This window comes from Lates calcarifer, linkage group LG7_1, assembly GCF_001640805.2.
Source record: "Lates calcarifer isolate ASB-BC8 linkage group LG7_1, TLL_Latcal_v3, whole genome shotgun sequence".
NCBI classification, from domain to species: Eukaryota; Metazoa; Chordata; class Actinopteri; family Centropomidae; genus Lates; species Lates calcarifer.
This window is the reverse complement of record NC_066839.1, coordinates 13,082,841-13,330,963: the sequence shown is the minus strand read 5'-3', so window position 1 is coordinate 13,330,963 and position 248,123 is coordinate 13,082,841. Positions and strand designations below refer to the sequence as shown.

At 40.9% G+C, this 248,123-nt stretch overlaps 13 protein-coding genes and 1 long non-coding RNA gene across 25 annotated transcripts; 6 read left to right on the top strand and 8 right to left on the bottom strand.

Moving 5' to 3' along the window:
* Positions 1–34,073: 34,073 nt before the first annotated feature.
* Positions 34,074–35,118, bottom strand: LOC108896896 (mitoregulin). Its single transcript, XM_051071919.1, has 2 exons — positions 34,861–35,118; positions 34,074–34,562 (listed from the first exon to the last, which is right to left on the bottom strand). The coding sequence occupies exon 1, from the start codon at positions 35,032–35,034 to the stop codon at positions 34,864–34,866; it is 171 nt and encodes a 56-aa protein (XP_050927876.1). The 5' UTR covers positions 35,035–35,118; the 3' UTR covers positions 34,074–34,562; positions 34,861–34,863.
* Positions 35,119–35,316: 198 nt separating this feature from the next.
* On the bottom strand, positions 35,317–51,554 carry scml4 (Scm polycomb group protein like 4). 2 transcript variants are annotated; one of them, XM_018696077.2, is made up of 7 exons: positions 51,133–51,554; positions 46,174–46,450; positions 42,115–42,317; positions 40,760–40,889; positions 38,376–38,585; positions 37,413–37,558; positions 35,317–37,250 (listed from the first exon to the last, which is right to left on the bottom strand). In XM_018696077.2, the coding sequence occupies exons 2-7, from the start codon at positions 46,409–46,411 to the stop codon at positions 37,125–37,127; spliced, it is 1,053 nt and encodes a 350-aa protein (XP_018551593.1). In that variant the 5' UTR covers positions 46,412–46,450; positions 51,133–51,554; the 3' UTR covers positions 35,317–37,124. The 2 variants fall into 2 exon arrangements, with proteins under 2 accessions (XP_018551593.1, XP_018551592.1); XM_018696076.2 differs by having other exon boundaries at positions 38,376–38,588; positions 51,133–51,543.
* Positions 51,555–52,361: 807 nt separating this feature from the next.
* Positions 52,362–66,388, bottom strand: sec63 (SEC63 homolog, protein translocation regulator). The gene is given in 21 exon segments (XM_018696075.2): positions 52,362–55,064; positions 56,111–56,215; positions 57,670–57,870; positions 58,065–58,241; positions 58,342–58,497; positions 58,692–58,760; positions 58,964–59,046; positions 59,548–59,695; positions 59,787–59,932; positions 60,363–60,455; positions 61,155–61,287; positions 61,441–61,535; positions 61,706–61,814; positions 62,286–62,336; positions 62,538–62,596; positions 62,969–63,030; positions 63,169–63,197; positions 63,199–63,282; positions 63,503–63,617; positions 65,054–65,153; positions 66,114–66,388. Coding segments are annotated over 21 exon segments (2,277 nt in total). The 5' UTR covers positions 66,238–66,388; the 3' UTR covers positions 52,362–54,926.
* Positions 66,389–67,195: 807 nt separating this feature from the next.
* Positions 67,196–69,800, bottom strand: iyd (iodotyrosine deiodinase). The gene is given in 6 exon segments (XM_018696078.2): positions 67,196–67,419; positions 67,549–67,705; positions 67,867–68,026; positions 68,131–68,191; positions 68,193–68,329; positions 69,534–69,800. Coding segments are annotated over 6 exon segments (885 nt in total). The 5' UTR covers positions 69,721–69,800; the 3' UTR covers positions 67,196–67,236.
* A 1,839-nt stretch (positions 69,801–71,639) lies between these two features.
* Positions 71,640–93,765, top strand: ppp1r14c (protein phosphatase 1, regulatory (inhibitor) subunit 14C). The gene is made up of 4 exons (XM_018696079.2): positions 71,640–72,012; positions 88,347–88,430; positions 89,250–89,282; positions 91,211–93,765. Exons 1-4 carry the CDS (start codon positions 71,779–71,781, stop codon positions 91,283–91,285), a joined length of 426 nt encoding a protein of 141 aa, XP_018551595.1. The 5' UTR covers positions 71,640–71,778; the 3' UTR covers positions 91,286–93,765.
* A 4,631-nt stretch (positions 93,766–98,396) lies between these two features.
* Positions 98,397–102,393, bottom strand: LOC108896844 (uncharacterized). The gene is made up of 4 exons (XM_018696111.2): positions 101,773–102,393; positions 101,319–101,499; positions 99,582–99,712; positions 98,397–99,503 (listed from the first exon to the last, which is right to left on the bottom strand). Exons 1-4 carry the CDS (start codon positions 101,994–101,996, stop codon positions 99,383–99,385), a joined length of 657 nt encoding a protein of 218 aa, XP_018551627.1. The 5' UTR covers positions 101,997–102,393; the 3' UTR covers positions 98,397–99,382.
* map7b (microtubule-associated protein 7b) lies at positions 101,366–126,737 on the top strand. 6 transcript variants are annotated; one of them, XM_018696106.2, is made up of 19 exons: positions 101,366–101,492; positions 114,618–114,782; positions 114,889–114,966; positions 115,635–115,798; positions 117,078–117,195; positions 118,172–118,282; positions 118,494–118,607; positions 119,800–119,919; positions 121,196–121,344; positions 122,138–122,277; positions 122,453–122,709; positions 122,815–122,965; positions 123,064–123,232; positions 123,369–123,473; positions 123,571–123,621; positions 123,716–123,755; positions 123,892–124,009; positions 124,119–124,304; positions 124,722–126,737. In XM_018696106.2, the coding sequence occupies exons 1-19, from the start codon at positions 101,447–101,449 to the stop codon at positions 125,077–125,079; spliced, it is 2,640 nt and encodes an 879-aa protein (XP_018551622.1). In that variant the 5' UTR covers positions 101,366–101,446; the 3' UTR covers positions 125,080–126,737. The 6 variants fall into 6 exon arrangements, with proteins under 6 accessions (XP_018551622.1, XP_018551621.1, XP_018551620.1 ...); XM_018696105.2 differs by having other exon boundaries at positions 121,172–121,344; positions 123,716–123,749; XM_018696104.2 differs by having other exon boundaries at positions 121,172–121,344.
* Positions 126,738–126,846: 109 nt separating this feature from the next.
* armc1l (armadillo repeat containing 1, like) lies at positions 126,847–129,660 on the bottom strand. Its single transcript, XM_018696103.2, has 7 exons — positions 129,521–129,660; positions 129,024–129,196; positions 128,519–128,610; positions 128,067–128,250; positions 127,869–127,985; positions 127,659–127,733; positions 126,847–127,542 (listed from the first exon to the last, which is right to left on the bottom strand). Exons 2-7 carry the CDS (start codon positions 129,174–129,176, stop codon positions 127,348–127,350), a joined length of 816 nt encoding a protein of 271 aa, XP_018551619.1. The 5' UTR covers positions 129,177–129,196; positions 129,521–129,660; the 3' UTR covers positions 126,847–127,347.
* Positions 129,661–129,706: 46 nt separating this feature from the next.
* mtfr2 (mitochondrial fission regulator 2) lies at positions 129,707–133,779 on the top strand. The gene is made up of 8 exons (XM_018696102.2): positions 129,707–129,868; positions 130,947–131,129; positions 131,330–131,434; positions 131,664–131,788; positions 132,052–132,260; positions 132,367–132,673; positions 132,902–133,085; positions 133,188–133,779. The coding sequence occupies exons 2-8, from the start codon at positions 131,058–131,060 to the stop codon at positions 133,239–133,241; spliced, it is 1,056 nt and encodes a 351-aa protein (XP_018551618.1). The 5' UTR covers positions 129,707–129,868; positions 130,947–131,057; the 3' UTR covers positions 133,242–133,779.
* Positions 133,780–140,439: 6,660 nt separating this feature from the next.
* On the bottom strand, positions 140,440–144,415 carry LOC108896771 (uncharacterized). Of its 2 annotated transcripts, XR_001963168.2 has the most exons (6): positions 144,050–144,415; positions 143,211–143,297; positions 142,404–142,490; positions 142,234–142,268; positions 142,035–142,127; positions 140,440–141,630 (listed from the first exon to the last, which is right to left on the bottom strand). It is a non-coding gene; the product is annotated as an uncharacterized LOC108896771 (long non-coding RNA). The 2 variants fall into 2 exon arrangements; XR_001963167.2 differs by lacking the exon at positions 144,050–144,415 and having other exon boundaries at positions 143,211–143,583.
* Positions 144,416–147,115: 2,700 nt separating this feature from the next.
* On the top strand, positions 147,116–168,555 carry LOC108896880 (cAMP-specific 3',5'-cyclic phosphodiesterase 7B). Of its 2 annotated transcripts, XM_018696164.2 has the most exons (13): positions 147,116–147,458; positions 150,703–150,763; positions 159,865–159,954; positions 160,950–161,113; positions 161,244–161,307; positions 161,487–161,582; positions 162,643–162,743; positions 163,721–163,852; positions 163,964–164,055; positions 164,520–164,664; positions 164,797–164,893; positions 165,458–165,538; positions 165,717–168,555. In XM_018696164.2, exons 1-13 carry the CDS (start codon positions 147,438–147,440, stop codon positions 165,932–165,934), a joined length of 1,362 nt encoding a protein of 453 aa, XP_018551680.1. In that variant the 5' UTR covers positions 147,116–147,437; the 3' UTR covers positions 165,935–168,555. The 2 variants fall into 2 exon arrangements, with proteins under 2 accessions (XP_018551680.1, XP_018551679.1); XM_018696163.2 differs by lacking the exons at positions 147,116–147,458; positions 150,703–150,763 and adding an exon at positions 154,568–155,346.
* Positions 168,556–199,931: 31,376 nt separating this feature from the next.
* On the bottom strand, positions 199,932–209,397 carry myb (v-myb avian myeloblastosis viral oncogene homolog). 3 transcript variants are annotated; one of them, XM_051071917.1, is made up of 16 exons: positions 209,230–209,397; positions 206,977–207,094; positions 206,683–206,754; positions 206,389–206,481; positions 205,267–205,487; positions 204,467–204,695; positions 204,272–204,340; positions 204,041–204,145; positions 203,271–203,555; positions 202,960–203,103; positions 202,548–202,666; positions 202,336–202,450; positions 202,148–202,243; positions 201,751–201,849; positions 201,452–201,535; positions 199,932–201,344 (listed from the first exon to the last, which is right to left on the bottom strand). In XM_051071917.1, exons 1-16 carry the CDS (start codon positions 209,250–209,252, stop codon positions 201,231–201,233), a joined length of 1,986 nt encoding a protein of 661 aa, XP_050927874.1. In that variant the 5' UTR covers positions 209,253–209,397; the 3' UTR covers positions 199,932–201,230. The 3 variants fall into 3 exon arrangements, with proteins under 3 accessions (XP_050927874.1, XP_018551691.1, XP_050927873.1); XM_018696175.2 differs by lacking the exon at positions 202,960–203,103 and having other exon boundaries at positions 203,289–203,555; XM_051071916.1 differs by lacking the exon at positions 202,960–203,103 and having other exon boundaries at positions 199,932–201,341; positions 203,289–203,555.
* A 5,088-nt stretch (positions 209,398–214,485) lies between these two features.
* Positions 214,486–234,756, top strand: hbs1l (HBS1-like translational GTPase). Of its 2 annotated transcripts, XM_018696068.2 has the most exons (18): positions 214,510–214,849; positions 215,490–215,558; positions 215,932–216,063; positions 216,235–216,486; positions 226,697–226,805; positions 227,056–227,306; positions 228,027–228,192; positions 228,895–229,012; positions 230,143–230,289; positions 230,849–230,923; positions 231,065–231,182; positions 231,804–231,872; positions 231,993–232,097; positions 232,398–232,488; positions 232,894–233,002; positions 233,131–233,231; positions 233,437–233,581; positions 233,698–234,756. In XM_018696068.2, the coding sequence occupies exons 1-18, from the start codon at positions 214,807–214,809 to the stop codon at positions 233,707–233,709; spliced, it is 2,112 nt and encodes a 703-aa protein (XP_018551584.1). In that variant the 5' UTR covers positions 214,510–214,806; the 3' UTR covers positions 233,710–234,756. The 2 variants fall into 2 exon arrangements, with proteins under 2 accessions (XP_018551585.1, XP_018551584.1); XM_018696069.2 differs by lacking the exons at positions 226,697–226,805; positions 227,056–227,306; positions 228,027–228,192; ... (9 more) ...; positions 233,437–233,581; positions 233,698–234,756 and adding an exon at positions 217,492–219,715 and having other exon boundaries at positions 214,486–214,849.
* Positions 234,757–234,898: 142 nt separating this feature from the next.
* Positions 234,899–242,489, top strand: aldh8a1 (aldehyde dehydrogenase 8 family, member A1). The gene is given in 8 exon segments (XM_018696070.2): positions 234,899–237,403; positions 238,337–238,484; positions 239,203–239,358; positions 239,440–239,589; positions 239,668–239,924; positions 240,958–241,119; positions 241,237–241,344; positions 241,346–242,489. Coding segments are annotated over 8 exon segments (1,473 nt in total). The 5' UTR covers positions 234,899–237,256; the 3' UTR covers positions 241,691–242,489.
* The last annotated feature ends 5,634 nt before the right edge of the window (positions 242,490–248,123 follow it).

Sequence of the window (248,123 nt, the reverse complement as noted above, 5' to 3'; positions counted from 1 at the left end):
ATGAACGCATCAGTGCAGTGTACTGATGTGATGTGATGTTCATCACTGAGTCTGACTGTCTTTAGTTCAGTAGTGTGTTCAGTATGTTTCTGGTTCACACTGTTGTGTTTACCTTAGAGGGAAATTAAGTATATACAAGAACTGTTTATGAGTTAAATACCTCAGTAGCCAACTACTTCCAACAGTTGCAGTGGTTTAAAAAGCTCACCAGTGAGGGAAGCTCTACTGCTAAAAAGCTACCTGATTGGTGGTCACTATGGTCAGTGTCAATAGCGAGTCAATGTTAAGCTAAGCTGCTCCTGCAGTGAAAAGCAACACCAATGTTAACTCTTGTTTTAACTCTTCAACTCTTTATCACTCCCTCTCCTCTACTGAAGCTAACCCCTTCCCATCCCAAAATACTTTTGCAATAATGAGTCACTGTAGCATGCAGTTTTGCGTCAGTCCAACATGAGTAGATGAAGACAGAGGCGTAAGCTGTTAATGCCAAGATTAGCTATGTAGTGATAGCATTAATGAACATATAGCACCTTTCATTCAACCACATTCAATGTTAACAATTTGTTCATAAACATACTCAACACATTGGCAAAAGAAACCCTCTTTTTTCCCATAATTGCTCAGTAATGCAGCTGAGCATGCAGATGGATTTGAAAAGTCTTCCAGCATGGTGCACTAATATACTAGTGGGAACTCTGACACCCCAACAACAACTTTCACTACCTACTTGCTCGTCCTCCAAGGTTGATTTTGGTTTGTGATTGCAGCACTGCCTGTCATGGTTCTGAAGCTGTGAGTTGCAAATCAATTCTATTATTTATCCTCTTTATTAATGATATATACTCTATGTGTGTGTATATGTCCACAGCTATCAGAGATCACAGTTGTGCATAAAGATTGCTCCACTGCTGTTTTTCCATGAGCATGTTTTTTTTTTTTTTTTTTTTTTTTTCACTGTGAAGGACACATTGTACAAACCGGTTCTGATTTAGGTTTTAATAACATTTGCTGGAGACATTGGTTTATGCCTACATTATATAACTCACACTGAAATTATTTTGTCTAGTAAACATGAGTTGAGAAAATACAGTGCATGATAAATTTGTTCACTTTTGTATGTTTATTTCTGTCTCTTTCAAACTCTCCCAGACCGGTTTGATTCTGTTATGCCTTTCTTGGTTCATCAGCGAGTGAGACAGAGCCAGGAGAGGCGAGAGGGGCAGAATAATCAATTTCTCCTCCAAGCACATCTCCATCACCTGTGTTATTAATAACTAGATTGATATGAGCCTGTAGGGGCCTTGGGGAAGACCTGGCCTATCGACCCCAGCAACCGGCAGAGCGAGAAGAGGACAGGTAGGGGTGGGAAGGGAAGTAAGTATGAGGGTGAAAGTAAGGATGAGTAAGAAACGAGACAAAGCCAAGTAACAGAAATCAAGTAAACAAAAGGGCTGCATGTTTTTAAAAACTACTCGCCATATTTGGTGACCCGGTCAAATCAAAGAGATGAGAGACAGCACTGAGATCAGGGAAGAGGAGAGGAAGTAAGGAGTTAAATAAAGTATAGTCCAAAAGGTGATGACACCTTGGCACATCAAGCTGACAGTCAGTCACCGGGACACCTTTGGGCAAATCATTGAGCACCTGTGGTCAGTACTGGCTATTGTCTGCCAGTGTGTCCTGGACCTTTAGCACAAGTCAGCACTTATTTTCCCTGTTTGGGCCTTATTGGCAGCTGTTCACCATTCACAATGTTAAGGCAAGGACAGAATAGGTTGTTGTTGTTGTTTTTTTTCTCTCTCAGTGTTTTCAATTGTCACTGCACACTTCTGATGAGCTACTGTATTTACTTTTCCTTTCTTTGAGGTGTGTTCAAGTACATACTTTTAAGAAAAGATATGAAGTGACACAAAGTTGTTGATCAGCATTTCTCTGTGCCAGTTCTTTGAGCTCAGCGTGGTGCGTCAGGGCCAGGTCAGGGCCTGTAAACAGAGGAAAACAACAACAGCAAAGAGAGAAAGTGAAGAAACTTTTGGGCAGCATGTGACTGAGGGAAGGCAAGAGAGTGCAGAGGCAGCCGCCCACCGTGTTGGTGATCTCTCTGTCGGGGGTAACTGTCAGTCTGACAGCTGGTATGGATCCAATCTAACCTCACTCCGTCTGGCAGGTTTAGTAATTGTCCATATACAACTGGCGCTGCTCAACTAAAACAAGGAGTGTTTGTGTGTATGTGTGTGTGTGCATGCTGATGGTCAGGGCCGTTGGATGCTTGTGCAGAGCACATGGAGGGCCAGCGGGGCGGCTGCCCTCTGGCTTCAACTGGTGCCAGGTGTTGGAAATCACCTGCTGCTTTGTGCACAGGTTGCAAGAAAATGCTGACACACACACACACATATGCACAAGGCTCATATGTACACATGCCAACAGACACTTGCCAAAAAGAAGATTATTATTTAATATTTAGAATTTTTGGAAAGTGAATGTAATTGTATACAACATTATGGATGTCCTTATAATATTCATACTTATATTTGTTCAAAGTTTAAAATCCATTTTTAAGTTGTATGCTTCTCTTTATACATCTCCTTTGAGAATGATAAATATTCATTAAGAGGAATCATAAGAGAAAAAAAATCAATATGGCACACTGCAACACTGAGTCACATTTCTCTAAAGCTTACATTTACAAGTATTCAACACCATTAGCCAGCAGTGGAGAGATCTGTCAGTAATGAAGACAGTGTTTCTAAATAGAAAGCTCTAAGCTCATTAAACTTTCTGCGTATTAATACATTGCAATAAGTGTATTATTAAAGTAACAGGAACATCAGAATGAAACATTCACTGTTTTTTTTAATTCATCTACTTTTATGATTAAATGTTCTGCCTACAAAAATTTGCATTTTCATTGTTATCCATCACTGAATACAAGCTATATGCTTGTTTCATGGCCAAAGGAAGATATTTTAATATGTGCACATAGATGCTGGAGGGTTTTTTCCTAGATACACCACCAGACCCAGAAATCATTAGTTCCAAGTGGAAAAAGGCAAATAATATGGTAATGTGTGCCAAGATGGAGTGTAAAGACCTAACACCCTGCTCCCCCTGGTGCCACCAAGTATTTTGGTGGCACCCTTTAAGTCAGCAGGGAAGAATCAGTTAAATTCTCAAATCCTTTGAATAGTAGAGAATGTGTTTCAAAGTAAAACTGTTTTCAGATATCAGAAAGTTTTGCCCAGCCCTTTCATGTAAAAGGTAATATATATGGTGTTGTAAAAAGAATATGTATTGCTTGACACAAAAAAGCTAAGATATCAGATTTTTCTTCCTGCTTGGAGCACACTGGTATAATTTTGCATCAGATTTAGTCAGCCCAGCAGGAGAAGAGTGTTTTTTTGGACCCTGCTAATGCATTCAGTGTGATTCCCAATAACATTTGCAGGAGGTTTTTCAAGTTCCAAACATCATAAAAAAAATTTGGTCAGAGGATATGATTAGCATAATCAAATGTGCTTCACCACAAGAGTGCAGTAAGCATCATAGCAAGGCGCACACATGCTTTCTCTATGGTACTAGAAGTAATCATTAGGCCATCAAACTGATTTGATGGCAGTGAGGATTATGGAGAAAACCAGCAGGGACACTTGTGCCTCCAACCAGTTCTGCACAGATGCAGACAATATGACTACTGTTACATCTTGAATCTAGAGTTTATTGAAGAAATTTGATGATTTGATGACGTTTTGGCTACAATGAACGTCACGCTGAGTAAATACAAGAGATTCTCAGGGGGAAAATGGCAAGGAGGGTTTTCGAAGTTGAGAAACAAACCCTGCAGTAACATAAAAGAAAAAAAAAAAGATTGTGCTATACTATGTTGCAGCTTTGAAATACGAGCTGACACAATCTTAAGGCTCATCGAAGTGTAGGGAAAAACTTGTTGGCACAGTCAGACACAGGAATATTGCAGGACAGATGTAATAAAGAGTGGAAGCTTAAGGCTCTGCATAAAGCAAACCTGAAGGAGTCTGAAAAATCTGTCATGGATAAGAAAGGTGGCCATGAAGAAAAAAAATCAGCAGGTATGGAGAAACGATAGGGTCAGTGTATGACCTAAAAAAGTATGGAAAGGAAGAAATGTGGTGGAATAAACTTGTAGGACACATAGCAAATCCAAATTGTATTAATTATACCTGCAGTCTGTGATGCTCTTTGATATTCCCTGTGTTTTGACAGAGAGTTAAAGGGGGATTTCTGATGTGTGGGGAGCTGGGTTAAGAGATTCTGTAGTGAATGCACATGAACGCTTGCAGTGATACATCTAAAATTCACACAGAAGTAAAATGCAACAAATTTTTAAAAATAATAATAATAATAATCCAACTCCTAAAATTATTAGACAGGAAGTTTGAATTCAGTAAACTTACTGCTTCACAGCTTCTCTGCCAACCAACCGAACATCAAGGCCATGGAGGGAGGCCAGAGAGCAACTGCTGATGCCTTGTTATAAAAACTGGTGAGTGCAATGGTGCCATCAGCTGAGATGTGTCTGACTCTGGTATTTTTCCAGATGGAGGAAGCGACATAAAGCCTTGCAGCGACACTATTCACCAGCCAACACACTCAAAAGAACAGATGTCGTAGCCAGTTAGCCCTTTTCAATGGCTTTTCCCCTGCAGATCAGCTCTCTCCGGATCAGTGGAGAATTCGCCATATTTGAATCTTTCAAAAGTCTTCTTTAAAAATTGGTATCATTTGCATGGATTTTAGAGAAATATCACATCAGACATGACATTAACTTAGGGCTGCTATTAATATTAAAAGGCAAGAAATGTGTCACCATTTAGTATCAAGTATCAATCTTTAACAGTGTAATGAAAGTATTTTGAGGCTGCATGTTCTCAGTAAACTTTAGCAGACAGAGGTAGATTTTGGGCGAAAAGCTGATAATCCCACAGGAAATGGTGAGCACTGCCTTAATGCCAGACTTGTTTTTGTTGTGGTCAGAAGTGCTGCAGACTGTTTATCTTCTGGAACTCACAGTACCATGAAAGGACTCAGAAGACAAACTCTATGAAAGGAAATTCTTAGTACCACTGGGTCTACAGGAGAGCTGGAACAGCAGGGTCTGAAAGCTATAGTGTTGTTTGGTGAGATTGAATTGTAGCAAAAAAATTCATCTACAGCAGCAGATAAAGCAGTGATAGGAGCTAATGAGATGCCTGTGAGGGAACTCACTGAGGCACTGAAGACTTGGTGTGGTATTGTGTACAGTAAGTTATCAACCTGCAATGTGAGGTTGATATATTAGATAGGGAATGTGTATGTTAATAGCAAGTGCATGTTGATTATGTTATCTGCTCAGATTCTATTTAAAGGGACACTCCACTAATTCTATACATCAAGTTCTGAAAACAGTTCAGAGGCTGAGTAATACAGTTCTGCAGTTATGTAATTATCACAGTGTCGCCTGTGTAGTTTGAATGAAACCCTATCACCAGACAACAAAGGGCGTCACTGACTACTTTGGTGAGTATGAAAATGATCTGAATCATATGCTCTGGCCTTCGTAATCAACAGCTCTTAACCCACTTGAACGCCTATGGGAAATTTCTTGATTCATATTAAACTCATCAAAAAAAAAAAAAAAAAAAAATCACAGTTAAAAAGAATAATGAACGAGTAAACAGTCTCACAATAATCCAGTAGATTTCCAGAGAATCTGATAATCTATGGCAAGCAGCCTTGGATCTACTCTGAAGGCACATGGTGGAACAACACATAATCAAGTTTTCCTTCAATTTGTTACCCATCCATAAATTGCTGACAGCTGACAGGTCTTATTTAAACTTTGTATTTCCTGATAGATTTTGATGTTCAAACAGCTGACTGGGCTTTTTCAATCAGCGGGGTCAACCATCCAATTACCCTGTTGTCGAGACCAGTAGTGACTTTAGAAATTATTGACTTTTGTGGGAACAAGCTATGGATAATGGTAGTAACAGCCAATATTAAAGTCAGGGTTAACCGTTACCAGGGTAAAGTGTTCCACTAGAAGGAGACTGAAGCTTTGGGCAACATGGAAACAATATTGTTCCCAAACATAATTTTCTATCATCTGTAAAATCATAACTGACAGATAAATGTGAAGGAGCAAAAGTGTAATGAAAATAAAGTCCCTCAGATTTGTACTTGAGTAAATGTACTGAACTCAGTGTTTGTTTGTTTTTTAAATGTGTCAAATTGTGTCAAAGTAACAGAGAGAAACTGGTACTGATGCGTTTATTCAGCAGAAATGTGACTGCTGGCTCTCCATGTAAAGAAATCTGCAGCTGGATGTACAGCTACTAAATGGACTTTGTGGTGAAATTGTTTTGTCAACTGCTGCTTCCAATATGAAGAGTGAACTTTGACTGTTAATCGATCTGTGTTTGATTTTCTGTGGATCCTCTGCTGCTCTGTGGCGAGTGGCTGGAAATCACTAAAGAAAACCCTGGTCCAGTCATTGGCCAGCTCCACCTCCCAACCGTCAGTGAGAAGAATGCAGGCAGGGGTAGTGAGGCAGCTGAACCAGGGTCTGTCTGTCCTGGCTGCATAGCCAGGACAACACAGAGACTGAAAGGGTTAGAGGTTATGTCCGCTGCCGTGAATGGAAGGATGTGAACGACATCTTGGAAACGGGAGAGATGTTCACCATTGCTGACAGCATGAGCAGCTGTCAGGACGAAGGGAGGAAATCTGCAAGAATCCTGCAAGACCTTGCCAGTCATAACAACCGAGCAATGGTCAACATCCTGCCACCACCAGCTCAGTGAAGCCACACCCATTGCTCATATCCCCTGTTTCGGTCAGAGATTCATGGCTGCTATCTTCAGGTATTCAAAGGCCTTCTTGCCAAGTTATTGGCCTTGGTCTCCCCACAGAGTTTCAGTTTGATGACTGCTCCACTCAGATCATCCATGCCTACCCTGGAGTCTATTGCCTCTTGACATTATGGACATCAATGGTGTGAAGGAGTTATGCCAGAAAAAAAGTTCCCACTGAGACAACCCCAAAAGACACAAGTAACCAAGAAGCGAGTTGACTCCACAGCGACTGTGAAGAAAGTCGCTCTGCAGGAGAAACTGTGTGAGTTTCTCACCTGCCAAAAAGAACCTGTGAAGTAAAAGAAAGATGAAAGACAAAAAGCAAAGAAGATCATGTCCATGCCTCTGTCCAACCTGAGAGACTCTGCACCAGGTCAACATCTGCAGAGATGGCAGAAACAGTTCGACACTGATCAATCTGGTGGATTTTTTCAGTGAGGACAGAGTGTCCAGCTTTTCCCAGCTGGTGACATGGTCTCTGAGCCCTCTGTGGTCTGATCCTGTCAGTCCAGCTGAGCAGGTTCGTCTGTTCTGCGATGCAGCCATGAAACATCTGCTCAGGTTGCTCTTCCACCCTCCCCTGTCCTGGGGGATGGGTATGGTCTTACAGGTCCAGAGCAGCAAGTCATCCACCGCAACGTTGGCAGAGTCAGCCCAGCTGTAAGTACGCTCAGGTGACATCCTACCAGGTGATGAGCAGCCAGAGCAGGTCATCTAACGGCTTCTAGCTGCAGCTGGAGGTGGCTGGCTTAAAGAACGAGCTGAAAATCAAGGATAGGCAACCAAAACAGAAGAGGAAGAAGAGGAGGGACCTCATGCATTTCTTCCAAGGAAGATTTGAAAGGGAAGTTTGGTTTAGATATTTTTATTTTCTGCTCGTCTGAGGATTTTCTGCTGCCTTTTTCTGTTTCATGTTACAATGAATTAAATATCTTTGTGATCTGGATCAACAGAAGAGAGAATATTACCTATTATTATGCCATTTTATAGACTGATGGATTAACTGAATACTGCATGAAATACAGTTACTATATTGTGATATTACATGAAGCTGATAATAAACTCCTATAAACCTATCATATCTATAATGTAACAGGTCAAAGTGTTGGGCTGTGCATGTGATGACTGAAGAGGAGGCTGGTTCTGGGACGTATTAGTGGAGCCTGCTGTTGATGTCATTGGTGTATCTCTGTGAAATATTGGTGAGGGAATGTGTCCACTTGATAACACTACTGACAAATGCACACTTTCAGCCAGCAGTTTTAGATTAGGTGGTAAGTGGATGGTGCTGCTCGCCACATGGTCCTGTAGATCTGTATCAGCATAGCCTGATGTCCTCTACCATAACCACATTACCTAGGATAGTACATCACTCTGAATAGGGTTCCATGTAGCTGCTATGTGTATTATTGTGCCTGGGATTGTTGTATGATATTGACATAAAAGAAATATAATGAAAAATAGTGTAAAAATGAAAAAAGATAAGGTAAGAATGAAATTAATCATTCCTGTCTTCTTGCTCTCCTTCCCATTTGTGCTCTGTGAGTCGTTCACAGTCTGAACAGCATACATCATCCTTGGAATTCATGACAAAACACGAGTACATGTCTTTCCGAGTCCTCTGCAATCACGGCGATAAGCGATAAAGCAGCATGCCCATAGGCTAGTGGTGTTTTGCATTGGTGGGTGAATTCCAAAATGAACAGATGTGCCCGGTTCTCCTGCTCACACTGCAGAACGGATAGCACGAATCATAATGGTAATAAACGAACATGTCAAACGTATGTCTCCACTCAGGATTGCTGTAGTGCGCCGGACGTGTCCTCCCTAAAGCCGATTACATCCACAAAGATATATATTACTTACTCTGAGGGGACACATTATTCATGTGCGCCAAGTTGTACACAAGTGTGAAAATTGGATTCACATTTAATGGAACATGAAAAAGAGGTGGTAGAGAGAAATGGCGTCCAAGTCCAAACACTGATATTGGACACATATCATTGACTGAGACATGCTATGTTGCATCATGGTAACACAAGTAGTAGAGATACACACTCAACGCAGTTACATACCCATATAGGATACACTTTCTGCCCTGTATAGTGTGCTTCTTTTGTTGGAATTGAAGCAGAGGAGGATGCTCAGTGATGATACAGGAAGTCTACCTGAGGGACTCAATAAAAGTCAACCAGGATTTACCAGCCACAGTTACAAACATTCATTTCCTATGATTTAACATGGCAGATGCACCAAAAAGGGAACGATCATTTGTGAGAAATATAGCTATTCCCCACATGAAACATCTTCCAGCACAACTTTTTATTATGTACGTCCATGAATTATACAAGTATTACAACTTTCCCCTTAAGGCTGGTTCAGCTGCTCTGATCAATCAGTCAGGTTTGTTATGTGACCTGAATGAGATCAAATACCCTTTGACTCTGTGTTTAGACAGCCAACAGCACTACACTTACATACCTTATTGTGAAGCATTTTATCAGAGCTTCAGAACAAATATGCACAGTAGAGAACTGATTTACAACATACAATATGTTTGACTACACTGCATAAATACTCTTGTTCTACCCAAAGTCTTAGAGAGGCTTTAAAGCTGCTATGATCAACATTTTTATATCAACAACAGATGAAATAATGTGAGAGGTGTCGCTTGTAGTGACAAGCCCACAGATAATTTTCATCCAACTCTGCAGTTCTCCTTAGCTTTACAGAACATAATTGTGTCTTTTGGCCTATTGTTTTGGTTTTTCAACCTGCAACTTAACTGTTTTGGTTGGGTCCTACCACACTCATTAGCAGTGCAGATACAGCAGGCAGTCGGTTTTAGTTAAAAAAACAACAACAACAACAACAGCAACTGCAAACAACCTCTGAAAAATTTAGTGTGTGCTACCTCCCTAACACTGAATCGCAGACAAGCTACATTAGCAACTAGCTGGAAAACGTAATAGACCATAAGCAGTTCAAGAACCTAATGTTGCTCTGTAGTTACTGGTGTACACAGGCAACTGCTTCCTAGCTAAATCTTTAAATTAAAATGAAATAAATCTAAATGTGTGTTAGGTGGCCTGACTTAAGCAGTATTCTTCAGTAACACAGCCAACTGGAACATCACACAACAAAGGTTCCTGTGATAGAGTAATCCTGCACAAACTTAGTTTAATAGTGTTCTGTGTATCATTTCACAAGCAATGAAAAATAACAGATAGCTACCACTGAGGACACTGCAGTCATGTCTAGTGGCCAAATATTAACAGATAAATCTACTGGTATTTTTGCAAGTTCAGCACAAAGCGAGTTTACTCTGGTGCATATTGCCTGCAGGCAATAGCTGTTTGCTGCACATATGCTGTACTGTACTATCTTGCTTGGGTTGTCTGGTGGTCTAATGTTTAAGGTGCATACTAAATAACTGGAACATTCACTGATCTTTGTTGCATGTCATACCTCTCTTTCCGCAATATATATATATATGTCTGAAGTTGACTTAGACCAAAAAAAGGGAAATACTTAGCTGTTTAATAATTGAACAGTTAACAAAAAATAAATTAATAACTGGCAGCTGGGTTGTGGGGTATTTTGACCCATGATCTCATTATTTCAGAAAACCCTCTTTCATAGTATATTAACAAGCTTGGAGCTTCTGGTGACTGTAGAGGAAAAGAAGTCATGTTTTACTGTCTTGTAACTTGTAAAAACTTTTTAGTTCCAGACTTTTTTTAAAAAGTTTAGAACCATTTTAGTTCTAAATTTACTCTCCATGGCTGCAGTTGAGTTGTGCAGCACACAGTCACCGAATCCTTCAACAAAGCGATATGTTGTGTCTTGCTCCACATTCATTCCAACGGTGATGGTTCTGTTGACTGAAGCAGCGACAAAGAGACCATACAAACACGCCCATTGTCTAAGCTTGCCAAACTTCTCTTGACTCCCATCATTTTTTTCCTCCGTCTCTGTCTGCTCTGCTGTCCTTTAACTATGGGCTTCAGTGGATGGGGTGATTCTGGCTCCCTGTTAGAGGGCCAGTGAGAGCACAGAGAATTGGGACTGGTTGCATTTCAAACACAACAAAGTCACTGCTGAGCACTGACCAAGTCTCGCCCCGGGGAGTCACACAGTTCAGACAGAGACAGAAAGAAGAATGGGCGGCGTTGAAGAGACTACTGACAGAGGGGGAAAAAAAGTTTGTGGTGCAAAGTCTAATCATTGTCTGACCCTGTTTTGTTTTAATTATAATGGGCTGCTCCTGGAGATACATTAATGTTTGCGTAAAAGAAAGATTGCAAGGAAAGACAGAGGAGTTTACATGAGACATGTGTACGTCTATGATTACATATGAGCGTGCTTTAAAATGAGATGCATTCAGCTTTTATGTGTGTGTAAAACAAAAAAAAAAACAAAAAACAATATGAGTGTTTCCTATCTCTTAAATTGGTTAAGACAGGTTCAGCCGACACGCATCAAAATATCGAATCTCACCATCGGCGTCCCTCTCTCCCTCGATTCTCTCCTCCCCCTCCATTCACCCCATCCAATGTGCTGTCAGTACACAAGCACAAACTCAATCTGTTTCTAATGATTGCTTTATTGGCAAGGCGAGGGTCTATTCACTCACGCAGGCCTGCAACAACTACAGGCCAAATCAGTCGGAGAGAGGGGAAAAAGCCAGCAATGGAGAGCCACTGGGAGAGGATCTGAGCTATATTTACTCTGCACTAAATAATACGCTGGACTAAATAATGGTGAACTTGGCAGAGATTCAATCCCAAGTACTGTGCAGCCAAAATACAGAAAAAGTCTTCTGTTTGAATACTGTGTACCACATGTAGCTACGTTTTTGAGGAGGCACAGCCTACAGCTTAACTAGGCACAGCATAATGCAGACATATAAATGTAGTTCTAGCCTTATTCGTTTCAAGATAACGTTATCATTTACCACTATATTTGAAACGAGCATTTTGGTTTTAGCATTAGGGGAGCAACTCTGAGTGCACATATCTGCCATTAAAATACATGATAGACCATTTCTTAGACTACACTCAGGTGCTCAGACATTTCTGTGAGCGCAGCGCACAGTACATTTTATTTCTTTATGACATCTTTATTTTCCTGATGGAGTCCCCTGAGATAATTCCTGAGCTTGGACCATTTCTCATGAGGATTTAAATCTCTCTTTCTTTTTTTTTTTCATATAAACTTTGAGTGTAAGCCTGCAGTGATTATCATATCTAAGAATAATTCTTGACAGCCAGCCTCAGCCACCATAACAAGATTAAATCTCCATGAGATGCTGGCTAAATTGAGCTCAGAAACAAAGTACAACTACCATTGCCCACCCACTTGGATTACAAGTATTGTGTCTCCTAACAAGCATTACAGTATCTTGTAAGATCTAGCAATATATACACGCTGTCAGAAAAGTTATTGCTTCTTTTCTCTTGAGGCACGCACACTGTAGATGGGACGTGACAGTCATGAGGAATTTAAGAACTTTGTTATTCAGCACAGCAGTGTTTTAACCTGCGTGATCCGAGGGTAATTTGTGTCTAATTTGTGTCGACTATTCCCATGGCAAATATATTCAGTTCATTCTGCTAAATAATACAGTCTGAATTACAAACCGCATTTGTCCGGAGGACTTTTATTTTGACACCAGGAGCATGTTACATAAATACTGCACAACAGAGGGGTTACTATAAACAGTGATTATTTATTCATGAACGTCTCCTGAAACATGTCATGAACCTTTTAAGAAAGTGCTATGCAAACTCATTTCAAAGAAAGTGATTCAATCTTTCATTTCAAAAGGGACTGTGGTAATCCCAACACTGGAAACTGAAGTGAAGCTCAGACACACACACACAAAATCTCAAACCATCTGATCCCTGTATCTCTCAGAGCCGAAAAGATCAGACAGAGGCACAGGCTTGGCCGCACAGATGAAAATGGCTGTGGAGACATAAAAGCAATTTTTATTTATCACTTCTGTGTATCTGTAAGATAAAATAACACAGTTTGACTTTTCTGTGGAGGACAGCGTCTCGTGTCATTCAGAGAAGTTTCTGAATTAATAAAACACGTTCAAGAAGTTCTTTATTAACATCTATTTTTTGCAGCTGGAGGACAATCTGCAATGCAGGGGAATTAAAAACACATTGTTGTTGTTTTGTACTGCGAGCGAGGTGGTAAAGGTCAACATGCAGATAAAATCAACAAACTAGTTTGTCACGGATCAAGAGATGGAATTGTTGCAGTGGATGTTTTTGACCAATCTGTGCCCACATAGTGCATCCATCCTCAGCTCGCGCATTTGAATAATGACTAAGCATCAGAAAAATCATTTGGTATCATTTTTCTGCACCGTTCTCCTGCAGATGCCTCTCTAAACACATCCCCATGTCCTCGCTGTGGAGTACAGAGACGAGGGAAAAGTAGTTTCCAACAGAAACGCAGAGCCAAGGCTCTATAGATTGTTTCTTTACATCTGAGAGAAGGAAATCAAAGTGTCTGTGTGACAGGAAAAGATGAAGAATGTGTACATATGTATGTGTGTGTGCGCATGTATGTGCCACTGCTGTAGAGCGTCACCGAGGCTAGAGAGAATGAAGATGCTGACTGGTGCTGGAACAGGCCTTGTAAATCTGCTTTTATTCCCCTCCTCCTCTTCCTCTTTGTCTCATTTCAGATGCGCGAGCCATTCCAACAGAGGATCACTGATTAGGGGTGTGTGTATCAGTACTCTGTGTACATGTGTTTATGTGCGTGAGACAGAAAGAGGTTGGGAAATAGATGTGTTTTTGTCTGTGTCTGTGTGTCTGAGCGGCGTTCAGCTTGAGCAAATAAAGCCCTCATACGTGCTGTTGTCTCTCTGTGTGTGTGTGTGCGTGTGTGTGTGTGTGTGTGTGTTTGCGTGGGTATTTTGTGGTGTTTTGTAAAAGCAAGAGGATCACAAATTCCTCTCAAAAGCTTCCCTCCCTCTTTTCCTTTGCGGTCTCATTTTGACGCCGGGTGCCAGCACTGCCAACAGATCCTCTTTGTACTGTACGTCTTTGTGTAGAAGCACACACCCTGCGTTTGCCCGTTACACTGCAACTTCAGTGCACTGCATGTAACACATTTGTCCAAATTCAATAAAACAAGGAAAGCCTGTGTTTTGCTGGGGCTTGTAGCGATCACCTCGTGGATCCCGTTGTGACTTATTTAGAAAACTTTGATACGAATGGGTGATAAATCGACAGTCTTTAACGCAGTGCTATGCAATTATTTTACCTTAAAATAACACCTTCATAATCATTTTGATGATATACTGATTTGCAATAGGGAGAATGGTGTCTCTATTATTCCTACTCCATGTCCCAAACACATTTTCTTGCGCTACTTTGGTGAGCCGGATTGTCAGCTGCTTAAACTGCCAGTACCAGGCCCAGCAACTGAAAGAGTAATGTCTGATAGTCAGTGAAGAAACTTTTATAAATAAAAATAAAAAATTCTAAATGGAGTTTGGTGTGTTTATTATAGCAACAGTGCTTCTGGCTCTGGTTTCCAGTGATCATGAGGAATATATACCGTTTTGTTTGAGTTGGAGGTCCAGTCAGTTGATTGATAGGCTTTGTTTTCTCTACATGAAAACCATTTAACCACTCTGACTCAGAGACCCAGCAGAATTAATTATCACTCACTGCTGCAGAGGCTGCTGTTGCTTAGCAAAGTCACATTTTGTTGCTTTAATGCTGTCACTGATTCCCCAAGTTTACTGGAAACATGAACAACATTTTCGTAATTTCCTCAATGAGCTTTGATGGTGGTATCAGAGAGTGTTGTCTAACACTGAGGTCCAGAAATCTCCCATAGGTGTTCAACTCAGTTGAAAACTGTAACTGCATAGCCTAGAGCATGTTATTTAAATCATTTTCATACTCATCAAACCAGTCAGTGACCCCTGCACCCTGTATAGAAGCATCTGCATTCATTTATTCATATTTTTCCTTCAATTTGTCACTCATTGACTTCCATAGGAGCGAGGCAGCAGGCACATAAAGAGCTGGCAGCAGTATATAGAAATGTGAGGTTAGCTCACCCTAAGCAACTGACAGGAACTGAGGATTTCTGACATTGCACACTGTTCATTAAAATATACTGTAGGATTTTAACAGAGATATTTCCATTAAACGTTATGTTTGAAATATCAATCAAAGAGTTCTCAGAACTCAGGAACTAAATTGAGAACTCACAGGTTCCTTTGGCACATTCTCCTTGCATTTCTTACTGCATCTGAAGCACCATTAAGATCAGGCTACACAGATTGATGACAAATTAAGAAAACAGTGACAGGATGTCAAACATATTTTTCACGCATGAGAAAACAAGAACACACAGTCACAATGTTGTTCTTTGTATTTACTGTAGCTTGACTCTGACGTTTGAGCGGATGTAATGAATGAATAAAATGGAGACTCAACTAGACCCCCAGAACATCTGTCTCCACAGTGGGTGATCTGCTCAGTACTTGATGTTTACTAATGCCTGCATTAAAATATAACTTAAATGAAACTTTCAACAAACAAGGATTTACATTTTCAGTCACAGATGGTTCCTGACCTATTAGAAAGTACTTTTATTACACCTCTATGTATCCTACAGGAGCACAGTTTAGTCCCTTGGTTCCTCCAGTCAAACCTGAGTGGTTCCTCAAAAAGTTCTTGGTTCCTTAAGTTCCGGTTATTCTGGTTAATTTACTGTTAGCTTTACTCACCATTTCCTAAAAAATTACATTATACTTTACAGTTACCAAATTGTATAGGCCTTTTCTGGAAATGTCAATAATTTATAGCTAAGAACCAGCTAATTTCCAGGAAATTATGAGGAAAGTTTGTGGAAATTGGCTGGAAAATGTGAAACAAAGAGTTAAATGACCTACATACATCTGAATTGTGTAAGGGCTACAGCTGTTCATAGTGAGGTCTGTTGGATGTGAGGAGGCCGGGAGAAGGGTGAGTAGCAGGTGAGGGGTATGGAGACGGGCAGGCAGTGGCAGGTGAATGAAGTGGCATTGAGGGAGCAGCAGAGACTGGAGACTTGGAGCAGGAAGAGTGGTGTAGCAGGGTAATGGCAGCAAGGCAGGTGAGCACAGCAGAGACAGGCAGCAACAGCGGCGCTCCAGGTGAATACCACTGCACAGAGAAGACACGAATAAGCACAGACACAAAACACTAGGGATAATCTAGGTGTCAAAATGCTAGGAAATGTAAGTGGTAAGTGTAACACCAGAGAGCATGTGGAACAGTCTGACCAAGACAACAATCTGGAAACAAATGAGTGGAGGGCAGAGGTTCCTGTACTCCTGGAAACTTCCCGATCAGCATCAGGAGTGCAGATGAAGATGAGCAACAGGTGAGCCTGTGAGCCAGGAGAACCCGGCCTCCACATACATACACACACAGACACAAACTGAGGAACACACAAGGCACACCAGAGAGGCCTGAGGTCAAAGGGGGCAGCTGTATCTGGCACATTGTTTCTGGAAAGACATATTGCTATTAAATGTCATTTTTCAAAAAAAAAAAAAAAAAAAAAAAAAAAAATCCATTCACCTCCTTTGTAATGTGGTGGCAACAGACATCTCAGAGATGGATATCTCTACAACTCTAAACCTCAACATAATACATTAATGATGATTCTGATGTATTTGTCCTTGCCTGACTTCATCTTATGCAGATCAGTCTGCAGCAAATGTCTTCTACTCCCCCTGGTGCAGACTGGTGACTGTGTAATTCATGAAGCCTACATTAGAAAATAATATACTGTATGTAAAAAGGGGATTTTAACAGCTGCCCATTTGCCGTTTGTCAGTTGCCGTGTTATTTCACTCTGGATTTATAGAAGGGTGGCAAAGATACAGCAAACATTTGTCACCATTCCTCCACTCATCAAGGTAAAGTGGTCAGTCACTTGTGATTTACTGAGGACTTGCTCATTTGTTCGCCATTATGATTGTTTTAGAGTGTGTTTTATCAGCACAGAGAGGTTTAAACATCTTGTGTGTGTGTGTGTGTGTGTGTGTGTGTGTGTGTGTGTTCAATGGCTGGCTAACTAATGTTTGGTGAGAGCAACATGGCCGCTCTTTATGTCTTTATATTTAAACTGACTACTCTCTTCATCGTGATGGGTAGGCAGATACAGCAGCAGAATAGACAGTGTCACTGCACTGTTACACTGAATGCATTTTTAGATTGTGACAAGCCAGCCCTGCAGCCTTTTGTGTGCACACTGTGTGTGTGTGTGTGTGTGTGTGTGAGTGTGAGTAAGAGGGTATTGAGGGAGGGAAAGAACTCTGACATTAAAACATTGGCTTTGGGCTTAGGTTCAGGTTCAGTCTCGGCCGAGCTCATACGTATTGGGAGAGTTTAGCCTAGAGCTTAAATTTCAGGTCTGAGTGGGTCTCTCATGTGGGTACATGAAGACTAATGAGGTGTCAGAGGCATGTTGGTTGTGCACACTGGCTGTTAGGGATTGTGTTTGTGGGGACGTGATGTTTGTGTTGTGTTGATTGCAACTGGCTTGACAGATAAGTGTGTGTACATGTTTGCTCGTACAGTAGGCTGTACAATACATAAAAGCACTGCATAAACAATCCCATCCCCTCCTATTTGTTTGATGTAGCTTATCGGATCGGCCTTGCTGCAGCACCACTGAGAGGCTGACTTTGTTCAGCGGGAATGACAGCATGCATTTATCACAAGTCTCTGCAAATTAGCATGCTAGCGTGCGCTGAGCAGCTAGCACTTGCTCCTGGGGCACCTGAGTTGTTATTGTGCATTGAGTGAAGGCATTATCACTGCCCTGACTTGGCGCTCTGACACAGGTTAGGGCTAATCATCCCCTGTGGGAGAATCAATAGCCAGCGCAATTCAGTGAGAGGGGGCACGAGGGGGAGAAGAAAGCAAAGAGAGGAGAGGAGGATAAACAGGATTTAACATGAGGAGTTGTTAAAGCAACATACCACTGGTTTGGATGCTTTAGCCCAGCACTTACTTCAACTTAAAAATAACAGTTATTGTAAAAAGACACTGTTACAAATCATTGAACATTTTTGTGATATTGCATAGGAGTGTACTCAGATTTGTTGTATACTGTAATTAAAAATACTTGTTATTTTAAATTGCCAGCCATTTTCCAAAACACATTAGATTGACTTCTGTGCCTCCAGGTAGCTGAAGGTTTGTATTTATTTTAATACAGAAAAAAATCACCTTTTTGAGAAACTTTCTATTTTTCATTGTTTCATTGTTACTGACATGTGGTGATGCAGTTGCAAGCAGAGACTGTTTTAAGAACTATTCCTCGTTGGTGTGTTCAAAGACAATTTCACACTCACAAAGCTGGAGAATGCAGCGAAACAGAATACGCACAATTGAATTTGTCTGTCCTTCAGGCTTCAGTAGACATGAATGGGAGATGGAGCAGATATTTGTATACCAGTAATGTAATGTGACCAAGCCTTAAAGGAGCTACTTGCAAATTTTGTTATCGCTACATAGCCAACGTTAGCATTTACAGCTGTTTATTTATCAGTTTAGCATCAGTTCAGCATCAAACATCAAACAATCCTTTACTCGCCAACAGCTGTGTCCAGTGGTGGAAAGAAGTGCCATTGTTTTGCCTGTAGTTGTATAACTTCCTTTTTCTACCAAGTTTAGCATGCTAATCAGCTAGCACCTACCTGGCTTGTCAGTTTTTAATAGGTCTGGACTGCTCTGAAGGAGCCGCAGTTCTCAGAGGGCGTATTCTCACTTCTCACATTGTAAACGCAACAATAGCTGAAGCTTCTGGCAAACGACTATCGCCACTCTGCAAGAAACCATGTGTGGTGGAAAAGAAAACTGACAAATATCCCCTTTACGTGGAAATCTGCTGTGACAAAGACCTATCAAAGTGTAGTTTTGAACAGAATGCTCTTTTAACAGTTTCTGAAGACTTTCTGATTACACTGGAGTAAATGGCTGTAGAAATGGCTCCAAATAAATTGGGTATTTAAAGTGAGTGCATCTGATGATAGGCAATTGTGATGTGAAACTGACATTTAGAAATGAATCTGCACACACTGTTATACTTTTCATTCAAAGGTAAAAGATGAGAGTAGTCTTACGGTAAGAGAAAATGCACTGGTGTGATTAAACGTAAGTAGGAAGAGCTGAGTTTTTCTTGACAATGTTAACGGTGATAAACAGGCAAAAACCTTTTTTTTTTCTTTCTTTTTTTAAGGGAAGATTTAATCAAAGGATGTTTCTGTCGTCCCTTCCTGCACAGGTGTGTCAAATCAGCGGCTGATTAACAGTCCAGATTTACCCATGTGTGACGTCTGACACTGCACTCTGCCTCTACATACAGTACATCCTAATCTGCCAAAAACACTTAGCATGTTACCTCCCAATATATTAGCCATCACATGTTACAGCTGATGGCAGTTCTGCTTGTAGGAATGTTAATTGGGAGGATTTTCTCTTCTACCAAATAAACAGATTTTCTTCACTAACACTCAGGTGAATTGTACTGACAACACTCAGCATGGACTTGAGATTCTGCACATTCTGGTGCTTGCCGCTGTTAAATGATTTATTCGGGTACTGGAAAACCACTATACTCAATTCCCAGCCTCTGCCTGCAGGGTTTGGTGAACTCGAATTTTGTGGCTTCATTATTCAGTTGTCTTCTTACTGGTGTAGTCTTTATTTAGTTTTCGTTTCTGCTACTCTCATGTTCTGCAGCTGATTTTTTTTTAAATGTCTTTGGTCCACACTTCTTGGCATGCATGCATAGTGTTTATAACTTTGATCTAGCATAGTATTCAACAGCCATTCAATCCCAAATGAGCCACAATTAATGATGTTTATAAAAACGCCAACCTTTGTGTTGCTATCTAATTAAATGAAAGTTAAAGAGTGACTCATTCTGTGTCCTTTCTGAAATGCAATTAGGAAACTTTACGCTTGCTTCTGGCATCATTTGGTCTTAATTCAGTTCAGTCTGGCCTTTGATATTCCTGTACAGTCATTCTCTTTTAAAAAGAAATCGGATCCTGAACCTGTTTCAGTCAAACAGAAACAATCAGTGCCCTCTCAGACAGAATCAAACCAGAAGGAGCGCTCACTGAGGTGTAGCTTTTTTACTTTAATAAAAACAAACTGAAGCAGGGACCAAAGCCTGCAAAATTATTTATCAATGAATCCATGTATTTTGTTGTCAGTGAATTATTGGACCAGAAAGGAAACCCAGCGCACTCGCCAAAGCACAAACACAGACACACACAGGCACAAATGTCCCAACATTCAAAAACAGGCAAGAAAGCCAAGACACTAGCCCCTCTCTCTTTCTGTCTCTCTCTGTCTCTGTCTATCTAACTGTATTTGGGCAAACTGCCTGAACCAAAGCAAATTAATTAGGCAAACAAAACTGCATACTGGGGGAAAATTAGACCTCCACTTCTGCGGTGCATTCATCATCTTTGCCTTTGTCTGTCTTTTCTTGGGTGCTGCTCCGGTGCTTGATGCTGCAGACGCCACTATTCACTACCAATCACCACCTCTGGGGAGAAGAATAGTCTGCTGTGTGTTGGTGAATATTTTGTTCTGCCTCATCAGTGCAGAATGTCATTGGGAAAGTTGAAAAGAGCCTGTTGAAATATTGTCTATTTTAAGGAATAAAACACTCCAAATATTCAAACGGTAAAACTATTGTTTGGAACCGTCTGATAATGATGGGGCCAGGGAATGAACCATTTAAATGTAATGATTTTATCACTCAAAATAAATTTATTTTACAATAGATTTGCATAATTTGTCCATCTGAAATGGCTGAAATGTTGAAAACTGTTAAAAGGCACGAAAAAGAAAAAGAAAAAGAAAGAAAAAGTTGGAGTCAAATGAACTTACAGTCCACATTATAACTGTTTGTGCTCTCTTGTCTCCACACACACACACACACATGCATACAGACATACACACACGTGCTGGTGGCAGTGGTGTGACAGAATAAACAGCCTGAATGTGACAGCTGTTAGACGGCTGACATATTAGAGTGAAGATGTCCTGCTAATCCTGGTTTCCACAGCGTCTGAGCAAACCAATCTGACTGTGGCAGGGGCCGGCCTATATGCTCATGTCAATATTGGAATAGAAATGTAAAAGTGAACACACGATAACGGGCACACCGAGCCATGTAATTACCATGCATAACTCTGCGCAGCACAAAATCCCAGAGGGCCCTGGTATTTGATGTGCTCATGCATCAGCTGTGCGTGTGTGTGTGTGTGTGTGTGTGTGTGTGATATCCACAATATGACAGAGGGACATCCACTAACTCAGAGAACAAATCAATATAAACAAACACAGCAAGAAAAGACAAAAACAAGCCAGTTATGGATTAAATGGATTAAGTTGCAAATACCACAGTCATGCAAAATGATAAATCAGCGGTTGAGAAAATGTGAGGTGAGGAAAATGGAACAAATCCTTGTCTCAGAAACTAAATGAACAGTTAGTTTTTTCCTCCCATTGAACCCTAAATATACCCACGTGCATTTACTTCTTTTTTTTTTTTTTTTTTTTTGCTCAGAATTAGATTTACACACATCTCTCATTTCTGTAAGGTAAGATAATGACAACAGCTGGTTAGCTTAAGTTAGCATGAGGACTGGAAGTTGGGGAAAAAAAACCCCACCATACTCTGGCTCTGAACAGCTTCTAAAACAGACACTCCATCACTTTTCAGGTGTCGAAGCTGCATAAAAGTTTAACTCGCACCCAAGATGTGTTTTGGCTTTGAAACTTGTCTTGTCAGAACAGTGGTGTTGCCATGGCTAAGAACTGAACTCAGTACAGTTTCAATAAAACTTTTATGGGAGCCCTTAAACCTCAAGAATCAGTCAACTGGCTTTCATATTGATTGAAACACATAAATTAACATCCGTGACTATGGTATATGTATATGGAAATATATGATGGTGTGTGAATCGGAGGCTCTTGAATTAGTCCCATTAAAGTTATAGCACACTTACTAGAATTAAGCGCATTAAAACCAGTTTCAATCATGGGAATATGCTCAGATATTTGACATGCTTGAAGTCGATGTATGTACGCAGGCATTTAAATTGATTCGGCCTCTGCGGAAATTGAGAGTCTTTACCAGTCTCTACCTCTTTGATCAACACAAATGTTTGGGGAAAACATTTTCCTTCCTCAGACACTAACGCTTTTTTCTGAATCACTACAGCATGTCCCCTTCCCCAGACACTAAAAACATAAAGTGAAATGAAGAAATTCAACACACGCACATGCACACAGATGCAAACAGCCTCTATGTGGCTGTTTATTATCTATGTGTATATACGTTATGAAAGAGTTATCACAATCTAAAGGGCCCCTGCTGTCATTCTGTGTAATGAAAGTGGTATCACTTGCTAATTTCATATAAAATATATAAACACCAAATTAATTTAGATAATGGTGGCTAGAGGAGAATGGCAACAGATTACTGATGTGCTCAACATGGAGAGACAGCACCACTTATCTCCCTCGAACACCTTTAAGCTCCTTGAGTGAGGAGAAAAACAAAATGTCTGTTGCTCAAGTGACAATATTGATAAGCATGCCTAAGCTCACCTACTCTCTTTACAAAAATCAGGACAAACTATAATAGCCTGCAGTTTTAAGCACAGTGATACAGCCTTAACTTGAGGGAGTTTTCGTGAGAGAGAGTTGACGTTTGCAGGAGTTCTGGCGTATCATCTGTCTTCATTTGATTATCCAGACAGCCAGAAAGACACTTGCATTGTTGGGACATGAAGGACTGAGGCTTGCAGACTTTCAGGCACTGTAGCAGGAGGATGTGTCACTCGCTAGAGTAATGCTGTGCCATATCAAAGCTGAAACATCAGGAAGCTAATGCAATCCAAGTAACAAGCGGCCTTTGATGCCACATTTGATGGCAAGCAGATGTTCTACAGATGATATAGACTGTGTGTGTACGCTAGTCGTGTACGCACCCCAGCGTGCGTGTCTACAATTTTTCCCCTAAAAGCCTGGCACTTTCTCTCTTCTTTCTTTGTCTACAGGTCTAAGTGCTGCAGCAGAACAGGACTGTAGAGTCAGAAATGTAAGATCAAAGGTAAAAGGAAAAGAGGGACAGAAGATGAAAGAGGGCAATAAGGCCAGCACGGCTGAAGCGAGTGGTTGTCTGCATTGCTTTCTGTCACTACGGGGAGGCATTATCAACTTTTGGGCTCCAGTGTTCGTCATCCAGCAATGGAGCAACTATCAGATATTTTGCAAAACACTATTAAGTTACAAATGGCAGAGTGGGTGAAAAGTGTGTTCATCCCCCTGACAAACACAATAAAGTCTGAGTGTGATTACACATTTGACTAAACTGCAAGTCTTGAAGAAAATTTGAGGAAAAATGTGCAAGGCTCCTTGTGATCAACCTTTTATCTCTCCAAAGTGGGTCCGAAGTTGAGATTGTTTCAGCATTTTTTGTCTTACCTGAATTAAAGGTGCAATATGTAAGTTTATGCTATTTCAACATAGCCACTGTTAGCATTAACAGCTGTTTACTTACATCTTCTGGGCAGCACTACTTCTTAATCCTCTCATGTTGGACTGAAGGCAAACTGGACACTATAATGACTCACTAGTGCAAAGTCGTACAAAATGGGGCAGGACGGAGCTAGCTGGTTAGCATGGTTACTTCAGAAGAAGAAAAGGAGAGATAAAAAAGGAAGCTCAACAAGAGTTAACATTTGTGTTGTTTTCCATAGCAAGTAGAGGAGCTTAACTGGATAGCTGTTAATGCTAATGTAGCAATAGCAAAATCTTTTTAGTACTTTTAAGCAATAAACATATCGAAACATATATACAAACATATCTGAGTAGTGTACCTTGTGAATGCCTGAATGTTGGGCCAGGAAACAACACCAGGGATACAAAAGGTTTTGTAAGGATTTCTCTGTAATGTATCCTTGCTTAAAGTCATTTTTGCCCAATTCCCTGTTTAGCAGAACTGAGAGTGCTTTATTTTAATACGATTGGGACCATCAGTTGGGCTTACCACATGAAGCGGTTTGGGAAGGGAAAATACCTTTGTAAAGGTTGATTAAATCATTAAACAAAGGACTGATTAATCTGTCGGTACTGTGGTGAAATAGGGAGAAAGAAAAAAGAAGGAGCTGAATGCCAAAATCCATTTATTTACCCAGAGGCTCATTAATTCTATTTTCCCCTTCTATATGCACCACTGACCCAACTAAATAGTGACAAAAACAAGCAGCAAGACAAAACAAGACAATGGGATGTGGAGGGTAAATATGAAAACTGGAATTAAGAGTAGAGAGCAATGGTAATATTGTGTGTCTGGTAAATATGTAGATTGTTATTACCAGTTATCATTTCATATATTTTTTATGTATCTACAGATACCTATGTGTGTTATTTGCCACAACAGCAGACAGTACTTAATACCCAATACCTGATACCATTAGCATCACCATAGTTGCTAGAATCTTAATGAGAAGTGATCTGGGCAATTTTAAAGTTTAAGTTTGGTGACTAACAAATCTCTTCCAACTAAAGTTCAATTGAAATGTAATAGAAATCCTAACTAATTTATTTCTTAGAACATTTGCAAATGTAGCAACCAATTGTGTTCTTTGTTAGAATTAATCAATGTGAATGTTTTGATCTATCATTGCCTGTAGCACAAACAGACTAGAAAAACAGACCCTGCCACTGGAGAAAAACTAGGACCAATCCTCTCATTTACTCACTTGTCGATAGTTATGTAGTTGTGACTCAAGTTTCCTCTTTTGTGAACGGATTACCAAGGAATGAAAAAGCATGAGCTAACAGAGTTTGAAAAAGGTGTGAGGGAGGTTCCATGAACAACATTGTAGACTTTATGGGTTTTTCAAAGACCGCAATCCCAAAGGTGAGCAATAAATGGACCACAACACAAAACATCTCATCTTAACATTTGCTATGTGGAAGGTGGGCTTTGGTGAATGAACATTGTAGACTTGTTTGTTTGGGCCATAACTGGTCTGCTATACAACAGCGAACATTGCAATTCAGTTACAGGGTACAATGACATATTTTGGACCATGCTGTGTATCACACTGTATCACAAAAGCAACCAGTCACATATCTCACCTGTCAACTGGTCTGTTTAATCCCACTTCCAATTGGACTATCACAATGGTGTGAACAACATTAGACATTTGAAACAAAGTAAACTACACTCAAAGCTCCACTTACTATGTTTCCTTCAGACTGTAAGATGTGGTTGGAAGCTCCTGTCACAGTTCCTGCCCGGTAAACTGTCCTTTGATTATTTAATTCACACTTTCTTCCCAAAGGTCAGGAATCTTTTTGACATAAGTTATTAAGTGTACTGGATGGGAAGATACTACTGTTTGGGCATAGTCTTGGACGAGTCATCCAAATTAAATGACAAAATACAGTATATTATTGGTCTATGCACACCAGAATGACACAATGAAGCATTTTCTGTCTTGACTGTCGCTCTATACTTGCACTGTCTGATTTCCTCCTTTGCGCCTGCTGTAATGACTGCCAGAAGGCCTTCTCGCTTGAGCGGAGTATGTTGTTTTGGGGCACTTCCTGAACGACTGATGATGTCATTTTTCTTGGGAGGACAGTTATACCTATGTATCTTAAATATGGCACATTTTTAGGTGCCTAAGAGACCTTTTTTATGTTTTCCAATTCTTAATAGCATAACTGGCATGCCTCTACAGTAGCACTTGTGAACTGCATCTAGTTAAACAATGTCCATAGATATTCTTTGGATTTGTTCAGCATATTTTTTCACTAACTTTGCAAATCTCCTTAATAGCAGTGTAAGAAACCATTGCCAAAAGTAGAATAATAACTCTCCTGATATTTTCACCAGTACATGACAGTACCACTCTGGGCCAGCAGTGAGATGGTAAAAAAAAATTGTTTGCCCCTCCAAGATGGCTCCTACACTGATCCTCAGAGATTATCCTGTGGCTTTAGAGAGTTCAAGCTCAAGCATGGACAGTTCTCTCAGTCCATAGAATTGCATGTAATTCTTCAAATGATGTTAATGTATGAAAACACAATTGGAGGTTATAAAGTTTAGAGCTAGCAGTGATATATATGTATGATATAGCCCAGACCACTTAGATGATCTATGTGCTTTGAGAATGGTGTTGTGGTAAATAAATACTTAAATCACGGGAATCCTCTCTGGCCCTGGAGGGTTGAGATCACATATTGACAGGAACATTTTCTTCTAGGTCTCCTTCCCTCTCCCCAAATAAAAAAAAAGGCAGCATGACTCCCTTAAGTAATAATAATCATAACACAATGCTTTATTGATCCACACTGGGAAATTCTCTTTTACCTAAGCCCTTGCCACAGGCCATCCCACACCCTCAAGTGAAAGAAAATGGAGGGAGAAAAGAGAGGAAAGAACGTCTCAATCATCTCTTATAAGGCCTTAGATGACACTAAGATGCTTAGTATTCATTTAAAGACACTTGACAGATCTGAGTGGAGGAGAGAAAGGGACATTTAGCTCTTTGATTAGCTGTTTGGGTGCCTGTGTGAAGCAAAGCGAGAGCGACATAGATTATTTTCTGCGGCAAACGGAGCACAATTAGGGCACTCTGTGAAGTGGCATTATGAGAAATGCTGTATAGAAATGTTGTTTGTTCTCACTGTAATTGCCGTGGTTGTTTAATGTGATTGCAGCCATTTACTTTTCAGGTTGCATGCCAACAGGGTGGCTCTGTGTGTCTGTGCATGTGTGTGCGTGTGTGCTGCTGTTTCATTTTGGGATATAATTAAGATGCACTTTAGATTCACTTTAGAGTCACAAATTGCTGCTAGGTGAGACTTGTGGGTTGCTCCAGCAAGTTAGACATGTAAACTCATCCCATCTCTCAATTCATTTCACTTTCTGGAAGAGAATGGTGCAGAACTCAATAATGACAATATGCAAAAAGCCCCAGAATCTAATTTCTACTCTATCCATCTGAATTACAATGGCATCATTATTATTCCAATGCTGGAATTATACACTCCATCAGCTGGAATAAGCAGTTTCCACCGATGGGCTGACTTTGTGTGTGCATATTGCCCTTGTTGAAACTGTGTGTGTGTGTGTGTGTGTGTGTGTGTGTGTGTGGCATGTTTATGAGGGAAACACACAAACTAAGCATTCATGCATATTGTATATGCATTTTCTCCGATTAAAAGGTTAATTTTTCAGGACTTCAGTAATTATACCAAAGTTATTGCCCATGTCAAATCAAAAAGGACTATTGCCAAATGTGCAAAAGTGTGTAACGTGATATATAATGAATACTGAAGACAGTAAAAGTGATGGATTTTAATTTGGGAATGACTGTGTGTTTAGATGCTTCTACATTAATTTGAATTAAACCAAAGTTGGACACCACACTGAGACTGTTTCTGTCCCTGGCCAGCTGTGTTTAAATACGGACAGTGACTGCTACTGTCAACCTGTCCTCATATCAGATTTGCATGTATAGTTACAAACGGGACTGTGTCATACTTTTTACAGACTATTCCATAAATTAATGAAACAGAAGGTGGCCTGACAATGCTAAAATATGGAGCAGCTCAGCAGAAAAACTGTTACAAAGTAACTGTGTTGAGGTTGGGTTGTCAGATTGGTCAGTCCACACTCTGTGCTGAGTTTACATTTTAAGCAATGGCTTTTCTCAATTTAAACCAGGTAGTCACGTTACAGGCTACAGGTTCAACAGAGAGCTGACAAAGCTCTGACCACATTCACCCATCAGTGATCATCAGAGGTGGTGAGAGTTAGACGTTCATTTCAAGATGCTAAATATGAAGTTTCAGCCAGTAGCCGATTAGCTTAGCATAAAAAGCAGAAGCAAGGGGAAAACTAGCCTGGCTTTGTCTAAAGGTACCACTCAGTAATAAACATATTATTTCTTTTCATTTAATCAGTACATAAATCAAAGTGTTAAAATGACACATTATGGTCTTACAGTAGTCTCCCCTGGTAGCCTGGCAACCTCATTGTGATGACAAGACTCCTGTGTTAAGCTAAGCTAACAATATTCAGTAAAACTTTTACCCACAGAGGGCAGAGTCAGAATGCTTTTCAACCTGGCATGTGAGCATTTTTAGTGTCATGTGCAACATAGCTCTAAAGACAGTAATGCTATTTGATTGGCTGGTCAGTATTTTCGTCACTCTTACCTTTTAGCAGTTCAAATGAAAATCTTGTGTTACATTTTTGCCCCAAGTGCTGAGGATTTAAGGATAGAAAATGTGTCTCCATTTTTTATCCATCCAGCAGTTTTATTGTCTGGTGTGAAAAGAACAAAGAGCAAGCTTGCCAGCTTGTCCATGGACCTTTAATCTTGTTTTTCTTCTAGTTCTCTTTCAAAAGTAGTCCCCAAATGAACAAAACTTGGTTTTGTTGTCAGTTTATATTTACATGGCCTATCTGAAATGAGCTTCAAAACTGTGTGTCCTTCATGAGGCTCCTCTTTCTTTCTCGAGAGTTCATAATTGTCTGCTTCTCTATTTCTGCTGTCTGGTTTGCTTTCCTCAGTCTGCATTTTAAGAATGCAGTGCTTGATGGTTTTCATAGATGAACATGTTTGTGCTTGTAGTTAAATATAGCGTAGATCCTAGAAAAGTTTGGCCTCATATTGAAATTCATGTGTATCTTCTGAGATTTACATTTTAAAAGTGTAGGACAGTTGGTGCTGAGACAGTAAAATGTGACATGTTGTTAAAAAAATCAGTAACTGTGGTTATAGCAGTATACAACCCTGAAACATACTGTGTAAAGTACTTTAGGGTAGGCTGCTGGTGGTTCAGAAAAAGCATGTGCCTCTCAAAGTGTTTTTACGTCATAACTGAGGAGAGTAAACAACAAACACTTGAGTGTGCCCAGATTGTTGGAGTATACTAAAAACAGAGAGATGAGAGGATGTGAGTGGGGATCTGTATATAGCTTAATGTCACATCTGTCATTCATTTGGTGTTTTTATCCAGTGCATCTTGATTGCATCCATTTAGTACAGGCACTCCGGACTGTTTCATAGTGGGAAATGATGCTCTAACCCTCCAGTGCTGCCCCCAATACAGTCTTACACCACTGAACGCACACGCACAAAACAGCAGGTTGACAGGAGAATAAAAGATCCTGGTCATATGAGCATAATAAATTTATCTGAATCATGTGGCGAGAAACAAGCTGAACCAAACTATTTATTGATCAAAGTAACCAAACTGCAATATAATCACTCTTTTTCAGAGATTACTTAAAGCTGCCCCGATCAATATTTTTGAAGCTGATGAAAGAGTTGCTTGTAGTGACAAACTCACAGTAAAGATTACATATTTTCAAACTCTATGGAGCTTTTTAGCATCTTTCAGCTTATTTGTTTTGGTTTTACGTATAGCCCGCAACTTTACTGTTGATTCATGGTTCTCATCAACATCTCTCTCCAGCCACAGGTGTCTGCTGTTTTCAACAAAACAACTTTGATAACCCAGCTGTTCGCTGGGTTCATTTCCTGGGTGACCAGAAACACAACTCCAAATGGATGATAATGCTGCTTTGTGTCTATAGAATGAGCAAATGGGCAACTGTTTGCTAACAGGCTCATCTTGTCAACAGCTTGTTGTGTTGCCCTGAAACTGAAAAAAAAAGTTTTCATTTGAGATTTAAAGGTAAAAGAGAAAGTTGTACCAATATGACATATTTAAGATGTATCTTATGTCTTTATTAATAATAAATGAGACATAAATTAAGTCTTTATATGTCAGTAATAAATCTTTTGAGTTGCGAGCTGAGCTGAAAGCTAGTAACAAAGATCAAGCAAATACTATGCCAGAGGAGGTCAATCACAGGGATTTTTCACAAACTAGTAACCCAGATAGTCTTTGTTAATGGCTTATAACTGACCTATAATATTAGTGATCTATAAAAGCATAGGAGCAGCTGTGTGGCTGATCTGTCAGTGTCTTGCTAAAGTGTCCAGAATTGCTCCCACTGTGTATGTGTATGGGGAAAATGTAAGTCTCTTTGGACAAAACCATCTGCCAAATGAATGTAATGCAATGCATTGCTAAATTATTTATCTACGATTAATAAAGACATTAGTTCCAGCTTTTAAAAAAGCTATAATAGAAAGCTGTACTGAATCATTTTTAATAAATATGAAACAAAAGAAAACCCTGCTCTACTTGTGGTCTACTCTGAATAATAATATTAGAGATTGATTAGTATGGTGGAGGTGCTCTCAGGCTGTAAGACTGATATGTTGTTGTTGAAATTTCTCTGCATATAGTCATTTCTCTACTGTCAAACAGAATGGAGGTGTTGCTCTCTTCCTTTACGTAAAAGCCTTCTGGAGAGGATGTCACAAAATAAGCCTCGATCAAATAATGCGAGACATAACCACATCACTATTTAAATGGAAGTCTTTGCAGCATATTGCTCCGATGCACAGTCAGTACTTATCTGAGACACACTCCTAGTCATCCATAAACATGTAAACACTCAGTCGTGTACAAGGTGTATTGGATTGAAGCTCAGGCCAGCAAGCACGGGTTTGTGTGTGTGTGTTCATGTGTGTGCATGTGTGTGTGTGTGTGTGTGTCCACCTGTGTGTACACTCATACAATATTTATACTTGTATGAGTATGAAAAGCATTAGAAAGAAGCATGTTTTTTCTGCCACATTACACACACAGGAGATGCACACTCTTTCCAAAGTAGGTGCATATTGACTGATACAAAAACATTTGCACAAAACATGTAAATACAGCTAAAACAGCTGGATGTTTGATACACTGAATTGCATATTCATGTAGGTATTTTAAAATGTCACAGGTGTAAATAATAACATTCATGATTGCTGGATTCCAGTTAGCTGCTGCGCTTTCAAGGTCCTTTATTAATGTTATTAGAAACACCTGTGCTTTTCCTACAGTGACAGGTAAAAGCTTTTGCTATTGCTATTGTGTGTGTAATGCTCATATCATCACAATTAGCTTAGTGGGAAATACTGCTCATACCAGCCTCCAATTTGTAATTCAGAATCAGCTCATTTTAAAGGAGATATATACGTTGTTTATTTGTATCTGCCACACATAACAAACACATAACACAGCAAACGTTTACCTGTTACACCAGCTACAAGATTAGCACTACAGAGCTTGAAATAATATGCGATGGCTCCCAGGTGATTTCCCTGTTCTTCCCTTTCAGCCAACATTACATGAATGCAGCGCTATAAACTATGGTCTTATTTATGTTAGCTTTGTTCATTGTGCATCAAAACATCCAGTGTTTTTAGCCAAATTAGCAGCGTGGCTCTCTGGATTGCAGTGTCTTGCCAGTTGGTCAGTCTATCTCGACAGCTGTTGGATGGATGAAATGTTGTACACACGTTCATGGCTGCCCCACGATGAATCCTACTGACTTTGTTAGTCCCCTGACTTTAATTTAGCACAAATATGAGGTTGACATTTGTGGTTTTTAATGTCTCAACAACTATTTGATGGCTCACCATGACATTTGATACGCACATTCATGTTCCCCTGAAGATGAACTGTAATAACTTAGGTAATCCCTTAACTTTTTAACTAACAGCAGCATCAGGTAAAAATGTAAAATTGTCCAACACTTCAGTTTATAACCAAATACCTGCTACATTCCCATTAAACTCAGCTGTTCTTTGTATTTAGTGCTAATTAGCATTTGATAGCATGCTAACACACCAACCTAAGGTAGTAAACTTAGTAAACATTACAGTATACCTGCTTAAAAACAGCATGTTAGCATCAAACCGTAAGCTTGTTAATGTTAGCCAATTAGCTCATAGCAGTGCCTCAAATATGTATAGCCTCACAGACCCATTAACATGGCTGGGGAAACTAGTCTTGTTTTTCCTAAAAGCACCATTAGTAGCAGAGGCCTTTCATTATTTCTCTGCTCCCCCTTTCTTTTACACTGTGCAAATCTGGTGTTCTTTTCTCCTTAAATCTTTTCTCTCCATGCTCCTCTCCTTTCCTCTCCTGTCCTCTCCTCATTTTGCAGTCACTCAATAGCCAGAGGGCACAATCACACAACCAGAAAGCCAATCAGGAAGCTTATTAAACATGACACTCACTGAGCACACTCAATATAGGCGAAGGACATAGGCTATGAGGTCTAGTTGCCAATTAGGAAAATCAGATCAATCATAGCAGCCAATGTGAACTCTCTGTCTCACTCTTTTTGCCCCTCTTGCACATTATCTCTTCTAGTCAGTATCCCTCCCGTCTGCTTTGATACTTCTCGCAGCTATACGCACCAGCACTGCTGTTGCACACAAAAACACACAGCTTGTTGCAAAATAAACAGGGAATAGACAGCCGCTGTCTACACACAACGCACGCACAGCACACTCCAGCAAGCTATTCATCACAATTTAGCCACAGCATTAGACACTGAGGGACAATAAAACTCTCTCTCCAGAATACCATCCAAAACACAAACAGCTACGCACATCTCCTCCCATGAATGCTCATTTTCCCCTCCATTTGTCAACACACTGTCTCACACTTTCTAATTCCTGCTAAGCTGTCTGTCATCCCTCTTTTTTTCACCTTAAAAACTAGGCTATACCATTCAAGTGAATTTAAAGAGAAAGTCAGTGGAACTAAAAAATGCCCGAGAACTCAATTTGTAATAATAATCCATGTATTATGTGACTAGATTACAAATTGTAGCCGCAATCATCTGAGTGTTTGATCTGTTTCTATATATTCCATGCTTTTTATATTTGTCACATATCTGATTGGCTCTTTATTGGTGTTTTTAAAGATATTTATGATCAGTTATGGCAGCCTGTAGGCAGTGGTATGACAGCAACGTATGTTATATAGTGTGTCTTAAGTCTCATACATGTAAGGATAAGTAAGGAGTTTTACTACATTCAGGCCTTGTGAAAATGTCAAAAAAAAAGGAGTTTACACAGGAGGGTGTTGATATCAGACAGGCCTGTGTGTATGTGTGTGTGAGTGTGTATGTGGGTGCAATACATAAGCAGTCCTATAACAGTTTTCTAGTGAGAAATTTCAAAACTTCCTGTAATACCTTCCTATTAACTGAAGTTCAAAAATGTGCTGTTACTGCTCTAATATATACACTATATCTATAATGGAAAACGATTTTTGTAGTTTTTGACAGGTAGCACTTTGATCTGTACACGTAAAAGTCAAATACACTGAGATGTACAAATTCCAGGAGGAGATGAGGCTCAGTACAGATTCTTTGTATTGAACTGTCATCTTAACTTCTCCTGATCCCTCTCCAGCACCCTCTCCACCTTCTTTCTCATCAGTCCACTGACAGAGAGCCACAGGAAAAGGGACTTCTTAAGGTCTCGTCAAAAAGCTTGTTGAGAGGTGGTAATAGGTCTGCTAGAGCGGTGATGATGAAAAAGAGAGATCTGCTCACAAGATCTAATTTCAGAGCTAGAGACTAGAATGCTTTAGGCAAAAACTTGTTCTGTGTGCGTCAAGTATTAAAGTGCACTAGCACCACCTATAGACAAGAAATGTATGTGTACAATTTTAAGGCAATAAAAATCATGAGAATAAACATCTACTGTGTGAATATGGGTGTAAAACCTTATACACCTAAACTATGAATTAAGTTCAAATAACACTTTTAACAAATAACTCAATGTGAAAGGTCATCCTTGACACTGAAAACAGTTGCTTCACATTGTATAGGGGTTTGAGAGCCGCATATCACATTCAGATGTGGCTAAAAGCTCCAAATAAAAGCTAGCAAGTGGACACTGATTAAATATTATTTTGTCACATATAGCCTTTATCATAGTGATGATGCAACAATCATAGGGATTTTCCACAAATATACTATAACCTCTCTTTGAACTTGACCCTTTACAGGTCTTTGGGAGGATTTGGTGTAACATTTGATCAAATCACAAATATGATACTAGTCCTCATATATTGCCATGTCTAATACAATGCATTTGTGTCTGACAGAGCCCACAGTTGTGATTCTCACTTTCATCCAGCAGATGGCAGCCTCACTTAAAGTAAAACCTGTAAAGTCTGAAACTTAAATTGAGTTTTTAATATTTAGAACATTCATAAACTGGCAGCCAGTCAGGTTCAGGTTCACATCCAAATAAAGAATCTTTTGTTGGCAAATTGACTATATTTATGGAGCACAAACATCCTAGGAGCAGAGCAAAGAGCTTTACAATTCCTCAATTCCTCACAACACACACATTTGTCAAATACACATTCATACACCAGTGGTGGTGGAATACTGAAAAACACAATAACTTAGTTGACCAGATATTAAACAGGTAGAGAATGAGAAATGCTGAGGTGGAAAACATCTGAAGACAAAGTTCCCATGATCTTCCATATTAGTGTCTGAAGGCAGACAAGAAGCTGCTGTGTAAAGGTAATGGTTATATTTCCAAAGACAATAGACAGTATTAAGTCCAGTCTTGATTTAAAAGGTGTGGCAGGAAAATGCAGGTATAGTGTAGGACACAGGTGAGCCAGTGCAGGACACAGGAGAGCCCCAAACCTGACAAATAAAGGATGACACAAAGATAAGACAGTGTTTATAATGGAAATGATGACAGGGGTGAATTAAATTCTAAAACCAAGTGAATTAAAGCGCTCATCGTCAACCTGAAACAAGCTGTCTTATACAAAAAAAAATCTATGTGTGAGAAAATAAATCTCACGCACTTATGTCCAGTAAAGGATTTACTGACCAATAACCAACTTTTACCTCGACTAATGCAGCTACAGACTCGCCAAAGGGTCACAGGCCTAAATTACACTCATCTCCCAATGTGGCTAGACAAATTTAACCTCACCACTCAAGCCAGGTCCAGCTTCTTCTGCGTTTCTGACAGTTTGTCTTGCAGTCGTTTCTTCCTCCAGTCCAGGAACTTTCTCCTCATTCTGTTGGCCTGCCAGCCCGCCAAGAAGCCGGCGGCGAAAGAAACCACGACGGCGACTTGTAGTGTCCTCTCCGAAACGTCTGCCATGTTCACCTCTGGCTGACAGATGCACACATTTGTGTAAGCCGCATGAAAATCTTCGCTACACTCATACAGGAAGTGAATCGTTCGTTACTCGCGATAATAGAACAACGATAATCTCGCGGCCTTCGAAATAAAGGTCCGGAAACCATGGAAACCGTTTCGAGTTTCGTCCCAATAACAAAAGCAAGTACTACTATTAATGACAGTAACAATTGTTAATCTTATTTATTTTCACCCTTTTTCACCTTTTTATGACAGAAGATACAAAATTTAATGTAGCCGGAGTTCATTTAAAAACAAGTTTATTTTATCTTGGAAAAGTGTGCTTTATTAAAAAAACAAAAACAAGCATTAAAGTAAAAAGGAAGGAAGTCAATAAGGAGTCAAAATGTATTTAATATGGGTCACAGGAGTGATAAAAAAAAAGTGGGTTTTTTTTTTTGTTTTGTTTGTTGTTGTTTTGTTTTGTTTGTTTGTTTACATTTTATTGATTTATTTTTTTCAGTTTGGGGAAACAGCTCTTGTGCAATACACATCCCTCATTTCTTGCAAATCAACAAATTCTGATCATCAGTTTCAGTTAATCTGAAAATAAAAAGTGAAAGTTTAATACAGCCCATAACACACTAGGGCTGACAACAGTCATTAAATACTGAAAGAATTCATACATAGACATACATGCTGTACATCACATAAGTCTGTTTGTGGCACACAGACTTTTACAAATTTAGGCAAAACATATTATATGGAACACAAAGTAACAAAGTGATTAATGAGTACTGTACAGAAGGTTTTTTAAAAAAGCATTGTGTTTAACCACAAATTTTACAAATCAGTCATATACTGCATGAGAATGATTATTAATGTGTGTAAAAGTTGTTGTTGTTTGTACAATTTTAAATGACAAAACTGCATTTGGTGGCTTCAGAAAACTTATTATTAATGCTTGAGACGTTTTAGTTAATAGTTTATGATAAAACACTGCTTAATCATTTGGCATTTTGGAGCAAAACACGGCTTCATATTCAAAATGACTGAGGAGGTATTGCATGAGGAGAATGTAAACCGTAGCCTTATCTGGAAGTCACACAGACAAAGTCATGAAGTGTATGAGATGAGTGATGAAGTGTTGTGGCTGTAGTGGCAGTAACAGTTTCATTGAGCACCAAGTTGTGTGGGTTTGGTACAAGTTGCTATTGCTCACACCATTTTGCAACTTTCTGAAACACTAGGATGGTTGCAAAGTGACCTGCAACTCAATATAGTAATTTTAAGACCAGTTGTAGGAGTGTAACATGATCTGCAGTTCATGTGAATATGGTGGAAAAAAAAACCCTGACAGTGTCTGTCTCCTTTCCTTCCTGTCATGTTAATAAACACAGTGTGATCTTAAGCACATCTGCTTAGTGAAATACCTTATAGTTTCAGCACTGAGCTGTGGTTTGTGGTAAACATGTTCAAATCGCTTTGTTTCACTTTTCTGGGGGTGAGAAACATCACTTGTTTTTTAATGCAGTTTTACGTCTTTCAATATTAAGATATAACAAAACAAAATGTACTAGGATTTGTCACTTATTACTTAATGGAGAGTTTGGGAGATATCTGTATGAACATCATCATCAGTTTAGAACAAAACGGTTATCTTAAAAGACAGCAGCAAGTCTTCTTTAAGTTTAAATATGATACTGAGGTAAAGCACCATACAAGTTTATAAAGATCCCTGTCTTTGTAGGTCTTCAGAGGTGTTGATAGCGTGTGCATGATTAACATCTGCACAAATCCATGCTGCTGTACGCCAGATATAGTGAAGTTATTACAGGTCACATTTCAATATACAGTAGCTGCCATCTCTGTGGAGCCAAACTATTTACAATCTAAAGCCAGTAAACATAGATGAAAATGAAACAATAGCTTCAGCTGTAAATAGTCTTAATATGTACAGGCAATGTGTCCAATTTGTTGGCAAAATGTGGCGCGGGTGCAATAAAAGTACACAGTCTGAAACCAAAGGCGCTCATGATCTATTGCTGATGGCTGAGTTTTGGTTCAGTTTTAGTGACCGGTGATCAGAGGTTCGGCTCCTCTGCAGAAAATCACAACCGATTCTGTTTAAGCCTGTCGATGTGGTAGCAGAGTTTGAGTGCAGGGCCCAGCTTCAGTCCCAGGTACTTCATCATCATCTCACTTTTCAGCAGGAGCAGAGCGTCTCCGTCTATCTCCTGAAACACATCGCAGAGCCACGTTATTGACAGAATCTGCAATAGGTGTGTGGTTAACTCACGTACAACATTAAAAATCTTACACATGCAGCTCTGTTCCAATACATTTTGTACAGTATCAGTCTATGGCCAGGGCCACAATATAAAGTAGTCTGGACTTACGTGCTTCCTGAAGGCATCAGCGTGAGGTCCCAGGGCTTGGGGGTCAGCATCTTTGATAAACCAGACCACCTCCTCCACACCCCAGCTGGATGGGTCCTTAGCAGCAGGACGCTTGCACTCTCCAGAGTCTGGCATTGGGCTGTAACCTATGTAGCACAGGATGGACAGGGAGAGTGAAGATCTTCTGCTCAAATGCTTAAAATAACAGGTCCAAATTACTTTTTGCTTTCCTGCAGAGCGTTAGATGAGAATTTCAATGCAACTCTCATGTCTGTCTGTTTTTAATACGAAGCTACAGCTGAGAAATGGTTAGCTTAGCTTTGCACAGAGACTGAAAGCAGGTGGAAAAAGCAGTTGCCTCTGTCTGAAGGTGATAAAATGCTCTCACAAGCACCTCTACATGTCAGTGATTAACACGTGTTATCTTTTTTGTTTATTTTGTCTAAAACCAGTGTGTAAAAATGACAGTTTGTGTTTTTTTATGTGTGTACAGTGTGTGTGTGAGAGACTACTTCTTGGCTGGGTCCAGTGACTTTCTGGCATTTTCTCTTTGCCAGGAAACCCGCAGAGACTCCAGTCACACTCAGTCTGGGCAGCATTAGCATGGCTGTATGCTGCTTGTGCAAATAAAGAGCCAAGTAATCAGTAAAGTCACAGCGCCTCTGGAGATTTATAGAAAATTACATAATTTTTATATTTATCTTTAGTCCATCCTCTGTTGAGGCAACACATGTATGCCAAGTTTCTAGGATGAGTTCCCACCTTCATTGTTCAAAATGCTTCAGTCAAGCACATTTGGCAGACACTACCACTGTCCTACAAGGAGGTCTAATAAGGCAAGTGAGCATACCTGTGCAGGTGGACCACAGTTGTCCTGGCCTTTGAAAACATTTAAATGAGAGCTAATTCTATGTATAAAGCAACACTGGATGAACAAAGTAGATGTAATGTTCTATTACTCACCATTTCTGTTTCCGTCCTGGAAGCTTCCTGGGCTCGACGCTTGTCTGCACACGCCCATCGCAGTAGAGCAGCTGCTGCCGCGGTAACTGTAGGAGTGCTTGGTTGGGTACTGTGAGGTCATGACGTTGAAGGCGGAGTCGCTGGGATCTACGGCATAGCGTTTGGAGTCCACCGGTGGGTCACATAAAAAGTCATCGGGCATTGGTGTCTCTGCTGATGGGGGAATGACATCATTAAAGCCAAGTGCATGTGCATCTGTCTTTTTAGCATGGCGTTGTCAGTCTGTTAGCAGGTCAAAGCTTTCACTTATCCTGTGAAATAGCTCAACCTGCAAATTTTGCACATGGTCCTCAGAGGATATATCCTAATGACTCTGGTGACTTTTCCTCTAGACTCATTAAGTGAAGTCAACAACTATTGATGAAATCTGGTACACATATTCATGTTTAGTGCTATTAATCAGGTCAACATTTCAGTTTGCCCAATACTTTGGTTTATGACCAAATATCTGCAAAGCTAATGACATTCCCATCAGCCTCGGCTCTACTTTGTGTTTCGTGCTAATTAGCAAATGTTAGCATGTTATTGAACATGGTACATTTACCTATATCTGTTTAGCATTATCTTGTTATCAGCATGCCTATGGCAGTGTTTGTTTGCTGATGTTAGCATTTAGCTCAAAGCACTGCTGTAGCCTCAAAGTCTCAAAGGCATTAGGTGTAAAACAAAGGGGAACTTATATCCAACACTAATACTAATATAACAGCTTTGTACAACATGTTTATAAAAAAAATGTCTGTTTAAATATAAACATTTAACTCTCAGAGCAATATACTGTTGGCAGAGGTTTCTGCTCTATTTGACAGCAGTTACAATAAATATATAGCTAATCTTCATGTAAGCTATGTTAAATCCAATCCGCCTGTTACTGTATGGATGTCAAACAGCTGAAAGGGAGTCAGTAATTCATCAGAATCTGCTCCTTTTGTGCCAACTGTTTTTCAGCTTGCCAGTAATGCAGATGCCTGCAGGTTATGCCAGAGCTGGGCAGTTATGGATTTACCTGATGACAGATTTATAAGATGGAAATACTCCACTGAGATGATTCTGAATTACCTCTACGTTGTGCTACACAGAGGTCAAATGTATTTCATTGTATTCTGAAAAATCAATTATGTGATAAGATCAGTGCATGTGATTTTGGAGGCTTATATACTGATGCACACACAGGCATGCACAGCCCAAAAATGCCTTCGTACCCTACAGTATTTTAATACTAAAGATACAGATAAACTTATTGCACATCCTAACATCTCAAATATTCTTAAATAAACCATGTAAATACTATAAATTATGACAAAAATAATAATAATAAATAAATGCAATACAACACAATTATCAGTATTTGTAAGGGAATGTACGCAGCTTAGATATATCTTCAAAATATAAGGGCTATTTTTGAAATGCTTCTCTATTTCACCAGAGAAACGATTTACATATCTGTCTGGGTGGCACCACAGGGAGCAAACTGGTTTGACTGTGTGTGTGTGTGTGTGGTGTGTGTGTGTGTGTGTGTGCTTTGCTTCTGTATGTCTACACTGTGACATCAAACACTTTTCATGATTTGCAAGAACAAAGACGAACCTCTGGTCCTTGACACATGAGATTCCCATTCCCACCTCAAATACACTAAAGGCAGTCTTTAAATATTTGCTTATTCAGAGTAGGACAAACCATAGAGGGGAAAAAGGAAAGAAAAAAGGGAACAAGACAGAAAGGATGGCTTTATGATTTTTGTTTTTTTGTAGTGATGAAAGATTTAAAAAATGCCTGTCTTTCTCCAGAGGCAAAGCAAGAGAGGAAAACTAAGCTCCAAGCCTGAAAGAGAATATGAAAGACAATATGTTTGGCTGATGTTTGAAGGCATGTATTTCTCATTTTAAAGCATGTAAACATACACGCTAAACCCACAGACACAAGTGCTGTTTTTGATTCAACTCGCACACATGCATAAGAGTCAGTGTTCTACATCTAAAAGCATATCTCCTCACAGAGAAGAAGTGATTGTAGAACAAAGAGGAAAGACACCACACTGACAGAAGCGTGCACTTGGCACCGAATTAAAGTCAGCATGGATGAAAAAGATAAAGATAGAAAAAAAAGAGGAAGGGAGGCCATATTTCATACCACAAGTCACACCTCCCATACTGAGGAACTCCAGGTCTCAATCTAAAAAAATCATTAGGCCTTGTATCTTGAGTCAACCCCTTGCTTTTCTAACATCATACCCCTCTATACACACCTGTTCTCATTTATGATCATTTTAACCGATAGAAAAGGTAATACAGGTAAACATGACTGTGTGTATCTTTGTGCGGTGTTACCTGTCAGGACCTGTGGTGTGGCAGAGTGGGGGACGATAGCAGCATCCTGTGGGATGGAGCCCATCTCAGGCTCTGGCGTGCCGTTGGGAGGAGAGTTGGCCAGTGGGGACATCACCATCCTGGGCTTCAGCTACATCAACACACGCTATATTAGCAAATGCTAAAGAAGAGATCAGGGCTTAAAGCAAAATGAGGGGTCTCAGAAAGGAACTTTCACCTGTGGTAGCAAAACCAATTCCACTATCAACAGTACTACCACAACAAATATCAGATGTCAGTACCATACCAATAATACTACTGATACCAATATCAGAAGCAATTCCAATACCAAGCCCCCAGTTCAGTTCTGGACCTTGGTTGAATATCATATCTCATATCTCTCCCACATATTTCATGTCTCTATGTGCAGTGTAAGCTGTCCAATAAAGGCAAAAAGCTCAAATATAATCTGCTACAAAACTGCCCATAATACCAATACTAATACTTACTATTAACAGTTCCAATACCAGTAACAGTAATAGTACAGTAACAAAAAAAGCAATACTCCCAATAATGCTAGTCTTAATTAAAGGTGTCCTGTGGAGTTTTTACCACTAGTGGTGCTATAGAGCAATTGGATTAGCGGGTTTGTGTTTCACATGGATCTCAGGATCTACGAGCATGAGCATTAAAATGCACATGAACACAACACATATCCACATTCAAGCCAACACTATTTCAGTAATCAGCTGTTGGTTGAAGTAGTGTGCCAGCAAACCCATTCATGTGCCAGAAAAAGAAAGGAAAGAGGAAGAAAACTGCATATGAGTTCAAACAATGCAACAATATTCATCGGCTTTGTAAATGCTTTATGAGGAAGGAAATGCTTTTAACGTGTTTAGCCACAGAGAAAAACACAATGTAGCATAACATAACTCTTTGTTTACAAGAAAGCTACACAGGGTACCTTTAACGTGCTGGCAATAGCCTGTCTACACAGGAGGTATTTCTCAGTCATCCATCTCACAGCCACTGGATGGAAAAGATTTCTATTTTAATCAATACAGCTGTCTGCACAGGTCGACTAACAGGTCATGTTTTACTCACACTTTAAGTGTATAGATGTGAAGCATAATTTCAGGCATCATTCCATTTTACACTCATAACTACATTGACTGGGCCCTGACGCTGCCAAAACGCAGGTGACCTACACCTACACTCAATACTGTGCCTGAACACATCCTGTGTAAATACAACGCAAGACTGAAGCTCCAGCTACTTTCACTATCCAGCCTGTGTAGACATTGTTTAACTCTCATTGAAAAGAAGAAGTCATTTCAAGGATTAAAAGGAAAATAAAACAACGATTGACCGACCTTAAAGCCAGGTTTCCTGCCTCTCTTCTTCGGAACCTTGAGGGGTGACAGAGGCTCTACATAGTGACTCTGGAACTCCAGCTTACGGATGGGAGGCCGTCCTCTCTTTCTGCCAGGCACCTTACCCGGGGGCCCCGCTATGTACTGCGGGCTGAGAGCAGGAGTCTGCATTTCGGAGCCGACAGACAGGGTACTCATCAGACCTGACAGAGATGGAGAGATTATTAAATTGAACGTAGCAGGAAGTGGCAGCTTTAAACTGTGCGCACCACTGCCTCAGCTCCAAACTGGAGCGGAAACTTAGATGTACATATGAGACTACCCCCTCCTCACACACACACACACACACACACACACACACACACACACACACACACACAGAAACTATAGGAAAGAGAAACAAAGCAACATAAAGCTTTGTACTCTACCACACCCCTCCCCCTCTCCAGCTGCAAAGATTGCAATAAATATCATTACTGCACAGAGAGAGAGAGAGAGAGAGAGAGAGAGAGAGAGAGAGAGACAAAGCAACGCACACATACACACACAGAGGAAGTGAAAGCAAAGCACTTATACCCACAACACCCATACAATCACACAATCAATCAATCACACACATTCACACACACAAACACAGAGCAGCGGTTTCAAGTGTTTGTCTTGGTACCATTCATGTACATGGCACTGACTTTCACAATACCTCCCTCTTTAAATAGATCTCTCCATCATTTCATTCATGCAGCACAATCTCTTACCTGACGTGGCCTTTGAATATAAAGCTGTGCTATTACAGATACATACCGGCTGCCAGATACCTATTACTCTGTTCTTTCTGTGAGCTAAATAACACACACATCTAGCTTGACTTCAGTATATTTCACTGTAACAGGATAAAATCTTCTTCCTGTGATGACAAACACTTGGTCATTGCAGAACGAAGAGAAACAGGAACAGAGACAGACAGAGCATGTGAATATGCACGATCCCTTCCATCCTCTTTCTCTTCCTCAGGCCAAATCACACAGAAAAAGATGAGCAATATGAATGCAGATTTAACATTCTGAGCACTGCCTACCATGCACACAGCCGTCTGGTAATCACTGTTGTCTGTGTGACGCTTCACTCCAGCAGCAGGTTTCTGGATATTCCCCAGATGGATCTCCAACAGTCTGCCTCTGCTGCTCTCTGCTGCTACACACTTTCAAGACACCGGCAACTCTGCATGCCCCTCTCTCTCTCTCTCTCTTTCTATCTCTCTGTCTCTCTCTCTGTCTCTCCCTCTGTCTGTTCCTCAATCTCCGACCGCCTTCCTCTGAAACAACCCCCTCCTCCTCTTCTCTTCTACCCTAACCCCCTTCCTCTGTGTCCCCTTTCAGTCGTCATAGCAACACGCCTCTAACATCCCGCGGCAGCCGGCAGACGTGCTGAGCTCAAAGCGACGTCTGTGTGTGTGCGTGTGTGTGTGTGTGTGTATGTGTGTAGCTGTGTGGGACTGTAATGTAATTACAGTTGCCGCAGCTCAGGATTTTTTCTTGTCTGTCTTCAAAAAAAAAAAAAAAGCTTAGTGCGAGTGACAAGGGATTCAAGCTGTGCAGTGTTTTGCGTGTTCAGGTTACAAACTGAAATCATTTCTGAAGAGATTCCTATTTTGGCTCAAGGAGCATTTTTTCTTAATGAGTCCTGTCTAAAAAAACTGAACCCAACTCTGAATATATCTAAAATCTTATAAGGGCTGTTAAGTGTTTGAACTTTTCTTAGAGGTAGAGATATCAGTTCTTTTGTAAACGTCAAGCAGAAGCCCTTCAGGATTACTCTGCTGCTTTTGTTTGTGATAAAAGATCATATTGCTGTCAAAGCTCACTGCCTTCCTTTTATTTATAGACTCCCTCTGTCTTTGTGTCAGCTCATGTATGCAGTTTTTGTTTTATCTATAATGAAAAAAAACACACATGGAAAGAAAAAAAGGACCAGCCAAAGGCAAGGTTGTGTATGATTTCCCCCTGCTGAGGTGCAGGTATTCAAAGAAAAAGCAGGCTCCTGAGTGTTTATTTTGCTCTTCTAGGCTACAAGTGTAGAGTACAACTCTGGCTTTACACTCTCGCCGCCACGTATTGATTAGCTACGCTCAGGTTGCTATGCTGATTCCCATTTCGAAGCCGCGTTTGTGGGTTTTAACACTCAATCAAAATCAGGTTAACCTTTCAAAGGGAGGATCAAACGCCCGCGTGCCCTCCCTTGCCCGCGCAGCCGCTGCCAGCGTGTAAAGAGATTTGTCAGGAGTCGGCTGTATAATGCAGTCGCTCACAAGATGTTTTAACGTTGAATGTGACAGGCCAAACAAATTGTATTGTTTTCATTGCTAGAAGCCTATACATGGTAATAAAAAAGGGGAGGACAATAAACAGCAAGGTCAGGACAATAAGGCTATGATACTGAGGGCTGGCACACGTTCACACACTTAATCTGCAATGGCTGTGATGGTAGGAGGTGTGTGTGTGTGTGTGTGTGTGTGTGTGAAGGAAGGGACCCATAAATCATAAAAGTAATTACACACTGAGATTAATCCTGATGTCCCTCCTCAATCAGTCCTGTCCCATTACAGTGCATCACATTACAGACAGAGACAGACTGAGAGAGAACAGATAATCATCTTTTACTTAAAAAGAATTGGATTGGGGAGGGGGGTGGGGGGGGCGGCGTAACACTGACTGAAAATATGAGACACACCTTTTTTGGGGGTGGGCCACACCGCACCCTCAACACTATACGTTTGGGACCGCAGCCTAATTTGTTTATGGCTAATTAAGCAATTAAGTGATCAGTGAACTCCTACGCCCAATTTTGCTTTCCAACTGAGGGATACTGTCTCCTTTTTGGAAGCCGAATGTTTAGAGGAGGGTATCTGAAAGCTGTTGGAGCCCGGTGTCATGGCCACAGTAATGCAGCAATGATCAGCAGTGATTAGCATAACTTAATCACTGGCTTCAGGGGATGGAGATTTGTATCTGTTTTCACTTATGCAGAGGGAAACTGCAATGAAGTGAGTTCTGCTAATGCCTCTCTAAACTGCGCATCTACACACATAAACAAATAGTCTAAACACTGCCACACACACACACACACACACACACATCAAAATGCCTGCATAAAATAACTGCATGTTAACTAGAAACTAATGTATATATACCCTTGCCTGCTTGCAGAATAGATTACTGTGTCTATGTGTGTTTTTATGTGTGTGTGTGTGTGTGTGTGTGTGTGTGTGTGTGTTCTCTAATCAATGTAACAATGTAACAACCCCCCTGAATTTATTTACAGCTCAGGCAGGGCGTCACCATGGTAACAGACAGTGAAATCGGATCCTGCGCCAGAGTCATGTGATAAGGTGGGAATAAATAAACGCATAAACAGCAATGTGTGTATTAAATAGGCACGCTCACACACACACTCTCTCTCTCTCTCTCACACACACACTGCCCCTCCTTATCTTCACTGAGCCCCTTCATAACACAACACACTCCAGGAGACACGGGAGGTGAAGAGTATTGCTCTTTTCATCAGTTTTGTGTCGAGGAGAGAAAAAATGGGGAAAATTGATAAATCACATCCAAGAATATTTAAATGCCCTCCTCCACACACACATTCACTGACACACATCTACAACTTTAAACAGACTGTACACATCAAACAGTGGTGGTATATTTACTCAAGCATTGTGGTTTAATTTTCAATTGTGACACCATATTTTTTAAATGTGACACCACATTTAAAAAACATTTTAAAAACAGTAAAATACTGTACTTCTAGCTTTAGTTACTACTGTAGTTACTTAACAGGTTTGGACTGATCTATAAAAAATTACATTTCAGTTTAATATACTTTAATACACCAGTGATAACAATAATAGTATATAATAATATAACAATGACAGGTGCTATTATGACCCAATGATCAAAGGAATAGTGAATATTTCTTACAGAACCAGTGCAATAAATAATTAAGGCCCAAGCCCTTTCAAAATAAAGTGCTGATATTAATTTTTTTAGAATTAATTCTTACTTTGTGCACAGATGTCAGGGGCCCGGCTCCTCGGTCTCTGCCCAGCTGGCTCTGACTCCGCCTCCAAGTCGACCAGATGCCAGCAGCCTCGCCCCCGGTCGTCACGGCGATCAAGACGCAGGCGCAGACGCACACGCTTGCTGAGGACCCCGGGCAACCAGGCGACAGGCGGCGGGGGAGGAGGGGCCAGATCCAGGTGGGTGTCGTGGTTGAAATCCCGCCCTCCTCGCAGTCTCATGCCCTCGCTGCCCGCCAGCGTCGGGCGCGATACATCACACTGCAGAAAAGAGAGAACAAACTCTCAACAACAGCCATATATCGTACATCAAATCATGTATTTATAATGTAAAAAGTATGTTACACTGATCCATGGGTCTACTGTCAAATGCTAATATATACACAGGGTTTTTTAGTGATTCTGAATTCTATAAATCACCCTTCACTCATTATAAAGTACTCCATTATCTCTCAACATTAATCACATCTTTTAGAAATTAATTTCAGCTTTCGACTATAAAATGAATGTGAAAATGGTGGAAAGCAGGCAGACAGAAGGAAAAATGGAGAAAGAAAGACAGAGAAAGACAGGGAGAGAAGAAGAGGCATTAAAAGACAAAAAGAAATTGGGGGGGTGGAGGGGGTTCTGTAATTACACCACTGTGTGTTCAGAGGTCAATGAAATAAACTGGAGGCTAATGGGAGAATATGGCTTTACTAATGATAAAAGTATTGGGGACAATGTGTCTATTGTGCTGTAAAGTGAATGCAATTTGGCCTCCAGGGTGCTGGATTTACTGATTAACTTTAACTAACTAAGCTGTCAGGCTCCTCTGTATTGGATGGAACAAAGGCCAGTGAAGATGGGAGAGAGGGAAGCTGTGAAACTTGTTAGGGCTGATGGAAATGTTCACATTATCACCCTATTACCCTATTTTGCAAGCAAATCTTATTTTCTATTTGGTGGTTGTTAGTCTTCTAGTAATTATTGTTGAGAGTTCACCCAGGGCCTTATTTACCACCTGCAGGCTTAGGGTGAATAATGCTTGCAATTCTATAGCTCATTTTGCCTACTTTAAGGTTAAGGTTTCCACCATTAGAGATTTAGTATGAGCTCTTAAATCTAATCAAAAACAGTCTATGGTTTATACAGATTTCTCTATATAACGACACTGGTTTCTACAAAGACTTCTTTATTTTTTAACAGCGAATACAATTTGACAAGAAAGGCAGTGCCATAATATCATAAAATATCATTACTCTTTTGACAAAATGTATTAATTTAAAATGTAACCAGATACTATGAAGGGACTGTGTTTCTAAATAAACACACTGTAATTATGACAATGTGAAAAGATAATGTCAGCATGTTGATGTTAAGTGGGTATAATGTTTACCGTGTTAACCATCTTAGTTTATTGTGTTATGCTAAGTACAGCTATGGCTGATGAATATCATTACTTTTGCAGATCTGATTGGACAAAATCAACTTTTGACCTCATGATGACACTAGAGAAAAAGTCAGGGGATCACCATCATGGTCATCATTAGGATTCATCCTCTGGGAACCATGAATGTCTGTGCAAAATTTTGGACCAATCCATATGGTAGATTGAGAATTCACTAGATGCGTAAAAACCTGTTGGTGGAATTAGATGAAAGGTTAATGGATAACCAAAGTCTGACATCTAAATCATGGGGATGAGCGAATGAGGAGATAGAGGCATAAAGATGAGTTGGGTAAACTGTGGACAAAACAGAGAGGGTAAATGAGAGTGAAAAAGCTACAGTCGAGAGATTAATCAAAAGTAATGACAGGAAAATAATGACAGAAAATAACATGGAGGGAGGGATATTCAAATTATTTGCTGTGATGCAGATTTAATGCATTCAAATGTCTCAGGTATTATCTTTCTACACTGAACAAAAACCAGAGATGAAATTCACCCCAGTGCTTGTTGTTTATTGACATTAAAGTGTGTAAATGAATAAAAAATCAAAAGAGAGATATAATAAGAGAACAGAGGGAAAAAATGGGGCAAAAAGAGAAAGGAGTAAAGAGCAGATGAAACACTTTTTGGTGCTGAACTGTCAGCTTCGATCAGGTCGGAGATGAAAAAATCTGCCCTCAACCCCAATATTTCACATTTACCAAAAAATCAGAAACATCAAACAGTGATGCTGAAAAAACATGAAAGAAGATGGTTCCTCATACAAACACACACACACACACACACACAGAAGCTATCTATAGCACCGTGAAACAAGCAGAATGATAAAAGTTAGATTTGATGAAACAGAGTGCAACCCATCCAACATACACACACATTTGCAGGCACACACACACACACACATATGGGGGAATGCTTCTACCTCTGTCTAAAGGCTCCTGGTCCCGTGAGAGCAGAAAACTACTTTATCTCGCCACTTTACCAAAACACTTGTGGCTTGGAGTTCCGCCAGAAGTGTAGCTGCTGGAGAGATTTCTTTAACAAAATCAGACACACACACACACACACACACACACAGCTGCTGTTCATTCCCATAAGCTGTGGATTACACAAGCGGTGATGGAGAAGACACCTGAGCAGCATGAAAGAGTGTTACGGCTTCTGTTTTCCCATGGAAGGGTGTGACTTTAGCCACCTACTCATTCTACATTCTGCATGTTCTTTACTGGCTTAGCAACAGCTTGTCTGTTCTCACATTACATTTGTTCTGTAATTACAGATCTGACTGCGGTTAGGTAACAGGTGAGAAGACCTAATTTACTGGGCCTTCATACTTGCACTTTCAGAAATAATCTTGACAAATAGGGACATGAATGATGTGATAAGTTGCTTTCAGGTCTTAATATCAAAAATAGAGAATAATCAGTTGTCTGCAGGCTGCTATGAGCCTCAGTTAAAGGGCGACTGTCAATTTTTCAACCAGGTTTGTATCATTACAACGTTGGTAGCATACTGTATGGAAATGAGCAATGTTTACTTTCCCTCCATGTTGCCTGCAAAAGTCTTGCCAGATGACAGACACCTTTGCCAGCTCCAGGGCAGTTATTTGAACTACAAATTATACTCCTGCAATTTTTTTTTCCTGCTGGTAAAAGTCCACTGAATGCATCAAAGTTGCCCTTTACATCAGAGAGTGGGATGTGTAAATTAACAGTACATTTTCAAACAACTATCCACAGTATATTTGCATGTGAGTCTTTTGTCAATAGGTCGTGTTTTGATGACAGTGTACAGTTATATAATGACTGGTTTTAGGAGAGCAACTAACAATTATTTTCACTGTTGATTAATCTCTCAGTGCAGTCAGTGAAATGTGTGAAAAATGCCAAATGCAGTTTCCCACAGCAAAAGTTATTTAATTTACAATCACAAAAGACTGAAGTAACCAGGGGAAAAACATTAGAGAAGCAGGAAACTCTACATTTTTGGCATTTTCTCCTAAAAACATAATTTAAATTATTATAAAAATTAAACTTGTTGCTGACTATTTTTTGTTTTTGATTAAGTTAATCACTTCTTCTTTATCTGGGTTACACAAAATCAGATGACCCCTTCTTGTGTGCCTTTGGAAACATATCTGGGGGTAAAAATACAATTTCAGACACAAGACCTGCAGAAAATCATTCAGTGTTCTAGAGGTGTAGCAGCTTTCTCACTGTGAACACTGACCTTTGTCTGCACAGTGCCGTGCTTTTGCGTTGGGTGTGAAAGCCTCTTCACTTTGTTTTATATAGTCTACTGCAAAAGGACCAATAATTTGCCACCCTGTAACCATTTCCCTCTGCAATTCAGTGGGGAGCATCTTTTCTTTATTAGAAAGCTCTCTCCAACATTGCCTTACAAGAGGAAAGAGACTGTGAATGTCCTTGTGGTTGTGCCATAACTGTAACTGTGGCCTATTCGGTATGTCTTGTCTTTTTAAGAGTACATTACTTCATTAAAAATGAGTAAGAAAGTCAATTAATTTACTTGGTCCTTCTTCCTTCAGGGCAGAGGAAATCAGTGGATTCAAAATAAAATGGAGACCAAAACAATCACACTTAGTCCTGTGTGTTTTATTCTGCAGAATTTGTGTCCTTAGCCTTTACTCTTCTTTGAGTGAACACGTAGTTGTTCCAGGAAGTGTAAACGTTTGCCAAACTTTTATTTCCTGTAAGGATATTTTGAATCCTCTGGGCTTCACTGCTCTGGCTTCAAGTCCAAAGTCAAAAAAACCAAACTTGTCCCTGCTGATATGAAAGCTGTATGATATGACTGATGACTGTTGCAGGGTGCTTTACTATTTGCATGCTTTTCCCAGTATTCAGTTATTCCAGTAACGTGTGCTTGCATTGTACACTCAAGCAAATTACATTCAGTGGGTGAAGTTATGACGGTTAACTGACAGTGTATTCAAATGAATAGCATTAGATTTGCCCCATTGAAGAGAAGAGACACTGTTAGTAAAGATACCATAGATAACCTGAACCACAGACAAGGCCAACTCCACTGGGTGCGCTGCCCACCCCAAGGGCTGCTCTCACGTTAGAAACACACTATACATGACTACATAACAGACTTGATGCAAAAAAATAATCAAAAGCCTGCAGCTCACAGCAATCAACTTTTTGGGGGTGTCATGAGAAAAAAAAAATGAATTTGGCCTAAATAATTAATTACAGCTCTACCATGACAACAACAAATTAGCAATGTCAAAAGGTGCACGTGGAGATGAAAAACAAAGAGTTTAAAATGACCTTGTATTTCATGCTCCCAGGATATATTTAGCAGCTACTCCCACAGGGACGTGCAATGACATTATTTAACAGCATATGGCATCAATTCTACAGATTTGTACTACAGTTTATTGTGACCTTGTTGTAGGTGAGACTAGTGCAACACAGATACTAGTAATAAATGTGTAATTTTTCATTCACGTGCACAAATGAGGGCTTTAAGTTCGTATATTTACCTGTGTTGGTGGGGGGTCGATTCAACGGCGGGAATCCATTTCTCCACGTCCTGCTGGCTTCGTACAGACGGTGAGCCGGCGCAACACCAGGGGACTCTCGGCCTGGATCAGTCCGGGTTCCACCCCTGCAGATGCGGCAGTGGGTAGCGAGCGAGTGCCGCGCGGGCTGGTCTGGAGAACTGTGCGCGGGCGGGAAGCAGGAAAAAAAAAAGCCGCAGTTTCACTTTCCCTCAACGTCGCCCGGAGATTTTTGGGCAGGAGTTGTAACGTCCTCAAGGGCGCAAGTTGGGTTGAAAAAAACAAACAAACATGTGACTGTCTCGTTGCTAAGGAGGCTGTTGATGTGTTGGTAATTTTCCTACCTGACTTTAAAGCTGCGTCTCATTTACCTGCACTGGTTTGGTAGACAGAGAGAGATGGCACCGTAAGCAAGACAGGAGCACTCCAACTGAAGAGGTTCAACCCCCTTTAGGTAACACTCAGACAGACGTGGAGTGTGTGTTTGAGCTAAACCCAATTCAAACAACGACACGATACTTTCAGTATTCCCATTAAAATATACTGTGAACCCCCAACAATCACTTTAAGGCTAACATAGACATGCTAATTCCTCTTTCATGTGTCCTTACTCCACTAGCCTAAAATTGCATTTAGTCTTCCTTTGGAGAGGTATAGGCATTAAGTGGGTAAAATATTTGCCTTATCATGGAGTTATCGTGAAAAACCTCACTTACATTTGCAAAACTCACTAACAGGGAATTCCCACACCTGCTGAGACAGATACTGTGGTTCAGATGAGGAGGAAACTGGTGTGGCAGCCGCTGCCGTTGAGACCCTGCTGACCTCCACAGGAAAATGCACCAGGTGGGCATTAAAGTAATTAAGATCTTAAAACCAGATGTTTACACAGAGCCCCAATACAAGGCAGTTGTCTAACCAGTTAACATAAATTAGAAACATGCATTGAAGGTGGTACCTGAGGAGCCCTGGCTTTGTTGGATTCAATATCTGCACATCAGCTGTGAACACAAATCAATTTTAAATGCTCAACATGCAATGTCTCTCTACAGCTGGAAAAACTGGTATTATTGCAGTGACTATGGCAGGCCTCCAAGGTAAATATCACCAATATGAAACATGAGACAAAGGCAGAATCCTCACATGCCAGACATTCATATTTGATGCCTGCCTGGAAACAGCCTCTTATGGTGGGTGGAGAAACAAATCACCTCATTTAAAAGTTTTTATTTGAAATGATTTTAAATACAAATAATATATTTTTCCATTTACAATGACAGTTCCTTTGTAAACAAAAGTGGCAGATAGATAGTCATTGGGTAGTTTGTCCAAACTGAGACGGCCTGCCAGCCAATAGCCTGGACGAGGTCTGTCATGGGAGAGATGGTGTCGTATTTAACCTCACTGCAGTTTTTTTTCCACACAGCGTAAATCACTGATGCTACATTCTATTGCAGAGCGATAAATACTCAGAGTACAATATTACCTGTTAGCATACACCTGCTTTGAACACAATTACAGGAGGGTATAGTGCGCGCATTGTCAGTTTGTTTGTGTGAGTGAGTGTGTGTATGTGGTGGTGGGAGAGCACGCTGATGGATATTCAAACCTTCATCTCTCCCACACTAACATGACACACTAGAATATGCCTTAACAGAAACGATGAACTGTTGTGTGGATATTCTTGGTGAAAGATTTTTCTTATATCTTTTAAAAACCGAACTGCCAAGTTGTCAACATACAGCGAGAGCCCACAGAGCCGTACGCGGAAGCTCTGATTTACTTTTTCCCCCCACTCATGAGTCTAACAAATGTAAAAACAAAATTTCAAATGGAAGAACACAAGACAAAGACCTATGTGTTACATTTGTAATAACTACAGCTTAACTGAGACATAAACAAAAACCCTAGTAAATTTAAATGAAAGGAGTTCTCTCAGTTAGCCAGAACTGCTGTGTATTTCTTGGATACAAACAAAAGAAAAAGAGAAAAAAAAAGTCCAGATTTGGTGAAAAGCAATTCCCATCTGGAATGGCAGTAATTTCCAAACTAAGCTTGCTCTGCTTCAATGACTGAAGACAAAAAGGTGCTGGACAGAATATGCTTAGTCTTACAACCACAAGTTACTTTTGACTGGTTTTTGTTCGAGACACTTTCCAGATCATGATCGCTGTGCGTGTGTGTGTGTGTGTGTGTGTCAGGGACCTCATACTACAGTCCCTTTAACACAGAGCCAGTCACATTCCACGCTTGACTTGCTAACCCTCTTCCAGCAGACAAAACTGTACTTAATAGAGGCTTTGTTATGGCAAAATCAGTGATATGTATCCCAAAACTGGGGGAGCTATAGGGTTACTATGAGGAGACTAATTCTAAACTGAAACAAAGGAAAAACACTGTTGATTTTTTACAAACACAAAAAAAGAAGTTTTTTTTTCTTCTCTCCCAAGAACCACTGGTGCATAGCACCCAAAGACTTGTATGTTGTGGTATTTCAGTTGTATTCATAAGGCCTTTTTGGACAATGAGTATACACTGGAATGTGCTACAATTGTACAAAAAAAAGAAAAAGATGAAGAGAAAGGAAGTCACTTCTCTGAAAAGCCACGAGTATGTATATATCTATATATATCAGTATCTGAGCCCCTTAAAAGACTGAAAACTCACAACTTTTATGTAGTATATGAAGAAGAAAAAAAAGAAATCTTAACACTGCAAGTTTTGTCATTTTCCCCCATTACACTTGAGGTCATAATTCATTTCAAGAGCCACCTGCTTTCAACCAACAGCTGTCTCTTTCAGAAGAAATACACTTTGTTTGATGTGGATCACAAGGGGCAGAACAGGCATCATTAACAGAACTGACTGGAGATCAGTATTTATCTGCAGACATCCCCTTCAACATACAGTAAGTACAAGTACATACAAGTGACTGGCTGGTGTAACAGCGGAAAAAAACAAACAAACAAACAAAAAAAACCCTGATGAGACTTTACTGTGCTCCTGTGCGCTGAAAAGGAGCAAATGTGCCAATGGTCGACTCGGATGTGATCCCCCGACGAGTGGGGCTAAAGCTCACACTTCTGCAGTTTTAAGTGTACAATAGAAAGTATCATTGGTGAGGAAAACGTCGGTGCTGAGTGATTTTTTTTCTTTTTTTTCTTAAATTAGGAGCGAGAGCGAAGTTGTGATTTTCAGTATGGAAGCTGTGAGTTTCTGTTAATTTTGCAAAACTGAATTAGCTGTTTATGACATCCCCTCTCCCCCTCGAGAAAAGAGCCCAGATAATAATAGGTCCTCCAGTCCACAGTGTGTCAATCTTTCATACCTGTACAGACACATACAAGGTTTACAAACACACAGCATACGCACACACACGCCCACACCCACTCGCGTACACACACACACGGGCCTGGTTAAGTATTCACAGAATTCTTTTCCGCCAGCAGCGGAAAGTGAAGGAACAAGTCTCTGTAGAAAAGGGGAAAATGGAGGGGGCAGGGTCACAGTCCACGTCATTGTAAGGATAAAATGGACGAGGACGAGGAGGAGGAGGAGGAGGAGGAGGAGGAGGGCTGTGTGTGTAGAAATTGTCCCCAATGATTCAGTGTGTCTGCGTGTGTGTGTGTGTGTGTGTGTGTGGCGGGCAGCAGCTTCTCGTTCGCTGCTCTCAGAGTGCCGTCGTGGGGTCAGGAGTGGGTGGGTGGCCAGTCCATGGGAGAAGGCTGAGCGTGTGTGTGTGTTGTGTGTATGTGCGTGCGTGTGTGTATCTGGGTTCAGTCGTTGTCCTCGTCATCGTCTTCACTCTCCTCGATGCCGTCGCTGTCCTCCTGCTCCTCGTCCTCCTCCTCCGTATCGGGGATGTCCCACTGCGGGTGGTTGTCCAGCATGGCCTTGGCCTCGTGGACCTCCAACTAGAAAAACACAAGGGACACACAAAGTTTAAGACGTGGAGCTAATGTTGTTCATTTGGCAAGAGAGGCTGTACTTATATTTTGGATTTCTAAAGATGCCCTCACAGTGGGGGATGATGATGCCTAACTAACAATCCTAGAACTGGCTATTGCTGACTTTCATTTCAGTGTGAAAAAGTCAACTTTTACCAGGGAAAATTTAAAGATTTTCTTTTCAAAAATGCACTGCATTATACTCCAGCACGAAATTTCAGCTTGTCTAAATATCACTGATTAAATCTCTTATTGAAACAGAAACCTGTTGCTATTTGAAGAGTCTATCTCCAGTTCTACAGTAGTTGATTCCTAAGAATCTACATCATCCTAACACAATGTTTGATATGTTCAAAACCAAATTTTAAGACTTTTTGTGTACAAAACTCAGATATGTTAATAATAGCATTACAGATACCAACATTTTAACTTTGAAACTGACTCTTTTTCAAAAGGTTTCTTCTTTTTTTAAAAACATTTTTGCCTTAATTTGATGATAGGCAGTAAGGAGGCAGAGAGGCAGACAGGAAACATGAGGTAAAGAATAGGGGAGTGAATGGTCCAACCAGCTGGGAGTCAAACCAGAGAACTGCTGTTCAAGGTGTATGCACCCTAACCATTTGGTCATTAGGCCACCCCAACTGATCAATTCCTGAGCAATGGCAGCAACATCACCCCTGAAATGCACTCTAGCTAAATGTCTATCAGGTTGTAGAATAAAAAAATTGTACAATTCATTCTTTGGTTTGGTTTGTTTGTAACAGATCTCCCTTGTTCCCCAACACCTTGGCATCAATTAACACCACTGCTGAGTGAGCTTCTGAAACATATTGGCTGAGGCTGGTGGCTCCATTGTCTCAGCTGTTCTGGCAGGAAAAAAGCCATCATATCCTGGACAATTCACAATGATCTGGCTGAAGAAATGGCTCAGCACACTACTCTAAGCAGAGGTGGACATTCCCCATTAAAACACACACACACACACACACACACACAAACAGCTGTCTTGTCACCTTGAGTGGTTTGATCTGGTCCAGTCCCATGTAGGAATCAGAGCGGAGGATGACAGAATATTGGTAGTTGCCCGTTTTGGAGGGAGCTGGAAACTTCAGCTCCACCTAGGAAACAACACACAAACAAAAAAAAAACACACACACACACACACACACACACACACACAGCTGTTAAATCTAATTGTAGAAGCACTCAAGGTGCAGTCAGATAACTGTGTGACTAAGGTTATGATTGCTTGATGTATTAAGTTCAGTGTTACATTAAAGCTTGCGAGATCGTTGTCACCACATAAAGAAACAAGGCGGCTGTCATCAGCATTTAACACAGCTCGTCCTCTTTTATTTATCAAACACTGCATCACTAATAGATGCGCCAGAAAAAAAAGGCAAAGGACACACACTCTAACACTGCTGAATATTACACACTGAAAAAGAGAGTCAGCTGTTTCTGACGACGCATCATCGTCTCGCTGCAGAGGGATGCAGTGCGGTAGGTAATAACAAATGACCCACCACATGATGACAGGGGTCCAACTGTAAATATTGGACCAGCATTACCTCAAGCTGTGATTACCATGTCACGTAATTACATATGGCAAACATCTAATTATAAGCACAATGAGGCCAATTATTATTCAGCATGTGAGATGAGAGGAGAATGAGCAGTGAGCAATTGACTGCCCTGCCTTGTTGATGGAAGCGAGCCCTTCTGAACCTCCCCGGAAATGCGTCTGTCAAAACATGCGGCGCACAAGCCGTCTCGCAACGCAAACAACAGCAGGGATTGTTGAAGTGACAGAATAATTGATTGCTAGACGGTGAACTGTTACGCATGGGTGGGTCACCTCTTGCTATTACAGTCCGCCAGAGTAGTGGTTTGGTGGGGGTGGGGGGGACTCATGCCGGCCTCGTTAAGCTCTTACCTTGCCATCAAGCCTTATTGTCGCTGGAGAACGGCAGGATCAGAGGTGCAAATTGTGCAAAATAAACACTTGCGCGTATATATGTGTGTACAGACACACACACACGCATTCTCCTCTGAGGAAATAACGACACAAGTGCAAAAGGTTGCCTAGCAACAGGATGTGTGAGGGTGCAAAGGAAACGAGACGTGAACACACACACCTCAACTTATTAAGACCTTTCTGCTCCACAAGGATTATAGGATAAGCTGCAATATACCCTCAAAGTATTTTAATATGACACAAAGACACAGAACTGGCTTTATAATACTGTACATTACAATTAAAGTTGAATAAGTGCAGAAACAATAATTAAATGACAATAATCTTGATAATTAATAGTTTAAGTGATTTGTTGAGGAACATTTGATTCCTGCTTCTCAAATGTGAAGATTTTCTGCTTTTTGTCAATTTCATATTATTATAGATTTAATATATTTTGGTTTTACTGTATTGGTTGGATAAAACAAAAGCTCTCAGAAAATTTAACACAGATTTTTATTAGTTTTATGCAATTTTATGGGATTTGTTGGCTACTGTTTTTTGCACCTGTTTGCCCATGTGAATACACATATACACACACACACACACACTCACCTCTTCTGTGTCTTTTAGTGTGCAGACGTGGTAGGGCATGGAGACGAGGGTCTGATCTCTGCGGTCGGCGATGTAGAGCCACCACCACTCCTGCTTCTCCTCTGGGAAGTAGAGGCTGTAGACTGGGTGTGTCACCTTCGACTTGGTCTCGAGCAGGGCCCGCTCTCGCCGCTGGATGCTTTGCTGCAACGCCTCCCACTCCTGACAGGGAGATGCCGATAGTTTAGGAAGCAGATAGAGTTTTCGTACTTAAAATGGAATGAAGTGAATGGAACCTGTAAGAAATGGTGCCTCTTTTTATCACAGCATATCATGAGAGTGAGAGTCATGGCCTCGCAACATTATATCACTCAGGTCTGACACCAACATATGGCTCCCATAGAACATTCACTGACCTCCTCATCGTCACCGCCCATCTCATCCACCTCTGTGTCACTTTGCTTGTCGCTGTCTTCATCTCTCTCGCTGGGAGAGTCCTTGTTGGCTTCGCCCTCGTCTGAATCACTGCCCTTGTCCGAGGCCTCGTCCTCTTCCTCCTTAACTGCTGTTGATGATGTTGCTACTGCGACTTCCTGCAACATCAACATAGATAACAAGAGTTTATGACATAGGCAGCATAGTTTTTGTAGTTATGTGAAAAGGAATCCATTTCAGCTGTGGCTGAACACGTACATTTCCAGCCACGTTGCCATTGGCCTGCTTGGTTTTGGCGGGCGCAGGAGTGGCCTTCTTCTTGGTTAATTTTTTCTTCTTGGACTTTGCTGTCTTCTTAGCTCCTTTACTCTTGTTCTGCCACACTTTGGTTTTGGCTTTACTCGAGTCTGCTTGCTTTACACACACACACACACACACACACACACACAAACAAACACACAAAAAGATTAGGTGAACACTTCAGGATTTCTAGAACCATTTAACTTTTAATCATGGCTAAATCTGAGTCTGCGTTGACATGTGCTCTCTGTGTGTGTGTGTGTGTGTGTGTGTGTGTGTGTGTGTGTGTGTGTGTGTGTCCTCCTTACTGCTTCTTCTGTAGTGGCAGCTTCCTCTCCTGGACATGCTGTTGTCTCCTGCTCTTTTTCAAACATGTCCTGCACACACATTATGCAGACATACAGTGAGTTCATGCTTTTCAATCATACACACAGTCAACAGCACACTCTAGTGGCCATCCAAGGAAATACATGCATGAGACAGTGACATATTTCAGTTTGATCCAAAAAAAGGTTGCCTTCTAGTGACACACTATTATGAAATGACGTCAGTGTTTCCAGCTAATGCTATCACTTCTTACCGCCATCCGTTTTCTGGTTAAGGTGACAGTTACTGTGACAATGGAGCCTGCTGTGATGTTATTGCTGTCTTCATCATCAAGGACTGAAGAGAGAGAAAGAGAGAGAGTAAAATGAACTTGAAATGTCTACAAAATCTATAAAAGTAACGCATCAGCAATTTTTCAAAGCTAAGCCTCATTCACAGCTGCATCGATTTGTTTGTTTGACACTATGCAAGGGATTAAAACCGTACATTTTCAGAGAACCTGAACTCAAGTTTATGCCTTAACTCCATCACAGTTCCACTAGTCTTTGATCAGTCATTGCTCTAAAGACCACAAGATTTTATCTTCAAAGTTAGTAAAATTCCCATCATGTCTTATACCTTTCTCTACATGTCGATGCTATCTTCACTATACTCCATAGCTCATCAGTAGCGGCAGTGTATTTTCATGTATAATAACAAAAATCGTACAACAGTGAAATCTCTTCAGCTAAATTTCATTGTTGTTCATTTCATGTTGTTGACTGCTGGAAATATTTTCAGCCAAGGGTGACCAAACAAAGTGTGTTTGTGTGTGTGTGTGTGTATTTCAGGACTGACCCTGCAGTTTGGTATCCATGGTGATGTGAGGGAAGCTGCCCAGCACGGCCATGACCTCATCGTACTTTTCCTCCCCCAAGAACCGCAGCATGCTGCGCCTGTCGGAGTCCTTGAGACTCACCAGGTCCTGAAGGCTCCGAACTTTATACTAAAGAGGAGAAGATGGATAGTATGTAAACCTCTAAATCACTCGAGTACGATGCACGTGCGTACGTACGGACATGCAGCAGGTATGGTACCTTCTTGGAGATGCAGTAGCGGAGGTGCTCCTCCTCAAAGTGGGGCAGCTGCAGAAGTGGAGACTTTGACTCCTGCAGACCTTGCACTATCATCTGGGTCAGTTTCATACAATTCTCTATGGTTACCAGTCGAGGAGCATGGAAACCTGGACAGAGGCGAGGCAGAGTACACATATCAGAATTCATGAAAAAAATATATCAAGGCAGCACAATTTTGACTGTTAAAACAACCAAGGCCAACCACTGAAATACCCATTTTGCCATCCAAGAATCAGTGACAGATGTCCTGAAGTGAGGGACCACATACTACCACATTTTACTGCAATTTTATAAATGCAAAGCTTCCCTTGCTTCTATAAGTTAACATATAGACTATGTTTATTTACCACTGGCAACTTATTGAAAAATTTTTATGTGGGTTCAAACTGGTCACTATCTTGTAGGCACCAATAACCTGCACACAGTAAGTTTGACATAAAACACAACATAGTATAAAAACAATGTCTGATAAAAATGTTTCTCAAATCATGTATGCGTGTGTGTGTGTGTGTTTGTGTATACAGTATATATGTGTACCTCCTCTGCTGTTGGCCATCATTGTAAGCTGACAGCCCACGTTGATCATCTCCTGGAGGAGAGCTGGACTCTTCCTCACCACAAACCTCTGATCTGGAAACACAAACATACATGCATACCATGTGCTTAATAACATCTTTCTGACTTGTATAATGTTTCTTAATAAAATTGTAATCTTTACAAAGTCAGCACTATTATGGACTAATTTTGGAGTATCATCCAAATATCAGCCAAAAGTCCTGCTTGTTGTATTGTATAAGATTTGAAAGCATTTTCCCAGTATAATTAAAGTAACAATGAATTCATGAGGGTGTGAATTAAAATTTGAATGACAGGGTTTTCCCATTATTTACTCACTCCTCTGTTAAGTCAAAATACTGGTAAAGGTCATTTGCTCACATCCCACACAGTGCATTAACTAGTGCAGCTCTCAGTCAGCCTTCTCCAGTGTGTCAAACAAAACTACTCCACACAGCTTGTGATAGTTGAGTATGCACTTTACCTCTGCGGGGGAGTGTAAACATACAAGCAGGGCAGGGTTGTGTATTCACGATGAAAGGCTGTGACTTTATGTCTTTACAAAAAGCCTGTGAAGCTGTTTTATTTCCTATTTTAGGAAATCTAAAGGCCCATTTTCTAAAGGCCGATTTTGGGTAAAGTTTTCCTTTTAAACATCACTTACACTAGTTTCACAGAAAATGTAATATCTGTCAGCAAGTGACAAATCAATTAGTTGTTTAGAGTTTTTAGACAAGTACAAATGGAAAATATTTCAAATTTTCAGTGTCCTACCTTCCTCTAACTCCTCTGAGACATCCATGCGTGCCAGGTGAGCAAGCACCAAGACCCTGGCCTTCAAACTGTAAGGATAACAGAATGGAGGCTCCTTCTTCTTCACATTGATATTTCCTAATTCACGGATCAACTGCAAGAGAGACAGGACACGTTGTTTATGGTGCATGCTTGAGGTTAATCTGCCCTTCTTATAGTATTTACCTTTGAATTCTGGGCAGTGCAAGAGCACAGATTCAGACCAGACAGACAAGTCAGTGCACATTGTGTTGATGTTTGCTATTACCTGTGGCACTTCAATGTTGTCTGTTGGTCTTATGGTGGCTTCTTTATTGCTGCGAGGGTCAAACTCAAATGCTGCTGTCAACACCATGGCTAACCCTGGAGGTCAGATTTGGCCAAATATAAGAAAAAGACAAGAACCCAAAGATCCATAAACATGTCATGTGTGGAGTGGATGTCAAGCTTTCCACCAAGCTTATTTGGGGGAATATCAAAGTTAAAACTCTTGTACATTATACATGACCATACAGTGTGAAGGGGAAACTCACGCTTCATGTTCATGTTTGGTGTTTTGTACATGAAATGCATGAAGAGTTGGGTAGTGTTGATGAGGATCTGGTCCCCACTGTAGCGGATGGAGCGGTACCACCATGTGCCCTGAGGTAAAAAAACGCAGGATAGAAGAAATAAAAATGAAGCCTCCAGTGTATAAGAAGAAAAGGGAACTATTGGATATATTCTATTGATAGAGAAGCTGGTTAAAAGGTGCTATGTGTAAGGTTTGGCTATTGCTAAACTGGTTGCTTGCCGAGAGCTTCAGCCATCATTGCATTTACAAGATGTTGGACTGAGGACACTACAGTGACTCACTATTGCAAAGTGGTATTAGGAGACTTGATGGGACAGGGCTATGTGGTTAGCATGCTAAAAGAAGTGATAGAAACAGAAGCAAAACAAGAGCTAACACTGGCGTTGCTTTCCACCACTGGAGACAGCTCTTGGTAAGTAAAGGATTTAAGTCTGATGCTGAACTGTTAATGCTAATGCCGGTGAAGTAGCGATAGTGATTTTAGTGATTTTGTAGCAAAAACTTACATACAGCACCTTTAAATCACGTTGAGCACTTACCACAACAACCGGAAGGATGACCATAAAGGCTAGTCCATACACCAACAGCACCTGCAAAGGAAAAAGAAAAACCATCACATCAAATCATGTTTAAAAATGACACCTGCATCTCTGTGCGTAGTGATTCTTGATAACATTAGGGTCTTTTGGTTATTGATCGCACTGACTCTCTGCTATTCACATAAAAAACAGAGGCAATTCAAGGCAAGTTTATCAGTTAAAACTACACTGACATAATCAATGAATACATACCAGCATTGAGTTCTTCTGGTCAACGATCCAGGCAGGCAGGGCAATACCAAAGCTGGTAGCTAGAAAGGGAGACATAAGAGGCAATGAACCAAAATGTCAAAATCCCCTGTTTACATACTGCAGTAAAAGTTCCCTGCAACAGCACCAGGCTCAGTGTCTCACTGTATAAAGGCATTATTTTTGGTTCCCAGTAAACACGCATTATGAACACCCACGGTAAAAGCGAGTGCGAAAGTGGGAGACACTTCTTCCATCAGGCGCCGGGTGTCAGCTCTCACAGGAATGAATGGGCTGCCGTGTTTCAATTCATCTTCCACTGTTTAACACATTCATGGCTACAAGAGGCTGACTCACCACCATCAAGCACAGAAGGTGTGTTGACACACAGAAAAGCAAGAGCCTACTGCGGGATTGAGAGGATGTTAACTTACCTCCTGGACCATCTGGGTTGCCGTACATTTCCCAGTTCTGTCGTGACTGTTCATTGGTCAGACTGTAGGGGGAAAACAAGTAGACAAAAGTAAATTAATCAACTGAACCTAAATGCTGGGCTGCAGGAGGTGCTTGCTTCCATTATTGATTGCAGGTGCAGTTTTGCTGTCTGGATTATAAAAGCATCAATGATACTTACGCAGCATAAGCTTTGGCAATTCTCATGAATGGTGGCCTCATCTCCACCTTTATCAGGGTGGAACTTGAGTGACAGTACACGGTATTGCTTCTTGATTTCTGACAGAGATGCACCCTGGAGACAGAAATATAATTATAGCAACTCCAACATCACCCCATACGTAACAGATACAGTCGAGTCCAACTGTTTTTGTAGTCACCAAAGTCCAGAGGGATCTTTTTTTTCCTTGTTCAAGATATGGATCTAATATCTTGAACGGAAAAGATAAAAATAAATCCGCTTTCTTCAGCTGTTCTGTAGAATAGAGCTGATTTTGTGTTTTGTGTGTGTTTACCGGGTCCAAGTTGAGGACTTCATAAGGATTGTACTCCTGGTACTCTCTGTCCAGCTTGGACACCTTGTAGGCTAGCAGCAGGAACACAGCCCACCCAAATAACAAGGCTGCTTTCCTGAAAATGGCACAAACACAGGAAGAGGGGAAAAAGATGTTACACACAAACGTCTGTGTTTTCTGGCAGACAACATCAGGCCTGTCTCATTTTCAGGAGACTTTCTCACTGTGGCTTACAATTATTAGAACTTTTAAGATATTCCGCAGAACCAATCCTGCAATGTTCAAACATGCAAAGTTGTAATTTGATTGTAATTACAAACACTAATCAATAAAAAGCTAATCTTAATCTATGACATACAAGCAGAAGAGGCAGGGCACGTCTGACATTATTGTTGTTCAGTATTTATGCATTAAAGTTGAACTTGTTTCCATGACAATGGCAAAACCCTATGGCCTGCTCTGCAGCATCTGTTGCCATGACAACCACTCTCTAGCCTCAGAGTTGTCTGAGTAGCTCAACCAGAAAAATACATGATGGATTCCCACAATAAACACCATCATAATGATACAGTTGCAAAGAGGAAACAGATAGTAAGATTTCGAGGGAAAGGTTAAAGGAAATCATTTTGATTCGTGCCTCTGAATGAACACACCAGATGCTTCCACTAGCTTCAGTCACAAATGCAACGAAGCAAATATAAGAATTTATGAATTTTGAGAGAAACAACAACAGAGAACAACAGGGTGTAGTTCTGGTGACAGAGCAGTAGTACGAAGCTAAAGAGATGAGAGGGCAGAGGCAGAACAAAGAGGAGATACTCAGACACGCTCACTGTGAAAGAGGCAAATGAGTGAGAGAAGATAGGCAGAGTGAGACGGTGAACAGCACTCCAACACCCATCTTTCCCTTAACCCACACACGCAACACGAATAAACAGCACTTAGAAAACAGGGTCATGTTAAGAGAAATGCTAAACAGCTCAACATGGTGTTTACACCGGCAGCACGTGTCACTGGGAGGTTTACATGTGAAAGCAGCATAAGCCAACCTTCTGCCAAAAATTACCCTAAACAAGCACTTCCAAACATGCATAGTGTATACGAAAGCTATGGACAACGTGGCCCGTGTCTCATCTTCACACCACGGTGACTATGTCTCCCTCCAGCTGGAGGCAAATACTGAGTGAAGAACCGAGCTATCAGGAATAGCTCCAATGATGGAAGGATGACTGAGCTTTCTCAATGCAAACAGCTCAGGCAAGTCACACCCAAACAACAGAGCTGATGTGACATTTAGCAACAAAGGAGAGAGAAGCGAACCTGTTATTATACTTGCTAGCAAGACATTTGCATGGAAGTAATCCATCTGAAGCTGCACTTGGATTAGCTGTAATGCATTAACACAGTTCCACAATAACTATGAACAGTAAGCAGTTCAGGAGCTAATTCAACTCAGGGTAACTTTAATGAAGTGACCAGATGGTATGCAGGATATCTGGGAAAGGGAAGCCTAAAAGAACTACAAATCCACATCCAAATAATTAGACTCACTTTAGTGTTGGGACGATGCTCTGCTGTGACTTCATCAGCCTGAGCCGGTACCACAAACACCTGCCATGTACCCTCCTCAGGCTCTTCAGACGCAGTTGTTCTGGGAAAAGGATGGACATAAAAAGCTTACTGACACATTAGTACTGTCAAACAAGTCACAATCAATACTGACAATGCTGCGGTCATTTGGGTGGGATTGCTAATGCTTTGATTTAACTTTAAATTAGGGGAATGTGATATATCAGCTGAGAAAATCTCATTATTATGGATGTGTAGCCAAGCAGGGAAAGGCATTTTGTTACTTCATTCAGTGAAATTCAGAAATGTATATTACTTTACTGTAATGCAACCTGGACGAGAAAGAACTTAGTTAATACTACGGTTTGAGCTCGGATAACCTCACTTTCATGCCGTATTCAGTCACATAGCGCGATATCAATACCATAACTGTTAGCAACACCTTAAGCCAAGCACTTTTGGTGACCTGACATTTAGCCATTCCCAGCAGACCAGCTGAGTAAAGCTTGTTAACATATGTTGCATAAGCCACGTCAAATATGTTGCGTTGTTGACAAACAGATAGCTGTAGAAAGATAAGGATATATCAGGCTAAGGTCAATAAAGGCACAGAGACAAGCTTGAGAAACCTGCGAGAGTGACGCTGACTTTTGGTGTTGAAGCTTTAGCTGAACTAGCCAGCACTTAGCTTCGTGTTTACCCACAGGAGCAGGCAATACTGGCTAGGTATGTGGAGTTAAGACAGTAAGACAGCCAGTGGGCTGGTACTTAGTAAAGCAGGATAGGCAACTGTGTTAACACTGGCGGACTTGTACTAAGATATGAACAGTACATGAGACGTGGACTGGCTAACATTAAGTTACAGCATTGTTTTGTTAGGTTGTACAGCCCCTGCATCTAATAGCAAGCTAGCCAGACTAACAGACTGCCAGGCGCTGAGCTTGTACGAGTCAAGATGCTGTGAGAACACTTCACGTTGCACTGGCTGAGGTTTAGTTAGTTAGTTAGCTCGGTTAGCACAGAGCCAGACATCGGGCCTTACCAGCATTCTGATCCCGGGGCCAGAGGTAATATGTGGCTGGGATCACAATAAGTCCGACGAAGGACGTTAGGAAATAGAAAAAGGTATTGCCGCTGTCATCGTACTGGAACTGTTGCCCGGCCATTTCGTAGCGGCACTTGGGTCGCCCTTCTTCTCCACCGCTGCGCTTCCCCCTTCTAGCCCAATGTGTGCGACTTGACAGACCGTTAGCTAGCCAGCTAGCATTCAGCCAAGACAGCTCTGTTCATCGGTGTACGTGGTGTACGCCTGCGTAATGTGGCCTTTCTTCTTCTTCGGCTGGTGATTCGGTACTTATCTCAAGCGTTACTGACCCCTAGAGGTGATTATGAGAATAGACGGAGGTTAAATTCTAAAACTGTTGCACTTAGGAAAACCTTGTTTCACAGTTTTAAAGACATCTGCCATACACATTACCTTGTGTATCAATATAAATTCAGGTGGTTCACAAAAACACCTTACACAAGCAATGCCAAAGCAAACAGCTGAAAGTACACAGTATTTTATCATTGGCAGCAGCATTGGAGATCCTCTAATTTCAGTTTTTTGGTACCAGTTTCTCTGTTTTCCCAGTGGGTTTTATCTAGCACTGTCAGTGAGATTACACCCCATGTAATTATGTACAAGGCTTGTACACCTGCGTCCATAAAACTTTATGGTGTGCTGAGATCTTTACAAGTAAAATGGACGGAAAATCTGTTATTATATACTATAAAACTAGAAAAAGTACGTACCCGTATTAAATGTTTGGTGTTTGCATTTAATATGTAGTTCAACATGGAGAAGAACGTCAGGATTGGCTGTTTATTTTGCTTAACTGTTCATAAGAGATGGAGTTATTTTGAATTCAAAATAAAAGTAACTGCATATACTCAGGGGTTTATTTTGAAGTCTATGAAGACATTGTTGTCCACTTTTGACTGTCTAGCTGATGAGTTAAGCACTTGAACATTTAGCTCTCCGTTCCTTCTATTTTATAGTAGGAAGACTCTAAGCAAAATCTAAACATTTTTAAGTCACATGAAGTGTAAGTATTGTAAAAGACGATAATGAAGAAAAAAGTATTTCACTTTTTACATTTTATTTTCTCTGCAGGTTTACTCTGTCATACGTGCACCATGATTTCATTCAGAGGCTTGCGTTTCAAGTCAGGCACAGTGGCATCAGAAGCAGGGTAACCCACAGGGAGTAGCATCAGCAGCTTCTCATTGGCTGGCCGTTTGAGGAGCAGCCTGAGCTGGGGGCCACAGTTGAGGGGAGTTGATGTGACAGTAACAAGACCCACATTCTGAAAAGCAAAAGTACAGAATCAGAAGACATTCGGTCGCTTTAGCAGACATGTTGCGTATCTTGAATGCCAACAACATGGGGATGGATTGGGCTATTTTATTTTTATGTGTGATCTAGTTTTTTTTACCTGTAATGCAGCCAAAAGGATTCCACAGGATATGGAGACACTGATTTCATTGTAGTAGTGGGTCTTTTTCTTGCCATTTGGTAGAATCCCGTAGGTCTGTTTGAAGATGAGGACCAGGTATGGAGCAACGTCCAAGTACTCCTTAACCCAGTTCGTCCTGCAGGAGAAAAGAAGTTGTGAAAAAGAAGAGAGATGTGTGAAATCAGAAATTAGTTAAACTTTACATTGGTTCTTAATGATAAATAGTCATTGTGTATACACAGCCAAAATTTAGGGATGAAAAGTTGGCGACAGTTATAGTTAAGCATCAGTGCTCACCTTAATTTGGCCAAATCATGGACCCACTTGTCCCCCATCCTCTGACGGTAGTTCACCTCCTCCTCCTCCTCCACTATCAGTCTGATCTGGTGCTTCGTCTCTGCATCTGACACCACAACGAATGTCCAGGGCTCTGTGTGTGCTCCACTAGGGGCTGTGCCTGCCCAGAGGAAAAAAGAGTTCAAACGAACATCTCAGAAAATATTACATGGCTTCATTTAACTCACTTTCTAGCAGATTAACAGTAGTCTGAATTGCACATGCCTGCAGTGCGGATTACATCATCGATGACTTCTCGTGGGACCGGCTCCGGGCTGATGAATCGGAACAGACCTCCGCTGGTTCATCAGAGTGTAGAAATCCTTGGATCTCTCCAGCATTGTCTCCTTGGGGTAACGCGGTGGGGAGTAGGGCACATGTGGAATGTCCTCCTCCTCGTTGCTGTCCACCCAATCACCATCCTCTAAAATGATGACAGACAGAAAAGCAGGACCAGTGAGAAGCTTAAGACATGAAAATTCAAAATTGTTAGGTGTTAAGTCGTCTTTTATAAATGGAAAAAATAATGTAGTGATGAATTTGTAACATCAGAAACAAAACAAAGCAAAACACTGAAATCCACTGTGCATAGATATAACCAGGTTTCCAGGCACATTTCTGTTTGTTGTAGCTGTTAAGCTGTGTGACCCATTTGATGTGTTTGTGTACATTAATTATCTACACTGTTACCTTGGTAGACTGCAAGGATGTAGGGCTACAACTAATGATGATTTATCTGCACATTATTTTTTTTGATTGATTGGTTAAACTTTCAGTTTATGAATTTCTGTGCCCTCTGACCGCAATATCTTCAATGCTTGTTTTGTATGAATAATAGTCTAAAACTCTTTGATATTCAACTTACTGTCACATTTGAAAAGGCAGAACCAGAGATTGTTTGCTATTTTTACTTAACTGAAATGACAAATTGATTATAAATGTGGATGGCTTCATTTTCTGTCAATTAACTAATCAACAACTCTCAGAGTCAAAAATATTATATTTTGCCTACAGTACCAGAAATATTTTTGATTCATTTGATTAAACTCAAACATGATCTTCACCAGAACAATAGAATTGACTCATACAAAGGTAAAGACATCACTGTGCCTCGTGATGCAGGAATCCTGTGTGATATAGACCATTTAAAAATATCTCAACTCTCTTGAGACCACTACAAACGTATGAAGAAAATGTTTACGGTAAAAGACGAGGAAAAACGAAATAAAGTACTGGTGTCACTCTCTTTATCACGTCCTTATCGGCTGCATGTCATTTATCATTATCGATTAACCCATGCAACTGTGAATGATCACGCCCAAAACAGTTAGGAATGCTAGGAATCAATAGTTTTCGTGCGCTTACCCATACAGCGCGTGCACTTCTCCTTGGCGCGTAAACACACCGGAAGTGATTTTTGCTATTCTAGTTACAAACGTTTTAAATCGTGATTCTACGACTGAATTGAGAATTAAAAGTGAGAAACACACATTTGCTTGTTGGCAAAGGCTTTTTATATTGTTTCATATCTGTTTTTTGAGATTGTTGCGGTTACGTTTGTTTAGTATGTGCCTGGCCCGTGGCTATGAAAGACAAAGCTAAAAAAAAAGTTTCTGCTCAGCTCCTACCGTCCTCTCTCGCTGTGACTTCTGTATCGTCCTGTAAGTCCTGGTCCACCCACGGTCTCAAGTCCGCTTTAGTTGTAACCGGAGGGGTCGAGGTGGTCTCTGTCTCCCGTGACTTCACCAGCATGTAACCTATCACCAGGCACAGGACCGCTGCCAGGACAGGCGTGAGGACGGAGAGCAGAGCCATGAGTGCACAGGAGAGGATACGGGCACTTGATCGTCTGTGTAGCTGACTGACCTGGTGTTATGAAACACTACTACCGTTATCTGGGGTGGGCCTATACACGCTGAGTCAGACCTGCCTTTGTAACAAACGTCCCATCTGTCTGCAGCTCTGTGGGAAAAAAAACACAGGCATAGATCCACCATGACTGGCTGTCGCTCTTTTATGTCTGAACTTGGCTATGTATTGTTGTGTTGGACTCACAGAGAAGCCCTGATGCTGGATAAGGTGGTAAATGACATGACTGGTGTAAACCATCAGCACATTATATCACAGGGTGGTCATCAGGAAATCAGCATGAGCAACATAAAGAACCTCTATAAGTGTGTGTTAGAAAGTTAATATTCCACTTATGTTGAGCCCTCAGTGTGTTGTTACATGGCCAAAGTCTAAAGGTTCACATTAAGTTCATGTGAATGTCTCTTTTGGACTTTTGTTGTACCTATATTTTCCAACAGTTTGGCAATTTCCATTATCTTCTCTGTATTTTTTCATACCTGATTTCTGTTATCTTTCATTAATATTCATTATTTATTGTATTGATATGATAAATGTACTGTATTGATATTATATATCATATATATAATATATCATACAATATTTGTATCCCATTTGCACTTTCTAATTACATATTCATAGCATATTATTTATGGTGTATATATCTGTCTGGCCATTTGCACTATATACTGTTATATTCTATTTTATACTATTGTATTATTCTTGTTCTGTCTTATACTGTTGTATTTTTGTTGAATTCACATATGGACTACTGTGACAACAGAATTTCCCTTCGGAGATGAATAAAGTCATCTATCTATCTATCTATCTATCTATTTATCTATCTTCTATCTATCTATCTATCTATCTATTATCTATCTATCTATCTTCTGTCTTCTTCTATCTATCTATCTATCTATCTATCTATCTATTTCTATTTCTATTTCTATTTCAGGCGTTACTCGTTCAGGACCAGGTGTGCAAGGTATTAGGACACCAGCAGTACATCATTATTAAACATTTTGGATTATTTTACATCACTTTAGGAGAAATGTCAGGTGATCCAATACTAAATTGTATTATTTATTGCACAGTATAATGTTTCGGTGAGAATGTTCTATATCCAAATGACCAAGTATTTTATTTTAGTGATTCTCCATATGACCAGCAGGTGGCGCATCTGACTCTTTCAACGCCTGATTGGAAACCATACTCAGCATTTAAAAACATGTTGGTGATCCACTCTCAGGTGTGTTTATCCAACCTCGGACTTTGCGCTTTTTCTGCACATCACACAGGAAGACACAACTACCCAAAACATGTAGTTCAGTAAATAAATAACGACACAAGATGGCAGAGGGACTCGTCTAGAACTGGGAAAGACCTTCGGCCGAGGATCTCCAGCATCTGCTCGTTCTCCGGTGCGCGTTGGTGCACAGGCGAACACCATTGAGGGAATTTGGCTGGCACACTGCAAAAAATACCACTTTAATAAATAATTTTACGGCATATCACACTTCTTGAATCTTTTAATTTTCTCTAATGAGCTATAGAAGCTGCTGATGGCGTCTGTCTGGGTCATTTTTAAGGATTTTCAATTAGAATTACCGCAGAACTTGCCTCAGGTATCTCCCATATTTTACAGTAGCGGAGTGGCCATTTTCTGTCATGTTTTACAGTTATTACTTGAAAGTTGCCTGATGAAACACCGTGTTGGAAACCAGTGATTTTATTCCACTCTACAGAGAAAGGTTTTCTTGTTTAAGGGGAACACTGATTGTTGTTTTAACACGAGACAAGTACTTCAGATGTTTATTTCTTGCAGTGTTCGCTCCGCCCTCTCGGCTGTCTCCGGCGCTGCGCTTTAAATAGCAGCTGTTTAAAAGCTCCTCACCATTCTCCCGTCCGCCGCGCAGCACCGCAGTTCCCCCCCCCCCTTCTCGGCACCGCAGTCCAGTTCCCCCCAAACCCTACTCATTCACGCATTTCTTATCGACAGTAAGCCCCTTTACATCCCCTTTCGCAATGTCGGCCGCCAGCACCGAGACTAGCACCCCGCTGCCCACCGCCGGCAGTCGCGTCTTCTTCCAAGCTGCGCCCGGGGTGGGCTGCGTGGGGTCCGGCCCCATCACCGGGGACGACCCGGTCCAGAAGAAACAGGGCAAAGTGACGGTCAAGTACGACAGGAAGGAGCTGCGGAAAAGACTCGTGCTGGAGGAGTGGATCATCGAGCAGCTCAGCGAGTTGTATGACTGCGAGGTGAGTAGAGCAGAAATCGTAACTCACTCTCTCTCTCTCTCTCTCTCTCTCTCTCTCTCTCTCTCTCACACACACACACACACACACACACACACGCATTAACCGCGCGCACTCACCGACACCTTCAATAACCATAAGGAGACAGGTGGGGAAGCACTGATCCTGAATACCTGCTTTGTCGATGTAGTCTCATTACCGGTACTCAAATATAACCACATGATTCCTCCTCTGACTTGCTGCACGCATTGAGTTGCATTACTGTATCTGGATCTCACATCATCTGTGACTTCAGATGCTCCAATACTCTTGTCTTTGCAAAGAAAAGCTAAGAATGCATCCACATTTACAACCGACCCTAACGTCCTCCACTAATTAGCCTGCGCCCTGTGGTTTACTGGTGTCTCTTTGTCCTCTGCAACGCTGGTACCTGCTGGCTTGAGACTGAGGGGAGGGTGGCAGGAGAGTCTGAGCGACACAAAGCTGTCTGGTTTAACAATGTGGCTCTTTGCTGAACACTCTCACCCTCTCTAACGTGAAGGGAGAGAGAGAGAGAGAGAGAGAGAGAGGAGGAGAGGAGAGGAGAGAGAGAGAGGAGAGAGAGAGAGGAATGGCTGGTTCAGCGAGGTCGAGAGCGAAGAGAAACCGCACGGTTGTGCCTTTTACGCACCAGTCGCCTCAGTCTTTCACTGGAAATGTGTCAATTTCTTGATTCCATATTAATTGCTTGGACTGAGAAAATGCATTTTTAAAACCAGCTGATTATCATTTTAATCCCTGTACATGGTACTCATCTCTATATCGAGTTGTCCTCGAGAGCAAGAGCATATGATAGTGTTTCAGTTTTCCGTATGGTTGTGTTAAAAGAGGCAGCATACGTTGGAATTAATTCCTCCGTCCTCTCTGTGGCAAGTTCTTGACCTTTTAGACCCCCTTTCACCTTTCGGGGGAGGGTCTGTCGCCAGACGATATTGACAGCCCAATTATGTTGCGCTCTCACGTTCACAAGTCGCATTCTTTAACATTTTAAGAGCGGAGGGAGGTGGGGGTGGGGGTGCGTGCGGGTCTGTTTCTGTGCGATTGGAGAGCAGAAGGGGAGGGGGGGGGGTGTGCAGGAAGAGAGAGATTCTATAGGTGATGAGTGTGTGTCTGTGTGCGTGCGTGCGCGCGTGTGTGCCTGCTGCCACACACACTGTACTGCTAAGGGGGTGGTGGTGGTGGTGGGGAGAGGGTGGATTGGCCTGGAGGAGAGGAAAGAAGGGCAGTGGGTTAAGGATGTGCTGATGCTGTGACTCTCCTCGCCAGCCAATCACCTCCTCTGGTTCTGACCCCTTTCCTTTACAGCAGAGGGTCTGCACAAACACACACATATGCGCCACACACGCACCAGCGGGCACATACAGTACGACTGTCGCCTCAGACTCAGCCAATCAGAGAGGAAATATGCTGTGTGAGCGTGCATCCACACGTGTGTGCACACATGAACCTGCCAGACTGTTGCTGTGAATTTAGATGTAAACAAGGGGGTGTATGTGTGTTAATATTGGAGTGTGTAGAGTGTGAGTGTGTGTGTGTGTGTGTGTGTTCCTTCTTGTGCACATTAGTGCCTATGTGTTTATTAATTTATGTGACCTGCTGCATCTCAGACTGTTACAAAGATCAATTGCAGTTTGTGTGGGCATGCGCAGGACGGAAACACCTGCACAAATCACAGCTAGACACTGACTGTCAACATGAAGGCACTGTCCATCTCTGTGGTTTGTCCCTCTGCTGACTGAGCATTGCAATGCAAATATTTCCTCCCCATACCAAAGGCAAATAGACTTTTCAAACCAAGCCACTGTGATCTTCTATGTAGCTCCAAAACAACTAATCTTTTTTGCAGCCGTCCAACCATCAGCTGCTGTTTTTTTTTTCGTCTTGTTTGCGGGCTTGTTTCCTCCTCTCTTTTATACTCCTACTGTGTGGTTCTCACTCAAGTCTCAAAGAGTCGTATAGCCTGTCTGAGAGTGGACTGGTTTACATTTCAAAGCTGGCTCAGCTCTTGGCTGTCTGTTGTCAGCAGGTGCACTTGATCTACAAGTCGTATGATGCTTGATGTTTTTCGATGAGAACGTCGATCACAGACAGTCGCATTTGGGCCGTGCAACATTTGCCTTTCTCTTCTATTGGATGTGCAGTTTTGTATTTCAGCCTGTGATTTGTTTAATGCAAATGGAGATTTACATGAATAATCAAAAACACCTGGTAAATCACAAGATACACGTTCCCTGCTGTGATTTCTGGATGCACAGAAATCAGTCTTCCGTTTCACTATTGTTGCATTTCTGTTGAAAAAATATTTCACTCTCTTGTCTGCAGACGTCCCCTTTGCCTCAGCTTCAGTTTAATGATAGGAATTCTGCAGTCCACATTTCCGTATAGATATTCCCATGTAGCATGATACCCCCTCATATTATGTCTTTCACACAGCAAATGGGATAATATCACATGATAATCCCCTGGCTCTGTGGCGTTGATATCATGCTGGATGCTGGAATAAGCACAGTGTTGACTGGCAGTAGAAATACATGGAGGCTGGCAGGATTTCAGAGGACAGCAGGTAATGAAACGGGTACATCATTAGTTTGACACATTGTCACCGTGGCGCATTGTTAAAGCTTTCTTTCATCTGCTTTGCTGATGGCGTTTGGTCACAAACTGGAAGTCACATCCCTTTCATGTGTGCTAACACCTTAATGTTAAGATCTCAGATAGACACAGGTGTGTATTTTGTGTATAGGCCGTGTGCGTGGGACAGAGCGAGGGAGAGACTGCTGATCTGGCTGCAATGGCCTGGCTTAAAGGTCAGCCTCTGTATCTGTTTCATAAGAGAACCTGATACTAGAGAACATCACAGAGTGTGTTTGTGTGGGGGTGGTGTACTGATGCTGAAAGTGACAGACTGGATAAAGGGTGAACTCAGACAAAATTGGTTGGTGAGAATTTATGGGAACAAGAAAGCAAGAAAAGACATAAGTAGTTAGCACATGATACTAGAAACATGTTTAAAAAGGCTGGTTTACTTGCATGGTGAACAGAAAAAAATTCAACATTTGGAGAAATATGCTAGTTCACTTTCTTCAATGGAGTTAGATGAGACGACCGCTAATGTCGGTACGCAAAATATGAGCTACAGCCAGCAGGTGGTTAGGTTAGCTTAGCTCTGTCACTTGTTTTTCAATTTGTGGAAAAACCAAAGTGTAAAAACGAAAATTTGTGGTTTTACAGAAAATGATGTGCTTACCAGAGCCAAGCTAGCTTCCTTCATCTTTATGCTAAGCTATGCTAACCGCCTCCTAGCTGTAGCTACATATTAAGCGTACAGATAAGAGAGAAGTATTAATCTTCTCATTTAAGTCTCTGCAAGAAAGCGATTAGTGTATTACCCAAAACATCAAACTGTTTCTTTAAACTTAAAACAAAGAAGGTATTTATATATAATTCCCTCTTCCTGTGTCTTTCATTAAAATGGTTTTGTCCACCATTGATTTTAATTTGCTGTCAGGCTCTGTGTTTCTCTGTGCCTTCCTCTCTCTCCGGGCTATAGGATAACAGAAGGTGAGTTCTGTCAGAGATGGATTCCTCTCCTCTCTCCTGGGATATGTTGCCTCTGTTCATTTTGCTGTTCAGAGGACAGAGAGGAGAGGGGAGAGGAGACTTGACTTGAAAAGAAAGACAGAGGGAAGGAGAGAGATAGCCTCTGACCCAAGTGCTCCCAGTACAGCTCTTAATACAGTGGAGGCAGGGAATACAGTATCTTATTGTCTCCTTGCTGTTTTTCTGTTGGTTTCCAACAAAACCCTTGCTCACAATATAAAGTTGTTGTTGGAGGACTTCTGTCGTGCACATTTATTTTGCCTCAATGGCTTTTGGGTAGAAACAAATGTATTTTTTCCATCCACCACAATTAAAGTGATAATCTGCAACTTTGCTTATTTTCTTTTGCCAAGAGTAGAAAAAATCCTCACATTTGAGAACCTTGAAACAAAGAATGTGTGGCACATTTGTTTAAAAGGCGACACAAATGATGATTCAATGATCAAAAATGTTGCAGTTTATTTTTCTGTGGCCTAATAATTGGTTAACTGACCAATTACTTGCGCTCTAATCTTGTTTTCACTTTCAAGCTGAAGTACATGCTTCTGGTCCAAATCATCTGAAAGCCATGTGGACAAATCACTTTTTACCAAATGCCCAGGAGCACAAGAGGTCGGGAAAGTCCCCTGTGCTAATATTTAGGGTGTAAAAGTCACAGAGCTCAGTTAAAAGACCACAACGAAAAAGATTAAAATGACCAAAAACACACACAGCCAAAATGTGACATGAAATGACAACAAATTAATGAAAAATGACCAAATAGATTACAAAGAGACAAAAAATGACCACAAACAATCCAACCACTTTCACTCTTTTTCACTCTGTGGGTCCTATATAACATGGGTGGTGGACCTTTTACCCATCTGTGCCCAGAGACCCATTCTCTCATAATCTGCCCATATTTTAAGCATGTACCTTGAAAAACTTGACAACATTTACAGAATTGAAGAAATCTAATCAAAAACTTTTTTTTCAATTGAAGTTTTTGTTCTAACTTTTGTATTTCTGTGGGAAGACGAGCCTAATCTTTCACCTAGCTGAAACCATAATCATCACATCTCCCTCCTTTGCACACCTTCTTCACTAAAAACAGACTGGACTAGACATTACTGGTGAGCCGTTTAATGCTGAGGTCAAGTCTAGGTGATTAAAAGGCAGAGTGTGTCAGCACGGTGATGAGTCTGTCTGTCTGTCTGAGACCACCTCAACGCAATCAATGAAAGGCTGTTGAGGAAAAGACCTTTAAATTTGTGTATGTGAGAGAGAGAATAAACAGAGTGACAGAGACTGATAGAGTGGTAAATCTGCTGTGGGCTCGCGGACTCTGCACTTTTATGTGTGTGTGTGTGTGTGTGTGTGTTGTCGGGGTGCGGGCTGCAGAATAAGGGGAGAGAGACGCTGTAATGCCCTACTTTTCCATGGCTCAGCTTCAATAGAGCCCCACTCAATGAAGCTTATTCATGTGTACAAGCACAGACATAGTGCTATGCCCTCAGGCCTTGTGTGTGTGTGTGTGTGTGTGTGTGTGTGTGTGTGTGTTTTTGCCTGTGTCTATGGGTGGGTATGGATGTGTGTATAAGGCTGTGCATGCTTTTTTGGGTTGATGATATTCTGCTGCTATTTGGCAGATTTGGGGTGGCGAGCAGTCAGGGGTACTTTCCATGAATGGATGAGCGCACACACACACACACACACACATACAGGTCAGTGTACATATTTGGACCAAATGGAGCAAGAGGAAGTAAGAGATCATCAGGAGCATCTTTTTGTGGATAATACTGTCTTCTGTCTGGTGCTCTCTTTCTCTCTGGATCACCACAATAAGGAGGGGTTGCTTATTCTCAATGCTGTTTTGTGTGGGAGGGTCTGTCTCAAGGCAGTGTATGTGTGTATTTCTGTGTTATGGACAAATGAATCTGGGTTTTGTTGCTGAATTCTGCCACCCCCCAAGCATCAACACTGACTTCTAAGTAGAAAAAAATGAACATCCTCAGTTCTCTCTACCCATATAATTACGCCCCTCCTCCCCCCAGTTTTTCTCTTGTGACCTTGTCAGTAACCTTTCCCCTTTGCTCACCTTTCATGTTGATCTTGCGGGGAAGGAGAATGACTGTATGTGTGGATGTATCATGTGAACCTCACAGGGTAGCAGAGGAGGAGTAAATGGTGCAATTCAAGCCAAAGTCATTAGCGACGTTCAATAGGTTTAGGAATAGCATGTCAGGGAAGAACACACACATATTGACACACAAAGACAAAAGCATCATGTTATCACCAAGGTTACTGGATATAATCTGTGTATACATGCTATTGCTGCTGTAAACCGTGCAGGTGTACAGGAGACCTGCTATAACATAGGATCCAACATGACTACCATTAGGCACTGGGAAATTTTACTGGTCTATTGGATGTTTGTTTTAATGAGTGACCCTGATGTGTTTATGGATCTGGCGGTGGGAGGAGGAAGGTCATTGTTGTGTTTGTTGTCTGTGTGTGGGAAGGCAGATGTTTCACCTCTCTGCCATTTAAATTCACGCAGACAAAAATAGATTTTTTTTTTGTTTGGCGTCTGTGTCCAAGGCATGCGTTGACACATTTCACGTAGCACCTGCGGACAGACGCTAAACAAATCAGAGGTGTTGACAAGCAGACCTTTTAGCGAGCGAGATAGCCACCAGCTGCTGAAGCGGTTATAAACACACATGCGGCACAAAGGTGTCAAATCTCAAAAGCAAAAGTGAGGGCGAAGGTCGCAGTGTGTTTGTTCCCCTTTTTTTCCTCCACATCCTGCCGTCACTCTCTACGCTTTTCATCCTCGCTCTCGTCTCAGTGTCTGACCCATGGGGACACCCACCCACCTGCTTTTTATCCTCCTCCGCCTCTTTCTTTGTGATTTTCCCTCCAGCGTTTGTTCTACTGTCACTCCTGTGGCTTACACATCCAGCACATGTATATTAGACACTTAATATGTGTAAGTGACGCTGCTAATCACGTAAGATGAGTGATTCCAATGAGTGTAAGCATTTAATTAGGATTAATTGCTACATTGATAATGTGATAACATGTGACAGACAAGTTATCAAACAGATAAATGGAGAAAAAGTAATGTTTAGGAAGTAAAAATAACGATAAAATGTTGAAATGATGTGAAGCACTTCGTCAGCCTCCGTCCTTTGTGGTTTCCCACTCTATTAACCCTGTATGCTGTGTTTATGGGCTTAGCTGTGATAGTATGATGCTGTCATAGTGGTTTTAGATATTACTGCCAACCCTGGGGAGGCATATCAGTCTGCCTGCTGGAGAAAATGAAGATGGATAAGGCGAAAAATAAAAAGATCTGGCAAGAACGAAATACCTGCAGGTTATTCACTTGAATTATAGGTCTTACAAATATAGCCATCGAGTCCCAAGACATAGTGGTAGAAGTAAAAAGATCCTAAGACGGCAAGTGAAGTTCACAGTTATAGTCAAGTGACAAGATTTCCATTATAATAATAGAGTGTGAATTAGTCTCCAGACCTATTCAGTGTAGGACGTCAGCTGTAAAGTGATTAAAGATTGACTTGAAAACAAGAGAACCAGCTGCAAAGTGTTCAACTGGAGGTGCGGGGATGGAAAGCCACTGAGGCTTGTGAAAGGAAGAGATGTTGACTTTTCACGCTTGCACACTGACTTTCATGCCTTCCTATGACATCTCCTCCCATCCCGAGACGATTCAGTTAATCACTGGTTTCATTGTCAGCAGGCCGGGCGCGATTTATATAAACTGGCTGTGTACAAAACACTGACTCACTCTCTATGGTTGGCACCACGAAAAAAGATGTAAAACACTGTCGTCATTCACGCGTGGCTGAGAGAGGACGAGCGAGAGGGAAGGGAGATGAAGGAAAGGCGGAGAGAAGGGAAGATTATTGTTTTGACTTTCAAAGTCAGTGGGGTGTGTTCATATATGGGTGTGTTGTTTACTTCATGCCTACCTTTGCATGTTCTCAATGTCTCTGCACATTTGGAAGGGAAGGATCCAATTAGTAAGAAAGCACTTTTTGGAAAATCCATTAATGTCTTGACTAGCTAGTTGTTATGCTCGCTGACTGGCTGGTTGCTTGTGACCCTGATGCTATTGATGCTTTAAGTCCAGTTTGGCTGGAGGCGTTGCTTTGCACTGAGAGTAAAGGTCCAAATGGGAACCAGCTGTCAATACATCAGCCTGAGGGACAAACTGTCTGCCTGGTAAATACAGTAAAATGAATCATGCGCCCCTGAACCACAAAACTGTGAAATAGAGTCACAAGACAGATGCTGCCATTTTCATGGTTGACAGTCCACAGTAATACTTACCCTGGACTTTAAATCAGGATTTTTACTAAAGGAGGATGAGAGGATTTCAAGTATTTGACCATAAGCAATACTAGCACGTGCACGTCAGCAGCTGCTAAAGGTGTGTGAGCTGTTGGGGGCTGTTGTTTTTATCCTATCACTTTGGAACCCATGCACGTAGCTGCCATAGCTAAGCATAAGCTGACGTGCACCTCTTCAGAATGTAGCTACAGTGGTCAGGGGCTACAGAGATACCACATAGAGACTGCAAGAACTGTGATTAGCCAGGTTTGGCTGCTGGTTTTTCCAAGTTTCCAATGGAAATTGCTGATAATGAAGGCAGTATTAAGCATGTTGAAGAAAGACTGTAATTGTCTGCTTTTCAGTAACCTACAGCTACACAATAGTTTTGTTTGCCACAATTGCTGCTCTCTTTTACAGTGATATGGACAAATGATATGAGAGGCCAAGGTGAAATACCTTGATGTAACTTGATCAGAACTAGCTTGTTCGATGAGTTATCCAACCATATTGGATATCGAAGTATTACTAGATGTTCTTTCTCACCTCTGCACTGCCGGCCAATCACGTCATAAAGTGGGTGTGAATGTCAGAAACAGTCAGGTACAACCCCCCATCACTGGATCAGAAAGGTGTGGAAGTTTCTGAAGCTATTCGACAATCCAACAAGCACTTCTAAGGAAGCATACTGGTTGCTTAAGTGCATAGTTCACTATATCACAACATACATAAAACAATGTACACACACTTACTGTGTGGAATATAATTAAAACACAGTAAGATTTGTCTCTAATGTACAGGAAATCCAACACTTAACTGTAAATCAAAAATGACATCATAGTTATCTACGGTTGGACTGCCATTAACCCCCGTGTAGTCTTGCCCCTAGCTTAAGTCAGAGTTTGTAGTTATACCCCCAGAAAAGGTCACCTTTCTCATCCAGATGAGGAGTGAGCAGTGAGGGGGTGAATGAATGATTAATTTACATCACAATTAGCCTCCAAAATTCATTGTGCATAATCATTGTTATTTTTAACAGACATTTTTCCTGTGAGGATTAATTCCTCCCTCCAGCCCTCCTTCTTCTGCCAGTTCCCCTCTCTCTGATATACAATGTCCTCTAGAGTACAGCTGAATCAGCGTGGGAAAGAGCTTTTGCCGCAGCAGCTAACTTTATCCAGTGAAGTCACTTCATGTGTGCTGTATGGTTTCAGCAAATTGCATTGCTGGAGGGGCAATAGGGAGGTGCTGGGAGGTGGGGAATAGAGGAAAGAGGAGGGGTGGATGGAGAAGAAAAGGGCTGTAGAGACCTTTTTTACCATTGCACCATCTGACATAACTGATCCAGGTATATTTTTTTTGTTTTGTTTTCCCATGCTTTATACAACATGTCCTCTGCCTTCGTCCTCTTGTTCCCTTCGATGCTCCAGGTTTCCCATCTTTCTCTCCCCATCCCATCCTCACCATATACTCTTTGTCGTGCTGTGGTTTCTCTCTCCCTCTCCTTCACCTCACTTGGTCTCATAAGATTAATTCTTCCAACCTTGAGCTCCTCCTCGCTTTGATGTGACACAGCGTGGCAGTGCGGAGAGGAAGAAAGCTGAGCTGTGAGTTTTTTCTGTGTTGCGCAATCCTCCTCTTCCTTCCCTTCTGCCTCATCATCACAGTGACCCACTTATCTGTGCGCTCCCCATCTCCCTGTATCTTTATTTTCTCCTCTTATGTATTCTAATTACTGCTCTTAATCCCTCTCTTCATGTCTTTTCACTTCTTTTGCAGTCTTTTTTTTTTTTTTTTTTTTTTACCGCTCATGGTTCCTAATATAACACACATCCCTTGTTATTTTGTTGTTTGACTTATTAAAAACCTTCCCTTGCTTTCTCTTCTTTTACTCTTTTGTGTCCTACTTTTTATTGACATTTCCTTGTTTACAGGATCATTTGAACAATCTGGCATCTCCTAACTATTAAAATCTCTTTCGCTTTCTTCCTGTCCTACCATCTCATTACTTGTATACAGAGGAATGATTGAAGAAGCGTAGGTGTTATTATCTTATTTACCAGTCAACTTTGAAACTGGATTGGACTGTGTGTGTGTGTGTGTGTGTGTGTTTGTACTTGGTATTATCTAAGTAATGTGGGCGATCTGTCAATGTCAGCTATGTTTTGTGTGTATTATTACAGAGACACTCAGCTTCACTATACCATTACAGACAAAGACTGAATGTTCCCGTGCTCCTTGCACCTTTGAAACATAACCACACTCTCTCTGTCTGTCTTTCTCCTACACACATCAAACACACACAAACACACACTGAAAATGACCAGAGATAAAATGACAACTGACAGACAGTGGTGTTGACTGCTAACCCTCCATTTTTCAGCATTTGAATGTGACAACTGCCATGATCTTCCAGACAAAACCTTTGTGCTACAGTAGGGCACCACCTGCCAATTGCCCAGGCAGCTGTGATGCTACATCCTAGTACTAAAATAATCATTGGCATAATTTCTTACCTAATAATACAGCTAGATTAACAAATAACCACATACGAGCAAAAAGTGTCTGTGCAAAAGTTATGTAGTTATTTTAATTTTTGTGCCTCCCAGAGCTAATCTGCTAGCATGTTCACTGCCAGCTGTGCAAGCCATTAATATAGTGTTATTTTACACAGACCAAATATTTAAGCAGGAATTAGACATTCTGAACAGCTGGTTCAAGTCTTTCACCAGGTGACAGAAATACTCTTAACGAATATGAGGGATAATTTGTCGCTAATCTACCTTTTAAAATAGATAAACTTCTTACAGTACAGACAAGCTAGCAAAGCTACTGAAAACTAGCCTACTGATGCCTTTGTCTGTGTCTGTCGGTCATGTGACACTGTAGATTCCCAGTTGTAGCGATGTTCCCGTTGAGGTTCTCCCTGCCTCAAACAGAAAGTTTCACTGTGGTATTTCAAGCACAAGCTAGCAGCTGGCTACCCAACCATTTTCTAATCATTAACTGTAGATTGTGGTTCCTGGCATACTAAAAATAAAATGTAAAAATAATAATAATAAACCTATTGAACATAATTATCGTTTTGTGCAACTGACCTCAGCTAAAGCATTTTGTAATTATCTATTCAGGCAGTTTTAGCCACTGTTCAATATAACTGGTAGTTCTGGTTCATCTAAGTACGCTATGAACAGGAATAATAATGAATCACTTGGCCGAGTGAAGTGACTCTCTGTCAGAAGAAGTTTGACTCTTTGTTCATGTTGAGTGCTTGAATAAACCCTGAATAGAGTTTGTGGTGAGTCACAGGGTCGGGCCGCTTACATTAGCTTTGATTCACCTCATCGCAGACAAACCAGACTGAAAATGCTGCCGGCTGCTCGGCTGTTGGTGAAAACAAGTCTGACACACATGCACACACTTTCTCTGCACACCAACAAACACACTGGCCGGCTGTCTAGCTCTCTCTTTCTCCCTCAGTCTCTCTCTCACTTCTTGGCTCTAAACAAGGTTGCCTTCATCGCAACAAACACTTTGCTCCTTGTTATCTCTCTTGCACACACTATCCTCTACACATAATATACACACTGACTCTCTTTTCCTTTTTCCATCACTCTTTCTTCTGCATATGCAAGCACGCACATTTGCCCTTGTCTGCAGCAAATGCTGCTTCTATGCTTCAAACTCACACAAATATTTCTTGCTTCTCAATTTCACACATACATCATAAACTAAACCCTCAGTTTGATAGAATGCCATTTCAGGACTTGGTACATAAGAGATCACACCTTTTCACTAAATAATAAGCACAATTAGATGTCAATTTGAAATTTTATAACAATCAAAAATGATTATCCAAGCATCTGAAGCTGACTGCCTCTGTCTCTTTGCGGTTCTCTTGAACATCTGTGTGTTGTCAGGCAAAATAAAGTTGTTTCTTTATTTCTGTCTGGTTTTTGTTATGATTTTTGCAACTTTATATCATATTAAAACACACAATATAGGGGAATCGGATATCTATCATAAAATATATATATTTTTGGGTGTGGCTACTGTCCTAAAAATCTACACAAATTCAGACCTTATTTTTGAATTATTTTGAATGTATTTATGTGTGTTTGTGTGTGTCTAGCTGTCCCTTTCTGTCTCCTGACACTGCACACTGTCATTTTGTCACCCTTCCAATGCTGGCAAGATGGAAAATTATTTTCCCCGGGGTGGTGGGTGTGACCTCAACTATTTTAGGCCCTCAATCACCAGCATGACAACAGCAACTTCAGTGTTTATCTGCGTGTTAAGTGTGTTAGTGTTGTTCCATTCTTGTCATTGTGTGGAGTGTATATATATATATAAAACACAGTACTTAGGTACTTTCTCACAAGCTCCACAGAGAGATACAGCCCTGTGGTGAGTGTCTCTCTGCAGAAGATTGATGGTGGCAAAAACCTGTGTGTGTGTGTATGTGTGTGTGTGTGTGTGTGTGTGTGAAGGCTTGGATGTCGTCTGCGATTGCCTGCAGTCATGCTTCACACACAGGCCATGCCTGCCCTAGTCATCACCAATCACAGTGACAGAGGGTGACAGACCGCCTGCTGACAAGTGGAATAGCCACACACACACACACACACACTCCCAAATACGAACAGTAGGCAGACTGATTACTAGATAGATAGATAGATAGATAGATAGCATGGTCTTTTGCCTTTCATCCCCTTAAGAAGTAGGTCAGTGTGATAAATTCACCCTCCTGACAGACTATCACTTCACTGTTACTCATTCTAATTCACTTATTCATCTCTATTATTAGGTTAAAGCTCTCTGTATAGAAACCAGCAGACCACAGTATGCAAGCAGGACACCACTCACTCTTGCTTTGTGTACTTTTCATCTCTCGTTTTTGCCCTTCATGACTGAGGCCATGATCTCTCTGCTCTGTTCACATTTCAGAACTTGCAGATAGCTGCTGTCAGGTGTGAACAACAAGCTGACCTTTCAAGATCAAGCTGCCGTGTTTAACGATTCATTCCTGAAATTCTACTTTATGAGTTTCATCTCTCCTAAGGGCTTGAAACTTGTAAAGTCATTTGTCAGCTCTTGGATCTAAACTACTGTTGCTTAACATTTTCTTTTTTTTTTTCTAAAATGCCACTGATGATGGTTTTTAGCCTATTAATAAGAATAGAAACTACAAAAAACTGAAGCTGAGAATAAAAGGGGTTTAAAGGCTCTGATAATTAAAAAGTCACAGTCTTGAAAACCTAAAGAAAATGCTGCACCCAGCAACTAAAACACTCGTTCCTTCAGATTTCTTGTCAATTTGAACTAATGAGCCAGTTTAATCTATACTTTTACTCCAGCTTAACCACTTCAAATCACGTGGATGTCACCAGAGTCAGAGTCAGCGGAGATGGCAGTTACTGCTACTCTGCTAAGCCAGGCTAGATACATTTCAGCAAGACTAGCTTATCTGGTATTACATTCTGTTCTCCATAACGATTAGATTTAGTTTCTTCTTTATTTATGTGGTAAAACAAACTTAATTACTTAGGAGGGAACAGTTGGTGGAAAGTGGGTAAATTAGCTTAGGCTAGCTCCTGAGCTAGTTTGAAGGCCATCTCTGCTATTGTTCTTGAAAATTATATGCCATTGTCTCCCCCCACCAAAGTCACATTTCTGTGAAATAATAATTATATATATATATATATATATATATATATATATATATATATATAGTATTAAGTGAAAATACAAAAACTAATAGTATATTTTAAATGGCAACAGCATTATGTTTATCATTTCCTCCTCTCTAACAAAACTGTCTCCTTTCTCTCTCCATCTCTCTGTCTTTTCATCCATCCCTCCTTTTCCTCAGTTTGAAATAGCTCATCTCTCCTCTGATGTTTTGCATTTGCATATAACCTCAGTCCTCTGGCTCCTCAGCACATGCACTCCAATACTAATAGATGACAGGCTTTGATATATTCTGCCACATTCCCTCATTTCTCCGCCTTTCTTTTCTGCTCTCTTAAGGAGAGGGGATTTCAGAGCGAGACCCCCTCACTAAGACGCGGAGAGAGATTTCAGAGTAAAGGTTCAAAGGGGACACTTGGCTCGTCTGCAGAGCGACTGACATGCTTAAAATGCTGGTTGTGTAAATGCCTCTTAACGGCTCAGGAATAAGGATGAAGGTGGGCTAACCATGTGTGTAAGTGTGTGTATGAGTGAACAAATGTAGATGAGGCATGTGTGAGCCAGGTTTGAGAGTCACTGATGCCAGGTGGAATTTTTTTTTATTGTGTAAACAAAAGTTATGAGGTTAGGTCTCTGTGTTGCACAATGCCGTTGCATTATACTGATCCTCACAGTTCAATTGCACTAGGTACAGTAATTTCTCTGTAGTCATGCTGTCAAACATACAACACACAATGTACTGTGGTTGCCTCTTGTAGCTTCTCTCACATTTGGTATTGTAATTTCAAAGGTATAATTGTGAGCTAATTCCATTCTGTGCACATCAACCCACCCACACAACACTGAAATCACAGTGACTGAGCTTTAATGCTGAGAGCTAAAATCAAATCATCCTTCCATCCTCTCTATTCCTGTGTCTGAATACCAGTGCATGCTCCAGGCTAAAGCACATAGGAGTCCTCTGAGAGGCTTAAACACATACACACAAACACACACAATCCAGAACTAGAGTCAGTTTTAGTATTGTAGCATCCTGGCAGGTCCAGCAATGTTAGACAGCATGCACCAAGAAATATGGTGTTAAATCTTTCAGTCATTATTTACCGTCAAAGTGTATGTTCACTCTGCCTGAGTCACTGAGGTAAAATAATAGCTTGGGCTTCTCTGGAGTAGAACTTTTTGTAATTTATTTTAGTGTAGGCTATGACCCATATAGTTCATGGCATATATGTGAGATACCACAGCATTGCAGTATTATTGGAAAACAAGGGTCTTTTTCAGAGAGAGAGGAAATGCAGTATACAAGAAAACACAAACTTCACCACCACTTCTTGCTTGTTGCTGTGGCCAGGTCAACGCCCTCAAGCTAGCGAGTTAGCTTGTTAACATAAAGGGTAAAATCGCAGACTCACTATTGCATCATTTTTCTTGTCAGTTTTTGGGAAATCACCAAAGTCAACCTTGTTTGCATAAAGTAAAACATTTTCATCCCATAATGCTTTGAGAGGCAATTCACTTGCGTCACATAGAAAGTTAATAGGTATGAACTTTGTGTTGCGTCATAACGTGTTCACACTACACTCTTCACACTATTCAAGATGACACAGTAAATCATCAGACCTATCATCAGCCAGATGTGTACTCTGGGCCTAAAAGCGGCTCATTTATTTTCTGCAAATAGATGCCTGTGGTTTTTTTTCTCGCAACTCTGGTATGGTTAAGATTAGGATAAGGTCATGGCTATGGCAAATAAACTATGGTTGGGGTTAGGCAACTAAAATACTTGGTTAAAGTTAGTAAAAAACAGGCAAACATTAAGTGCAGGCCTGTAACACAAACTGCATGAAAGTCTGACATGCTACAATGCCCATCCACCACCCAGACCTCCACACCCTTACTTAGCACTCCCTGCACTGGCACATAATGTTGGCATTGGACTTAAATCGTGAAGTGTGGAATCATCAGATATGGATATATTTCCAAGGTATACTGTGGTGGGATAGCAGTTAAAGAGTCCATTTTGCTGCAGTCATCCAGAATGATGTCAGGGAGCAGCTCAGCTGTTGGCTAAGGCCACCGTGTGGACGAAGAAGCTGCACTTGTACATGGTTTGTTTGGCTTTAATTCCCAGAGGCGAAGAGTTTGGAAGATCCATCATGCGGTAGCTGGGAGGGAAGGGTTGATCCTCCCTGCATGCCTCTTGTGCACAAGCCTTGTGGTGAAATAAAATGAACCAGAGGAACACAGGACCTTTTGAAGTGGTGTTGAGCTGAATACAGCCTCTAACCACTGAGCCACTAAACAGCCCTGCCCTGGGACAATGACATTTCCATATGATGTCTGCTCCTAATAGGCAAATGTATGTTTGGACTATTTGCAGCTTGCAGTGCAGAGACAATGGAAACAGTGTTTTGAATACAGCTTTGGATTTGTACTGAGAGGTGAAATGAAGGAAATGAAAGTGAGAGAAAGCATTTAATTGGGGCTGGGAACAACAGGACATTACAACATGACAGTAATAATATGGTGAACATCATTCCAGCACAAAGATCCTTGTTTAGTTTTCCATTTTAATTTCCTGTTTACCTCCTCTCCCCTTACATGTCCTTGTCTTCCTGGCATGCCTCTATTTCAGCAGCTCGCTAACAAAGAACGTCTTTATTTTCCAGGAGGAGGAGATGCCAGAGGTGGAGATAGACATCGATGACCTGTTGGAGGTCAACAGTGACGACGAGAGAGCTAGCAAACTGCAGGTATACCCCTGTGACTGTGTGTGTGTCTGTCTTTGTACTTATATGCCTATTTTTAGCAAACCCCATTGTAACATAAAATGCAAGTGTCAATGTACAGGAGATTTAAAGGTGAGAGGAAAGAGTTGTACTTTATATCACCAAGCTGTAATGTTCTGCGCTACCAAGACCTACAGGATTTTATAACTGAGCATAACCTCTCTTTAGTCGTACCCACTTTCCTCCAGTATAAAGACTGTGATTTCCATTATTTCCAGAATGACTTTTGACAACCTCCCGACAACAACTGTTTCCTTCAGAAAGCATTAATAAGAGACTAAAAGTGTGTTCAGACAGAACGTGAAGCAACTTATCATGTTGTCTTACTTTGACTGCTGTGTGTTTGTGTTTATTCGCTCCAAACATCTAACAGAGAGACTGTACCGATGTTAACCAACTCCTGTCTTCCCACTGACTGTGTCGTGTCTGAATTCTGCTTTTTGTTCAGTCTTAAAGAGCTAAACAGCAGCTTTTCCAGACGAGATACAGCAAAAGTCTTGCATGCTGGTCTACCGAGTCTTTCTGAAACCCGTATGTGTTTTCCTCATGTGATGCAAAACAACTGTGCATTCAAAGACACCTTGATTCTGGCTGACTGGTGCCAAAGCATTTTCTCCTGTTTTAACTATACAGGAAAATGACGTTATTTCATCTACATTTGAAACAGCAGTCCACAGAAACAACAGCCACACACCAATCACCCACAAAACATTGAACTGAGGACAATGCTCTGAACATGTCTAATTCCTTAACAACCCTCTCTGTTTTTCTCTCTCTTCACAGGAATCATTAATAGACTGCTACAAACCAACAGAGGTTAGTATGTTTCGTGTCTGTCATCCATACATACAATAAAATTGTCAATATTAGTGACCTAGTTGTTATTGATGCTCACAAGCACTATTCAATTTGCACTATATGTTTACCCATCATGCCCCAGATGTACATGTGGTTAATTAATGTCTGATGACACATATACACACACAAGTCATTCTTTCTTTCACCCTGACCTAAATACTACAAGGAGGTTAAAAGGACATTAAAGTCAGACAAACAAGTACACACAAAGGACACTGTTTGACAGTATGGTGTGTGCACACACTGTATCTGTTTACTTGTAAAGAGACTTGAGTATGTTTAGTATGTGTTTGTGAGTGTGTGAATGGGTGTATGTGTGTGTAAAAGGTGTCAAGTGTTTGGGTTGGGGTAGGGAAGGTTAAGCTATTTCAGTGATTATAGGTTGTACAGAAGGTGATGTCGTCCAGCCTAGACTCCCCATCTGTCATCTGTGAGCGCGTGGCATTAGGTCAGCCTGTGACAACCACAACAAGGTCACTGGTATCCAAAGCCACAGTGGGGTCCGGCCACTGATACGTGTCACACCTACGCACCCACAACTCACACACAAACACGTGCTGTAATCCCTTGAGTATGGAGCAGCGCAGATGCCATTTTGAACACGGTCCTACAAAAGACGCCATCAGCAGGGGGATAAAGAGTGAGAGACAGAAGCAATGGAGAGAAAAGATAGAGGGAGGTTGAAAGACAGAATGAGAGCACTGTTAGAAAAATACAGTGCAGTAGGAGGGGAAGGGGAGGAAGTAAGGGATAGAAGCCATTACAAAGAGATGGGAAGAGAGGGATGTAGAGGGATATATGAAAAGACAGCTAGAGGGGAGAGGGGAGGAGGAGAAAAGGTACAGAAGGAGCTAGAGGAGGGGGAGGCATCAGTAATTAGGTCACGAGCAGTGTCACCCCTGGTATAATGAGGGAGATTATATTCCAGCATATTCTCCACCACAGTTACATTACCATGGACCTCTACGCAACCTCTTACTTAAACCCAAGATGAGGAACATCCGTACAGACTTAGTTTTGTCTCATAATCCAGTATTTCCTTTTTGTTATTTGAAAAACACTACCATCACGATTTAGAGTTTGTTGCTCTGTGTTTATTTTCCCCTCCCTCAAGTATTACTTCTGGCTGTTTTTACATGCATTCAGCACAAAGTAGGATATTTCAGAGTCAGTTTTTGCTCAACATCTTGTAATTCTCTGTAGCACTATAACAACTCCAAAACATCTATTTCGGTCTGATCATAAGGAATGAGAAGCTGGCAGTCATATTTTGTAAAATTGCATCAGATGACAATATTAGACTGTAAAAAAATGAAGTTGAGAGGTCACTCCCTGAAATGAGTTTTACTAGGGTGGGATGTTTGCACTCTGTGTTTCAGTCCTTTCAGTGTCAATCTTTTGCCAATTACTTACATCCTCTACATTTATGCAGGACCTGTCTTATGTCGATCACATCCCAATCAACCAAATCCAAAAAGAAACTAGAAGAAGCTAGATTGCAGACATCTTCTTTACTGGGAGTATTTTCTAATCTGTTCTGATATGTTACAGTGTTAAAGAAAGAAACATGTTTTAATAGTATGCAGTGTTGTAGCTGAGTCACTCAACCAGAGACTAAATTGAATATCAAGTCCCCAAGTCCAAGCCCGAGTGACCAAAGAAGAGTCTGTTAGTGATGGTATGCCCCTGAACCTGCAATATCTTATGCCAAATTATTATGGCCTATTACAAAAAACCAAACACACAAAAAGCTAAGAAGCCCAGTGCAATGTCCAACTTCGGAGTGCACTTCAGCACCACAGCCCTTCCTGTATGCGTGCTTGTGTATGTGTGAATGTGTGCGAGTACAGCTGTCGGTCTAACTCGTTTTTTTCCTTCCCCTGCAGGACTTTGTCCGCGAGTTGCTGGGCAGGATAAGGGGAATGAGAAAACTCAGTGCGCCAACCAAGAAGGGCCTATAATGGCTGTCATGTCAACCATCAATCAACCATAAACTACATCATCTCAGCTCCACCGGCTTAACCCACTCAACATGGACTGTCATCACACAGAATAACATTAGTAACTATTCCGCAACCCGCAAACATGCACCATAAAATCCAGGCATATAGCACTAGTCATTAATCTCACAATCACATAAAATAACAAGGTGTATTATAATATTTGACTGTTGAAAGGTACGTTGAGCAAAAGCAGAGCCAACATGGTGTAATCTCATACAGCTACAAGAAAATGTCGAAACCCTGCAAACGTGCCAGAACTGCGACTGTGCTTTAACATGAATACCACCTAATGCCACATTTCAGAGCCATGTTAAAACTTTTCAAGCCGATGCTGTAATCCCAAACAGCCATACAGACCAAGACACCAGTAAATCTCAAAAAGGGAGGTGGAAAAAAATAATGTTTGTACTGCAGTAGGTGTGAAATTAGTTGTAGCACTATGTAAACACAGTGCTTCATGATTTTGTCTTTTCTACTGAGGTGTTTTGCTGTTACTTCTTTTTAAAAAAAAATGTACTGTATGTTGGCATTTATTGTTCACGTGATTGAGATGTGGTCTACGGCAGTTTTTGTTTTGTCCTACTTCAAAGTCAACCTCCCTCTCCTTACTCAGTCAGTGCTTGCAAATGTATGGGGAGCTCTGTAGTTTTATTTTTAGCACAAGGCGTTAATACATCAATTCTGTCCTTTTGTGATGTGTAAATTTCTGGAAAGAGTGGGGACATTTTAGCTAAAAGGCTAAAATAGTGTGAAGATTTTTGCTTTGTAACCACTGTTCTAATACACTTTTAACCACAGCAAGGCATGATGGGTGTTGCAGTTCTCTGTATGACTCTACAACACCTGTATGATTGGCAGCCTTTCACTTATCATGTTACACATTGTTGTTCATTGCTATCCCTCATCAGATTACATATCAGTTGGTTGTTTAGGTTTAAGCACAAAGCCCAAACATTTTAGTTGTTTCACTTAACTCTGCTAACTAGCCTCTCTAATAATGGTTGATGTTGCCTTTAAGGACATTCAGGATCAGTTCACCTTTCACTCAGCACTGAACCTTAACTACTGACAACCTAAAGGCAAATAAGGTTGAGTCAGAGCCTGAGGACAACTTGAAACTCTGACACTTAAACCTGTCAGGTCCTGCAAGGGAAGGTGTGCCAAAACTGGGAGTATTACATCCTAACTGTTACACGTCATGGAGGTGTTAGCGTGACACCGCGTTTGTTTGTTAAGTTTTTGCGAAACATCGTCGAGTGGGTGCAGAATTTTAGGATGCTTAAAACTTTCCCAGGTTTGCTTAGAATAAGTTGTAATTGCATAATTAAGAGGTGGATTTAGTTATTTATTGTTATTAATGACCTTCTGTGCACCAACACATTCAAAAACCCGTAAGCTCTGGTACAATCATGACTCTTATGGGGTTGGGCCCAGTTTCATTTCCAAGCAGTCAATCTTGAACCAACTGGAATGGAGCAGAGCTAAACCTGCCATGTGATATAGATATATTATATAAACCCTCAGCTGCCAAAGACAAAAGCAGGGCAATGTTTGATTTTAACATAACACTTGCAAAGCACCCGTCTTGCATGCTAACAACAGAGAAAACATTGATAAAGAGTATAGATATTATAAACTTATAATCAAGCAAAAAATACTTTTTTGACTTAGTTACCATGTACGACTTTGTAGAACTTTTTGTGTTGAAACAACGTGACTGTCACGTTGGAGAGAATCCAGGAAAATTTTTAAAATGGTGCTGTTTTTGATGTTCTTCCCAGGTTTCGGTTGTATAAAAAGCGTTTTCACTGTCGACTGATGCCAGAGAAATGTGTCTGAGAGAAATACAGTATGTCTGTCTTTACTGATGGAGTGTATACAGTCTAAAGTGGCGTCCTCTTTGCATTTCCTCCCCTCAGTGTCACCACACTCAGCTAGCAGTGGCTGATTTGTTTAAAGTGATCGTGTGTTTTCCAGATCAGTGAGAGGGAAGGGAAAATTGAAGAGGAAGCCATTATAGTCAGCTGATGTGCACCCAGGATTCGTGTCGAGGTACTCCATAGGATTTTCTCTTTCAAGAAACAGTTCAGGGGCAATAGGCTGATATTTTATAATTTATGGGATTTCATGTGGAGAGTATTTTGAGAGTGTCCATACTAGAAAGCTTTACATTTGCATGTATTTTTAAAGTAGCATGTTGAAGGGAACATTTTGTTGGCCCAAAGGTTTTTATTTCACAAAATAGAACACTTTCCTTTTTATACCTTTATTATTATTATCATTATTATTATTAAGACTAAAATATTCAGTTTTTCAGCTGCAGTTTTGTTTTTCTGTACATCCACAATAAGCGTTCTTGTTTTTAAAATGTAATGTGATGTGTGGTTTGTTTTTGCTGATAATAAAAATGCAGAATGACTCTGTACTGTTTAAACAGACATCCTCCTGTGTATTTCTTCAGTTTTTATGGATTAAGGATAAGTATCTGTGCTATTGTTTGACATATTGTGAAGAAAAGCTTGTTTTCCTTCTTCCAGCTCTGTCTAAAAGCAATAAAATCAACCTACCAGCTCCTCTAAAACTCACTAATTAAAACTTTATATCTAGCTTGGTGAATCCTTAAAATATATATATTGTAAAAATGACAAATTCCTGTATCAATTTTTTATGCTAAGCTAAGCTAAGCTAAGCTAACTGTCTGCTGGTTGTAGCCATATATTTGCAGGACAGACACAGAGAATGGTAATTATCTTCTCATCTAATTCTCAACAAGAAAGCAAATTACTATATTCCCCAAAATGTCAAACTTTGACTTTAAACATGACACGAAGGTGATTGTATTTGTGCAGATGCATTCTTACGTGTTGAGATGTGTGTGTGTGTATGTGTGTGTGTGTGTGTAGTATGTGTGTGGTCCTTGGTGTGCGTGTGTTTTCACGTGCCTCGTGTTTCTGCAAAAGGGGCATATTAGAGCATCATGGCTGCCAGTGTGTTCCTTCTCAGTGCCACATGCTGTGGCGGTGGTTTAGTAGGACAGTCCTGTGCACTGTCTGATTCTGTAAAGAGCTCATCAGGGTATGACATTATTGCTCAGTGTGCGCATGAGTAAGCCTTTCTCTGCAGCATGTTTAGCCCCATATGGACTAGCCTACTGGCCTACTGTACATTGTTGCTAGGTAGAAGGTGTTCATTGATCTCTGAGGAAGATTTAAGGTTGTTATTTAAAAGGCCACTGAGTGGGCTTGAGACAGAATAATCACAATGAAACTTAATGTTACATGACCATTGATCTGTGAGGGAACAAGTCAACCTCACTGCAAATCAACGCTCATATATTTTTATTTCTAGAGGTAAGTCATGTGGAAGAATATAGGCCAGTTTACGGAGGAGACAGACAGAGAGAGACACATTGGGTGAATGCGCCACAGCTTTTATTCCCGCAGAGAATGTGATAATGAATGTCTTCTGATTCACTGACACACATTCCCAAACAGCCTTGAGAATTTCACTGCAGGAAACAGAATTGCACACACATACATTGCTGCTGTTGCTGCTGCTGCCATGTGTTACAAGGAAGAGAAAGCCAAGCGATGCCATGGCGCTACTGTGCAGCGCGACGAGGCTGTGTGTGCCTTTAAATTCCATGACCCACTTTTCACAGCTGGGGCTGGCTGGCTGGCAGGGAGCGCTCGTGCACGCTGCCTTGAATAATTGGGACTGCAAGGTGAATGTGAGGAGAATAGTTAAGGACGGGAGCTTCCCCCCGCCAGCCAGCGCGCCCGGTTCAGTCAGCTGGCTGCACACCAGCAAATCTCACACCAGTACACAGTCTTCCAGTCGCTGTCGGTCAAGGCTTTTTCACAATATTAAAACTGATGTGAATGGAAGCAGTTGTTTGACAGAAGAGAGGAGACTGTATGGATGTATGAAATGAAATGAGATTGGAAGTGCCATTGGAAAATTTCAAGGAATACAATAGCAATACATCATATCGCCTTATGTGAAAGAGCCCAGCAGACCCTACTGTAAATTTTATGTGTTCCCATCCCCCTCTTCATTCTGCCATTCCCTCTCTTGATTTTATATATTCCTCTCCACCCCTCCTACTCTCCTCATCTACTTCTCTCTGTTTTCCCCCCTCTCCCTCGTGGATGCACTGATCCATCATGGCAATTCTTCAGAGAGACAGAAAATGAGAGGGAGAGGGAGGCAGATTGAGAATGCAAGACAGATACTGTATATGACCGGGGCGGTAAAGAGAGAGATGAGAGATAGCGTGACACCAGCAGCATCTCTCTCCTCCTCCCGGTTCCCTTCATCTGGGAGAGAGATCCCATCTCGTCTCCACTGCTGTGGAACCTGAGTGCAGCATCAGACAAATGCTGGGGCGACTTGTCACGCTCTCGCAGCCTGATCATTCATTCACATGACAGGCAATTCAGCCATACAGCATCACTTATTACCCAGACAGAGAGGAGGAGAAAGGATGTTTTCTTCTGTCACCTCCATGATGCAGGGCTTGTGCTTATGCTGCACACTAGACCTTCTGCATCGTGTGACAGCACACAAGACTTTCCCTACTACTGATATCAAAATGTGAAACTGATCTACGAGCACAGTAACATTCCTAGAAACAAATAAACATATAGAAGCCCGTAAGAGGTTAGCCCAAATTCCAGTCAGGTTATGCGTTTGGAGTATTTTACTCTACTTAAAAATCCCTGTGAACAAGCTCCTTTCTTCCCTTTATAAATACTATATAACAGACATGCACATGCTCTGCTTACTTAGCTTGCATATGTGTGTGTGTGTGCATGTGCTTGTGTGTCAAAACCTGCAGTGCATCTCATGGGAAATCTCTTTAATTTCGCTACGCCGAGCCCATTCAATTTTCCAGCACTCCACACATAAATGTTACAACTCCTACTCTTCAAGCCTAAAAATATGTAGGCGTGTACAAGATCGCACAGACTTAGCTGCCAACATGGACCAGTTCTACTACTACAGTTACTCCTACAGCTGGAGGTGAATACACAGAGAAGATCTGGTTAAATAAATGGGAACTGGTTCAAAAATCTGTCAGAAGCAGTTTTAGTCAGGAGCTATATTGATATTTAGTCCATGAGTACTGTGATTGCTGATAGCAGAAGATGGGTTGGTCATAGAGAGAGTGTATCCATCGTAAACTATGTAGTGGTGGAAGAAGTACTTTGATCCTTCACTAAAAGTAAAAGTGACAACACCACAAAAAAAAAGAAAAGAAAAGAAAAAATTTTCTAATCACGGGTGACAAGCCAAAAGTTTGGTAACCACTGGTAACAAAGATTACGATTTATATTGTAAAATTGTCATTATCTGAAAAGTAATGAGTAACTATAGCTATTGAATAAATGTAAAGCAGAATAAAATGAAAATACTTAAGCAAAGAATGAGTACCTGAACCTGCGCTGAAGTGGAGTACTTGAATGCACCTACTTACTTTCCACCATGTGTCATATATATGAAACATTAGAACAAACAACCTATGCTTCTATATGGGATTATTATACACAATAGTTTTACACTGACCCTAACCTAGCTACTAGACAGAGTCATAAGAGCTCAAACATTATTATAGATATTAATAGTGCTCATTAGTGTTTATGTTGTTTTCCCATATCATTAGAAAAGACTGCAGTAGACAATGTCAGCAGGGAGGTATACAGAGCCTAGATATTGTGGATTTAATGCTTTACAGTTCAGCCAGCCCCTAAGCCTATCCAACACAATAAATGCCTGGATATCAGACAGTAAACACTGCCCTTATAAACACTATGTAGACAATACCACTATTGCTGCCCGAGGGATTAATTGCAGGGATTTAGAATTAATAGCACTATTTACTTGGGTCACATAGCCATATGTCTGCCGGCCTGTTTGTGTATGAACTTGTTGTTTTTGAGGCTTGTTTTCCTCGTTGTGATTGGCCCTTTCTGTGTGTACCCAGAGGGCAGAGATTGGTCAGCTGTAAGGGGTCTCATACCTAGATACAGCTTGCAGTGTACAGCTGAGTGTATGTGTGTGTGTGTGTGTGTATGTAAGTGTGAGTGCTCAAGGCAGGGCATGTCTATTTACTGTAGACAACATGGGGGGGCGGTCCTGGTGGGGGATCTGTCTATCTGCAGGGGGTGAGTTCAGATCATTCTCCATTATGCCATCTGTTTCTAGTGAATTATGTAGAGATGGAGATAATTAAAGAGGCTATTATAATTATGTTAACAATACAACACAGACTACATGCTTAGTGCCTCACGTGTACAAACAACAACAGACATGTCTAACAGGAGAGAGGCAGGTTACAATGATTAAGATTTCATTCATAAATAATCATCTCAAAAAGACTGACCTATTTTTTCTTACACAAAACCATGAACAATGGGAAACCACCAAATGGTATTCCCAAGCAGGTTAAAGCAGCATGAATCCTCTGATTGGCTGGCTCCCTTTGTTTTGTACATGTGATCAGGAAAATAAACAGTGAGGCTAAAGACACTGGCCTCAGTTTTAAAATCAATGACACAAATGATTTGTTGCTATGGAGAGAGATGGTCTTGTCTGTCTGCTCCTTTAAAGACAATATGAGTTAAAGAGACAGGGCCACAGAGGCAGACAAGAACAAGGAGGCAGATGGAGTCAGTCTTAAAGGAAAGCAATAAGATAAAGAGACAGAAGTGCAAGTCCAGGTTACAGTACATATGATATATGTGGTGCAATCGTGGCAATATCAATCAAGGGTTAATCATCTTCTTTCATATCTTCTATAAAAATACAGGACTATTACAGTGTGTGGGTTGCTAGATAATGGCAGTTCAACCTGTACAGTAACAGTGCTTCCTCATGAACTGCCAGGGTATTTGTGTGATTTTGCCATCATGAGAACATCTGCAAAACTGAATGAATGAAAAATCAAACACATTCTAAGAAAAGACTATGGGAGTTCGTGTGAAAATTCGCAGCCAAGCTGTGAAGAACCACTGATGACATGGAGCATCACCGCTATGCACTGACATCTGTTTACTTTTATTGATGAGATGAGTGTTTTGTAGGTGGCGATTTATCACTATCGTCAACACAGCGACATGTCTGCAAGCTGGTTTGCAGCCTATGCATTGTTTACCTCATTATCTTCTACTTTCTTTTTTTTTTTTTAACATTTGTTCAGCACCGCATAATTAGCTGCTATGCTGCCTTCAGTTGCAGTGGGAAATATCGCAGTAACAGGTGCAGCTAGATATAATGACCTTGAACACATGTAAATACAAAAAGCAAGTTTAATTTTACATGAGACCCAATATTCCAAGATATGGCATTCTTTGCTCTGCTGCTTATTTTGTGGTGAATATATAGTGTTACATAGAAAGAGTTTTAAGGGGCTTTAATTCCAGATCCCTCTCGATATAAAAAGATGCAATTTGTCCCTGTATTGTTGATCCTGCTTGTTTAACCAGCCTGCTTAATCTAGAAAGTCATCTGACCTCCAACCATGATTTGTGCTGGCCCTGTGCGAGCGCTCAAATTAATCCAAATGAATCAGTGAGGAGCAAAGAGGTTGCTTGTCCTCAAAATCAGTTCTTCGATCTGCTTTTTCCTTAACAGCCCACCCCCACTCTCAGCTGATTATAGTCTTTCATGAAGAGCCCTGAGCGTTAATCAACAGAGGATCAGCATCCTGAAGTGGAAACGTCTGACATCCATTCTCCTCAAATCTTGTACACATTTAGGTCAAGCAAAGACACAAAATCCTTCAGTGTATTACCTCGCTTAGGGTCAGTGAGTAAATACTCCATGCCATGCAGAGACACTGTGTGTGTATTCTTTTCATGGTGAGTGTTTATTGATGAGCAATCAAGGCTCTGTTTCTGTGTGGGGAGAATCTCAAGATCTTATTCCCCTTGGAGCCAATTACAGACAGTTTGGGGAGGCTTTCATCACACACATGTGAACACACTCAAAAACACATGACCCTGAACCTCACCCAAGGCTTAACCACCCCCTACTGTACCTCACGACTAACCTTCAAAGCCTCTGACAGAGGTAACAAACAAAAATAAAAAAAACAGACATCAAGCACAAACACACAGGAGACACTAAAGAGGAGAAGTTAGGGGGTGGTGGCTTCGTCTGGAGGGGGTTTTGTCTGAAAAACAAACGCAACAGTGATGTCCAGACGAGCGTGTTTGTCTGTCTGTTTGTCAGTATGTGAGTATATACCTACAGGCCAAAATCTCCTCCCTCCACTATCTCCATCCAAGGAATTGCCAAACAGCTGGTTGCCATGGCTGCAGCTTCCTGTGCACCAATCAGTGGCCATTTTACTGGGGGCGCGGGGGGGTGAGCCTGCACGGTCTGGCAAATAGCAACGATATGAGCAGAGATTAGCATACATTCAATCAGGAACAGTAAATCCTTGCTCAAATATCATGGGTTAGTTGAAATAACAGTGATCTGTTTTATTTTTGTCTCGTCTCACTTTGTGTGACTGACATGCTTCTTTGCTAAAGGACTGAGGTGAAACACCCTTTGTATTTCTACTCACTCTGTTATCCATTGACATTAATTATTTTTTGTTTTGTTTTCTGTGAATTAATTAATTTTTGGTCACACTTGAAAGCTGCTGTTATTCACGTTTAAATGTCCCTGGCATTAACTAACACTTTATTTTTAACAGGTCGTGGATCTTGTGATTTAAACATGTTATTGATGTATCAATGAAACCTAATGAGAAAGGTATTGAACCCCTATAAAGAGGTTGGATGTAGAGGAGTCAAAGATTTTTAATGTAAGAAGAGGGCTCCCTCTGCTGGTAGTAAGGGATAATAGTAATACAGTTAGTATGAGTGACTTGTGATTGGTGGGTTTCCAGTTCAAAACCTTGGGCTATCACTATACATTTGTTTTATAATCACTATCCACTGAAAATCATGTATCTCTAAATTTGAGAATTTAAAGTTTTTCATATAAACAAAACGATTAAATTCATTTTGGGTTGAAAAAAAAAAAACTTAAAAAAAACCCCACTGAATTACCATAAATCTTTATAATAGACCTATTTCATGTAGAGATGTTTTGACATGTAACAGTAAGAAAATTACAGGTGTAAATAACTAATAATAATGATGGCCGAATTCCATTTGGCGGCTTCAGTTTCAGGGTACTGTTATTGTGCATGCAGGCTCATGATCACACTGTCATGGCTTACAGGGATACCACAGGAGCCATTATTTATGATGTCAGTAACACCTATGCCTCTCACACTAGGACGAATCACAGTGTCTGCTGAGAAAAAGGCCTATAGTTATTATTTCATAGAGTTTTAGTAACATCAGTGAATTCCCAGCTATGAGTTTATGAATAGTGTCAAAATGTAAATATCCTTATACAACATTAGATTTTTTCTTTTCATTGTTTTTGTTGGTTAGCTTTCTGTTTTAAATGCCATTTGCAACCATCAACAACATTTTAGTTGAGAACAGAACAATAACTTTTTTCAACTCACAACCCCCTTTGCAAATTCATTTGTGAGAGTTGCCTAATTTGTATGACATTACTGTTTACTTTAATTAGTGACTTCCATTTGACCATAGAAAGAGCTGTGCAGTCTGATGACAGATTTGATGGACTTCTTAAGGTTTTTTATTTTTACCTCATTAATGGTACAGTCTAATTGCCAGTAGATGTCAGCACATTACTCTTTTAAAGACATGTGAACATGTAGCTTTACTTGAACACCTTGCCCCATTTCAAGCTTATTGAGTATACGTATTTAAAGCAGTAAAAATATCCTGAAATGAGCCAAACTGAACCTTTTCTCAACATAAGCAGACTTAAGCTCCTGCAGGTTCACAGCTATGTATATGTGGCCAAGACTAAAAACAAATCAAAAGGTATGAAAAGTTTATACTTCACAGTATTGTAACTATTAAATATTACCCGTTCATTTTATGCGGCTTACATTGATGTAACCATGTGCCGTCCCCCACCTGTCCGTGGGAGGGTGCCCGGCCTGTCTCAGGATCAGGATCAGTCCAGCAGGTCGCTCGGGTTCCTGCCTCTGATCCCTCTCAGCTGACGTCAGGAGAAATGGCGGACCTGGATGGCAGCGACGCATCTCCTCCCGAGTCCCAAGGTGAGTTCTTACAGACAGACAAACTTTACTTAGACAAACTTTTTAAATGGACGAACTGTTAACTAAACGACTGGGTACTTGTCAGTGAGAGGGCTTCGTATGGGTCATGTCGGTGTTTGAACGCTGACGCTGAATTACAGAGAGACTGAAGTACCCGGAGCCGGTCGGTCGGTCGGTCACGGGAGTGGGATTAACTATCAACCGACTCACCCAACCGGTTGTTTTTCGTTTATTAAACACGACGTGTTCTTTAAACTACTCAAATATTTCTTAGTTTTACCTTTTTTGCTGTTTTTGATGGACATTTTGAGCCCCTCCCGCGCCGACAGACACCTGTTGCTGACATTTTGTCAACTCGTCGAACCGCTCCTTCAGTTGACGTGACAGGTGAATTAATGGAAATGAGCAGAGGGTTGCTCTCGGGACAGCAGGAGCTTGCTCTGTAACGTGTCTTAAGGCTATAACTTTTTTCCCTCCAACTTGTACACGTAATTTTAACAACATGTTTTACGCGGTCCACAGTTTAAACTGGCTTGTTAATATTTCCAACTTTCCTTTCACACACCTGTGACCCAAACTCTTAATTTATGGTGTCGTCATTTATTGTATTAACGTCAGGATTTAAAATAACCACATAGCTCTTCTGCAATACGTTGCTTTAGCTGCTGTTGGACTGTTGTCTGTTGGCATGTAATTTCAACCTTAATTTGTCCATACATTCTAAAATAAATGTATAAAAACCTAGAAGCTAAATAAAATGGTGGTGTGTTTGGTTGTGTCAGGTTCAGGGCAAATCATCAAATTGATACAACCGAAGGCATCCCCAAAATCAGTATTGTAGATAAAAATATTTTTGTTATTCAGTACTGAATCAGAAAGGGCTGAACATCTTAGAAGCACAGTTCTCTGTTAGTTTAAAATTTGAAGCATATTTGCATGTCTGGGCTTAGGCCACACCTCAATCAGAGACAACACAACAGGTGTTTTCCATCAGCTGATAATTAAAACATGCTGTGACATCAGTGATTGGGATGTGGTCAGAGCAGTGCAAAAGCATGTATGCTTCCTATGTAATGCAGTACAGAGTGAACTCTAACCATCTGTATGGTGGGGGCTGATAAAACACTCTTAATCAGGATTGTGTGTGTCCACTTGACCCAAAATTGTCTAACTTTACCACAAACATGTTGCCACTAGATTCTCTGTCATTAGACGATCTTACTATCTTTGATGTGGTTAGAACATGTAGAGTTTTACAAATTGTAGTTTTAAACTACTGACTTTGTGTCAGTGTGTTTTCAATACTCGTGATACTTTTTTGTATGGCGGTCAAAATGTGAACCAAGCCCTTGAATTCAGATTTTAATTCTGCATGTTAATTTGATAACACCTCTCATAAAAGTATTGCTTGTTCTTTAGTTTGGCATGTTTGGTTAGTCTAATCAGGATAAGTTGACCTCAGGAGTTAATGTTTGCAAAAGCAGACTAGTTGTAGGTTTGAGATGTAAGGTCAAGAGTGTATTTTGTCAAGGATGTATTTCGTGTGTATGCCGAGTGAAGGGAGAAAAGCCATTTCTAACGCAAAATGTGAAGTAAAGATCCATTATGACATACAGCGTTTCAGTGCTAGCATTCATGCAGGAACCCCAGCAAGAATGTTGCAAGAATTCTACTCTCAGCTTGTGTACATGACCTGTGACACGAGCATCTTCATCATTTATGTCCACAACAATTTTACATGACTTTATAGGCTTTGCTCTCCCAGAAAAATCAGTGAGTTACAGCTAGTTTACGCATTAAATTTTTAGTCAAAATCATAGGATAAAAGGCCAGTTCACTTTGTTAGCCTCAAACTGTTCTACCATTGCAGCTTTGCTCCCTAGTCTCTATTTGTACTCTTAAGTCTTATATACATTTTCTATAACTCTGTGCTTTCAAGCTTTACAGTTCTGCTCCTAGCTTAGTAAACAATTTCCTTTCATATACATTATTTATCCTATATTCCCATACTGCTGTGAGCTCTGCACAAGATGCACAATCTACTGCATCTCTGACCACAGTGAGTCTGGCTGTAATGTTGGATCAGGATCTGTGACATCCTGTAGGTGCCCTACATTATGCCTGCACAAAAATGCCTCTTGTATCTTCTCTCATCTGACATCAGACGTCATAAGAATCCAAACCACTTAAAGAATCCAAAGATGTATATGACACAAATCCCGCCCCTTCCCCCTGAAAAGCCAATCGTTTTGCTGTACTGACGCAGACGCACAGTTGAGGTTCACAACAGTTTCGCCTGATGTGGTGGCAGGAAGGAGCAGATGCAGATGGACTTAAGCATGGAAGACAAGGATATCACAACACACAAAAGAAGCCGTGTAGGGAAACTTTTCACAAGCACTGTAGTTTTTATCAGATTTGACTAGTGATTCTTTATATGCATTTTTTATATCCCGGTGACCAGTGAAAATGCGGTTATGACTCTCTTCCCATTAATTTAGATATGAGCTTGATCCCGTTAACCTGAAATAACTGCCAGGGGGCATTGCCAAAATGGCTGCCAAGTTGCCAGACTTGCCTATAAGGACTTTGCTCTTACTTTTGGGCAAAGCAAGTTTTAATATCTCCTCTCCTACCAGCTGACAATTAAACTAGCTGGTTTATTACTGCCAGCATTTTACCAGGCACTCCCTTCAATCAAGATCTTTCTTCTCATTTCATCACGTGTCATTTCATTCTGCCGATATATTTGGCCCACAGCCTTTTATTTTCTTCATCAGAGTTGCCTGTGGTCTTAAGGTTTTCTCTACACCGAGCCCTCAGGTGCTCTGCTCATTATTACAGCAGTCCCTATTGTTACTCACAGTAGTGCTGTCCACACATGCCCTGACTGGTGAGAAGCACAGCCTTCTCTACAGCCCCTTTTCACCAACAGTACCTCCACTGATGATATTACCTCATATGTAGTGGAGAGGTGCAGCTTTCTTGACTGTACTGGTTTGCTTCAACGATGTAGCAGTGGTGGGTGATCCCTTCTGTTTGGTCATCTTGTCCATATCATAGGTGGGTCATAGGGTTTTCTTGTGTGGAGGTATCTCTACAAAAGCCAATGATCATCCATAAACAAATGTTAATACCAGAGCCATTTTCATATGGCTCTTGTCTTTGATTTTATACTGTGTGAAACCTCATGTCAGTGAGAGCACCAACCCAGGAAACTACAGATGAGAATTAGCTTTGAGCTGCTGTATATTGGGTGTAATATGTATCTTCTGCATTATATTTGTCAAATAAACAAGTAAGATAAAATGTCAGGTACTTCTAAATACTAAAACATCGCAACACAACAAGCTTTTCACTAACCCTATTTTTAACTGTCTGAATTTATCCCGGAGTAACAACTTCAGATCTGCATTCACAGCCCCTGTTTATTCACATGAAAGACAATCGCCTGCTTTATCTGAAGTGAGCAAATTGACAAAAAAAATAGCTGTTTATCTGTAAATTCCATTTTAATAGTAAACACATATACTTGTATTTCTGAATATATCTGCAGCCAGATTGGTTAATTTGTTCCCATGTCTGCGACTCTCATACACATATTCAGTAGGTGTGAGAAGGGTGTGTAACCCAGCCTATCCGGTTAAAGTCTAAGTGTAGGATTACTCTATCCTGCAGGGACAAAGATCAGATTGCTCTTTCATGAATACGTGTTTGTACGGCATGTACTCCCTAAGGACACGAGGCAGCAAGTCTTGTCCTGAATTCTTTTATACATTAAATATGTCTGCAAAAGTTGCGACTGGGATGAGTGCACTAGCAAACACTCACTACGCTAGACTACTTGCTGGGCTATTCCCTTTGCAAAAGTTTATGTAAATGTAAGGCCAACTACAAGAAGAGGTGCACTCGTAATGTGTTTGAGCCAACATGGCTATCAGAGGTTTTGTCTGTAATCATTTTGTCGCCTTGATGTTTTGAGCCACATTTTCTAAGTGGCTTTAAGATTTCAAGCATGTTGGTTGTTTAATCTCTGTGTGTATTTGCCTTTGATAGATGCGTGATAAGTGTGTGCAAGCACACACCACAAGTAAAGGTTGTTCAGGCTGGTGTTTGCATTGTTACCGAACAGGCCTCCAATAATGTGGCCTCTGATGACTGTGATAACTAGTTACAAGTTGCCCCTTTATTTCTTCCTCCCCTCCATGACACCTGCCCTGTTTTGTGTCCTGTGGCAGAGTCTTCAGCCCCTTATTTCTCACTCTTAACATCCACTTTATTTGCACATGCTTCAAATGAAACTCAGGTCACTGCAGTACAGGTACTGTGAATTATTTCTTTGATTGATCCATTAATTTTTAAGCAGATGCAAGATAAGGATATGCAAGAAAATATATGCAAGCCCTGTTTGACATTTTAAATCTTCTTGTTTGAGTCAGTCCAAAGCCCAGAGATCAATTTAACATTTTATAAAACACAGAAAAGCAGAAAATCCTCATGTTTCAGACAGTGAGAATAGAGAATGGTTGGTATTTTGTGTAACTGTAACTGTAAATACAGTTTCTGCCTCATGATTATTACATTTGTGTCATCATGTCCCTGTAAAGACCAGTCTTTACTATGCAGTCGTGGTGTATCAAATAGATGATGGCTCTTTAAGCAGGGAATGGGGCGGGGACATATACCATGTGCTCTGTGAACACGCCTCTTTTACTGATACTGCTCCAGTACTGCAATGTTTGGATTGGTGTGTGCATAGGCATAAATCTCTAGCTGTGTTTGTGTGTGTGTGTATGTATATATACATTACATTCAAGTGTGCCTGTCCTCCACTCTCTCACTTCCACTCTCCCACTGCGTCATTGACCCATGTGCTGCTGTTGTTAGGGAAACCCTTTACCGGTACCGACTCACCTTCCACCACTGGATTCTCACTGAATATTTTAACAACTCGCCGTCCTCAGTTACCCATGTATTTGATGCCCAAGTGTGTGTGTGTGTATGTACTGTACAGTACAGCCTGTGCCTGTGTGATTCTTCTGACAAGTTTGCATTTACAGAATAGGCCTAGCAAGAGAGAGTCAAGGAGGGAGAAGAGGGTGGGGGGGTTGCTGCAGCGACAGTAGTGGCAGCAGCATCAGCAGCAGCAGCAGCAGCAGCATCTCTTGAGAAGTGAGGGAGTCAAGAGAGTGCAATCCCTCCAGCTCTCAGCCGAGCCAGTCTTGTGGATTAAGTCTCCTTTTCTAAGCCAGACTACAAGAGCTCATCCTCAGACTCTGTCGCACTCTCTTTCACTCTTCTCTCTATGCCTGGTACTGCCATCAGCTGGGCAGGATGGATATGGCATAGTGAGCTACTCTGTTTGTCTCCTCTCCCTCCGCATCACCCTGTACTTTATTCTCTAATCACCATCTTTACCTTTCTCCTTTTTCTCTCATCTACCACATTTTCTTCCTCCATCCCTCCTACTCTTTTTGTTTTATCCTCCCCCCTCTCTTTTCCCCTCTCGTCTTTTTCCGGCTGTCTCAGAGCTGTAATGTGCAGCCAGAGGAAATTAGCTTTTAGCATTAGCTATTAGCAGTCAGCTATCCACGTCTTCAGAGGAGAGGTAGGTTTTTAGGGGTGACCCCATCTTCCACCATCCTCTGGGGTCCACCGCTGACCTGCCCTCCCACCCACAGCCGCAGGGTGGGATGGGCAGGGTGCTGGGTGAGTTAGCCAGGGGCTCGAGGGTTAGCAACAGGGCAGGCGATGCCATGAGAGTAAAGGACGAGGACAAGGAGGAGGTGCAGGTGGGTGCTCGCGGGGGAAGTGGAAGCTGAAGAAGGGGGGCAGCCGCTCAGCCATCCCGGCACTCTTCACCATCACTGAGGAAGAGGAGGGACAGAAACGGAGAAATACTTGCAGGAGGAAGAAAAAAGGTATGGAGGGAAAGAAGAAAGAAGAAAGAGAAACTGAAAGTGGAGAGCACAATGAATTTGTATACTTGGATACTTTGTGCTGTTAAAACTATTAATTTGTGTGTGTGTGTGTGTGTGTGTGTGTGTGTGTGTTTCTGTTTGTGAGGGCATTAATATCTGGGACACAGGCTGCTGGGGCAGAGGGATGTTTAACCAGTCTCTGGGGAGTCACAGCAGTAGACTATTAGAAAACTAATCTGAAATTGTGGAGCATTAAAGACAAGTGTGTGTTTGTATTTGTACTTGTATTACATTGCTGTGTTCAGTGCATGTGTGGTGTGTGTGTACTGCTTGCAGTTGCAGAAGAAAAGAACTCTTAGCCCATCATGCTCAACCATCCAGAAACAGGGGGACTGACAGGTCTGATGAGGGAGCACAGTTTGTGTGTGTTTGTGTGTAGAAATCAGCTGACAAGGCAAGATTAGGTCAAGACAAGGGCAACAGATGAGAATGAAGGTACAGTCCGCTTCACACGATGTATGTGGTTGTAATGCATCAGTAAGCAGAGCGGTCAGTCAACAGGACAGCGAGCGTCTGTCAGTCATAGCTGGTATCAATGTGCAACATATTCATTTTTTTTCTCTTCTCTTGCTGAGCTTTTGCAGAGCTTCAGTCTGTTTTTGGTGTTGTTATTTATTCATTTACTTTTTCAATCATTCATTCATATTTGCATTGCCAGGTGGTCTCAGGAACCTGTTTCAATCTGACTTGGGATTAGGGTCTGAAGACTTAAGTAGGGAACTAAGTGGAAAAAGCTTTGGGCGGTGTTTTATGGGTAGTGTAGTATTGCAGAGTACTTTGAAACTCTTGGACTTTTCAGTTTCCTTCTGAATCAAAAAGGAAAAAGTAATATCCTGTAAGGCAGTAATGCTGTGTAGTCAGCAGTACTGTGAAGTTTACAGTGGCTTTAATGCGATGCATTTAGAGTCACTCCAGGTTTAGTGCTTGGGTTTAGTGATATTAGAAGGTTTAGCTTGTATAACAGATTGAATGAGGGAGAGTTACGTCTTTGACCTGGGGAGAGAGGAGGGCTTATCAAATATCAAAGTCAAAATTAAGTTTTTATGATTTTTACCCACATTACCTTAACCTAATCCTTATGTACAGTAGCACTAAATTCATCTTAAGTTTTGCTCTGTGCAAAGCTAACCTGACTCCATATAAATAAATTATTTGTGTCTGCGCCAGCTAAATGATATATAAAGAACAAGACAACACAATGCATTTGTCTGATTTCTAAATAATTACATTCACTTGTAGTGGAAGACATGATTCTCATGCTAAGGGTTTTGCAGTTTCCTCATGGGACAAGCACACGTGTACAGCTCACTTAAACCATTAATAATAGAGCAGAAATAGAGAGAGAGGAGGAGGAGAATGTAGAGATAATTGTGAGCAGCAGTATCAGCTAAGTTGTTAGACCCTTGTCTTTTCTTAGAGGATGCCAGTTGTGAGTACAATGCATGGAATAGGTAGATAGGTAAATAGTCAACAAACACACAGTATATCTGCACTTATTCATTCTGTGTAAATCTGTTTTGTCTAGCCTGTTTTTTAATTTATCAAAAAAGTGCTGTGTTCACCAAATTAATGGGGCTTTATGTGCTGTTAGAGGTGTAAAAACATTTTTGGGTGGATAAATTAGATTGAGTTTTGAGTGACATTGATTGAGTAAAAGTGCTTTTTAGTCCTTTAATCCTTAATCTCTGAATTTGTCATCTCTAAACAGTTTTGATGCAAACTCAAAACTAATATCAATGACAGGCTACTGAACAAAGTTTTTATTAACATGACAACTTCTCGAAGAAACAAAAAATGTCTTGAAGAAACAAAGGCAAAAATGTAATGACAGTGGTTTAAATTATTCAAGGCCATTTTTGTCAATCATAATGTCTGAAGAGTGATTTTTCCCACCATCTGGGTTGAAACTTGGACCTGCAGTGTGCAATTAATGTAGCCTAATGTGCGAAGTAGCAGCCACCTTCCCTGCACCTGTTATCCAGGCCTGAGAGGCCTCTACTGGCTGGAGCTTAGCGTTTAGCATAGCATTAGCAGCAGCTAATCCTCTCAGGCTGCAGGGGAGGCAGGAGAAACACAGCGTGCTTGCCTGCTACCCACTGGCCGGGATAGCACAGCATTAATCGCTAACTCTGACCATTTAATCTGACTGCCAGTGAATGTAGATAGATTGGGGGTGGGGAGCGTGAACACACACACACACACTAGCATGAAAGGAGGGAGGGCCAGATTAAACAGCCACACTCTCCCTATGTCTCCCTCTCTGTCTCTTTTACACACATGCACATATACACACACACACACGGACAAAAGGATGGGGGTTGGAAAGTCGCCACAACCTGTCTCACACTCAGCCGGCTCTCAACAACAGTGACACCGACTACAACTGACCTCTCTGTTTTTCTCTTCCCTCTCTGCTTTTCCCCTTTACTCTGGTAAACAGTCGTGTTTCGGGTGGTCCCTTTTTCGGTTGTTTGGAATTTCTTCTTTTTGCTCTTTCACCCATCACCCCACCGCTCACTGCAACATGGACTTTGGATTTGAGCTTATCTCATGCTGTGTAGGATGTTTTCAGGAAGTAGGAACGTTGATTCTGGCCCTCCGATTTGACTAGTTGGAGTGGGAGGCTAGCCAGGGGGTTCAACAGGTCCCATCCTGGGATTGACTCTCCCGGAATCATGAAACAAAATCCAGGTAATGACTTGTGCTGCGACATGGGGTCTTCTGTAGATGTCATTTATAAATCAAGATTGACTTAACAGGGTGGCAATGAACGTGAGTACAGCAGAGCGTTAATAAATAGGTGTCAGGATAGTTTTGCTTTTGCTTTGCGCTCCAGCACACTGGGTTTGAAATGACAGCATGAGATTAAAGTCCTACACTGTTAAACCAGTAGGGATTTGAACATCCTTAAATGACCCTAAAGCCATTGCTTCATTTGCAATTTGGCCTCAGAGTAGAACCAAACATGAAAAACATAACTTGTGTCAAAGGCTTTATAGTTTGTCTGTTTTCTTTCCCTCAAAGAAATTTGCAGTATTTCAATACTGTTGCACCTTGTGCTCTGCGAAGCTGGAGGTTTCCACCATTTTTTGGTTGGCAGTTTTGGAAATATGGAGGTAGGCAGTTGGAGGTTTACTTGTGGACATTTATTACCAGAAGCTAGCACAATACACCAAATTAAATTGACTTTGGTGTGTTTGCAAAGGCTGTAAAAACAGCTGTGTAGTGCGCACCGGCAAATGTACTCGCTGCTATTTGAGGTTTGTTTGTTTAATGACCTCTACACCAGATGGATGAGCATGTGAGATGCAGTGGGAGGATACAACTGCACTAGAAATACAACTAACACATTATACTGTTGAGTCAAAGCAGGTGATGGTGTATTGGGAGGTAATGTGTCTATGTTAAATGTTTGAATAAGTTTAGTTGGCCACCCTGTGCACACTGCAATTATCAGTGCAATATGCAGCCTTGGTCATAACCCCGCCATTTTGCCTGTGGAAAACATGTAGGAACAGATGAGAGGGCAGTAGAAGTGGGAAAAGGTACCTATTCCCTGCTGCGCAACTATGATGCGAGTTTATACACTCAGTTCAGGATACATGCAGGATTCAGGGCAGAGATGGGAGTGATTGCAGCAGCATCATTAACCATAAGTCATAGATTAGTCCTACTCTAATCATGTATCCATAGTATTCATCTCCCATCTATGTTTCCTGGCCCCACTTTATTTCTTGAAGTTATTCGTCTGGAGGGTGATAGTATAGCCAAACTAAAGCCCAGTGCCGCCCTGATATGCACACAGCCTCATCACTCTGAGCCACAGAATGCCGTTTGACCTCAGCTGACCTCTTCTATAAACAGAACGACTTCAGTTGGAGGCAAAGCCAAATTAAACCCTTTGTCCATAGACTTGTTCAGTGCAGAACGAAGCTGTAGGGTTGTTAATGAGATGTGATGTCAGGAAATTTTAGGTTTACAGTACATTGTTGTGCGTTTGGTAATGTAGTATGTGTTCATGCATATCTGCGTAGGTATGTGTGAGTGTTTGATACTCGTAGTATCATCAGTCTGCCCTTAAGAATCCAGAAATGATGACTGTGTGTACAGGGTGAGTTTTGTATCATACACACATGCAAAAACACACCTCTGACATGGCATCATCTGACATCCTTTAACTTGCATTTTACAGTTCATTATAGAATACAGCATAAGTCATATGTGCAAATACTTTGATATGAGGATATCAGGCTGTTATTCAAATTGCACAGGTAAAGTATTAGAGTAATGTGATTATGGACCACATTTTAATCTTCCACACCTACTGTACTGTTTTTAGGCTTAATACACACACCTGTTTCCATTGCTACTTTTTTCTTGATGTATCATATTACTGCTTCCTACTGCAGTGACCCAGGTTTCCCACAAGAATCATTTACAGCCAGTTTCTGTGGAAGTAGGTATATAGATTATACTGATCAATCGTGAATCATTTCAGTGCTACATGTATTCTAATCATAATGGTGATTAATTGATGATTATCCTCTCAACCTCTCATTATGTGTCTCCCTCTTGTTCTCCTCTGTGTCTTTGTGTTCCTGTGCCAGACTTTTTTAAGAACAGGAATTGTTTCTTATTTGTGTGGTTGAGTGTTCCCAGGTCTCTTCAGTGAAGTGCTCCAATTCAAGCTGTCAAATTAAGGAAAGTGGTTCAGTCCTTAACCTGTCACCACTGGCTTATTGTGTAGTTGCCCACCCGGCCTGTCAGGCGGTCCACTACATCACTCTCCAGAAGTTAACCTGTGTATAATGAGCTCCCCGTTTTGTCTTTGTGATTAATGGCCATTTGACGTCTTTCAGAGTTCACTTCATCTCATTTATTGTACTTAATCTGAAGCCCATTCACAAATTCCCAGTTCAGTGTGTGGCTGTGGGACATTATCCTCCTCTCTCAATGAGCCAATCTTTTGTTTGAGGAAAATGATTTTAGGCGAAGGAATACACAGACGAGACATTATTGTAACCTGGCCCAGACAAGCCTTTCCTGTTACAACAATAGCCATTATGAAACCAGTTCCATGGCCGGTGCACCTGAGACAGGATAGGCTTGTTAATACTTTGTCTAGCACTGTCCTTTGTGAATTACTGTTACCGACATCTGAATGTGTTATAGTGGAGACAGCACCAACATTTTAGATTTATGTTGTTTTCTGCAATATCACAAACCAGAAAGTGTAGAAATAAGTAAAAATTATCATCATGACTTTGTGGCAAAATCTCTTTAACTGTGCAAACTCCATTTACTAATGAAGGTAATGAAGTGCATTTGAAAGCCAGGAATAAGCTAGTAAGTGGATCTTGAGTTGACATGAGTAACCTGTTTTATTTTTAAGGAAGAGGAACACAAATATTTGGTCGTAGAATAAGTGGGTGTGTGGCTTGTGCTATTTCAGGTAGAGTCTGTTTATTTTAGTTTGTCGGTTTAGTCCAGGTCAGGGGGACTGATTTAATTTAGTCTCCAACTTTCTGGGACAGATTAGTCTCTGTGGAGACTCTCACTCTTCACCACACTCATTCTTAAAAGGGCAGTATATGTTTTGTATTGAATGGTTGTTTTGCACATCTGCCTCTGCATATTACATGATTCTATTTTTCACCTCATGTATGTCTGCATGGTGTGATTTATTAAACAATCATGTCAGTAAATGATCTTTATATTGTGGCGCTAATGTTTTTGTCCTTGGGTTCTTGACTAATTAAACCAGCCTTCCACCTCAAAGCACAGAGGCATGTGCATGTTTTCATTTTGGCACATTTGAGACGGGCCCATCTGTTCCCTGCAAAAAGCCCAGAGTTAAGCTTTGTGTGTCTGTGTCCAGGAGGCTGACCTGAAAGTGCTGAGTCACCCCGAGCCTGATAGCACCATTAATCAATACCCTAGCTCTGAGCTGAGTGGAAACACGGCAACACACTGGGAACATTTGAGAATACAGGAAGTACAGTGTATAAAGTTTCATCCCATTTTGTTTTCTGTCAGGGCTGGAAAATGCAGCAGAGACAACCTGTCAACCTCCTCTTAATCCATCTCTTTCATTAACATAATTTGTCTTGTGTAGCTCTTCTTTTCCTTGCATGCTGTTTTTAAACTCTTTCATATGTTTTCATATGGCATAGCACACACACATGCAGTCTGTGCTTGCACCTCATTTAACTATGTGTCTATTCACATCCTGATGGCCTTTTTATATGATGTACTTGTGGCAACTCTCAAGTCTAGGTCACAAATACTAGTAGTAATACCCTTTGACATAATGACAATACATAAATAGGGAACAACAGACTGTAGTTAGGGAGAAACTGTGCTCTGTTAAATAGATGCACGAACAAGTATTTTCACCCAAATTAGCACCAGAGGTAAAACGGAGGAAGTAATACTTGGTTTACCTCAGCTAATTAGCAAATGCAGCCATAGTTACTGATACAGCAATCGTTTGTGCAAATCATACAGAGTTACTAGGTAAAAAGATGCTGTATACAAGAGAGAGTAAAGAACTGAAAGAAATAATATCCTCATACCAGAAATACCAGGAATCCTTTTAAGTATTTACACACAGTATAACTACATGGTGTATTTAAGTGATGTACAATTCACTATTGACCAGGCCCGCTGTGTGTCTTGCTCATGCCCGGGACAACATGATCTCCTAAGGCCCTGAGTTAGGACCCAGGACAACTGACCTGGTGTTCCCCCAATGCTGGCGGCCCAACTATTGACTACTGTGTACTGTGCTGGTGAATAGGCTGGCTAAAATGCTGTGTGGGTGCACAGTTGGTAGATGAACCCCTCCAGCAGGTCTGCTAGTGGATCACTGGAAATTGATTTTTGATGCATTCAAGACTGTGTTTGTTAGATGAACTACATTTGCTTGTACATTTGGTTGAGCAAATCCTTTTTTAATTTGAGTTTAAGAAGCTGTTTGCTATTGACTCACTATCCTTGCAGGGGAAAGATCCTATGCAAATGTTGCTGAATGGATGAGTTCTAATTGCAGTAAAACTTTTATTGCAGCTGTCTATGATGATACATTATACATGAGGAGTAGTCATGGAAACGTGACACTAGCCTATTTTGTCTTTCCTTGCAGCCTCTTACTCCCAGTATAAATCGGAGGATGGCACGGCGCTTTCAACCACCCGTCCGAGCTCCTCGGGCTCCGGACAGACCTACACTCCCGCCGTGACCCCTACCCAGACGCCAACCCCTGGTTGCACCAGCAACAGCCCCAATAACAATGCTGTTCCCAAATCGGGTAAGCAACTTATAACAAAATATAACACAGGACTGGTTCTGTCTTCATCAGTCTGTGAACCCAGAGAGAAGTTCATTCTGCTGTTTAACTGTTGTTTGTGCTGCAGACTCGTTGCTCTTCAACAAGATTGACGAGAGACAGAGGTTGGCCCGTGAGCGCCGGGAGGAGCGTGAGAAACAGAATGGTGTGTATTCTTTAACTGAGCGTGTGAGTGTGTGTGTGTGGCAGACGGCAGACTGTACATCAGTGTATACAGGGGCTTTAAATGCATCCCCCCCGTTCTTTTTTGTCTTTCCTGCAACATATCATGACTGAACTTGCTTGGTAGCTGTGGTGAAGTGCTCGTTTCTCTGGTTGTTACATAAAGTCTTGGCCAAAGCCTGGCACCCCGCTGTTGCCATGGCACCCACATTACATAATGGGTCAGGCCATGGGACAGGTTCTAGGGAGGCTGGTGTTTTGAATGTGTGTGAGTGACATACTGCGACAGACGGGTTTTAGGGAGTCGTGGCCTGTTTGTATGTTTTTGTGTACAGTAGTACTGTACAGCGGTCATACCTCTGGCCCCAGCTGAGGGGCTGAAGGATTTGCTTTGTGTTGAGAGCTAAAGCCTAGTCACATGATCTACAGCTGACCCATCACACTGCTGCTATAAGCCTGTGTGTGTCCATGTGGCATGTGTGTGTGTGTGCGCATATGATTATGTACAGTTGTATGATTTCTTTCTTTTTTTCTTAGCGTGTGAGCACATGTGAACACACTTATGCATCAAATCATTATTAACTTGTGTGTGTGTGTGTGTGTGTGTGTTTGTGTTTGTGTGTGTGTGTGTGCGCACGCATCATGCCTCAGCTGTCAGGGAGGCCCAGTGGCAGGCGCGTGAGGAGCGAGCCAGGCAGCACTATGAGAAGCACCTGGAGGAGAGGAGGAGAAGGCTGGAGGATCAGAGGATAAAGGAGGAGAAGAGACGAGCTGCCGTGGAGGAGAAACGACGGCAGAAACTGGAGGAAGACAGGGTACTGGCTGTTATGTACACACCTGTGCATCCACATCTAGTCACGCCTTATATAAACACACAGACACACACATGCATGCACGCTTCTCACTCTAAGATCTGAGTTCAGCAGAATTTTCTCACACTGTCATGCATCATCTTACGCTAATATTATCCTCACGAACCGACTAATAAACCGACTTTTGTGGTAAACCATTTACATGACCTGTGCCCCTTCCTTCTTCAGTCAGTTGGAGTTTGACCTCTCCTGCTGTCTCCTCTCATGACACCTATTTCCACTTTTTACTCACGCACCATGTCACACCATGACTGTGGAGGAGTAGTTTCTGTGTTGTGTTGTTACCTGTTGATTTCTGACAGGATGTTTAGAAGCTTTTAATGTGGGTTTGACTTTGGAGGTTAGTGAAGCTATAAAATGCAAATCTTGTCAAAGGCCAAAAGTCATGGTTAGAGATGAGGTGAGTAGTGCATGAGGCAACTATCACGGCTGAATTTTAACACACCTCAAAACAAGAAAGCAAAACACAGCTGGAAGAATAATTCTCAAAAGACACGCACACGCACGCACACACACACACACACACATACATATATATATATGTATATATTTATATATATATATATGTAGTTGCAGATATCCTGCTCAGTAGTTAGAGAATTGCTTTAATTGTCTAATTAGGTCACGCAGGCTTTTACACGTATGTAAATCTGCATCTACAAATCTTACATTTATAAATGAAGTTTGGAATGTAACTTTTGTCTTTTTGCTTTTCTTCAATAGTGACAGTAAAGATCGAGACAGAGATGCAAGTAAAGAGGGGCATGACATGCAACAAAGGTTACCTGTCAGGACCTGACCAGCCCACTAGACCTGTTCCTTATGTACATTGAACAGAATTGAACAGATATTTTCTAGGCTGCTGCAATGCCAAAAATCTTTGAAGTCAATTGGAAGTTCTTTCTGAATTACTCCTAACTTCCAATTGACTTCAAAATTTTTTGGCATTGCAGCAGCCTAGAAAATATCTTCACTTCCTGGCTCTTGGAGTTGTTTTGCTTTCATTTTGAGTGTTTCATAGTTAGAATTTTGATTTTATCTGCCAAGTACTGGTACAACTGGTATACACAAAACACACCCCATGGCTGTAGACATACATAACACACCTCAAGTATCCATTCAGAGCAAAAAATGTTACAGTGTTACAGCATTATTGTTTGTTTTTTTTTTTTTTTATGTTTATTGTGTGACGATGTTGCCATTGTTGTTTTGGTGATTGAAGGTTCGCCATGAAGCCGTGATGCGTCGGACATTGGAGAGGAGCCAGAGAACCAGACAGAAGCCCAATCGCTGGTCGTGGGGAGGGGCACTGAACACTAACACTCCCAGCACACCAGCCGGTACTTTAACACGTCACACACCTGCAGACATTACCTGCACAAACTCTCAACACTCCCCCACAGCCATTACAGTTTGTTAAGCACATCATGTGTCCCAGGTGGTGAGAGAATTTTATTCATCAGTGCTTTCAGGTCTACTGAATACTTTTGATATCTCATCTCCCTGAAGCCTGACAGCCACTTGTGTGAATATGTCTGCCTGTCTCTGTGTGTCAGTATTGTTCTGCCATGTTTATATTTTCCAGATCTGCTGCCCTCTGTTGTTACTGCTCACTCACACCTCTGCCTCTCCCTCCCTCTCTCTCTCTCTCTTTCTCTCCTTCATTCTCAAATTCAACCTCTCCCTCACTCACTTTCTCTCTCTCTCTCTCTCTTACCCTCGCTCTCGGATCTCCCTCCTCTCTGCTCTTTGTTTCTCCGCCATTGTCCTTTCCCCTCCTGGTCCAGGTTTTGTCGAGTCGGCTTTCCTCTATCCACTCGACCTTGCTGGACTGGAGCACATGCAGAGTGCTTTCAGTCTCTACCGCAGATACGGAATGACCTCCCAATGTGAATATTATAGCACTGTGTCAGTTAGCTGGCTAGCTTTAGCATTTTTAACTGTACAGCAGTTGGCATTAGTGTAAATGTAGGCTAATGTGAATGGCATGATTAGTGTTTGTTGTTTTATTTGCATGTAGCAGTCCAGTTTGTGAGTTGAAGTTTTATTCTAAGACACAGGATCATTCATTCAAAGCATTTTAGCCTCATTTTTTAGATGAAATAAGACCCATCTAGCACTAATTCATGTTTTAATATTTTTTTCCCTTTTAGCACCACATTTGTAGTTTCTTCATATCTAATCTGACTTAACCAGAACTCGTAGACTAGAGTAACCCTTCAGTGAATTCTGTCTCCAGCTCTCTTTCTCCTTTCTGTCTTGAATTCCCTCACTTCAATACTATACCATTAATTTGCTTTTTTAATGCTTTGTTAGATGCTGACAGGCGATCAGTGTCCACGATGAATTTATCCAAACATGCAGACCCCGTCATTACCAAGCGCCTCTCCTCCTCCTCTGCCACACTCCTACACTCACCAGACCGAGGTAATGAAAATGAACATTACACACAAACACCAGTATTATTCATTACATTATTCAGAGTGGCAATGACCCTCTCATCTAACTCTCTTAAGGAAAGAAGGAAAGAAATGAGCATCATTTATGAAATGTTCAACTTCTCTTTTTAAATATATATTTGTAAATGTTAATTGAACAATTAGTCATGTGTTCTTTGATGTTTATATGTTGCTGACAGGTTTACAGATGAGGACAGGCTTACAGATGAGAACAGCCTCCTCCCCTGTTATTAGCAAAGCTCAGTCCAAACCCCGCCTACACCAGGGAAAGACCACCCAGCACAAAAACACAGGTGTTTTGTGGGAAATTTTTTGAATTTGGTCCCTCTTTTTATACATTACACGCAAAAAGATCATGGGCTGGAAACTGTTAGGGAATCCCAAACAGAAATACATAGTGACCACCCTGCATAATATTGTGGATGTTGCATTATTAATGAAACGTGTAACTGAACAGTCCACGGCCATTTAATATATAATATTTTGTCTTGCTAAACCTTGATTTTATATGCCCTCATCTCAGAGAATGATGTGGTCTGAGGTTATGTTGAATGTCCACACTCAGCTAACCAGAATGGTATATGTGCATGTGTTTGCACTTGTGTGTTTCATCAGAGGGATCAAGATTTTTTTCCCCCCTCTAGCGTGACCCTTTTCACTAATCCTCCGTAGGATAATCTTTTTGTTTTTGTGGGAACACTGTATGCCGTTTTTATCCCAGCTAAAAAATCAGCACCCACATTTCCACAATGACATATATGTGAAAAATATGGACTCTGTAGAGGCACACTCAGACACTGTGAGAATCATCACGTCTTTCCTGAGTGTAATATAAACTATATATACAGAGCAGCATATATTGGAGACTCTGATTCCTTTGTACAGTTTCCAGCCCAGTTGTATCTTTGCTCCTCACTGTGAAACCTGCAACCTTGTACTCTGCTTCATTATCAGAGCGAGCAGTGCTGCATGTTTTGCCTGATAAACTGTCCTTTGTCCTCTTTTAAGTGGGAAATCAGGTTTTTGATAAAGATTAATTAATTGTTGCATTGTTCCTACCCAGGTACCAAGGACTCTGCATGGCCAGATATATTTGCATAAAAGCTTTCAGCACATTTTGGATTATTTCTTGAGCTTAAGTAAAGACCTTTTTTTTAAAATGCAGATGCAATATGTCCTGTTTACTTGAATGCTCTCCTCTCTGTGTTTGCTCTTGGTCTGTGCTTCACTTCAGGCTGTTTGCTTCCTCTCATAATTAAGTCTGGGGCATGCAGGTGTAGGTGTAACACAGCAGCCTGTGCATGGTTACCACTTCACTTAAGCTCTTGTCTACACTGCTGTGTGGTGCAAGGGAAGGAGCTGGTAACAAATACAGTAATTGTGCATCATTTATAATCTGCTTCGACTGTTTGCTTAGGGCTAATCAATGGGTGGTCAGTAGCCTCAGTTGTTATTAAACCTCAAATGTTACATGTGTGTGTTCAGGCCTCCGCCGTCTTCCATTGACGCCATGGGAGAGCAATGTGGTGAACCGCCTGCAGCAACCGACACACTCCTACCTTGCCCGCAGTCGCAGTGCCATGAGTCTGTCTGGAGAGCAAACAGGTAAACACACACACCCCTCATAAAAGACACATCCTGGTTCGTACAATGAGCAGACTGAGTGACACAGAGGGTGTTCATAAATACACACAAAACCATACTAGCTGTAGTGTTTAAATTTCGGTCTCTTGGCCAGAACAGTTTTAAATGTTAATCAGATTTGGTCAGACTTAAAGCATTATACTGTCTGAAACTTCCTTCACCAGCCTGTATCAGGCACTCAAAGCTGGTGCACACACACACGTGCAAACAAACTCACACAGAGTTCTAACCTAAGCTGTCTAGGAAGTATTCCCTTATTTATACTGTTCCCTGTCTCCCTCTGTTGTTACCATGGCAGCAGTGACTTAAGTTTGTGTGTGTGTTTGCGATAGATTTTTTTGTGAAGCCCAATGCTGAAATATAACTTAAATAACAGGCCAAATCAAGTCAAAATTACCGTTGTGTTTGTTGGAGTGTTGTGAATTGTGCAGTGCGCTACATTGCCCACCATTTTTCAGCATCTTGTTGTTGCCGAGCACTGCTATTTCTGTCTTCTTCCACCACTTAAAGGAAGTCACTCACACTCACATGCACAAGAACTCACTCCCACCAACCTACACGCAACACAATGGCACTGTATCTTCCTCTACTCTGTGTGTGAGGGTGCACCTGTTGCATGCGTTTTGTGTTTATTCCTGCATGCTCAGTTCCTGTGTGTGGTTTTGGGTCTAACATGTCTGTTGATAGTTGTTTATTCTGACTGGATGACAAAGTAGAAATGCTTCCAACACTGGGATATCTTATGGTATGGAATGGTTTGGTAAACCACTCCTGTCTAGAGGATTCCTCCAAATATAACACAAATACAAAGCAAAAGAAACCATATTCTATGTTTTTTGAGACTTTATAAGTTTTTCTCAGTTTCTAACCTGATCAGTCAGCCTCTTTAATTCACAGCCTTTAAACAATAATGCCCAAGTGATGGTCGCAGTATGCTAGCAGCTGTTCTTCCGATCAGTAGACTAATGCTGTCTTTCTCTTCTTCTGTTTCCACCAAAACCTCTTCTCATTCCTCTCGCTTCTCCTCTGGTTCTTCCCAAACCCCCTCGGCTTCTCTTTATCAATTCATCTCACATCCCTCTCATTCCTTCCTCTCCTCTCATGATCTTTTGCTCCTGCTTATCAAACACTTGTCAAATGTTTCACAAATCCTCCTCACCGTCCCGTTCCATTGCCGTCCCCAAAAACACTCCCACCTCGTACATCACCGTAGCCATGCCTGTGTGTCCTCGCTCAGTGTCTTGCCAGCCCATGGGCTCCATGTCCTTCAAGGCCCTGCAGGCCCAGCCGCTGCCTCACTGCCGCAGCCAGGAGAGGAGCCTCAGCAGGGAGACGGCCTCGTCCTCCTCCACCACCCCTCGCAGGAGAACCAGTGGAGTCACACAAGTAGGTCATATAATCAACCTGCATGTGTGTTTCACTGTATATCTACAGAACAGTGTTTCAGATACTTAAAAAAGCTGAAATATTGTCAGAAGCGTGAGCTATGAAACTGTCCAAAATGGCTGAAAATTTCTCTTCTCTTCCTCATCTTTTTTTCATGTTGAATATGTTCCAGATCAGTCAGTATCACAATGTCTGTCCAAATCTGCTCTAAACAGACACACATGCACACAAACACATAAACACACCACTGCACCCACTGCCCATCTGTCTGCTGCTGTGTCACAGCTTATGCCATTAAGGTCTTAGAAGGAGGGCATCTTCTGCACTGTTTATCCCACACACTGACCCACGGACACATGCATACCAGTCATATACAGTTTTATATAGGTGTTGTTCAGTGTTATCCATTAATATGACAGTGCTATGTGAGTGAGGGTTAAGTTCCCTGCACAGTTCAACTTTGATCTAAAAAACTGAGATGATAGATGCCTTCATAGTTGGTTGGTTTTTGATCATGGTAATAGTTTTTTGGCGTCACGGCTCGGCTGGTCAGATGTAATACAGGCTGTCTGAGTCTAATCCTGTTACTGATCATCTTCTGCTGCTGTCAGCAGGGCACCTGAGTCTGAGCACCGTCTGTGCCACCTGATTATTTTGTGTCGCTAAGGAAATTTTTTGTGTTGTGCTGCTTCAGTGACATTATGCTTGTGGCTTACCTGTCTCCTGAGTGAAAAAGAAACCCTTCCCGGTTGGAATAATAATTAGTTTCCCCTCCATCCCCCTGCACCAACAGCGAAAGGACCGTGACAATGTCAGGAAGTCATGGAGCAACCTGTCACTGCCACTTGCCCCCATTCTGACTTTGCCACCCAAGAAACGCTCCTCCTCTCCAGGCAAGAAGAACAGCAAAGCGACAGCACCCTCTCCTGGCAGGTAGGAGAACTGCTTCTATGACAGCTCACTTAATAAGGAACATAAGCAGATTTGTGACAGACTGGAGGTCTGGGTTATTTGGAGGAGGGAGAGCTAGTAATACTAGTGCGAAAACTGCATTTGCTCTTATTTTGGCCGCCACTGTGCAATTACTGCTTTTTCTTCCTGTGCATAGGCCTCCACAAAAGACAGCAGGGCGTCCCCCGACCCCCAAGCTGCTTAAGTCCCCGGGGGCAGAAGATCCTGGAAACCTTCGCCCTGTCAGAGTCACAGCAGAGAGCCCCCACCCCCCAACGCCCACCAGAGCCCAAGAGGAGGAAGAGAATGACGAGCAGGTCCTTAGTCCTCCTCAGCCTCGACCTCAGCCGCTGGGTCAGAACAAGACCTCAAATGAGCCGACACCAGCAGCAGCAGCACCAACAGCAGCCAGCGGTCTGTTACCACTCAACCGCTTTGACTTAAACATGCAGCCTGGATAGTTTTTTAATGAGTCAGTTTATGCGATACACTGGTCAAATTTTCATTTATGCCCTCTAGAGAGCGTAAGCAGTCCTCCAGCCCACAAGCCTTCAGCAGGCACCACAGACCCAGAGGAGGCGAGTCGGATCCTGGCCGAGAAACGACGGCTGGCCCGCGAGCAGAGGGAGAGAGAAGAAGAGGAGCGCAGGCTGCAAGAGGAGCAAGCGAGGTGTGTGTGTGCGACTTCCAGAGAGCAGATGGCTAATAGCGAAGTGTGTGTGTGTGTGTGAGCATCCCTGACAATGAACCATTTGTGTGTCTGCGCAGGTTAGCCAGGGAGGAGATGGCTCGCCGAAAGGCGGAGGAGCGAGCGAAGAGAGAGGAGGAAGCTCAGCGGCAGGCGGAGGAGAGGAGGAGGAAGGAGGAGGAGGAGAGGAAGGCAGAGGAAGAGAGACTTCAGAAAGAGAGGGAAGAGGCAGAGAGGCTCCAGAAACAGGTAAGAGAAAGTGCACAAGTGAACCTGATGATTTTTGATCTAAAGACAAAAGACCCACCTAAGAAATCTGTTGACGTCATAACATAAAAGCTGTGTGTTAAAACTGTGTGTGTGTGTCTGTGTGTGTGTGTGTTAGAAAGAGGAAGAGGAGTCTCGACAGAGAGAGGAGGCAGAGCGACTGAGGCAGGAAAGAGAAAAACACTTCCAGAAAGAAGAGGCTGAACGCCTGGAGAGAAAAAAGGTGACACATGTTCACACACACACACACACACATCATTTTTCATAATACTCCTCATGCCCAGTGTACGTTAAAAGCTCTTTCTTTTTCTAATCACCAGCGCCTGGAGGAGATCATGAAAAGAACAAGACGTTCAGACACAGCAGAGAAGGTAAAGGCTAAAAGACATGTGCCATCTGACTGTCTGTGGAGAGTCTTTCATGTTTTTGAGTGCTCATTCACTTTTTCTTCTGTCCCACTTCTAGAAAGTTACTCCCAATAGGAATGGAGACGATGCAGGTAAATGTAAATAACCTTTTTCTATAATTATACCTGTGTAGATTTTATTATTTGGAGAATAGTTATCTGTGCTGGAATAACCACTGTAGTTGTTCCCATAATGCTGTTTCTGACTGATGTGTTGGTTTTCTCCCATCATCAGCCTCTCCTGCTCCATCTGCGCAGACCGTGTCCCCGACACACAATAGCAACGGCAACAGTCAGCAGCCTGAGCCCGACCCAAACCCCAGCACTGCAGCACTGAGCCATCCTGACCAGAGGTAGAGTTGTAGGCCAGCACGTTATCATCACATTTTAGTTATCTGTGACTGTAACAGGTTTACATTTTTAAAATTCTCCTTTACGCCCCCTGTGTGTCTGCTTATCCAGGGAGAACGGGGAGTTTGAGGAGGTGATCGTACTGCCTTCACATTCCAGGTTGTCTCCTCCTGAGGGAGAGGAGGAACAGCATCAGGCAGCAGGAGGAGGAGAGGACTCCTGTCGTCGCCTTCAGGGAGAACGGTCTCCTAAAGCCTCTGAGTGGAATAGAGGATATATCGGCTCAGCAGGGACCAGGTCAACAAGCATCCTCTCTCTGCTTTGCCTCCGGTTCTTTTCTTTGTCTTACCTGACTACACCTTTTTCTTCCTCACTTTATTTTAATGATAAAGTTACAGAAAATGTATTTTGCTGTGATTTGATAAAGGTGATACTTCTACTCAGCATTTTGTATACTGAAGCAGCTACTGAGGTTCTATTAATATGAGCAAAGGTGATAATAGATTGAATTTGGAATGGTGAGACCAAGTGAAAATAGATGTTTGGCACTAATTAAATTATTAACAGCCCATTAGTACAAGAGGTGTTATCAGGTATGTAACATTAATATCAGGGACTGATTAGCTTTAGCACACACAGGTCGTGGGTCTTTTAGTCTGTCTTAGCCTTCACAGCAATTCATTTTTTTTCTGTTTGTTACATTTGGTTTTTTAGATGTTGCCTGATGCCCCATGAGACCGAGATGATTCCACACCCAGACAGGAATAGAGGAGGTCAGAGAGAGGTGACGAAACAGAGAGCTGTTGGACTGAATCAAAGGAAGCGCTCGCAGCACCGGAGGTTTTACTTTTCTCACCCGCCCTCGACAGCAAGAGCACCGCAGCCATTTCCCAAAGATGGTGTCTCCAAAGATCTCCCTAAAAGCAAACTCCCAGAGAGAAGTTACTTTTCCCTCAACAGACTCTCTGGGGAACAGATCGTCTCTCTGTCTGTGGCCATGTTTAGGCTTGGTCATATTGTTTGTTCTGTGTACAGCCCCAACTTACCCCTGATTCTGAGGTCAATGTCCTGAAATCACTGGAGGGCATCCAATGCCTGTTTCATCTCTCATGATGAGCGTGTGTGTGTGTGTGTGTGCGCGCGCAAGTGTGAGAATGACAGACTAATAGTAATGTAAATGAGATCAATCATGATACTTGAAGTTTCTGTAGAACATGCTGTAATCAGCAATTCCACATATGACTGGAACTCGCACATCAGGCTCAGAATTCTAAGGTTTCATTGACACACGTGTTCTCTTTAACTGGAACCTCATAATTCTCACGTTTCAGCGTTTCTATCGAAATGTTGCAGAAGAGATGAGCTGTAGGAATGATCTCTGCATGAAGTTGTATTAAGACTACAAGAAAGGTTCATGTCATGTAAAATATTTTTTGCTGTGTCTACAGTGTTTAAAACTAGAGATTATTATTGGGGTGAGGCGGCAGCAGCAGCGTTGGAGTATCATGGAGTTTAAGTTAAATAATGACAAAATGAAAATACTGTTTTCTCAGAAAACTGAGAATTAGGGTGTAAACTACTGATTTTTTTTGTTTAGGTTTATTTAATTGTTGTACAGATAAAATGTGATTATTCGTTTCGTTTTCATCCTCCTGTCTTCACTTTCTGTTCAAATTGAGAAAAAAAAAAAATCTGCTTTGATGTCAAGTCCAGCCCTTTTCTTTTCACTCGTTGACCCTGTCAAAGCTGCATCCTCCGTCCTGTCTCACTGTATTCCTGGGCTCAGTGAGCAGTGTCGGAGGACCTCGCTGTAGCTCAGCCCTCTTGTGTTTGAGGTTGTCCTCTGTTCTGGACAAACAAATACAAAATGGATTAAAGTAATTTACTGGTGATGCTAATTTTGAAATAATCTCATTAATTTGATCTTTTTTAATTAAGGGTTTAAGAAGAAATGCTGCTAATTTTGATGTTCCTTTGCCTTACCGCATTTGTACAAAGAATGAGGTGACTCAGTCTCACTGAAGTGAAAATATGCATTCCCAGTATCAGCTTTGACAGTCTGGTCACACACTCTAAACTCTCCAGTGGCTTCCTTTTCTTGATTTATGTTAAAGTATGAAGGATCATGGTGAAATGTGACCATAGCAGAGCTCTAATGTCAAATAAGTTGGTCTCTAACTTTTCTAGCTTTTCACTAGGGAAAGACTAAACTGGGGGATTCAAGTAAAACACTGGAATTACACCACTGTGATCCTCACTTCCATCTCCTTCACACAGCTCCCAGTAATGCTGCTCTCATGGCATTTGGTTCTCAAACCTTTGCACTTACTTTCCTCTTTGTTTAAATCTTGCAGTACCACCAAAATGGAAGGAACCTTCCAACAGATAATCCATATCTCGGTTGTGAAGTGCTGGTTTCTGCCAGTAGTACATAGCATGCTGTTATCGTCATGGTAACCTGACTTAGCTTGCAAAGAAATTGCTTTATCAGAAGCAAAATCTCTTGTAAAGTATATTATACATAGATATCCTATAAATTATGTATAGAAGTCGATATATTTTACTAAGACTGACCACAAGGTTTTGAAAACTAACAAGCCCTTTACTTCAGAGAGAAAAAAGGGGGCTGTGGGATAAGATCTTTGAACCACTGTAAAACTGAAATCTTTGTGCAACTGTTCCAGCTGTACTGTTTGGCAAGAAAATAAACCTTTTTGAATTGATTACCTATTCACTGATGTACTCGTACAATTGTTTTTGTCTTCTGTTTTGTTTCTGAGCCAAAAATAGAGAAAAGCAGAGAAATAACACAGAAATTGGAGCGCACACTGACAACATGTAGTAACATTTTGTACATTTATTTTATCATACATCAATACAACTACCAACGAACAGAACACACACAGGAATGTTTCCAACTATTACAGAAAAGTGGCATATTTTACATGTAGGGAGAATGTGGACAGTTTGGAAAAACCACAAGGAGAAACAGATATGGATTAAAATATTTACACTTAATGAAGAAAGTGGATAGAAAACAGCATATTTATTTTACATTAAAAAAGGATGTTTTTCAAGTGTGCAGGTCTCCATTCAGTTCAAAGTAGAACAGATCTTGACACTAAAATCTGAAGTGCTTTTGAGTATGCTGATGTTTGAAGTTACTCACAGGAATTGATAGCAAGTTAATGAAGTTCTGACCATGCACACACCAGGATGTAGTCCTGTGGTGTGCTCACATCCAGTAATGTCCACTCCAGTAACATACGCAGCAGTAGGGAGCAGACTGTTTAGCACAACTCTGTGACACTGAGTCTCAGGGAATCAAACCGCTCCGGTTTCACCAGTAGAAGGTTTTTGTGAGGAAACTGGCGGCAGCGTTGAGCCAGCTCCCACTGGAATCCTCTTTAGCTGTAGTGCGGGAAATGGCACGGTCCACTTCCCTCTCTGGGCTCTCCTCTTCCTCCGGGAGGTAGTCTGGTAGAACTGAGTTTTCCTGCACCTTCACTCCAGATGGATTCAGAGGAATCAAAACCTGAAGAAAGCATTAAAAGAGAGAAAATTCTGTTTTAAAAGTTATGAACACAATGAATGAGCTATTTTACGGTGGATCCTCAAAATGTGTGCTCAGTGTTCACTACCCACACCCACCTCTTCTCCTGCTTCATTCTTCACCACCTGCTGAGCTGACAGCACCTTAGTGGCAGCGATGGCTGATGCAAGACTCTGAATGAAGAGAAATCAGGGATGTTAATGCCTGGGATTAACGTTGATCAGATGCACAGTTTTCTTATGCCTAAAGACATATTTTTATTTTTACAAGTGCAGCTGTTTCCCAAGCAGACAGACACTAACACTTACCTCAGTGGGCAGGTCAGAGCGGATACGGACAGTGCACCTCTTGGAGGCCATCTGGAAAGTGAAGCTGATCACTCCTCTGACCTTCAGAAGAGCCTCCTCACACAAACCTCGCTGGTCCTTGATAACAGAGGGAGACTTTATTAGTTGCTGGCAATAGCTACTGCATAGGAGTATTTGATTGTCATCCAGCCCACTCACAGTGCTGTCCAGCCCCTGGATGTGCAGAGTGACAGACTTGGCCTTCTTGTTGGACGAGTTGATAAAGAACTGGGATTTCTTTCTCCTCTCCCTCTCAGGTGTGCGGGGCACAGGATTAGCAGGTGTACGCAGAATATCATACACCTCCTGAGCCAAAGCTGTAATGTCAACAGACAGGCCCTCCCTGTGTAGAGAAACATCATCAGGGTTGAATGATCACCACCTTTCACATGACAGAAAACGTATAACTACAAAGTAAAAATTGCATTTTTTCTATACAATAACCTGAAATATTAAATGAATACAAATACAAAACCAGGGAATTCATGCACTAAACAATTTCAAGTCTGACTGAAAATATACAACCATACAAAAACAAAAGTTGTTCAGTGCCCACCAACATGCAAGAGTTGTCAAGTGTAAGTGTAAAAAAAAAAACATTATCTCCTCACCGTCCCATGAGATTCTCCAAGCTCACCATCATACCCAGTTCATTCTTCATGGTGGGAATGTTGGGAGGCAACTCAGCCAAGTAACGCAAGGTCTGTGTACAGAGAAAGACAGAACATGGTATAACAAGTAATCAGCAATCAGGTCTGTCATTAATAGATGATAGATCAATCTGAGACAAGAACACACGTGGAGATGTCAGACAAGAGATGTCACCCTAGAATTTTGGGAAAATGTGGCAGGCATTTTTCAAAGAATTTTCTAACATTTAAAAGACCAAATGGTTACTTGAATAAGTAACAGTCGGCTTAATGGAATATAAAAATAGCTTTTGGTTGCAGCCAAGTACAGGAGACACGTACAGCACAGCAAGATGTTGTGTGTGTGAGAATACTGTGTAAATTCGATAACTGAAAAGTATCTCTCGTGTGTAGCACATAGGCTAACGTGCAGAAAACACGGTATAGTCCTTTAATTGATGAACCGGTACCGCAGCAGTCCACCCACCTGCAGCGTTGCGAGCAGAACCTCGGAGTCCCGGTGGTCGAGGAAGAGAACCAGCCCGGGCAGACAGCCTTGGTCCTGGACTATCACCTCTCGGTTCTGCGGTTCTGAAGCCAGGTCCCGCAGCTGGCTCACCACTGACAGTGCGTCCATCATCTTTGTTAACTGAACCAAACCTGGAAAGGGAAACAAATGAGCCACTTTAAAGTTCATGTCAGGGTAGACAGAATATGTGTGACAGTTCTGTGTTTTAATTGGATAACTCGAGGCAGGAACAAAACTGGTTTGTAAAAGTTAGTTACTGTTTGCTAGTGCTAACGTTGTGGCTAGCTAAAAGAGCTAACTACTTTTGGCACGTTAGGAAGCGGGCCAGCTGCACAAAAAGACATGTCTGTTTATTTTGTCGCACCGTTTAGACTTAAAGCTGTTAAATTACGATAACTAATATATTATAAGTGCCACAAAAGTACGATAAATTTAGTGAAATTCAGTTTACTTACTCGGTAGAGATAGTAGCTCGTGTCCAAAAATACAAATTTGGTGCTAGATTTTCGCGACACGCAATTGGTCGAACAGCCGTTGCCCATTCTGCACGGTCACCAACTCCTATTGGCTGTTTTTGCTCTTTTGGAATCAATGGCCAATCAGCGGAGGTTTTGCTGCTGCAGCTTTATTTGACTTCAAAGAGTAGCTGCCTGGACGCGTGAGCTGAGGGGGAAGCTGCTAGTTCCTATTAATGTTTATCTGCAGTTATAGCGTATGTTGTTGGTTGTGAGGAGGGTTTCTGATAAATGTAACCACTAGCCTTTTGTGTGTCCTCCGTTTTTAGACAAGAAGACGCGTTCACGGTAAGTAAACATATTTCCGCTTATCCCGCATGTTTGCTGCTGCATGCCTCTTACACTGCGGTGCCTGTGCAGGACTAACGTTATCTGCACCTCTCTGAGGAAAGGACTTCTCTCTTTATCTTAAAATTAAATCCCACTGTTGTGCTGATCCAATGCGGTTCCGAAGCCGAGTCAGCAACCAGCGGTGCAGACGGAGACAGCTGCCTGATGAGCATCAGTGTGTGTGTGTGTGTGTGCCTCCAGGTGACACTTTAACAGTTGGGTCCGTAATGGACTCCAGGGGCCACTTAGAGTTTTTGTTTGAAATATCACATCCATGTCAGTTTAACTTTAATTTTGCGCCTCCAACTCTGAAACTGTACCAGTAGAAACAGTGGGAAGCAGTAGATGTTTGAATTCACAGATTTAGCTGAGCATTATATTGTTGGTGTGCACTTGGTTTGGGTTGGATTGCTATTATAACACAAGTTGGTGGCATTGAAAGAAATTTTGATTGACCTATCAACCTTCAACTATTAGCTGATTAATCAATCAATCAATCAATATGAAAAAACAATAACCACCCACTTCTTTGGTAATCAGTAAGGTAAGATGTGCAATATCATTACCTTGAGCTCAAGGAAACTGATGGGCATTTTCCACTGTTTCCTGATGTTTTATTGATCAATCGATTAATTAAGAAAACAATCATTAATTGATAATGAAAATAATCGTTAGTTGTAGGCATAGTGCTTTACATAACACATTAAAATAATGGAATAAAAGGTGAGATTAAAAAATAAGCCAAAATGGAATAAACCAGAGTTAAAAAATACAGTGCAAGATATGAATGAACAGGAGAAGTTTGATAAGTGGCAGTCTGACAGTCTGGATGGTTTATGAGATCAGTGCACCCTAAACCATTACAATCTTTAAATCCAATGGTAGTACTTTAAAATTTTTGTTTTTTGGCACATAGACAGCCAGTGTTAAGATCCGTCAGCTGGACTGACTAACAGATTGGGGGCCTACTTTTTTAGTATTGGCTTTGGGTTGTTTTCTTTTACAGCTAAGTGTTGTCTCTATTGTTTTGTTTCAGGTACTAAGTATGTGACATAGTGAGATCCCTTCTGTGTTGGCCTCTTACCAAGTCAGTCAGCAGAAAGAGGAGCTTTGCGGTCGTCAGCTGGTGCAGGAAAAAGTCCTTCCAATGTCTTTAGTGGAGGATATTCTGGATGTGCTGCGCATCGTCCTGGAGTACTTTGGAGTGCCTCCAGACATGGTAAGAGCACAGACACACTTCTGTTGTAACTGTTTTACTGGTTCTTAAACTGGGATTCAGGGACATCCAGGGACATAATCAGTTGTTTTTACAGGGCAGAGGCAACTAGTAGTGTTACTTCACTCCCTTAAAGTTAACTCACCAACTCAGTTTTTAAGGATGGCAAGTTATTTACCTATTCTTTGTCATCTGGTCTGTAGCTGGTTCCAGTGTGGGACAGTCAGCTGTGCGGTCAGTATCGCAGCATTGTGCGGATGATCGGGACAAATCTCCCACTGACACCTACACCACGTGTCCACTTTCAGGTACTGTTCAACTTTCTAACAGCATGAAGTTCTGAAGTTTAGTATGATGTAAACTATAGTAAACTATAGTAGTTGTCAAGAATCATATATTTATCTTAACCTGGTCAAATTCTGTTCTGCAAATCAAGTGGAACTGTGTGCTTTATATTAACACTTGCTCATCACAGTGAAGAAAGTGTGTGTGTGTGTGTGTGTGTGTGTATAATCCCTCCTCCGTGTTTTGCCTCAGATCCCTCTGCTCACCTGTAGGCCCCACGGATATGTGGATGTCACCGTGGACACGCCTGCCATCCCCTCATTCGCAGACGTCATGTGGGTGTTTGAGGATGAGGGGGACAGCTTTGCCAAGACCAGGTAAGCACAAAAATAGACATGGTACAAACACCCTGGAGAGTGTATCTCCTTACACCCCTCCTCCCCCTCCTCTTCCTGCTATGAAAACACAATGTAAAGTGGTAACTTGCTTTTCGGCAGCCTGCCTGAGCAGCAGAGCACTGATTGTTTTGAAAGAAAGCTTTTGCGTTTTTTTTGTGGACTCCAGAGAAAAACTGCGCTTTCTTGCTGTGCACAAAATAATTCGGTCAGAAAGTAAAAAAGGGCAAAATGTCCCTTTCCAGGAATCATTTACCTCCAAACAAGCGAAGTACTGTAAGTCGAGATGTGGTGAGATTCCCAGGACCGGCCCTGAATCACACCCAGAGGGGATTCAGACCTGTGAGACAGACACCTGATCCAGACGCCCTGAAGAAGATCACAGCACTGGAGAGCGAGCTCCTCAAACTACGAGCACAGATAGCCATGATTGTTACCACCGCTCCAGCTTCAGGTGAGCATTCTTTGTACCTTCTGTTAACTTATCACAAAACATACAGATGTTCTCAGTACACCAAGCAAGGTGCGATATTCTGTTTTTGCCCCTCGTCATGTTCCAGGTCAGAATACCCCGGGCAGACCTTTGATGTCTCCGCCAGCTCTCACCTCCACGCCTCGCTGTGCTGCTCCTCCACCACCGCCTCCACCTCCTCCTCCTCCTCCTCCTCCCTGCTCTGACTCCTCCACTGAGACTTTGTCTGTACTAGACCTTATACGCCAGCGCAGGAAGACAGAGAAAGACCCGGATAAGGGTCAGCTCAAGCCCCAGGGCTCAGGCCTTGGCAGGGGCTCGGACGTTAAAGGGATGCCCTCCATGCTGGACGTTCTCAAGGATTTGAATCAAGTTAAACTGCGCTCAGTGGAGAGGTAGGCATCAGGATTGATACAATATGGGTGTGTCAGTGATTCTGATTAAATAATACCACTAATTAATACCTGATAATATGTTGGTTTATGTTTGAATTTTGCAGAAATCTCTCCTCAGTTGCCAAAGCCAATTAATTTTATTTTAATATTTCTCCTCATATTATTTTCCCACATTTATTTATTTGGTGACTTTTACAGTAATTGTCGCCTCACAAAATATTCCTCCAGGTCACCGGGGGGCACACCCATCAGGAGGAGGCGCAGTAAGGGAGGAACAGCGTTGCTTAATGACCCTGCAGCTCTTATTGCAGAAGCTCTAAAGAGAAAGTTCGCCCAGCATCGCCATAACAATTCCTCTGACAAAGAAAATTCACTAGACCTCTCACCCTTCAGCAGTCCGGAAACACCAAAGGTTTGTTGTCCGCAGACACACCCCATGCTCTTTGTTGCAAAGTGCTTTTTAAATGTAGTCCACCCCCCTATCTTCTCTGCTCATCTGACTCCTCTGTTCCAGGTTCCTCACCACGCCAGGCGCAGTCAGGGACGCCTCCACCCGTTATCCCGTTAAATGAGAAGTCCTGACCCCAAAAGGTCAAACGTTAGTTATCCCATGAGCCCAATCTCAGCTCCTACAGATGTGCCTCACAGATGGATTACTGCTGCAGCTGCTGGCGTACATTTCATTACTGTTTGTCTTTTCTTTTGTTCTTGTAAGAGTGTTTGTCTCACAATGAACAAAGTGTTTGTTACTGTTGAGTTTTTCTTTGTTGGGAGGTTTGAATGTATATTTTTGTCAAAGCTTATGCTGTAAACAAGGATTTTGGTACTGTCGTTTTTGTGTTTTGTAAACCGGAGTCTCCAGTGTTATTCTTGGTGATGCCTTTATGTGCAAAAGTCCTTTAAAGGAAAAAATGTATTTAAGCAGGTATGCGCTGTAGCTGGTATCTACCTGCTTTCATGTTTCTAAAATCACTTTGTGAGGCTTTAAGTCTCACCTCAACCAAGTGAAATGAATAACAACGTTTTGAGATTTAAATAACTCTATTCTATGCAACTGCTATTTCAGGTTGTTTTATTTTATTAAAGTGTTCAAGTGCACTGACCAATTTTTGTTGTTCTTTTCCATTTTTTCCTAATAATTCAGCCTGTGGCCAAATCCTTTTAAAGTTGTAATTTGCTTTGAATATGGAACACCTCACATTTGATGTCAATGTGTGGCTGTGGCTCAGGAGGTAGAGCACTAATCAGAGGATCGAGGTTTGATCCCCGGCTCCTCCAGTCTGTGATGTAACATCAGTGTGTGTGTGTGTGTGTGTGTGTGTGTGTGTGTGTTAGAGCGCTGTATATGTAGATCAAGCACTGTGTGAATTTGACCTGTAGTGTAAAGCACTTTGAGTGGTCTATATGACTATATAAATGCAGTCCATTTACAGTTTCACATTGGCTGTCTTTAAGCATTGGTGAGCTAGGCGGTTGCCTGGGGCACCACAGAGGAGGAGGAAATCTTTGAAAATTAATTTCAGGTGCACTCTCTACAGTACGTTTAAAAGTTCTTCTCTGTTGTCTGATGTGCACATTTCCCAAATTGTCAAACTATTTGGGAAATGTGCAAATATACTTTTGCTTCATTTCACAGGGTCATAATATTTCTCTATTTCTACACAAGCAAATTGCAGTCTCCCTTTTTTCAGGGTAAATGCACTAAAGAGATGTAATTCATAAAATTTAGTGGTTTTGCGCAGTAAAAACAAGGACAACGTGTCTGACCAAAGGGCTCATTTATTTGTTTTAAGAATTCCGTAACATGCGAAATGTGAGCAATGTCCTCTTCCTCCTAATAATAAAAACAGATGAAAAAAATATCAGGTCAGTAATAACCAACAGACAAAAAGAAATGCTGAGCCATGCAAACAAAATTACACGAAGACTAAACAATCAGGTAGGCTATACAAGTAAAGATGTAGATTAGAATCATTTATTGCATGTGGAGGGATGGATTTGGGGTCTGAAAGGTAAGTGCTAAGGGTGAGGGAAGAAGGAAATGGGTTTGCAGATATTGAGGTGTGCTTAAATGCTTTTTGCTCAGAAATGGGATGAGTTTTAGACGTGGTCTGTTCTTGAACCTACTTAGAAAACTTCATATGTAAGAGAGGTATCAATCAAGTACGTTTCCCAAAATGTCAAACTATTCCTCTACAAGCTGCTGTAAACTATTTAGGCTGATCATTACACAGTAACCTTTCATTCTGCCTGGCAGAGAAGTCTGTAATTCTTAATTCTAAAGTCTGTAAATCTATGCATATACAGTTTGTAGAAACTATAATTGTGACAAATCTACATGTATTACACAGCCACTACACAATTATTGTTTTGCTTTTAATGAATCATTAATCAGCAACCTGTGATAGTACTGCAATACCTTGTCAGGATGAGGGTTCTCCTACTCTTGTCAGTCTACCTCCATGGGGACTTCTTGATCAGCGGAGGAGGCAGGTGGTACCACACTGCTGCAGGAAGAACATATCTGCATTTGATAAGTCATTCATAAATTGCCAACTTCTTAAGTGAAAAGAACTTAACATATTTTAATTTAAAGGTTAACACCAGTATTTTAACCTGTTTTTCGGTGTGAATGATTGAATCAGTGGAATTGGTGCAGGATTGAGCAAGAACGTTAAACCTGGCCACTGCCAACAGCTGCTGCAATGTAATCCATTTGGTAGTTGTCCAGGTCAAAGTATGTCAACTAAAGTGCTTGTTTTTCTCTTAAGTATCTGCCAACAATATGAAAAAAAAATTGACAAAAATAGATCTTTTCATGAAAGAATAAGTTCCTTTTTGTTTAACCAGAGACATTCCTATATATCACTATTGACAAAACAAAAACAATGAATAGGGCTTAATTTACAAAAACTAATTAATTTTAATGAGCAGAGCACAGGAGTTACAGGTACTGCCTCAATCAGTTGGTTTGTTTGTTATTGTGTAAACAATCTTAATAAACAATCTTAATCTTTTATAGAAAGATCTTTTTCTGTGGGAATCCTGTTCATAATGCTGTCACACACCTATAATAACAATCTGAGCCTGTAAGTGGCAAAAACAAGCACTTGAGTGAACTGACTTTGACGTGGAAAATTTCCCTATTGGAACACATTGCAGCAGCTGTTTGTGGTGGCTGGGTACACTATTCTTGTTCAGTATGGCTCCAATTGCAAAGATTTTTGTTCCTATCAATTATTTACACCTACAGACAATGGAAAATAAGGTTCAAGTTAAAAAGTTATCCTTTAAAAGAGAAAGAGAATATAATCATAGGCATTTGAAAATGAAGAATCTTTATCAATGTGAAAATACTTTTGCGTCATTAACAACAAGTGTTTATCAGCTTTTAGCTGCTCCTGGAAACTTTCAGGTCAGTCGTTCAGCATGTTTTGTTTTTTTTTTAGCAGTTTGTTCCTTCTGTTTATTAACATGGGCACAAATAATTACTGTAACTATACTCTAATGCATTGTATTATAATGTATTGGAAAGAAACAGATATAGATATAAATATTTGACTTGATGCTGAGGAAGTGCCTGAAAATGCAAACAAATATGGATGTCTCGTGTCAGTCAAAGTCTTACGTTTGGGGTCTTTACTAAACCTAAATGTGATGAATATAATGTTATAATGTCAATACTGCAGTGATAAAACTATTTTAGATTGTCTAGTGATGTGAACAGTCGTTCTTTTCTATTCCATATGACATGGACGTGGCACAAGAAATTTTATTTTAATTAAGTTATGTTCAGTTCAATTTCATCCCAAATTTGATAAAGATAGCCTAGTTTAATATTTTACATAACAGCTGGTTTGTATATAGTATATAGTATATATGTCATTTTACCTTGACTGCATATTACATGTAGTTTGTGGAGGATCACACTCCATGGCAGTGTCCTCATTCTCCCTGGGAAACTGGAAAACTCTTACAGAACTACAGGACAACAGTCAGAGAGACAAGAAGATATAGCAAAGCAAATATATTAACTTATTATTATTATTATTTTACATACATGGATGGGCAGACTCCTACAAAGCTTTTATGAACAGCATTCAGAAGACCCAAACAGATTGTTGGGATATTTTTGCTCCTTTTAGTGACCATTTTTTGTGATGTTGGTCTATCAACAAAATCCCTGACAGTCTCTAAAGAAAGCCACGGCATAGTGTCCTCATCATCGTCCCACAGGCCAATTGGAAAACTGTCACAGAACTACAGTTAAACAGTAACAATAAAACTTTAAATACATTAAAAAATAACTAAATAACTAAAAATTCACATATTGCATGTAAAGTGTAGTGTACCTAACAGTAAGACATGATGACCTCTGAGGGCCTTGTCCATCGTCAGTCCACTGTGCAGCATCATGGCCAAGCAGTGAGCAAAAAACACACAATACCAACTAAATGAAAATGTATCCATTGCATAAAACTAACACTGAAAATATTTGTAGCCTAATAGCCTAATAGTTGCTAGTGACTCACCTGTTTTAATGGAACAGAAAATGTGTAGTTGTCATAGACGACTACACCAGGACATCCATCAGCATTGCTGACACACTGGATAGAAATCTGCAAAATCAACAAAAATGTTTTATGAAAATTAAATGTATCATATAATGGCCCTGCTGCGATACCAGACTGTACCAGTTTAACCACAGTGAGCTTTAACTACTCCATGCTAACTTACTACATGCTAACAATGCTAATGTTTCAAACAAACGAGCTCGCTCAACTCTGTTTCAGTCAATGCACCAAGTCAACCCACATCCAAATACCAACAGTAACTTCACCAAACAACACTTCCACATACTTTACTAAACACTCGAATGGGTTTGTTCATTTCAGCATAAAATGTTTAAACTTACACGCTCAATGTCACTGGGGGCCGACATTGCTTGTCCTTTTGCTCAGACGTAAGATACGTCACACCAACATGGTTTCGTCAGTTCACACGAGTGTCACGTATGCAAAATTGTATTAATACATGAAGAGTAAAGTTGATATGTCAAAGTGCTATTTCAAACAAACAAACAAAAAACATTGATCTCTCTTCTTGAGACCTTTGAACAGAATGTGGATTACTTAGACGTTTCATCTGGTCGTGTTGATCCATGTTGGTCCACCAACTGAGAGGAAAACAGATAAATAACATCTGTCCTCATTGGTTTGGTTAAAAGGTGTCTATACCTATTAGATATCCATTAGCCCAAGAGGAGTCCAGCTCTTGAATTAAATTCTATCTATGTATTTTCTGGATGTTTACCTCTCACTGTATCTCTACTTGGTGTTGATCGTACTTTTTGTGCTGCACTGCTCTTAACATGGAGTTAGACCTCTCAGTTTGACCCCAAACATTTGTAACACCTTTACAAGTTCTAAATTAGTTTTGGCAAAACATTACCTACCTCTTCTCCTGAGATCCTTGTGTAGAGCATTGATTAGACATTCCCCTTGTCCACTTTGGTCCATTGTGGTCCATCAACTAAGAGAAATCAGAGGTAATATCCGTCTGTGCTGGAAATGTTGTGAGCTGATGATTGTGATCTGTGATTCATACCTCTGTCTGTGGAGAAATGAGGATCTGCATTCCTGTTTTGTGCATTAGTATGCAGAGGGCATCAGAGAATCACAGGAATTCATCATTTCCTGTTTCCTGCATGGAACTCTGCAGTGGCAAAGAGAAAGTATGAGGATACTTTGGTTTTCTGTATTAACTGGTTATAAAATATGATCTGATGTGATCTAAGTCACAAGTATAGATAAACACATTGTGCTTTTGTTAATAACACACAGTTATAATCTTTCATGTCTTTATTGAACACACCCATAAAACATTCACAGTGCTGCTGGAAAAAGTACGTGAATCCATGCTTTTTCATTTGGCAGTAATAATCTAAAACAACTCATTTCACAGATCTCTCTCTGTTAAAGTCTCCATTTTGTCTGACTGTGGACTGATGAATATCTAAACTCTTTGAGACTGCTTTGTAACATAAGCATAATTCAAATCAATCAAGTCTTGATTGTGAGTCTTATGAGACTGTAAAGTTCAGTCCAAAGTTTCAGGGGTAGTGATAGAGCTGGCTGAAGACAGGGCTGGGTTAGGCTGGGCAGAGCTGGCTGAGAGATGGGAGCACAGTTTACCACTGGAGTAGATTAAACAAACTGATAAAGAGTGGAGGACTGAGCTTGGGTTTAAATAATGCAGCAGTTATAGGGGGTTGTGTCTCAGGAGGTAGAGCGAGTCACTAGTAGGACACACACACACACACACACACACACACACACACACACACATAATAAATAAGGACAAACAATATACAAGTGAGGAGAAAACAGAGGGAAGGAAGGATGGAACCACCCAGAACATAACAGAGGCAGATTGCCTCTGTTATGTTCTGAGAAAAGCATCATTATGTTCAGAGAAAAGCATCATCTATAGGAAAAGAAGACATTAATTAATATTAAGTTGAAAGAGAGATGTCTGTGTTGGTTCTTCTGTATAAGCTCTTTAAACAGTGGAATATCATTGCTGTAAATGCAGCCCTGGATCCAGATCATTTGTGTATGTGTGTTTGCATATCACCAACTCCAAGCTCAACCTGTCTAACCTGCCTTACCATCACTTGTAACTTAGAACAGCCCTGGCCTTAATGTTTACCAGTGTCTATTTTTTCTGTGTGACAGTTTTTTTTGTGTGGGAGTGTGTATTCTGTTCATGTGAGGAGCTTTGAGCTTTTAGGTCTCCTCCTGACTGGTGGATCTGGCTGGGGACTAGGTTTATGTTGTGCTATAAACCTTTTTTTATGTACAAACAAATCTGTGATCTGACATTTTGGTTTCACTTTCCAAATTTTCTCAAACTTTTTTCTTTCTATTCTCAGATCCACCTCGTTTGTTCCCTGTTCACAGTCTCTCAAACTTCCCTGTCTCTCATTTCTCATTTCCCTGGTTTGCTTCCTGGTATTTATACCAACCCCTTTTGTACAATGAGTTGCCAGATCATTTGCTTATGTCCCAGTGTGTTTGACCCAGGCCTCCCGTTCCTGTTACCTATATTTAGTTAGCTGTTGTCCATTTCCTGCCTGCCTGTGCATCTGTAAGCCTGGTTTTCACCACTTGATTGATTAAAGTCAATTTATTGCACCAGCCTTTCTGTGGGTGGTAAAAATAAAAAGACCACCTATTTTGTGATATAAGTTGGAGAGGATATCATTTATTGTAGTGAGGCAGTTTCAAACTTCTTTCAGTTTCACTGAAACTGACAGAAAGGTATACTTTCATATCACAAGCAAAAGGATAATAAATCTTTTCAAAATGTCAGATTATGTGGGAGCATATACAGAGTGAATAGGGACCACTAGGGCTCAGCACATATTTAAGAAGTAGTGAAACACTGCCTTCCAGTCTGTCCTGTTTGTAGTTTGTATGAAGTCTTATAATACTCACATGCCAATATGTATTTTGAGTTACTGGTCACTGTAATTGTTCCTCCTGTCCATACTAGCCTTGAGGAGATCCCTTCATAATGTGATTCCAGTGAAAGAGATGAGGATAATGTTTGTCTTAAAACATGAATAGAAATCAATGGGGATTATTTTTGAGTGTTAATCCAGTTAATAATTAATCAAAACGTTGATCAGTTTAAACCAATGAAGAGCAACTTCCCTTTTTTCATTTCAGATTTTAATAGTCAAAAATATTACAACACAACAATATTATTCTCCACTTTTAATGCTGGACACAAAGCACCCAATATGATTGTCCCAAAATAAATATAATTTAACAAACCACATTGAATGTCAGAATAAAAAACTCCCTCTGTTAATGTGAGCAAAAATGTAGTTTTTTTTTTTCATCTAAATCATTGAAGTCAGTTTTAAGGCAACTCTGTCTCCTAGAACCTAAGTTCATATACAGCCAAACTGCAAGGCACATTTTTTTTTGAGTGAAGGAATAAATTAAGCTCTATGTTTGTAAGTAGCAGTAGTGAATTCACAAGGAGGTGGTTTGGGTGGATGCTGGGTGTAAAAAGTGCAGAATTGTCCCATCAGAGACAGGGACTTGCATCCAGAGTCCCTCCTGTAGCTCAGTTAAGACTATAAAAGAATTTTGTTCAAGGTTAGGGAAAGATCATGTTTTTTGTTACATTAACACATTATGTCTGAATTTACTGTTCACTTTTTCTGTATTACCACAATCTTTCTGTAACCTTAACGAAATGTCTAAAAAAAAGTTAAATAATGCTGTAGTGATTACTTAAGTGGATACACAACAAGATTTGATATTCTGGCAAAAATGAATACATTGTCTGTGATAATTTTACTGATTTGTTCAGTATCAACATATTTGCGACTTATTTAAGCAACATATTCTTATTACAGCAATAGTTAATTATGGATTAAAAGCAGAATATCACCTTCAATACGTATGTGCTGTTGCAGTTTAGTTGTAGGTCATTTCTAGGAGACAAGCTTGGTGAAGGAGTTAGTAGGGATTACAGACAATAGACACAAGAATAGCTGTCTCAAATTTGAAAACAATGACACAAATATATGAGGCATCTGTACATATTAATTATATTAAAGTCTAATGTGAGTCATTGTGAGTCATAACAAGTTAAGTCCCCTCTTTTATACTGCCTCTATTCCACCCCAAATAGTCAAATAGTTACAATGCTCAGATTGTGTAGGGTCTCCCATTATTCTGATCACATGTGTGAATGAGTAAATAACCACCAAAAAGTTTGTCATTCATTTTAGTGTCCATTGCATTAAAAAAAACATGTGAAAAAATGTGAAATGAATTTGTAGTATTCAGGATTCAAGCTTATCAGGCATTTCAAAGGTAAGATGTTGATGCCTGGTTGTTTGGAGTTATTCATCTTCATCAACCTCCTCCTCAAGACTGTAGAAAATACAACAGAAAAGTTTAGAATGACTTAATACCACTGTATCTTAAACATGTAGAATAATCACATTATCCAGTTATACATATACATATATACCTTATGAAAGCAGAATATCACCACAGACAAACAATAAAAATATAAATACATGTAAATATTTATATATTTTCTTACTTATAGATATATAAATAAATGCTTTTCTGATTAAGATATTAATATATTGAATAAAATAATATAGAAATATACATGCATAGACTGAGTTCTACAAAGCCTTTATGAACAACATTCCAGAGACCCAAACACAGCTTGCTGTGGCATTAACTATTTCTTTGCCCTCCTTTTAGTAGACAACTTTTGTGATGCAGATCTATCAACAAAATCAGTGTTTAGAGTTTATTTTTACCTGGTGTTTGAATCCCTGACATTCTCTGGAGAACCCTGCAACACTGCAATGTCCTCGCCAATGTAAAGGGGCCATTGGAAAACTCTCACAGACCTACAGTAAAATGATCGTACATATAGAAGAACAATGCTAAAATAAGTAAGACAGTAAGTTCAGATATTATGTAAGTGTAGTGCAATGGTCAACAAGAGACATTAACCTCTGCAGGCCTTGTCCATCACTGTAGGCAGTCATCTGTATGCCATCGTGGCCAAGCAGTGAGCAAAAACACACAATACACACTATATGAAAATGTATCCATTGCATTAAACCAAATTTTTTTTGTTTGATTTTGAATATGCATTTTAAAATAGTTGACAGTGACCTCACCCGCTGGATAGAAATTGGGAATGTTTCATCATCATAGACAATAACACCATGACATCCATCGACATTGTCCTCGCACTCGATAGAAATCTGCAATATCATTGAAAATGTTTTGTAAAAATTAAATGTATCGTCAAATGGCCCTGTTGCAATACCAAACTGTACCAATGTAAGTACAATGTGTTTAAATTATGCTATATGCTAACAATGCTAATGTATCAAACAAAGGAGCTCACTCGACTGTGTTTCAGTCAATACACCACCAAATACGAACAGTAACTTAAACTGTAGCACATATATACTTTGTTAGCTTGTACAGGTATGTTCATTTTTGCCTAAAATGTTGAAACTTACACGGAGTATTTCATCGGGAGCAGCCATTTTGCTGTCTCACGCTCAAATGTACACCACACCAGCGTGGTTTCGTCACACTACGTTAGTGGTACGTATTGTATGCAATATTGTATTAATATGTGTCCAACAATGTTGAGCATGTCAAAGTGCTTTTCAGATAATTACATGAAACCATTTGCTTGGTCTAGGTTATTTTTGATAACTTTAAAAAAAAAAAAAAATCTGTATCAGACTATTTTTGTTAATATTACAGAAGAAAAATTCTCTTAATAATTTCCCTTGTAAACTAACATACTGCGAAAAGGATGAAAGTACTTCCTCTTCTTCTATGAAAAAAAAAAACTTTAAAGCATGTTTCCAACTAAGCATTCCCTATATGCCGATGACACATGATTCAACATGCGTTAAGTACATGAAATTATTTATTTCCCCAAAAACCTTAAAAGAAGATCATACCTTTTTTCTTCAGAGCTTTGAACAGAACGTGGATTACTTGTATTTTTTCCTCTGGTCATGTTGGTTCACATTGGTCCAGCATTTCAACTGAGAACAGAAAACAAATAAAATCCATCCTTGCTGGTTGAATTAAAGATGCCTACATCTATTAAATATCCATTAGAGATGTCCTCGGAATTATACAATTTAAGATCATTTCACAGCCAAAGAAAAGTCCAGCTCTTGAAGCTCTATGAGGAACAAAAATGAAATCTGACTTCTGTATTTTCCCTTTTTGCATGCCACAGATGAGCAAGTCGGCCTGTTTCAGTTCTCGCACTGCACAGAAGTATGTGGGGTGCAACCACCAACAAAATACGCTCTTTGCAAAGGGACAGGACGTAACCTTCAGGCTGATGTGCTTAAGTCACTGTGTGGTTTTTAGACTCAAGAGTCTATCATCACCTTTTGCAAGGTATGTAACTTCATGCTAGGCTGCTGTTGAAGGTCGCTATTAGTGATAAAACCACAAGTGGTCACTGCTCAGAGAAACATGAACATACAGTGGGCCTGTTTTTAATGATCATTAACACTAACCTAAGACTGTGGTCAGTTTGTACCCAGCATAATCCAAGACATAAATTTCTTCTATATGAGAACAATTATTTAGTTTGTGAGTGATACATACAGCACCATCTATCCTTAGACTGCCAAATATATAGTTGTCCACTTATGGTAAGAATGACAAACTGTTAATAAATGACATCTGACAATGAAAAGTTTGGATATCAGATCTAAAACAATTGATGTCTTAAGCCCTACTTTGTTTCCAGAATCATCTACAAATGGCAGATACATACCAGTGTATGGAGTGCAGACACGTAGGACATCTTAGTGAATGAGTCAAAGTTAGTGCAGAGGGAGTATGTTCAGTGCATGGGTAGCAGTAAGTCTGTTATAGATTCAGTTAGAGCTCCCACACGACTACACCCAACAATGAACAGCCTTACTTAACCTCTATATTAACATGCTACACTTACTGTGTCTGTTGAATAGACAGGGTTCCTGTATTTCCCTTCAAAAAGCATGGTACAAGGAAGTATATGATGTTTGAATTTATCATACTAATCTATCACTTCTCCTATTTGTACTGAAAGAAATTACTGTTGCTAATAAAACATTTTTGTAGTTGGATGGATGGGTCTGTTAAAAAAGTATCTCTATATATAAGCTCACTGGTGACCCCTCTCAGCCTGTCATAGGCTCTCTGTGCACTCTACTTAAACACTATCTCAGTCAATTTGATGAAAACTTTCTCACAAGATTAACCAAATGATCAGTCTTACATGCCTTCATGAATATAAAATTTGACTCTGGTATCTGCAGACACCTTGTTCTTCTCACAAAGACACCTTGAGAACAGCCTTTCTTTGAATTTTTACGTAACAGGATATACAAAACAACATAAAATCATCAGCAGAATAAGTTTGCAGCCTGCTTTTACCACATCCTGCTGTGAAATTTATACTGAGCTGTCATAATAAGAAGGAAACAAGAAACATGCAAGGACATTCACCAAAATGAAACTTAGTCTGTAACAGCAGACAAGCCCTGAAGATTACTATAAATCCTCCAAAATGCAGTTAAAGTAAAATAAAACTGTGCAAAAAATACTTGTAACCTTCTGTTATAATCTGTTGTCATGAGGTGGGTGACTTAAAGTGAGTGGGTGACAGGGATTTCAGAGAAATAAGTAGAAATTGGGCTGAGCGTTCAGTAAGATCAGTGAGTGTGAAGTTTATATAAGTTATATGTGATTCTTTTCAGGGCAGATTACTTAGTAGAGTTACGGTAGCATTTTGTCAGGAAGCCACTCCCTGCAAACCAAGGCAGTACAATAGACTGTCCCTTGTTAATGTTTCCGTTCACCGAGCCCCCTGGTGACAGAATACCTGACATACAAGTAAACCTAAAACATGAGAGGGGAACTGCAGTTCTGACAAATTGCACTGACCTAAATACGAAAAGCTTTTTGAGAATGAGTTTTTGTGAGTTTTTTACTGTTACTGTTTGACTTTATTTGTTAAGCATACACATCATGCTATATGCTTGTATCCTTTATCTTTTGTAGAGCAAATGACAAAAAAGAGAACAAAATAAAACACAAGCTCCACACATGATGCTATGGTGCAACCTGTTCATCCTGCACCTAAAAGTGCAAAAGTGTGTGTGTGTGTGTGTGTGTGTGTGTGTGTGTGTGTGTTTTTTTTTTTTTTTTTTTTTTTAGATCTGAATGACTTGGCTCACTCATGTAAATACAGTATACATGTATACAGTATGTGCTGTAAATGGACTGGTATCCTAACTTTAACTTCTTTTCCACCAGGTGTCAGCAATGCCCATTAAGACAATATGTTCATATTGTTTCAGTTGGCTACATTTTTATGAGTCCATTTTACAAATTAGTACTTTTATGAACAAGTAATTGTTTCAGTGTGAGTACCCTTAGTGACTTGTTTTCTTCTGAAATGCTTTCAATTTGGGTTTAAGGGTTTAAATGTAGCCTCACTGTGAGTGTGAGCAGTATTTAGTTCTTCATGGTTACCACGGTGGTTCCAACAGTATGTTTCCATGTTAAAACCAGCTGGTTAGTTCAGTTCATTAAAATTTGCTGCAGTGTTGCTGATGAATCTTCCTGAATTTCATTAAATTCCATTTGTAAACTTCATAGAGATATTTTTTCAGTCACCCACCAAGTGTTCAGTTGGATTGGACTAACAGCATATACACACATACACAAGTCGGATGGTGACATTAGGCTTATTATGTTGTGAGCAGCATGACACACACTAATCTGACAGCACTAATCGGGGATTACACTGTACGCTGGGGTGAAAAGGTCTCAGGAAAACACACACACACACACACACACTGCATGTACATAAGGATAAATTCATTTTGCTTCACACAAACGGAAATGTATTCAGACTGATGGCTTCTCTGGAACTTACAAGAACTGAATTTTGCTATGTTTACGCTGCAATAGTGGAAAAATGGCTTCCCTTTGCTCTCAAAACATTCTCAGTTCTTTGTGGCATGGATTCCACAAGATGTTGGAAACATTTCTTTGACATTCTGGTCTATGTTGACATCACTGCATCACATAATTTCTGCAGATTTGTCAGCTCCACATTCATGCTGGCAATCTTGAAACCAGTTTTGCAGTTGATGCTTTATCATGCTGGAAGCAGCCATTAGAGGATAGTAAACTGTGGTCAAACAGGGATGCACATGGTCAGCAACAACACTCAGGTAGTCTGTGGCATTCACATAATGATTGATTTGTATCAAGGGGCCAAGAAAACATTCCCCACACCATTACACCACCAGCAGCTGTTTACTGTTTACACAAAGCAGATTGGGTCCATGGAGTCATGCTGCTGACACCAAATTCTGACCCTACACCAACAATCATGAGATGTTTTTCCTATTCTGATGTTTGATGTGAACATGAACCTGTATCTGCATAGATTTATGCATTGCAGTGCTGCTGCACTGGCTGATTGGAAATTTGCATTAATAAGCAGATGTGCAGGTGTTCCTAACATAGTGCTGGGTGAATGTATTCAATGCACAGAGAATCTGAGAAATGTGGGGGGGGGGGTAAGCAGGGGCCCACATGTGATTTTCGAGCCACCTTGTGTGTTTATCCATCCCTGGTTCTGTGTCAGTAACAATTATGGTAACAATTCTGGAGATACCCTTTGCACACTAGCTCCCTCACATTCAGTCATTAGTTAAATACTCCAAATTAAAACACTATTTAATTGAGGACCACCAATTGTACTCAACTCAGTGACTGCATCCAGCGCTGATTGGTCCATTCCCCATATGTCCCGCCTCTGTAATGCTACAACCAGCCCCTCCCCTCTCCTCTCTCTGCGGCTCATAACCAAGTCAAAGCCTATACACTGCACGCGGACAGGCGCGGCGAGGGTAACGCCAACTTCACCTTGCCTTTTAAAAAGCCGACGCCGTCCCTGCAGCGCGAGTAAGGTCAGGCACGACCACGAGAGGAGGATGAAATAGTTAGTTGAATTAAAAATAACAGGTGTCGGCCAGGGCACAGTCATCTTTCATCCCCGCTGTACGAGGTTCAGTTCTGCGCTTCCCGTGACATGAAAACACTCAGCACGCGCCTGGTTCCGTCGCATTCACCCGCTGTCCACGAGCAGCCACGATGGTTAAATGTCCTGTTTAATGGTCGAGGTACGTGGACTGTGACTTTACGGTTGTATGTCCAGCTTAGTCACACGCAGGTTTGTGCGCACAAGACTTGTTTTGGAATAGGCCTGGTAAGACTCAAAGAAAAACCTGTGTTACATTCCTATAATGGTACTTTTACGACGTATAAACTGTCTTTAATGCTCACGAGAGAGTTTAAAATGACCGTATTTTAGCTTTGTGTATGCTGTATGTGCTATATGCCATGGCATTTTTCCTAATTCTGTATGAGTGCGGCAGTATTCTCAAAAGAGCTGTAACGTTTTGATTCTCTAGTGAGTTTATAGTGACCTTGGGGTCTAATGCTAATGCTCACCCCCCCACCTTTTTTTTTCTTTCTTTTTTTTTTTTTTTTTTTTTTTTGCTGCAGACTTCTTCATGTATATTCCATAAGCTGCAGTGTTAGCTACAGTGGGCCTTGTGTGTATTATTGCAATGTGTCACGTCAGTGTATTGACAGCTTTACAGCAGTCAACCTGCAGCCTGGACACTGCAGACCACATGTAGACAGTGGGCAGGTGTGCAGCAGAGGGAGCTATGATACATTACAAGGCGGATTTGGTGTTTATGTTAGGTTATATGTGACAGTATATGTGTTCGAAACAATTCTGAATATTTGATAATATATCTTGATATATATATACAGTGTACAGGAAGTTGATATTGTGAAGAACTTGGTTGTGAAAATAAGGTAGTTTATTTTTTATATTTTTTCACAGGTAAAGTACATGTAGAGTGGCTGTCCTGTGTAATCTTTACTCATGGTCCGTTGCCTAGCATTGTACAGAGCTTTCAAATAAAGAGTTTATTCTTGAACTTGGAAACAATTTGAGAAAAACAGTTAGGGCTGCCAGCTACCTCTTCTCCAGAGCTTTCTAAAACATCTCATGGTTTTCTTGGTTGTTATGGAGATCCCTCAGTTGTCATCACTTGTATGTTGTATACCATATGCAGTGATTACCATTGTCTGGTGCCTAACTTATTACATGTTGGAGAGCTTGTTTCCCTTTAATACCCTTGCATAATTAGTGGTTTTGTGTGCAAATACTTAAATATTGTAACATAGAACATGCATATAAGATTAACCATATGCAACAGAAGTACAACACTGTACTGAGCAGAAGTTTGTCAAGTATACAATGTGTTTGTGTTTGTATTTAACACACACATTTTCTCTACAGTGATTAAAGTGAGTTGCTGTAATTGATGCTTGCACAGCACCATTTTATGTGTAAAATACTGAATGTCAAAAACGTTTGAAACTGTTTCTAAGCCCTTTTTTCAACATCTCTAGTGAACATACAGGGGACAGTGAATAGGCTTCCTCTATCTAAACAGTTTGACAGCAGTTAGTCATAAAAAGACAGATCTAGAGACTTTACTGGAGAGCTGTCCAGATGAGGTGAATAATGATGTGAGCACAGAGCTACACATCATGGAAAAAAAAATGATGAGGGCATCCTGTAAACATGCGATAACCATGTGGGCTGGATGAGTGAGTACTCACTGTCTCTGGTTTGTCTCCATCCACCCGCTTCCTGCCCTCCAGTAAACAGCAATGAGCTAATTTAGATGTAAATCCTCCTACTCAAGGTTCTTGTTCATGACTGTTTTCCTCCAGAGAGGTGACGGTGACGAATAACAGATGATTTGTTATGTGTCCATCACGTCAGCTAGGTTACCTGGTTTCTATCAGATGTGTGCGTGTGTGTCTTTGCTGTCATGTTTCTCTAAACCAACACTGCTTGGTGCACTCAGTCAACTCTATCTCTTGTCTGCTGTGCACACAGATGTTGAGCCATCATAACTATTATAGCCATTACTAGCTATTATATATAGATGACCTCAACTGGAAAATTTTCAGAGCTGAGTCTGCCTGAACCGAAGCACAGTACTCTGGATTGTAATTAGTCCCGAGCTCAGATCAGGATACAGTGGCAGATTACCACACAGCTGATGTACTTTATCAATTTTAACTCATCAGACAGAGATAGGCAAGGTGTCATTCAAAAGCAGGGTAGAGCTGTTGATGGAAAATATTTATCTGTCACCACTCACATTACTTTGCAGGGGGTTGGAGTGAGGCAGCAGGAGTCTTGATCAGTCAGGATTCACAGATAGAGGCTTGACGTTAATCGGGAGTCAAACAATTAGTCAGTCTTCCAGTCGATCATCGGAAAATTAATCAGAGACTATTCTGGCAATTCGTTAATCATTTAAGTCATTTTTCAAGTAAACATTTGTTGGTTCCAGCTCCTCAAATGTAAGGCTTTGCTTCCTGTACTTCGATCTATGTCAAAGTTATCAAACAAAACTTCTTTTGAGCATATTAGACTACTTTCAGAATATTTTATAGACAGATATATATATATATAGTGTTTCAAATTCAAATTTCAATTTGAGATGTCTCACTATTAACAGGCTTCTAGTAGGACTGTATTATCATGGAAAAATTATACTGACTTAATGTGATTAACATGTTTGTGAATTGTATCTTTTGCAATATGTCTGTCTTATGTGTATTAAAATACATTTAATTTGAACTTTGAGCAACCACACCTTTGGTAGAAAATCACTAAAAGAAAAACATGGCTAAAGACCCCTGACCATGAGGACAAACCATATGGAAACATGTGATTAATGCACATTGTTGCCAGTTGATGCCAGTTTGTGGCCTGACCCACTTTTTCAGTGTCGCTGGCCAACACACGGACATGTCACTACCAGAGTGGCAGATGCCACTGTCACTGAACCCACCTACTCTCTCTTACTCACTGAGATGATGAGGAGTCTTTTAAAATGATGCCTGTAGTCCATTTCCAAATTCATGGTTCAGTTTGGGATATTAATATTAATTACAGTTACAGTGAGGATGTAACACAGTGATTTACACTGACTAATATAATACATTTGTGGAAGCTCAAGGCTCAAGATTCACTGCTTTTTAACCTTGTACCCCCAGTCATTAAATTCAAATTAGTATCTCATATTTTAAATTGTGTAGACAAATGTTGAGTTAAACTCTGCTGTAGATTTTGAGGACTTGTGAGAGTGCGCAAGAGGTCTGTGAGAGTGTGAGGCCTCGCATAAGAGGGTCACTGTGACTTTTGGCACAGTTTCTATTTATTAGCCAGGTTCATTGATGCTCCTTGATAGCGGTGGGTATTTTTGGGTGTTGTAATATTAATCTCAGCTTCTCTTTCTCTCTCCCTCTTTCTCTCTGCCACAGAGGTGTGGAGCTGTCACATTTAAAAGGTCGGAGCAGAATGCCATACAAGTTCGCATGCTGGGTAAGAACACTAACTGACCTGAATACCTCACTGCAAAAGGTTGTTAATAAAAGTAGTCAGCTGCAAATTGGTGGTGGAGAATGTTTCCAAATATTTGGAAATAGGCTTTCACTAACCTTTGGCCCAGTGTAATCTCTGTGTCAAACCATATAGATGCTATCTCTGTATACACTCTTCACTGTCCCGTTGAATGACTTTTGGTCAGTACAGTAAGTTTCACAACTCTGTCAAAGTCATAAGTCCAACTCGTTGAGAAGTCAGTGTGCGTAACATTGTTGAGTCTTTTCCCAGTCATGTTTTTTGAAATAGTGTCTGGACTGGAGACAGTAAAAAGCAACTGTTTATCATAACTACATTAGGCCTTGATGATTCAGACCTTGAAATGAAGCCAAAGCTGTTTGTTTTCCATATTATTGTCAAGTTTGTTTAAAAGTTTCATGGAAAAAATAAGCAGACTGAAATTGTGAAACAACTGTAAATATGTGACAAAAAAGGTAAGGCGGCATGTAAATTACCAGTGCAAAAAATAAATAGATAAATATAAAAAATTGCATGTTCACATACGTTAACATGCACAAACGCAAACGAGCAGAAATGTAGATACAAACACAAATACAAACACTTGGCACTGTTTTCTTTTAGAGGGCCCATTTCATTCACTGGCTGACCCATTTCTCTGCAGCGACCTGCCAGCAAACGTGACCAGTGGCATAATTAAAGAGAATCAAAAATAAGAGTCTCACACACACACGCACACACACACACAAAACACAAAACACAAGAGTGCATTGGTATCACAGTCGTACTGTAAACTATGCAGCGTGTGTGTGTGTGTGTGTGTGTTTGTTTGTGTGAGTGTGAGAGAGGGAGCGGGGGATCATTCGGAGCCAGTAGTCCTCTGGCTGACAGCCAAATTTACTTGTCAAGACTCCCACTGACCTCGCTGACTCTCTGATATCTGTCTTTCTCTCATTCTGCGACATTATCGCTGTTTCACTGTTTCTTCTGTTATAATCCTTCTTTTCTTTATGTTCTCCGCTATTAAAGTCCCATATGACTCAGTCTGGGGAAGATGCAGTTTCTGTCAGGAATGGCCAGTCTTCTTGATGTTACTACTGTTGTTCATAGCACTGATAAAGGCTATTTTACACACTTCATGATTGTATTATGTTTACAAGTATGATTTGGTATCATGTCTGAACATACCAAGTTCTTATAGTATCATTATAGCCTGAGAAAAAAATCATACATTGTTTGGACCAGAGTGGTTTGCAGCTGAGTGTGAAGTGGCTGGGATGAGTGCCAGCGCCTTCAAGTCTAAGGCCACAGCTCTGCAGAAAATGGTGGATTGTTCCCTCCGGGTTGGGAGTGAGTTCCTGCCTGAAGTGACAGAGTTTAAATATCTCAGGATCTTGTTGAGTGAGTGACAGTAAAACAGAGTGCGAGACTGACAGGCGGATTGGCATCAGCAGTAATATGGACGCTGAACTGGACCGTTGTGGTGGAGGGTGAGCTGAGCAGGAAGTTAAAGCTTTCGATTTTCCAGTCGATCTACCTTCCAGCCTTCACCTACTGTCATGTAGGGCTCTGGGTAGTGCCCGTGCGAATGAGTTCACGGATACAAGTGGCCAAAATAAGTGTCCTATGTAGGGTGTCAGCCTTAATAGGTAGGGTGGGTGAGAAGCTCGGACATCCGCAGGGAGCTCAGAGTAGCCATGAGACAGTTGCAGTTGTTCGGGTGCCTGATTGGGATACTTCCTGGGCACCCTCTTTAGGAGGTTTTCTGGGCACATCCAACTGGGAGCATACCCTGGGATAGACCCAGAACTCTCTGGCAGGATTACATAACTCATTTGGCCAGGGAATGCCTCAGGACCCCCCAGGAAGAGCTGGGAAATATTGCTGTGAAGAGGGACGTTTGGAATACCCTCCTTAACCTGCTTCCACTGAGGCCTGGCAAGCAGAAGTCAATGGATGAATGGCTGGATGGATGGATGGATGGATAGAAAGATGGATGGATGGATGGATGGACCATGTGTGGTGTTCGAGGATTTGAATAATTTTGCATGTGAGCTGCGTTCTTTAAAGGTGTCAGATTTTCAGGATGAGAGACATCACTTAGTACAGTGTGTTGTGAGTGAAAGTAATTTATAATCCAGCTCATCAGGTTTCAATGCAGAGTTGCTGCTCTTTTCTTTGATGCCTTTTCCAGTATAAAATCGCAGTATAGACTGTTTTTGATTGATGTCCTGTCGTGTTTTGGTACAGGAACAGGCAAGAATTTATCTGTATATGTTATGAATAGCCAATGGAAGTAATGTATCTAGTTGTAGTTTAAATAATCTTAAAATATGTTCCCAGCCTAAAGGAAGAAAGTGGGGAAGAACTTATTGACTGTGTCTGAAAACATCAGGTTCTTGCCATCAATTATAGAGTGTACTTGGCGAGTACAAAATAAGAGATGCTCTTTGTTTCTTCATGATGTCACCACACCCTACAAGAAAATCTAATATTTCACACTAAATACCAACTACTGATCACAGCTGTGACAACACAACCATACACATAGCCATGATGCATTTTCGCCCTTCTGTACATTGTCTCACAGCCTGTGTCTCACAGTTTCCCACAGCCTCTATCTTTTATCTGAATGTTCTTTGTCTCATGATTTCTCGCAGTCAACTTCTTGCGTCTGATATGTGACATTCAAGGCTACGTTCCTGTCTGTGCCTCTGTGTGTGTCTGTCTCAGTACTTTTGTAAGCATGTGACTGTTTCTCAAGGGAAAATTTAAGTGGAAACATGTGATGTTTGCAGCACTGCATCCTTTATGATTCTTTATGATTATACATAGGTCTACTCACAGTGACTTAATTGAAGTATTATAATTAATGTCTGGTTTTCAGCAGCCACAGGAAAGCCTGTGGGTGTTTGTGACGACAGAAAGAGAGTTGTTTCAGTCCCAAATGAATGTTCAGTCATGTGTAGGTCATCTGAGTAAGAACTAGTTCAGTTCAGAACATTAAAGTCACTTTATAAGGCTCAGCTGCAGGGCATAAGTAGTAGATAATGCAAGTATAAGTAAGACTTTAGACGTTGGCATTGAATCTGATTATTTTAGATAAGTCCTGGATACAGTTAGCGTTCCTACAGTGGTGCTTGTGTCAGTCATCATGAATTTAACCATTTCGCTGTCTTCCTTTTTGACATTTCTTTGAATGTCATCCAGGAATTTAATGTTTCAAACAAATCCTACCAGAAATCCCGGCTGTGTTGAAGCCTGAGGCTGCTTAGTCACCTGAGCAGGAGAATTCGGAACAAATAAATCACAACAAACTCACTCAAGTGTTTCTGTGCCAGTGAAGCCTTAATGAAGAGTGACTCACAGCATGCTGTGCACCTCGATTTACCTTCAAGCAGAACAAGTTAATTTTTTTGTTCTCTTCAGACTATGAACTTGTATCCTCAAAGGTGAAACAAAATATGCGCACAATTAGTACTGAAAAATTACTAATTTAGTATTTAAATACTAAATACATAATATATTAAAAATAGCTACTGGATACTGTGTGTGTGTGTTTTGTGTATTTCTACATGTGCTCGCTTCACACAGCCCTGTTCCCGTTGACCTGAACCGCGAGACAGAGGATGCGTCCGTGAACCCAAAGCCCTGCGAACGTTCACACAAATCCTATTGGTCTGTCGCTCAGCTAGCAGCATATAGGCAGAGTGAGAGAGAGAGTGTGTCAGTGAGCTCAGAGCGGGGAGAGGAGGGGCTTTTAGACTCCACAACAACGCTGGCGCTGAGTGAGGCTGTAGGGGGGAGAGGGAATGCGGCAGAAGGAGGGAGCAGACCGTCAGTGGTCGACTCTGGGAGACGGGGATACGGACGGATTCTCTTCTTTTTTTTCTGGCTTTTCCCTGCTTTGCATTTTTTATTTCATATTTTTTATCGCTCCTTTTGCTCTCAATCTGTCTGCCCCACTGTCCTTCCTGCTGCTAATTCCGTCTTTTCCTGCAGTCTTTATTCCTCTGTCCTACATCCAGACTTGATACTATCTCTGTCTATCCTCCTCTTTCCCGCCTATGGCTACCTGACAGTGAACTTCTCCTTCTGCCATCTCTCTTCCTCCCCTGGTTTCTTTGTCCCACCATCCTTCCTTCACTCCCCTTCCTCACTTTCTCTCCCCTCGTTACTTTGATCTTTCCTTTCCTTGCACTTGTCCATCGTCCGTCTATCTCCGCGTGGTGTTAGGATGCCAGTGTTGGAGGGGCTCTGGGGCCCAGATATCAGGATGCGGGACTCTGGTTTTGGTGTCGGGGTCGATGTCGGGGGCTGTCCAGACGAGGGCTCTCGCTCACCCGTGTGGGATCCTCTCAGGACTCCCCCGGTTACCTGCGGGGGCCTGTCGCTGGCCCTGGAACTTCCAGCTCTCATACGGCAGCTCAGGGCAGCCTGGAGGGCGCGCAGGGGAGGTCCTCGGGGGTCTGAGAGAAGTGAGGCGGGCACTTGGGTGGAAGCAGAGAAGGAGGTGGTAGAGGCGGTGAAGCAGGACATAGAGGACAGGAGCGGACATCTGGAAGGTAACACATAATACATGTTACACGGACCGTAAAGCTTATGGGATTCAGATAAATGTTTAATGTCTCATGTATGTTGTTGTTGTCAGTTTTAGTTTGACCTAGCAGCTGTGTGTGCTACATGACAACACATTTATGACAGACAGCAGATAGTGTGTGACTTTACGTTGGGTTTTTAGGGCACATGGCTTCACAGTGCGTAACGATTTGTGTAGAATATGTTATGTGCTTTCCTGTTTGGAACAGTATTTGTGTATACCTTTATAAATAAGGGTGTTTGCCCTTGTTTTGTGTGTTCTTGTGCATCCATTTTTGCATTTGAATATTCAGCTTTTGACCCCATGCCTGGGTGCACGTTTTCATTTTTGACAAGTGCGTGTGCGGGTGCATGCATGTGTGAGACAGATTGCATTTGACGAGCGCCTCTGGCCCTATGTTTACGTGCGTGTCTGTTCGTAAGTGACGTGGGTCGAGACTCGGTTCAGGGCGGCTCAGACAGTCCGGCAGAGTAAATGGTGAAATGAGGGATTTGGGGCTGTAAAGCCAGAGTGTCCATTAAATAAAGCTGTGTAACCATCTGCTGAGCTGCAGCTGTACTGATGATGCTGATGTGACGCCATCATATGAGCTTCTGTCCGTCTGTCAGGAGCAACACTGCTGACGCAAAGTAACATTGTTTACAGTTTGGTATTAAGCAATGGTAGATCTTATATTTAACAATGATGGTAATGAACAACAATGGCATCACATTGATAGTGAATAGGATGTCAACTTTGGGAACAGTAATGCTGACTTTATTTGCACTGAGGGGTGTTTTTGCCCTGATCTTAGACTTTCTCTCACACTGTGATATCATTTTGCTGATATGAGTATGATGCAGGGAAAGACATGACTTTGATATTAGTATATAAACAAGATTAATGAATAATAAGATTGCTAATAATTGTCTTTCCAGAAAAGTTCTTGTAACCAGCTGATCCAAAAACGGAACAATTCACATTTAAATCTTTAAGGTGCTTTTGAAGAGTTCAGATGAAGAAATGATTCATACTGTGGGGAATTACCTGTGTGCAAGTACTGAGTCATGAGGTGGAAAATGGACACATGTATGCTGTTCGCTGCCTGTGACTTTCCCTTTGAATCGTGATGACCTCATTCGTTCAATGACTCTTTACAGAGGGTGAAAGTCTGTCTGCGGCTGCGCAATATTTGATTTTACCACACAACGGCATGTCAACACACTGTGAGTTACCTTGTCTATGGTGACAGTAATTCACTCTGACATTTCCCATAGCAAAGAACAAAAAGAGCTGAAAAGATCAGAATTCCCTTTTTTTTTTCTTTTTTTTTTTTTTGGGCCAACATTTTGGAGTTCAGCATTTTACCAAAAAACCCAAAAACAAAACATCTCAGTTTTCATGCCTAAAATGATTATCAGTTGTCATCTTTCCCTTTGTTGACATCTGGAGACTGGCAAAGCAACAGAGTATTGGAGCCTCCATAATTTAAAACATCTGTAGATATAATATAGAATGTTAAATATTGGCTATGATGCAGATACAGACAATTTTTTTTTTAAAAAAAGCACAGGTTCCAGCTCCAGGTTTTCTTTGTTGTTATAATATTAAACAGAAAATGGGGGAAAAAAATAAAAAATTGGCTACTATTTTCTGGTGCTTACTTTAAGTTTTTGGCTAGATTATAGATTCATTGACAGTGAAATTAATAGTTACTTGCTGCCCCGGGTCATACAAATCACAAAAGTTATGAGGCAACATTTTCCTTTAAGCACTGCTGTTTTTTCTGCCTCTTTGTGTTTAAATAAAAAGCTGTAATAAGCACAAAATAAACCAATAAAACATATCTTTCACCTTAAAACATCTAAAACATGGATTTTTACATACAGTACTGTTGGCCTGAACTGATATTATTTACACATCTGGCTGCTGTCACCAGCAGATCACACTGATTCCAAATCATTTTTAGTGCAAACGCACCGAAAGAGAACATGTTGACTCTGCCAATGAAGTTAACTGTATCTGGAGATTCCAGCCAGCTGTGAGGATGCACTGTATGTACTGTTGCATCCAGATAAAACAGCAGCAGCAGCAGCTGCAGGCAGCAGGAAACATCATCTGCCACTGCGTATTTAAAACATGTTTGTATTCGAGTGTTGGCACTGCATATGGCAACAATGTGTCCAACTGTCTGTCTTTGTGAGAAGGAAAACAGCCCCAAAGCATAATTTGTGCCTTAAACACCCACAGATTTAATGAGGCCAAGTGAACACACTCCTGTCAGAGCCCTATATGTATGCATGTATGTATGTATGTGTGTATGTGTGTGTGTGTGTGTGTGTGTGTGAGCTGTGTGCCAAGCATGCAATCTTGTTTTCACATTTGGAATCAGGGATTTAGCCTCATTTGCAAGTGAGTGTTCATGCACTGGTCCACGAGGAGGCGCGTGTGCATCGCCGTGTCTTTAAACATCCCTTCCAACTGATTCACGTTTTCATCCTAAATGACCCAGTTCTGCTCAGCGTGGAGACAATGACCTATTTACCGCACAGCGAGTTAAAAGAAGAGACAGGGAAAGAGGAGGGGGTGGGGATGGTGTGGGGTGGGTGGGGGGGTGAGACGAAAGGATGGATCAGATGGGGAGAGGCGGGTGTTGTTGTTGAACATGGAGGAATGAAGGATGATGGGAAGGTTTAGGGGGTAGGAATTGAGAGAAAGTGGAGACAGGATCCAGAAGTAGGGGAGGAATGAAGGATGGAGTGCCACATAAAATAGAAGTATGGAGAGATAGCTAGAGCGAAAGAGGAGAGCCAGAGGGGGTGGTGTATGTGTGTGTGTGTGTGTGTGTGTGTGTGTGAGTAAGGACTGATCTGAGTGTTACTGCGGTGGTTTTTCTAGATGATGTATTTCCTCCTCTCCTTCCCCGCCAGCGCGCAGGATAAAAAAGCAAAGAGGCTTTCCCCCTTTTCTCCTTTTCTTGCTCAAACTAGGCCAGCAGGACTCTTCTACTGCACTTTAACAGGCTGAGTCACTTCCCCCAAGTGGTTTTTGTTTGTTTGTCAGACTATAACATGCATAAATAGGGAATGATGCTGCTTTTCCACCATATGTTTTATGTATAGCCACCTTGCCTACACAACACGCACGCTCACATTTACCGCAACCACAACACCTGCCTACAAACTCACTGGCTTGCCACTCTGGCAGCCCACACTCGCAAGGCAAGATCTGGCAACCCGAGGGAGTTACCACAGCGACTCCAACCCCATTAACAGGTAGTTTAGCTTCTCCTGTGATCGGGAGTGACAGAGGTGATGTGAATTGGCAACCTCTGGGACATAATACGCTCCAGTTCCTCACATCTGATGTGTAAATTATTCACTATTCCCATAGTTTTTAGTTTATTCAAGTGTAAATTTCATGTGTGTGCGCATGTGTGCTCTGACTTAGAGCCTAGTTTTGTTGTGCCTTGTTGTCTCTGGCCTCAGGGTGTGTGGATTGCGCATTTTAAACAGAGGCACTATTCAGTATTCAATGATCTGTCGTGCTGTTGTGTTCCCTCTCTGTCTGATAGGTGCTCACACAGCAAGGATTAAAACTCAAAAGGTTAATTCTGGGACTCTAGACATTTCCTGTGGAAAGAATTCATACACTAGACAAAAATGTTTGATATCCTTTTAGGAGAAAATGTGCCGTCAGCATGTCATAAATAAATGGGCACTTCAAACATATCAGAAATACACATTTCCTCTTCTTTGTCAGAAAACATTTGTCAGCGGTTTAAATAGTGGATTTCTTGTTTTAGAATCAAACTGTTCAAATGGAAAAGCTTTGTTTTGAAGCAGAAAAGTAGCATTTTTACATTTTCTTCAGTTTGGTCCTTGGTTATAATAGACACAGGTTATGATTAGCCTTTTTTTCTTTCCCTTTTTTTTTTATTCTTTTAGAAAATTAACCACATAAATTGATCGGCGTCAGTGTGACACTACAGTAAAAACAAGACTAAATATTGTATGAACAGAACGCACGCAGCCAATGCAGCAGCAGTCCGATAAATAATGAGTGTTCAGACAGGCACTACGACAGCTGCAGCCTGGCATGAAATCCATTCTCCTTGGGCAAACTCGGACCAGATGCATGATGTCCTGGTGATTCAGCGAAGTCAAAGATCCTCTTGTTTCATAGAAGCTGATTTAAAGACAACTTTAAATCTGCTTTTATGAGGCTGATCATGTCGAACATCCACGCATGGCACCGGGGGGGGGGGGACTTTGCTCTGTTGTCCTCCCGTCACCCCGCTGGCTGCTTGACTTATCCTCCGGCCATCAGCCCCCTTCACTTGCTCCTTCCCCCCCTACTGCCTCTGCTCTGCCTAGTCTCTGTGCTCACCTCCTCTCCCTCCTTCCTCCTTGAAAGTTTGATTTATGGATTTTCAGGGGCATATTGCCAAAAAAAATTTTTCACCCTGTCCTCATCTTCCCCTCTTTCTCTCTCTCTCATTTAGCTGATGGCAGACTGAGCACTGGTCATGCTGGTGTGTTGCTGGCTGAGAGACGAGGCTCCTACCCGCTGATTGACCTGCGTATCCTTAAAAGTAAGCCTCCTTACCCATTTAGATACAATACAGTATCCATGTCAGCAATTGTCAGTCCACTAACACAGCTCTCATCTATTCATTTTACTAAAAATCAAAAAAGTTTCTAATGGTTTTAGAAATAGAAACAGTTCTGTTTGCTTATACAGTACACCATGCATAATATTTTTTTCTGACTACCCATAACACAATTTAAATGCATGAAAGTTCTTCCATTGTATGAAGAAGATACAGTAAATGAAACTCTGTTGTGTCCCAGTACCTACGCATGCAGTATTTGCACTTAGTCAGACACCACTCATGTGATGAATTTCTGGGAAATGACAACACACACCCATAAAGATTGTTAATGTGTGGAGGATTTTCAGAGAACATAGGGAAGCCTGTGGTTAATGAGGTCGTCACTCCGCTCACAGTAAATAGACGGATATGAGTCGGTCCAGCTCTGATGCTTTTACATCTCAAGGAATAAAGCTGTTACATTGAGGAGTTTTGTAAATAAATAAAGAGACATAGAATGATATTATTTCGGTATTTTAAATCACACTCATTTGTATTATAAGATACATTTGTAATATATATGGCACATATTTATCATATGTGGTCAATCAGCATTTAATTGTTAAGGCTGAATCCATCATGTCATGAACTTCAGCTTCTTTGATTTTGTTAATTATTGCCAGTGGTAGACCATGATGAATTATGGGATACAGTTTTCTCTGAACACAGCTCAGAGACAAAATCAGGGTAATTATGCACTAAATGTGGTGTAAAGTGTACTGTGTGTTTTTCCTAAGTAGGACACACAATTGTTGATCTACCTCATGGAGCGTGAACTTTCACTTAATTACTCGAGATGTATTTCAGCAAATCCTAAAGCTGCGTTTATCAGATGTGTATCTGTCTCTGCTGCACCACTTAGTCACATGTTCGTAACATTTGTCAGGTACGGTACATGGCCTGTTAAAATGAAGCCTGTGTCTTTGTCATTTCAGCCAGTGCCCAGCAGGGGGAGGTAGAGTCCGGTACAAGGAGAAAGGTGAAGCGCCTGCTGAGCTTCCAGAGATACTGCCACGCCTCCAGGCTGCTGAGGGGGCTGGTGCCCCACACCCCCGGGTCCCTACACCTGCTAGACGACGACTACCTGGGACAGGCTGCGGTAAGGACACACAGTCACATGCATGTACGCACAGAAGTGCAGTGATCCAGGTATCCCCAGCTCCCTGTATCACTTATGCCCCACATGTGAATCACAGATCACTTCTGACAACCATTTTTTTTCATTACAGCACATGCTATCGAAAGTAGGCACATGGAACTTTGACATTTTCCTCTTCGATCGTCTAACAAATGGTAAGATGATTTGTCAACATTGTGCACCTTCTGAAGTTTTGCAAAATATAATAACTCTCACCCTTTCCTTCACTGTCATACTCTATCTTCATACTCTATCTATCATTGACTTTACTGTATGTGGCTATTCACACATGAATATTTGTGTGTGTGTGTGTGCGCGTGCGTGTGTGCTATAGGTAACAGCCTGGTGACTCTGATGTGCCATCTCTTCAATGTCTGCGGTCTCATTCATCACTTCCAGCTGGACATGGTCAAACTGCACAGGTTTCTGGGTAAGCTGCTAGAAAGTGGCAGTGATTCAACCCATCCACCCTTTGTCCTGTTCTGTTCTCTTGCAAAAAGAGATGTAAAAGTGCATCTTGATATTATTGGCCACTGACAAAATGAATCCAGTATTTACCATTCATTACCAGTTTAATTTGAAAACTTTTCAAACATCTTATTTACATGTATCTGCACTGCACAGCAAATACACTGTACCTTATGTGTAATCAGCGTATTTTGTATTACATCAGTGTAATCATTCTACAATAACCTTTTATAACATGTAAATTCTAAGGATTACTGGTGTGATTTCCTCCCAATTGTCACTGCCTATTCCACATAGAAAGCGTTTGCTCTGTAAAAAATTCACCTGGCAGCGGTTTTGGTGGGGCAGAATACTCTTGAAAGCCGAGCAGGGTTTAACATTTCAGGAAAGCCCAGGCTGACGTCAACTGCTTTTTCTCTGCCAATCAGTCATTACAAAGGGAACACTGGGTTTATTTTCCCCACAGTAACAACAAATATGGATAAAGTGACTATGGGGATGTTGTTGCAGTAAGTGAATAATAATGCAGTGTTCATAGCATGCTGAATGGTGCTATCAGATACAGCACAGCAGCAATGACCTGTGTGTTGTTATGGAAACAAAGCATGCAATCAACATTTTTTTTTTCATCCTTTTTTTCTGTGCTTTTTCCATAAACAAATCCCAATGTGTGAACGCAACCCACAGTAACAGGACTTTTCTCCACACATTATGAAAACTTATTGGTCAAAATATAAACTTTGTCTCCCATAATTGTGGTTTTTCTGATAATTATCAGTTGATTATAAATGCTTATTATTTATTTACCGGGTTGCTGCAGCTGTCGGTCAACATCGGCAGTTTCAATAATTGTTATAGTCCGTGTGTAATTCTACATTTACATGCCTCGGTGAATCAAGGCATCATGGTGAATGAACTGGATTATACTGATCTGATAATCAAATTAAGTCCTTTAATATCAGATTAAGATATGAAAAGTTAAATGGTCTGTTAAGGTTTGGCCTTTTCTCCCGTCTTTCCAGGCATGGTGCAGGAGGACTACCACTCCCAGAATCCCTATCACAATGCTGTTCATGCAGCCGATGTCACTCAAGCCATGTACTGCTACCTGAAGGAGCCCAAGGTAATGAATGATACTGTATTCACAGACACACACACACACACACACACACACACACACAGTTTCACTCTCTCACGCACACACTGCAGTGATTCACTGGGCCTGAGCTTCTCCTTGACATATTCTATTAGCTTTGCTCCCTGAGGGCTAATTCCTGCTCACTTAGACTCGGCAACACATCCATCCACAGCCAGGAGAAATCCCTGAAGCCCTCTGACCAGATTAAGTGCCTCTGCATCTTTCCCTTTTATACAGTAATTGTTTTGTGTCCTCTGCTGCTCTATAAAGCTCTTAGCAATGCACGCATTTTGTTAAAAGCGCACATGCTGATGTGCTTTAGATAACAAGTACACACTCATAAGATGACAAGCCTGCTGCCTCTCCGATCAATAAACCATTTTGTCCTTGACTGAGCATTGAGCGTTAATCTCCACGCTGTGACGCACACCTAGATCTGTTATGAATTAAATCCATAACTGTGAGTGAGCACTTCAGTTTAGAGTGAAAGACATGAGATCATTTAAAATACAAGCTGAATACATAGCTCTAATTAGAAGTTAAATTAAAGAGTAAATACACTTCAGGATAAAACTCAGCTGAAACCTTATGTATTGTGCAGTCGCTAAGTACAAGGATGAGTTTGTTTAGCCTCAGTACTCCAGAGCTTTAGGCTTGAAATGAAAAAATAACTTTTAACTTGATGTTCTGATTTCCATTTTTAATTTGAGGGTGTTAAATTGAGATGTAGAGACTTGAAGGGCAGCCTGAACAATGAAAGACATCACTGTCCTCATATGCTATACTGTTTGTTCTATAAACCTCTTACAGTTCTTATCAATCATTGAAATACTGACAAAGTGATGGTCTCAGGTTATTTATATAGACTAAAAATTCAGGGTGCTCTCTAGATGTGTGTCTCCAAAATCTGAGAAGGTCAGTTTAGCTATCAGGTTTCGTTTAGACCATTCCTGTGATTGTAGCTGGCAGAGCAGCTGAGCCCTCTGGACGTGTTCCTGGGTCTGATGGCAGCAGCCGCCCATGATGTGGACCATCCTGGGGTCAACCAGCCCTTCCTCATCAAGACCAGACACCACCTGGCATCCCTCTACCAGGTAAACACCAGGGGGGAGTGCTGTGTATTACTGTGTGCGATAGGTTTAGTGTCAAAGCTGCAGCGGAGTCCGTTTTGAAAAACGCTTTTAAAATACGCTTGTCCTGAGCAGAACACATCTGTGCTGGAAAGTCACCACTGGAGATCCACTGTGGGCATGCTGCGAGAATCAGGACTGCTGTCCCACCTGCCTGCTGACATATCGTAAGAATACACACACACATAAACATGATATAAACAAATATTTTACAAGAATACCTTACTGCTTTGTTCACTGAAGAATTGTGACCAATATTTTTTACCAGTTGTAAAAACAAGGAGTTCTCTGGAATAGGTAGAAACTATATAAAGAAGACGCTCTGCTTGACTAACTGTAAACATATATACATAGTTAAATAATCATGATGTATTCAGTATCATAATCTTCTTTCATCTACCAGTGTCCAGGTCAGAGGTCAGGGTCAGTTAAAGAACACCAACACAGGAGCTCTTAATTTATCAGATCACTGTAAAAAGCAGAAAAAGTGTGCTGTGTGCACCAGGACAGAGTATGCGCTATGATAACTTCTCAATAAACATACAAAACATTTCCAAAAATATAGCTGTTGTTGGTGTAGATTTGTGGTTTTGTTGTTTTGATTCAGTGTCGTCCTCCCTCTACTCTGCAGGCAGGACATGGAGCAGCAGCTGGGCTCTCTGATCCTGGCTACAGACATCAGCCGGCAGAACGAATTCCTGTTGACCTTCAGAGAACATCTGGACAACCAGGACCTGGACCTTCAACTGGCCTCACACAGGCACTTTATGCTGCAGGTATACTGAACACACCAATTGAGAACACAGTTTATCCAAGCATTTTTCCACAAAATTCGTACACTTCATCAAATAACTTGAATTTAAACAGTAAAGCAAAGTATGAGTGAATCTCTGTGTCTTTGCCCTCAGATTGCTCTGAAGTGTGCAGACATCTGCAACCCGTGTCGGGTTTGGGAGCTCAGCAGGCAGTGGAGTGAGAGAGTGTGTGAGGAATTCTACAGACAGGGTGAGTGAAGTGTCTTCTCTCATGTCAAGATAAAAATACATCAGAGAAAATGGTTATGATATTTGAGGTTTTCAGATGTACCATTTAATTTAAGGGAACTACCTAGCTATCAAAAAAGAATTATGATACCCTCAAGACACCTAAACACCAGAAATAAACTGATGATTACTTGAGCAGTTTACTGTTATAACAGAAACCTCCTCCTGTTTTGTATAGTAAGTAAGGTTTCCTATAAATGTGGCCAGCAGAAGCTGCCAATTTTCTCAATTTTCTCAAACAATAAAGTTGAGGCTGGAAAACCAAAACAATGGTGAAAGACCCTAAAATGCTCCATAGAGAAAGTTGTTAACTGTGGAGATAGGAACAAATTTTTGTGCTTTTGAGATTCAGAGCAACCCACTTTGACATACGTAGTAGTCCTTATACCCGTTATTAATATAAAAATGCTGATTGTAACTTCTTAGGTCTGCATCTGTATCATCTTTTTCTATGTCTCTGCTTTTCTTTTATGTATTTTTTCCTTTTTTGTTTTGACATTTTACCTATTATTTTATTTATCAACAGGTGACCTGGAGAGAAAGTTTGACTTGGAGATCAGTCCTCTGTGTAACCAACAGGCTGACTCTGTCCCAGCCATCCAGATAGGTGAGTACAAAAGATATACACATACACAGAGGCAGAAGGTGTACCTCAACTCACTAAGAGATGGCAAGGAGCTGCAGGCAGTCTCAGGGTCCACATGTCATCGTCCCTCCCGACCCCATCTACCCCACTCCCACCCCTACGGGTGCTCACTCCTCCCTGCCTTTGTTGTGTGTCCTAGGTTTTATCTCCTACATTGTTGAGCCTCTGTTTGAGGAGTGGCACCGCTTCACTGAGCCCAGCCTGCTCAGCCAGACCATGATGGGCCACCTGCACAAGAACAAGGCCCGCTGGAGCTGCCTGCGATGTGCGCACACACCCTCAGATGTGCAAGCGCACTCGCACGCCGACGAGCCAAATCCCAAGGGAGGAGGCGGAGAGGGAGAAAACATCCCTTAATCCTCCTTTTGTTTCTTGGGGTGTTACATCTTTCTTTTCTTAATGGAGAAGAGGAGCATTTATCAACCTCCTTGTTTGTCCTCCAGCATATTTCCTCCCACTACTGGATGTTCACAGGCTCTGAAAAGTGGGAGCGAGAGGATTGTAGTCTGGCTGGGATTAGTGAGAAATGACTCCCTCTGCTGGAGCAGGGGATTGTAGCATTGCAGGGAAAAAGAAGAAGGAGACAGATCGATGGTAGAGCAGATGGATGAATAATCTTAGTAAATAAATACCAATTTGACAAAGTCATGCCTTGCTCTTTAACCCTGTGATATCTACTTCAAAGTTACTAAGACGCAGGAATAGAATTGAAAGCTTATGGCTGATGGAAGAAGAGGGATCAGCAAAGACAAATATTAATTTGTTTGCACAATGCTGCTAGAACAATAAAGAAAAGCCAAAATGATATACAATTCTAATAAGTCAGCTGGACTGTGCTGGAAAAGATGTTATAAAATATATGAAAAAATGAGAGGAATATATAAATATATCATCTATACTATGCTTTTTAAACTTTTAGACTCTACATATTAAGCTCTTTTCACTTTTTCTCTTTTTTTGTACAGCTTGCACTTCTATTGGATGCTCTTTCATACAAGTGTCTCACTTGTCTACTTTTCACTGAAGTGCGTTTTTAACTCAAGCACTAAGCTGGTATGTCAAGGTATTGTAAACTGTAACACGTATTCTGTTTTAACTGTGTAACCTGTAAAACTCACTGATACAATTAATGGCTGATACAAAGAGGTGTCGCTGAGATGCTTGAACTCTGATATCATCCGTCAGCTGACTTGCCGCTGTGGAGAACACGAACGAGAGCCATTTCTTTCTCACGTAATGTTATAAACAGTATAATCTGTACATGTACGACCTCAGCACTTCACATGCCAAAATCTCAGCAATGTATTAAGCCTTTCTACTGGGTATGGATATTGGGGAAGCATAACTCTGCTTACACTGATGTTAGCTTTGTAACAACATAATGGCTGCATTTATTTATCTGATAACCTCACTTTACAAGCTCATATACAACAAAGCCTTAACAGCAACTTGGTCTGTCTGTGAAACACATTTTTGTAAAGGTGTTTTGCCGTTTTCTGGACAAGCTTTCTTACATGAACAAACTGTTTATCAGCCTGTTTTTCTTCGGCCATACCAGCATACTGAAACACACACACACACACACATTCAGAGTACTGTAGCAGTTTGTTTCCTGTTTGATCTCTCTCCCAGTAGTAGGGTCAGATTGGGTCGTACACTCAGCCAAGGTGCCAATGTACTGTTCTGATACATGGACTCACTGCTCTGTTACCTCTCTAAGGCTTTTATATTACTTTTTACACTTTCTGCAGGCACTGTGTGCACTGTATCTTATGAGATCAGACTTGGGCCAATTAGTAGCTACAGATACTTCTATGTCTAATATCTAATTTACTATATCCTGCAGTAACTATCAAGTCAATTAAGATGTCTTTTACAGAAAAGTATATACTATCCTTTATTGTTAAAATATGTACAATTCATTGTCTAAAGTGGTACTTATGTGTATAATATCAGTGGTGAAACTGGTCCATATGTATCTGATGTAACTTAAAGCATATAAAGTATGTGTAAATACTAGTTGGTCCAAGTTTAAGATGTACTGATATAAAACATTTTTTTATCACTCTGCTCTAAATATGTATAGATAAGGTTGTCACATTTTAGATTTACATCTGGCATGGTCGAGGCTGTGCACATGGTGCTAACAGAGGCCCAGGCCCCATGTCTTCCCTGAGCTATGACAGAAGAATAACCTGAGCTTTACGATTCTAACAACCCAGCCAACGCACAGTGTATTTGGAGGTGTATTCAAGTATTAAGAGGTGATTTTCATGAGAAATGGAAAATCATTGACAAAATAATGAATTTCTATGACAGTTTTTAAAAGAAATTACACTAACTGTGATTAAAGCCTTTTCTATGAGGTGCAGTGCAATAAAGTTAAGTCACTGGCCAAGTTGTAAGAAAGTGGCCATATTCATATCTATAGCTCCAGTTATATGTAAATTATTCCTATGTCCTCACTATAGCACTCTATTGGCTTGGCTGAAACTCCCATTATATGTAAGCCACACTGTAGTCCATATTTTTGATGTCTTTACTGTAATGGGGATTCATAGACTATCTCTGAAAAGCCAGACACTGTTGACTGATTTCATTTACTCTAAGATACACACTTGCTGAGAAAACTTAATGACTAATTCAGTGTAGTTTTTATTTTTTGACCTTCCTCCGAGTGCAGCTTTCTGTGTCAAGAACAAACCTGTTTTTAACTATAAACACAGAACACTGTGAAACATCATTCAGTGCTACCTAAAACTGCAGTATTTCATTCTTTGTAACTGAGACGTTACTGCCATAGTGTAGACAAGTAGTCAAGATTGCAGGCCTAAGGCTGCCTTGTATTTGAATACCTCTCAGAATCAGCGCTGATACAGGGTCACTGAGCCATACTGATTTTACTTAACTTTACTTAACTGGTTTTACTAACAAGTACAAATATGTACTGTATGTCTTTAATAAAAATGTTTATGTCAGAGTGAATATTACTCATTTTCAGTACCATAAAATACAAAGCAAATCTCATAAAAACAGTGAATGGTGCGTGATGGTCAAAAGTGATTCAATCAAGACCAACAACTCTCTCTCTCTCTCTCTCTCTCTCTCTCTCTCTCTATATATATATATATATATATATATATATATATATATATATATATATATTTGAAGTGAGCACCACTAGTAGTGTCTCTGGCGTTCTTTGATCGTATCCCATGATCTTTGTGGGCCCAGTTGTCATGGACTTGTAGATGTTCAAATACTTTCTCTGAATGTTTAGGACTTACTGTCCCTGTTGTTTGGTTAAGGCTGAAGTTCAGAGTTGATCCTTGAACTTGAAAGCAGACAGAAAGAAAACAATCTCTTCATAATGTCCCTTTAGTTGCTGTCTCTGAGTTTTCTCATACGTGCTAGGTAGCTACATGTTAGCTACCTTAAGTACTGAGTGTCTTTGGAGAAAAAGTAATCATCAACTTAGTAGTTATTAATTATTGAATGAAACCTTTTAAATTAAGCCCACTGTATCCAAAACTGATCATCTGACGTCTTGACTGTATAATTCTGTTCTGACAACCAACCTCTGAGCACTGTGAACAATAAAATAAATGTTTTTCAATTAACATCAGACAGATATTACTCTTCAAGTATTTGCATGTGTTGAAAAATGACATTTTTGAGTTTGTTATGAGTGCAACTGACCACTAGATGGCAACAAAACCATTTCTGTGGCTCTGCACAAGAGAAAAAAAGCTGCAAGGGACAGCACCATCACTTCTCATGGCAGGAGGGCTCATTATGTGTGCCTCTACCTGCTGCTTTGTTTACAATATAAACACAATGGACAGCCTGTGAATCAACATGACGATTTCTGTGATGTAAGCATAGCTCAGGGCTACGGCCTCGTGTAAACAGAAAAGCTTAAAGAAAGAAGAAAGACTGGCTTAAATCACACAGCGTAAAGTCGCGTTTTGGTTGTACGAAAGGTTTGCACGACAAACAGAAGAATTTAAGAAGCTGAATGAATGAGTCACACTGTTGATTCATGAAACTGTACACTGTGATATTGTTAGCATTTTCTGACCTGTTGAAAATCAAACTTCTACAGAATACAGCAGGTGTATAAAGTGGAAGTTGGTGCAGGATATCAGAGGGCTAAAAGGGAGGGAAATTAAAGTCGGAGAGAGGAAAATAGATGTAAAGGGGATTGATGGAGATTTAGTATTCAAATACTGTAAATACAGGGTTGATGTACACTATTGATACAGCATAGTGAGCTGAGAAGTGGCACAGACGCAGTCTGTGTTTCCCTCATTTGCATATCTCTGTTTTGCAATGTAAATGAGGCTCATAGATTGTGACAGAGGCAAGGTCCACTTGTGATTGGTCACCTATTAAATCACATTGCACCGTACTAGTTGACTTTTCTAAACTTTATCTCGTCGGACAGTTGTTTCAAATGCTGGTACTCTTGGCCCTTGTGCGATTAGATGAGAGTACACACACACACACACACACACACACACTGTCATACATGTACAGGGTCGCCCCAGAGAAGGTAGAAGTTATGTTTTTAAGACCTGAATCTGTTCATCGGAGCATAACATCTAACATCCATTGGAACTGATAAAGCTGTCTTTCTGTCTCCCACTCACTCACTCACACACACACACACACACACACAATTCATCCCAGTCAGTATTCATCCAGCATGTGTCACTGTAAATATTGACACTGCAAACAAAGCCCCCTCTTTTGCCCCTTAAATGACAGTGAACCAATCCAACCACTCCCTCTGAGAAAACACTCACTCCATCGGCCTGCCGATAACCATCTACCTCCAAGTGCAAACCTGTAAAAGGCCCTTTTTGGTGTTTTTCATCAATAGCTGTGTGAGAGTACACAGGACTTAACTGCTGCATTACATGGAATACACCTTTATTTTGAGCTTTTTTTCTTCTTCTTCTTCTTTTGTTTAAAAACCCTGACTAAAAGAATTTGTTCTGAAAATGTCAAGTGAACTTTTAACACCTTCCTGGCCTCACTGCTGTCAGATGAAGAGTAAGGACTGTGTGTTTAGAAAGTGAAAAATGAAACTTGTGGTGTTCATATGCCGTGTCTGTCTCACTTTGTCTGTCTGCTCAGCACTGAAAGGGTTAATCTCTTGTTGTTAGTCAGTATACCTGCTATGTGTACTAGATAGGCTTCCTTTCTTTGCGTTATCTCCCTTTCTTTCTTACTGTGAAAAACAATAATTTATGGCAGTTTGCTGCAGTTTACTGCCAAGTGCACAGCAAAAAAAAAAAAAAAAAACTTTTCTGTTTTCATATTTTGTCCTCTCTCTGTCAGCAGGAAGAGCTAACACGTGTGAAATACTATTATGAGAAGGATTTCTCACTCTCTCTCTCCCTTTAACCCTCTGTCACGCACATACAGTACATACACTACTGTACAGTATACAGTATGCCACCATATAGTCCAGATCAGCTATATCTGTTTGCAATTTTAGAAAATGAGGAACTGTTACAGGCCACTACCACCACCCAAGTCATGTCAGCTGAAATGCCAAAGTGCTCCTCTAGTTTTATTCTGACCTCGTGTGGAAAAAAAAGTACACTAAGCATGAACATGTGGCAAATATAAGTGCAACCCCAATCCTGTGTCGGCACTATATTTTACAGTTGGTGCCCTTTAGAGTCTGTGTAAGTTCCCTTAAAAGGGGTCTCGGAGCCAATTTTCAGCACATGATCACAGTGCTTCATCATTGTCCTGTCTATCACAGAGTGTTACACCTTATATTTAATGACATGTTTTTTATTCATGATTGCTCTCTACATCACAGAACTGATGGACTTCCTAATCATCTCATGGCATTATACTTATGGAAAACTTTCTATACACAATGCAATAATTACTTAACTTCAAGTGTTTCATATGTACTCTGTGCACAAATCTTGGCAGAACCAGTTCCAGGTATCTTGCACTTTTAACTGCAAACTGTCCTCAAGCTAAATTATGTCATTCCTTTTTGTGGATTTTAAAGCTTATTAAATGATGGGTTTTTATGACCTTTTTTTGTTCTCTTTTTAAAGATAGACCTAAGACCAAGAAAGGTCTCTCTTTAAAAAGAGAACTTGATCTCAATATTACTACGGTGGCGAAATTTTGAGAAATCTGCATAAAATAACAACAGTTCAGTGTGAATAAATGGAACAAGTACATATGTGTCAGTGGTATATACAGAATTACACTGAAAACAGTGAGATTAAAGACCAGATCTCAATATTTAAAGCTAATCAAGGGAAATTTAATTATAATTCATATTAGAAAACATGAGGGTTCAAGTAGAAGTCATCTAATCTCTACATCTGTTTGCTAAGATAAAAACTATACATTTAAGTTATAAATTCATTTTTGGCGGGGTTTACACTCCACTACATCCCTGTGTTTGAGTGCCTCTGTGCAGCAGGTGGTTTCCAAGCAGCACTCTGTGTTGTGGAATGACTACAGCGTACAGTTAGGGGAAATAAAGGGTTAATTTGTCATGCAGTATTGAGATCTGTGACATGCAACGCCCACACATTCACAAACACTTTGTGCACAAATATGTACATGATCAATATCCAGGGGCAAAACCTGTTTGCAGCACTGACTGTGTGTGTGTGCGTGCGTGTATGTGTGTGTGTGTGTGTGTGTGTGTGTGTGTGTGTGTGTGTGTGTGTGTGTGTGTGTGTGTGAGAGAGTGCGTGTGTGCTCATGTTAAGATCTCTTATCTTACTTTCCAAACCACTATCTCTCTGCTGTAACTCTGGCCTAAAGATACACAACCCCCAGCTTCACACACCTGCCACATTTCACCTGCTCCATTTATGTGTGTGTGTGCGTGTGTGTGTGTGTGTATGAGAACGATGGACAGTGAGTTCTGTACATCTGAGTACAGTCATTTGTCTCCATATTTTCACTGTGTGGTGATTTATATATTTTTTTGGTTGGGGGGGGGGACTAATGCGTGAGTATGAGTACAGATTTGTTGCGTGCTTTCGCCAATTTGCATACTGCAAATATGTGTAAGAGTGTGTGGGCAGATGAGAGAGTTTTCACCATCTGAAAAGCGCATGATGTATATTGGGGTTTTCTGACCATTTGACACGACTCTCTGCAACAGATTAGTGTGCAACTGGCTGCAGCTCGACTGCACTGAGGACCTGGTGACATGTTCATTTCCAAAGAGAAAGTGCACCAACCTGCAGTGACTTGCTCATTATTACAATGAAAATATTTTTGCCACCAAAGTCTATAAATATATTGTGTATGGTTTCCTGTCTTTGACCAATCTGTACCAAATCCATACCTTGATACTGACTTTTGGTCTTTACAGTACAACTCACAAATTTGTATTTGTACGCGTTGTAGAGTTCAGCAGACTTCTATATGGTGTGATATCTGCTGACTTTTTGTCCCTACTGTGGGTCAAGCTCCAAGAATGCTACAGTTCCCATTATGCATCTGTATGGGATACCAACAACAGACATTATGCGACTGCTAGACCTCCTTGTGACGAGTAAACTGAACTTCATGTGTAAAATGGACGGAGTGACCCTTTAAAGGCCTATTTGTGGGTATTTCTTCATCAGTTTTGGCTTCAAATTTAAGATATTGAAATCTCTGTCAACATCCAAACATAGCAATTATAACATGCTAATGTTAAAGTAATAGAGATCTAATAGTAAGGGCCTTTTAGTGTTTTAGTGTTTCTATTCACCATGTACATGAAGACAAATCTCTCCTGGTCTGTGTAATTCCTCTTCAGGCCCACTGAGGGAATACTGCACAGGCAGCTTCCTATAAGTCACGTCTCCTCTTGTTATTACAAGTACAGTCCAACCTGCTCGGCTTGTTCCTCCGGCTCTGCATCATTAGTCAAATCATATTGCTATCAAAGTCATAATTATACAAGCTCTGTAATATTGTTATTGCTGTAAACAAGGTGTTCAGTTTTGGATTAATCCATGCGTGTCGTTGTTTATTTTGGAGGATTTCGGGGTGGGTAACTGTTTGTTTGTGGTTTTCATGGCCAAGTTTTATGGCAGGCTTGTGTCAGTACAGTAGTTTTAAAACACACCCTTTTTTTGCCCCAGAAAATTGCCCCCTGGATTATTTAAAATTATCCCTTGTTTTGTTTTGCAATTCACTCTCTGCTTTGCATTTCAAACTAAAAGTCACGTTTCTTTCTTTTGCAGAGAGTTGAGCTCACAGATAGGATTACCCTAAACTCCAGCAAAAGTAATGTAAAACACTTGACCCACAGTCTGGGTCATTTTCTTCTTTAAACTCAAAGGCATCACCTTTGAAATGAAGGCAGACTGGTAGACAGGGCACAGCAGACTGATAAGAAGTCTGTGGAAGATCCTATAGAATCCTTAATTACCCAAAATAGAGTAAAAGTAGCTTCAATAGCATTACAACTTAAGGACCAAATAGGCCACAGGGCAGACCCACATTTGCATAGTCAAAATGTCACCTACTTAATTCAAAGAAGCTTGTTCAGGGCAATGAACTTTTCACACTGGCTGTATTCCTATAGCCTTAATTAAATTCCAACTTTTCTGCAGCCTTAACATTGCTAAAACATACTTTAACTTTTCATCTGTGATAAAATGCCTCTTGTGATCATTCTTGTTCGAGTTTGAGGGATTCTTCATACTAGCAGTTCATTTATTCATTCCTCTTTTTAAGAGCACTATAGCACTTGTTTTTCATTTAATTATGCAGCTATCTAAGTCAATAAAACAAAAGGTAGCATGCATTATTAAACAGCTGCAGTATCTCCAGGTTACACTGCAGCTGTGGGGTTTACACATGTGGAAAGAGCTCTGTGAGTTTGACAAAATTAAAATGCATATTTGTATTACAAAGAAAAACAACCAGATGGAATTACAAATAGGTGTGGTGCTGATCTTTAGTAAATTTAGTCTCACAGTCAATATATTTAACCAGTAAACAACATTTACTGCTACCATAATCAACAAAACTACTCAATAGAAATCACTTGAAATGAACACAAAGAACATGATGCATGGTGAGGGGTTGAGCTCATTGGATAGGACTGTGTGGGTACATCAGATAAAAACAACTGTGACCCACTGAAAAGTTGTACCTCTTAGTCTGTTTATGAGCAAAAAATTCATTTAAATCTCTGACCTTACAATGAGAGTCACAGTCATACAGTGAGATCCTGACCCTTCAAGCATCAGTTAGTAGTGATGTTACAATCCTCTGAGCAATTCCAATTCTTTTTGTCATTGCACCCAAAAAGGACTTAGATGTGTTTGAACTCCCAACTCTAAAATCGCAGCGGCATTCAGGCGCACTTCAGCAATAAAAGTGACAATAAGGTAGAGTGCAACATTTGCAAATCAAAAATATCATTTAAAGCAGGGTCAACAAACAACCTTCACCGACATTAAAAAAAAAAAAAACACACACACACACACACACACACACACACACACACACACACAGAGCAACTACATTAGTCACTCACTCGGTCAGGGACAGACATGGCCTCCAGCCGAAGAGATGAAAGAAAAGGAATGGAGCCTTAAGATTCAACTCCTTTCAAAGAGCTGTAATTCTCATCTCTATCAATTAGCAGAGCACATAGACGACATTTCCATCTCTATCAACAGTGTATCTACAAGCAAAACAAATGACGGTGGCAACATTTTTATTTCAGGAATTTGCCTTTGGGCTGATTTGGGTGAGGTACGGTACATTGAGAACATCATTACATTGTTTTTATTCTGAAATAATTCAGAACAACGCACATGTGTGTGTATAGTGTAGCTTTTTGTGTAATGTTACTGTGTCCCTGTAGCTGTTTCATGCACGTGTGCAGGTGCAAAGCATCTTTTTTGTGTGTAAATCCATTTAACCAATCCAGGCCGATTAAAAGCATGTCCTACAGTTTCAGAACTAGAGTATAAGGTGTCCTCTAATCCCACCTGACCCTTTTTCTTGGAAGTGATTCGGGAGTCTCCTGGATGAGGGGGAATTCTGGGGGGGGAGTTTGCTCTCCAGAGCTACACTCCTACTTTCCCATGCATGTCATTTGACTGGCAAATCTGTATGCAAATCTGCTGTGCCAGCGAGGTGGATGCAGGGAGCAGTGGGTGACTGAGTGCATACAGTGGGGTGGGTCAGTTCAAATGTGTGTGTGTGTGTGTGTGTGGAGAGAGAGAAAGAGGGATTCTTGCTTGCATGCTCCATCTTGTCCCCTCAGATCCCTCGTTGTCTCTGGGCTAACAAGGGCTTTTTTGTAATGAAAATGTACCCAGGCGATCCATAATATTTTGCATACAAGATTGGATAAGAGATGGGGATAACGTGGGCCCTGTGTGTGTGTGTGTGTGTGTGTGTGAGAGAGAGAGAGAGAGTGTGTGTTCATTGAGTTGTCTGTGTTGCATCACAAAAGAATGAGTGACACATGTACCTTCCTCTTTCTAGTTGCAAAACAACTCTCTTGTTCTCTCTCCTTCTGCGTGTGTGTGTGTGTGTGTGTGTGTGTGTGCGTGCGTGCATGTGTGTACATCTTTCTTCATTCATATGCATCTTGTAGTAGTAAGTACTGGTAGTGAAAACTGTGGGGAAGTTGTCACAAAGAGGGGAAGTGTGTAGTAAAAATATGTCAAGATATGTCAAGTATTGTTCACCTCATTGAAAGACAGTTTCCTCTTTTTCCTCTGTGCATGTGCCATAGGGCGGGTGCGCTTGTGTATGTATTGTTATTGCATGTGTGTGGATATTGCATTAATAGGGGATCCACCCAAATGCACCACTACTAATGTGACACACATATAAAAAGACATGGATATTGCTCTCTTTGTTCCTCCTGTACCAAACTTCCCCTAATGCAAGGCAGTCCGTGAGGAGATTATACAATAAAATAAAAATGGTTCCCCCTTTGTGAACCAAAGTGCTTCCCAATAAAACTTTAATTGAGTTTTAATTTTCACTTCCCGACAACACCTGGCTCAATCTGACCTTTGTGGTGACCTTCCCCCACCAGGGAAGAGACAGACCGGTTTATGTCATGTTTTGCGAAAGATGTGAGCGTGTGAGAATTTTTTAAAAATGTGTAAAATAACAGCAGAAATAAGAGGACAGCTCCTAACATGTGAGTTAGATTTGAGAGTGAGGTTATGTCACCATGGTGTCCCTTGCATCACCGTTCGTGTTAGCCCTTAAACGCACATGTATGCACACGTGTGTGACCCAGGAAGCGTTGCCTCTCGCGTCTCTCTCATACTCTTCCCCCAGCTGATTTCACTCACTTCCTGCTGCCTCCTCTTGTCCACTCTCTGTGCGTCCACTCACTCAGACTCCAATCTCTCCACGCTGTGAAGCCAAAGGATGCCGGCTCTTGTGTCATCTCGATGTGAGTTTGTGTGCTTCATTCTCTTCTTTCGGGCCTCTCTTATTTTTGTCTTCCTTTCTTGTTTGAGGTATCCCACTTGGCTTGCTCGCCTGTCCACCTGTCTTGTGTCTTGTGTGTTTTGCTCTCTGATTGGCTGTCTATCTCCATGCTATTATGGCTGATAGATTTTGGTGCAAAACAAAAACTACAAGCATAGCTGTTTGTTTTACCGGCATGATTCTGAAAGTACCATGGGGATGTGGAACTGCTCTGCTTCTTTAGAGATACACTGTACATTGAAATTCGTATTGAAAGTGTCTCAAAATAACAAAACATCAGTGGCTAATGCTTGTGGTTTCCTTTCAACTGTATTAAATTTAGCTATGACAGTTTCTCATAGTGAGAAATATAGACCAGAAAATCCAGAAAAGTGACCGCGATAGAGCTCATAGTTTGTAAGGTCAACTCCATTAATGTCAAAGTACATGCATAAATACAAAGGTGTGTACTGTCAAAAGAAATTTGTTTACAGCTTTTACAGACGAGGGTTCCTCCTTGGCTAATCATGTATCCTTTTTACTTTCTGGGAAACGGGGAGAGGAGAAGAAGAATGAGGAAGTTAGTTGGAGGTACTCTCCTTTTTTTTTTTTTGTATACTTCTGTTGATATCATGAAGGGCCCAAGCCATGTTTTCAGACACAGATCTGTCTGTTTTAATTGAATGAATTCAGAAACTCTCAATTTGCAAAAATAAAACATTTTAGTGCAGCACAAGTGCTTCAAAATGCAGAGTTTGATCTGAGAATGTGTTTATTCTTCCTTCCCAGATGAATCAGTGTTTTATTCAGTTTCCTCAGTGTCTGCCATTACTCACCATGTGAAGAACGTGGAAACAAACCTTTCATTATTCTTCAAAGTGAGTGACATGCAATCACATTTTTAAATTTTATGCTGTATTGAAAATGTTCTTTGAAATACAGCATAATGTATTGTGTCCTTACCATAATTTCTACTTTTAAAAAATACAAATCTGAGTGCACACAACAGCTGGAAAATGTACTTTCTTTTTCACCATTGTTTCTCCTCCTTGATGGTGAAGCCACTTATTGAAAATCATGTGACTTCTGGAAAAGTCCTTCAACTTGACTGGGGAGTTTGATAAGTAGGTCTGACAACAGATGCAGGGACACAGATATAGTGAATCTTTTTCACTATAAAGGCTGCTTTGGTTATGGTTTTTTTTTTTTTTTATCATCAGCAGACAATTCAATTTTCCTAAATGGTTTTAGTTTTATTTCTTACTTTTTAATGAACAGAGAAAAGTCATTATAAGATGCCTCTGTCACAGTATGAACTGCAGGCAAATAAAGGAAATGAGGTAGTTTGAATGCTTGAATGCAAGTGTGTTTCTTCCATGGAAACGAGAGACTGAAATTCTGCTGTATAAAGGAAAATGAAAGAAAGAAAATGATGATCAAAGGAAAGATGATTAAAAACACAAAGCGATGTAGTATTGGGGCAAACGAGACGAATCAGAGTCAGAGTGAAATAGTGCACAGGCTGCCGTGTGCGCAACCAAAACCCCAAGATCCGGCTGAGCGAGAACAGGCGAGAGTTTCCTAACACCACTGCGAGTCCTGACACGATTCCGGCCGCGACACCGAGACCAGGATGGGATCGCGGAACAGGGAGTGAGTATAGACCCAGAAAAACGGGATTCCACTCTCACTCCCTGCTCACGGAGCAACATACCTCCCCAAGAGTTTTCCCACGAGAAAAACCTCTGGCGTTTTTCGGTCCAGAAGAAGCCAAAAAAAAAAAAAAAAAGAAAAGAAAGAAAGAAAAAGAAAAGAAAAGAAAAGAAGAAGTCAGCACAGACAGGAGACAAGGAGATAGATATATAGATATATATACGATGCAGCAGCATGGGAAAAAAATAGGGGCTATGTTTCAATGTATTACAGGTGGGTGGGGGGTCTGATATTTAGAGACTGCCAGGCAGACAGATTAAGTGCGAGTTTCATGAGAAAAACCGCTAGATAGGCATCAGCTGGTCACCTCTGGACCACATAGTTTTCTTAACTGTCTACTGAGCTCAGAGACTCGCGCTTAATGCTAAGAAAACACCTGAGTCAACGCAAGTGGTTGAATGCACCTTCACCACGTGGACACACATACAGACACAAATGCCAGGGTGCGGCTCACCTGGTGCATCTCATGTCACCCACTAATGTACCTGGAATTGCCGGTGACGTGACTTTTTACATTTTTTTTTCTCCTCTTCCCGTTGTCCTCCCAACACCTCCATCCATCCCTTGCCGGCTTTTGTTGGGAGGATAAAGTCATAGCTGTCAAACCTGTTCTTTGTCTTCATTTATCAGCTGGATCTGGAGGGATTTCTTTCCTTCACCACCTCTTCCTGCTCTTTTGAGGAACATACAGGGCAATTATTACGAGCTAAGTAAGGACATGAGTAGTTTTTTTTTTTTTTTTAAGATCTTTAATCCCCACATTTGCTATGTATACCACATAATTTCTGTACATACTGTAAAGGGTGAGCTCCAGCTGATGGTGACAAGCGCCTGTTTGGCTGCAAAATGCCTTCCAGCAAGGTTCCTAACCATGGTTGACTCTGAAGTCAAAGGTCAAACAAGTACCTTACATACTTAAGAAGGCCAGGGATGACAAAAACATGTCCTACTGTCTTTAACTTTTGTGAATGAGAATGTGAGTTTAATGTTTTAGAAGTATGGTTCACAAACTCAGGGGTCAGATGTCGTATGTTATAGCTGTCTGATATTTTCTGTGTATTAACAAAAATGTATTTGAGTGAAGCACAAGTACATAAAAACTGCACTTAAGTACAGTATTCAAGTAAAAGTACTCAGCTACTGTCATCGCTGGATTGTTGCACAATCATGATCAAAACCTTAAGAGCACTCTCTTTATTTACTTGCTCACAATAGTGAAAAGATATTTCTGAGCCAAAAAGAAATTTTCCATCATAGCTCTTGACTCACTCTTTGCATCTTATTTGCATAGTTTTTGCATTTGACTTTGTTGCTTGCCTAGTTACCCATCCAGCTGCATACTTGTAAAATATTTAACTTGTTTTTCTTTTTTTTGCCAGTGCCTGAAGGTCTACATTATGATAAAGTAAATCCTAAACTGAGATTTTTTATCTCTCGCCACTCACTCCTTTCTCGGACTGACAGGATGACAGGTTGTGGTAAAGTCCCCACCATGGGTACACTGTGGACCTGAGGTTTACAGTAAAGGATTTTTTTTTTTTTTTTTTTTTTTTTTTTTTTTGCTGCTTCATCTCTTGTGCAAACACAAGCAAAATAAGCTTTTAGGCGTTTGCACAGCTACATCCTGTTCCAGAGAATCCCCCCCACACACATCCACCCGTACCACAGGTTGTACTGTAAGTTCCCCATAGTGGCAAAGACAAACTACCTTTGCATAGTGTTTCTCAGTAACGGGTCAGATAAATATTGCCTTAGGGTGTCCAGCTCCTGCAGGAAACTTCTTAACTTCACCTTTTGATTTACCAGAAAAAAAAAGCTATTTTGATTTGTGCTGTAGTGGTTTGTGTGTTATTTTTAGGGATGAAAAATTCACTTTGAATAACTGCATTTTATAAACGCTGTTTAGATGTGAAGCAGCAGTGTGTGTTTGTTATGACTGTAGGAAGAACAAAAATATCACCAGCAATCTACTGTTCAGTGTCCAGTTTCTGCAGTAAGTCTTCAGCCTCCTCTCCATCCACTGCCTCAGACCTGACACAATCCATACGCGGTAAAAGCATATGACATCATACGACAGAAACTACATGAGTAGGCCTTCGCATATCTAAAGTCATCTCCGTGCAGCTGCCTCCCAGTTGTAAAGCAGCTGCAACTGTTTGCTTTAGAACTGTATAAAATGTAAACCAATACTATGCACCCATTTACATACGTAGGCGGCAATGAATCAAAATGAGGCCATTTCAAGTTGTTGACGAGACATTTGGTTCATTTCAGATCAGTATTTTTATTCCCATATTGGGCAGAGGGGAACAAAAGGTCAAAAACAAAGAAACAAGAAAAAGCAATACAGTCACAATATTAATCAGACAGATAGTGTTAAATGAGTCTACCTGTGCTGTAAATCTGTGCTCTTGCCTGCTAGATATTCGAAAATAAGCACAGAAAGTCTCTACGTTATAAAGAACGAAACTCATGAAAAGATGTATAATGAGATTCATCATACAGAGGCAGAGGATCATTAATTAAGGCAAAAATAAATAAATTAAAAAATCATTCTTTCTTTATTTCACTTCTTTCAACTCGCCGCTGTTTTGCAGCAGAGTGATGCTGCTCCCTCAGGTGCACTAGGTGCCAAGTATCACGTGATGTTTGTTGCTCTTTTCGGAATGGTCTCGTCAAGTCTGAATAGAGTCAAACATTTTTGCATCGGTCACCTGCGTCTGAATGACAGAATACCATTACTTCAACGGCAATATTACTCATTCTGAAAAGTGCTTTTTCACTGCGAAGCAGCTGCAGCAAGTGTAGACGTACCTGCTGATCTATCAACAGAGGCAGTCTTTGTACATTTAAAGGTTGTAATAAATCCAGGTTTGGGCTTTTTAAAATCATCAGAACAAATCCACACACTGCAACAAGGCACCTGATTTTACAGTTTAAACTCCAATGAAGCAAGGCGAGGGAAACAAACCTCAAACACAGGATCAAAGTAGATCATTTTTTTCACGCTTATGATACAGTGTATATCACTGACTTGCAGCCACATAACTGTACCACACAAGGATGTAGGGATCTTTTGTCACAATTAGAACAACAATAACTCCCACATGACACAACCCTATCATATTTCTGATGAAGTGTTACACTACACTAAGTGCTGCCTGACCGGTTCAGCATCTGTGTGTACTGTGTGTGTGTGTGTGTGTGTATGTGTGTTGGCTGATGTGCGTGTTCAAACATGTCCAGGATTCACAGAAAAGACAGCAGCCTGTCAATGTGTGTGTTTGTGTGTGTTACACAACAGCGACAGAGATGAGGAAGAGGAGGTACACATCCATCTTAATGAGTACTTACTCGTGTTACTGATCCTTTCTTTCACTTATGATGTTTTGCCTCTATGTTTCCTTTTACCTAGGCCTCCCTCTTTTGCTACCTGTTCGTCCTGCAGAACGACTGGCGGCCGATAAGCTAGCTAACAGCCTCAGTACCATCAGTCACGCCTTGTGATCATCTTGGCACGTATGGTAAGCCCTGAACGCATCTTCAGCTTCACAACCTGTGAACACACACACATGCATACACCCTGTACTTACTGAGGTGTGTAGAAAAGAGCATCAGAAGGGGCCCTGTTGCTGTGTTACCATTTCCAAATGCCCTCTGCAACATCCCCACACATTTTTTGTGTGTGTAAGTTCCCTGTAGGCTATGTGTATGTGTGTGTGTGTGTGTGTGTGTATGTGTACATGTGCGTACGAGTTATCAAGGCCCTGTGTTTCCTGTTTTGCAATCCTCACCATGCCCTTCCAGAAAACGTCTGCCTCTGGCTGGTTCAGGAACAGCCTGTTTTCTGCCCCCCCTCAGAGGGGGCATTCAACACGGAGATAAATGTATGTGTGCAGCCTCTTAGAGAAACTCCACATAAATGTCTATTGGTTTTAAACAGTTTTAATGTAATAAAGCTTTAATAAAATGGTTTTAGCCGACTGTGCCTTTCCTGTGACAATTAACAGAGGTCCTATGATCCAAAACATTTAATTTAGGCTGCGATAAATACAAATTGGAGGATAAAGAGCTCAAAAAGCTGCATCATGAGAGGCAAATTTTCAGCACAATTCACTGTCTGCAGTTGTCAAGCTTTCTTTTGCAGCACGTGTGCAGTTTATAATGATACCAGTGGCTGTTTTGAACTTTCTTCGCAGTTTCTGAGGCAAGAAATATGAAATGAGGCTGTAGCTGTAGCTAGCATGCTAATTCAGCTAACGTTAATGCCACAAGTTATGCTGTCTCAAAATGACTGTTTAATGTTTCCGACAATGTTTTTAAACAAGATTCCTTTATAAGGGCTCTTACATATTCACCTGACCACCAATGTTCCCCCTAATTTTTCATGTGTCTGAGCATACACACAAACTCCCTGAGAATTCCTTGGACCACTGTGAGCTACATCAGACGTGCACACTGTCGCACACTGTAGTTTTATGCACTACATAGTTTTGCTGTGCGCAGAGAAAGTGGGAGCAGTGCGCGATTGCGCAGGTGCGCAGCTTAGAGGGAACATTGCTGACCACTATGTAGACTGAAAGACTGAAGCTAAAGTTACCTGTCACATAAGAAGACATAGCAAAGTAATACAGACTGGCAGAGTTCGTGCTGCACACACACTCCACATACACATAGTCTGGTTTAAATTTTGCCATCTTGGTACAGCTAACGTTTGTACATAGGCTACAAAAAGTAAAAAAGGTCAGAAATCAAATTTGTCTAACTAACACTAGTGAAATTAGCTCTTTGTATTATGGTATTATCCTTTACTTCAAAAGAATGAAAAAACACATAAATCAACCATTTAAATACATTTCAAAGCAGCTTGAGGCAGCATGGGTGTTGGGAATGGTTATGTTGGTGTTGCAGGTGAAGAATTGTAACTTCATCCTAGATGATAAAATTGCATGACACTAGGTTATCTATCTGGATGCACCTGTGCATGTGTGTGAGTGCACATGTGTTTGCATATGGAAAACTCCTCCTCGCCCTGCAGTTATCTGTCCAGAGGGCTCTGCACCTGTACTTTTACAACTCACCTGACTAACGTGCCAGACAATACCACTAATGACTCAGGTCAAATACCTCTACGTGGTGCTACTGTTACATGTAACTGCGGGGTTTTCCTGTCCATGTTTATTGCTGCCATTTTATGTATTATGTTGAATATTTGATTTATCTAAGGCCATGCCCATTGACGTGGTTTCCCCCAGAGGCAGGTGTGCCTGTTTGCATATGTGTGAGTGTGTGAGAGTGACTCGGCAGCCAGGAGTTCCCCTGAGGTAAGTAATACAGTATTCAACTTTCACTTATCAATATCGCACATTGATGAATGACTGAATGACTATGTTAAGACTCATATTGTTCATACAGCCAAACAAGTCAGGGATTCCCAGTATAACAACAAACACTGCCCTCAGTGCATCTGTGAGTGACATGAACACTTCTGAATTGGCCTTGCCTCTGTCTTACATAATAGCAGGGCTGGACCAGCACGGGGGCCTCTAGGCGTGGCCATGGTTTATGCTGGGGATAGGTTTTTGATTGTAGTCAATTGTGGTCAAGAGATGAACCTACTGTACTCAGATAATGTATGTGGGTGAATGTGTGTGTATGTGTATGTGGTGTGTGCCCAGGATGGGTGGAGTTGGGCAGGGCTTTTTGCTCCTATCATACCCACAAAAGACTGAGGCCTCCTTCCTTAGATATTAAGTGATAAAGGTCAAAGCAGCAATGTGATGTCACAAAAGTTTTTGCTTTATGCATTGTTGAATGAATGTAGATTTAAGTCAAAAGGGAATTTAAGGATAGAGCATGAATGAATATGCTACAGTCAGGGATAATTTATGTTTAAAGACCTCTGGTGTCTGTTGTTTATAAGCCTTTACATAATGGCACCCATAGACTATATACACATAAGCTGGCTACATTTGAAAATGCTTTATGTGTGACAATGATGGATGTCCGCAACAGTGTTGAGGTTGCTTTCATTAAGATTTCTGCCGTTGGTTAACAATCAACAAAACTGCACATCAGAGCCAACATCTGGTCAACAGTGGGACAGTGAGCCCAGATATTTTTGCTGTATCTCAGCTGTTCAAACTCACAATTTAGCTGTTGTCACTTACATATTTCTCTGTTAATGAACTCAAAATATTGACTTGATTATGATTCATAAACACTATCTTGTAACCAGGCCAGTAGCATTTTGTGTGTAGCTGTGCTATGTCAATAAAAGTTCACCAGTTACAATGTTGTCTGACAAAATAGGTCAGTTATATACTCAGACGACAGCTGTGCTGCTGTGATCAGCTTTACTCTAATGTTGTATCTATCTGTCATTACTTAGTGGGTGAGGCGTACCACAAAGGCTTCCGAGCCATTATTTTTCCAAGAGCTCTGTTTTCTCCAACCACACCAAAACACTTTTCCACTTTTGACGCTCTGTTTGACAAACACCACAAGTGTTGACGGAAAAGTCAAAATGAGAGGAAAAGGTTCATTTTTAGATTTAGATGATTAGTGATATGATAACATTACAATTCCATTCAGATATACTGTTCCTCATTCAGCCCCCAAACAGGATGTCACAGTTGTGATACAAGCAAGTTAAAAAAAAAATTGCAGAACGATCACAGACTATTGCATTAAACAGAATAATGTTATGTGATAGAATAATAACTTCTCCATTTCCAAACACGGTGATGAACAAAGGTGACCTCTGAACCACAAGTTCACTGGAGATTGCATTGATACAGGAAATGTGCACTTGATTTTGACGGGAGATCAAAAGAATATTCACCTTTAGATGTAACTCTTAAGTTTCTGCTAGGCTAATTAGCATCTTCAGGTTTGCCCTCCATGACCTTAACAAAGCCAGGTTGAGCATGACTAGAGGATCAGTGAGGTTGGAAGTACAAATTGAGCAGGAGCAAGATGGAACTTCTGCATAAAAGCAGGTGAAAGTCTGTAACGAGTCAATAACAGGACAGTTTGTCACTGACATTTCTGTCCATCAGGTGCGTCCATCTGTCTGCTTCGCCTGTCAGCCAGCCATGCTGTGATCTGCTGTGCGCTGTTGTATTGTGTTTGTTGTTATGGTGCAGAGGTGATCCCTCACGTCTCTCTCAGTGAGCAGCTGTCACTCCCTGCACCTCTGCTGTTGTTGTTGTCTTGATGAGGTACTTTCCCTCCCTTGCACTTCCTCCCACAGGACCCTTTGTTTATGACAGGGTGTGTGTGTGTGTGTGTGTGTGTTTGTGTGTGCATCTAATACATTGGGCACATGTATCTGATGTGGGGCCCGCGGATTCTCAGAATATGATTTGAAATGAATGTACCCTCATTGTTTGTAAAGAGCATGCGCGCACACAGGCACATAAACGTGAGCATTATTTCCCCCTCTTGCACTAATGCAAGTTCACAGCGACCTTCTCCACCGACACACACTAATCACAATCTAAACTGACTACTAAGCTGCATTTTTATCAAAGAATCAATGCTTTTACTCATCCTGGGAATGACATGCTAATTGTGTGACGAAGTCGTGCCGTGTGATTGTCTTTGCATAACTCCTGCTTCTCTTTTACTCACACACACACACTTTCTCATCTCGCTTCCCCTCAGTTTCCACTGCCCTAATGTCCACTGTGCAGGCATGTGGATGTCCTTAAAAATCAAGCTTTTCTTCTGGAGGACAGGAAATGACAGGTACTCTGTGTATGTTTGTGTGTGTTGAGGGGTGTGAATGTGAGGATAAACAGAAAGCTGGTTTTAACAACACAGGCAAAATTTGCTTACCTCAGCTCAGCCTTGCTGCGGGTCTGCTTGGTGAGAATCTGTAAATGCCTGCTTGGAGAGAACGCGTGTGAAAGTATTGTAACAGTTTTTGCTGCGCTGTTTCACACCTCTTTTTTTATTTTACAGCCACACTGTACATGTACATGAAAGCCAGGTGTGAGACTTATCTGCCTGCTTGTGTGTGTGTGTATGTGTGTATACACTGCACTGCATGCAGGATGCACAGCAGCTACGTTGCCCTTGCGCGAGCTTTCCCGACACAAAATGTGTGTCCATGTATTCGTGGCAACAGAGTGAACACGCATGCGCTACCTGGACTATAATCCTCACTGCTTATTTGGATATCAGTGTCATACGGAGCAGCACTGAGCGCTCTGGTTCTGCTCTCTAACACTGTCTCTTCTTTGAGGAATATTATCCAACACCAGCCTCTCACCTCTCTCTGTGTTTACTGGACTTCTCATCCTCAAATCACAGGAATAAGACTCTGGGAGGAATTGGGAACCCCTACCCCCCTCTCCTGCTAACGGCTTCCTTGATAAAAAGAAAGGTAGAGTGCTGCACCCAGCAGATGGTACATGGTGAGTGGATAAGGGCTGAACATGGCAGATGTACATTATTAACTCATGTTCCGCAGAAAAAAGAGGCTTTAAACAGTTATTATTATTAGTTTGAATGTGATGTGTAACACTGACATTATGTAAATCAGATTATATCATGAGTTACTCTTTTTATCTGTATTTTCAGTAGCGTTCAAAGCCAGTACTAAATGATGCCCCTCTGTTTATGCAACAAAAATTATTTCTGAGCATCATGTTGACTGTAAACAATGTTTTTCTGTTCTTGAAATCAACATGATCATCACAGGCATCCAGCAATAAAGAAAAGGAATGAGTTGGGTATTATTCTGAAGTGCTTCCGCCCAAAATGTGACCTCTAATATCGGCATGGCTGCAGTGAAGCTGTGAAGTTGTGGTATAGACACACACATTCACACACACACATTCTCTCTCTCTCTTTCTGTGTGTGTGTCTCTCTCTATCTAATACACTTACACATACACACAGTCTCTATATCCATCTGTTGTCTCTGCTTACTTTTTTTTCTCTCTCTCTCTCGACTTGACAATCCCACAACTTCTTATCTCTCTGCACGGCTGTGCTCCTACCACCCTGAATCCCCCCCCTTCACACTCTCCACATCCTCACACACGCGCACACACACTCAGACACACATACACGCACACCTCAAACCCCTCTTATTCTGCTGATGAGCTAAGGCGCCTCTGCTTGGTCACATTAGCCCAATGTTGCATCCAGATAAGTACACTGTGAAGCCTGTGGTTTTGTGTGTGTGTGTGTTTGTGTGTGTGTGTGGACCACTTTTCAAGGTGTGTATAATATTCCTAATTCCAAGATGCTGTTAGTTTAAGACCTGAATAAACAGATTTGAACATAAAACTTTGTTGTTTTTTTTCTCACTACTTACATCTAAAGGCAAAACGCATCACATAACCATGCCTGCTTATGTACTCCAGTATCTTTTTTTCTATTTGGTCCACCAGTATGAAGCTTAAAATTAACGTAAATGTTGTATATTTGTGTATGTAAATTTGCAGATTAATTGTAAAACTCTAATCTAATAAAGTAATCAAAAAGCAAAAACTACTTGTTTATGTTCTGTTTTACATAAAATTACGTTTTATAAGTGTAATGAATAATGTAATGTACTATATATAGTGGTGTAAAACATGTGTATTATAGTTGCCTATGTAGTTTTTAGTAGATGAGATAAAGGTAGCTGATCATTGGGAAAGAAGATTCATATCACAATCAACACAATCAGTTAGTATTATTACTGAATTAATAAGAAATTACCAAAAATTTATGCTGACAAGCAATCTCTCTCTCCTGACACTGTACACTGCTGATTCTTCAGTCTTACTGTAATGCTGACACTGCACATCTTTAAAAGCGCGATGATGCAACATGTTCATTAGGGTGTTTTGTAAAGCAACATCAACTTCTCATTTTCTAATAAAATTGCCTATATCTCAGTCATTATTTTAGTGGTATAATATTGTTCTTACTTTTATAGGTTTCTCTCATCTGTTGATGGCAAACTGTCAACTGTGTTTTGGAGATGCTGTGTTGGTTTCTTAAAAAGTATCAGCTTGAATTCTAAACTCTCACCATAAGCCAGTGCAATTTTCTTGGGGCATATTATACACCCCCCATATTATACACCCCCCCCATATATATATATATATATATATATATATATATATATATGTGTGTGTGTGTGTGTGTGTGTGTGTGTGTGTGTGTGTATATATATAGAGAGAGAGATAGATAGATAGATAGATAGATAGATAGATAGATAGATAGATAGATAGTCTTTGTTCCATATTGCATAATTTCTTTGGTTTGTGTATGTGTGTCAGCACTATGTTGCCATGCTGCCCAACTCTCAAGACACATAAACTCAGATAAGACCTCTGAAATACACCTCTCCACTTCTCTGGTATCTGCTGGTCTTATCTTTAGGGGGGCAGGTGTCTCAAAACCTGCCTTCTGCATCACTCAGTACATTTATCACACACAGACACACGCCCACACACTCACATATAGAACTGTTTGCTCAGAATTTCCCGCCACTGATAACATCATTTCTCTGTGGCCACTGGAGACGTATGGATACCCTCACACGGGGAATAAGAGTTGTAGTAATTTTGATATTTATCTGTTGTTGTGTTTGCAACTTTTTGTCATTGTCGCTACAGTGTACCTGTGTTTTTCCGTCACAACTCGATAGCCACAGCCCAGGACACAGATCCAGACTGAATAATATACAGCTCAAAACATCCTCAACCTGTTGACTGTTGTGCCCCTGGGCCTTTTGCAACTTTTACTATAATATAACAGGTTAAAGAAAGGCATTATTAGCACATACTATTTGTACACACTGAAAGCTCACACTCACAGACAGTTGGGTTAGTTTTGTACTATGTCAGCATTTGCTCCTCTTCCTGTCAGTTTCCATAGAAGAAAGAAACTAAATTACCTCAGCATTCATGGTAAGAATTGTGTGTTTGTGCAGTCAGCTCTTCATTTTTCATGCTGAGCTGCAGAATAAGGCAGAATGCATAAATCAGAACTACAAGCACATGAAACCTGGCCTTGACCAGGTGTCTCTTGCTTATGAGATGGAAATATATAGAGCTTAACCATTAGCCGATGGGTTCATCTTTCTGTTTTCCCTCTTGAATTAAACCTCCAGATGGTGCTATGCTTTTCCTCGGAGATCCAGTAAAGTGGTTGTATCCGGTAATGTCAGTCTTTTTTTTTCTTCAGAATTTCTGGACATCCCTAATGCAAAGAGAAACACATACTCCATCAACTACACAATTTGTCTGATTTGGCTGACCTTGGCTGTCTGACTTGGCAGATGTTTCTAAGAACTGCTCTGTCCCTGAACTGACACAAAAAATTTAAACCTGGTCAAGTCATCTTTGCCATAGACCTCCATTGTTGCCCATAAACACATAAATGAGGCACTGGTTCATTTAGACTATCAATCCCACATACACCTCACTGAAGCTTAGAAGAGTTAGTAATGCCCCAAATTTCTGATGGAAAATATTCCCCGACATACGCACTACTCACTCCTGTTTGAATAACAATTGCTAAATACTATATGTTCCGTGTCTCCAGCTGTTTTAGAATTTTTCTTATGCTTGTATGATTAATTGGTATTAAGGGCATCAAAAGGTCACAAGAAAATATTCCCCGCATCATTACACCATGACCAGCAGCCTGGACTGTTGACACGTAGGCACATAGGATCCACGGATTCATGCTGACTGCAAATACTGATCTGTGTGCCTCAGCAGAAATCAAGATTCATCAGACCAGTCTACGTTTTTCCGGTCCTCATCTGCCCAGTTTTTGTGAGTCTGTGCCCTGTGCAGCCTCGGATTTCTGTTCTTGACTGACAGGAGTGGAACCTGATGTGGAATTCTGCTGTTGTAGCCCATCCACCTCAAGGTTGGATGTGTTGTTCATTCCTGAGATGCTTTTCTGCTCACCGCAGTTGTAAAGGAGTGGTTATCTGAGTGACTCTAGCCCTTCTGTCAGATCCAACTAGTCTGGCTGTTCTCTTCTGACCTTTCTCATCAACAAGGTGTTTCTGTCCAAAGAAGTGCTTCTCACTGGATGTTTTTTGTTTGTTTGTTTGTTTGTTTTTTTTGTTTGTTTGTTTTTCACACCATTCTGAGTAAACTCAAGAGACTGTCCCAGGAGATTGGCAGTTTCCGAAATACCCAAACCAGCCCATCAAGCATCAACAATCATTCCATATTCAAAGTTCGGTTCTTGATCTGAACATTAACTGAAGCTCCTGACCTGTACATGCATTATTTTATGCATTATGCTGCTGGCACATGATTGGATAATAAGCAGGTGTATAGAATGGTGCAGGAAAGAGCGCTAAAACCTGGAAATAAGGTAGCATTTCGGTTCCCTCGTCCCAATGTCAATGAGAGCTTTAAATGGGTTTTTGGTAAGAAAATAAGATGGTGTATTTAGTCAGTTTAAATATCCCCCATAATTTATCATTTTCCTAAAAGGAGAAATGGGTTTGGGCTCTTATGGGTTATACTCCTTTTTACTGTGAGCAACAGACAGAATGGGAAAGTAAAAATATTATTTAGCCTTTTCAGTAACAGGAATATAGAATATTACCATCCTTATCTTTTCAAACAAAACGACAATGGATAAGGCCAATATTACATTCACAGTTATTCAAATAGAAGGATCGATATCAGTAATTTAAAACTGGTTGCAACCTTCTTGTGTTTATGTTTAGCATTAAGGGTCTCCACAGTTACTGTTTATTTCCTCTGTTTGAATCATGTTATGGCTACACGACATACCATAGTTTACCAGAGTTTGTATCAAGCATTATAGATTACATAAATTCAAATAAAAGTCATGTGTTTTATGTGGTCTTTGTGTATCCATAACGACCATTTCACAGAACACTGCAATACTGTCCTATAAAGCTGCATGATGCGTTCGCTGCCAGCTGTACTTTTTTTGTTTTGTTTTGTTTGGTTTCACCCATCATGCACTTTCCTCCCATATGCCCTCTCCAAAAAGAGAAACACGCCTGCACAGAGGAACATTTGCTTGATTCAGCTGTCTGACGATGATGTCAGAATATGACAGTCATAGCACTATTCACTCGTTTATTTCATAACAGGTGTCATACATACAAAGAGCAAGTGTGTGTGCATATCTATGTGTGTATGTGTGTGAGTGTGTGTGTGTGTGTGTTTGCCTTTTCAGCCTGTCTGTGTTTTGGACTACAGACCACAAACAAGCCTGAGGTCTGGGTATTGTTATCTCATTGGTGCAATTAAACCCACTCACACACACACACACACACATGAATACAACTTTCACCCCCATTACCTCTGACCACACCCACCTCTCCAAATGAGTTCAAGGGTAGTAGGGGGTGTATCTGAAGGGGGTGTGTGAGTGTGTGTTTTTTGGAAGTAGGGTGGAGGGCGGATGGGGGGCAGATTTATTGACGGCAGGGGGACCCCGGTGATAAGTGCCCTAAGTGCGATCAGGCGTGATCATGCCATGTGAATCGACTTGTCAGGATCACTTAGTGACAACAATAGAGTGGACAGATGAGAGAAGAGGAGAGGAGAGGAGAGAAGAGGAAACAAGAAGAGGAGAGGGGTGTTTTAGGAGACTAATATGTGTGTGTATTATTGGATGTTAGATTTAGGAAGAACTGAATTATGAGTATTTGTGTGCACTTATAGTGTTGGTAAGTGGTGGCAGGAGGGGTGGGGTTATGGTGAATGTGTGTGTGTGTGTGTGTGTGTGTGTGTGTGTGTTTGTGTGTGTGGTGGACTCCACTGAAAGGCCCTTCCTTCTGCTCTATTTACCCAGGTGAATAGGGAAGCTGGACCAAGCCTGAGCGGGAAAACACGTCATTTTCTACTGTGTAAATGTGTGTGTGTGTGTGTGTGTGTGTGTGTTTGTGTGGACGGGTGGGTACTTGTGTCTGTATGTAAGAACAAGTTCTCAAGACAAAAAGTTAGCCAGATGACCCCACACCCCCAATCCTGAACCCAAATACACACACACACACACACACACACACACACACACACAGACCCCGATACACATGGGAACACAAAAACACATGTCAGAAATATAGGGATTCCCAGATTTGGATTCACAACATCATGAAACTACTTTTAAGTTTCTGTCTTTCCTCTCCTCCTCTCTCTCTCTTTTTCTATTTTCACGCCTGTAATATGTAATGAAGAAAACCTAGACAGAGCCAGTGTGAAAGCAGACACAGCGAGGTTTAGGTTGAAAAGTGTCTGTGCATGTGTGTGTATGTGTACTGTGTGTGTTTAGGGGTGTTGCTAGGAAAAGACCTTAGCCTCAGTGTGTCAGGAAACTGGGTGACAAACCTGACCACACAGCAGCAGAAGGCTGTGGGGATGTCTCTGTGTGTGTATCCATTTCTATGTATGTGTGTGTTTGTGGTTAATTCTAAAGACCCTGTTTTAACTTGTGACACCTGCCTCAATGATTTAGATTTATCTGCAGCGTTGATGAATCTTTATTTAAAACCTTCCTTCTTGTTTTCTATTCACACGTCAAGAATAATTTGTCAATTTGTCATGTTGTTAGGTCTGGTCTCTCTGTCATACAAACTGTTCTATATGTGATTTGAAAACACTCATATGTACAGCTCTTAATACATGTAGTGAGTGGCTTATACTGTTCGATTGGACTTTAAATGCGCTGTAGCAGGCTGCTTTCTGAGGTGGTCAGAGACCATTTTAACAACAATGTGTAAGCGCATTCTTTTCCGCTCCACATTAAAACAGTTACGTGAGGAAAATATTACATTTTCACAATCAAAGTAGAACTAAGGGACAATTTACAATTTCGTTTTGAATCAACACCATGCTCTATGCTGTAGCCTGGTGTGCACCTTCCTAGAAATATGACTACAGACCACAACAACTGTGATTGGTCATATACACCATCTCCTCATGTCTTCTCTCTTTCCTGCATCACAGAAATTTTTTGTAAAAGTAACTGTTGTTCAACATTTATTAGCTCCAAATTCAACATTAAGGATGTAAAGAAACTCAACACAGTGGCATAGAAACCTCGTCACCAACTAGTGTTACTGTCAGACACACCAGTGCACAAGTATAAATGATCACGACAGTGTAGGCCATTTGCGTAGGCTCTTTGTTCATCCTATGAAGAGGTATAAACCAGGCTTTAAACAAATCAAACATATGTCAAGTGACTCATCTGACCTTTTCATTTCTGGGACATCAACACTGCAAAGACTATCTTTGGAAATTTGCACATAAAAGACAGTAAAGCAGTTAGGGTTTTTTTTGACAGAAAATTAATGCAACTATTCCAATTATCAATTAGTCAAAAGTAAAGTCTATAAAAGTCTTTTTTTAAAAAAACACAAAATCCCAAAATTGTTTGAGGAATTGCTGCTGATTTTATTTTTGTACGCAGTAGCAAAATGAACACCTTTAAGTTCCTTTAAGTAAAGATGTCCCTGTGGACAGCAGATAAATTGTTAATGCAATTAATCATTAGTCACTTAATCATTCTTATTTTGAAATGTGTGTGTGGAAAATGTGTGCGTATTAGTGGACCTTGTTTTCAAAATGTCTTATTTCCATCCTTCATCAAAAACCTAATGCAAACATTATTGTTAAGGGAACCATAGAAGTATATTTGGATTGCACCTCATGAAGACATCATCATCTTGGACTGCTATGAGTATGAGTGTATTATTGTGTGATATAAGTAAACAAAGAAGCCAGCAATTTTTCTTTTGTAGATCTCCTCCCTTATTTTGTTGTTTATTTCCCTCTTTGTCAGCATTTTATCAAATGGTTCAACACTTGTTTTTTTGTTTGTTTGTTTTTTTGCTCTTTGGCACCATTGGCAATACTTTGGCAGTCCTGACCCACTTTTTGAAATGTTTACAGTTATTGTTTTGGGCTATCTGCAGCAGGCACATTGCTCTATACATTTTTTGGTCCTGAAAAACAACAAACAAACGGCCAAACGAATGGCAGCCAAATCTGGTAGGACAGTAACTGTTAGAGACGAGTCTAATCACCTCAGCAGCAGCTCTAACAGTCCCAATCTCTCTCTGTCTCTGTAGCTCTCTATAGCTGTCTCTCTCTCTCTCTCTCTCTCTCTCTCTCTCTCTCACGCTCTCTCTCCATGTGTTCACATCTCTTACCCCCTTATCTCTCCACCCTCAGTCTCTCTTTCCCCATGGCAGGGGTCTATCTGCTCAATCTGTGTGTTCTAGTTATATGTGAGCATAAGTATGTATATGCATTTTGTGATTGTGTGTCAGTGGGAGCATGTAGGTCATACTGAGTACAGCTCATGTGTTGTGGTCGTCACGTGGCCGCTGACAAACTTGGACGTTTTGGGCAGGGGTCCTGTACCTTTACATCTATCTGCAAACGGACAACTGAAAAAAACAGTTCAAAACCCATTTGTTCTTACTCTGGACGGACCACAGATGATCAAGACACACACCCTTTTGCACACTGTATACACACAACTTGTATCTCAGAAGCATTATTGTAATACAGTGAACTCTGCATACCAGGAATTAATACCAGTACTGTATGTTATAGGAGTAAAAATTGTTGTGCTGCATTGTGTTAAAATGTGTCACTGTAACACTAAATAAGCCTGGGTTTGTGGTGTTTAGCCACATATAGGTTACAGCATCCCATCTGTGTGTCTGATAGAACCCACTGAGGGCAGGGTTGTCCCATATTGTTCATTTATAAAAAAAAAGCATTTTTGGATGAATTCTGCAATCTGTATTTACTACATGCTATATGAATGAAACCAGAGATAATGTCCTGTGCTCCTTAACTTTTAAACATTTTAAGCCAGGTGACTGATCATTGATATCTATTGAAACTTTATTTAAGTTTTGTTTCACTTATTTTCATCCCAAAACACGAGAAAGTTCTGTTTTCCTATGTTTTAAAACCTTACATCAGCCACTATAGGAGCAAAGAGCAGTTCTTTGATGGTGTACTTCTTTTACTGATCCAGACTTAGGTGGGACTAAATCATTCCAATTGTCCAACCACTTATGCACATGTATAGACCTTTTTCACACAAGGCATGTTGAAATGCCACAGTAGGAAAAGCAGACGTGTATATTATAAAATGCATGATGGCTGAGTTCCCTGTGTTTGTTTCAGTTTCAGTGTTCCAGTATTACACATGCTGGATCACTGTCATGGCTTACTGGGACACTTGAATGAAGCTGTTAATATTATTAATAGCATGTGTGCTAACAAAACAAATACTTTGCTGTGAAAACGGTCTGTTTAATAAGTTGAGGGTTTATAAACAGCAGGGCTTCACTTGTGCTTAATTTTCATATTTGGCAAATATGCTTAATCGTTTTCTTGCCAAGAATTAGGTGAGAAGATCAATACCAATCTCATATCTTTACATTAGGAACATAGCGTTGGGAGGCAGTCAAAGAGAGTGTATCTGTGTTCCCCAGCTCAACATTGTATTAATACACATTAACCCTCCTATTGTGTTCAATCAAATTTGACCTGTTTCAAGTGAAAATATTTAATAAATATTATCCAGTTTTTTTTATTGTGCACAATAACTCTAACTCTTAACCCTAATAAGCTGACAAGTCAAGGCCTATTACACTCTCAGTACCCCTTTTACAAGTTCCTTCAATAGCCCATTTCGTATTAGGTGAATACAGAGCTGGGGAACATTTTTTTCAGGTTCCCATTATGTGCCATATAAATATGGGGAACATAGGAATGACCCCAATTAGCTTAGTTTAGCATAAAGTCTTTTGCAGGGGGTGAAAAAACTAATTTGGCTCTCTCCAAAGTTGAAAAATAGGCATGCCAGCACTTCTAAAACTGGCTAGTTAACATATTTCACCTAATTTGTTTAATTTGTACATAAACCAAGCCATAAAAATGGCAATTTGGGGTTTTAGGTAGCGCTAACCTCACAGAGTCAACAAGAGTCCAGAACGTACTCTGGCCTATTGTTTACAGAGAAGTACAGCAAATAACTCCTTTAAACATCTGTTTCAGTTGAAATTAAGCAAATGAGATTTAAAAAAAAGTATTAATTAGTGAGCTTTAGAGAAGATACTAACCTTTTTTGTTTATTTATTTTTACTTTGGACAGAGGCAGGCTAGCTCTTTCCCCCTGCTTGCAGCTATTCTGCTAAGCTAAGCTAACTACCAGTAGTTCCAGTACCAGTAGTTCTACATCCATACTTCACACAGAGACATAATTTGCTATTTAATATTGCTACTCTCATTTTAAATGCGTAACTTTAAGCCAGAAACAGGCTCACTTTTTGTTTGTGCAGAATAAAGCACAGAAAGTAACCAGACAAATGTGGGTTCACAGAGGTTTAACCCTGTTTCAACCCCACTGTACCCCCTTGTTTTTCTCTGTCTCTCTCTCCCTGTCTCTTCATCACTTGTCTTCTTCTTTGCCCCCCAGCCCATCTCCTCATGGATGGGTAGGGTAGTTATCAGGCCTGGACAGCCCAGCCCAGCCCTCCTACCTGACCGCTGCCAGCAGGGAGCGGCTGAGTATCTCCGACCACAACAGCGCCCAGGGAATGAGGAAATCAGGCTAGAGTAATCTATGCAGGCCCAGAGCACACTGGCCAGCATGTGAGTGCATGGAGTGTGTGTGTGTGTGTTTTGTGACTATGCACGCGCGTGTTCAGGAGCCCGCCACTTCTGCAACATCCGGCTATAAATCTATTGTGACACGTCAAACTGAATTTATGAGCCAATCTTCTTGCGACAGACATGTTTGATTTGAAAAGGGAAAGGAGGATGGAATAAAAAAATGCAGTAGTGCAAGTGACATTTAGTGCTGAATATTTCACCAAAAATCTACTATTATCATATGAAAACACTTTATTTTGAAAATGTTTACCCTTTAACACTTGCAGGTAGGTAACATAGTCCAATAGCCCGAATGAGAAAAGAAAATTGATTTGCATTGAAAAAGTTGTTTACCAGTTAAGCTTGACTTATCCTTCTACATTACAAACTTTTTACATCTCAGAATCCAAGTAGAAAAAGAGACACCATCTATAAGGGAACACTATATAACCCATAATTGGGCCTGTCTCCGTGACACCTGATATTTAAATAGGAGCCATTTAAACTCTGATTGCAATGGCTGCATGTTTTTACTCACCTTAATGTAAAACAAAACAGACTTTGTCACCTTTTGAACTGAACTTTGTCATCTGTTCATTATAAGAGGTATTGGTGTCTGTTTAGGTTGAGCACAGCCTGAAGATTTGTATGTATAGCATTTTACTTGTTCATATAATACAAATAAAAGTCTTAGCTATTTTACATGAACTTTAATGTTCATAAAATATACATTTTGTGTTATTTTCATCTTCGCTTATTTGAACTGAAATGACCCTAGCATGGAAAACACACAATATCAGGGTGAATATACTGAGAGCCAATGTTTTGATGATAATGTGCAGTGTCACACTCTCCTTTTGCCTCCTTTAAATTGCTGTGCTGCACTGATAATGATAACAGAATCACATTCTTGTATACTCTCTAATTTGATAAAATGACCAAACACTTCCAGTCAGCGAGGTCTTGTTTTCTACAGTCACATGTTGAATGGTCACTTCGCAGTATTTTCTTCCTGTTTGACTCAGAAAATGCCCTGACATCCATCCATCCTTTTTCACACTACAGGATGTTGTGTCTTACAAATATTCATCTGGGTCTATGTTGTTTTTGCCAATAAACCACCACCCGTCCACACGCACACACACACACACACACACACACACACCACACACACACACACGCACACACATGCACACAGGCAGCTGCTTTCTCACTCAGTGGAAGCAGGTGTCTGTGAATCTCGTGGGGTTTGGGGTTTTGGGTCTTTTTTTTTCTGGGTGTAGTGTAGAGGATGGTGAAATTCCCAATGTGAAAGTCTGCTTCTTGCTCTGGCCTCTTTCCACAAGACAACCCCCTCAACACATACACACACAAAACCACTCACACTGCAATTGCTGACAGGGAATTTCATACCCATTTTCTAAATTCAAAAAACATTTATCAAACCTTCACTATCATCTCTTTTCTGACTGTTCAGACCATTTATATTACAAATATATGGATATCAGGTTTCACTTAAAGGTCCAATAAGCGTCCATGCACCCCTGAGAAAACTCTGTTTGGCACTGTAAATGTGAGAGCTGCATCCGTCAAGACGAATGCCAATTCTGCTTATGTGGTCCCCTGAGACCACTATGGACCACTATAGATAGGAGTCTATGTTTGAGGGGACTGTGGTGGATCAGTGTGAGGCTGGGGGGTGGGTGGGCGTAAATATAGCTCCCGGTCTGAGTCTGGGCCCCTTGGTTTTCATGGCCTCACAGGAAAAACAAGTCTCCTCAAGAGACTGAACTTGTGTGTGTGTGTGTGTGTGTGTGTGTGTATGTGTGTGTGTGTGTGTTTGGAGAACAATGAAGAGTACAGTGTTTTATATACAGTGTGTATACAGTAACACAACTCATTCTCACATGTGCAAGTGAGTCTCAAGCTCTGGTGTTTCTTTACCAGTGTAAACTTTGGCTTTGTGTGTCTGCAGTGTGCACGTGAACAGTCCCCTTATCCCCCGAAAAGAGAGAACGGTTGGAGACATTTGCTTATTCCCTCCACTGACTGATAAAATTGTACACACTTAGTAATGGAGGATGGATGGATGGAGGGAAATTTTTATGATACGCTCTGTACAATACACACAAAACTTTGTATCTACATGTGTGTGGAGGGGCGTGTGTGTGTGTGTGTGTGTGTGTGTGTGTGTGTGTGTGTGTGTGTGTGTGTGCGTGAGGGGGTGGTGGTGGCTGACTTTGAATACTACAGCCATCATGAAAAAATTTGAATACTATAGATAGGTTACACTTCTGCGAACTCCAGAGAGCAAACACTTCATTCACTTCAAATAGAGGAATTGCTCCACACAATAGTGTTCACAGTGCTGTTTACACTTATTCCTTAAACCACTGCAGGTTATTTGTACTGAAGGTATGAGTAATAAAAGCTTATTTACTTAAATATATGGAAATGTTGTTTATTCAGCTTTTGAATTGCTATTACAGCTCCAACTTAAGATATTGCTGTGTTTAAAATAATATTCCCAAAATGACACTGAACACAAGGACGTAATAAAACATCACACTTTATTTACTAGGCAGTTTAAAAAAGTATAAAAAAACATCAAAACTTGACATGTATAAATGCTTTCATAAAATCATATTTGCTCAAAAGCTAGTATCAAAAGAAGATTAAAATGCATAAAAAAGATTGCTAAGTGTTTGACATGGGCTACTGCAGTCTTGTATGAAGTATGAAAACAAAATGCTGATTGAATATGCATTATAAAACAGTACAAAACTATTCAAAGAAATGTTTAGAAACAACAACCATACAAAAGTTTCAGCTGGGCTTTTGTTTGCAGCACAATATAAAATATCAGTGTTTAGTACTCTCGATTTTTTACGGAGAATATAAAATTCAAGTGCAGCTTGGTCTTACTCTTACTGGGTGAAAGCGCAAGGATTCAAACATAAAAGCTCATTTAATATTTTTTCATGTATAATTATACTGTATATAAATATACTTAAATTTTTAACAAATATATTTGGTTGTTCATTGAATGTTTCCTCAGACATGATACTGTGAAGACCAGAAATAAATTGAAAGCTGAAATGATTTTTTTTTTTTTTTCAGTTCAGTTAAATTTTCTTGAAATAAAGGTGCCAATGTGGTGATCAGGTAATACTAATAAGGCTGGCTTGTGAAAAACATTATAGTTCATAGCTGAATAATGACGTAAGGACAGACATAGCTGTTCTTGTTCAGTAGTTAAGTGTTTACATGAGGTGGCACAGACCAAACACTTGAAATTCTCAGTAGACCCATTATATCCTATTGAAAAAAAAGGCAAAACAGAAGAAGTTTCAGAGGTCAGTTTTGAATTCATGAATATGCCTTTGTATAAATGATAATGCTAATAGGGCTTAAATACTTAACTTACAACACTGCTCCAATGGCCAATTGTTTAAAAAAAAAAAAAAAAAACATAAACAGAGTCATCATAAAAACAAAAGAAATAAATTAATCAACTTGTTCTTTATATTAATATCAAAATTCGGAATTAATAATACAGCCCAAATCATATAGCCACCATATCCCATTTATAATACAACATTGATAATAACGAGACCAACAAATGATAGGACAAACATTTATAAAAACCCAAAGCAAATTTTATGTAAATGATATTTAAAAAACAAAACAAAAAAGTGAGTCTTTGGTTGGTTGAAATCCAACAAGTGTGAGTGTAAAAACACTAGTGGCGTAGAGCCTCTCCCAACTGTTGTACCACAACAAATATGAAACCCGCCGCGCTGCGTCCAGCACAGGGAATGTTGATGTCTCCGGATCAACATGTGTCTCTGTCTACATGACCAGTGTCCTCGTAGGGTAAGTGTTGATGTACTTGTGGCTCTGCTCCGAGGCCAAAATGTGCTCCTCTGTTTTCCCACAGGTTGCCTGCTCCCAGGAACTGAGCTGCTGTTGGGCGAAAAGATGAAAGAGGATGATTGATTTTTTATGGTTAACAAGCAAAGGCTGCAATGTTATACATTTCAGTAAATACAAACATACAAACATACACACACCTGTAGTGGGCTGCCCATGCCTCTGCGAGGGAGGTGGTAGGTTTTGTGTCCTTCTTCACTCAGTAGTGAGCTTGTAAGTAGGTCCTGAATGAAAATGTAAAAAACATAAAGTCAGGCTGATGTACACAACCAATATTACATCAGATACTTATGCAGAGGACAATAGCAGAGAAAGCAGACGGAGGGATGTATCCCATAAATTTTAATGTTACATGTTAGGGATATTTGTGAGTAATCAAGAGTGGTTTCACATTAGCAAACATATGCAATGTGTTATTAAAGGTCAAATTTATACTTACAGGTACTTCCTGTGCAGGGCCGTTGGGGGAGAAGAGCTGTGTGTGAAGGTCTTGTGCTTCCCACTGCATACATGGGCTCCTCTCACATGGGGACTCCACCTAGGACCCAAAACCCATCACGGTCACGTAACGTATATAATTATCATGAGTCATGCAAAAATTGGCTTCCTTGACTACAGATACTTCCAGTTATTCCTCAAGCAGATCAAAAACATGTTGCAAAACTGAAAAAAACTCATATCATTTACCCACATTTGCTACCACAACTGCAAACTGAAAGTACATTCCACTTTTCACCCTCGGCTTACAACATAAAAAAACTCAAACTTATGACAGTCTCACATTTGTCTGCATGGTTTTTGCATGTGTATACGTGCTTATGTTGAGTGGAAAGTACCTCTTGTTTTATCTTCTTCAGAGGAGGCTGCTCAATGGCACACTCCATTGGCTCCTGTTTGATGGACGTGACCATCTGCTGCTCCAGGGGGGTATTCTGGAAAAGAGACAAATCCCCCAGTGAGTCTCAAGCATATTAACAGCAAGAGCAACAGAAGTTAAGAAGACTATTTTTAAGGTCTATCTTACCAGTAGTTTGAGGGGCCCATACTTGGCTTCCTGCATGGCCAGAGCTGACCTGAAAGGTGTGGGTGTGCGAGGCGATGACTCCAGGATGGAGCGACAAATGTTTGGAGTTCTGAACCTGAGAGAAGAGAGAGAGAGACAGATGTTTGTAAAGCCTCACCTACAACAAATCTGGGTGGAAAGGGATATCATAGATTAGAGGCAGAGCCACTCACATTTCATTCTCTTTCTGAGGCCTGATAGAGTGGTCGATCAGAGGCTTGGACTCCACAGGTGAGTTCATTGGTAAACTGTCGTTGTCGGAGTGTTCTGGGCTCATTGACTGGTTGAGAAACTGTGAAACAAAGGGAAGAAGGCCAGTCAGTCAAAGTGGTCTGACAGGTTGACTTGTGGGCAGCAATAATCTGGCAGATCATGGGAGCACACTCAGTCGAAAACTACAGAGATGGAGAGGAGAGGAGAAAAGAGGACCGGTACTTCAAAAGATGAGCTATAGATGGAGTGACCGAAGTCGAGTAAGAAGATGGGAAACAACAGCAGCTAATTGTGAATGATTGGGTATGGATGTCATTAGATGGCAGTTTGGTGATTGGATGGATTCTGATCACACGCAGATACTTTAACTACCTGTGAGGGTGAAAAGGGTAGATTTCTGACTGATGAAGGCTTGGGAGTTGAGCAGGTGAAAGTAGCCCATGCTCCATGAGCAGTTCTTGGGCCCTGATAGGGCAAGACCCTGTCTGTTTTGGCCTCACCCACTGAGGAGAAGCTCTGGGAAAAGGGCGGGAAAATAGGGGTCAAGGCCCGCTACTGGGAACGATCTATGTTGCTAATTGCTTAGCTATCCTTTTTTCATCTGGACACAGTTGATCACGATACACAAAAATGAACAAAATCAACTTAAAGCCCAAGGATGAACTAAAACATATTTTCAATGCGGAGCTGCAGATACTTACTGAATCAATAACAGATTCCATGAACTCTGGAATAGGATTTGAGAACGCTGGGCTGCTGTGATGACTGTTGCTGTTGTTGTTGTTGTTATTGTTGCTGCTGGTGTTGCTGTGGGCACGTGTTGCGGAGGCGCTCTCCTCTGGTAGGCAGCTCTGGTCGAGAGGCAGGGCGGGGGCGGCTGCGTGATGATGAGGTAATGACATGGCCACACCCTCTGAACTGCTGGTCAAAGAGCTCTGGCTGGCCCAGCTTGGATAGGGCAAATTGATCTGGGGGGGGGGGGAGTATATAAAGGTTTAGGGGCTGGAAAATGCTGTCAATCGATAATCAGCTGAAAATTGCAGCACAGGAGAGTGAGCGTAAGAAGTGTCAAGAAAGGACAAGAGAGAAAATGCAAGCCTGACAATAAGGGAAGAGGTGTGAAGACTGCACCAATGAGAAAAAGAGAAGGAGAAAGGGAACTTTAAAATAAAGAGTGACAGTGTTGAGTAGAGGGTTGCACAAGGGGTCACGCACGCGCACAGAAATGGTGATAAGGTCCTATTTCTTCACTTTTGCAGAAACAGACCCCCCAGATGTTTCCTCCTCCTTATTCACACAAACACACACATCCAACCACTGTCCTTAAAGCCAGGGTCAAATGCACATGCACATAAATTGAGCTGTCACCCTTTCAAATTTCAACGCTCACCCACACCCAAACTTGCACAGATATACACACACACACACACACACACACAAACACATGACTCACTGGTAGTGATGGCTGGCCTCTCAGCTCATTTTCTGTCGACATGAGCAGCAGTTCGATCTCTTTCACCCTCTGCTCCTTCTCAGGGTCCTCCTCACTATAGTGTCTCTAAGAGAAGAAAAGCAGAAGACAGGTTTTAGCGCCACTTCGGTTCCTGTTTGTTTTCTCATCTTAAAATGCCAATCAGTCTCCTCTAGCCTCGTTATAGTGATCAATTTCTTGTTTTGTTTTTACCTGTATAGCAGCGGTTCCAGGCTGAGGAATATTCAGGATGTTCAAATGCAAGGCCATGGGGAAGGGCACCTGTTAACCCAATCAGAAACACGCCCACATCAAATAAACAAATCTCCTGCAGCTACACAGTCAACAGCATCATTTAGGTTTTTCTGCCTATATCCATCCTGGGTTTTAGCTTAAAGCCCCACTCACTCTGTGTGTGTTGGAGATGTAGGTGTAGTTGATTGGTGGCAAGGGAGGCAGCTGCGCTTGATTGGGCGAGTGGTTGGGGAAACCCATGATGTGACCGGCGCTCTTGACGTAGCCGTGGCCGATGGAGAGCGAGGAGTTGCTGCTCTTTGACGTGTTCTGAAGGTAGCCCTCCTGTTCCACCTTCCGCCTCATGGTGGAGTTCCAGTGGTTCTTTATAGCATTGTCAGTCCTGCATGTCATGAATGTGCCACATGTTAACTTCCAGGTTATTCATTATAAAACACGTCAGCACGCCCACAACTATGCAAAATGTGCACACCTCTATTGAACCTCTAATGGTGCTTGAAAGCATTATCAATACAGGAAAACAAACAAGCTGACACAGATGGAGTGTCTCAGTCACACACACACATTGATAAGATTATCAGTACAGAGCAATTACAATCATGTCAACAGTATCTTCTTTCTCTCATTTCCTTCGTCATTTGATTCTAGGCCTTTCTCTGCAGAAAAACATCCTGTTCTAACACTTTTTTCAACTTTCTTTCTTCCCAGTCATTCTGTAATCCAATCCAGTCCTATCTTTCAAAACAAGAGGAATACTCTGTGCGTTCATGCATCCATCTTTTATGTTCTGTGTGCATCCATCTGTTATGTTCTGTTGCTTCTTCTCTTTTTATTCCCCTCTGTTTCACTCTCTCTACCACAACATTGCGCAGCCAGCCAACAAAAGTTCAGTGATTCATCTTGCTTCTCCTTTTTTTTTTCCACCTGTCTCTCTTCTCCATTCTCCACCTCACCTGCCAGGGAGCAGCTTTGCGATTTCGGCCCAGCGATTGCCCAGCTTCTCGTGTGCCTGGTAGATGATTCGGTCCTCCTCCTCGGTCCACGATGTCTTCTTCACCTCCGGGTTCAGGTGGTTGTGCCAGCGCTCGCGGCACTGCTTGCCGATCCGCCCCTTCAGGTGCTTGGCGATCACCGACCAGCGCTTGGCTCCGTACTTCTGGACCAGCTCGATCACCTTGAGGTGGACAATGTTTTTTTTTTTTTTTTTGTGAGTTCGTGTGTGTAGGGAGGGGTGAAAGGGGGAAGGCGAGAGGGTAGGGGGAAGAGCGTTGAAAGGGAAGAGAAGTGAATGAGTAGAGGGGCATGAGGAAAGAGGAAGGAAGGAGCAATAACAGGGAGGAGAGGGAGAAGTAGAGATGTACAGAGAGAAAAATAACAAGGTAAAGACATGAAAGGTAAATATGAGGTAGAATAGAGAGGATAAGACAAATAAGAGAGAAAACAAAGATAAAAAACTTATTAGTTATCTGTAAAAATCTCAGACGCCAATGCACTGTATCACTGAATGTTTCCCCTCTCCTTCTTCCCTCTCCTCCCTCCTTCCCTCTTTCTTTATCTTTCAACTTTGCAGGAGGTGATTGAGAACACCTGCTGGTGAGCAGTGAGGGAGTTTCCAGTGGAACGTTAGCCACTCTGCTAATCATTACAGTGGCATCTGGGTGGAAATATAACTCCTGTCGAGTTGTTCAATAAATACCTCACAGGTTGTATGAGACTAAACGTGTCTTGTTGAGTAACGGCAAATTTTGGGAAACTTAAAATGTGCAACAGCAGCCAAGGAGTTGCTACAGAATAGTTGCTTTAATCACACAGGAACATAAAGAAATTTTTTTTCACCCTGAATGACACTTGATTGCCTGTTTCCTGTGAGTGGTTACCAACTACATTACTACCAAATAATTACCTAATGTATCAAACCCCAGTAGTGTTAAAGGTCATCACTGATGTCTCTCAGGAGAGAAAGCTCTACTATTATAATGTTAGAAATGTTAGTGTGCAAACTCTCATGTGTTTTATGTATGACCTGGAAAGTACTGTGTGGAGTTTGAAGGGTTTCTAAAACAGTGTTTGCTTACCCTCTGGTCCTCTTCTTTAGTCCAGGGCCCTTTGATGAGTTCTGGGTTCAGCACCTTCTGCCACCTGTGCTGACACTGCACATCTGTACGATTCTGGTGGATCACAGAGCAAGGGGATTAATACTCATCCTAACACTATGGCAGACTGCATGCACATAAATCAACGGAAACAAAAACCTCTAGGTTTGTCACCACTTTGCCACAAAACTGTGTTCTCAGGCATTGTTTATGTTTACTCCCCTGTCTGTGTGCATGCAGATTGTGCATACGTGTAAGTGCTAACTGACTACTTACAGTTAATAAGCTTGCAATGAGTTTCCAGTCTTCTGATCCATGAAGCTCAACAAGTTTCTTCAACTTCTCATCCTGAAAAGACAGTACGTGTTGCATTTAACATTTGTTGCAATAAACATCATCCAGAGAATAACAGTCAGTGAATGTGGTTAGACCAGACAATAAAAAAAAATGTTCTCAGGTTCCTGGGAAGTGATCTCTCCTGAGGCAGTTTCTATTTAACATGTGACTTGTGAAATCATTTGTATTGAACAGGAGATTTTGAATTGTTTAAGCAGCTGTCTGTGTGTGTACCTCTTCTCGTGTCCAGCGTGTTTTGCCGAGGTGGCGTTTCCCTGTCTTGGCCAGTGATCCATCATAATCATGTTCATACATCTCAGTCTCCTCTTCATCTTCCTCACTACTGTAAACACTGCAGACAGAGAGAGGGGGAGAAAAGGATTTTCTTTTTCAAAAAAAGGAAAGAGGTGGTGGCTGTGTGAAAAAGAATAGTCTAAGATAATAGGAGGGTAAATAATAGCACAATAAGTACCTGTCTATTTCCAAACTACTCCCTAATCATGCCTTTATAGAGTGCATAAAGAACTCAGCCCACTCTTTAACTCATCAGGTGTCAACACAGACAGAACCAGTCATTCTTGAAGGTTTGGGTGCAGGCTTGTAGCCAAGACACCCACAAGGGGAGAGAGAAAGAGAGAGAGAGAGAGAGAGAGAGAGAGAGAGAGAGAGAGAGAGAAGTAGAACAGCAAGTGGGAGGGAGGGGGTATGGATGAACAGGTTCCCGTGTTTTTAGTTTCCACAGATACTGGGATTGGCACATGCAATCATAATTTCATGACTCTGGCGTGTTCAGACCTGCAGTGGCATTGTGCAGCACAGCACAGTCATGCACACACATACAGATACACATACACACACACACACACACAGATACAGACACGGAGTTGTTTTTTTAACCAATCAGAATGTAGAGCATAGACAACGTGGAAGCTAGGTTTGGTACTTAGGTGTCATCCAGTGCAACAGGTGAACAGGAACCCCACTGAGGTGTGTGTGTGTGCTTGTACAAGAGGATATTTACTGTGGACTATCTTCCTTATTTTTTATTAAGTTACTCATGTGTGACCTGATAACACCAATGAGAAATACACAGACTGTATAAACTGACACACTGTTTCCCGTTTTAACCACCAAACAACATTTCAGAACAAACCTGTAAAAAAATCTTTAAATAAGAAACAGACACTATGGCGTGCACTAACGAGCAAACAAAACAGGATGAATACACCATGCTCTACTCAGGTTAAGAACGACGAATCAACTGAAACTGCATCGTGAGGCAGTTTAGCGATGACCACTGCTCTTATCTCTACTAAAGTTAACTCTCGTCTCACTTTCCTCGCTTTATCTGCGTCAAACCGTGAGAATGAACCTTTAATCCGCACTGAAACAATCGTAACTAAAAGTCGAGAAAACCCTGACACACACGCATCCAGATGCTTTTCAGGGAAAGGATGTGCCGATCGATGCCCTTCAAGAAAGGCACAATGGTGGTGAGTGAGTGGTTCAATGTGGAACGATTCAAAACAAGGGTAACATCTAAAAACAAACAAACCAAAAAATGCAGCCTATTCTCGGGGACGCTGTGAAAGCGCAGTTTCCAAAATAACAGTGAGCGCCCCTCGCTTTTACAGATGCTGCGGCAACTTTCAGTGTCTATACAGGTTTCATCAAGGCGGCTTTAAAGTGACCTTTATGCCAGCTAGAATGGTGTGTAAAATCCAATGTGCAGCGTTGAACAAACGTGAAAATGAAAACATCCGTCTCAGTGTAGTTGACTCGGGTGATGGTCACCAGAAAAACCAAAGCGTTATGAAACACAAATGTCAAAAAACAAAACAAACAAAAAAAACATCGTAAAGTAAATTTAGGACGTGAAATTTCTTATTGCAAAACACTCTCAAGTGCGTTTAGGCGATAGAGACGCCATGGTGCATTGTTTGATTTTGTGTTTATTATAGGCGCCTATTAACACCAATGTCCAGCGTGGCACGCGCCTGTCCACCCGCCTAATGTTATTAATGCACGCGCGCGTGTGTAAAGTAAGAGTGTGTGTGTGTGGTGTGTGTGTGAGAGAGAGAGAGAGAGAGAGAGAGGTAGTGGCAGAGAGACATAGAAAGAGACTCCTTTCCCTCTCTCTCTCACCACTGACAGCAGCGCGAGGAGCGCACATGCCAGATGACCACCACCTGTCATGAGCGCGAGCGAGACAACCACACCACTACTCAGCTTTAACGGCCGAGAAAACAAAACGCCTCTCTCTCTCTCACACACACACTCAAAAAGCACAAAAATCTAACGCGTTAATTTAAAAAAAAACAACAAAAAACATAAACTCTGTCAACAAGATACATCCGTATCCCCTAAACCCCACGCCATATCCAGTGGTAAAGAGAAGAGGAACAAGAAGAAAAACAGTAACTGCGAAAAAGACGCACATGGGAAAAATAAGAACGTTAAAGAGTGATAGTTCTGTTTTGAGCTTACCTGTTTCTCGGCCGCCGTGCCATGCTAAAGTTTGTAGAGCGGCTCGCAGGTTGCGCTGAGCATGTACTTTCGCTATCTGCGCTGAGTTTGTTCTCCCGGCGCTGAGGCAGGTTGACATTAATTTAAACTACTACTACTGCTGCTGCTCCTCCCTCCCTCGCATCCCGGTAAATTTGGCGCTCCTGAGCGCGTGCGGCCGATTGCGCATGTCCAAACGCTTAGTTCAATATCATCCGACTTTTTGCAATTAAGATTTGAACGAACACAGGGAAAGTCAGAATTCTGGTAAATATGCGAGAAAGCGACAAAATAAAAATGAATATCTAATGTAGTTCCATAAAATATATAACTTATGCTTTATTTATGCTTTTCTGTCGAGAAAGGATCTATCTGTCCTGAAAAATCAGTTTAAGACTTCTTAGAGAGAGCTACACAATTAAATTACATATTACAAATTACATGATAAAAATGTGGATGTATAATAAGCAACAAATAATTTGTAAAACTGGTCAACTGAGTGTTGGTTGGACAATCTTTGTTGCTTCAAGGAGTACACTCTGAGTTCATGTGTGCGAAGTTGATTGTCTGTAATGATATACGAGGCGTCCGTGAAGGCACCAGGCGGACCACTGCAGTTTGTCCTAGTTGAAGGCGCGTTTTGCCTTGCCGTCCGCGCTAAACCCTTATTGTCAACAAATTTCACGAGTTACTTCTCTTCTTGTGAAAAGGAGAAGGAAACTAGAGTATCTGGACGAAGTAAACAATTGCGGAATGGGTTTTTGGCATGCGAGGAAAGTGAAGTTGCAATGCTTTTCTGTGCTCGGCCACCTGTTTGTAGAGAGCCTGCTGGTGTTACAGATACAGATGTTACCCAGTGATAAAACATGCAACAATGCCTTGTCTTATCGTTTTGCGATAAATGAGCCTCTGTGCCGGTCTAGACAAAGACGGTTCAAGAAAGGCAGCGGCACTTCGACTTTTTGTGTAGATTTATTGCACACAACTCAAAGGGCAAGTTGAATTATGTGCAATAAACCCGAGTTGTTCCCATAGACTGTATAGTTTTCTTTAAGTTTCATTTTGAGTTTCTTGTATGGCAGCTTCTTGATGATGTCCTTGATTTTATTCAGGAGAATCCACATATAAATCAGGAACAAGTCTAGCCTGTTTTTCCTGTTCAACTACTTACTTTTAAAGATGAGTAATAACATAATCCTCCTGTCTTAGCTGTATTGCATGACTGCATTATTCTTTATTAAGGCAACCGGCCACCATGTATTATGATTATTTTGTTTTGGTTGAGTTCTCCATCCTCCCTGCGCCAGGACTGTATTCACTGAACCATTCATTGCAGGGAGGAGGAAGAAGGGAGGGGGAGGTTAATACTTTATTTGTGTAAATGTGTCTTCTCATTGTATTAGTTCCTCCATACGCGACCATATTGTCCTGGTCACTTGTAATTATCATCGCCCCAGACCAGCCTATTGTTCCAGGGCAGTCATCTTAATAGTGTCCTGATAGAGGGACACACACACACACACACACACACTACACACGCTACAGACTGCAAATTTCACTACTTCACAACAGCGTGGACACAGTGCTCACTGATGTGAAGCATGGGTTAAATGAAATACAGCTTGAAAGATGTCTTCAAAACTTATCTGCATACGATGTGATGTTCAGAGGCTGCACATTTGTAACATAAAAAATGTTGCAGTTAACTTTCGACTGACACTACATCTTAACTGCAGGCCTGTGATATAATGTGTTGCATGGTTGCAGTCACCTGCCACAATATACACAAGCATTGTTCTGGTCATTTTTGCCTAAAGGAGGTGATACCGCTAATCTTTTCAAATCAAATTTTAATTATATAGCAGATATCATGCAAGATTGGAATACAAGATGACCCACATAGAGAGGAAAAGTAGGTCAGTAAAAGAGATAAAGCACAAAAAAATCACTAAAGCATCAGCTGTTAACAATGGTATTAAAAGAAGTAGCAGTAAGTGGACAGAATAAATCATACTTAATATATGAACAGTATTTGTGTATGTGTTTTTAGCTGTTTTCTGCATGAGCCCTACATGTGTCTTTTCCCTCGAGGGTAATAATAAAAACTACATCTTGTTATCTGACACCAAATTGAAGGAAGGGAGTCAGGGTATGCAAATTCCCTTATACTAGGTTGAGCAGGAAGCCTGAGACCCATTGACTCTTAGCTGGGGACATTTGCATGGGCGCGATTGGACAGGTTAAGGGCAGGTATTGTGATGGCCGCCCCCTTTGCAAAGCTTTGTGTGCACAGGTTGGTTCATTTGAATGATTTTTAATGATGACCCCTGGGCTTGAGATATCATCCCACCAGGCTTTCAAAGCCAGAGCTGGGAAGGCCAGATGTGTATTGTTGATTGTCTGTGTGTGACTGTGAGTGACTGTGTGTGTGTGTGTGTGTGTGTGTGTGTCAGTGTATACGTAAAGGCCTGCATTGGGGAAAGGCTAATCCCAACTCAAACAGGTAGTGAATGTGATCCTGTATGGTTATGTGGTTAAACAAACCCACATGCTGAATAAATGCAAATACTTGGTAATACATGTATATAAACATGCACTGGATATCTATGTTATCATTGTTCTACATTACATTGCTTTACACAAAACCAGCAGTCATTTTTCAGGATCCTTTTTTAGTTATCATAAATATATCCTTAATGAATACATATGGAAATAGTCAATCAAATGTAAAAGTTCTATCACTATTACTGAATTTAGTTTTTTATGACCTTTTAATTCAACAACATGCTTGTTGTTTGGACCACCTGGCAAAGACTGCCAAGGCTGGAAGTTTTGCATTTTCCCCAGGGTTTAGTTCCTCTTCCCTTGATGCCTAGTGCCTTTGGCAAACTATGTAAAGCATGACCTCATACCCATTGCCAACTTTTGGGATGCACTTCACCCCTCACCCACTTGTACAAAAGCTTTGTCTCCCACCAATTACCCCAGCATTAATCTGTTTTCAGATTTACAATCTGTTGTTGACAGATATACAATCCTTTGCTTTCACTTGATTCCATAGATACTATCACCACTCAATTGCTGACAACCATTTTGTGACATCTCCTAGAACTGAATATAAGTCAGTTACAAATAAAATATGATGGATGCAAAGTGTGAAGTTTATTCATCATTCAATAATATAATCTATACATAATTTAAACAAAGCACCCATCCACTGATCCGTTCATTCTTCTGGCAATCTGTCTATCCATCTGTTTAATCCTTTTAATCAGTTCGGCATTAATTCTCTCAGAGACTCCTCTCCCCACCACTCATTCGCCAATCAGACTTTCCATGAACTTTGTGGCTGCACCGGCTGCACAGATTTGACCAGAGAGCACTTAAAGGATGTTCAAAGGAAATAAATGTTCAGATCCTGTGTAGAGGTGTGAAAAATCACACCTCAGCCTCCCTGCAGCACACGCGCGTGTTTAATTCATCTCTAAATTTGACTGTTGAACGAAGACAGAGAGACTTAATAAGCAAAGCAAAAAAAAGAAGAAAGTTAAAAAAAAAGTAAACTTGAATTGAGTAAAGTTCTTCTTGTGTTTTGTTTTTGAACTACAGCACATAAGGCTGTTATGTTAAAAAAAAAAAAAGCAATGCAAGAGAAAAGCTGCAAATAGAACTACAATTTTAATTGTTGAGACTGTTTCCACTTTTCACTTGGGCAATATGTTCCATTTCCATAACAGATCAGGTGCTTGTTTGCTACCTTTGGTTTTGAGATGTCCTAGAAACATTTTAGTGATGCAAATGAAGAGTTCCCTCTGTGTCACCTGTGTGACCCTGTAAAATGAGCATGCTTGTGTCTGAATGCATGTGTTCCATGTGTGCGTGTGCAGTTGTTTATTTTGACATGTAGATGTGCAACTAAGACTTCAAAACGCAGGAAGTGGAATTTTAGAGGGGAAACCTCCACCCACTTAGAGACACTCGCGCACGCGCGGCACACACTCACACTCTTAACCAGAGGTAAAACTCTGGGCATGATAAATAATAAACTCCTCGGCTAAAGTCCCCTCCTGATATGAATGATTCCCCTCCCGTTCTTACTAACTTATGTTGATTCAAGCTGCTCTTTGTCAAACTGCCAGTTGCAATATGAGCCATTCATTGTGAAAAGGTCTTTACAATTACCTAAGCAGACGTCTTTTCTTTATTCTGCTCTATTTTTAGGTTGGGGAGACACGCCAAACCTCATATTTCATTTCACTGTGCAGATGTGCAAGTGTACTACTTCACCTGCATCACTAGTATCAGATTATTGTCTGACATTTCCACCTTCTTCTCTTTCACTGGTACACAGGCTACCATAGATGAGATCAGGACAACAAGAAGTATCAAAAAACCACACTTGCATACACCTGCTGCACACATTTGTGACTATAAAGTGCATGTATATGCAAAGACAGAAAAACAAGTGCATACACAGGCTTGTAAATGCACAAGTGCACACAGCTTATTTCTTTCCCCTTTGTGGTAGATAGGTTATAGGTTTCTTGTGGTGCAAAGATAGTAGGAAAAAGTGATGTCATTCGTGTTTGTGCGAGGTGTAGAGTGTGGGCTCAGATGGGCAGGTCTCTAACCATAGGGCATAACCTTTGACAAAATGGTTTAGTATTCACACCCCAAGATCACAGGTGGGATTGTAAGCCCTACGTTTCATGCAGGCACACGCTCTCATGTTCTTTCAGTGCACTGCTTATGACCTCTTAAAATTAAATTAGTTTAGTGCAGAGAGGTAGAAAGCTCTTGATCACTCTGTCATTGTTCATCTGTGGTATTGTGCCTCCTCTTTCACAATAATAACACTAATGTGAATATTAAGCGTTTTAACCTTTATCATCATCATCCTCACGAGACACACTGGGTTTTCAAGAACAGGGCAAAACACAAATTCAGGTATTAACCCTTTTAATGTTCCTTCTAACTGAGACCTCACCTTAGTCATTAGATCTCCACTCTGCTCTATACCAGGAAAACTCTAATATCTTTCAGATTCGGCTCTGGCAATTTTTTCATTCCGGAATACTTTATATCTGTTAAAGTGCTTGTAATTATCAGCTCTGCAAACACCGGCTGGGGGTCAGTTTCTCTGTGTTGGACAGCGTGCAAATCGTGAACCTTGTTTGAGAAATCTGATCCCAGGCCGCACTGGTGGAACTGCAACAGGAAGTTACGTCAGCGAGAGAGAGAGAGAGAGAGAGAGAGAGAGAGAGAGAGAGAGAGAGAGAGAGAATTGTATTTATCCAAGTTTTAAATTTTTCTTTTATTGATTACATTGTTGACCATCAAGCAAAAGACATTAATGTGGCATTTAAAAAACTTAAAAAAAACCTTCGATGTGATGTATGAATATCTGAAGTTGCGGGATCAAATCTGACGTGCCTCCTGCCGTAACTTCACACGCAGCGGCAGCAGCAGCAATGGCAGCCAGGCAGTGAGACACATGCCACAACAGTCTGTGAGCCGAAAAACATTTTCGCTGGGGGCGAGAGACGACACATAAGCAAAATGTCTCGGCACAGAAATGTCCGAGGTTACAACTACGATGAAGGTAGATAACATTAACTAGGTGTTAGCCATGGTTTAAACATCATGGCAAGGCCTCAATTCGCTAAACTCGTTAGCCGCTAAGCTAAACTTCACTGTTATTGAATGTAGCCCCAGCAGCTAGCGCTAGCTAGTTTAGCTGGCAAGATAACGTTGCTGTCGTGTCACTTGGAACCTGGCACAAGATAAATTTGACCCAGTGTCTACGTATATATCTAGCCATGTGTGCCAACATTATAATGTTAACTCTTGATGTATTATATCTAAAACAAGTTTACATTTTAGTTATTGTTTGTGTTTATCAAAGTTAACTACAGCTACCTAGCTAGCTTGCTAACTTTCCAGTGTTTTGGTAAGAATATTCGAAGATTCAGATTCATTGCTGGGTATATAGTTAGTCCCGGTTCTTATCTGTTTTATAAAGCCTCCCAATTTCTCAGACCTACAGTTGAATTATTATAGAAAATCACCCTGGCTCCCCATTTACTGTTTGTTATGCATTCTGCAAAGCTGCTGACAAGGCGAAATGACAGCTGTCACAAAGGACTCGGTTCTCTTTACCACTACTGCATTTTGTACATGTAAATGTTTGTGTCAAGCAAAGGGAAAGAGCACATTTGATCCTCTGGTATATTTGTTTCTAGACTTTGAAGATGATGACATGTATGGACAGTCTGTGGATGATGACTACTGCTGTATATCACCAGCAACAGGTTGGTATTGGTATTGGCAAATGCAGGGTTCATGGTGAACAGATGTTTTCCACCCTAATTGCAGTGTGACAATTTAAAGTTACATCAACAAGCATGTATGCTCACTCATAATCAACCAACAGTAATGCACAATACACCAGAATCTAGTTTTTTTCCTCCAAGTTAAAGAAAACATCTACATTCAACATTCTACATCTTCTATATCGACATTCAACACATTCATGTAAAGAATCTAAACTTTTTAAGTTAAATTTTTATGTGTAAAAAAAAAAAGAAAAGAAAAAAAGGTGATGAGATCAAATGACAACCTACTCCATATAGCATCACAGCTCAGAGTTTGGCCAATAAGTAAAGATGTTTTCGGTTTATCCAGCAAATCAGTTCATCTACTCGCGTCAAGAGAGGCAAGCACCAAAGGAGGAGCCTTTAGAAGAGGAAGAATATGAAGATGAAGATGTTCCCATGTCCCCTACCATCAGTCACAACCTTGACCCTCTTGATCAAGGTATAGCAGATCGTCTGACCTTTACATTCGATTTTTGTGTTTAAAAATGTGCAAATTGAAGATCGTTTTATACATAATTTTATTTTTATTTATTTATTTATTTTTTTTTGGCTTAATCCGTTATACGTTTCTGGAGGAATATAATGTCTGTGACTAACCTGTCTGTTGTAGCCAAGCTGTATTCTTGTCTGGACCATATGCGAGCAGTGCTGGGAGATGCAGTACCAGACTCAGTCCTGAGCCAAGCAGCCATAAGATATGGATTTGATCCACAGAGGGCACTAGATGCAGTCCTGTCTGAAGACACTAAAACAGCCCCGGTTAAACGGAGTGCCAATGAAGAGACAGCTCCAGTAGCAAGAGTTAGCCTGGAGCAAGCACCGCTTCCACAAAGAATCAAACCAGAGGCCGTGGCTGAAAAAGGTACACCTGGAGCAGATCAAAAGTTGATTAGTTAATTAGTCAGAAGTTGTTGTTGACTGGTCTACAGTCATTATATATAAGAGAATGGTTGTGTGAATATTTTCTCCTGTTGTTTCCCAGACACAGCACAGGATCTGAAAAGTGTTTATCCATGTCATGTGTCTGCTGATAGATCCTTATGAAGGAATAAGACTTAAGTAACTGATTTCATGAGTACAAACTAGTACTTAATGGTGCATAAATAAGGCCTTGCTTATTTATATCACCTGTTCATCAACCAATAGCATTTCATTAAGTATAGACAGAAGTTTTCAGTCAAAAGTTTTTAAACATTGCATTTATTGTTATCATTTTTGATTTACACATAGTGCTCATGATTATATAATTAAGGATATCACTAATAATGATAATAATACTGATAAAATTACAAAATGGGTATAAGTCAAGTAATTAATAGTTTTAATTCATAGTCTGACAAAATCTGCAAGCTTTCCAGTCCAGTGAAGAATAGTGTATAAATACAAAGAAGGATATATTTATCTATTATAGCTATTATAACATATTGTAACTGTGAGGAGTGAAGATTGCCCACAGAGCAGGAGTTATGAGTTGTGATGAGGCAACTTAAAATATTGTTATAAAAGATGATTCAGAGAAGAACAAGAGCTCAACTGTTGCACAATAGATAATAAATAATAATTGCGTTAAGATTGGTGAAATCTGATACAGGATCACAATATTTTTCACTTAATACTTGTAGGTTCATCAGAGGATACTTGAACCACAGATCGTTGTAGATAATATTCATTAGCATTGTGTACATGAAAGTGTAACAGCCACAGTACATTTCTCACAAATGTGTGGGATGACACATTTAAATCGTGCAAGTGCAAATGTTTAACAAAGTGCCTTCTTTCTTTTTGTCCCCCCTTCACATCGATGGTATGATTCATCTGGCCCCCGTCTCTCCTCTTCGACACCTGCAATTGGCTTTCGTAAGGTAAGGAGCCTGCTTGTTTGCTTCTCACACAGACATTACTTCTGAGGCACAAAAGCCCCGGTCCGATGGGTGTAAACATATAAAACCACATGTACCAGCAAATGCATCAAACTTGCATGACATATTATCTCAGCATAAACCCGAAGTAGTGGTTAGCAGCTCTGAAAATCAGAATGTCGTCCATCAAAATGTCAGTTCAGGTGTCAGCAGTCTGGCACAGCTCATGTCTGAGCATGAGCAGAAGGGGACAGTAGCAGTAGATACAGGTGTATGTTTGGGTGTTCCCTCATTAAGTGCTCTCACCATGAGTCCTAATTCACCTCCGTCCATTATGTCTAATCCGAATAGTCTTTCATTGGGAACGCTGGCATCTTTAAATATGTCTTCAGCATCTAATAGCACAGCTCCCTCCCTCCTTTCAAACTCACTCAGTAGTCTGTCACTAGGCAACCCTAAACTAATAACTGCAAGCTCAGCTCTAGCTGCCCCTCCTGGGTTCGGGAGTCTCAGTTCTGTCCTCAAGAGCAACCCACTCTCAGTAGGAATTGGGCCTGGAAGCAAAGCCACAATGGCTGATCCTAAGGGAAGCCCATCATTGGCTGATTTGATCCAGGAGCACTCAAATCACAGCCCAACTATCAGTAACTCTTTCCCTGCTCCCCATGGTAGCATGGTTTCTGTAAAGTGTCCGGGTACAGCTGCACCAATACAAACTCCCTCACTGTCTGAGCTAGCTTCACAGCATCAAAACAGGAGCACACACAATCAGTCTCAGTCGCAGAACGGTGCCCGACTGACAAGCACAGTCACATTTTCTAAACCAACCAACATAACTCCTACATGCCTGGGTGGGTCTGTCTCACTGTCACAGCTAGCCTTGCAGCATCAAAACAAGAGTTCCTTAGCTTCCCCTCAACCCATCAGCACTGAATCTCCTGCAAATGCACTGAAACAACCACCTGGCCTCTCTGAGCTGCTCTCTTTGTCACATTTGGCTTCTGAACGCAAAGACGAAACCTCAACCACCATATATGGGTCACAGTACTCCCTCGCCTCGCTCCTCTCACCAGCAAAACCAGAGAGGGCGGGTGTGTTGGCAGAAAGTACTTCAGAAGGTGGCACCAAGCGTAAGCTCAACCGCAAACCATACCACCAACACTCCAGGCCACCCAAGCCAGGCCCAATTATTGATCTGAGCGCACTCATGGCCCAGTCACATGGAGCTGGCCCTCGTCACTTCGACAACAACCTCCCCTCACCGTCCTCTCCAGCTCCACTTGCCCTGGGGCTGGATTCTTCTGTTTTTGCAGCGCCTTCAGTATTTGCGATTACTTTGTCAACTCAGAGCAGAGAGCAGAAGAGGATGAGGAACGTATTGAAGGGAAAAATAAGAGGTCAGAGGGCAGGAAGTGGTTACCAGGCCTTCCTCTGTAAATCCCAGGACAAATCCAAAGAGCAGCTCACCCCACTTTCACCAATTGTACCGTTCCGCTTTGACACGCCATCGCCTGACGACATTGTCCGTGCCAATCAGCGAAAAGCTTTCACCAGGTAGACAGGACGGAATAAAAAGCACTTAATTTAGTTGCATCGGGGTTGGTGCTAAATTGACTCACTTGGGATGAAAACCTCAGATCCTTCTGGTGGTTTTTGCTCCACCAACTGAACTTAACTCAAAAGTGATGTAGCACTCAGGGTCCTCCAGTCCTTTTGAGTTTTTTTGAACTACGGTGTCCCATCTCATGTGGAGTGAAGAAAGTTTTGGGACCAACAGTACGACACAGTGACGTACTTGCTGCTGTTCACTGCTAAAAAAATCTGCTAGAAACAGTATTACTTCAACAATTATGCTTTTCCTTATCAAGGTAACTTTGCCTTGTTATGTTGCTACTACATATAGAACAATAATGTTTAAGTCAACCAGGATGAAACCATGAACTACTCAGAAACACTCTGGCAGCTTGAAATGAATCGCAGCTATCTTTCAAACGATTTTAAGAATTTTTAAAAAGATTCTTCCTTCATTTACTGTAGTTACACATTTTTTCTATATTTTAAACATCAAATCTTATTTTTGTATGCTTAGGTGGCCATTGGCTTTTTAATTTTTGTATGAAGTAAAGTATAATCTTAGCCAGGGAAAGTGTATCTCTTTTGGCATGGCCTCCTTTCTTCCAGCTTTAAGCTGCATGAACCCTCAAAAGAGAAAAAGAGGTTGATTTTTTTTGTTTGCAGGTGTGCTGCAGCTATTGGAATATGGATCAGTTAACCATTGTACTGGTTTGCTGCTGCCTGTGTTTGAGATCATGGGGTTGACTTCTTGGTTTAGAGGACACCTGGAGATTTTCCCATGAGAGAGGGAGAACACGCGCACACACATACACACATGCACGTGCATACACACACACACACACACACACTCACACACACACATGCACAGACAAGTGAACATTTTTATTGTTTAATATTGACAAAATGAGTAAAATATGAATGCAAGCACTGTGAATAAAGAGTGTACTGAATAAGTCAAAGTGAATGCCTTCAGACCTGAGGTAAAGGTTTTTTTTTTCCCTTGCTCTTACAAGCTTTTAATATTACGATGTACAGATGGGTTTGATTTACACTGGGTGTGTCATCACATGCTGCCAGAGCTTAATTTGTTAATTTTGAAATAAAGATGACTGAATTTATGTACTCTGAGTGCGCCTGTGTCTGGGCGTGTCCCTCTGGTTGTGTGTGGGTGTGTTTTTGTGTATCTGGGTATAAAAACATACCGTTTTTTGTCTAATACACTCTACATAACCAGTCAAATCAGCGCTGTATTCCTTACTTGTTACACTCTAATATATGTATATGTACAGAATATGTGTGATACTTGTTCATTTAGAATAAGTGTATTTAAGGATGGAGGAGCTGGCATCAGTGTAAAATTATCTAGGGGTTGAGTAGAGGGCATGTCTATTTTCAAAGTTTCAAAGAGAAATTTGTAAGGAAGAAAGCTGCATTATGTATCTGGTGCAGTGTTTGCACTTTTTAGGCTAGGCCAAAGTTTCTTTAGTCATCTCACATTATTAGTGTGAGTCATTGGTATTGGTTTGAATGGAGAATCCTGATCTTAAAAAGGTGAATGTTTATAGATTGAAGATTGAACAAGGAGTGCTTCAAGGCTCACTGATAACATTGTGCACTAACAGCAACAACTGTCGGGGGCCTGTTGTATTGTTAACCCTAAAAACTGGTGGTCTTCTCGCTGTCGTTGTAAGGACACTGGTCTGTACTGTGGTTATAAGACAGGAGAGGAAGAAAGGAGCTAAAGTCAGACTTTTTCTTACGGTTGAGTCACACTTTTTGAATGAAGAGGTTTGGGTGAGGTGCGTGTAAACACTTTACAGGTTCAGAAAGGTGAGTGATGTGGACCCTCAGGGTGTCAAACATAGACTGGAGAGCCTGAGGGGAAATGATAGATAATGAAGGGCAGATAGTGGTAATAATGACAAGTCAAACATTAGAAGTAAAACAGGTTTCTCAGTGTAGTCTTGGAAGTTTTATTGTGTTTGGAAATAATTTGGCGTATTAGGGATGTTGTGGTCTGCTCTGAGAATAAAGATATGATCTGCAGTATTTTTTCGATTTTGCACTGGTTAAATCTAGAAATGGTTACACCACCTATTAACAAGTGGTCCAGAAACTGTTTTGTCCTTTTCTCTTAAGGCGAGCCAATGTGTGGGTTTGAGCAGGAAGCTGCACTCTTGGAGAAAATGTCACCCCAAGCACACATCAGCTCGGCACAGCAGCCGATCATCTTACTCTGTGTGTCTCTTTTACACCACCTACGTAGGAAAAATCTGATCATGTCTCTCAACTTTCACAGCTTTGTCAGAGGCTTTGACAGATCAAATCATTTTGTGTCTTTACAGGCTCTGCATTTCTGCAAGGCGTACTTGTTGCACGAACATTGTTTTGTTGTGATGAGGTGCCAACACTGGAAAATACCATTTTACTCACAGCAAGTGGTCAAAAGAAAGCGGGTGAATGTGGACATAAATGGCTTCAGTATGACTGCTTTGTTGTGGTGTAGTCTGTTTACAGGAAAAAAAAGCTAAGAGAGACATATAGCTCTTTATTTAATGGAAAAAGCTGTAGCTTGAAGTGTGACAGCAATAATATGTTGTGCAAATTAACAAACAAAAGCAGAATATCTTGGTTATTAAACCATGAGCCACTTTGTAGAGGCACCTTGGTTAACTGTGGCTTTGTGTCATATTTTTACTGGGCCCTTCTAGGTCTGTGCTCCAGATTACTTTCTTGTTCACTCATTCACTTTCCCCTATGTGGTGCAAACTCAAGATGTTGTAGTAGGTCAGAGTTAAACAAATGGTAAATCTTGGTCACTTTTTGAATAATTTTCCGTCACTTGCAGGTTATGATGCATAATGTTAACATGCACACCTAGCAAAGGCTAAGAAATGAATTGTGGGATCTGTAGGGAAAAAAACCTGCAACATTTTTAGATTTAATGTTTTTTATGTGCTATAAATTGCCTAAATAGAAAGAAACGTGAAAAGTGTAGATCCTTAGGTTGCAAATACAAATTGTTTTTGACACATTGTCAGATTTCAGAAGTCTTATTCTGAAGCCACTCCATTGTAGATTAGTCTTTGTCACACAACTCTATGAAATAACGTATTATTACATTTTCTCCCATGATGTTTTATTAAATATATTTATAGCATCCACATCAGCACAGACAATATGATCTTAACACATACCACAACACTAAGAGCACAAGGTAATGTCCAAGTGCTTGTCTTAAATGCTGTTGTCAACAGTTACAACAAAATTCGTGTGAGTCTTAGTTGATCTTCATAACAAGATTATAATAAGATTTATCACAGTACAGCTTTCCTCTGTAAGGAAAGGAGACTGATGCCGTCCATTGTTCTCCTCTGAAGTCTAAAGGGTAAGATCCTCTGGGCACTCAAGGATGTTCTGATATTATTCTTGCAGCTGAGTCATTGTCACATGTCATTACAGGAATGAGATTACAGACAGGTATGACTCAAAATTGAGATTTTCATAGGACTGATCTTTCAGGCGTGCTATCCATGAGCAGGTATTCACCTCTCTTGTCATAAGTATTTCAGTTGAGTTACAAAAATCTGCCTCACAGTATGATCACTGTACCTTATGGGGAATGTAGTTAAATGGTTGATAAAGCTGTCTTGAGGCTCTGCAATACAGCCAGCTTTGTTTGATAGCTCAAACTTCATATTTATTAATATGTATGGTGGAGTCTTCATACCCTGTCTCTTGCCTCTTTGGAAGCTCTGGGTGTGTAGTCATGTCTGTCACACATTTGTTTAATTATTTTGTGTAATGTAAATCCAAACGTGTCTTGACATTGATAGGTTATTGTGCTGTGTGTGAGAGACATTATTCTCATTGCAGCTCTGTTTTGAAATCTTGTCGTGTCTGTAAACACAACAGTAGGTGAGAGTTCTCAGGTAGTGGAGATGACTCAAGTTTGTCTGCTGAGTAGGTTGTTGTAGAGGATGAAGAGATGTATCTTATGAAATGTTAGCTGGTGGTACTGAGCGTGTGTGTGTGTGTCTAAGTGACTCAACCTGAAAGTGGTCAGATGGGTCCTACTGAGAGCTTTTTCCTCAGCCAGCACTCTCATTTCCTTTATAGTCATTTTCATTCATATCTTCATTCATTTTTCAAATGTGAATGAAGCCTAACTTCTATATTGGTGTGCTGGTATATCTGTTCATTTAGAGCAACACTGTGCAAGGAAGTGCAAGAATGTAGGATATATGAGTTTACTGTGCCTGAAGTTAACAGTCAGAGCAAGGCAAAACTAATCTGAGAGAGACAACTTTACCACAGTCATACTGGCTCAGACTCAGATACAATTCTTGAAGCAATCAAAATGTTTTTCCCCTTTCTTCCCCCCACATTTCCCCCACGTTTAGACTGTGATGTTAAGTCGACTTTCACAGGCTTTAGCGGCCTCAAGTGGTAGGGAGCCTCAAAACCATTAAAAGTCCTAACAGAACACCTAATGTAGTGAATAGAATAAAATGATATATCACCTGTATAGATTTCTTTCTGTCCCTCAGCCTCACCACTCTCTCTTTACTCTCCCTTGCACAGCCACCATGCCCTGGGAGGCTGTCAGTCACCCGATTACCTAATCTCTCCATCGGAGCCCTTGTTATTTTACTTTTGCCTACACACTTGTGCGTATTTGGACGAGGGGGGGGAGAGGGTTGATATTTGCATATCCTGGGCGGACTCCTCTTATCCTGTGCTCAGTTGAGCCCTCGGGCCAAGGCGTATAGATGATTCACTCACGCTTAGTCACTGCAAGGGTCCCCTACACCAGAGAAATCCTGGATGGAAGGACACCAACTGTTTACCTGCCAGTCTAAACAGTGCACACAGATCCTGCTCCGAGCCTCAGAGCCTGATTGCTCTGTGTGGTTGTTCTCAGGTTGTTACCCTTGTTAATGCTGCCCCTAGGCTAGCAAAAAAAAAAAAAAAAAATATCTGGCAAGTCAGTTGTCTACAAAGGTATTATGGTGTTGTGGCAGTTAGAAATTGGGTTGTTTATCGCTTGAGATATAGAGTAGTCGATCTTAACTGCCTTAGAATGTTACTTAATCTAAAGAGATCATTTGCCTCACAGCTGATGTGCCATATAAGTGAATGGCAAACTGTCGGCTGATGTCCTGTTCGACACAGGTGGTTGAAACCTACATGTCACAGTGGTAGGGACAAGAAAAGCCCCCAGCTGCAAGAAGAACCGTAATTCCCCAGAGAGTTTTTTTAATTTCCATCTCATGTTGCTGCTTACTACAGGACAGATAATACTGTCAGAAAACACTGTAATGAGGCAGTGTTCAGTGATGACGATGGTATTAAAGAGTTGTGACTGTATTTAAGTGGGTCTATCTATTACAAAATGCGGGTAGTTTTCACAGCTTTCCTTGTAGACATAGATTTATCCATCATGTCTTATGTGCAGCTGGCAGATTTTATAAACTGTTACCTTGTTTAGTTTTTTTTTTTTTTTTTTTTTTTAAATAAGAATATCTGCACTGGTTCTTCCCTTTTTCCACCATTAGAACAGATGTGGATCAATGTGTGGAAATAAACAACATGCAAATACCATTACTTTATGAAGAAAAAAAACCTCTTCAAAGTGCTGTGAGCTGCCTAGCTTATGTATCAGTGTTTCAAAATGAGAGGGACTTTTTTCTGTAATGCAGAGCCAGTCATTCAGAGAATGCTTGGTTAGAGAAAGTCCATTAATAATTCTGTTGAATGACACCTCTTTTCCACTCATTTTCCCTCAGGGTATTTTTTATGATGAATAAACTGCATGAAACATACTGGGGCGCACAGAAGGGATCAGTTTAATGTATTTAATGCATGCATAAGGCTATAAGATTAAGTAAGATATTTTTTGTATGCATTAACAAATCTTAGATGACAAATGTAAAAAGGGAACAAACTCCTGAGCAGCATTTTTCTTGTTAGATAAAGATTCTGGGACTGAACTGTTGCAGTTATAATCAATCAGGAGTGTGTGAGAGTTTGTTCTGTTTTCACACATTAAAAATATGAAAGGAGAACTGACATTGAACTGCCAACTTCATTTCATGACCATGATCTGTTAAAATTTGTAACAGATCAACCATTTTTGGGGGAGTTTGTACATCGTGCAGGTCCTGTAGTGCCAGTGTATGCAATTTGGTTTTAATTAACTGTGCTTGATGATACATGATCCAGCTCAACCCATGATGCAACAATAATTAAACATTTACTAATGTTATTGATAGTGTTAGTGCTATTAATGTACCATTGTTTGTCATTATTATTCCTTTAGCTGTAATAATAATTATTACTATTATTATTATTATTATTATTACTACTACTACTACTACTACTATTTACATTTTGACTTAGTCTGTGTATCTGCAATGTTGTCTTTCTCCTACCCCATTCCCCCACCCCCCTCTCTTTCTGTCCAAACCCAACCGGTCGAGGCAGATGGCCGCCCACCTTGAGTCCGGTTCTGCTCGAGGTTTCTGCCTCTTAAAAGGAAGTTTTTCCTTGCCACAGTCGCCTAGTGCTTGCTCATGGTGGGATCTGTTGGGTTTTTCTCTGTAAATTTTATAAGATAAAGAGTACGGTCTAGACCTGGTCTATATGTACAGTGCCCTAGATAACTTCTGTTGTGAATTGGCGCTATATAAATAAAATTTGACTTGACTACACACATTCACCTCAAGCCCTGCACTTTGCTGAGGTGACACCTTTTCAAAAGATTCATTCTGCGAAATGCTGTGTCACACTGCTCTATTTACGTGGAGACGGGAGGCAACGGCCACTTCTGAAATTAACCCTTTCTGAACTGGGATGACACTGCCACACACATGCACACAGATGCACACAGTTGTGCAGTAGGGTTGGCTGTGCAGCCCAGTCTAAATGAATCAGTAGCAGGTTGATATGACTAGAACTGGTGGCCATTTGGGACTGGGATGACAAAGCAATGACCTCAACAAGTCTCACTGCTGCAGAATATGAGAGTGCAACTGATTGCATCACATGCTCACACTTAAGAATATATGCTTTTTGTGCCAGTAAGTGGCAACTATAACCAGGAAAGTAGTCATAAGAAGTACATTGTAGTAATATCCATTGGATGTCTTAACACCACAGTTAGTGCTGTACATTGCTGAATAAGCGGTTTGTGTTCTATGCTTCCAAGTATTTTCTGTTGCTATGTCGCAGATGCAGGCAGTGTTAGTCATTTTAAAAGGAAAAGATCAAATCTTGTGTTTAGACTCACGCTTAATCTGCTGCTCCCAACTTTGAACTTATGATTATTGAAAGTGTGAACTGTTACATCTGCAGATTCTTATATACAGTATATTCTCATATACAGTAGTTCCGGACAGCCTGACAAATGTGTTAAATATCTTCTTGCAAGTGTACAGAGAAAGCTTTCAATCGTATCCTGGTTAATGGAGCTAATACAGACTGTCTTTCAAAACATATGAAACTGTGTTTAAAGTTATTTTTATGCAGTTTTAAATAGGACAAAAAGCAATATGCTCCTCTTGTTGGAAGCCACAGTGAGTCATGACTGTCTTTGTTTGCGAGCAAGTGTACATTTTGTTCCTCTCTTCTCTTTAGCAAAAAGCAGAGATGCATCTCACAATAAACTGGACTCCGAAGTGGTGCCCAAAGTGGCTCGCATGACAGTCTCTGGCAAGAAGCAGACCATGGGCTTTGATGTTCCCAGGTATTTAACACCTTTGCACTCAAACATGCATTGTCCCCACAAAACATAAAATACTGAACATAAACACTGAATCTGTCAGAATTTGGTAAAATAGGAGTTGAATTAAAGTGAAACCTGAGTGGGTGTAGTGTAGATAAGCATCTCTATTGTTAAGGAATACATCAGTACTGCTAATGATTTTCAAATCCGTTTGCTGGTATAATTATCATCTATTTCACCAAAAAAGTTGTGATCAAACTCTCCTCCTCAGCACAGGGGAGAACGGCGGTGTCACTGCTTCAGTCCGCCGTGGGGCCAGTCCTGAAAATGCCACCATAACAGCCACCACAGAGGCCACCTCAAAACGTCCCGAGACCCCATCCAAAGGGTCAAATGGAGACGAGCCTTCTGCGGCTCCCACTCCAGGCCGCTCCTCCGGGAAGTCCCGGCAAGCCATCAACGTCAAGGCTGAGCTGGAGAAGAGACAGGGGGGCAAACCTCTGCTAAATTTGGTGGTTATAGGTAGGAAGAAGCTACACAGGGCCCCTCATTAACCACCGCAAAATCGACTTGTAATGTAAAACTTTATTTCAGTTGTTAGCATATTGAGGGATTAGCACAATACAAAAGAAAATTCTGCACAAAAAGGCACACATTGGTTGACAGTTAACATACAGAATGGTGAATGCACATTACAGGTTCCTCATGCAAATTACACCATGTACAGATATTTAAGTGTCATGCTGATCGATGAATCATTTAGAATCTCCCTCTTTCGTGCCCTTGTTTGGTGTGTGAGTATGCCTGAGCTTAATAGTAGCAAATGAGTCGAACTGCAGACCAGCACAGTTGCTCAATCATATTTTCTCATTCTCAGTTACACTAGAAAAAGTGACTTGATAGTTTCAAGAGTGCAGATGATTCTAGTTTCCCACAGTGTGCGAAACCTTTCGTTTTACCACGGCCCTCTCCTCCTCCCCCACCTCACCCTCAATCCTTGTTCCCATTTCTGTCTGCCTCCCTCCGCTTGCGCAACGCTGCTTCCGTCCTTCTCCCATCTGTGGCTTATGTTCTCTCTTCCCCCTACCTGTCTTATCACTCTTGCGACAGTCTTCCTGTCTGTGTCAGCCTGTCCTCTTCCCACCCCACAGTGTCTTTCCCCTCCCCTCCCCTCTGAGCCCCCTTTTTCCTCTGTCATTTCCTTTTCTTTTACATCCTTAATTATTCCATCCTCCTCCGCAGGTCACGTGGATGCAGGTAAAAGCACACTGATGGGCCACCTGCTTTATCTGCTGGGCAATGTCAATAAACGTACCATGCACAAGTACGAGCAGGAGTCCAAGAAGGCGGGCAAGGCCTCCTTTGCCTATGCTTGGGTCCTGGATGAAACTGGCGAGGAGAGGGACAGGTAGGAGCATGAAGCTACAGACACATATAAAAAATATGCATGGACACGAGTCCACACCTGCTACCCCCGGTTGCAGGTGGTCAGGGACATTTGTGAAGTGTAGATGCTTACCAAAGCCTCTCTTCCTGCCGTGTGCTTACATATTAAAAATCTTGAGAGTCAAACATTTTGTCCAGTTACTGGTATAACAGCACTAATGATGGAAAATCAACATAATCTTGCTGTGGATGTCATCTGGAAAGAAATCGCATGCCAAATGTCTCGTACACTAGCTGGGACATGTTTTGGTGATTAATACCTGTACACCTTTTTGACACAGAAAATATATTATTGTTGAAAATATGTCCCTGTTTGCCCCCCCCTCTGTTGTTGTTACCAGAGCAAAACGGAAGCGAAATATGCCAGAAACAGAAAGTGACTCGGGTGGGAATCCATACTCACTTATCAGTAACTTCTGAAGCGAATGCGTAATACAGCGTCTGACTTGAGAGCCTCGCCCACTAGTAGACGTTGCTCTTGAACTGAAATTGACCGAGGTTTTTAAATCACATCCTCTTGCAAGGCAGTCAAGCTAGGAGATTGTTTTATTTACAGTATTTCCACACATAGTTTTACCACACAGTTGTTCACATTGTATGGGATATTTTTCCCCCAACTGCTCAAAATGGTTATTAAAAAATAAAAATTTTGTGTTTTCTCCAGAGGTGTGACAATGGATGTGGGCATGACCAAGTTTGAGACCAGTTCTAAGGTAGTGACCCTAATGGATGCACCTGGACACAAAGACTTCATCCCCAACATGATTACAGGAGCTGCACAGGTATATTATGTGGAAGTCTTCAAGCAACCTGCACTGTTCACAAAGATCAGACTCAGTCACAGAAATAGCCACTAAGAGTGGTTGGAAGTAATGGTATTTGCTCTGCTTATTTTGGGTCACAAAATTAAAAAATGAATACCCTTTACTTTTTGGCAAATCCAGCAATTTAAATATCTGGCATGTCAAAGTACTAGATATGTCAGACAATATTATATATATTATATATTTCATGATATAGATTTTTGTGCCCCCTTCCAATGTCTATAATTACTACCCAAAATATTAAGACCCAACCACTTGAGTTGATCTTAACTGCTGCTCAAGGTGACATCTCTAACTTTGCCGACCTCCGTCTGATTAACATCCTTTTCGTCCTTCATTGTACCATCAGCCTGCCACACCCGTCAGCAAGATTTGAAATAACTCCTGTGGTTTTGGGTGTTGGTGTCAGAAGGTGTTTTTGCCGGCATGGGTGTGCTCGTCTGTCTCTTCTCTGGGCCACTAATGTAATTTCTCTTCTCGCCATATGACTGTCATCACGTTCAGCCCCTTCGTGGAGTGACTAAGGGGTTTCTGTTTTAAGCAAATTAAGGTGGCAGTCAGACACGTAGTCTGAAAGTTAACAGGATATTTCTCAGCCTGTGATTAGAAAATAAAGCATTCGTTCGAGAAATTAATTCACGTATTAAATGTGCAAAATTCCTATTTTGTTATTGAAAATCTCACTTAAGATAAGATAATCCTTTATTAGTCCCACAATGGGGAAATTTACATTGTTGCAGCAGCATAAGTGATTGAAAAGATGAAAAAGACATAAATATGAGTTAAGTTTAATGCACGATTTTTCCAAAAAACTTAACATTACAGACATTGCTCTTACGCCTCATAAAAGCTGTTTCATTTTACATGCATGTGTTAAAACATCAGAATTCAGTTGTGAAGTCGACTACTGCGCTGTGTTTGTTTGTTTGTGTGTGTGTGTGTGTGTGTGTGTGTGTGTGTGTGTGTGTGTGTGTGTGTGTGTGTGTGTGTGTGTGTGTGTGTGTGTGTGTGTGTGACTGATGCTCACACCCGCCTCAGCAGAAATGGATGCATGTGGGTCTTATCTTTTCCCTCGGTTCTGTCTCCAGGCCGATGTGGCGGTGCTCGTGGTGGATGCCAGCAGAGGAGAGTTTGAGGCGGGCTTCGAGGCGGGCGGACAGACCAGAGAGCATGCCCTGCTGGTGCGTTCGCTGGGTGTCACTCAACTGGCTGTGGCTGTCAACAAGATGGACCAGGTCAGACCTGCTACACGTTACTGACACACAGTGGGGATGACTTTCCTTTTGCTAACACAGCAGATACACAGTGTGGGTAATTTGACCAAAATTATTGTGGCACAGCAGATACAAATAATATTATTCTTGCAAGTTAGTGAAGGGTTTCATTTTCACTAATGTGTAGGAATTCTGGATCTGTGGGGCCATATAACAGAAAATCATTTGGGAGCAGCTTGTTGATTTTCAAAAAATTGGTGAAATGTTGTAGAAACTGAAAGTGCAGAGCCTTAAGAGCATGGGAGTTCACTGATTAAATCAAGTCAAGGAGCAGAATTTCTGTATTCAGTGATAAGGCAAACACTACTTCATCATTTGTTTTCTCAAAGTTCATAAAATGTTTCTGTCAAGAGAGAAGGGGATCTTAGGGAACTGTGTGCACAAGATTGTATTTTTGTGTTTTTGTTTCCCATAATCACTGGCATGTTGCTGACACATTTCCATTTCAAAGCCGCGCTGAAGGGGAAACTTTCTGTTTGTGTATTTTTCCTTTTTCCTTTTATATGTGTACATAAATCAGGTGAACTGGCAACAAGAGCGTTTCCAAGAAATCACCTCCAAACTTGGACATTTTCTCAAGCAGGCAGGATTCAAGGTGAGTTGGCACTAAGTCACTCGACATCTTGACATTTTCCGATATTGACCTCTTTATCAGTGTCAGTTGTTATATATGTTGCCTGAGAGGAAGTATCTCCAAGTTAAGAGGATTGAAACTGGTGTCTATCTGTTTTTGCAGGAGTCTGATGTTTTCTACATCCCCACCAGCGGCCTGTCAGGAGAAAATCTCGCCACCAGGAGTTCAGTTGCACAGCTCACCTCCTGGTACTCTGGTCCCAGCCTGCTGGAGCAGATTGGTAATGTACACTGGCAGGGATCAAGCTGCCCAAAGCATTTGCTCCCTTTTGACACTTAGGCTCAATTTTTTCCTCAGAAAAGTAAAAAATATACAAGCACAAGCTGCATTTCTGCCATTTTCTCATCATGGGACTCTTACAAATGTGTGAACAAACGTAAGAATAGTTTTTACAATTTTGTGCAAGTTTATCTATAGTCATCTATATTGGTGTTGAATATTGAAATTAAATGAACATAAAAAATAAAAATCAACCAATAGAATTAAATCATACCAGTGAAAAGCTTGTCTGATGAGATGATTTTCAAATTCTGCGTGATACTCAAAACATCAAATTTAATGTTTAGTGAATAATTCTTCAAATTGACTTTTTGATTGATTGAAGAAGATAATAAGAAATGAAACTATAGTTTCACATATACTATATTTCAGTGCTGGTATTTAAGTGCTGATCATCCAGACTCAGTGCCAGTAAGAGGGCCACAGCGTCATTCATCCACTACCAGTGAAAGTGACTAATAATCCCCAGTCACAAGATTTCTCTTAATATTTACTAGCCTTTCCTATACTTATTGTTTACTTCCTCTTTTCTTGTCTCCTGTACTTTTCCTCTCTTCTAAAGATGCCTTCAAATCTCCTCAGAGGTCTGTAGACAAACCTTTCAGACTGTGCGTCTCCGATGTGTTCAAAGGTAAGGTCATCAATGCACACCTGCACAATGTCTGCAATCTTTGTTCGTCCCTTTCCCTGGAATGACATTTCTCTTTTTTTGAATTAAAGAGATTGCTTATGTTCTATTCTCTCCTCCAAGACCAGGGCTCAGGCTTCTGTGTTACAGGGAAGATAGAGGCGGGTTATATTCAGACTGGTGACAGGATACTGGCTATGCCTCCTAATGAAACCTGTACTGTCAAAGGTACGTACTAGTGTGTCTTTGCTATTGCTATTTTGGCACTGTGGCTGACTTTGGTACTTCAGTTTTAATCTTTATGTGGCCTACACAGGATTTTGCTTGAATAAAAACATTAGGGCAAACAGCAGTAGGATGCACCTCCTCAGACAAAACTAAGGCTAAGCTATGCTAAAATAAAAGTTTTTTTTTTTTTTTTTCACATCAGCTTCAAGCACACCTGCATCTTGGTAATAGGTAACTTTTGAGTGAGTGGTAAACACTGCCACCCTGTGGTAACTGGGTTGCTTATACTCTGGTCTGCAGGAATTACCCTTCATGACGAGGCTCTGGACTGGGCTGCAGCAGGAGACCACGTCAGCCTCACTGTCACCGGCATGGATATCATCAAGATCAAGTCAGCATGTGACATATGACAAATGACAGCATATTCATTAAAAATAGAAAAATAAATAAGTCATTCATTTAATATTAAGTCATGATTATACTGTTTGACATGCTGTGGTTGCTACTTTGGTTCAGCTTTGGTCATAACCAGTTGCAGATGTCTGTGTGGATGCTAGTCTGAATATAATTTGACATAATGGCAGTTATCCTTGTAGTGGCTACTGGTTATATAACATTACTCTCACTGGATTACTGTGTAAGACACCTCTACAGTATAGAGAGGTATAGTAGCAGTAGCAGTAAGACCAGTTTAGCTCTCATAAGCCTTTTCTGGTGATGTGATGGTGTTTTACTTTTACTTAGATTTGATTTATTTGTCATATTTTCTGATTTTCTGATAACTGCTTCCTTCCAGTGTGGGCTGTGTGTTCTGTGATCCTAAGGAGCCTATCAGAGTCTGCACTCGATTCAGAGCCCGAATCCTCCTCTTCAATATCGAGGTCCCCATCACACAAGGCTTCCCAGTGAGTGCAGGCACATAACATGCTCTGACACTCGCACGACTGAGGCTTTTTTATGATAACGGCACGCACAAGCTTTCAATTTCATTATATGCAATATGTTTCTTTTTCTGTGCATGTGCTCGGTATAGGTATTGCTGCATTACCAGACAGTTAGTGAGCCAGCCACCATTAGGAAACTGATCAGTGTCCTACACAAGAGCAGCGGTGAAGTGCTCAAGAAGAAACCAAAGTGAGTTTTAGGGTGGGGTGGGGTGTGAGAGCAGCAGTTTTTATAAATCATTATAGTGAAATGTAATAATCACCTTCATCAAACCACAAAGAGCTGTTACTACTTTTCCAAGAAGTATTTATATTATTTCCATATTCCTTCTTTGCTAACTATACTTTATTAAAATAAGAGATAAAACAGAATCCACATTGTTGTTTCTGTTAAGGTGTTTGAATAAGGGTATGAATGCCATTGTGGAGATCCAGACCCAGAGGCCTGTTTCATTAGAGCTGTACAAGGACTACAAGGAACTGGGTCGCTTCATGCTGCGATACGTCGGCTCCACCATTGCTGCAGGGGTTGTCACTGAGGTAAAGTGCAAATAACATTAGGAGAAAGACAAACCAACATTTCTTCTCTATATACAGTATGTTTTATATGTAGTGCCCTCAGTAAATGTCCTTCTGTTTTTTTTTCCTCGCCGCAGATTAAAGAATGAAGGCCCATTTCCACCATTGCAGAGCCGGTGAGGCCTCGCTCTGGAGCCTGCATGCAGCCAGAGACAAAGTGCAATTCCTCAACGAAAAGTCACTCATGGATTCAGAGCGTCACATTCATCCATCCATCTCTCCACCCAGCGCAGTAGCTGCTTTCACTCGACAGCTCCTATCAACACTAACTGCACAGATAACCAACCATGTGGGGCAGTGATGTTGAGCACTCAGCTAACCCCTTCAAAACTTGACATCTCTCTCTTACCATTCACCTTTCTGCTCTCAAATCTGTTTGATCAAGCCAAATCAATTATATAATCAGACTCTGGAGGACTATCCATAAACATTGACATTTCCACAGCTACTAATTTCACTGTACTCTCCTTGAGGGAGCTCTTGGCTGGTCATGAATCTTGACTGAAAGATTAAAAAAACCTGTTGTACTGTAGCAACCAGCACAGATAGATTAGCTGTGGTATAAGGATGACATTTGCTTCCTGCTGTATTTAAGGAGTGAAAGAACAAGTCCACCTCCTTCACTGTATGCAAAATCTAATACGAGGAATGAGGATTCATCCAGCATCCAGTTTACACACTGCTGACCTGAAGTACCTAATTGTAAGTTTAGACAGAAAGGATATGAGAATATAATGTTATGTGGGAGTTGAGGGTAAAATCCTTATTTTTTACCATAAATATGTCTGCATCTCAAATTACATAGCTAAGGGGAAAAGGTCTACAAAGATAATTAAATGTTTACTCTAACCAAGGTAGAGTAGTTTGTGAACAAAAAAGGGAAGCTAAAACTTTGTCCTCCATCTGGAGAAAGAGACAAAATTCTCATTTATGTTGACTAAAGATTACTTGAAATGCTTCTAAGGGGAAAGCAGCATAGTGGTTTTTGAAGGGCTTTTTTTCTTAATAAGAAAGACTTAGCTGAATGGCGGGTGGTCAAAGGAGCTGTATTTCTTTTTTTCCATGTGTCAAATGAGACATGTTGGTGAAGATGGTGTGAAGAAAGATGATGCGAAATGAACATGACATCTCTAGTATGTGGTTTGAATTTTGATTTCAGCAGTTTCGTCCACCTGTGGAAAGCCTGGTGGCAGGTTTAAGGCATGCTGCCTGTGAAATCAAGAATCTTAAATGCCAGCAGAATCTTGGCGCGCAATGTTTTTCAATGTCAAAATACGTATCTAAAAGTAAGTAGGAAGTGGAAAATGTAGAGGTGATCATTTCCCGTCAAGTTTGACAGCGACATACATGGGGGTTGTTCCCGCTGGAGTGGAAAGCACCACAAAAGCCAAGGACTTTTTTTTCAGTAAAAGTTGGGCGAGAAAGACGGGAAAGAGTTTAGAGGAGATTAACAGTGAAAGGAAATGAATATCATGACAGACAATTTCTGCCTTTATTGGACAGCACAGACCGCAAAAGAACAAAGTAGAAAAGAGAGGTTTTTGAAAAAAATCGGGACAGATACAGATGTGAATAATGAACAGATAATGTGTTTGAGATCTTGAGGGTTTCCTGGGTGGGGTCTTTTTCTTAGATAACATTTCGGTGTGACGAATAACAATGTGACGTAGGTGTTGTCAGACGATGTCTCTGATTAACAGTGAGCAACTTCTTTAGTTCCTGTATGCAAACACAGCAAAAGTGTGTGTCTGCATGAAAGTTGGCTAAAGGTCTGTTAGGCAAGGAGTGGACAAAAAAAAAATTGAATTGAAAAAACAGCACCCAGTACAACACAGTAACTACAGTCTGTTAATGCTTGTCTTTTTTTAATTCTTATGTTTTACATGTTGATTTAACTAAGTGTTTGCAACCAGGTCTCTGACATGAATTTGGGCAGGTTTACTGATTTGATGCATCAGGAAAACCATCCACCAACTATCTGGCTGATATATACCTCCGTTTTTGTGGTTCCGTTATCTCTGATACTGATTGATATTCATCTTAATATGACTCATTTGCCCAGCTGCCTTAGTTGCTGCCTGAGCTGCTGTGGCATCAGTCACAAACATCACAAAATTATATAATGTGGAAAACGCAAAATAGTCTTTAAAAAAAAAAGAGTTGGGATTCCAGATATATTACACTGAATTTCCACAATGCGTGCAGACGATGTGTAGGTCAGCCTGCTGCCACAGGATGGCAGTGTTCAGTTAGATGCAGGGTCACCCCTTCACTCCAGTCCTCCACACTCAGATGCACGCATGCATTTATATGTGTATATGAGTATGTACTTGAGACACAACACAGCAAGATAAGTAGTAGTCTGCCAGAGAAATACATTAAAAAAAGAGCATGATGCAGTCACATATATACACAGTACATGATTTTATATTTGTTTCTTTGGAATACACGTAAAGTACAAAGCCTAAAAGTCTCTAGCCTCTCTAGCGGTTTCTAGCAGAGCCAAGCGGAAGAGGACAGAAAGAACTGTTGATGAATCTGTAAGTCTGGTGGCTCCATACCATAACGATGAATCACTTTCTCTGTAAATGAATGAGTAATGCTGTGGCTTCATAGTCAGAAGCCACTCTTTCTGAATCAGTACTTTCTAAAACCAACAGTCGCACGGTTGTCACCCAAGGGTACACAAACCTAAAACAAGCACTTAAGCACCGTAGACCTTTCAGTATGTCTCATGGAGAACTGTGTGTAACTTACTGTTGAGTTCTCATGATACAGAAAGGTGAGCTCTTTCCTTGCCCTTCCATGTGACCTTGCATGTCTCATGGGAATGCTCAGCATAAAAAAACAGTAAGAGCTAGCCTTTTGATGTCTAATTCATTGGTTGGATATGTGCTCCAACCCTTATTTGGGCCATTAAAAGGTTTAATTTAAAACATATATGGAAAAAGACTTTAAGCAGAGGAAACAGGTTGCCTTTTGCTGAAGCAAAACAATCTCACCTCAAGGCCCATTTAGTAGCTGCTGTGGAGCTTTCAATCATATCACATGTTCTTCATCAGGCAATTGTGTTTGCCCAGTTGCTATGGAATTGTAGATGTTTCATTTTTTTATGAGCACTTCTACTTCTGTTTCCATGCTCAAAAATGTATTTTTACTTTCATGCTAAGGTAATGGCAAAGTCCAAGTTTGTGCGTGTTACACCTCACAATACTGGGCACGCTAAGAGATCCATCAAAAATAACAAAGCACTTATGAAATGTCCAAGTCTACTTTATTTTACATTATATGGATCTAAACCATCAAAAGTTATCATACCTTTACCTTCATAAAGTCTGTTTTTCTTTTTAGTACTGACTACACATCTATTGCAGTGATTGGTATAACAGTGGTAAAGTACAGTTTATACAGTTGCTTTGGAGTATTATTTTTTTTCTTGATGAACACCTTTCAGTAGCCATTTATTAACATGTGCCCTGGGAGAATAATTAGCTCCCACTGTTGTGAAATGCACAGTGGGAGGATCAGTGTAGGACAGGTTCACCACCACAGCTGGATTTGAGTAGTTTGAGACATTGGCTGCACCAGTCTGCTGTCATTTTATTCTTGCATTTCTGTAGAATTTAGCTAACAGTCATGGCAAAAGCCTCAGGGCAGCGCTCGTACCTGGTTCTGGAGAACTACATCGGAGGAAAGTTTGTCTCTTGTCGGAATCACATTGACTCCTACGACCCATCCACAGGAGAGGTCTACTGCAAAGTTCCTGACAGCGGCAAGGAGGAGGTGGGACATCATCAAATGTAGATAATTTTACTTTATTTGTATTCTACTACACTATGTATTTGGTACTTGGACAAGAGTGAGCCTCTCAGGAGTGAATGCAAGTGCACTGAATTTATAGGCCAGGTTGCTTTCCTTGGTTGCTAGTAATAATAGTTATTAGAGTTATTTGGCCTGTGTTTGACATATGTTGTAATCTTTGAGAACATTTTGAAATCTAGTATGACTCACTTGTGCAGCTGTTTTTGAGTTAATATTTTTTATGTTGTGTTTCTGCTTTTCTTCGAGGTAGCCTTTGTTGCAAGGATATTGTGCAGGGTTGCATTTTATTGTGCAAGCTGTTAAATCAGGTCAAGAGTAAAGTAGCTGCCAAAAGGAAATGAACAAGACAATTCATTTAAATCATATATTCTTTTTGAATATACTATAGGTGCAGGTTAGTTCAGATGCTGCACTTTAAGTGCAGTTTCAGAGCAAAGCACCTTTGCTCTTTGCACAGTCAACAGTCGAGTAATCATTAAGCGCATAAAACACACACATTAATAAACTTTAACATTTTATGCTTAACAGTGGTAAGATTCTTGTGCATAACCTTAATTGTAGTATTTTGTGAAGTCAAGGTTTTCAGCTCATGCACACATGGTATATTCAATGCACTTGTGACCCCAGAACACGGGATACAGCCTCAATCTACAGGTGAGATGCAAGTTTAAGCAAAGAGTGAGGCTTTTTAGAGGTCCAATGAGGTGAAAGTATCCAGTTTACCACAAGAAAGCAACAGTAATTTTAATCTTCACCCTTTAATCCTCAAGATGTATCTTGAGACCCATTGTGATGCCTGATCCCCAAGATGGGAACCACCTCCAGTGTACCACACTATAATTTGAAAGTCACAGAGAACAGTATGCTAATCTCCCAGTGCATGGCTCTGTGCAGGTGGAGGCAGCAGTGGTAGCGGCTAAAGGGGCCTTCCCTGACTGGTCGGCCCGCAGCCCAGAGCAGCGAGCGCAGGTCCTCAACAAGCTGGCTGACCTGATCGATGCCCACCTGGAGGAGTTTGCCCAAGCTGAGTCCAGAGACCAAGGTGTCTTGTAAAGTCTTAACACAAGAGTCAGTCAGATAATCAGTCGGGTAGTTAGTGGAATGAAGTCAAAAGGCCTCTTTTCACTATAAACTAGCTGGTTATTTGTCATAAACATGACTGGATGTCCAATCCTTGCTGCTAATATGAGATTGCATCTAAATTTCAAAACCAAATAATGTCATTCCTGTGTGCAGAGATAGAAATAAGTTATTCCGTATAATATGCTAAAACTGATGTACATAATAGACAAACACAACAGAAAAGTGACAGACTGAACAACATGGTGCTGATTGTGTTATTCTTAGGCTCATACCTAGTACTAAGGACAAAACTTTTTGGAAGGTTTACCCTGGGTCTGGTATCAGAGGAAGTGGGGTCATGACATTGGGTCGTTAAAGTCACACTAGCATGTAAGTGTTTACCAAAGGTAATAGTAATCTGTGTATCAAGGTTTTGTGACAGAGGTAAACTGGGGCAGTGTCAAAAATATAAAGGGTGCATACCTTAAGAAACATGAGTGCTCAGTCAATTTTCTGACATTTTAACACAAAATGAAAGGTCAAGAGGTCTTGGAAAATCTTAGGATTTATACAGACCAACTAACAGAATTCTTATAGCCTTAATAAAACACAGAATGTGGTACATGGCCAATTAATAATGTGTAAGTGCTGTATTGTCCTCTGCTGTTCATTACTTCATCATTGGTGTAAAACTACAGGTAAAACAGTAACATTTGCTCGGACTGTGGACATTCCCCGATCGGCACACAACTTCCGCTTCTTTGCGTCATCGGTGCTCCACCACACCACAGACTGCAGCCAGATGGACCACATGGGCTGCCTCAACTACACCATCCGCTGTCCAGTGGGAGTTGGTGAGAGCTCAGTGTTTGCATTGCAAACCTGCAAATTTTCCATTTTTGTTTGTATGTGTTTTTGAATTGTGTTGTGTGCAGCTGGTCTGATCAGTCCCTGGAACCTCCCCCTGTACCTGCTGACCTGGAAGATTGCGCCGGCAATTGCTACAGGAAATACGGTCGTGGCCAAACCCAGCGAGATGACCTCTGTGACAGCCTGGATGATGTGCAAGTTGATGCAGCAAGCTGGTAGGACTATAGCACCCACAATGCAACAGCAATCCAACTGGAGTAGATGGGTAGATGCATAAATGTATGTCTCTGCAGGTGTTCCTCCAGGAGTAGTCAACATCGTGTTTGGCACTGGTCCGAAAGCAGGTGGCGCCCTCGTTGGCCACCCTGACATCCCACTGGTCTCCTTCACTGGTTCCACGGCAACTGCTCAGCGTATCACAGAGTGTAGTGCCCCCTACTGTAAGAAGCTCTCACTGGAGCTGGGTGGTAAAAACCCTGCCATTATTTTTGCTGATGCAGACCTGGACCAGTGCATAGAGACCACAGTTCGCTCCAGCTTCTCCAATCAGGTGAGAAGAGAGTATAAAGCACATAAGGAATCCTTTAAATGCATCAATCTCATGGTCTTCAGAAGAAATTTTGCTCAGATGTTTTTTCTTTTTGTCAAATCACATATCAACTGAAATATCAAAGGCTGACATTTTGGGAAATACACACACTTCATTTTCTTACAGAGAGATTAAATAAGAAGATTAATACCACTGTCATATCTGTACAGTAAATATAAAGTTACTGCAGCAGCAGTTAGCTTAGCTTAGCACAAAGACTGGAAACAGGGGAGAACAGCCTGTGCCTGACCAAAGATAACAAAATCCATCTACCTGCCCCAGTCAGTGTTCAACACCTTATGCTATATCTTGTTTGTTAAATCGGTAGAAAAACCAAAAGTGTACAGAGAAGTAGTCCAGCACATAAAGTCCTATACAAACAGTGGATTCCCATTTTTACAGTTTGGTCTTTGTGCAGATTAAGCATTAAGCAAATGTTAATGTGTTAATCAGTGAACTATAAAATATCTGGTAGCCAGTTTTTCTTACCTTTGGACAGAGCCAAACTAGCTATTTCCACCTGTTTCCAGTCTTTGTTATAAGCTAAGCTAACTGGCTGCTGGTGGTAGCCTCATATTCATCACATCAGACATAAAAGTGGTATAAATCTTTTCATCTAACTCTTGGTAAGAAGACAAATTAATAATAATGAATATATTTCCCAAATTTTAAACTTTTCTATTAAGGGTCTAATGGTTTCCCTGCCCTGAGAGTCTATTTGTGAAAAGTGAAGCACTTTGTAAACATGTTTTTGAAAGTGCTACTTAAATAAATATTGTTTTTATTCTTACTGCTAATGTCTATGAAATAACACTATTGTTTTTATGATGAAAAGCTCTTATGTCTGTATGTGATGAAACTGTAGTGGCCTGATTCGTCCACATGGGGGAGATCATAGCCCATATTTTGTCAAGAGCTAGATGCATGTAAACAATTTCATGATCCATCAGGTTCTATCAAAATGCCTCATTCTCTCATCTTTTTCTGCTGTCAGGGTGAAATCTGTTTGTGCACCAGTAGGATTTATGTAGAGAGAAGTATCTACTCTGAATTCCTGGAAAGGTTTGTGGCTGCAGCTAAGAAGTGGAAGACCGGTGTGCCTTCTGACCCCAGCAACAACAACGGAGCTCTCATCAGCAAAGAGCACCTGGAAAAGGTGGTTACATAAAGATTTAGATGCTGTGAAAGAACTACTACTATCCATTTGAAAAGATATGTTGTATTCAATACTCCTATAAACACATATGAGATCCTTCATTGTCTTGATTCCCAGGTTCGAAGCTTTGTAGCACTTGCCAAATCTGAAGGTGGCATCATCCACTGCGGTGAGGGGGTTGACCCGCTGGACCTGCCTGAGCAAAACAAGTCTGGCTACTTTATGCCAGCCACCTGTGATCTCAGGTGTATCTGATAGCTCCCGTGTCATGCAGGAGGAGATCTTTGGCCCTGTCACCTGCGTCAGCCCCTTCGACACGGAGGACGAAGCTGTTTCCAAGGGCAACGGCGTGCGTTATGGTCTATCGGCCACTGTGTGGTCCCGAGACGTGGGGAAGGTTCACCGGCTGGCCAAGCGGTTGCAGGCAGGTTTAGTTTGGACCAACTGCTGGCTGGTTAGAGATCTGAATCTGCCCTTTGGAGGGATGAAGAACTCTGGTCTGGGGAGGGAGGGAGGGAAGGATTCCTACCACTTCTTCACAGAGGTGAAGAGTGTCACGATCAAACACTAAAGCAGTGGCAGGCCCTGATTAAGGAACATTTTCTGTTAGAGACAGGTACAGAAATGTGGGGAAAGTTTTGTAGTCATGACATTCATCAACCTGTGTCAGCAACTTGGAATTCCAACAACAGATTTCTCATCACACTCTCTCAGATTATTGAAGCTTGTAATTGAGTCACATTTGCAGAATACAAAGATTAGAGAAAGGCACATTATAACAATACAGATGGCAAAACTAGAGATCTTAAAGAAAAGTTTACTGAGGAGGAAATGTATCACCATGTTAAAAATTGGAATATTCTACCTTTATCATTTGTTCCTTGCTTCCTATTTTCTACCACAGTCCCCCATTTCTGAGCAAATTAAAAGCAAGTAGTTTTTGGTCTTGAAATTAGAAAAAGTACCAACCAAACACGGTAAAACTAGATAAGGTAAAAGCTTATTTTCTAGCCATTTCAAGAGAAGAAGTCAGGACCGCAGTTTATGAATTTAAGAATAGCAGCGTAATCCAACATCCTTTAAAAATTTAAACCACAGGTTTGTGTCCTGCATGGCAGTTCAGGAAGTAACAAAGTAATTCTGAAGAGAAGGGATACAAACAGCGATAATACTAATAGAAAAGTAAAAGAATTTAATTGTGAAGCAGGTAAACCACAAAGAGAGTTAATGTGTGCTTTAAGCCACCAGACCCAGAAACAAAATTACTAGCTGAGTTACACCAGAACATAACATGTAGACTGGAATTTGTTCACATGTTTTGTAACACATACATGTGTTGCCCTGGATTAAAATACCTTATGTAAAAATCACATGGAGTTCAATTTGTTTTTATGTTTACTTTCGAAGTCTGGGTTATGTCATGTTGTCTGTGGAATGCAGTAACTCCTGATAGCATCCAGTGTATGACACAATGTCAGTAAAAGATATAGATGTCAGATCTTGGGTTTGTTACAACAAAACAGGTCTGCAGACAGATTAGCATTTACTTGAAAGTGAATACGTCAAGGTTTTACATCTGTATCAACACACTTTGTATTTTTCATGTGTAATGGTGATAATCTTTATGGCTGTACACCTGGTCAAAGTCTGCTCTGTTATAGTTTTTTGCGTCATGCTAAATGTTACAGCATGTGTTCAGAGGTAACTGTTTTACTTTGAAGTTTTTAAATGTCTGCCCTGTTGACATAGGAAAAGTGACTGAATGCTGAACTGTCCCACGTGGTGGTTGGACAACTTGTTTGGAGAAATAGGATTGTCAGCAAGCTGAGTGAACTGGATGACTGGAGACAAACGCTGCAAACAATTGTCATTTAAAAAACATGATGCTTTACAGTAGTGCATTCGAATGATAGACTGAACATGGTCACAATGACAAAGCTAACATGCTAATGTTTATTAAGTGTCATATATTTTCAAAGGTATTTGGTTTCAAACCAAGACTGGATGAATTTGCTAAAAACTTGAGGGATCTTCAAAGATTTAACAGGTTATGGAACATGAATGTGTTCACCAACTTTTAAGGACAATCAAAAAATGAGGTTCACTAAAATCAGCAAGATTCATTGGTTGGGCCTCATGATTGTCTGTGCAAGATTTAGAAAATCCATACAGTAGCCGTTTTGAGATATTTCACTGGATAAGTGTAACTTTTTACCCACTGATGGCATTTTTAAGTCAGGGGTATTGCCAAAGTCAGTAGGGTTCATCCTCTGGGATCCATGAATATATTTACCTCATGGTAAACCATCCAATAGTTATTGAGATTTTTGAGCCTGGACCAAAGTGGAAGAATCAACAACAGACCTGAAATAATCATTTAAAAATCTTTTAAAATTTAAATGATTCCACCATAGTCACTCTCCACAGCTTGCTTATCTTCCCCAGAGCACGTTTTTCTTCCATTCTTCTGCACCCCCAAATTAAGCATGTCTCCTCTCCTCGCTAAACATCTGATCATGACTTAATGCAGTGTGAGATTGGGCTGACGTGGGCGGAGGATCATGCATGCAGATGAGTGTGTGTGTGCATGTTGCACTCTGCCTCATCTGGGCCGCCGTGCCAGTTTTAGAAAAAGAGGGTACACGGTGGGGAAGCACCCTATCCGTTAAGCGAGTGTATAAAATCACGTCCCCTGGTGAGCTGTGCTGTATGTGCCATTTACCACAGAGCCAGTGTTAGTGTGTATGTGTGTGTCCCACCCTCTGTGTTTTGGCTAGGGAATGGGTATTGTGCTGTGTCACGCTGTGTGATTGCACTCCTATGGCTTCCTTGAACATAGCGTGTGATGAAATGGATACCACCCAAAAGTCAGGTTAGGAGGTCTAAAGAGACGTGTTTTGTTGCACCAGCACTCACACACACACACCCACTAAGTCATAATCTTAGAAACAGAGTGGGAACAAAGTAAGTCTGCAGTTATTTCATTTTCCTACATTTCCGCCCTTTTTCTAGATTTATCTTTCATCTCCCCCTCTTGTGGATGTTTCATTGAGAAGGAAAAGGCTCATTGAAGCAGGTCTCACCCCGCTGTACGTGACTCTGAGGACACTGCCGGTGGCTTCAGCCAAACCAAGCATTTAACTTTCACCTCACTTATCGGGCACATTTTATATCCATTAGGAAACTGGAATATCTTGAATATATAAAGATCTGTTTTCATGCTGGCTGCGGGGATGTGATAGGCCTCCTGCAGAGGGTTTTTTGTCTCTGATATGAGTGTGGAGAGAACAGTCACAGCCAACAGCCGTTTTCTGTCTTCTTTTGGCCAAAACCCAGTGCAATAAGTCTTTGGAATATTATCTTTTTATGTGTTTTAATTATAAGTGTACACACAGGAACATTCAACTATCTGTTTAGAGATGGGTGTGTGAATGTGTGTGCATGAGAGCAATATAGAAACAGATAACAAGAGAGAAACAGAAACAGACAGAGCAAGCATGAGCAAGGTCTGATCCTGACTTGTTTCCTTGTGTCCCAGATTCTGCAGATTCATAGCTTTGTTTACATTTATGCTTGACAATTATTGTTCCAAATCTGAAATCAGTTCAAATCACAGGCCATGGGCTTGCTCACTGAGTCACTGAAAAAAGTTTACTATGAAACAGTTAAGACCGAATCAGCATTCAGTGGTTTTCGGTCTTCCTATCTCTTTCCTTTATCCAGTCTGTGGCATTTGCCTGTTTTTGTCTTTGGTTTTCTTCTCTTCTTCTCCCTTTCTCTCTCTTTGAATGTCATGTATCACGCACAGTAAGCTTGCTCTTTCTCACCACCAGCCTCTCCTTCTCTCACCACGCTACTGTCTCCCAAGGCCCTTTGTCACATTTGGGTTCAGGGAATTTTCCACAGCGGGCGGCCTGGGGTTTGTGGTAGATAAGCCCTGAGATGAAGCTGAGTCCTGAGAAAATGCTGCAGTTCAAGCAGGTTAAGCAAACTCAGCCAAGAAAACCCCATGTATACTGTGTGTGTGCTTAGAGGGTGAGAGAGAGTTTCTTGGCTACAGAAAGCCAAATGTTTGCAGCTGCATGTCAGTCCCTATTTGGTGCAGTGTATTTACCTGTCTGAAAAGGTAAAATAAAAATAAAAAATAAAAAGGGCACAATATGCAGTTTTCTTAAGGACATCTGATTAGAAAGATTGCATTGGTTGTAATCATTGCTTTTAAAGGCCCTATGTGTGAAATCTTGCTGAGACATTCACTGCTCTCTTCACCAAAGACATACACTGGAATTGGTCCACAACCTGTAAAAAAAATACACACATACATAGAAACATGCTATCACCTTTGTAAAGGTGACATGGTGGATGTATCAACAAACAGTTGCCAATACAGAGCAACATTAGCATTCACTTGGCGTTGTGTTTCTAGCCACCTGGTGAATGTTAGTCAAGTATTGACTTGTTCAGTATGGTTTGAAATATGTGCTGTGTTATGCTGGTTGTCTTCAGTTGCAGTAATAAGCTTACCTAATTCTACTTTGTCTATTTTCTTTGCTTTGGAGTGGTGTCTTAATTTTGTTAATGATAAGTTTTGTCATGCTAATTTAACATTTCGACTAACAGGCTGAATTGATACTAAACAACGTCGCCACTGTACATGGTGGCCTAGATCTAGTCCTCCTGCCAAACTGAGTAAACGATGTGTTTATCTTGATTATACATCAATTACAGCATTATGCTTCATGCCATCTGGACTGTTCACCAATAATGTAATAGAGAACTAAACTCCCCTTTTACCTCTGGGCAGACGTCCACAGTGTACTTACCCATACTGTGAAAATGCATCAATGAACACAGTGGATGTTTTTTCCCGATCTAATGAAATTAGACTGCTTTGTTATTTTTAGCATAGGTACCTCCAGGATTATTTTTCAGCATTCAATAACTACACTGGCAGGTTTGACTGTATGTGTATGCCAGAGACTCATGGGAAGCCAGTTGAGCAGTTCTGAAGTAGGGCAGGACTTTGGCTCTTTTTGCTGCCACGCTACAAACAATTAAATCGAGTCAGTCAGTTCTGCATATTCTGTGCCAAATTGGTGGACAAACAGTAAAGAGCAAAGGGGTGATGATTTTATTTTGTGTAAAATGGAGCACAGTACAAACACGTGTCAGGAAGACCCGGGTCATGTTATCATGAGAGCACTGTGCACAGCGCTGCACCTCTCAAAAGGGCATTGTTGCAGTAGAGGTGTGGTATTGCATTTGAAATTCTGAACTCTGGATGGCAAAGTAACATTGAGATAAGGAAAATGTTTCATTATAGAAAAGATGACAGATGAAGAGTGAGGTAGGAGGAAGCTTCAGGATTGTACCTGAAAATTCACAGTCAGTCTAATTATAGTTTAGAGGAAGTATTATGGCAGTTTTGGGTTTCAGGGGAAAAAAATGAAAAATTAGCAGGAGATTAACAGAACGTTACTGATCCAGGCAGTTGCAGAGATAAAAATTTGATGCGTATTGTCTAAATATGGCCATAGAATGCAAGCACATTTTTAGGCATTGCATTTCAAGTCCTCAGGCAGCAATGATTCATGCTTGAATAAACAGTTCCTCTATCTTGAAGTGGTTCCCCGCTCATTATCTTTCTAGGATTTTGCCATTGGGAATATTCCATACCCATTTAGGAAGAGCTAGTTAGTAGCTCATTCTCTCAATACCATAACACAGGAACGGGTACAGGAAGCTCTGAAGAGATTAAACTAAGCTGTGATGCTGCTCAGGTTCAGACACTCTGGTAAGTCTCAGAGCTCCAAGATATTTGTTGTCATGCTATCATATCCACCTTTGTCATCAAAACTAATGAAGCACCGAGGTAGAGTGACCTTCACTGAGCACAGGCTGTCCATTTGTAGCACTGTTTGCTAATTTCCAGTGCAGAGGATCTCTCCACACTTGGCTGTTTCCATAAAGAGAGGTTTGCACAGCATCGTGTAACTAATGCAGACACAAGAGGACAAAAAGCTTCGGTCAATCACAGCAAAGTAAACAATATAGAGAAACCAGGTCAGCACGGAAATATTAGATGTTTAGACGGGGGTGTTTATTGATATAAAACCCAGTCTGAAATACTGGAGGAGACCGGAAAAGAAAGAATACAAAAGTGTTCATAAAATTCTAGGTCAATTCTAAAAATCCTTCACTGACTAATGGTTAAAAGACTGTTGTTGCACTGGGATTGAATCTATTTAACATGCAGATTAGTGCAGAAAATTGAGTTGCTTGGTCAACAAGCCTTTGGTGCTATGGCTGTAAAACAAGAACATTTTTTTCTTCCTTTGGTGGAGTGTGACATAACACAGAAAGTGGCTCAAATTAAACAGATATAGACACATATATATAATGTACAAAGAGACAGAATAGACAGTCCACATACATAAAGTTGTTCATACAGATGTAATACTATGCATATTACTAGGTATATTTTTATGTGTGGTGATGTTTTATATACATATATGTGAGCAAGGTCATGGCAATGTGTGGGGAGATGTGATGAGTGAGAAAGGATGTTTATTGTATATTTGCAGCATAGAAATGGATTGAGAGTCTCTGCTGAAGTGGTTAAGCAGGACTCTGATTCCCAGCTAGTTGTCTTGTGGCTAAATATAAAAAAAATCCTGTGGCCTTTGTAAGAATTGTTTGTGTTGTCATATCAACATCAACATGTTTGCTCAGAGTTTGTTCATGGGCGCAGCTCTCCAGCTGAAAGACAGTGGCACAAGGTAGGCAGCAGAGTAAGAGGTCATCAGCAATGTAGGCCAACGTGCCTTATGCTGCCTCCATTTTCGCTTACCTAACAGCTCTCATTTGACACCAGGGAACAAAATAGTGAATATGTTGTCACTTATACGTAGGCTGTCATGCAGGTAATCACTCATCTGGAGTGGAAATATGTGAGTGTGTGTGTTCAGTGTGGGACGATCTGCCCTAGATTACTCATGTTCAGG

Coding starts and splice junctions, on each gene's coding strand:
- myb (XM_051071917.1), bottom strand. CDS start 209,252: ATGGCACGGCGGCCGAGAAACAG. Junction 206,755..206,976: donor CACGCTGGACACGAGAAGAG/GTACACACACAG, acceptor CTGTCTTTTCAG/GATGAGAAGTTGAAGAAACT. Junction 204,341..204,466: donor ACATCTCCAACACACACAGA/GTGAGTGGGGCT, acceptor TTGGGTTAACAG/GTGCCCTTCCCCATGGCCTT.
- scml4 (XM_018696076.2), bottom strand. CDS start 46,411: ATGAGACTGCGAGGAGGGCGGGATTTCAACCACGACACCCACCTGGAT. Junction 42,318..46,173: donor CCCTGACATCTGTGCACAAA/GTAAGAATTAAT, acceptor CATCTCTGTCAG/GTCTGATGAGTACCCTGTCT. Junction 37,559..38,375: donor CCAGGACGGAAACAGAAATG/GTGAGTAATAGA, acceptor TGTGCTACATAG/GTTACAGCCCAATGCCAGAC.
- hbs1l (XM_018696068.2), top strand. CDS start 214,807: ATGTCTCGGCACAGAAATGTCCGAGGTTACAACTACGATGAAG. Junction 228,193..228,894: donor ACTGGCGAGGAGAGGGACAG/GTAGGAGCATGA, acceptor TGTTTTCTCCAG/AGGTGTGACAATGGATGTGG. Junction 230,924..231,064: donor TCAAGCAGGCAGGATTCAAG/GTGAGTTGGCAC, acceptor CTGTTTTTGCAG/GAGTCTGATGTTTTCTACAT.
- LOC108896896 (XM_051071919.1), bottom strand. CDS start 35,034: ATGGCAGACGTTTCGGAGAGGACACTACAAGTCGCCGTCGTGGTTTCT.
- LOC108896844 (XM_018696111.2), bottom strand. CDS start 101,996: ATGTTGTTAAAATTACGTGTACAAGTTGGAGGGAAAAAAGTTATAGCC. Junction 99,713..101,318: donor CGGCACATGGTTACATCAAT/GTAAGCCGCATA, acceptor GCTATTTGCCAG/ACCGTGCAGGCTCACCCCCC. Junction 99,504..99,581: donor GAGGGAGGAGATTTTGGCCT/GTAGGTATATAC, acceptor TTTGTTTTTCAG/ACAAAACCCCCTCCAGACGA.
- ppp1r14c (XM_018696079.2), top strand. CDS start 71,779: ATGTCGGCCGCCAGCACCGAGACTAGCACCCCGCTGCCCACCGCCGGC. Junction 72,013..88,346: donor GCGAGTTGTATGACTGCGAG/GTGAGTAGAGCA, acceptor TTTATTTTCCAG/GAGGAGGAGATGCCAGAGGT. Junction 89,283..91,210: donor ACTGCTACAAACCAACAGAG/GTTAGTATGTTT, acceptor CTTCCCCTGCAG/GACTTTGTCCGCGAGTTGCT.
- map7b (XM_018696104.2), top strand. CDS start 101,447: ATGGCGGACCTGGATGGCAGCGACGCATCTCCTCCCGAGTCCCAAG. Junction 114,967..115,634: donor GGAGCGTGAGAAACAGAATG/GTGTGTATTCTT, acceptor ATCATGCCTCAG/CTGTCAGGGAGGCCCAGTGG. Junction 121,345..122,137: donor GAACCAGTGGAGTCACACAA/GTAGGTCATATA, acceptor CTGCACCAACAG/CGAAAGGACCGTGACAATGT.
- armc1l (XM_018696103.2), bottom strand. CDS start 129,176: ATGATGGACGCACTGTCAGTGGTGAGCCAGCTGCGGGACCTGGCTTCA. Junction 128,611..129,023: donor TTCTGCTCGCAACGCTGCAG/GTGGGTGGACTG, acceptor CTCTGTACACAG/ACCTTGCGTTACTTGGCTGA. Junction 127,543..127,658: donor AGAATGAAGCAGGAGAAGAG/GTGGGTGTGGGT, acceptor TGCTTTCTTCAG/GTTTTGATTCCTCTGAATCC.
- mtfr2 (XM_018696102.2), top strand. CDS start 131,058: ATGTCTTTAGTGGAGGATATTCTGGATGTGCTGCGCATCGTCCTGGAG. Junction 132,261..132,366: donor TACCACCGCTCCAGCTTCAG/GTGAGCATTCTT, acceptor GTCATGTTCCAG/GTCAGAATACCCCGGGCAGA. Junction 133,086..133,187: donor GCAGTCCGGAAACACCAAAG/GTTTGTTGTCCG, acceptor CCTCTGTTCCAG/GTTCCTCACCACGCCAGGCG.
- LOC108896880 (XM_018696163.2), top strand. CDS start 155,019: ATGCCAGTGTTGGAGGGGCTCTGGGGCCCAGATATCAGGATGCGGGAC. Junction 161,114..161,243: donor ACTACCTGGGACAGGCTGCG/GTAAGGACACAC, acceptor TTTTCATTACAG/CACATGCTATCGAAAGTAGG. Junction 161,583..162,642: donor CAAACTGCACAGGTTTCTGG/GTAAGCTGCTAG, acceptor CCGTCTTTCCAG/GCATGGTGCAGGAGGACTAC.